At 40.1% G+C, this 204,507-nt stretch overlaps 1 protein-coding gene and 2 pseudogenes across 40 annotated transcripts; all 3 read left to right on the top strand.

Annotated features, from left to right (window-relative positions):
- The first annotated feature begins 7,832 nt into the window (after window positions 1–7,832).
- Window positions 7,833–150,607, top strand: SLMAP (sarcolemma associated protein). Of its 40 annotated transcripts, none has more exons than XM_045807416.2 (24): window positions 7,833–8,544; window positions 67,996–68,143; window positions 84,510–84,582; window positions 88,039–88,075; window positions 89,713–89,775; window positions 93,450–93,545; window positions 93,796–93,867; window positions 95,188–95,328; window positions 96,433–96,570; window positions 97,643–97,811; window positions 97,899–97,949; window positions 98,439–98,489; window positions 102,976–103,038; window positions 115,390–115,449; window positions 120,378–120,458; window positions 120,741–120,800; window positions 132,923–133,045; window positions 134,088–134,162; window positions 137,077–137,397; window positions 137,844–137,961; window positions 140,827–140,998; window positions 144,895–145,029; window positions 147,211–147,300; window positions 148,685–150,607. In XM_045807416.2, exons 1-23 carry the CDS (start codon window positions 8,347–8,349, stop codon window positions 147,292–147,294), a joined length of 2,529 nt encoding a protein of 842 aa, XP_045663372.1. In that variant the 5' UTR covers window positions 7,833–8,346; the 3' UTR covers window positions 147,295–147,300; window positions 148,685–150,607. The 40 variants fall into 40 exon arrangements, with proteins under 40 accessions (XP_045663372.1, XP_087723049.1, XP_045663379.1 ...); XM_087866923.1 differs by having other exon boundaries at window positions 67,996–68,149; window positions 115,390–115,503; XM_045807423.2 differs by lacking the exon at window positions 97,899–97,949.
- Window positions 8,606–48,413, top strand: LOC148108933 (pyruvate dehydrogenase E1 component subunit alpha, mitochondrial-like; annotated as a pseudogene).
- On the top strand, window positions 69,499–76,385 carry LOC123798791 (rab GDP dissociation inhibitor beta-like; annotated as a pseudogene).
- Window positions 150,608–204,507: the final 53,900 nt, after the last annotated feature.

Raw genomic sequence — 204,507 nt, 5'->3', positions numbered from 1 at the left:
GGTGGGAATGACGGTGGAGGAGGAGCAGACACTCTAGACTCATCTTGCCGCAGGGGTCTCTTAACTCCATTTCAAACAGTGTTCTTAGGGCTGCTTAAGACCAAAGATCTCTGAGGAATCTATCAGTTCCCCAAATTATAGCCATTTGGTAAGATGCTGTTCATCATTATCTGTGACAGTGTTGTACAGTAATAGGAACAATGTGTTTGTCTGAAACAAAAGCTCTAATGAAACTTATTAAAAGGAAACACAAATAATTATATTAAAAACGATGATTCAAAAGTCCTAGTTTTCCCAGAATAAAGAATATACTTAAAATATTTTTTTAAAAAAATCACTAGATGAACAAAAACATCACGTATAAACAATCTCTGATATTTTAATTGGTAACCAAGCTATTTAAAAACAAACCCAAATATACCAATAAAAAGTCAGAAAAAATGCCTTATGTGGCTTTCTGACCCATCCCTTTTATTCTTAAGTATTTGCTGCATTCCAAATAACATTCTCTTTAAAAAAAAATTATTTATTTATATTAGAGAGAGAGAAAGCGGGCAGGGTGAGGGGGAAAGAGAGGGAGAGAGAGTCTTAAGCAGACTCTCTGGAGTCTGGAGCCCATTTCAGGGCTGGATCTCACCACCCTGAGATCGTGACCTGAACCGAAACCAAGAGTCCATCACTTTAACCAACTGCACCATCGAAGCACCCCCCTCCCACCAGTAACATTCTTAAATTGATAATAAAAAGCAAGAGAACACTTCAAGTAATCAAAAGGGGACTTACACAAGGTTGACAAAATAAACATAATTTCTTCCCTTCCTTTCCCCCCACCCCCCCACCATACAGTCTTTTTACTTTTGATTTAAAGTATTTATCACTTTTAGGAATAAGGCTCCTAGTGTTATGTTCCCACTTCTTTTTTTTCTTTTAAAGATTTTATTTCTTCTAGAGAGAAACAGAGAGTGTGAGCAGGGGAAGGGCAGAAGGAGAGGGAGAGAGAGAATCTTAAGTAGGCTCCATGCCCAGCATGGAGACCAATGTGGGGCTCCATCTCACCCCTATTATATGGTACTCTTAAAAGGGCATGCAGGGCCTCCTGGGTGGTTGAGTCAGTTAAATGTCTAACTTGATTTCATCTCGGGTTATGATCTCAGGCTAGTGAGATCAAGCTCACCTCTGGCTCCACGCTGGGTGTGGAGCTCTGCTTGGGATCCTCCCTCTCCCTCTCGCTCTGCCCCTCCACCCCCACTTGTGCGCTTGCTTGCTCTTTCTCTCTCTAAAAAAACGAGGGGAACATGTGTTGTGTGTCTTGGAAAAATATCTGGAAGGATATAGTTAACAAACTGTTAACAGTAGTTGGCTCTAGACTGAGGATTTGTGATGAGGCTGGAAAGGACTTTTATTTTCCTTACATTGCTTATTTGAATATGTGCAATGAATATGTATTAGTTTTGTTGATCCAAAAAATCAGTAAAGATATTTTTAAAAAGAAAAAAAAAAACCCAGCATGTACTTTACACTTAGCATTTAGGATCAGTCATTTAATCTTTTTGAGCCTCAGTTTCCTTATTTATAAAATGGGATTACCATCACACAAAGAATTCATGAGGAAAATGCCTTACCACATGGTAAATACACATTCAATAAAAGTCCGTTTTCTGAGCCTCAGGTTCCTTGCTGCAAAATTAGGGAGCTGGATAAGTTGTCCATGATCCTTTTGAGAGTTAATCTGATTCCCTCTATTTATATTCACAGAAAAGATTGCTAAATGAAAAATAAATGTCTTTATTTGTTGTTCGGTAATTATTTTTCTTCTATTTCCTGAAGAACCAGGAAACCAAAACCAGATGAGCAGTACCTCTGGAATGTCTGGGCCACTCCACCCTGGGCACCTGGGAAATGACAGGGTATTTCCATTCATTAGCATCTCCCTAATGAGGAGAGTTTTCCTTATTGAAAAGAGGATGAAACTTTAGTTTTAATAAGCCATTGTGCGCCAACAACATATTATATACTCTTAATTTTAACTTTTGGCTACTCTAAGCCTCCTCTTTAATTAGTTTGCCTACCAATATTTGCAATCTAGATACTGTTTAAGCAGTTATGCAAATTTTCCATAATTCATTATATCATGTGTCATTGGTTAAAATCTAATTAGATCATTATCACTTGGGGGGCTTGTATATTAAGTAAGTTTACAGAGTTGTCTCCTACACGTCTGCAATGCTAATAATGGCCTGTCTTTCATGGTACCAGGGTAATGATTTTACAATTCTGTCATTGCTTTTCTAAGATTGAAAACTAGCATGGATCATGGATCATAGCAGTGGTAATAGTTATCAGTCTATTAAGAAGGTAAAAATTTCAAAAAGGAGAGAAAGCTACAACATTGGGAAATACTACCATTCCAAATTTCTCAAAATATGACATATATATATGCTTTTATGTGGGTTCCATGCCTACATGGGGCTTGAACTCCCAACCCTGACATCAAGAGTAGCATGCTCTACTGACTGAGCCAGCCAGGCACCCCAAAACATGACCTATTTTTTATTTAATTAAAATGGTGTATGGATATAGAATCAGAGAGAGAAACACCCACATGGCTTAGAATTCAAAATATCTCATGTATGAGATTTCTTAATTTAAGACTTTTCTGTGCCTGCCGAATACCAGTGGGTGAAGAATGCCTTCAATGTCATTTTGGCATTTCTAACACCCTGCATAGCTTGGTAGGATTCTTTACCCTTCCAGGTTACAGCAATCCCAGCTTTTCTCACGGTAAAAAAAACCCCTATTCTTTCTGTTTGTTTAACATTAATTTTAAGAGATACTGTAGTAGAACTTAACAAAAGGAGATACTTTTTATTTCTACATTTATGAACAAGTTTCTCCATATACAAATTAGGATAATATAACTTGCTCCTTACTGTATGTGGAAGGCTAGGGGATTTCTTACTATTAGTAAGAATAAAAAAAAAAAAAACATTGTCTGAATATCTACTATTTTCTAGGCATCATGGAATGATGGCACTTTGTCCTGCATTATCTTACCTAATCCTAACAAAACTCTGCGAGGTTTTTTTTTTTTTTCTTAAGATTTTGTTTACTTATTAGAGAAAGAGTGAGAGAAAGCACAAGCAGGCGGAGTGGCAGAGGCAGAGAGAGAAGCAGTCTCTCTGCTGAGCAAGGAGCCTGACGTGGGACGTGATCCCAGGACCCTGGGATCATGACCCAAGCTGAAGTCAGACACTTAACCGACTGAGCCACCCAGGCATCCCAAAACTCTGTGAGGTATTATCTACTTTTTTTCAAATAAGAAAACAGATTTAGAGAAGCTAAATAATTTATGGTTTATAGTGCTGGTAAACTGTGATGCAAGGTCTGATTCTGAAACCTTGATTTTCATTACTCTACTTGAACTTAGGAGAAAGATGAAAATGTTCTGAAGTCCTTTGTTTGCCCTCAGGTCCTTCAGCAATTGAAACCCACTTTTGTGTACCTCTTCTTGACCAATTCCTGCCACTTATGCTTCAGTAATATAGGCCTACATGTAATTCCGGTAAAGTCCTGTTCTCTCAAGTTTCTGGGTCTTTGTTTATGATGTTTTCTTGGCCTAAAATCTCATTATCCCACTACTACCAGAGTAGCTGCCCTACTCCTACTCATTTTTCAAGTCTCAGTTTAAACTACTCCAAGCTGTTAAATGGTCAATTAATCTTTGACAAAGGAGGCAAGAATATGCAATGGGAAAAAGACAGTCTCTTCAACAAATGCTGCTGGGAAAACTGGACAGCCACATGCAAAAGAATGTAATTGGACCACTCTTTTACACCATAAAAAAACCCTCAAAAATAGATTAAGAACCTAAAATGTGAGACCTGAACCCATAAAAATCCTAGAAGAAAGAGCAGGCAATAATTTCTCCAACATCAGCCATAGCAATATTTCTCTAGATATGTCTCCTGAGGCAAGGGAGACAAAAGCAAACATAAACTATTGGGACCACATAAAAAAAAGCTTCTGCACATCAAAGAAAACAATCAACAAAACTAAAAGACAACCTACTGAATGAGAGATGATATTTGCAAAGGACATATCTGATAAAAAATTGGTATTTAAAATATATAAAGAATTTATACAATTCAACCCCACAAAAACAAATAATCCAATTAAAAAACAGGCAGAAGACATGAACAGACATTTTTACAAAGAAGACATACAGATGGCCAACAGACATGAAAAGATGCTCAACATCACTCATCATCAAGGAAATGCAAATCAAAACCACAATGAAATATCACCTTATACTTGTCAGAATGGCTAAAATAAAAAACACAAGAAACAAGTGTTGGTGAGGTTGAGTAGAAAAAGGAACCCTCATACCTATTGATACGAATGCAGACTGGTACAGCCACTGTGGAAAACAAAATGGGTATTCCTCAAAAAATTAAAGTAAAATTACCCTACAATCCAGTAATCCTACTACTGAGTAGCTACCAATAGTATTTACCCAAAGAATATGAAAACACTAGTTCAAAGGGATATATGCACCCTTACGTTTATTGCAGCATTATTTACAATAACCATATTATGGAAGCAGCCGAGGTGTCCATTGGCTGATGAATGGATAAAGAACAGGTGGAATATGTATGTATATATACATATATACACACACACGATGGAATGTCATTCAGCCATAAAAAGAATGAAATCTTGCCATTTGCAACAACATGGATGAATCTAGAGAGTATAATGCTGAGCAAAATAAGTCTGAAAAAGACAAATACCATATGATTTCACTCATATGTGGAATTTAATAAAACAAATAAAAGAAAAAAGAAAAAGAGGCAAACTAAAAAACAGAATCTTAACCATAGAGAACAAACTGATGGTTACCAAAGGGGGATGGGAACGATAGGTGAAAGAGATTAAGAATATACTTATCTTGATGAGCACTGAGTAACATATAGAATTATTGAATCACTATATTGTACACCTAAAACTAATATAACACTGTATCTTAACTATACTGGAATTAAAATTTAAAAAATCAACTACTCTGCCATGCTCCCATTACTCTTGATATACTCACAACAGCAAGTATCTTACTATGCCATCACCTAAATTGTGAGCAGTTGAGGGAGTCGGGGTTTTTTTCCATTGTTGCAGGGCTTTTCAAAGTAGCTGTTTCCCAGTTGGCATTCAATTAATTATTTATAGAATGAACAAATGAAAGTACGCACAAATAACTTATGAATTCATTGACAGAATTCATTAGGGATTTGTGGAGGGACCTGTATTACTTTATTCCACATAAAGCCTAAAAGTTACCATAAATGAAAACTTTTCATCCTCTTATATTAAAACTTTCAACACATCTTCGCCCCCCCCCCCGAATAAAGTATCTGGAACACAGTAGTAGTTAAATACATATTTGCTGAGTTAGTGAAGAGTCCTAGAAAAGTACACAAATACACAAGGTCTTTATAATCTAATGCATATTCTTCCCTCCAGACTCACTCTGTGCCATTTCTACTTTACCCTGTAACCGTGAGTAACAGTATGTAATTTTCATTCATGCATCAAATATTTATTGTCACCATTATGTGCCAGGCACATTGGTCCACTGTTTTAAATAGCTTTTTTCCTTTCTTACTGTTCTCTCTTCCTGGAAATTTAAGAAGCCATTCTGTAAATACCTCATTTATTGTGGTTTTCCTACCCTCCTTCCTTCAGTTCAGTTAGTTACCTCCCTCAGAAGGCTGTCCCTGACATCTTTAGTAGTCAGTGCTTCCTTCCATCTTAGTCCTCATTACATCAAAGTGAAATGATCTGTGTCTATTTTGGCCCTTCCCCCATCCCTATCCCACAATACCGAGGTATTGCTTTCAGAGGGCAGGGATGGAGTTTTGTCCACCTATGTGTCCCCAGGGCCCAGCACAGAATTTACGACAGGTAGGACAGGGCCAAAACCCTATATGTAAGTATTGAAATGAATTCCCACAACAATAAGTGAGTTATGTATTATCTCCAAGTTATAGATGAGAAAAGGAGACTTGAAAGGGTTTAGAAAAGTTTTAGAAAAACCCAAGGTCACACAGTGGTAGAGCCTGTTGTCAAAGGAATTTGAAGAATGAAGCCATCATTGGTTCTAAATGAATAAAACTCCTTCCCACTATATTTTCTTTAAATTTTCGTTTAGATTTTGGATTCTTTCCCTCTATAGACCAATGACATCTCGTCTACCATAATATTATGAGTGAGGACAATGCCCCCTCTTTTTTTCATATTGAAAATTGTTTGACCTCTCTCTGGAAGGGACGTGATTTTAAACTTTCTGAACTCACACTCTTTCCGGGGTAGAATCTGAATTGGAGTCCTGGGGGGACGTGATAGGTCCCATGAGAAGAGGGGTCATTCGAAATGGAATGCGGGGACTAAGAGTTTTTCTCTGGGCAGGATTCACAGAAGACTTTAGCTGGGGGAGGATGGATCTCATTTTTGATGCACAAATCCCGAGACTTGTGGGAATTTGGTTGGTCACAACTAAGGCGGCGGTAAGGGGACTGTGTTGCCCACAGCTAAGATGACTGCAAATGAACATCTCCTTCGGATGGGTCTGCTCTCCTCTTTCATTGGTATTTTCAATGAGAAGTATAGTGAATAAAATTCAGTAAAAGTTGTTGTCTTCTTACCAAGATGGTAACGTAGGAAGTCCGCACGTTTTGTTTGGAAAACCTTCAACAGGTCAAATTTTCTCTTGCCCTTAACCAAAATGGTCGTAAAGATTGTCCCACGGTTTGAAGCTTCCAGCCCTTAACTAACATGGCGTCTGGAGCTCGTTAAAAATTAGTTTGCCCTCTTTTATGCCCTTGACCATCATGGCCTCCACGGCGTCGAACACGTGACGATCCCGGACTACGGCGCGGGAGAGGGGGTAGGAGGGCCCTTGAAGGGTGCGCGTTCCCGTGGCGGTGCACCGGGTAGGTTTCAGTCAGAGTCACTATGGCGGCCGGCGCTGGCAAGGTAAGCTGAGGCGGCGGCAGCGGCGAGGGAGGCTGGACCCGTCGTGGCGTCCGGACTCTAAATCCCCGCAGCTCGTCCGCGGAGAGGTCGGCTGAGGTCTGGGCCAGTCGCGGGGACTGGTGGGGGGCGGGTTGAAGGGGGTGCGGGCTGAGGCGGGCGGGCACCGGCGCCTGACGGCCGTTTGTTTTGATGTTTTCCCCACCAGGTCGGAAAGTTTCCTGCCTTGTTGGGCACAGCCTGAGCGTGTCCCACCGGCCGCGAGTGGTGGAGGCTGCGGCGGACCCAGCCCGGGGCCTCCAGGCCTCTCCCCCAATCTCCGGGCCAGCCTCCCTCCCCCACCTCCTCGTCCGCTGGGAGCTGTGGCTGCTGTCCCTGAGATGAGACCCTCGCGGGGGCGACCCTGAAAGAAGGCGGCCGGTGTGCTGAGCAGCAGCCAGGAGCCCAGGCGTTCAGGGACCAACTTCCTGCGGGCCGAGACCCCTGAGCCTCCCCGGGGTTGCGCCTCGCTCCGTCCGCACCGGCCTGCCGAGCCGGATCTCCGCCCTGGGCGCGGGGACGCCCGCCAGGTGCCCGGGAGTCCCGACTCGGCCGCTGCCCGCGCCTCTGCCTGTCCGCGCTCCTCGCGCCAAGGACCCCAGCCACCGCCGTCTCGGCTCGTGCCAGGGACCCCGTGCCACCTCTCGGGCGGCCTCCGCGCAGCAGGAGCAATGCAGACTGTCCCGCTGGAGGTCTAGACCCCCTTGCCGCCCCCCACGCCTCTGCCCTTCCACTCTCGAGGCCTTCGAAGAGGGGCGGTGGCTGCCCAGAGGTGCTCTGCTACACCTTCCTTCGGCCCGAAAGGACCTTCCTGGCCGCACGGAACCGACCCTTCCTTCATGCTGCAGTGCTGCAACATTTCCGCCACCGAGGGGGAAAAGCGGCCGCGATCCCAAACAAAACACAAGAATTGGTGTGTGACTCATCTGCTTGGATACCTCCAGTCCCCAAACTGTCTTCCAGGAGTTTTCTTGGCCGAAGCTATCCGATGTTTGAGCCTTTTCTTCCCAGGGAAGAAGATGGACTGAAAGCTGCCAGTTGGGGACTTTGTGCGATTAGGGCGCTGCTGGGTTTTAAAGGAGGTGATGGGGCTTGCGCTGGCTTGTCTTCCCATTCAAGTGAAGAGTTGTTGATGTTCACTGGTTATGCTTAGACAATGCGCAGTTTGTTCTAATTTAAAATTTTGGGGGGGATAGGGCTATAGGCTTGTGAAGGGCAGTCCGGATCCGGTGGAACTCCTCTTTATCCCTTGGTAGGAGAGACACCCCCAGCCTGTCCTCGATGCCGTCAGCCTTGGCCATCTTCACTTGCCGCCCGAACTCGCACCCATTTCAGGAGCGCCATGTCTACCTGGACGAGCCCATTAAAATCGGCCGCTCCGTGGCCCGCTGTCGACCGGCGCAGAATAATGCTACCTTTGATTGCAAAGTGCTGTCAAGGAACCATGCTCTCGTCTGGTTTGATCACAAGACGGGCAAGGTAATGTCACCACGTTATCTAACAAACTTTACTTTTCGTTTCCCTTTGCCCTTTTTGCATAATGTATGCAGGATCCCAGCGTTTGCACCCAGAGGAGACTTTCAGCAAGGCCACGGAACCGACTTTTTGTGTGTCTGGTTCTATTGGAAGTTTAGTTGAGGTGGTTGAATGGAAAACAGAGAAGGTATTGTAACTAAATGCCTCGGGAGGGCGATGGCATCTTGATAATGTGGTCATTCCCAGTGAAATCCCAAACCCTAATTCATTTCGGAAAACTAGATAGTGAAACTTGGCTTCTTGCTTCCCGTCTTTTTAGAAAGGTGAATTTGCGGTTCAGTGCTTGAATAAGCAAGCAGCAGTTCCCAAAGCAATTCCGGGAATTTGTCGCCAGTATTACACTGGAGCTCAGGTGTCTCAGTGGTGAGATGTAGTTAACACAGCTTTTAGTTGAGTTCAGATCAAGGTCTTTCTAGTAAGGACAGTTGTTTGTGTAAATTTACAGTTTTGAAAGATTTGATGCATATTTACCCATGAAGGAGTAATTTGCAATTTGCAAAGCCAATTTCATTAAGCATGAACAACTGTAACTTTACATTTTCAGTTTTGTTTGCAAGTTGGGTGAACATACATGTATTGCTTTTGAAAATCACGTTTTGAACTTCCCTGCAAGAAGTTACTAAAAATACTTAATGCATAGTTACAGAGGTGATATTTAAAAATCAGTGTTAGGGAATTAATTTACTTTCTGAAATTATATCCAATTCTATCAAATATTGCATTACCTAAGTGTGATAGGATCAATTTAATGCTCTTTAAGTGTGACCCTTTTGCATTTTTATGTTGGCACCCTAATTTACTATGCTTGTGGGTACTTATATTTTAAGAATACAAGAAAAAAATTAAATAAGACCCTTTCAGTTTTTAAAACTTTATGTGTGTGGAGAATATACTGAAGAACTCATTTTTGTGCTTTTATCTCAAGTTTTAGTTGAGACACTGAATCAGTTCCAACTTAGAGTAAGTTATGTAAGACCTATAGGAATACCTTGGGCTTCACCTCCTGACTTTTTGCTCCCTCTTTTTGAGTTAAATGATTAAGTATTTTTTAAAAGAAGTTAAGTTTTCAGTAGTAGTATTTTGAGATGAAAGAAACCTGAGCCTCAGAAAAAAGAGAGAAAGCAATACTTCTGTTGCTACAGAATTAAGGAATTATTATATAAATCATTTTTCAAAGAAAGGAGGAAAAGATTGCGCTTGCATAATACCTATGCCCGACTCCGTGTGTAGGATGAGAACTGAGAAATATGTTAATTTTTCTGTATAACACCAGATGTTCATTTACCTATGGAACAGACCCTTTTTTTCCAAACTGAAGTTTGGGTGTCTGAAAGACTTCATAGATTACCCATAATCATTTAAACTGAGTATTCATAGAACTCATCTTTCCAGCTATCAGATTCAAACATCAGTTAACTGCTAGTGCCTTAACCAGCTTTGACCTTTTTGTCTAAGCTAAGGTCCAACTTAATCAAATAATAGGTTTGTGTAAAGTACATAATCTGCAAATGCACCTGCTTTACTTTGATACATTACTCAAAGGAGATTCAGATTTTTTTTCTTTTACTTATTTAAAAATTAGTGATTACATGAACAGTGCTTTTTATGACTGTACTGAAACCCCCACAATAGGTTATTTTGAGATGGCTAAGGCTAGATCCATAGTGAGTATTGTATAAATTGAGATGATGTGTTAAAATTTTGAGTGGAATTTGTAATTAGAAAAACTTATCTTTCAAAGATACACAGCTTATTTCTACCATTTTCACTTTTTTCCTGCTTTAGCTAAAAACAGGATATGAGGCCATTACTTTAGGTATAGATATAATTATTGATTATTGCACAACCTAACCTAGTTAAAACAAATAACCTGTCAGATTCTGCCATGCGATCAAATTGTTTTAGGCATAAAATCATTTAAAATTTAGGTTTGGACAGACAGGTTTTTATTGAGCGCCTAGTATGTGCCAGATATCCTGCGGTACACGATTCCAAAGAAGACCCACAGTTTGACCAAATATCACTTATTGTTTTCTATGTGTGAAATTTCCAGTTTGAGGATTTCTGCTATAATTGTCTCATAACGGATAAGTCACTGAGCCTACTGTATATTCCCAGCAAATTCCTTTATACAATACCAGAATCCCCTCCTATAAGCATCACCTCAGGCAAGTTTTTATTTTTCAAAACATCTCATCTCTGAGCCTTAGTTTTCTCTTCTGGGGATAATAGTGGTACCTACTATTGTTTCGGGGATTGAGATAATCATGTAAATTACTTAGCACCCTGTTTGTGGCCCTTATTAAGGGCTTAGTACTTAGGGAGGAAGGTGTTTGAGGTGGGGGGAAGAGGGAACCATCTAGGCAGCTCTTTGCAGTTTCTGTAGTGCTGTGGAGTCCTAGGAAGGTAATGATAATTGTTTTTTCTCTCATGTGATGGCATATGTAGAAGTAATCTTTTAAATTGAAGCATATGAAATTGAGAACTTTGTTCAAATTGGCACTTTCCCTGGGAGGTGGAAAATTGGAGTAATATATACCCTTTGGTTGACTTTTACCTTGTGATTTTTGCATTCCGCACTGGCCATTATAGGAGACCCATTAAAAGCTGGAAGAAGTAATAAACACTTGAAACTTTCTGATTATTCAAGTAATACATATTCATTGTAGAAAATGTGTAAAATATAGGCACATGGAAATCTAGGTGACACTTTTTAATGCTAAGTTTGTGGAATGTGTTATGATACTGAAAACCTGGAGGTTGGAGGGTGACAGGTTTGCCATAAAGTGGAATTTAATACGCTTTCCCAAATCATCTACTCAGGGGTGTAGCAGTCCATTATTGCCCTGCTTGGATGCTGACCCTATGTATCATCCTTCACTTCTCTTTGGAGGTCAAGCTCTTCAAATTAGATGCATATAATAGAATGGTTATTAATCCTTCTTTCGACCAAGGTACCACTGAACAAGCAAATCTGTCCATGGTTACACAGAAGGTGTAGTGAGTGGACTGCCTCCTTCTGATTTGTATGGTCCCACTTGATTTGAGTCTCTGTGGACAGGTGATAGTCTAATGGTTGATACAGTAGTCTATTTCCACTCTCACTATAGTTTATTTAGTAATTAGTAATAAGTGGTAGTAGTTTTCTACTTCCAGTTTCACTTTTTTTACTTAAATTCAATGCATATTTTTGAGCACCTGTTCTATCATGATCTGTTTTAGTGGAGGGGCCAGTGGTGAGAGGGAAGAAAACAAGAACTGATTAGAAATTGTTATTCTTTCTAGGAGCTTATATTTTGGATACAGAGGGTGACTGTACACCTTAGGAACAGTTGATTGAGAGGTGCGCCTGGGTGGCTTAATCTGTGAAGTGTCTGCCTTCGGGTCAGGTCATGATCCCAAGGTCATAGGATTGAGCCCTGCGTCGAGCCCTGTGTCGGGCTTCATGCTCAGCAGGGACTTTGCCTCTCCCTCTCCATCTGCCTCTCCCCCAGCGCATGTTCTCTCTCACTCTCTCAAATAAATAAAATCTTAAAAAAAAAGATTGAGGTAAGGTAGTATTAAATAAGTTTAAATGGCAAGGGTGATGGTGTTTGAATTAGACTTTACAATAGGGGTGGATAGGTACACCTTAAGAAATGATGTCTTTTTTGGGTGGTTTTTGTGTTTTGAGCAGATGAGAGTAGAATAAAACAGACAAAAGCAGATAATTTTGAATGAGTTTGACATCTTCCAGTCACTGATGAAATTGATTTTGTTGGATTGGACAGGTTTTTTGGAGAGTAGCTATGTGTGAACATCCATTCTGTGTGACGTTTTTGTTTGTATCTCTTTTTTATAAGTAGTTGTGAGACTCTGGAATAGAGGGTGTCTGCCTTATATGTCTGTTTCTTATTATTTTGTGTAAAGCAGATGCTGAGTAGCTGAAGCTGAGGAGATGGTTGTGGAGTGTCTTGATTACCAAGCTAAGGGCATGGACCCATGTACTGTGGAAGGCCATGGAAGGTTCTCTACAGGGCACTGACATAACAGAACCACCATTTAAAAGTGATACAGCAACAATATGTAGGGAGGCCTGGAGCAAGTTCAAATGGGTAACAGCTTAATTAATACTTGTTGTGCACTAACTATGCACCATACCCAGTTCTAAATGCTTTACATGTTAACTTAATTAATCCTTAAATAACTATTTAAGATAGCTGCTTATTTTTCCCGTATTAACCTATGAGGAAAGTAAGGCACAGAGAGATTAGATTAGATTAACTTGCCCAAGTTCACATAGCTAATAAATGGTAGAGTTGGGATTTGAATGTCTGTATTCCGACGTTTGACTCTGGAATCTAGAACCCAAGCTCTTAACAATTCTGCTACTGCAAGGCGTTGTAACAGTTTAGATCTGATGTCATTTTGTCAGGGCATTGACCGTATTCACAGTAGGAATTAAAATGATTAAATGCCAGAAAGTGAAAAAAGACAAGTATATTAACTTGCTCATTAGGACTTCAGCAAAAAGAGAGGTTCTGTAAGTACCGGATATTTTGGGGATGGTTCATGGATAGGATACAATTTAAGCTAGACCTTAGGACTTTTAAAATAAGGCAGATGTAAACAGAGTTAGGGGAAGGAGTTTTGGGTGGGAAGAATTGCTGAAGTAAAGGCATGGAAAGCAGGAATGATATGTCACATTGCAAGGAAGTCATTGCAAAGGAAGAATCTTCAGAATTTGACAATCAAGATAGTTTTTGTTCTTCTTCTCCATAGCTAAACATGACAGCAAAGATCCTGGCCTCAGCTTTTAGGAGAATAGCAGATCATTGATTTTATTTGTTTGTGTGTTGTTTTGCCAATTTTTTTGTTGTTGTTGATAGAAGTAAAAATGTCATTAAGAGGTGCTGGTTTTTGTGAGAAAGTAATATAATTGACAGATGTTATGTTTGAGGCACATTGATGTAAACATGTTCAGAAGGTCAGGTTGTATATCCAAAGCACAGATTCGTTTCATACTTTTCACAATAGTGGAAAATTAATGAAATTTAATTTTTACCTATTCAATTTAAAAATGTGGATGGCATATATACTTAAAACTTTTTTTTTTCCCCCTGCTTAGATATTTGACTTTTTCCTTAAGTTGAATTTACTCTTTGCCTTCTCAGACTCCTATTTGGTTTTCTCAAGTGGTATTTATGTTAGAGCTTAGTATCTATTCTCTTTGGTAAACAGGGAGGAGAGTGTCTGTCATTTAGACTTTTAAGTGAAAAGATCGTGAAATTGGTTCTTAATGTATGTCAGTTACTTGAATCAAGAAAAATGATGGCATTTGTTAGCTATGGAAATATTCTAAGGACTCTCCTGCGTATGCTTCTCTCGTTGCCACTATAAGTAAATGAACAGTTTGCATGTCTGCCCAAAAATCTTGGTTGTTGCCCCATTAATTTTTAACATGATGTACAAACCCCTTCAAAATCTGTCTCTTATTTCCCTTTTTTCCAGATCCATTTTCTGTTACTCTTTTTTCCTTTGCCCCAAACTGTGCAATAGCTGTGTGACAGTTCTCTCTGTTCCTAGGACAAGTGCCTTTTTGCTGTTTTGTCTTCCAGAATGACCTTTCCCCTTCATCCCTTGAGGCCCAGTTTCAATGTGAAACCTTCCCTAACTCCCACTGACTAAAGAATTAATTGCTTCTTCCTTTATACTCCCATAGAACTTTGTATATAATTTCATTATGCGACACAGACAACAAAATAACTATAATGCAAATGTGCTTGCCTTGCCAGATGTGAGCTCTTGAGAACAAGAAGATAGGCACTACATAAATGTTTGAATGAGTGAAATGCGAACAATGGAGAGGTCTGTACTTCTACAAACCCTGAGGAGGGTCAAAGGGCAGAAGGTCATTTGAGTTAGTCCTTAATTTGAGATCATGGACTCAATTACCAATAAGTAGTCTTTATAAAAATCATTACTTATTGAGAATTTGCTGTGTGCATGACAGTTTGCTAAGCGTTTTGGGACCATAGATAATCTTGTGTTTGGTGACATTAATTTTGAACTATTACATATATATACACACACACACACATATATATACATGTACATATATGTATACATGTACACACACATATATATATATATATCCATTCTCATGCAAAATAATACTTTTATTTTAGGGGTTTTATAGTCAGAGTACTTTCTTATTTCACTTGATCTGTATAACACTCTTAGGAGGTAGATAGAATAGCTACAGGCCGGATACGTTTTATCCAAAAGGAGTTGGATGTTTAGAGGTTATTTGTACAAGGTCAGCTATTAGTGACTATGGGAGTTGGGACCAAAATCTAGATTTTTTCTCCCTTGAAATGAAAGCCAACTGCTAAACATTTATTCTAAGCTATCTTATTATGGACTGAACAGTTACTGTAATGAAAATCTGTCTTTTTCTCTCTTGAAAGATAATCTAAGCTATTATTTTCTGGGTGCATAACTAAAATGCTTGTCATATGACAGACTTCCAAAGACTGCAAGAACCTGAGTTAATTATTTCTCTGAAGTCAGCTAGCATTTTTTTAAACATACCTCTAATACTTCCAGCAATAAATATATATATATTTTTTAGGCTTGCTTTCAGGGAACTGATTTGGGTTTGGGTGTTTATGCAAATGAATGAAACAGCCTTGGAAAAACTTGCCTCCCATGTAAATTTTTTATCCTCTAAAGAGAATAGCTGTAGGGTGTCTGGGCAGCTCAGTTGGTGAAGCCTCTGACTCTTGGTTTCGGCTCAAGTCATGATCTCTGGGTCCTGAGATGGAGCCCCAAGCCCTACATCAGGCTCTGAGCTTAGTGTGGAGTCTGCTTGTCCCTCTCCCTCCCTTCTGCTCCTCCTCCTATGTGCTTGTACTCTCCCTCTCAAACGAATGAATAAATAAAATCTTTTAAAAAAATATAGAGAATAGCAGACAGGTATAATGAAAAAAGTTAAAAAAAATTTATGTAGGCACTTGAAAATGTGGAAGTTTTTGGTGATTAGTACTGTATCCTTTGTCAAATACAGTTTTGGTTAGATTTGAATTTAAAGATGTAAGAAACGTTGTTTTCTTATTTAATTGTATTAAGGATTTGTCAGTACTTCCCGGCTTATAGTTTTATCTTCATTTATAACTACTGACTTGTTCTAGCTGAGCTGGCAGAAATGAATTTCCAATATGGACTTTTAAGCTGTTATTTCTTATTTTTTACTTATACAAATAACAGGAATACAGTCTCAAAAATTCAAGCAATAAGGAATAATATAGAGAATATATATGTTCTCCTGAATATAGGTACCTCTCTTCCTCTTCCCCTACTCCAGAACTAACTGTTGTTTTAATTTGCTATGTAATTTTCAAAACTTTCTATGGGTTTACTTACTCTGGTATGTAGATAAAGAAACAGTTTTTCGTTGTTACTTTTTTTCATAAGTGATTGGATCATAATTTAAAATGTACTTTTTAGCTGATGATATCAAGTGAATTGTGGTAAGCCTTCTCTGAAATATGTTAATATTCTCTGAGTTCTGACCAGCATCCAGACTGCTGTAAAATTATCTCATTTAATCCTCACAACAAACTTTTGAAGTAGATAGTGTTATTGTCCTTTTTATAGATAAGAAGACTGAGGTTCAAAGAGGTGAAGGAATTTCAGGGTAACTAAGATATTGGTGGAGTCAGGATTCAAATTCCAGTCATCTGATTGCAGAATGCACACTTTTGACCACTCTATTTTTTGCTACCTCAGCACTCTTAGTCATTATTAATCTCATCGCCAACCTGTTAGTGAAAAAGAGAAGAAAAAATGCATTGAAATAAAAATCTTATTGTCTATTAATTCTAAGATATTTTGGTAGTAAATCAGTTTAGGGTTTTAATTGAAGATTAGTTCCTCAAACAGTATTTATTAATCACTTAACACTTTACAGGTTGAATAAAAACAGCTCTTTACATGAAAAGATATTGGAGTATCACTGTTCAGATACTATAATATATGAAAAAAGATATTTTTTCTTTGATAATTTCTAAGTTTAGTATGTTTGGAGGTTGTGTTTTAAGTAGAATGCATATATATATATATATATATATATATATATATATATATGTACGTATGACCCCCATATATAAATCTAATGTAGAAAAAATGACTATATTTTTTTTAATTGTTTATTCAAGTACTAACTGCATTATTATTATTTTTTTTTAAGATTTTATTTATTAATTTGACATAGACAGACAGCCAGTGAGAGAGGGAACACAAGCAGGGGGAGTGGGAGAGGAAGAAGCAGGCTCCTAGCGGAGGAGCCTGGTGTGGGACTCGATCCCAGAACGCTGGGATCACGCCCTGAGCCGAAGGCAGACGCTTAACGACTGCGCCACCCAGGCGCCCCACTAACTGCATTATTAGATGCTAGTTATAAAGTTACTTACATTTCAAAAATTCAGGGATAGAATTAGTATTAGCTATACTATTAGCTATACTATTACCATGGTATAGCTATGGTAGGTATGCTTGTAGAAGAAACAAAATTTGTAGTTCTGAATTGTTTGCTTGGTGAAAAGGAATTTATAGAGTTACTATATAACCCAACAATTCTACTTCTAGATATATACCCAAGAGAAATGAAAGCATGTGTCCATACAAAAATTTTTATGAATGTTCATAGTAGCATTATTCATAGTAATAAAAAAATGGAAAGAATCCAAATTTACCATTAACTGATGAATGGATAAATTGTGGTATACCATATAATGGAATATTATTGAGCAATAAAAAGGAGTTAAGTACTTATACATACTACAACATGGATGGACCTTGGAAACACTATGGTAAGTGAAAGAAGCCAGACACAAAAGGCCACATGTTGTATAATTCTGTTTGTATGAAATGTGTAGGATAGGCAAATCCATAGAAAGACAGTAGATTAGTGGTTTCCAGAGTTTGGGAGTAACAGGGAGTGTGATGGTTAATTTTATATGACAATTTGGCTAGGCCATAGTAGCCAGTTTTTGGTCAAATGCCAATTTAGATGTTGCTCTGAAGGTATTTTTGAAATATGATTAACATTGGGACGCCTGGGTGGCTCAGTTGGTTAAGTGTCTGCTTTCGGCTCAGGTCATAATCTCAGGATCCTGGGATCGAGCCCTGAGTCAGGCTCCCTGCTTCTCCCTCCACCCACCCCCCGCTTGTGCTCTGTCTCTTCCTCTTTCTCTCTCTCTCTCAAATAAATAAATAAAAATCTTTAAATAAAACGTGATTAACATTTAAATCAGTAGATATTGAATAAAGCAGATTACCCTTCAGAATGTGGGTGGGCCTCATTCAGTTAGTTGAAGCCCTTAAGAGAAAAAACTAAGATTCCTCTGGAGGAGTTCTGTCTTTATAGAACCATTATACTCAAGACTGCAAGAGCAGCTCTTGCCTCTGTCTCTAACCTGCTGGTCTGCCCTGCAGATTTCAAACCTGACACTCTACATAGTCATGTGAACCAATTCCTTAAAATAAATCTCTCTCTGTATCTCTCTGTATATATACACACATCCTATTGGTCCTGCTTCTCTGAAGAACCCTGACTAATATAGGGAGTGACTGGTCAATAGATATGGGTTTCTTTTCGAAGTGATGAAAATGTTATAAAATTGATTGTGGTGATGGTTGCACCATGCTGAAATGTATGCTTTAAATCAGTGAATTATGTGGCATGTCAATTATATCTCAAAAAAGCTCTTCTAAAAAAAAGGAATGTTAGATGGAGTAATAGCTTAGAGAAAGCAGATTAGGGTGTAGGAAGTAAAAGAGTGCAGAACAGCTGTTCAAATGTGGGTGAGATTAGCAGAGCCCCTTTTGAAGTACCATGTAGCTTAATATTTGTCACTACTTCCTTAGTGTATCTTTCTGGTTAGATGTTTGTTCTAAAAAATGTAGTAGATGGAGTGTGTGTTTCCAGTATCAAAACGTTTGTTAATAGGCACAATTTTGATATTACTGAGAAGCTGTAGTGCCAAGGTTAATGTGGGAGTTGGGAAATGGTGGAAAGATACAGTTTAAAAGCCCCAATCTGAACCCGGGGAGCTTAAGATAATAATTTTATTCACCAGTGAATTTTTTTTAATTGAAGTATAGTTGACACACAATGTTACACTAGTTTCAGGTGGCGACATAGTAATTGTACCACTCTATGCATTATGTTGTGCTCACCATAAGTGTAGCTACCATCTGTCACCATACAGTGCTATTATGAACTGTCGACTATGTTCCCTTTGCTGTATCTTTTATCCACATGACTCCTTCATTCCATAACTGGAAGCTTCCTCTTCACCCATTTTGCCCATCCCTCCACACTTCTTCTCTCTGGCAACCATCAGTTCTCTGTATTTATGGGTCTGCTTCTGCTTTTGTTTGTTTATTCAGTTGTTTTTTAGATTCCGCATGTAAGTGGAATCATATAGTATTTGTCTTTCTCTGTCTGGCTTATTTCACTTAGCATAATATCCTCTAGGTCTATCCATGTTGTCACAGATGGCAAAAGCTCATTCTTTTTTTATGGCTGAGTAATATTCCATTGTGTGTGTGTGTGTGTGTGTGTGTGTGTGTGTGTGTGTACACATATGTACATGCTGTATCTTCTTTATCCATTCATCTGTCAGTGGACACTTGGGTTGCTTCTATATCTTGGTTATTATAAATAATGCTGTAATAAACTTGGGGGGTGTCACTAGTGAATCTTTGGGGTATGTAGGCACATAGAGGGTAGTAAAATATTACTAGAATGAATATGTTGTCTTGACTAGAAAAAAGTGTTCACTTAAATTATAGTTGAACTTAAACTTGGACCATTATGCGTTCTTACTCTTTAACAAGTATCTGCGTGTCTCATGCTTGCATTGTAGTATAATGCCCACTAGGTAGTACTGAAAAATAGAATTATAGCACAAGTCCAACAATGGAAGTATCTGTGAATCATTGTTTCAAAGTAGCTAAGGGAGTGATGTATTCCTTCCCTCAGGATTGGGGGCAGAAAATGTAAAAGGAAGGAAGAGGGCTTCACAGAAAAAGTTGTTTTTAAAAAATGCTGCTGTTCGAAGAGTAAGGTTTTGCTAGCTACATAAAAAAAGAGTAGGGCATTCCAGGGGTGCCTGGCTTGCTTATTTTGTGGAGCGTGGGACTCTTGATCTTGGGGTTGTAAGTTGAAGCCCCGCATTTAAAAATAAAATCTTAAAAAGGGGAGGGCAGGGCATTCCAGCCCAAGAGGTATGTATTTGAGGCAGAAAAGCCTAAAAGAGAATGGTGTATTCTGGAAAATTCTGGGAAACCCAAAGTTAATGGAGTTGGGGAGGGGAAAGTAGAACTATCAAATCTTTGGGATAGTTGAGCACTGCTGGCAAGAGGGGTTAGGGGAGGCAGTGTGGCTAAAGGTTAAAGATTCTGGAGCTGGACTACCGGAGTTGGAATCCTGACTCCACTGCTTGCCAGATGTGTGACCTTAGGGCGTCTGTGCTTCACTTTCCCCCATCTGTGAAAGTAGGCTAATAGTGAGATTCACCTCATAGAACTATTGTAGAGATTTAATGAGCATTCATGTAAAGCAGTTAGCAGAATGCCTGGCACAGAATGAGTACTCAGTAACTTGTCATTCTTGTAATATTTCTTTATTTTAGTTGGTGTGTTTGCACAATAAGACCTGTGTGCCTATTTTCCGTAAGTGGGCTTTTTCATTGTTAAAGAAGTTTTCTCCTTTGAACGTCTGTCTTTAGAGTCTCTTGAAGTAACTAAATTCTTTGAAACCTTGGAACTCTTTTTAAGGTGTTAAAGAAATAGTGTGATATAATAAAAAAACCAATATTCGATTTTTGTCCCTGGTTCTTAGTGTACTACTCCTAAAACTCTTGCAGTCTCCAGAGTGATGAATGTCTTTTGTATGCTGGTAAGATGACTGGTGGCTGGGGGATCCTGGTAGCTTCAGGATGGCGCTGGTCACCAGAAAGACCACGTGATTAGAGGATTGGAACTTTCAGCCCCATTTAACAATCTCTAGGAAAGTGGGTGTGGGCTGCACGTTGAACTCTGTAAAAACTCTTGGACATTGAAATTCAGGGACCTTTGGGTTTGGTGAACAATACCAGGTGCTGGGAGGGTGGTTCATCCAGGACAAGGGCATGGAAGCCCCTTCTGCCAGACCTTGCCCTGTGCGTCTCTTCCATTTGACTGTTGCTGAGTTGTGTCCTCTATAATAAACCAGTAATAGTAAGTAAAGCACTTCCCTGAGTTCTTCAAGTCATTTTAGTGAGTTTAGTGAGGCGTGAATTAGGAATCCTCTGAATTTATAGCTAGTTGGTTGGAAGTATCAGTGACAACTTGGGACTTTTGACTGGCATCTCAGTAGGTGCAGTCTTGTTGGACTGAGTCCTTAACTTGTGGAATCTGACATTAATTCCAGGTAGATAGTGTAAGAATGGAATTGTAGGACATCCAGCTTGTATTAGAGAATTGGAGAAGTGGTGTTAGAAGACACCATGCAGGGGCGCCTGGGTAGCGCAGTCGTTAAGCGTCTGCCTTCGGCTCAGGGCGTGATCCCGGCGTTTCGGGATCGAGTCCCGCATCGGGCTCCTCCGCTGGGAGCCTGCTTCTTCCTCTCCTGCTCCCCCTGCTTGTGTTCCCTTTCTCGCTGGCTGTCTCTCTGTCACATAAACAAATAAAATCTTAAAAAAAAAAAGATGACACCATGCATTTAGTGTCAGAATTGTTGCGTGTAAAAATAGTTCAAATAGGGACGCCTGGGTGGCTCAGTTGGTTAAGCGTCTGCCTTTGGCTCAGGTCATAATCCTGGGGTCCTGGGATTGAGCTCCATGTTGGGCTCCCTGCTCAGCGGGGAGCCAGCTTCTCCCTCTCCCTCTGCCGCTCCCCCTACTTGTGCTCTCTTGCTCTCTTTCTCTGTCAAATAAATAAATAAAATATTAAAAAAAATAGTTCAAATAGTCTTATAATTAATATCCATTATCCAAACTACCAAGTTTGTAGAGTTTCCCTGTTAATAGCAATAAAAATCAGTAGCATACTTGGTTTGCCTTACTTGAAGATTTGAAATGAAAGGAGCTAAGTAAGTAATATGATGAGAATCTAGTCAGTTATCAGGGAATACGTAAAAGAGCACATGTCCTGTATTAGGCAACATGGGACAAAATGAAGGTATTAAGATGTTACTTCAGTCTTCAAAGAGCTTAGAGTTTAATTGGGAAGCCAAAACTAACTTCCATAAATAATTAGGGAAGAATTAAATTCTAAATGGAATTAAGAGCTCTATATGATTAAGGTGAGGAAGCCTTGTTTCGGAAGGGGGACTTGAACTAGATCTTAAAGATTTAAGGTAGAAAATAACAGATGTCTTGTGTGCATAAAGGTCTGCATAAAAAGGCATAAGCTCAGAAAGATAGTCAGGAGATAGTTGTATGTTAAGGAGCCCTACTACTGGATTGACCAGATCGTTTAAATTAAATGATAGAGGTGAACCTAAGTCAGGTTCCATTTCAGGAAGGCTGTGGAGGTACAAAGGTTGGTGGGGCAGTAGGACAAAAAAACTTGAGGCACAAACCTTGGGGGTAAGAATCTTGGATTTGCAACTTTGGAAAAAGCCATACTGCCCCTTAATCCATCCATATAACCCTGATAACTAAACTGATGTGTTTTACAGTGGGTTATAAAATGCTCATCTGGTTAAATAGGCTGACTTCATACTAGGGTGATTGGAAAGTTGTGAAGATTGGATTCATAGGTGTAGTGAGTAGTCAAGATTTAAAGGTTCCAAGGTATGAGTTCTTATTTTCAAGATTGTTTCTCTCTTGGCACATGAAAAGATTGTGCTATATGCATCATTTTAAGGTACATTTCTTTTGTCAGTCATTTTAAATTCTGGAATAAAGTCATTTAAATACCATTCCTGATATTGCCAGAAGTATAGATTTACTATTTTGAGTGAACAATGAAGGACATTACAAAGATAATTATGAAAAAAATAATGGATGTGAATGTCTAAGTCAGAGGCAGGTGTTAATTCATAGACCCTTTATCAGAATTTCAGGAGAAATATGTTTTAAAGCATAAAACTTAGGTGGTAGTACTAGTCTTGCCATTTTAAGGATTTTATTTATTTATTTATTTATTTGAGAGAGAGGGTGTGAGTGGGGGGGGGGCAGAGAGAGAGGGAGATGGAAAGAATCTCAAGCAGACTCTGTGCTGAGCTCGGAGCCTGATGTGGGGCTCCATCTCACAACCCTGAGATCATGACCTGAGCCAAAACCAAGAGTCAGACGTTTAGCCTACTGAGCCACCCAGGCACCCCTTGCCATTTTAAATTGATACTATAAGCTCAGTTTTTGGTTCATAATTGCCAGTTGTGTGGAGGCAGCTTTCAGATAAGTATCAGTCAAGTTTATTGGCACTGTACTTGGTTTTAATAATTCTTCCCTCCCACTTCCCTCACCAGTAACCTGATTTGAGAATTGTATCAAAATTTTATCCTTTGTTTTAGCTGCAACTATTTTGAAAGCTGACATAACAATAGGTAAACTGTTAATGTGTGAGAAAGTAATTAAAAAGCGCTTTCAAATATTAGGTATTTGTGTTATAAAAATTAGTAAATATTCCTTCCTACTTTTACTAGTTTTTATTATTACTGCTTTGTCATTGTGGTGGTATGGAGGCTTAGGTGTGCTAGTAAATTATAAATTTTGAGAATTATTATTATAACACTCTGAAGTGAGTGTTTTGTTATAGGCCTTCTGATTAACTGTTACATTCTATGCTTCATATATAAAGTAATTCTGATATTTAAGTCCTGCTTCCAAAATATTATTCCCCTGAAACAAAACATCTGTAGTGTTGGTATCTGAATGTTGGGGCTGGAGAAAAACTCTTCAAGTTTTTAAGTTCAGTTGCTTTTAAAAAGACTTGTTAGAAGAGGGTCCTCTTTCTTTTTTTTCCAGTTTTATGACTATATAATACTCTGATAGTAGCAGTTCATTCTGTTATCCAGGTCATTTATTTATGTGACAGAGAGACAGCCAGCGAGAGAGGGAACACAGCAGGGGGAGTGGGAGAGGAAGAAGCAGGCTCTTAGTGGAGGAGCCCGATGTGGGACTCGATCCCGGAACGCCAGGATCACGCCCTGAGCCAAAGGCAGCCGCCTAACAACTGCGCCACCCAGGTGCCCCTGTTATCCAGATCATTTAAACTGCCAACTGTCTTTTGCTTTCGAATCTTGAATTTCCTGGTTGTGTGCAGATTTGGGCTGGTTAAATCTGATTTATGTAAGACCCTAAGCACTCTAATGTTTATGTATATTTTACATGGTTATATTTTCCATTTTCTGTTGCTGTCACATGCAAGCTTGCATTAATTCAGACTTTGTGGTTTTTATCTGTTGGCTATTTTATTATTTTATTTTATTAATGATTTTTTAAAAATACTTTATATTTAAGTAATCTCAATACCCAATCTCTATACCCAAAAATGCAGGGCTTGAACTAACAACCCCAAGACCAAGAGTCGCATGCTCTACTGACTGAACCAGACAGGCACCCCTCTGTTGTCTTCTTTTCTTTTCTTTTTTCTTTTTCTTTTTATTTACTTATTAGAGAGAGAGGGTAAGCAAGAGGGAGAGAGAGAGAGCGAGCACAAGCCAGGGTGGGTGGGCGGAGAGGGAGAAACAGACTCCTGGCTGAGCAGGGAGCCTGATGGGATGCGGAATTTGATCCCAGAACCCTGGGATCATGACCTGAGCCGAAGGCAGATGCTTAACCGACTGAGCCACCAGGCGCCCCTAAAATATGGATATATTTTGGATAAATTCTAGCTTTTGTTGTTATTCTAAGTCAGAATTATGAAGTGAAGGTTTAATGCTTTTCTTCATGTAATTTTACTGATTGCCACAATTCTCACCGATTTATCCCTTTTCTTAATATTTTGAACATTGATCATGTTTATCACAAAACTTAGCTCTTGATTATATATTATTCTGCGTTAGCTCTTTAATTATTATTATTATTTAGTTAGCTTATAGTCTCCTGAAAGGTAAGTGTAACAACCTATGCTGTTTTGTAGCCCTACAGTATAGGTGCAGTGCCCAGTATTTAGTAGGTAGTTAAAAAAATTACTGCCAACACAGTACCTTTCTCCAAAGGAATTATAGAAGTACTAACTTAAGAAATTTGTCTTTTTTTTAAAGCCTCTTAGAGTGTGGAATATCTTTATGACCTTGGGGTAGGGAAGAACATAAAGAATTCACAAAAAGTGCACATTGGAGTAAAAGATTGATAAATTCAAATATGTTAAAATTTTTTTTCATTAAAATGAAAAAGGTGAAGAAGAAAAACAAGTAGGGGAAGATATTTGTAAAACATACAACTTGCAAAGGATTGGTGTCCAGAATATAGAAAGGATTTGTTCAAATTAATGAAAAATACAATCCAAGGGGAAAAATTGGCTAAAAGATCCAAAAAAGAATTTCACAGAAGAAGAAAGAAGAATGGCCAATAAACTAACACCAGATGTTCAACATAACTAGGGAACTGTAAACTTAAACCTTCAGATACCATTTATACTCATTTAAAAAGTTGAATAGGGGCACCTCAGTCGGTTAAGCATCTGACTCTTAGTTTTGGCTCAGGTCATGATCTGAGGGTCGTTAAACTGAGCCCCAAGTCAGGCTCTGTGTGCTGGGCATGGAGCCTGCTTAAGATTCTCTCTCTCCCTCTGCCCCTGCCCACTCCCTGCTCATGCGGGCTCTTTCTTTCTCTCTGTCTCAAAAAAAAAAGTTGATTAATATTGGGGTGCCTGGCTGGCACAGTCAGTAGGGCAAGAGACTCTTGATCTCAGGGTCCTGAGTTGGAGCTCCACGTTGTGTGTGGAGATTACTGAAAAAAATAAACCTTAAAAAGTTTGATAACATCAAGTTTAGATGACACTGTAGAGCAGTAGGAACTCAGGTGCTTGGTTGTTGATTTGATGAGTTAGAGTGATTGATTTTTTTTTTAAGATTTTATTTATGCATTTGACAGAGAGAGAGAGACAGCCAGCGAGAGAGGGAACACAAGCAGACGGAGTGGGAGAGGAAGAAGCAGGCTCTCAGCAGAGGAGCTTGATGTTGGGCTCGATCCCAGGACTCTGGGATCATGCCCTGAGCCGAAGGCAGATGCTTTACACCTGAGCCACCCAGGCGCCCCATACAGTGATTGATTTTTGAATGTTAAACCAACTTTACATTCCTGGGATAAACTCCACTTGATTATACTGTATTTTTTTAATATACTGCTAGATTTGATTTGCTTATATTTTGTCAAGGATTTTTGCATATGTGTTTACGAAGGATTAGTTTTAAATATTTGGTAGAATTCACTAATGAAGCCAGTTAGGTCTGTTTGTGTTTTGTTTGTTCATTTTTGTGTGAAAAGTTTAAAACTATCAGTTCAGTTTCTTTGATAGATACAGGACTTTTCAAGTTACTTATTTCTTCTAGAGTTAGCTTTGGTAGTTTGTATCTTTCAAGAAATTTGCCTGTTTCATCTAAGTTTTGGTGTTTATTGGCATAAAATTATTCATAACATTACCTTATTCTTTTTTTTATAGTTTTTTAAAAAAAGATTTATTTACTTATTTGAGAGAGAGAGAACACAGGAGCTGGGGCGGGGAGTGGCGGGGACAGAGTCAGAGGGTGAGTTAGAGAGGGAATCCTTAAACACACTCCCTGCTGAGCACAGAGCCCGATGTGGGGCTTGATCCTGGAACCCTGAGATCATGACCTGAGCCCAAATCAAGAGTCAGATGTTTAATTGACCGAGCCACCCAGGCATCCCTTATTATCCTTTCAATGTCTATAGAATCTTTACTGATATCACCTCTCTCATTCCTGGTATTGTTAATTTGTGTCTTTCTCTCTTTTTTTTTTTTTTTCTATCACTTTGGCCAGAAGTTTATCAGCTTCATTGATCTTAAATCTGTTATTTTAAATAGATTTTTCTCAGTTATTTTTCTGTTTTCTCTTTCATGGATTTCTGTTCTTACCTTTATTATATGCTTTTTTTCCCCCCTAAGATTTTATTTATTTATTTGAGAGAGAGAGCATGGCAGGGGCAGGGGCAGAGGAAGAAGCAGCAGCAGACTTCCGGCTGAGCAGGGAGCCTGACGTGGAGCTCTATCCCAGGACCCTGGGATCATGACCTGGGCCTAAGGCAGATACTTAACTGACTGAGCCACCCAGGCACCCCTATTATGTGCTTCTTTCTGCCTGTTTGGGTTTAATTTCCTCTTGTTCCTCTTTCTTTTTCTTTCTTTCTTTCTTTCTTTCTTTCTTTCTTTCTTTCTTTCTTTCTCTCTTTCTTTCTTTCTTTCTTTCTCTTTCTTTAAAGAGTTTATTTATTTGAGAGAGAGAGCAAGTGAGAGAGAAAGCAAGTGAGAGAGAGTATGAGTGGGGCAAGGGAGAGGGAGAAACAGACGCCCCTGCTGAGCAGGGAGCCCGATGAGGGGTTCAGTCCCAGGACTCGTGCGATCATGACCTGAGCTGAAGGCAGACACTTAATCGACTGAGCCACCCAAGTGCCCCCCTCATCTGTTTTCCACTTTCTTAAATTGGAAGCTTAGATCATTGATTTAAGACCGCTCTTCTTTTTTAAAAAAAGATTTATTTATTTATTTAACTAATCTCTACACCAAACATGGGGCTTGAACCCACGACCTCAAGATCAAGGGTCACATGCTCCACAGACTGAGCCAGCCAGGCACCCCAGGAGCTCTCTTTTTTAACGAAGGCATGTAATGCTCTAATATAACCATTTTGATAAACAAGTTGACATTGTTAATATGCTAAACTGTGTACCTAAGGAGACAGCAGTTCTTCATCTAAGTGTATACTCTAGAAAAACATTTTTATATCTGCATCAGGAGACATGTTCAAGCAGTTTTTAGTAGTATTTTCCATAATAGCAAAAAGCTGGAAGTAATCTAGATGTCCCTCAACAGAAATATATAAATAAATACTTCTGTTAATTTATACCATGGAATACGGTACAGGAATGAACATGAATAAACAACAGTATATCAATGCAGATGAATCTCAGAAATGTTGAATGAAAAAAGCAAGTTGCAAAGGAGTGCTTAGACTATGTTGCCAGTTAATATGAAACTTAGAAATCATGATACTTATTCATATATATGTTACATCATGCATAATAATAGAATAATGAACTATTTCTTTGAGAGGGAAACAGAGTGAATACAAAAATAACTAAATTTTACATAATATATGCTGAAAAGTGTTTTAAATACTTTACAAATACATACTTATTTAATTCTCACAATTAAATGAGTACCTGCTATGAAGCAGGCACTATTCTCATTTCTGAATAAAGGAGCTTGTAAATAAGAGTGCAAAAAATCTTAACTACCCTAAATCACTCTGCTAATAAGAGGTAGGACCTGTAATCAGACCCAGGCAGTCTGGATCCAAAGTCTGCACTCTTAACCATTAAGCCATACTGCTTGCCCTTATGACAGGGGCAGGGATCTTCTCAGGCTGGCTGCTAGGTACTTAGAAGTTTATTTAAATACTCTTTAGTTCTTATTCCTATGTTTCTGTTTGTTTTTGTATATGATACTTCATTAAATTTTTAAAAGAAAAGTAACAGGTCAATCTAACTGAAAAGGAACCCCTAAACTGTATCCCAAATGGAAGTTTAGGAAGTCAATATTATTAATTTTCTCTAACATGTGTCCTAGATACTAATAGATCTTCAAATATTAAAAAGTCAGATAGGTGGTATGTTATTAATGTTTTATATCTTGACATGGGTGGTAGTTAGTTAGAAGGGTGTGTTCACTTAGTGGTGATTCATCAAGCTATATACCTTTGGTTAGTTCACTTCTTTGTAGGCATTCCATACTGCAGTAAACTCTTTATAATAGAAATGTCAGATAAGATTTTTTTAAATTCCAAAGATTTCCTGTTGCAGGTACATTATGTATGTGTTTGTTGGGATGATCGTAAGGGGATTTTAAGATGAGTTATAAAATAAAAGGACTGAACTTTTGAGATTCTACTTTATTGAAAAGTCTATAAAAAGAATGAGATATATTGTCAAGCAATATAACAAAACAAGGCATAGCACAATATATGCAGTAATCTACCTTTTATGCAAGAGAGGGAAAAATAAGAATTCATATTTGTTATTTATTAATGCAAAAGAAATTGGGAAGGATATATAAGAAGTTAGTAACCTGGTTATCTGGGAGTGGGTAGAGTGGAAACTGGGTCAGTATGAGGTAAGGATGACAGGAAGACCTTTTATTACTTCTGCAACCTTGAAACTATACCTCCTATTCTAAATAAACATTAACTTATTAATTTAAAAAAATATATTCAGCATAGCTCTTTTAGGTAGATTCAGACTTTTCTCCTTTTGAGACTCATATTTATTTATTTGTTGGCTATAGGATATTTCCATTTTTAGGAGACTTGGTCTTGTACCTTTTGAAATAGAGAATTTTAGGAATACTATACCATCAATAAGGGGTTATGTTCAAAGAGGACTTTTTCAGTTAAATTTACAAAATCTTTTCAGAGTTCCTCCTTTTCCAATGTTACTTCAATTCGTTTTTATCTTCTGTCTTTTTTGGATGTTGTACATCTATAGGTAGAACTTTTTTTCCTTTCTTTTTTAAAAATTATTTGTTTACTTAGTAATTTCTGTACCCAGTGTGGGGCTTTGAACTCATGACCTTGAGATCGACAGTCCCATGCTCTTCCAACTGAAATGGCCAGCCGCCCGGCAGAACTTCTCTTTTAATGATAAAGCTTTTTGTTACTAGTATGACCTTATGTTTAAAAAGTTTTGTAATTTCAGGGGCGCCTGGGTGGCACAGTGGTTAAGCGTCTGCCTTCGGCTCAGGGCGTGATCCTGGCGTTATGGGATCGAGCCCCACATCAGGCTCCTCCGCTATGAGCCTGCTTCTTCCTCTCCCGCTCCCCCTGCTTGTGTTCCCTCTCTCGCTGGCTGTCTCTCTCTCTGTCGAATAAATAAATAAAAAAATCTTAAAAAAAAATAAAAATAATAAAAAAAATAAAAAAATAAAAAGTTTTGTAATTTCAAAAGTGCTTTGGTACTGTGACTTTGAGCTATCTGACATCATTTAATTTAAAGCAAAAAATAGGAAAAGTTAGTGTTAAATGGCCAAAGTCTCCCTTTTTTCTTCTTAAAGCTTCACTTATTAAGACACATTTTATAAGCATGATAAAAATCACTGTTTAAAACAAAATCCCAAAGTTGAAATAGAGATTAAGAGTATAAATCTACACCATTTTAAGGAAGTGTTCAAAGCTACTCCCTTAAAATCTGGTCCAGAATTAAATTGAAACAAAAAAATTGTTAGTTAATCGTTTGTAGGGACATTGAAAGAAAAAATATACAATATGCAACCTCAGCTACATATTAGAATCATCTGGAGCTTTTAAGACACATTGATACCTAGGCCCAGTCCCCCAGAGATTATGATTTAATACTTATAAATTATTTCATATTTTAAAAAATCTGTTAATTGTTAATATCTATGAAGATCATAGTGGCTGCATGACTGCTAATTTGATGGAATATTGAGAAGTGAAAATACGTTAACTTAGTCATACATTTCTGTATTAAGTGGAATAAGGTGACAATTTTTGTCATAGGCATTTATTTTCCTTTTGAGACTGCTGATACCAGCTAAAACCCCCTACTTGAAAAAAAAAAAAAAGGAAAAATACTCATACACAAAAGATCCTGTGTGACTTTTGGTTAATGATGTTTGTAAACTGCCTATATAATGTTATTGTGAAGTTTACTTGTAAAATGAGCGTATAACTCATTTTGAATTGCTGTTATACAGTTTTAGATGCTTTAAAATAAAAATAGTACTAAGTGTTCAGGAAAATCACAAGGATTGAGACTTTGTAGTATTAACCTTCTCAAGATTTTATTTACTTATTTGAGAGAGAGAGAACACAATCAGGGGAGGGGCAGAGGGAGAAGCAGACTACGCCACTGAGCAGGGAGCCAGACATGGGGCTCGATTCCAGGACCTGGGATCATGACCTAAAGGCAGACGCTTAAGCAACTGAGCCACCCAGGTGCTGCTCTGTAGTATCAACTTAATGTTAAAATTTCTATTCCTATCACTGTGGGGTTTTTTTTTTTGTTGTTGTTTATTTGTTTGGTTTTTTGAGAGAGAGAGGAGAGAAAGAGAGAAGAGGGGGAGGGGCAGAGGGAGAGAGAGACTCTCAATCAGACTCCACGCTGAGCGTGGAGCACTGAATCTCAAGACCCTGAGACCATGACCTGAGCTGAAACCAAGAGCTGGATGCTTAACCCAGGTGCCTCTGTATGTGGTTTTCAATGCATGTACTCCAGTATAGAATAAAATGCTAGCAATATTTAGCAAACGTTACGTGTTTACTTGATACTGGGGAATTTGAGGTACATATCAATCTAAAAACTCAAATATATTCATTATTTCCTGATACCCTGAGGGAATGTCAATTTAGAAAGTAGGATTTTCTGATGAGTTCAAAGTAGACCTTTTACAACCAAATCATTTTTGGATGGAAATTTTTCTAAAGTGATTAAACATTTCTTTGTCAGTTTAAATAGAGTAAAGGACAAAAACTTTACTTAATGACCTGATTGTATTTACTAATAGATTTATGCACTCAGAGGCATTAGAGGTTGTAAGTTTTTTACCCCTGTGCTAGGTGACTTTATATTAGCATGTTTTAAAATCACTGAATTATGCATTTTTGTAACGTGTTGATTCTTCTGGGTTATTTCAGTTTTCTGGGTCAGCCATTACTACAAGAACTGTTTAGAAACAAAATATATGTGTTTTAAACATATATATTTATATATTTTTTACATATATATGTTTATATATATATAAATGTATGTGTCTAAAACATATGTAAATATGGATCTGTGAGGAAACATGAATTTTACAGTGCGTGAACTTGGACATCTGCTCCCACATTTCTCTTCTTTCCTTCTGGTTATCAAGTGAATATGTTTTAAGTAAAGTGGTATTACTGGAATCTTTGATAAATATATTGCTGAAGCCTTTAAGAAAAATGTTAAGATATTTTACCTAGGATCAGGTAACAAATGGCCATGAAATTTCTTCAGCTTTTTACAATATAAGTTATTTTGATCTCTTCAGCCTTTCTTTACAATATGTTATTTTTGTGTTACTTGTTCAAAATTTTCGGTAACTATGTAGCTTCATTTATTGGAAAATATGTAATGCGTACCTTTATAGTTCTTTCAGCAAATGTTTATCAGTCTTCTACTACCAGGTGCTAGAGATGAAAAAACAAATGTCTGACTTCTTGAGATCATAAGTCTATTTGAGTAAAACAATAAAAAACCTTTGAGTATAGTATAATATTTTTATAGTGATGTATGTCTGGGTGTTACGGTATTATGAAGGAGGAGCACCTAATTCAGTGCACCAGTTAGTTTATGCTAGTTATACTGTGGTAATGAACAATACAAGACCTCAGTGATTTATTTTTTGCCCATGTTACATGTTTAGGTAGATGGCAGCTCCATCCACAGTTGTTTTCCTTTCTGGAATTCAGGCTAAAGGAGAAGGTCCTGTCTGGGACATAAATCATGGGATTACAGTTAAGGTTCTGCTCAGAAATGGCTCATGTCACTTCCATTCACATTTTATTACCCAAAGCAAGTCACATGGCCAAGTGTGACAAAATTGAACAGGGAAGTATAATTAATATTCATATAGGGAGAAGCCGTGGAACAATTGAGCACAGTTGTACATTTTACTACAATCACTTAGTTCCTGACTCAAAGTGAAAATTATGTAGCTTTGGGAACTATCAAATAAGAATATATTTTGGCAAAAATAAGGTTGTTTTCTAGTCTTTTATGAGCGTTGTAATATCCATAAGGTAAATGATTTGTATTTCTCTCAGAGATGAGAAAATTAAGATATAAGTTATAATTTGAAGTAGTGTTTTTGTTTTTGTTTTTGGAGAGATCAAAGACTATCATTAATATACTACTTACTTAGTATCTTCTGTGAGTATTTCTGACATCTGACATTGAATTATGGGATTTAGTCATAAGTGTTTTTTTCCAAACATCTTTTCAGTCTATCTTGCCTATTTGCTTTGTCACAGACTGAATCTACATTAATCATATTTTCAGGTAGAATCCTGGGATCTGTGAGTTCATAGGTCAGACATTAGAGTAGGTAGAGAGTGATATAAATTACATAGCATTTGCTTATTGAGCATCTCTTTATTAAGCATCTGTGGCATGTTTGTAAGTTGATAGCGATATGGGGTGTCAGGATGTGATCCCTGCCTTTAGTGATTCTACATAAGTCTACATGTATACAGATATTTACAATGCTCAAAGAGGTACTATTCAAATGAACTGCAGTAGTAATCTTGATGATGGAATGACCAATTGATAAGGCAATGAAGGAGGGAACAGAATGTCACCAGAGGTGACATCTAGAACAAGTCTTAAAAGAAGAGCAAGATTTTAGCATGCAAATGAGGAAGTACATTTTAGGCAGCATCAATAAATAGCATGAGTAACGGCATGAAGGAGAAAAAATAGGTGGCTCGTTTGAGAAACTAAAAAGTAATCTCTATGCCCAATGCGGGGCTCGAACTCACTACCCCAAGATCAAGAGTTGTGTGCTGTACCAACTGAGCCAGCAGTTGCCCCTTGTTTGAGAAATTTTGAGTGGTTTTGTGGGACATGGTATGGGGGAAGGGACAGAAGATGAGGCAGAAGGGGCACTTGGGTGGCTCAGTTAAGTGTCTTCCCTCGCCTCAGGTCATGATCCCAGGTTCCTAGGTTTGAGCCACATGTTGGTCTCCCTGCTTAGCAGGGAGTCTGCTTCTCCCTCTCCCTCTCCTCTTCCCTGCCCTGATGTACTCTCTGTCTGCCTCTCAAATAAATAAATAAAATCTTAAAAAAAAAAAAAAAGATGAGGCAGAAAAGGTAGTTTAGGACCAAATCATGAAGGATTTTTTTAAAAGATTTTATTTATTCATTTGAGAGAGAGAGAGAAAGCGAGCATGAGTTGGTGGGAGGGACATAGGGTGAGGGAGAGAGAGAATCTCAGGCAGACTTCGTGCTGAGCATGGAGCCCACTGTGGGGCTAGATCCCATGACCCCGAGATCTTGACCAGAGCTGAAACCAAGAGTGAGACGCTTAACCCAGGTGCGCCCAAATCATGAAAGATTTTAATCTCATGCTGCTTTTTCCTTTAGAACTGGTGGTGAGGAGTTCCAAAAGATTTTAAAAGAATCACGTGGTTAGATCTTTTGTTTTTGGAGGAACGGTCTTCGTGATAATGTGGGAGACATTGAAGCTATACCTAGAGTCAAGGAGACCTGGTAGAGTGATGTAGTAGAAAGGACAGTTAGAAGCCGACTAGAATGCAGCAAAATCATCTGCATGGAGGGAGACAGACTTGGGAGTCCTCAAGCAAAGTAGTGAAGGCTGTAGGAAATACACTCCCAGGGAAGTTTGTACATTTCTAGAAATGTAGAAATTAAGAACTCTGGGGATGGTCAACATTTGAATAGCTGGTGGGGAAAAAGAAAACAGAGTTGGAAGAACAGCCAGAGAAGTAGGAAGACCAGGAAAGACTGGGTTTGTGAGGAACAAGGCAGGGGAGAGTTTTTGAGAAGATAATTGTTAACAGGACTCAAATGTCACTTTATAAGGAGTGAAAGCAGTAAAAACTGGGCTACTCAGTGGAATAGTGAGTATGGAAGCTCACTAGCAATGGGTAAAGGGCTATAAATGAGGGAGTGTTACAGCCCTGAAAGTGCTTGAATAAGTGAATGCAGAAGGTAATTAAGAGCATTTCCATGTAAAAGATATGTGTACGTACACTTCTGTTTTGATAATTTTTTTTTCCTCCAGTTTTTGTTGTTGCTAATTCCATGGAGACTGCAGAGGTTCCCTACAGGGGTGGGGCAGGTGGTGTTGAATAAGAAAAGCCTTATAGGTTAGGCATTCCCTAGCCAGATTAATTTTTCAATAGACTTAAATGTAAGTTGAGATCTTACTGAGTTAAATATAATTTGTGCAAATGGGACATGAATCACAGATGTTAAAAATACATAGGAATGTTAAAATGTTGTAATTCTACACATTAGAAATTCAGTAGCATAGATGATATTTTCTAGTATTTTTTGATATTCTGAATTTTTAAAGCTAGGAATTTATCTTTCCATTTCTCTTGGTACCAAAAAAGTCTTTCTCTGCAAAGTGTGTATGTGTGTGTGTAGCTGGAGACATATCCAGCTCTTACTGTGTCCAAAGTATGTGAATGAGAGACTCTTTGAGGGCTGCTTAATCTGGGGATGATTGAGAGTTATTTTATATTTGGCCAGAATTAAATTTTTAGCATAAATCCTATAATATTCAACAAAAGGGTTAAATGTTTTTGTATCTACCCTGATAAACACTTAACTGTTAAAGAATGGTTATAGGAACTTATAAACCAAGACTTAATAAAATGAAACACTAATGAAATTTGGATATTTTTGCAGTGAGAGATATATTTTATGAATTATCAAATTCTGTTACGTAATTTTATTTTACTTTGGTCACTTCTTTTTTCTTTTTTAATGATTGATTGATTGATTGATTGATTTAGAGACAGTGCACACATGCAGAGAAGGGGGCAGAGGAAGTGGGAGAGAATCTCAAGCAGACTGCCCGCTGAGTGTGGACCCTAATGTGGGCCTCTATCTTACAAACCTGAGATCATGACCTGAGCTGAAACCAGGAGTTGTACACTCAACTGACTGAGCTACCGAGGTGCCCCTGGCCACTTATTTTCTATTCACATAATTTTATAATAGTTTTTAAGTTTTGCATTCTTGTTTTTGTGGTAGTTGCTGAATATGTGACTTTTTTTTTTTAGTTTTTGAGGGAGCGTATGCATGCGTGTGCAGGGGAAGAGAGAATGAGAGGGAGTCTTTTTTTTTTTCTTTTTTGAGAGAGAGAGGGAGAGCAGGGAGGGCAGGGAGGGGCAAAGGGAGAGAAAGAGTCTTAAAGCAGGCTGCATGCCCGGTGTGGAGATCATGACCAGAGCTGAAATTAAGAGTTGGTTGCTTAATTGACTGAGCCACCCAGGCGTCCCAATATGTGACTTCTAAAATGTAGTTTTAACAATAAGTAAAAATGAAGATATCAAGCAATTATTAAACATGTAAGACTAATAATTCCTCTGAATTTATACTATATAAAATGAGGTCATGTATGTGGAGATGTTTTTATAAACTAGGTAGTTAGAAATTAAGTAGCTAATGTTGAATATAGGAGAAATATTTAAAATTCACTCTAAATGTAATAGAAAAACATAAGTTACTCTGGAGCAAAGGGGTCAAATGAAATATTTTCAGTTTCAGAGAGTTTTATCCATGAATGTAAAGATAATAAAGATGTACTAAAATATATTTTTAAAATATATTTTATAGGAGTTCTTGGATAGAAAAATTTATTTTGAGTAGGGAGGTAGGAGAAGACGACTTTGGAGGAATGGCTTTTTTGTGAATTTTGGTGTAAGTATATAGCAGCAGTCTTACTTAAAAAAAAATGTGCCATTTTATTTAGCATGTCTTGCAGTTCTAAACCTTAGTACTCTTTTACTTGCACAATGTTTTCTCTTGTAAAGCATGTATGTCAAAACCCAGAATCTGCACTGTCACTTCCTTGTAGCTCTGCTACTAAGATAACACTCCTGAAACTGAGTGTAAATTTCTCAGGGTCTTGAAAAACAGTTTGAGAGCGAAATAAAAGTTAAGGTATGATTAATTTCCTAAGTTACAGCTATTTAAAAATTCATTTCAATGTTTTCAAAAAACTGTCAAATGATCTCCTATATCAGTAGAAAACTCCAAAAACTGCTTATGTTTTTTGGCATAGCATCTAAATTTACTCAGATTAAGTACTCAAAAATTGTAATTTTAGTTAGTAATGGAGATATCTCATACTTGAACCAATTTACATTCTTTTCTAAACTTCAGATTTGAAACTCTATAAAGACATTTCATCTCAAATTTTGCTTGATATATTTTAGATTGTTAATAAAGTATGTAACTGAGGTAAATCCAAAATAGTATTCAAATGTGAGAATAAGTTTAACAGGACTTTTTAGTGTATTATCTCTTTGGTGTGTTCAGAGGGAATTGTTTGAACTTGAACTACAGCTTTAATCGCACATCTATTGCCTGCAGGTATCTTGTTTAAAAAGAAAAGTGAGGTAAACTAACTAGTGACATTTGTCATTCTAACAATGGAGTTACTTTGATTTAAGAAACAAAATTTGTCATAATTGTGTTAGTTAAATATTTAAATGCAAACTTGCTAGTGATATTTTTATATAAAATACGTTTTGTGAGTATTGATTTTAGCATTTATGTGACAAGCCTAGAAACTTTCTATAAAACACGAATGCGTTACAACAGGATGTGGTTTATTTTATTCTATGTAAACTTGTAAGTAAATTAGCTTAATTGGTCATTGTTAGAAATTGTCCTCATCTCTGTTATGACATTATCATTGTGGTTTCTTCTTGTCTATTATCTTGAATTGAATTCCTTTAAGACGGGGAACTTTGTCTTCTGTGCTCCGTGTTCTAGGTTTAGCTAGTATTGAATAGGTTTTAACAGTTAGGATTTATATTTTCTTCTTAGATCTTGTAGATACTGATTTTGTGTATTATATTTTACTTAAATTATATCTTTTGTCTTTAGAGGGTTTTATTTTCTGCATCATGTGTTTCTTTTCCTTGACTATGATGAATTCTAAGTGTCTGTTGTTATTTTTACCATTTAAATAGTTGATTCTTTAGAGGTATATGGAGCCATTTGTATTGTCCATCATACCGATGATGTAAAAAATAAAGGAAACTTATGACTATGTTTAAACATTTAACAATGACAAAAAAACAAACATTTAACAACAACAAGCAAGTTATATAGGCTTCTTATCTGCCTCCTGTGTGGTATTTCAAGAGAAATTCTTTCCTTCCCTGAGACTAGTTTTACATCTCATATATCTCTGGCTTTTTATCCATTACAATTCCATTTCTAGATGTGTAGAATTCCCTACTCTAGATGTGAATTCCTAAAACATATGCATAGTATTCTATAAATTTCCAAGTACAGTTGATTCATTCAGACATCATTATTGAGCACTTCCTATGTGCTGAGCACTATTCTAAACAAAACAAAGTCCCTGCTTCCATGAAACTGACATTCTAGCATGCAGATACCATCATTCATCTTTCATTATCAACTCAGCCTGTTTAGGACAAATGGGAGTGCTTCAGTTCATCTTGTCCTATAAATTTGCTGTGTGAGAGCAATGCTATCATATGGCCTCAAAATATTTTGGTTAAATTTGAGTTTTGTCTTCAATTATTAGTGCCCTGAATTTGTGAAATCTATACATACCTCCTTTAATTTTTTTTTTTAAGATTTTATTTATTTATTCGACAGAGATAGAGACAGCCAGTTAGAGAGGGAACACAAGCAGGGGGAGTGGGAGAGGAAGAAGCAGGCTCATAGCAGAGGAGCCTGATGTGGGGCTCTATCCCATAATGCCAGGATCACGCCCTGAGCCGAAGGCAGACGCTTAACCACTGTGCCACCCAGGCGCCCCCATACCTCCTTTAATTTTATAAATCTATATCATATATGTATCTTCTTGACCTCCTCTATACTATCAGGTAAACTTTACTTAAATTATTTTTGAAAGTCATCAGGGAACTGCTTAGATGGGTCATTGAATGCTTTTGTTTTGATGGTTATTTTTTTTTGTTTTCTCTACTCTGAAACTCACTTTTCCATCTTCCTTAGTATAATTTTTTTTACAGATTTATTTATTTATTTTAGAGAGAGAGAGAGAGCAGGAGCAGGAGGGGCAGAGGGAGAGGGAGAGAGAATCTCAAGCCGACTCAGTGCTAAGTGTGGAGCCCAACTCGGGGCTTGATCTCAGGACCCTGAGATATGACCTTGCCAAAACTAAGAGTCAGATGCTGAACTGATTGCGCCACCCAGGTACCTCCCTCAATATGATTTTTAATAGAAATTTTATAACTTTTGTTTGCATGACATTGTACTTTTCTAGTTCTTAATTTTTTGATAGTTTTTATATTACTGTCTTTGTTTCCATTGTCTGTGGTTTCCATACAGACTTTGTCTTTATTCTTTCAATTTCCCCACTAATTCTCTGAAAATTCACATGTTTACAGTCTTAAATGACCACTTCTAAGAACTTTATTTCAAAATTTATGTATTTATGATGAATTTCGTAACCATATTTTTAATTTAATTTTTTTAATGATTTTTTATTATATTATGTTAGTCACCATACAGTACATCCCCAGTTTCTGATATAAAGTTCGATGACTCATTAGTTGCATATAACACCCAGTGCACCATGTAATACGTGCCCTCCTTACTACCCATCACCGGTCTATCCCATTCCCCCACCCCCCTCCCCTCTGAGGCCCTCAGTTTGTTTCTCATAGTCCATAGTCTCTCATGTTTCATTCCCCCTTCTGATTACCCCCCCTTTCTTTATCCCTTTAAAGTATACACTTTAGTGGTTTTAGTGTACTCACAAAATTGTGCAGTTACTACCACTATTTATTTCCAGAATGTTTTTATTGCCCTCCAAAGAAACTCTCTACCCATTTAGCAATCACTCTTCATTTGCTCCTCTCCCAGCCTCTAGCAACCATTAATCTACTTTCTGCCTCTATAGATTTACCTATCTGGGACGTACTTCACGTAAATGGAATCATATAACATATGGACTTGCATATCTGGTTTCTTTCATTCAGTGTAGTCTTTTCAGGGTTCATCCATGTTTAGCATGTATCCATACTCTCTATCTTTTGTTGTCAAATAATATTCCATTGTAGGGATATACCACATTTCATTTATCACATCTGCCACATACTCAGTTGATGGACATTTGCATTGTTTCTATTTTTTGGCTATTATGAGTAATACCGCTGTGAACATACATGTACAAGGTTTTGTGTGGACATATGTTTTTAGTTCTCTTGGTTATATGCCTAGGAATAGAATTGCTGGGTCATATTGTAACTCCATATTTAATGTTTTAAGAAACAACCAAACTGTTTCCCAAAGCAGCCGCACTGTTTTACATTTCCACCGGCAGTGTATGAAGGTTCAGTTTCTCTACTTCTTGGCCAGTACTTGTTACTGTCTTTTTTATTGTAGCCATCTAGTATGAAGTGATAGCTCACTGTGATTTTGATTTGCATTTCCCCAATAACTAATGATGTTGTGAGCATCTTTTCATGTACTTACTGGCTATTAATTTTTTTCGGAGAAATGTTCATATCCTTTTCCCACTTAAAAAATAAGGTTGTTTATCTTTTTATTGCTGAGTTGTGTATTCTGGATATAATTCCCCTATCAGTTGAATGATTTGCACATATTTTTTTCCATTTTATACGTTGATGGTGCCCTTTTTTGTTGCTACAGTAAAATATACATTTTTTAGCATTTTAAGTGTACAGTTCAGTTGTATTAAATACATTTACAATGTTGTGCAACCATCACCTTTATTCATTTCCAGAATTTTTGCATCATCTCAGACAGAAGCTCTGTACCCATTAAGCAATAACTCCCCTTCTTCATCTCCCCCAGCCCCTGATAACTGCTGTTTCTACTTTGTGGCTCTATGAATTTGCCTATTCTAGGTCCCTCATATAAGTAGAATAATATAATATTTGTCCTCAAGGTGTCTTTTATAAGCACAAGTTTTTAATTTTGATGAAATTCACTTACTTATTTTTTATATTTGAAGTACGTTTTAATGATCTTAAAATTCTTCATTTATATTGTCATTTGTGCTTTTGATGTCATATCTAAGATGCTGTTGCCTAATCCAAGGTCATGAAGATTTATTTTAATCATTTTTTAGTACTCTCTTACTTGGCTCTTTCATCCATATTCAGAACATCAGTATAACTATCAAAGGTTCTATGAGAAGAGTTTATTAAATATTTTCTTTTAAAATTTTTAGATTGAGGCTCCTGGGTGGCTCAGTTGGTTAAGTGTTCAACTCTTGATCTCAGCTCAGATCTTGATCTCATGGGCCATGAATTCAAGCCCCACGTTGGGCCCCGCACTGGGCGTGGAGCCTACTTTAAAATAAAATAGGATAGCATAGAATAGAATATCTAGATAAGGATAGTGGGTTTCAGACTTTAGCATCTACTGGGATACTTACTAAAGCTGCAGGTTCCTCAGAGGATTTTTGTACATTTGTAGTAAACTTCTAGGAGACTTCATTATGTTGAAAAAGTGTAGAAGTAAAATAGGCCATCATAGTGATTAAGAGCATGGATCCTGGAACCTAACTACCTGGGCGTGAATCCTGGCTGTCAGTTTCTAGCTATATGATCTTGGTCAAGTCACTTGTTCTCTCTGGGCATTCATTCCCTCTCTTATTGGGTCCTTTGTTCTCTCTGTTGCAAGCATTAAACAAGCAAATATCTGCAGAGGGCTTAGTCAATTTGGCAGTAGTGTTAACCACATACATGTTAGATATTGTCATACCCTTTAACTTTAGTAATGTCATTTCTAAGGACTTAATCTAAGAACATTATCAGAGATGTTGCATAAAGATGTAGATATAACAGTTTCATCACAGAAATTAATTGCAAGAATTTACCATATATAGTCTAAATTAATGAAATTTATGAAATATCATTTGCTATTTAGTCTATTTTCAAAAAATATTTAATGCCGTGAAAAATAATGATGTAAGTGAAAAAGGTAACTACATATACAACTGTATATAAAGTATGTCTCTAAATTTCTTTGAAAATATGGGGCAGGGAAGCAGAGTGTTAGTCTTACAATGCATATAGAGAACTATGTGAAACTGTTGATAGTGGTTATTCTTGGAAGCTAGAAGGAGTGAATTTAATTTTCTTCTGTGCTTTATTGAATTCTCCTGCCTTCAACAATAAGTGCTTTATATTCAGAAAAACAAATGATTTTTTAAAAAGACCAAACATGGGGGAAAGCCCACTTTAAAATGGGAAGAATGACAGAAAAATAGGAAAAGCCCAGTGTGAAATAGGAAAGCATAATGTCAGTAGGAAACCTGAGTCCTTGTACTCGTATTGCTGTTAAATAGTTTCAAGCCTTGGGGCGCCTGGCTGGCTCAGTTGGTAGAGCATATGACTCTTGATCTTGGGGTTGTGAGTTCGAGCCACATTTTGGGTTGGCAGATTACTTAAAAAAAAAAAAAAGTTTTGAACCTTGAATGAATTTTCTTTCTTCCTTGGGGGACACAGTTTCCTCATCTGCAAAATGAGGAGTTGGGTTAAAATTAAAAAGGCAGTGTGCAGAGTGGTTAAGAGCTGGGAGGTGAGAGAGGAGAGTTAGGGACTACTGTTGAAGAGATCACTGTGTGGGTTCATGTCCTGCTTCTTCCTGTTCACTTGGTGACTTCTGGCAAGTAATTTAACCTCTCTGTGCCTCAGGTTTCTTGTTTATAAAGTGGGGATAATAATAATACCTCATGGGGGATTGTGAGAATTAAATGAGTTAATAATACATGTGAAGGACTTAATAATACAGACAGAGTCTGACACAGTAAGGACTCAATAAATGTTAACTGTTTTTACTGATAGGTAAGATTCTTTCTAGTGCAGTCATTTATTTCCAATAATATTATTAGTCAAGTGAGTGATTCTCAAATTTGTCTATCATTTGGAAATTTAGCTAATTTTTTATTTAGATATTTTTGAGATGATGGAGACTATTGATTTGTGAAATTGAATATTTTGAGGTCCCTCTTCCCCTCCCCCACCTTTATTTAATGTCTTTTGTCTTATTACAGGCAGCTTCTTTGGGGCCCTAAGTTATCTCATTGTTGAGAGTACTTTATAGACCTTTTCAGCAGTAAAAAATCTCATTTGATTTTATAGAGATTTTTTTCTAACTCTTTTTGTTCTGAAGCTAATGTATGTAGCTTAATATATTTGTAATTAAATTGTATAGTCTGTTAGGTTGTACCTATGTTTCTTCAACTATTGTCTTAATTTTAAATTTAGGAAATGGCATAAAGCCCAAGGAAATGTTATAATCCAATCGACTAGTCCATTCTAGGAAAAGCTAATTTATAAAGTCAGCTAGAAGTTGTTAGAGCATGACGTACAGTGTGACTGGATTGATGCATAGATGTTACTTAACTTAATCCCAGAAAAAGAATGTATCCAAATGCTTTAAGAGATAAATCTGAGTATGTGAAAATCACTTTCAGAGTCAGCAACCATGTTAATGCATTTTGGAACTCTGAATACACACTACAGGAATAGATGACTTTCATAATATTATATCATTTTCTTTCACTGACTATATGAGATACTTAATTAAGTCTTCAGTTGAATAGTGACTCTACCACTATCAATTTTGCTAACTTAATATAACCTATTTGTAAAATATTTATTTCTGTGATCACTAGCAAGAATGAATGTTTCTTTGCTACGTATATTTATCTCGAATGAACAGGAAATGCATTTTGGAACTCTGTGAGCAAAATTTTTGGAAATTTTTGTCTGTGAGCAAGTCACTGTATGGTACCTCAGTTTATAATGGCAGTGATAATGAAGATGATTACATTTTTTTCATACTGGGGATAAGAATGAGTTATATTTTAATACATTTATTCTTACATCTTTAGAAGCTCTCCCCTTCTCTGCACGGTTGTAGCTGTAGTAGGCAGCCCACTACAAAGGTCATTATTAATTCTGTGTTAGAGAACAAATTAGTTGAGTAACATTGCCAGGAAGCAAAAGGCAAGAATTTGACTTCCACAGTTAAGGGATGCAGTTTGTTACTTAAAACAGATATTAGAGGATATTTTCCTCTAATTATAATGACTTTTGTTTATAAAACATACCTAGCTAATTCCCATAGCAGGAGAAAAGTGCTGTATTTTGATAGACAATCAGCTCGAGACAGCTTTGTGACTCACTGAAGGAAGAGGGGAGAGTTCTTTTCGCCTTAGGGATTGATTTTATTTTAGGATGAGTTCTTTGTGAGATATGAGAGAGTTACCACCCTACATGTCAAGTGTCTTACTCTGTCTTCCCTGAGATTTAACTCAATGCCTCCAAATTCCCCAAGTGTATACTTTTGTAACTTCTGCTACTTGGTTCATGTTAATTACATAGTGTTTATATTTCTCCCTCCATATTTATTTTTTTAAAAGATTTTTATTTGAGAGAGAGCAAGCGAGTATGAGTGGGGGGAGAAGCAGATGGAGAGAGATAGGCAGGCTCCCTGCTGAGCAGGGAGCCCGATGTGGTACTCAATCCCAGAACCCTGGGATCATGACCTGAGCCAAAGGCAGACTAAGCCACCCAGACGCCCCTTGCACCATAAACTTTAAAAGGTGGATTGTTGGGGCACCTGGGTGGCTCAGTTCAGTTAAACGTCTGACTCTTTGTTTTGGCTCAGGTCATAATCTCACAATTGTGGGATTGAGCCCCGAGTCGGGCTCCACACTCAGTGTGGAGTGTGCTTGAGAGTCTCTCTCTCCCTCTCCGTTTGCCCCTTTCCCTGCTGGTGTGCTCACGCACTCGCGTTCTCTCTCTCTCAGATAAAACAAATAAATAAATAAATATTTAAAACTTGAGATTGGATAAATATCATGGACCGTCTCATCTCAGCCTTACTGGGCTCACTGCTTTACCTTTACTTGTGGACTTCCTGTCCCAGAAATCTGTAGAGTTTACAAGACAAAGAGAAGCTTGTACTAAAGAAAAGGATGGATCAATGCACATGTACACCAAGAACTGCTACTGGGGCAATGGCATGGTCAGAGATCTGGTCCCCCTGGGTGCTGGTATTGGTCTGGCCTATAAATACAATGGAAAAGAGGAGTTCTGCTTGACTTTGTATTTGAAAATTACAATATGGCAGTTTTATGGAAATCACCATTTATTTTCATCTGTAAGAATAGCTGCTATGGAATGGGAGCATCTGGTGAGAGAGCAGCAGCTAGCACTGATTACTACAAGAGAGACAATTTTATTCCTGGGCTAAGAGCAGATGGAATGTATGTTCTATGTGTCCAGGAAGCAACAAAGATTGCAGCTGCCTATTATAGATCTGTAAAGGGGCCCATGCTGATGGAGCTGTAGACTCACCAATATCAAGGACACTGTATGAGTGATCCTGGAGTCAGTTATCATACACAAGAAGAAATTCAAGAAGAGTGACCTCATTATGCTTCTCAAAGATAGAATAGTAGACAGCAGTACTGTCAGTGTTGAAGAATTAAAGGAAACTGATGTTGAGGTGGGTAAAGAAATTAAAAACACAGTCCAGTTTGCAGCAGTTGATTATGAACCAATTTTAGAAGAATTAAGACATATCTACAGCAACAATCCACCTTTTAATGACTGTGTAATAATGGAAACCACTTCTGGATTTTTTGGTAGATAAGCAGCTACCAGAGCCTAAAGCCAAGTGAAGGCAAATAAAATCAGTGGGCATCTAAATAAACATTGAGAACTTTGGTTCCATGAAAAATGAGAAAAATGGAAATGGGACATCATTTGCATTCATTATGAGAGAAAAATGAAAATATGGAACACATAAAATGCCCCTTTTTTAAAAGATTATTTATTTTATTTATTTATTTATTTATTTATTTATTTATTTATTTATTTATTTATTTATTTATTTAACAGAGAGACAGCCAGCCAGAGAGGGAACACAAGCAGGGGGAGTGGGAGAGGAAGAAGCAGACTCCCAGCGGAGGAGCCTGATGCGGGGCTTGATCCCAGGACTCTGGGATCACGCCCTGAGCCGAAGGCAGACGCTTAATGACTGAGCCACCCAGGTGCCCCAAAATGCCCTTTTTAACATAAAAGAAGGCCATCAAGACTATTGTAGATCAACAGGCCAACGAAAAAGCAGCCTGTTCATTCGAGATAAATATACGTAGCAAAGAAACATTCATTCTTGCTAGTGATCACAGAAATAAATATTTTACAAATAGGTTATATTAAGTTAGCAAAATTGTTAGTAGTAGAAAGGTTATGGTAGTGATGTTGCTTCCTACATTGACCTAGTTCGTGTGCAAAGCAACATGACCAGCCTGTTCAGATCTTTGGAATAGTAAGATTCTGAGGCAACTTTCATTTTAGCTTCCTTGAATGTAATTGAAAGTTTTTAATAGTAAATTACTAAGGAAGGGAATAAATCAAAAGATAAGAAAACAGCTGCAGATTTTCCCCATGTGCTGAAGTTGAGTCTGGTTGTGCTTTCCTCTCCACTGTGTCTGTGACTCATTCCAACTCTGGAAGCACTAACCCAACATAGCTTTTTTTCTTTCTGGCCCAGAAGAGCGCATGTTTGCTCTGTTGTAGTCTGAATCCTGCTTTTATAGCTTTGGCTAAATCCAGTGTTCTTTAATCCAATGACTTTAATCCAATGACTCACACCTTGGGAGTTCCCCACCCCACTCTAAGAGAAAATGCTATAAACTTTCCCTTTGGAGTAAATCCGTCAGTTCTTGCTGCATTTTACTGATTTTGCTTTAGGCGCTCATATGAAAATATGCTTCCCGTTGATTTTTTTTTTTTAAAGTTCCTTGTGGTGTTCTTCTGTTTAGGTGGGACCAAACACTTGTGTCACTCGAAGTTAGTACACTACAGTACAGTTATCCAACAATCAGTGATTTTTTAGTTTGACAAATTGTCTGCCTAAAAGTGATAAAATCAAGAAATGGAAATTGATCCTTGCTCTATTTATTTTCCCCGTGCGTCTTTCAAGTTATCTTTTTTTCTTCCAACATCAAAAACTCTTTACATTTCTGGTAGGTTTTTATTGCATTGATAATATTTTTCCCTAATTTCTAACATCATAGGTTTCTACATCATCTATGTTTATAAATACTTTTCCTTGTTATATAAGGCTGTAAGATTTTTATATTGTTAGTTGAGCTTATGTGAAGTCATAGGTAATGTGTAACAATCAAGAAATTAGGAATGATAAAAAGCAAAAAATTCTTAATCATTTTATTATGCTTGACAGTGATTTTGGTTTATTAAGAAATATATTACCAATTTTCTGTATATAGAACAACCACAAATACACTTCTACTACAACTGGAAATAGTCTCTTCCTGTAGGTAGTGGCGTAGCTGTGCTTAGTCTCTTCAGGCGTTTCACTCAAATTGACTTGACTACTTAAGGATCTCAGGAAGAGAAGGCCCTGTAGGTTCTATTAATTTTTGAAAAATTAATGCAACAGAATTGAAAAGTTCAGACTGTTATGTGATTCGACTTCTTGATCTCTGATTTCTGCCAGCTTATTTAGGTCACTTACAGCATTTCTTGTTACACTGGGAGAGGTCTGTTTCCCTGGTGTCTTGGAGGTTTCTTTCCCTGATTTTTCTTATACCTTTCTGACTGTCCTATCTGATATCCCTTCAAGCATTTTCTTCACTAATTTCTCCTTAAATGCTTGTGTGCCTTAAAGTTCAGTCATTGTTTTCCCTGTAATTGTTACTTTTGGATCATCTCATACATCATAATAATTTTAATAACCACTCAAATGCTGATGCCTTTCAGATATCTTGAGCCTGAAGGTCCGAGTTTTCTATCTTCTGCCTGCTTACATTGACTCACTTGGATGTCCTATAAAGACTCCAAAAGCAGTAGACCCCAAAGTGAAATGAATCATTCACTCTCCCCCCCCAAATATTTCCAAATACAGATAATGGCATTATCATCTGCCTAGTAACCCACGCTAGAAACTGCTACCTTCAACACTGAACCAATAGGATCTATCACTAAACCCCTTTTACTACTGACGCTACTGTAGGTAAGAACCTTGTTATTTCTTTATTTTAGTAGCCTCATAACTGGGTTCCCTGCCTTCACTCTAGTACCCCTCAAACTATCCCCTCCCCATGTGCAATGTCATTTTGATCTCAGTACTTTCCTTCCTAAATCCTATAGTGGCAAGTCCTCTGTCATCATACAATAAAGGTTGTTCTGCTATATATGTCTTAAAAAGCTTGGTGACTGCTTACCTCTCCAGCCTCAGTCCTGTACTTCACATGCCAGGTCCCCTCCTCAGTCTCCCCCACCCCCACCCCATGTTGTTTCTTACCTCTTTTTGCTCACTGTGTTTCAATCCCTTCTCTACTCTCTTGACTCACTCTTAGTCCACCTTCATGACTCAGGATGGACAGCTTCTTTAGGAAGCCACTTCTGAATCCTCAGGGAGCCCTTCCAAGTGTCCTTCCTCTCTACTGGATCATTCCTGTTAGTATAGGAAACTGTGATTTTTCTTTTATTTAAAGAAAAAATTATCTTGACTTCACTTTCTCTTCTAGCTATTGATCATTTTTTTGATAAAATTTTTTATTGAGGTATAATTGATATAAAACATTATATTAGGTTCAGGTATGCAACATGATGAGTCAGTATTTTTATATATTGGGAAGTGATCACCACAATAAGTCCAGATAACATCCATCATCATACATAGTTACAGAATTTTTTTCTTGTTATAAGAACTCTTAAGAGGGGTGCCTGGGTGGCACAGCGGTTAAGCGTCTGCTTTTGGCTCAGGGCGTGATCCCGGTGTTCCGGGATCGAGCCCCACATCAGGCTCCTCCGCTATGAGCCTGCTTCTTCCTTTCCCACTCCCCCTGCCTGTGTTCCCTCTCTCGCTGGCTGTCTCTATCTCTGTCAAATGAATAAATAAAATCTTATTTTATTTATTTATCGAGCCTGATGTGGGGCTCGATCCCGGAATGCCGGGATCACTCGCTGAGCCGAAGGCAGACGCTTAACCGCTGTGCCACCCAGGCGACCCTACAATACAGGATTATTAACCATAGTCACTATGCTGTACATTACATCCCTGTGACATATTTATTTTATAACCAGAATTTTATATGTTTTGACACCCTTCACCCATTTCTCCTGACCCTAACCCCTGCCTCTAGCAACCGCCAGTCTGTTCTATCTATGAGCTTGTTTTTGTTTTTTTTTTTGGTTTAAGATCCCACATGTGAGTGAAATCATATGGTATTTGTCTTTCTCTGATTTATTTCACTTAGCATAATGCCCTCAAGGTCGGTCTATGTTGTCACTAATGACAAGATTTTGTTCTTTTAACGGCTGAATAATATTCCATGGTATGTGTATATATGTATATGTGTGTGTGTGTGTGTGTGTGTGTGTGTGTGTGTATCACTTTTTCTTTATCCATTCATCCACCAGTGGACACTTAGGTTGTCTCCATACCTTGGCTATTATAAATAACGCTACAGTGAAAATGGGGGTACATATATCTTTTTGAGTTAGTGTTTTCGTTTTTCTCAGGCAGATACCCAGAAGTGGAATTCCTGGATCATACGGTAGTTCTCTTTTTAGTTTTTTTGAGGAACCTCCAGACCATTTTCCGTAGTTGTTCCACCAGTTCACATTCCCACCAAAGTGCACAGGGATCTGTTTTCTCTGCATCCTTACCAACACTTTATTTCTTGACTTTTTGATAATAGCCATTCCAACAGGTATGAGGTGATACCTCGTTGCGGTTTTGATTTATATTTCCCTGATGATTAGTGATGTTGAGCATCTTCTCATGTACCTGTTAGACATCTGTATGTCTTCTTTGGAAAAATGTCTGTTGAGATCCTCTGCCCATTTTTTAATCAGATTCTTTCTTTCTTTCTTTCTTTCTTTCTTTCTTTCTTTCTTTCTTTCTTTCTTTCATCTTGTGTTGGATGAGTTCTTTATATATTTTGGATATTTACCCCTTATTAGATAAATGATTTGCAAATATTTTGTCATTCAGTAGATTGCCTTTTTTGTTCATGGTTTTCCTGGCTGTGCATGCTCATTTCTTTGCTTCCCTTTAGAGCAAACCTCTTTTTAAAAAAAAAAAAAAGATTTTATTTATTCATTTGAGAGAGAGAGAGCGCACAGAGGGGACAGGCAGAGGGAGAGGGACAAGCAGACTCTCGACCGAGGAGGGAGTCTGACACAGGGCTCCATCCCAGGACCCGAAGATCATGACCTGAGACAAAGGCAGACACTTAACATCTGAGCTACCCAGGCACCCCTAGAGCAAAACTTCTTAAAAGATTTGTCTATTTGTGTGGTTTCTCATCCCTCTCATTCATTTTCTCTTGAATCATTCTGATAAGGCTTTCTTTTCCTTTCCTTTCCTTTCCTTTCCTTTCCTTTCCTTTCCTTTCCTTTCCTTTCTTTTCCTTTTTTTTTTTTTAAGAGAGGGAAAGAGAGAGAGAGAGGTGGGTGGAGGGGTGGAGGGGTGGAGGGAGAGGGAGAGAGAGAATCTTAAGCAGGCTCCATGCCCAGCATGGAGCCCAACATGGGGCTCGATCTCACAACCCTGAGATCATGACCTGAGCTGAAGTCAAGAGTCAGATGCTTAACCTACTGAGCCACCCAGGTGCCCCTTTCCGATCAAGCTTTCATTCACTGCTACTTCCATATAGTTCTTGTCAAGGTCATCAGTGGCTTCCGGGTTGCTTTTCCAGTATTCAGTTTTTGGTTTTTTATCTTACTTGATTTTTCAGCATTATTTGACGTAGTTGATTTCTCCCACGTTCTTGGAAAACATCATTCCCATAGCTTTGGGGACACACCACTTTCCCTTGATTCTTCTCATATTTCACTGGCCAACTTTTACATTTCCTTTGCTTGGTCTTTTTCTCTCTGACTGTAAATTTTGGACTGCTCCAAAGCTCTGTCCTTGGCCTTCTTGTCTGTCTTCTTGCTGTCTTGGTGATTTCATCCTGTCTCTTGACTTTAAATTCTTTGTATTTGCTGATGATAATAAAATTTTTATCTCAAGCTCAGACTTCTTCCCCAAGCTCTAAGCTCATGTCCAACTGTTTTTTTGACATTTCCACCTGATGTCCAGCCGATACCTCAGATTTAATATGTCCAGAGCCAGAGTTCTATCCCTTCCTTCAACCTCAATAAAAAAACAAAAACAAGAAACAAAAAGCAAAACCCCTCACCGTCAGCCCTTCCAGCTCACATAGAAGCAACTGCATCCTTCTAAGTTGCTTGGGATAAAAACTTTGGTATTGCTCTTGACTCCTTTCTTTCATATTGTACACCCGATCTGTCAGGAAATCTTGTGATGTACAAATTGCATTTCCTGTAAGTGCTGTGTTGTGTAAAAGGTTAATGTTATGCTTTTTCAGTTTTACAACACTTATTTTAAGGGCAAGAATCCCGAAGACCATAGTTTTACCAAGTCTCTTAGTTTGAATTCCCCCAGTAAAGAATTCTGATGGGTTGCTGAAGCTATTCCATTCAGAATTGAATCCTGTAATAAGAAAGAACAAAAGGAAGTGAGCTGCAAAAACTTTTAAGTATAGTTCAAAAGTCAGTGATTTTACCTCTGAAGTCTGTTCTTCACTTGTGCAAGATGATGACTAGTTTACTAACCCTTTTGAATTTATTGAACTTCTTTCCTCTTTCATCTCCCTTGATTGTTTACCTCTTTTCTTTCTAGCAGATTCTGTTTTTGTATGTTTTTCTCTCGTGTAGTTAAGTTTGTATCCCTGTTTTTTTTTCCTTCTTTTCATCGTCCTTTCACTGTCTTCCACTAAATGACTATGATGTGGAATTGAAAATTTGCTAGGCTTATTTAATAAAATTTTATATCTTTCTTAATTTTAAAGTTTAACTATTTAGGATTTCTTTTTGTGGAGATAAGCACTGTGAACGTTTTATATACATTCTTTCAGATTTTTATTTTATAATGGTGTATTACCATTAGAATCTATATAGTATATATCATTCTTTTTGTTAAAATATATATCATTTTTTTAAAAAAGGGATCACTGTATATCATGATATATTTTAATTTTAGTACCAATAACTCTACTTCATTTTTTGATGATTTTGGTATTGTGATTGTGATGTCTGATATTTCATCAGATCAGCATAATGTAGTTTGGTTAGGCGTTAGCTGTTTCTAGTTTTTAACTTCTGTTAACCTTGCCTAGTGATTTTGCCATTGCTTATGCATTTGCCATTGTATATGTGTGTGTGAATATTTCAGTGTTTCTATAGGTTAGATTTCTGGATGTGGAATTAAAGAGTATAAGCATTAAATATCTTCACAGGTATTGCTGAATTATTTCCCAAAAACATAGCAGTTTATATTCTCATGCCCAGTATGTGAGACTGCTGTTTCTTCACATTCTTGCCAGAGCCAAGTATAACACTAGTTTTAATTTTTGCCAAACTGATATTGACCACTCTGTTAATTGGCCATCTTCCTGAACTTTTAGGTCTTTTGAGAATTTTGGAGTTACGTGCTTATTTACCCCTTCCCATATATCTCTTTCTCTCTCTCTTTATTTTTTAAAGAGATTTTTATTTATTTGAGAGAGAAAACGTGAGGCGGGGGGGGGGGGGTGCAGGGAGAGGGACAGAAGGAGAGGGAGAGAGAGAATCCCAGGCAGACTCCCAGCTGAGTGCAGAGCCAGATGTGGGGCTCAGTCCCATGACCCTGAGATCAAGAGTCAGACGCTCAAGTGACTGAGCCATCTGGGCACCCACTCCCCCTTTAAACAGAAAATTCAAATAGTTTATGAGGGTGTAAATGGGGAGATCTCTCTCTCCTCTCCGGTAGTTTAAAGGGTGTCCAAATGGCAATTTGAGTTTTGCACTGAGTGAGTTACAGCCTTATATTTGTGTTGTTCTGTGATTTGACTCTGCTTCCAGCCCTGTCACTGAGGACCAGGAGTATGGTAGGGCTCTTGTTTAGAAATGGAATTATGGCATCTGATAAATATCTTGTGGCTTAATTTATTCATAAGTTGGCTCACAATGTTAGTTGAACTGTATGTAGATTGCTAATCTATGTAATATTTTCTAAGTGTATTTACATTTACCTGAGAATCATAATTTCATTTTGATTTAACATTGATTAAGGAATTCCCTGATCCATATTGTGTATGTGTTTTACATTTTTTGTAAAATGTTTTTAGTTTGCGCTGTAAGACAAAGGTTTAGCTCCTTTCCTTCTGTGCACAGGTTGTGGTTATTTATGGTAATATTCACGTGTAATGGGGCAATGACATTCTATTTTTAACACCTGTATGTGTTAGAGTTCAGCTGTTACTGATCTATTTATATCTCTATCAGCTGTTTACTATTTAATTAGTTGGCAAAAAACTTTATTTTTAAGAACTTGAACCAATAAAGGAAAGTCTTCCATCAGTTCCTTTGACTAAAGAAAGTCAAAATGACTACATATTTTTGCATATTCTGTGGATTTAATAGTAATAGTTGCCATTTGTTTATTTTTTATAGCTTAAATATGATTTAATGTGGTATATTAATCTATAATTATCAGAACTGATCTGGCTGGTTGACAGTGTTTTATATATGTATTTTTTTCTCCCGTTTGTTTAGTGTGTACAAATACTGTGCTTAGTGCTTTACATGCTTAGCATAATTTAACCTTTATAGCAAACACTCTGAGCTAGGTACTGATATCCTCAATTTATAAATAGGGATTTTTTAGAAGTGCCTTTTTATAACTAAAAGGTGTCTCGGAAAGGTTAAGTAACACTAATACTCAGGGTCACACAGTAAGTTAGAAGGTGATAGAAGTGGAGTTCAGATCTTCAATGTATGCTCTGTTTTATATAGCATGTTGTTATTTGGATGTAATACAGTTTGGCCTATCCTATGTTAAAACTTTTTAGCTTCCATTGTAGAGTATGAATTATTTAATGTATTTGTTCTACATTTTAAAAAATCATTTGTGACTTGTGCCTTTGGGAACTTTCTGACAGGCAATGAATATTACAAGTTAGAAAAGATGGGAAAATAGTGCTATTATTCCAAGTGTGATTTGGACATGAAGGTTTGGGAGTTAGCTGCTTAACTTAGAATAAAGCCTTGAGTCTCTAATTTAGGTGTTTATTTAGTGAGAAATGTTATCTGAGAGAGAAATCTTATTTGTTAGAGTGTTTAAACTGGGCTTCAGAAAGAAAAGGAGGCTTTTAACAAGTGAAGAGTGTGGGTAGGTGGAAGCAAGGGCTCTTCAGGTCCAAGAACAGCATAAGCAAACAGACGGAGGCTTGGGGCTTGTGTGCGGAATTGCTAGTAGTTAAGCAAGGCTGGAACGGATAATACTTTTTTTTTTTTAAGTAGGTTCCACATCCAGTGTGGGGCTTGAACTCACTACTCTTAGATCAAAAGTCACATGCTCTACCGACTGAGCCAGCCAGGCACCCCTGGAATGTATGATACTTTTAGGGAGAGTGGAAGATCAGGTTAGATAGAGTGATCAATGTCATTTTGAAAGTTATCACAGCTCTTAGATTTGATTTTGAAGACAGTAGACAGTCAACACCCCTTTTATAGAGGGAAACAAAGTGATCAAGTTTGCATTTTAGGAAATACCTCTAGCATCAATGTGAAGGACGGAGAGTGTGGTATCCTCGTCTTCATCCTGGCAGCGGTTATGGGCCTGGGTTAGAGGGACGGTAGTGAGCAGGAAAAGGCAGGGAGAGATTGTTCTGAATCACAATTCGTAGGAATTGGTCACATATTAGATGTCTTATGGGGTTATTGGAATAATTTATTATTACTAATAGTATTTGTTATTTTTACTGTTTTGTATGTGTGCTAAGTGGCTTCTGATAGTCACATTTATTCTATTATTAATGAGTCTGGGTTGTAAATATTACACTCATGAAATATTTATTTAAAATACAGTTTGGTGTTGGGGCTCATGGGTGGCGCAGTCAGTTGAGCCTCCGACTCTTGGTTTCTTTTTTTTTTTTTTTTTTTAAGATTTTATTTATTTATGTGACAGAGAGACAGCCAGAGAGAAAGGGAACACAAGCAGGGGGAGTGGGAGAGGAAGAAGCAGGCTCCCAGCGGAGGAGCCCGATGTGGGACTCGATCCCGGAATGCCGGGATCACGCCCTGAGCCGAAGGCAGACGCTTAACGACTGCGCTACCCAGGCGCCCCCGACTCTTGGTTTCTGCTCAGGTCCTAATCTGAGGGTCATGAGATCGAGCCCCACATCAAGCCCCTTGTTGGGTTCCACCTCAGCACAGGGTCTGCTTGAGATTCTCTCCCTCTCCTCCTGCCCCTCCTGGTTGCTCATGCTCTCTCTCTCTCTGGCTCTTGCTCTCAAATAAATAAATAAATCTTTTTAAAAAATTCTATTTGGTATTTATTCAGCAGACATTTTGTTAATGTCTAGGGATATCACTGAGAAAAAGGGATACCACTGATCCTCATCTCCACAGAATTTGCCATAGTGAAGAGGAGTCTAGTAGAGCTTTTTTGCTGTTCTTACTTTCTGTGTAATCCTTGGGCATATGATTTAACTCCTGATCCTGTCTGATCATGTGGGATACTGCTTATATCATAGTGTTCTGAAGTTTGGATGAGATAATGTGTGTAAAGTACCTGGCATAGTCCCTGGTATAGGCTAATGCTTGTTCTCTTTAATCTCCACGGACACAGAAGCTGGGAGTCATAATTTATTAGGATTGTTTGTTAAGTAGGTGACAATAGGTAGCAAATGTCATTTTTGAAAGAAATTTTAAAAGTTTACCTGTCATGATGATTTGGTATCATAAAACCTAATTACTGTTTTGTTTTCTCCATTTTAAGTATAGATAGGCTTGTGTGTCAGCCTCGATTTGCTGATCTATAAAATGATCAAAAGCATTCTTATTTCACAGGGTGGTTGGGAGAAATATTGGATATCGGATATGAAATTACCAGACAAACATAAGTACATAGCTGAATGGTTGAGGTCAAAGAGTTTAAAATGTACATCTCTCCCAGTTACTAGCTTGGGAGGCCCTTTTTAACCTCTTTTAGTTCTAATTTATCTGTAGTATAGGGATAATAAAACATGTATGTCTATAAGATTGTTGTAAAGATTAAGTGAAAGAATGCATAGGAAGTAGTTTATCCGAGCACATGGTAAGCTCTCAGAAACCTGTGATTATTTTATATTATATGGTATCCTTTTGACACTATTGAACAGTGAACTCTTCTTTGTTTGGCTTTGCTCTGTAGTTGAAATTTCTATATAGCTGAATTCTGAATATAAGCATGTTACCTTTCATGGTAGTGAAAGAAATCAATGATCCTTTTCAAAGTAAACTTCACTTTGGCCCTAAAAGTTTCCTAGGGAAAAATATTTTAGGCCTTGTATTTAAGTCATAAATGGAGGTTGAATTTGAATGTGATGCTAAATTTCAGTTGAAAATAAAAAAGGAATTAATAACTCTTAACTGAGGCATTACCTGCGCATCCTCAGGAGCATGGATGTCATGAGGGATATTGGGAGTAGATGGAGTTTGAACATCTGAGTCATGTGACAGCAGACAAACAAGAGCCTCTGGGTTATACTCAACCCTGTAACGGGTTTATTTTCTTCGGTCCCAGGATTATTTCCCATCTTAGTCAAAATGATTGTTCCATAAATTGCATTCTTATTATTTCTATTTATTCATTTAATACTCAGTGACTTTAATTGTTTTCCTTTCTCTTTCAAAGTAGAATTATTATGATTTTTAAAGAACTCATCTGCAAATGTGTGAATTGTCAAAACCTTGAGGAGATAAATCTCCGGAAGAGTTAATTATCACAAAAAATGAAGAGACAAGGGGCACCTGGGTGGCTCAGCCAGTTACGTGTCTGCCTTCTGCTCAGGCCCCACATTGGGCTCCCTGCTCTGTGGGGAGTCTGCTTCTCCCTCTTCTTCTGCCCCCCCACCACGTGTATGTGCGTGTGTGTGTGTGTGTGTGTGTGTGTGTGCCTGCACCCACATGTGTTCGCTTGCTCGCTCTCTCTGCACTCTCTGTCTCAAATCAAGAAAATCTTTTTAAAAAATGAAGAGACATGATTAAAGACCAAGTTGTTCTAAACATTATGATTATATGCCCGGGCACCTGCTCAGTTGGAAGAACATGCGACTTTTGATCTTGGGGTTGTGAGTTTGAACCCCATGTTGTGTGTAGAGATTACTTAAAAATAAAGCCTTAAAAAAAATTGTATGCCAGTCTGAGTGGTTGTGTCTAAAGGATGGAAAAGGCCATCGTGGTTATTTTCGTTACCTTAGTAAGCATTTTAAAACTATAAATGAGGGTGCCTGGGTGGCTCAGTCAGTTAAGTATCTGCCTTTGGCTCAGGTCATGATCCTGGGGTCCTGGGATGGAGTCAGCATGGAGCCTGCTTCTCCCTCTGCCTGCTGCTCCCCTGCCTGTACTCTCTCTCTGACAAATAAATAAATAAAATATTTAAATAAAAATCGAAGTAAAAAGCTATGAATGTTCTTTTGAGGGGTAGATGTGCTATTTTATCTTTTAACATTTCCATTGAATTTGCCAAATAAAGTGTTTTATGTGTGGGCAGTTTTCTTTCTTTCTTTCTTTCTTTCTTTCTTTCTTTCTTTCTTTCTTTCTTTCTTTCCTTTTTTTTTTGTTTCTAAGTAAAATCTAGATTCCTATATTTTGCCAGTTTTGCCAGTCTTTAATGGAAACTTTTTTTTTTTAGTTTCTTCCTCTACCCCACTTCTTAGTGACTATATAAATTAATGTCACTGTCCTTAGACTGAGCCTGTTGTGTGCATTATTAAATAATATAAGACTACATCCTTTACACCTAGTGACCTTGTTCAGTATTTCCCACAAATGTGATCACAGTGGTTTACTTTTGTGGCAAACAAGGCTATTATTCTATCAGAGATAAAGAATGAAGGTGCAGTTATTTTGTTGTTTTAGCTGATCTCAGGATGTTTTAAGGCAACATTTTGTGAGGAAAATAATGACCTATAAAGTATAGTCAGAGTATTGTGTATTTAAAATATCACAGTATCCCCTTGGTCTATCTCTACTGTGCTAAAAAACATGTTTTTTTTTTAAAGATGTTATTTATTTGAGATAGAGTGAGCATGAGTTGGGGGAGGAACAGAAGGTGAGGGAGAAGCACACTCCCCACTGAACCAGGGAGCTGGAAGATGTGGGGTTAGATCCCAGGACCCTGGGATCAAGACCTGAACCGAAGGCAGATGCTAAACTGAGCCACCGAGGCACCCCCCATGGTATTTTTTATAAATACCTACTTATTTTATATTTTAAAAGATTTTACTTATTTTAGAGAGAGAAAGAGCTAACATGAATGGGGGAGGTAGGGGGGAGGGGGAGGGAAGCAGACTCTGTGCTGAGTGGGGAGCCTGATGTGGGGCTCAGTCTCATGACCCTGAGACTAATACCTGAGCTGAAACCAAGAGTCGACACTTAACCAGCTGTGCCACCCAGATGCCCCAATACCCACTTATTTTAAGTATTGAAATAAAAAAAAAGTGATGTTCTTTGAGGTAGTTGGAGGCTTCTTGGGGTCTAAAAAATTGAGTTTGGGATCAGTATCTGTTTTTTAATACCAATTACTCTAAGTAGGAGCCTGAGAGGCAAAGTTAAATGCATCTTGCTGGGATTAACACACCATGAGAGGAGAAAATAATCAGGATTTGCTTGTCAACCTATCAGTTTTGGGATGATGTGGGAAATAGGTTAATCTCCTTTGGATTAGAATTTGGTGTAGGCTTTCAATAGCCTCACCTCTCAAAACTAATATGATGATATATTTATTTTGTATCTTGCTGAGCTTCAAAAAATCTAATTTACTTTGTCCTGAATTCTCAGTGAAAATTGTCACAATTTGCATATTTAAGAAGGATGTAGTCATTCTAGCTTTATTTTGTATGTTTTGTAATGTTCTCATTAAATTAAAAAAAAATTTTCCTTCCACCTTCTCTGTGTTTGTTCTTCATACTCTTCTCTGTTTCTGTGTGGAGATAGAGAAATACTTTTTCTTCTCTTCTTTCTCTTTTTTTGAGCTGTCTCCCATAAGAAGAAATTATTGTACAATGAATGTATCTGGAATATCACTGGGAAATGGAAAAAATCTTGGCAAATTCATAACATTTGCAAGACCTTTGGGTGGACAAGTTCATTCTAGTTACATGTGAGATTTTATTTTGGTGGAGAACATTTTGCCACTTTTCTATGTGTTTTCCTGTAGTATATGAGTAAAACTTTGTATTTCCCCCTTCAGTGGCACAACTTAAAAATTTCAGCCTCTGAAACATGTAGTTCTTTGCTAGTCAGGAAGCCAAGAAGGTTATTTAAACAAAACATATATAAAATATATAAACAAACAAATTCATATATAACATTCATGGTGTATTCTAAGAAATAACTAAATTGTTGGTGGCAAAAAATGTATAAGTCATGGATCTCCCTATTTCTAGTTACTCCCACTGGAGATCATCCTACACACAGTTGCTAGGTTATCAGAACTGTTAGAATAATCTCCCTAAAACAATATTTTCATCAAATCCTTTAGTGGCTTCTCTTAAGAAACCTCAACTCCTTAGTACAGTGTGGAAGGCCCTCTAACAGCTTCACTTTATCTTGCATTTCCCCACTTCTTCCTCTGTTTGGTTTTTGTTACCCTCTAGGACTGGGTATTAACTATATATAAATGTACTGCAATACCTGTTCCTCCTCCACCTCCTCTTTCTCCTTGCCTTTCATTCAGATCACCACCCTCACTTGTAAGTGCCTTCTTAGCAACTAACTGTGCCTAACTGTTCTTTTCAGCAGCCTCTCAGGATTTTAGTACTTAATTCATACTCTCTTAACTTATTCTCAATGTAGAGGTGCTCTGCATTTGATTTTATGGATGTGCAGTCTCTCTAAGACAGGTGCCAAGTAAATGATTTGCCTTAATGATAGAGTTAGAGTTGAAATTGATTCTTACTATTCTGATTGCTTCAGGAAAACTTCATAAACAAAGTGATATTTCATAAGTTTGTACTCAAAGACCAGAGTGTGTTTAATCTAAGTAAGAGAGGAGGAAGACAGTGTGGAGGTTTTAAAGGAATAAGAATGTGAAATCTGCAGTAGCTGTGAGACCATGGCAAGCTACTTAATATACCTGAGCCTCAGTTTCTTACTCTATGAAATGGAGATGGTAATATTTACTTGGTAGGATTGTTGTGAGGATCAGAAGTACCTGCACATAGCAGGCAGTCAAAAAAACAGTAGCTATTATTATAGATTAGGGATTTGTTTGACTTGGCCCTAGAAAATTTATAGATTGAAATAGAGCTAATGGGGGTGACATCATGGAAAGTGGCAGAGAAGGGAGCTCCAAAAATTGGTTCTTTCACCAAGACAGCTATTAAGCTAGCATGAACTGTCCAAAGCAATTATTTTAGAATTCTTCAGTCTAGTCAAGCACTTGCAGTATCCAGTGGAGTGCTTAATGAAGAAAGAGGCTGGTAAATTTCTGAGAATTTTGGTGTTTTGCACAGTGACTACCATTTTCTATCCCCCATCCTTCTGGCAGGCAGCTGGTGGTAGGGTGGCCCGTGGTTCCTGATGTGACTTTCTTCTCCTTCAGAAATTGTGGTTTTATGTTTTGACTGCTGGTTTGATTGCCGAGCACAGAGACTGGCCATTGTTCCAAACCCCATAGGCTAAAGTGGTTTCCCCGGCATCTGCCAAGGGAATTTAAAGAGACAAAATACTCTTCTTTCCGACTGAATCCTGGCATTTAAGGAAATCTCTGTCAGGACTCTGGCTGACCACAGAAATAACTGAACAGAGACTTCCATGACAACACACAACAAGGAATATAGACTTTGCAAAAAAAAAAAAAAAGTTTGGAATTCACAATAGTCAACTGTATCCCTCATCAATTAATAGCAATCACTAGAAAGAGGAGAGAACCTAATTTCTAGAATTACCACATTACAACATTCAGGATGTCCAATTTTCAACAAAAATTACAAAACATACAAAGAAATAGAAATTATGGCCCATTCACAGGAGAAAAAAGAAATCCCTGAAGAAGCTGAGGCAATGGACTTATTAGACAAAGAGTTTAACTACTTTAAATGTGCTCAGACTGCTGAAGGAAGACATGGACAAAGAACTAAAGGAAATCAGGAAACAAAGTTTAAACAATTGGGGAATATCAACAGAGAGATAGAAATTATAAAAAGTACAATAGCTGAAATAAAAATCAGTGGAAGGTTTGGTGGCATATTTGAGCAGGCAAAGGAAAGAATCAAAAAAACTTGAAGATAGGGCCATTGAAATACCCTGTCTGAGAACCAGAAAGAAAAAGATGAAGACAAATAAACAGTACCAAAGGGACATCATCGAGTGTACCAACATGCACGTTATGAAAATACCAGAAGGCAAAGAGAGGGAGAGAATGGAACAGAAAAATTTTTTGAAGAAATAAAGGATGAAAAGAATTTAATGGTTTTAGCTCTTATAATTAAGTCTTTGATCCATTTTGAGTTAATTTTTGTATATGGGGTAAAATAACTTTATTTTTTTGCATGTGGTTATCCAGTTGTCCCAGGTCTATTGAAGAGACTATTCTTTTTCCATTGGTTGGTCTTGGCACCTTTGTTGAAATTCAGTTGGATGTAGATGTACAGTTTTATTTCAGGAATCTTAATTTTACTTTTACTTAAGCGTGTTTGTACTTATGCTTATACCACACCACTTTGATTACTGTAGTTTTATAGTAAGTTTTGGAATTTAGGAAGTGTGGATCCTCCAACTTTGTTCTTCTTTTTCAAGATTGTTTTGCCTATTCTGGATCCCTTGTGATTCCATATGAATTTGAGGATTGACTTTTCCATTTCTGCATAAAGGCTGATTTGAATTTTAATAGGGGTTGCATTAAATCTGTAGATCACTTTGGTTAATATTGACACCTTAACAGTATTAAGTCTTTCAATCCATGAACATGGGATGCCTTTCTATTTCTTTAATATTTTGTAGTTTTCAATGTGTAAGTCTTTTACCTCTTTAGTTAAATTTATTCCTAGGGGGGCGCCTGGGTGGCACGGGGCGCCTGGGTGGCACAGCGGTTGGGCATCTGCCTTCGGCTCAGGGCATGATCCCGGCGTTATGGGATCGAGCCCCACATCAGGCTCCTCTGCTGTGAGCCTGCTTCTTCCTCTCCCACTCCCCCTGCTTGTGTTCCCTCTCTCGCTGGCTGTCTCTATCTCTGTCAAATAAATAAAATCTTTAAAAAAAAAATTATTCCTAGGTGCTCTTATAAATGGAATTGCTGTCTTAATTTCCTTCCTGGATTGTTCATTGCTGATGTGTAGAAACACAACTCTTTTTGTGTGTTTGTCTTGTAAGCTGCAACTTTGCGGAATTTGTTTATTAGCTCTACTAGCTTTCTTTTGGGTTCTGTGGGATTTTTCCATATATAGAATCATGTCATCTGTGAATAGACATAGTTTACTTCTTCCTTTCCAATTTGGATGCCTTTTGTTTCTTTTTCTTGTGTCTGGCTAGAACTTCCAGTACAGCATTGCATAGCAGTGGTGAAAGCAGACTTCCTTTTCATGCTCCTGATTTTAGGAAGAAAGCTTTCATTCTTTCACCATTGAGTATTAGGTTAGCTGTGGGGTTTCCTTTATCATATTAGGAAGTTCCTTTCTAATCCTAGCTTCCTGAATGTTTCTTTCTTTTTCTTTTAATCATAAAAAGGTGTTGGTTTTGTCATGTGCCTTTTCTGTATCAATTGACATGATTGTGTGGGGGTTTGTCTTTCTGTTAATGTGGTATGATACATTGATTGACTTTCTTATGTTGAACCACTTGAGATAAATTACACTTTTTCAGCCAGTCTCTGCTTTTCGAGCTTGGGTGAATTGCAAGTTAGGGTGAACAGAGGTAAGGGCCTTGCATCAGTCCTTTAAGTAGCCCCAGACAAGTTAGAACAGATAGACAAGGTAATTTGTGGTTTAGGTCTACTCCGTTCTCTCTGGAACCACACATCAGGGTCCCACACCAGGAATGTAGGCTAATGTCTTCAAGACTTCTGTTGTACTGGGGAAGGGGATGGGATAAGAGTAAATAATGCCACAAAGATGTCCTACCATTTTTAAATTGCCCTTTTCCTGATTCTAACAAGGTTGGTTCTGACAGTTTTTACTTGTTTTTCAGTGTTAATGAAGGGGGATGGGAACTTGGAGCTACCTACTCTGCTGTTTTGCTGATGTCACTTTCTTCATTTCTTTTTGATTTTTATAAATTTCCTCCTTTTCACCTTTTATTTCTCTTAATGGATCATTATAGTTAGTCACTTGTGTCCTTCTAATTTTATGTTCATTTCTGAAATTATTCTTTTTCTTTTCTTTTGAGTTCTTTCACCTTTTCTGAAGTTTTGTAATTGTGATTTATATTTCTTTTTCATGTCTTAAATTATTTTCTTAATGTCTTTTAGGTTGTTTTGAAATAGCATGTTATAATTTTGATTTCCTCTCAAGGTCTGCCATTCATTATCTGTAGGGATGTTATTCTGTTCTTTAGTCTCATTTTTCTTAAAATAACTGTGTGGGATGGGACTTTGATATTTTTTTTGTTGCTCATTTTTATGTGGAATTTGTTTTCCTGAACTTTTAGAAGGGGGTCACAGTTCAGGAGAACTTTTCTAATGTCACAGAGCTCCCTCTCCTGTTGTTTTTGTAAAATATTAAAAAATATGATGGCTTCCTTTTCCCTTCTCCATTTTTATCTGGATCTTTTCTTTGTCTCTGTCGTCCCTGCCTTGCTCAATTTTGGTTCCACATACAGCAACTTCCCGCACCATGTAGCCCTATCTTGGAAGGCAGTTTTTGTTGGTAGGTTAGTTTTAAGAATTTATATGACTCAGACTGCTCCAGTCTTTTTCAGAACAACTCATGCTCACTTGTTATTGGACTGGGCTAATAAACCTTTTCCATTTTCAGCTTCTCCTCTCAAATTGGCCATCACACTGTCCAGTGAATACCTAATGACTATTTTGATGTTCTCCTCAAGTCCCTCAAATGCGCCATTGCTTCCCTACACATCCTCCTGTTCAGGTGCTGGTTTCATGTATGTCTGCTGGCTCTTTATAAGTTTTCCTCACTCACTCTTGAGGTTCGTGTGGATACTTTGTCACCTGCTTTTGTTGTTAATATTATGCATGGGATTTTGGTTTTGCTATTTTAGTCAGTCTGTTTGGTTTTAGGTGGTAGGTAGATTAAAAATCTGTGACATAGTATCTGCCATCTAGAATCCATAATCCATTCTGTGTTCACATTTTTATTTTTAATTAATTTATTTTTTAAAAGATTTTATTTATTTATTTATTTGACAGAGAGAGAGAGACAGCCAGTGAGAGAGGGAACACAAGCAGGGGGAGTGGGAGAGGAAGAAGCAGGCACCCAGCAGAGGAGCCTGATGTGGGGCTTGATCCCAGGACTCTGGGATCACGCCCTGAGCCAAAGGCAGACGCTTAACGACTGAGCCACCCAGGCGCCCGTGTTCACATTTTTAAAACTCCTCTGTATGGGTTTAGAGTTTCTGGCCCCTGGGCTATGGCATGTCTACTATATAGTGCTTTGTTCTGATTCAAATGTGTTTGGATATTGCAAAACCTATCAGTGTAGAAAGGGTTAGGAAAAAGTAGTTTATCATAATAGTGGAAATAAAAGTATTTACAGATTTTAGCAAAGTTGAAAGTGATGCAAAATGTATTTGTTTATGGAATGAATAACAAGAACTTTTTGAAGGCCAAAGAGCAAATCATGCAACACGTGGAATATAGTGCCTGTGTCATTGAAAGTAATCAGAATCAACAAGAGTTGGGGAAAAGTGATGGGGCAGGGAGAACCGTTTAATTCAAGGACAGCTATCAATGTCAGATTTCTGGGAGCTTAGCATTTATTTAGGGGAAAACAAGGGGTTAATCAGAGATTAAGTCTGAAAAGAGTATAAATTGAACTTTGGCCACAAGCTACTGAGGATTTTATACATTCAGGGCTACATAAACACCTGCTCAAAGTGAGTGCCTGGTGCCCAGTGCAAACACTAGGGCTACTTGGGCATTCCTTACACTACTGGGAAATAAAGATACTTAAAGCTTCAGCAGGATTTGAAAAAAATTTTTGGAGTAGCCAAAACTGATCTCTTTTAAGGAAAAAAAAAAAAAAAAAGGAAGCCTGATAGAAGAAGGCTTATCATAGAGGAGAAAAATATTTCTGGTTTAAAAGTGAAAAAGGACCAGCTAACATATCTACTTACGGGAAATCCCATCCAGGGACTGTAAGCACAGTCCCTTGCAAACAAATTGACTTCTTTAATACCTTCAGGAACCTAAACTGTACATAGAATAGCTTCTGTACAATTTAGACTGAATAATAGCAGATCGTTTCATAGAAGATGCAGAAACATCACTTTTAATATCAATCTTTCAAAACAGCCATGGACAGAAGGTTAAATCGTATCAATGAAAATAGTTTGCAGGGAAGTAGACTAATGTGGTCTAGCTGTTCATAAGTGTGGAGGCTCAGGTGGGTGAATGGAGGTTAGTGTGGCTGAGAGGGATGAAAATAGAAGGTAGTGGAAGTTAATGAGTTTGGAGAGGGAACCAAGAGCAAGATCATGTAGGGCCTTATAGGCTATAATGGTAAGAACTTTAGGTTTTATTCTAAAGTGTTTGGAAGCCATTAGCAGGTTGAGAGCAGAGAAAGGGTGAACAACTACCGTAAATGATAGGTTCACACTAAACGGAGGCTCTCTTCGGACAGTGATAACAGATGTGTCAGAGTGAAAAGAGCCTGGGTTAATGTTGACTTTCAATTTTTTTAATTTGAAGATTTGTGGTTGTAGTATTATGTAAGAGCTATGTAAGAGGTGTTGAAACACACACCTTTTTGTTTTCCATAATTTGCTAACAGTACTGAAATTCATTTCATATATTCTTTTTCTATTCTGTTCTTTTTAAGGTTTAAATCAAAATGCTAGCCACAGACTACTAAATGACTTTGTAACACACTAATGGATCAGAACTCGAAGTTTGAAAACCACTGTAAATCTAGTATAATCCCTTTATTTGGCTTGTCAAGGCACACGGTACTACAAATGACCAAGCTGGAATCCAGATACTGCCACATTTCCCGTGAATATGTTCATTGAGAAATAAAAACCAAATTCCCCTATACAGTGTTCCAGGGTAGAAAAAAATTATGAGCATAAGTGTTCCTATTTGAGTGTATTACCTGTGTTTCTCTCCCTGGTGTGAAATGGTAAGGCCTGTAAATTTCAAATGGACTTGTAAATTATCAACACAGTTTTCATCATTAATGTTCTATAATTAAGTATACAGACTGCTAGCCAAAGTAACAGTTGTTTTCTTTTGAGTTACAAACAGAGACTAAGTCATTTATAGACAGCCTGGTGTCCTTTAAATTGTCACCTAGGAATTAATGAAAAGAAATGCCATTTTCATATTTTCTTCAAGTTGTATATTCTTTCGCTGTGTTTCATTTTGGAAAAGAGTTTGTGGGAGGAGTAAAAGATAAATGAAACATAAAGGTCAGTGTGAAGTAATGGGGAAAAAATGGCCCTTTCAATTCTATTATATGAATCCTTGCTCCTAGCACTGTGACCTTTGGAAGATACTTGCCTGTGCCTCATTTTTCTCATTTACAAATGGAAATAATATCTGTATCATAGCTTTAATGTTAAGATTAAATGAGGGCTTCGTGGTATAACATATATTTTAATAAATATTAGTTTTTTCTTTCCTTTCTTCCTTAGGAAGGAATTCAGTGAAAATATGTTGCTAGAATAAGCAGGGCTGGAGAGTGTAGAAAAATGCAAAAAGAAAGGTACATCTTTTTTTATTGGTTGTTCTCTTCCTAGTAAGTCTGTTGTGCATGATCCCAATTGTTCCTAATTTCTTTCATAATAGGTAGGTGATAAATAGGTAGGCTTTCTGTGCCTCTTGCTACCCCTCCCCTTTTTAAAGAGGGAAATTACCCAAGTGATGAAAGGCAAGTTTAAGAGGCCAGGAAATAGTAGCTTCATAGCTGATTCAGGTATTTTAGTTCCTAGTGTCTCCAGTCTGCTTTATTACAAAGAATTTACTGAAGATATGTAATTCCTGATACCAAGTATGTTAGTTAGCTGATAGCTATTAATTATAAGTGTTACCTAAAACTGATTGTCCTCACTTGTGGAATAAACACTTCCTTTGATTTAACTCAGATATCCTAGGAACAAGATTACAGAGTGAGATGGAAAAATAGAATTAAAATTCTGTGGTTTTCTTTTTAATAACAGCTTTATTGAGATATAATTCACATATTATAAAATTCACCCTTGGGGTGCCTGGGTGGCTCAGCCGGTTAAGCATCTGCCTTTGGCTCAGGTCATGATCCCAGGGTCCTGGGATTGAGCCCCGCATTGGGCTCCTTGCTCAGCGGGGAGTCTGCTTCTCCTTCTGCCCCTCGCTCATGTGCTCTCTCCCTCTCTGTGTCAAATAAATAAATAAAAATCTTTAAAAAAAAATCCACCCTTTTAAAGTGTACCATTCATTGGATTTTAGTACATTCACAAAGCTATGTAACCGTCACTATTACTTAATTTTTAGAACATTTTACTCACCCCCAAAAGAAACCTGTATCCATTAGCAATCATTCTCCACCCCTCACTCTCCACCACCATTCTCCCGCCCCTTTACTGTTCTTCCCCTGGTATCTCAACCCCTTGCAACCACAAATGTGCTTTTTGTCTCTATGGAATTGCTTATTCTGGATATTTCATATAAATGAAATTATATAGTATATGATCTTTTGTGACTAACTTTTTAGTGTAATATTTTAAAGGTTCATCCATGTTGTAGCATGAATCAGTGCTTCATATTGCCAAATAACATAATATAATATGAATACACTGCATTTTGTTTACCTATGCATCAGTTGATGGACATTTAATTTGCTTTCACTTTTTGGCTATTATGAATAATGCTGCTGTGAAGTTCGTGTACAAGTTTTTGTGAGGACATATGTTTTCAGTTCTCTTGCATATGTACCTTGGAGTAGAATTGCTGGGTCATATGCTAACTTTTTGTTTAACATTTTGAGGACTTTATAAACTGTTTTCCAAAGTGATTGCACCATTTTGTCTAGCTGGATTTAAAATCACTTGGTGTCCAGGTTCTAATTTCCTATATATTAAAGGAGAGTCTTAGCTGAAACAAGTGGTTTGAATTTATAGGGGAAAAAATCCCCCTATAGTAGTTTGCAAAGGTGGAAGTCCTTTTTCTTAAAGTAGGTTTGGAATTATTAGCATTAATCTTTGTTCTTTTTTTTTTTTTCTTTCAGTTTTATCTCCAAGACACTAAAAGTAGTAACGGTACCTTTATAAATAGCCAGAGATTGAGTCGAGGCTCTGAAGAAAGTCCACCATGTGAAATTCTTTCTGGTGATATTATCCAGTTTGGGGTAGATGTAACGGAGAACACACGGAAAGGTACGGGTATGGATCGATTTTTCCTGTTATTTGTCTTTTTAAGTTTAAAAAAAATTCTGTTTAATGTTATAGAACATTTTATGTTTGTAAAAATATTTAAGTACAGCATTATGTGCAGTAAAAAAGTAAAAGCCTCTTACTTCCCCTATTGCTTTTCTAAAGTTTTAAATTCTGAAATGTTTATAAGTGATTTATATTTTTCATCACGGTATGAAAATATAGGACACTCCTGTGCTAGTTTAGGAAACGGTTGGCTGCAGTGACAGCATACCCAACCAACGGGAGCTTAAACTATATGGATATTTATTGTTAACAAGAATACAGGAGGGTAGGTCCAGACTTTGTTCACTTGATTCAGTGATGTTTTCGGGAATCCAGGGTCTTACTGTCCTTAACATGTTGGTTTCTTATGCCTTTGCTTTTCTTAGGTTTTTGCTTGTTGCCTCATGGTTAAAAAGGGATGGCTGCAGCCCCAGGCCTTATTTTCCTTACGCCAGAGTACTTGGCAAGAACTGCCAGGTGGGGACAAAATGTCCCTGTATGGCTCTTTTTTTTTTATGTTGAAAGCTTAGTCTTTTGTAGAATTCTCTCAGCAGATTTACACTCCTCTTGTCTCGGTGGCCACATACATACCTATCTATGGCTACAAAGAAGCCTGGGATGGGGCGCATGGGTGGCTCAGTCGTTAAGCATCTGCCTTTGGCTCAGGGCGTGATCCCAGAGTTCTGGGATGGAGCTCCACATCAGGCTCCTCCGCTGGGAGCCTGCTTCTTCCTCTTCCACTCCCCCTGCCTGTGTTCCCTCTCTCGCTGGCTGTCTCTGTCTCTGGCAAATAAATAAATGAAATCTTTAAAAAAAAAAGAAGCAGCAGCCTGGGAAGTTACTTACCTGGCAGAAGGGATCAGAAGATCCATGATTGTCATAGGTCAATTATGATTTATCCCTTCCAGTTGTGCATACGTTGTTGTCCCAAACAGAATCAAAGTTCTGTAAGCAGTTAATATACCTATCAAGATATAAAATTTTACATCTCACAGTTTTTGAAAATAGAAGTTCTTTAGCTAAATAAATGTAGATTGTCAATTTTACAATCTAAAGCTTCCTGGGTTTACCTGCTTCACTGTCTGCTTTATGACCATGAAATTATATGGCTGGATCATAAAACTAAATGAATAGGAACCGAAAGTGTGCAATTCTGTTGTCTTAGTTTAATATGGACAATGGAACCAGTTGACAGGTTTCTCCTTTTGCTTCTCTGAACATACTTTGATCTGGCTATGCCCTAAGTTATCAGTACGTGACATTTTGTGCGGTAGATGTGGGGATGAGGGTGGGTGGGCGGTGGTGCTGCTACTGTGTATGTGCATGTATGTTTATATACTTTTCACTGGTTGTTGCAACTGCAGTATAATTTTTACCGGGTTTTGATGGCCTTCTCAGGGAGTTAGATTTTGGTGTTTGAATTTGGGTAGGGTCATACTCTTAGGGATCCCCATTTACAATTGCAAAATAGAAAGTTTGTATTTTGATGCAAAATATTGAGTACTCCTTACTAAGAGAGCTCACCTTAACGTATGACCATACTAAGAACGGCCATGTTGGACCCTGTAGCATCTGTTGTCGCATTACACCACCTCTGGTACCAAGTCATTCAGCAAACACTTACTGAGTGCCAGCTGTGAATAACCCACAGAGAAGACAGAGAATTTGATTACATGTTTTCTCTAAGGAATGTCTGTCTTCTTTGTTTGCATTTCCCAAAGAGAATTAATAGGTGTTAATCAATAAAAGAATGAGGTTGTCAGATACACTTAGGAAATGCTTAGTTAACCAAAAGTAAACAGGGCTTCTCAGAGAGTCTTTAATATGCTAACATATATGCAGATCTCCAGGGAGGTGACTGTTCTAGAATGCAGCTCTTTCCGAGCTCCTTCCCACTCTTCTTTCCCATCTAGCTGTGAGACACTCTTTAGAATATGCTGTAGGAAGCTAAGAGGACAATCCTGAAATTCAGGGTTATTATTAGTGCACTATTATTTTAGCAACATTAGATTCTTGCAGGCTTCTTTGAATATTTAACTATCTTTTATGCCAACTTTAAGGAAACTTAAGTAAAGAAAAATTTCTTCATCATTTAAAATGTTGTTTCTTTTGATATTTATTGCCTTCAAAAAGTTGACATATACCTGGGTCCTTGGGATACAGCTCTATTACTAGCTGAGGACTACCTGTTTAAGCATATACCGTGAAAAAGTTAGACTTTGTCCTATGCTAAACAGTACTATGATAAGCTTTATACCACTTGGAAAATCCTACTGAAATTATACAACACTACAGGTTAACCCCTGGTTCAAAGAAGAAATCAAAAGAGGAATTTTAAACTATAAGGAAAGGAAAGGAAAGGAGACTTTTATACCAAAATACAGTAAATCCTTTACTCAAAAATTTATAATCTTAAATTCCCTCTGTACTAAGGAAAAAGGACAATGAAGGAACTTAGCATTTAGGAGAAATTAGAAAAGGAACTGGGAAATGCAAAGCAGAAATTAATGAAATAAGCAAAAAACTATAGAAGGGATAAACAAACCAAATGCTGGTTCTTTGAAAATTATCCAGCAAACCAGCAAACAATAAAACAGGTAATTCATAAGCCTTGACTCCCTTATTAGGTTAAAAAAATATACAAGATAAGGAATGAGAAAGGAGACATAAACACAGATACAGGATATGCTAAAAGAATTTTGAGAAACTAGTACATGCCAACCTATGACAAAGAAAAAAGCCAAAGTAAATTGTTGTCCTAGCAAAATTATCCCAAGAGGTAAAAACCTTGAGTAAATTGATTTCCTTAAAAGAGACCAAGAAGTTATTAAAGATTGACCAGAAACAGAGGCATTCATAGCTGAATATGTTCTTATTTTTAAAAGCAGATAAATCCAGTTATTTAAATAATTCAAACATGCATAAAGGTGGAAAGCTGTCAAAATCCTTGAGAGAAGCCAGCAACGTATCATTAATGCCAAATTCTGATAAAGATACAGTTCAAAAATAGAAAACCAGCACTAATTTCACTTGTGACAATAGATGAACAATTCTGATTAAGGTATTAGTAAATTAACTTCAGAAATGAAGCTAGACTAAACAAAGTAGGTTTTATTCTAGGAATGCAAGAATGATTCAGTATTGGGGAAATCTATTAACATCATCCACAAACTAAAAATGTTACATGAAAAACATGTTACTTTATAACCAGTAGGTATTGAAAAGAAATTTGATCCTTCTCTTCTCATCTGACATGGCATCCAGCCTTCCTCCTCTCCAGCTCCCTTTTACCTCTAGCCCTGGCTTCCCTTTTCCGTCAGGCCAGCCTGAGCATTTCCCCTGTTCTTCAGGTTGGCCCTATAGCCTCTGGCCCCTAGAGTCCCGGTGCTTTCTCCTTTCTTAGGGCTTAGGTCCTCACCCTCCCTCGCTATGAATGAGGAGTACAAGGTCCTCCTACTGGGCACCAGCCTGACTGAATATATCCTGTCAGGTATAATGTCAGTGAATGGAAAGAAAGTTCTTCACATGGATAGAAACTCATACTATGGAGGAGAAAGTTCATCTATAACACCTCTGGAAGATTTATACAAAAGATTTAAAATGCCAGGAGTACCACTACCATCAATGGGGAGAGGAAGAGACTGGAATGTTGGCTCAATTCCCAAGTTCCTTATGGTCAATGGTCAGCTGGTTAAAATGCTGCTTTATACAGAGGTCAGTTGCTATCTGGTTTTCAAAGTGACTGAAGGGAGCTTTGTCTATAAGGGAAGAAAAATCTACAAGGTTCTTTCCATTGAAGCAGAAGCCCTGGCATCTAGCTTAATGGGACTGTTTGAAAAACATCGTTTCAGAAAATTCCTAGTGTATGTTGCCAGCTTTGATGAAAAAGATCCAGAACTTTTGAGGTTATTGATCCTAAGAAGACTGCAGTTCGGGAGGTGTACAAGAAATTTGACTTGGGACAAGATGTCATAGATTTTACTGGCCATCCCCTGGCATTTTATGAAATCTGTGACTATTTGGGGCACCTGGGTGGCTCAGTCAGTTAAGCATCTGCCTTCCGCTTAGGTCATGATCCCAGCAGTGGGATTGAGCCCTGTGTTGGGCATCCTGCTCAGCAGGGAGTCTGCTTCTCTTTCTTCTGACCCTCCAGCCCTGCTTATGCTCTCACTCACTCGCTCTTTCTCTAAACAAATAAATTAAAAAATCTTAAAAAAAAAAAAAAAAGAACGGATGACTATTTAGACCAATCAAGCTGTGAAACCATTAAGACGATTAAACTTACAACAGGTCTCTGGCAAGATATTGCAAAAGCCCATACCTTTATCCACTCTATGGTCTTGGAGAACTTAGCCTGGAATTTGTAGGGCTAAGTGCTGGGTATGATGGTGCCTACATGCTCACTAACTGATTGAAGAAATCATTGTGCAAAATGGAAGAGTGATTGGTGTGAAATCTGAAGGAGAGGTTCCTTACTGTAAGCAGCTCGTTTGTGATCCCAGCTAAGTAAAAGACCAGGGAGAAAAAGTGGGCCAGGTGATTAGAGTTATCTGCATCCTCAGCCACCCCTCAAAAACACCGATGGCGCCAGTTCCTGCCAGATCATCATTCCCCAGAACTAAGTCAGTCAGAAGTCAGATATCTGTGTCTGCATGATCTCCTCCGTATTCAATGTGACAGCACAAGGGAAGTATATCACCATAGAAATCAGACCAGCTTTGCAGGTTTTGGAACTGATTGAACAGAAATTTGTTAGCATTAGTGACCTCCTTGTACCAAAAGGCTCGGGAACAGAAAGCCAGATCTTTATTTTCTGCACATAGAATGCTACAACTCACTTTGGAACAACTTTTGATGACGTTAAAGACATCTGTAAGAGGATGACCGAATCTCAGTTTGACTTTGAGGAAATGAACATAAGAAAAATGACATCTATGGGGAAGACTAACAGCAGTACATTTTATTATCTAATTAGGACAAACTTAACTTTTGGCGTATTATGTATACTGTATAAAATCAATATTATTGATCCCATGGTCCTGGGATCAAGTCCGGCATCAGGCTCCCTGCTCAGTGGAAAGTCTGCTCCATCATCTCCCTCTGCCCCTCCCCCGGCCTGTGTTCTCTCTTGCTTACTCTCTCTCTCTCTCTCTCTCAAGTAAATAAATAAATAAATAAATAATTTTGAAATCAATGTTGTAAGCCCTGCCTTTGTAATCAAAACTGAGATTGCCAAGCACTGTACCAGTAAATATTCCTTCTCTTTCTAATATCATGTATTAACTGGTTTTCATAGAGTGGCTCTTCAGAATTGGCAGTTACCATATTCTGTTCAGTTTAACCAGTACTGGCTTTTTTCCCCCCAGTGAAGGATCAGTTTTAAAAAAAACATTGTGGGGGCGCCTGGGTGGCACAGAGGTTAAGCGTCTGCCTTCGGCTCAGGGCGTGATCCCGGCGTTGTGGGATCGAGCCCCACATCAGGCTCCTCTGCTATGAGCCTGCTTCTTCCTCTCCCATTCCCCCTGCTTGTGTTCCCTCTCTCACTGGCTGTCTCCATCTCTGTCGAATAAATAAATAAGATCTTTAAAAAACAAAAAACAAAAAACAAAAAAAACATTGTGACACTGTTACAGAGCACTTGATACAGTATTTGTATCTTTTAATCAGTGTAGCCTCGTAGCCTTTGTAGTCGTGTGCTTCTGCCGCTCGAGAGCTGGATCAGTACAAATTATTATAAATAAATAAATAAATCAGTACAAATTATTATAAATAAATAAATAAATAAATAAATAAATAAATAAATAAAGTAAAATACAACCATGAAAAAAAAAAGCTGGATCAGTACAATTTTTCGTGCCATCTGTCCTCTTGACATTAAAGAAATTAGGAATTGAATATCTCACAATGTGGGACAGAATCCCCACATTTTCCCTGCACCTTTACATTTTGTGTCCTGTCAAGTATTATGAGTGCCCACGTAACACAGGTACAAGTTGGGGTTATGTGGGCCTAAAATTCTAACCCAACACCAGACTGTGAGAGTCATTTTGGAGGAAGCCTGTGTTCAGTCTTATAAAATTGATGAGAGCAAAAGGAAAGAAACCTATCATAAACCAGGTAAATGTAGAAGCTTCTTTTGTATTCTAGATGTGGCTTCTTCAGTGGGCCAAGCTACATTGCAGTATCGATTTGACAAAGCCTCCACTTCAGTGGTGTCTGTCTCAAAATGTCTCCAAATGATTTCTGTACTGCAAAATAAAGCCCAAACTCTGGAAACAAAAAAAAAAAAAAAAAAAAGAAAGAAAGAAAAGAAAAGGCATTTGATCAAGTTTAGGAGTTTCCTAATAAAAATTCTAAATAAATAGGATGAATAGAAAAAAACTAAATAAAATAAGAATTCTAATTAGAATAAAAAGGGGCACCCGGGTGGCTCCTTTTGGTGTCTGATTCTTGATTTTGGCTCAGGTCATGATCTCAGGGTCGTGAGGTCGAGCCCTGTGTCGGGCTCCGTGCAGGGTATGGACCCTGCTTAAGGTTCTTGCTTTTGGAACACCTGGGTAGCTCAGTTCGTTAAGCGTCTGCCTTTGGCTCAGGTCATGATCCCAAGGTCCTGGGATCAAGTCCTGCTTTGGCCTCCTTGCTCAGCAGGGGGCTTGCTTCTCCCTTTGCTTGCTGCTCCCCCTGCTTGTGTTCTCGTTCTCTCTGACAAATGAATAAAATCTTTAAAAAAAAAAAAAAGATTCTTTCTCTCTCTCTCTCCCTCCCCACCCCCACACACTTGTGCTCGCTGTCTAAAAAAATAAATAAAAATAAGTAAATAAATAAATAAAATAGAATAAAAGTAGCACAAATACTATGCAGGTGTAAAAATGTATGAACTAAATTTACATATATCACTAAGGATAAATCTCAAAACAGTATCTCAAGCAAATTACAGATGGATGTGTGTGCTACAATACTATTTACATAAAGCATGAATTAATACAAAACAGTACTACATAGTGCTTTTGAATATATTTATAGTAAGGATATAAAATTAGACACTTGAAATGACAAAAAATAGTTCGTGAGGATGTATGAAAGGATTTTTTTTGCATCACTGTGCATAGAACAAAAAACAAAGGAAGCATAATTTTAAAATTACCCATTGTGTAGCTATTAAAAAGAATAAATTAGGATTATATGAATTGCAGGGATTTCTGTAAGATATACTCTTGAGGAAAGAATTACTATTAATAATTTCATTATTTTAAAAAGTCTCACCAATCCCTATAAATGTACACATACATGTATGTGTTCGTATATGGACCATGGGGAAAAAAGCATGGAAGGATGCATACTAGGTCATTACTGTGAATCATCCTGGAGTGGGGTAGAAGAGAGGAGTAAAGGAGAAGAGGGAGCCAAATAAAAAAGGGTGGGGCTAATAAGACTGCAATTAAAAACCTTCCACTATCTGTGTCATTTATGTATTTAGGTGAAATTATGTGTAAAAGGGAATTTCAAAAAAGAATGTATACTATATAAAAATGGCTTTTTGTATATGTATATAATCATGATTTTGTTAAAAAGGTGATAGGAACCTGATGTCATTGAGCATATCCATTCATATTAGTGACTCTTCTCTAACCTCTCTAAAACAAGCTGATTTTGTTGTTTGGCTTTCCACATAGTGTGACTCCAGGGAGAAAACTCCCTGGTTAGTACTGTACAAATAACCTGCTGTATAGATGTAAAATATCATTGTAAACAAATAGGATGACATTCTAATAGATTTTTCTTTTTAAGGAAGTGAGGAAGAGAGAAAGCCAACCTATCAGATCCTCCTGGAATGGGGGCTTTAGGAACCTAATGCTATCTATTCCTCTGTTCCCAAGCCCACAAACTGCTCAGACAGGGCATGAGTTTCCTGGGTTACATATTACAGTAATCCTCTGCTACAAAGCTTGGAACCAGTTAGTTCTATAAACTTGACATATAACTCCAGTCAGTTCGGGGCGCCTGGGTGGCTCAGTCATTAAGCGTCTGCCTTTGGCTCAGGGCGTGATCCTGGGGTCCTGGGATCAAGCCCCACATCAGGTTCCTCTGCTGAGAACCTGCTTCTTCCTCTCCCTCTCCCTCTGCTTGTGTTCCCTCTCTCGCTGGCTGTCTCTCTCTCTGTCAAATAAATAGATAAAATCTTAAAAAAAAAAAAAAAGAATTGGGATGCTATAATAAACTCCCTTAAAAAAAAAAAAAAAAACTCCAGTCAGTTCATCACTGAGGTCCACTTCACAAATATCTGTTCCTGGGTAAGCTGCTATGAATAAGGGGCTTATTATGAGCAAAGTCAGTGGTATCTTCCTTTTGCATTGTGCTCAAACTGCCCTCGGTTACTTTTACCTCCCACAATAGATCTTGTCTTTTCTGGTCTTCAAGCCCTTGCACATGCTTTTTCCCTTTGGCTAGAAACTTTTCTAGGCTGGAAAAGTGCGTTTCCATGTCCCCGTTGCACTCTGCACTCCCCTTTATGTGTTTGCCTCCCTCACTAACCCATCAGCTGTACAAGAGCAACCAGTGTGTATGTCTTCACTGTAGAATCTCCACACTCAACCTGACACATACTGGTTGAATAAATTTTAAAATGTCTTATGAATCTTCCTCTACCATGTTACAAAAGTTCTTTCTACCATCTTGTCTCAACTAAGGTTTTGACAACCTTTCTTCTAATCTGAAAGCTTAAGATGAGGGTTGGAAACTGGTAACCTTCTTGTTCTCTACCACCCTTTTTATTTTGCTGTGACTCAGTTACCTCTTCTTAACCTATCTAAACTTTAATTTGCTCATCTAATAAAATGGAACTCATGGTACTACTGCCTACTTCAAGGTTTATGGCATGATGTTCAGTGCTCACATTGCAGCATATGTTCTATGTGAACATTGATAGAGTGTATACAGAGTTCTCATCTCAAGGCCAGGTACTTTTATTATTACTAAAACCTTTGCCAATCATTTGTACCATCTTTTCTTGCCATTAAGTTTGCCCCTCTTTCATAGTAGCTTCAGCCCCAGGCTCCTTTACCTGTCTATCCTTTGGAACTTATCATTGGCCATTTCAAAGTTACTCTTACTAACTTCTAAACTACCCTTTGACTTTTGGCTTTGCTGTCCTTGTTCATTCCTAGCTTTTGGTAACTTTGACCAGAAGCTTTACTTTCTTCCACTTTCTAGCTGCTAGGGAAAATCACAAAGCTAATTCAGCACAGGCTGTGCCAGATTTGCTGGGGTGACTAAGAGAATCTTTCTGATAGCGTGGCAGTCTTCTTTTGTTCTTTTAAAAAGTGGATTCTTGACCCAGGAATTATCTGTACCACAATTATCTGCAGAACTTTTGAAACTGCAGATGTCTGAATCCCACTCTTTAGTCCTAAGGAGATTTGCAAGGTGTGGGGACTGAACATACCTATTTTTTAAAAGCCTTGGTTGTTCTTTTGGAAACTAGGCTTAAGAACCCTTTTCAATTAAGTTCCTGACAGCAGCTGTTTTATATGCTTTCCCTTGTCCTCAAGCCCCTTAAAATTACTCTGTACAAAGCTTAGTTTCCCCTTCAAACTAGAGCATTCTACAGACTTCCCAATTTCTTTTATTGTTCCATCATTCTCCCATACACTAGCTCAGAATCCTGGCATTGTTTCTGAATCTTGTGTCTTCTTTGCCTGTAGTCGTTCAGGTCATTTGTCTCCTTTCCCGGCTCCTGCTTGTTTCTGTTGTCCAGTTAGAGCATCACACTAGCCTCCACTTCTGGCCACCGTATGCTGCCACCCCACTGCCTCCAGAATATTATTCTGTTACAGCTTTGTTCTTCTTCTGCTTTTAGAAGGCTATACCATACTACAGAATAAAGTCTGAAATGCTTAATTGTATACCTGAGGCCCTCAAAAATGTGGACTCAATTCAAACTTTTGATTTTGTTTCCCATTCCTTTCCTTAATATATGTCAAGCTGTTAACTAGATTATAAGATGGTGTATAGAAAAGATTCTCTTGAATCCTAGCACTGCCACTTGCCAAAGGTATGATCTCAAGCAAGTTACTTTAGCCTCTGACCTTATCTTATCTGTCTCCTCTGTAAAATAAGACATAAAAATGACTATTTACATGGTTTGTCATAAGTAGCTAGTTAACATGTATAGTGTAATTAGCATGGGGCCTGGCATCTAGAGGGCCTTGAGATATATTCTTTACCTGCTCCCTCCAATCTTCCTCCAGCTGCCCTCCTAAGATGTGCACTCTCTTACATCCTTCTCTTTGTTTCTTTGCTCATGCCATTCTCTCAGCCTTTCCTTCCATTTCCAGCTTTTGAAATCTTATTCTTTTTTACCCGTTTTAATAAATCCTTCCCCGCCCTTGTCCATTCCAAATTCCCATAGTGTTTTGTACCTTTTGTAGCATTTGTGAAAAATTTTCTCCTTTGCTGTTATGTTAGATATTTCTTGTTCTCTCTACAAAATAAATTGAAATCTCCTCAAGGACAAGGACCTAGTCATAGTCATCTTGGTTTTATTCATCTTTACCAGCATACTGCTTTGTAGCCAGCAGGTTCTCAGTGAATATTTAGCAAACAGGTAAAACCAAAGAACCACTCCTCCTTGTGCATAAATCGAAAAATAAGCTCACAAGCAGTATTGCTCCATTGTTGCTAGAGAAATAAAGTAGCAAATGAATTCACATACCTAGAGAAAGGATTCTTCCCACCAAATTAATAGCTAGAAACAGGATTCCTGGGAGAAATAGCTGATTATGGGTCTAGTCAGGAAATGTACAGGTTGAGCCTAGAAGATTTTGTCGTGTATAAAGCAATGAAGCTATCTAAGATTGCTAGGGTTCTGTTGGAAAACCCAAGAACTAACATGAAGTTCTAATTGATCAAAGATGGAACAGTTTGAGGATCAATAAAAATAACATCAGTGGATTGAAATATATCAACTGTGCTTAAATCCATGAACTTAAATGATACTAAAAGAAAGCAAAAAGATTTGATCACCCTTGGAAGAATCTAAAACCTAGATAAAACATCCTGAAAACATGTAAGTAATGAGAAAGAATAAAGTGTTTATGCTACCTTTCCTGGAGAGAATTATTCCTGACATAAACAAGTAGTTGAGGAGGGAAGACTTTTTATTACTGAGCTCTAGCTCATAAATGAAGACAATGGGGGCGCCTGGGTGGCACAGTGGTTAAGCGTCTGCCTTCGGCTCAGGGCGTGATCCCCGCGTTATGGGATTGAGCCCCACATCAGGCTCCTCTGCTATGAGCCTGCTTCTTCCTCTCCCACTCCCCCTGCTTGTGTTCACTCTTTCGCTGGCTGTCTCTATCTCTGTCGAATAAATAAATAAAATCTTAAAAATAAATAAATAAAATAAATAAATAAATGAAGACAACGGTAGAATATCAATACAAAAATATCTCTTTAGATTTAAAATATTACTTGTCTATTCAGCTAACTTTTCCTGCCTCTTTTCTGACTTTAAAAAAAGAAGAGGTCTCTGAGGAGCACCTGGGTGGCTCACTCAGTCAAGCGTCCAACCCTTGATCTCAGCTCAGGTCTTGATCTCAGGGTCCCGAGTTCAAGCCCCACACTGGGCTCCATGCTGGGTGAGGAGCCTACTTAAAAAAAAAATTGGGGCACTTGGGTGGATCAGTCAGTTAAGCGTCTGCCTTCGGCTCAGGTCATGATCTCAAGGTCTTGGGATCGAGCCCTAAGTACGGTACTCTGCTCAGTGGAGAGTCTGCTTCTCCCTCTGCCTCTCCCCTGGTCACGCTTTCTCTCACTCATAAATACATAAAATCTTTTAAAAAAAATAAAATCTTTGAGTCAAAAGCTTTATGAAATGAAAAAAATCAAGGGTGAAAGTTTGGTAGCTCTTTTATCTTAGATTGCAGTCAAAAGACAAATAATTCCCCAGTTTGGAAACGTTAACACTTCTCATTTAGTTCTTGGTTTCTTAGATGTTTCTTGTATTTTTATGGTCTCACTCATTGTACTTCTATTACTGCCCGTCATTTCAAGGGATCCTTCGAACTACTCAAATATAAAATAGTGTTGACCTTCCTACTCAATGCAGGAACAGAGCTAGAACCAGACTACAACATACCCCAGAAGTTTCAGTCTCCCAGTCTAGGGCCTTAAATAGCTTTTAAGCTAATCACAGTGAACATGGGTCTTTTAAGTAATGTTTATGTGAAGCAACAGAAAAGGCTGACTTCATACCATAAAGTAAACATATTAACTCAAGAGCAAAATAAATAACCTGTATAAGATAAGATAGAGGGAAAAACCCACAAATGACAGTTTGGGTAGTCTTCATCTTGATTTTTAATAAAGTCTCATAACTACAAGTAATTGTAGATTTTTCTCCGTAGATACCTTGCTTTTTCGATTCAGACACACCCGTTTTTCATGTTCAAACATTTCTGAAATTTGCATGTAGCTTGCAGTGCATGTGTACAGGTTTCCTTGCTGTCAGAAAGTAGATCATTCTGTGACACTTTTTTTTTTTTTTTAAAGTAGGCTCCATGCCCAGAATGGAGCCCAATGCAGCGGCTCAGACTCACGACCCGGAGATTGAGACCTGAGCTGAAATCAAGAGTCTGATGCTCAGTCGACTGAGCCACCCAGGCACCCCCTATGCAACCTTTTAAAATTGGTGTCAAGTGAAGAAACAATTACCATTAATTTACATGGAAAAATTTTTTTAGAGTTCCCCGACCCCAAAAGTCACCTCTTAGGCTTTTCTGATACCTAAGGACATGTCTTGCCAATGGATACACAAAATAAATCAAGATAAAGCACAGATGTTCACAGACACGGTTCAAAGCTATGGCGGCTGGATGCTGAGATGCCGAGTGCAGTTTGTGGGGGAGGAACTTGGCGGGGCCACTCTTAATGCCTTTGTAACAGCTCACTGCAAAACACACACTGAATGCTATTTGTGCTTTTCACCTTTTTTCATAATAAGCAAAAATCCTCTTTGGATTTCTTTTGATTAGAAAAACAGGTGCTAATGTAGATCTTTCATAAAAGTGAAGTGATGTAACATAAACTTTTAAAAAAGCAAAGTGGGGGGCACCTGGGTAGCTCAGTTGGTTAAGCCTCTGACACTTGATTTCAGCTTCGGTCATGATCTCAGGGTCTTGAGATCAAGCCCCATGTCTGTGCTGGGTGTGGAGCCTGCTTAAGATTCTCTCTCCCCTCCCTATGCCTCCCCCCCGCCCCCCCGCTGTCAAAAAAAGAAAAAAAAAAAGCAGAAGGTGCCTGTATTTAATGTGGCAGTGACCCTGCAGCCTTTTTATCCTGCCCGAGAAACTTTCAAATTGTGTGTTTTATAATCAGTTTTGTCTTTGAGTCTTGGAAATGTAGTAAATAATATTTCTGGGTAAATTTTGAGAGCACGATTTGTTTACAAAGTGATTCATAGAATATTTGAGAGCAGTATTTTCCAAAGTATTTTTTCATAATACCATATATATCATGCATATAATACTGTAATATCAGTTCTTGTGTAAGCGTTCTGAAAACAGGGAACAGAGATGCTCAATGGTTAAATAAGTTTGGAAAATGCATCTTACTTCAAGAGCCTCATTGATGGATAAAAAGCCCATTAAGCTCTGAGAAAGACTGGTTTAAAAAAATAAAAACTCTTTCAGTCTCTTCTAACCAAATATTTTCCAAACTTTCTGACCCCCAAATCCTTTTGTTTAACATCCGCTAGCACTCCATTTGGGAAATACTGCTATGTAAAGTTGATTAATGTAAGTATTAAAACAAAACATTTTTATCAGGTTGTTTTAAGTACTTTCCCATTGCAAATTAAAAAGACAACTAATAATTCTATGCATCTGTGTATCTAGTTGTCCCAAGAACCTTTTCAAAGGCAGGGCTGGCTAGACTAGATTGTCAGCTTAGTCAGACGTGGTCTTTAATTGCCTTCAGTATTACAGCAACCCTGTGCTGCCCAGTCAATATTAGCCCTTGATTCATTTCACAGATTTGTACAGCAGTCCAGTTGCTGGGCTTTGGGGTGATATATCTGAGCAATGGAAATTCTGGTGTAATATATCACAGCTTGTTAGTTCTGGCACTGCAGTTTTATTCTGTAACTCACTGCACCTACTTTTAAAAACTTTATTATCAATATAAATATATTGGTCAGGTGTCAGTATCGCTGGATCTTCTTGTACTGTTCTCCTGTATTTATTATAAACTGTTTATAGAAAATCTCTGGGGGAGTCATAGAGCTGGGATAAATCTGTCCCTTCCCTGTGTTCTACCAGGGAAAAGAGGGAGTTAGGTAGTTCTTACAAGTGTAGGTGAACCCTACTGTACTCAAAGTAAGAGACATCTTCATCCTGGGTAACGTAAGCTGTAAAGTATTAACCAGACGTGTTTTTCTGCATATTTAGTAATCGTTCATTAAATGCCTAATTTGTACCAGATAACTCTGCCAAGCGTGGGATTTAAAAAGTGAAAAGCAACCAATCCTTGTCCTTCTCACAGAGTTGACTCTAACCAGTGAGACAGTGGTTGTGTAAGTGATAAATATTCACAATGCAGTGTGCTTACTATTTTAAGAGGTAGATATAGGAGGCTCTGGGGACCCCTAACTCAGATAATCAGTTTGGTGAAGTAAGTAGAAAGTCTGAGTCAAGAGGATAAGTAGCATTTGGTCATGCAAGCAAGGGGATAAAGGACATCTCTGACGGAACAGCTTGTAAAATGCACGGAGTTGTGAAAAGTGAAGAATTTGGAAGTGCAGGTATCTTGGTCTTGCATAAGGTATTTATGGTAGCAGCATGGAGGATGAGGACCGAATGGAAGGAAGGAGCCCAGTGATGCATGGCTGTAATTATTGTGTTAGGCAGAGTTTAGAAGACTGTCCCATAGATGGTTCTTGATTTGTGTTAGCAATTTTCAAAATTAAGTTTACTGTATATTTCCAGATGACAGAATAATCATATTACTTCATGTTTATAATATCATTTTGATGATTCATGGGCCTGATCACTTAATAAGTTACTCTTATATAAATGCATTAGCTCTATTCCTTTTTTTAAAAGATTTTATTTATTTTTAATTAGAGCGCACACTCGTGCACACGTGCAAGTAGGGAGAGGGGCAGAGGGAGAGGAAGAAGCAGACTCCTCACTGTGCGTGGAGCCCAATGTGAGGCTCGATCCCAGGACCCTGAGATCATGTCCTGAGCTGGTCAGATGCTTAACCAACTGAGCCACCCAGGCGCCCCAGCATTAGCTTTATTCTTAATCAGTTTTATTGAGATATAATTTACTTATAAGCCAGTTTTATTGTAAAACTCACTGAGTTTTGACAAATGTATACAGTCATATAACCACCACTCTTTTAATCATGAGATAGTATATATTCATCACCCTGCATTAACTTTTAATTAGATTTTGGTAAACTAAATAAATTAACTCTTTGAACCCTAACCCTGGAAGATGTAATCTCAGAAGAACAGAGAAATAAAAAGCCACCAGCCTTAAACCAGCAAGAAATTTTTTTCCCCATAAAACCCAATCACAAAGAGAAGCTCTGTATAAATGCTGCTTTTGGGGGGTTTTGTGTCTTGAAATCATCAGAAGGAAAAGGAGGAAGTAAGAAGCAACAGTAAGAAGTTGTCTACAAAGTGACTGGCGTAATGTTATGTAAAAATGTTTGAGGGTGGAGGAAGAAAAAGCACCAGGAACACAAAACCACAGTTTTAAATACTGAACTGGGAATCTCAGACTTGAGTTTTAGCAAACAGCTTTGATACTTAACAGAGTTCCAGAAGCAGTTTCACTTTTCTGAGGTCTTGATTTTCTCAGTCATTAAATGGGGTACTTGAACGGCGTATTCCAAGCTGTATTATGCAGAACTAGAGTTCATTAAGCGTGGATAGGAGTTATGGGTTGAGGACACGAGAATTAGGAATTAGGGCTAAATATTAAATTGGGGAATAGTTGGAGTTAGGTTTTGAATTCAGCAGTTAGGGGAGAAAGTGCATTTCCTCTCCTCAATTGTATTTCTATATATTCAGCTGACCTTTTATTGACTGTTACAGCATTGGAGGTTAGGACACTTTTGAAAAATAATTATATCTGTAATTTTGCCTTGCAGCCGTGATTCAGTATGAATAGGGATGACTTTCTCCAGGGGAGAAACCACCAGATTTCTTTCCTGGAAGTTATTACATTTAGGAACAAAATATATGTTTGGATATGAAAGATATGAAGTTTTGTATTTTTAAACAATTATTTAATCCATTTTATTTGTTTGTTTTAACCAGTTACCCATGGGTGTATTGTTTCCACAATAAAACTTTTTCTACCAGATGGTATGGAAGCCCGACTCCGCTCAGAGTGAGTATAATTTAGTGCTATGAAGTTTTTGTATTAATTACCTTGGTTAGTAATATTCTGGGTGATGGTATACTGTTAACACTTCAAGATTGTTCTAATAATGGTAGAAAATTAATGCAGTACTTTTAGAATATAATATACTAATTGTTTTTCACATTAGCTACAATTCTAGTAAATAATAATGTATAATGAGGCACAGGTTATTTTGTTTCCAAATTTAACTTCACGATTTATACTTTGATGGATAATTAGTTGTTTTTAAAAATATTTAGGGTATATAAGTTACTGGTGAGTGATAGCTGTACTCATTAATGGTGAGTGATAGCTGTATTTTGATCTGCATTTAATATAGGACTTCTTCAACTGTGATTCCCTCTGAAGATAATGCTGTGGTCATGATCTTTTAGGACCTTGAGGATGTTGATATAGTTAGTAGCCTATTTTGGTGGGAGTTTTGGAGGGATTTTCCAAAGCTGTATTTTTTCCCCCTGAAGCAGTGGAAAGATCACTTAGAGGAGGACAAACTTGAAAAGGAAGAATTACTTATAAAATGTAAATGTTAAAATCTAAATGTAAGTACATTTTAATCTTGTGCTTTTCACAGATTATCATTATGTAGTAATTATTAATTAAACTTAAGCATTTTTTATTTGGGGAGCAAGAAGCTTGTTTCTATACCCAACATAATATTTTTTATCCTTCAAAAGCAAAGACAAAGATCTGAGGGTGGGAGGTTAAGATAAGCAATAAGTTTAAGGCAAAGTAGAATAGTGAGTAGAAAAGAGAGAATGAAAAAGAAAGCAGAGAGAGGCCCTCTTATTACTATGATAGTCTGTGCTTTCATTAGGATTATTGTGTATTTTGCTTCAGTTAGATGCTACTAATTTTTTTTAGCTTTAAGCATATCTGAAGCAAAGCAAAAATTTTTGAACATTTAAATGTAAAACAATCTGTTTCATGTTCTGTATTATAGTTTAATTATTAAAAAATACAGTTAACTTCGGGAACTTTAATGTGACTCAGGAGTCAAGGGTTAAGTTTTTAAAAATAAGAGTGACTGTTAATCAACTAATGATGTGTGGCTTCTTAAAGACCTTGATGTTTGTTTGTGATAATTAGATTTTTCTTTCATGTAGTTAAGAGCTTTGAGCAATTATATAAAGGGTTATCTGTGATCTCAGGTTCCATCTAGGAGGACATGTAAATTTTTCAAAGTCTATGTTAGTGACTTGTGTCCCTATCCTTCTTGTTTCTCCACTGCTTTTCATCTCTGCCCCGTTTCCTTCTCATCGTTTGGGTTTTCTTATGTGGTTAAATATTTGTATCATTTAAATTTTTGCTGCCAGTTTCGTTGTATAGTCTAGCTGACTTTCTGAAGAAGATGAATTTTGGACAGGCAGTTCTCTAGAGCTGGTAGAAGATCAGGATGGTCTTTAGAGGTGGATAATCTAATTCAAAGCCCAAGTCCACTGATTCTATGTCTTGATCAGGCTTCCCTTTTCTCATTTGAAGAATGAAGATAACAGTAGTACCTCTGAGCAGGAATTTTATGAGGAGGATTAAGCAAGGTTATGCACTTAAAGAGTTTTGTGTAGTACCTAGCATATATTAAGCATGCAGTGGTCATTGGCTGTTTCTGTTACTGTGATCTTTTTTAGCGGTCAAGATACATTTGGGTATGTCAGAATGCTTAGAATTTCAGGTGCATTATATACATAGCATTTAATGCTTTTAAGATCCTCACTAGCTAGTTCTCAAAAAGCTAATTCTTTTTTCTTCCTTGATTTTTATTATATTGCACAAATAATTTTTTTAAAGTTATCTCTATACCCAACATGGGGCCCAAACTCACAACTCTGAGATCAAGAGTCACATGTTCTCCTGACTGGGCCAGCCAGGCACCCCTGTACAAATAATTTTTAAATGACAAGAAACAGAGAAAAATTGCCTGTAATCCCACCATCCTAACGCTAAATAATGGTTTCCCTTTTCTGCATGCCCTCGTTGCTTATGAACTTTTTCTATAATTCAAACAAAATATACCTATATCCAGGATAGTTTCTGTAAAATGCATATATATATAATAGGATGTTTAGCTAGATTTTTAGCCTTTTGTTACCCAAATTTTCACAAGAACAGAAAATTTTGTACTTGGGTCACTAAGAAAACTGGATTTAAAAGAAATATGAATACTGTTTGCTTCTATTTAGATTTTAAGTTCATTTGCCTATATGTGCATATCTACAAAGAAAAATATGTATACCCCAAATGGTTATCTCTTGGTGCTGGCCTTAGATAATTTTTACTTATTTCCTCATGCTTTACTTCACATATTTTCCATAATCTAATATGTATTGCTTGTATAGTCAAGAAAAAGAAGGTCACGTTTAAACTGTCTATTCCATGTTTATAGGGTAGAGAGAAAAACTAAAGTTGGCATAATTTTTTAAACCTTCATTAGGCACCAGCTTTGCTAGGGCCTTGTGATGGGTTCTGGGGATCCAGAGGTAAATTGGTCACAGTGCCTGGCTTCCTTAGCTGCTCTGTTCTCATGGGAGTGGTAGTAGGATCAAGTGCTACTATGTCCTAGGTACTGTTGAAAGCTCTTTATTTATATTAACACATTTAATGCTCACAGTTACCCCATGGGGTTGTTTTTATGATTTTCCCCATTTTATGGATGAGGAAGCTAAGACCTATAGTGCTTAGGTAAACTTGCCCAAGATTACGCAGCTGGTAAGTAGAGCCGGAATTTGGGCCCAGTCAGTATGGCGTCTGAGCCTACTACGTGTGTAACTGCTACGCTACACTGCCTGTCTGTCAGTAGTACTTTATAAGGCCCAAAAGGCAATTAGTACCAATTATACTACCTCTTTACTGCTTAGTTTTAAAGGAATATACCGAGTTTAGTTTCATACCTACATCTGAGCTTTCAGTTGTTAGCGTGTGAGGTGGCTGTGTAGGGAACAGTAATACTGTTTGATTAGCCAAAGTTGTTCTCCACTAGAACAGGTTTCCAAATAATAGCTTTCCGTCGAGTAGAACTTTGGTTTTTAAGACTTTGTGTATATGAATATTTAATTTTAAAAGGCCATAATTTACACATACCAAAATTAAAAACGGATAATCTAAGGAGTGCTTCTTTTCTATTTAGAAGTTGTATAGTCATGGAAGTCACCAGAGCCCTCATTAAATAAAGGATCTTCAAAGGCATTTAATACATTTTGAATTTTGAATTTGTGTTTAGAAATATGTGTAAAAGGTAGATTTTTATATTTATTAACCTTGTTTTCTAAGAATTCTATGTGTTTATGAAGGATTGAAAAGTAATTCACATTCTTTTAACTATATGACAGCAAGTGTATCAACTTTGGGGTTTAAGATATTCTGGTACTGTCATACTATTTCCTCTATTGTCAGGAAATTAGATAAAAAATTCTAAATTTTACTTTTCAGTGTCATCCATGCTCCATTACCAAGTCCTGTTGACAAAGTAAGTTACTAATGATTTTTTTTTCTAAACTAACTCAACTGTATTGCTTTGGAAAATGTTTTTGTTTGTTTTTAATATGCTTTACCTAGAAACTTATTTTCTTCTGTAACAAATTGTATACAGTGTATGTAGGTATTTGTTTATTGCAGTCTTCTGAATTGGAGAATTTAAGATGGATGTTTCTTAGGAAAAAACCTTTGTTATCTCAAGTAAATGGCTGATTGTATAGACTAGGAGCACTTGTTTTGTGCCTAGCCAGAGATACGAAGTCTAAGTTACTACTTTTTATTCTGGAATACAATTCTGTCTAGAAATATCTATTAAAGTTTTCTGCCCAAATAGTTCCCCCAACGTATACCTTTAGCTTTAACCTGATTTGGTCAGAAAATTTGCGATAATTGTTCGTATTTTTCGTTTAGTTCAGAAATAATGGTGTAATAAACTGTAGATATCATTCCTAAATAGCAAAGAAATACATCTATATCTTTTGACATTAGTGTGGATGTTTTTTCTTAGTGTACTAACTAAACTATTGGAAAAATATTTTACATTTTTTTCTTCTATTTGGATAAAGAAAGCCTTTCTAAAACTGAAGTTCCCTGTTAGATTCCTTTTTTAGAAGTAAAAGTGGTTGATCATCAACCTCAGTAATACCAAGCATTATTTCAGAAGTAAATAATGGCCTTGCCAATTTAGGACTAACGTTTAAGAATAATGCTAGTTAGCATATTAATAAAAATATACTTTCTGAACTTAAGAATGATGCTATTAACGTCATTAATAATACATAAGGCTTGGTGGTGTTGAGGATATGGGTAAATGTTACAGCAACCTAATGGTATCTTCTTCTTTTTTGGTGGGGGGATGTATAATGCCATGGTTCTATGTTCCACACTTGGGAAGAACCCCTTATTGAAGGTATTTCTTCTAATACTCTTGAGTTCAAAGTATTTTTTTCTGTGAGTTGTAATTTAAACACCATTATTTCCCATCTTTTTCTTCTTAAACCTACCTGTAGTTTAAAGAAGAAGAAAAAAAAAAGACGAAGCTTCTTTCTTTCTCTTCCTTCCTTCCTTCCTTCCTTCCTTCCTTCCATCCATCCATCCATCCATCCATCCTTTCTGGACAAATCTATTTTCACTGCCTCTGGCCATTGGACACAGTGTTACATTTCATGTCCAATCTCTCCCTGCAACCCCACATACAACTTCCATTTTGAAGATGGTTACTTCTAAAAAATTGTGACTTGTTGGCGTTTTGAAGAACTATTTAACAATGAATTTTAAAGGGGATAAACGTAAATCTGTTGATTTAGGATGTATTATTTCTGAATTAAGAAAGGGCTGTATTGCTGTTGTGCTGTGTTTGTGATTTGATGTATCAAGGAATGTTTTCATGATAGTACTTGTTCCACCACCCTGCTTATAAATCTCAGACTGGTCAGCAAAAAATAATACCATTTACAAATTCTAGACATGAGACAGAAATACTTTGAAAACGAAAGGAACTCGTTAAGCTGAAAAATAATTTTTATTTTGCATATGTCAGTAAATAGACATTTCCAGGACTTGGTTTGGTTTTAGTGTCTTTTATAAATGTTTTGTGTGACTATTGGTGCTTGTGTCATTTGTTTCTAGGTTGCTGCTAACACTCCAAGTATGTATTCTCAGGAACTATTCCAGCTTTCTCAGTATCTACAGGTAAAAGAAAATCTTGAAAATTCTTAGTTTTTAAAAGTAGAATTAAACAACTTAGATTTGATTTTGCTAGTTCACAAATATAGGCTAAAGAAATATTGACTATACAGGGGCGCCTGGGTGGCACGGCGGTCGGGCGTCTGCCTTCGGCTCAGGGCGTGATCCCAGCGATCTGGGATCGAGCCCCACATCAGGCTCTTCTGCTATGAGCCTGCTTCTTCCTCTCCCACTCCCCCTGCTTGTGTTCCCTCTCTCACTGGTTGTCTCTATCTCTGTCGAATAAATAAATAAAATCTTTAAAAAAAAAAAAAAAGAAATATTGACTATACAAATACAAAAGAAATATCTCTCAAAGTTAAAAAAGGATTAAAACTAGGTGTTGTGAAGAAAGGATAAAAAGAATCAGGATTATTGGGATGCCTGGGTGGCTCAGTGGGTTAAGCATCTGCCTTCGGCTCAGGTCTGTGATCCCAGGGTCCTGGGATCAAGTTCCTCATTGGGCTCCTTGTTCAGCAGGGAGCCTGCTTCTCCTTCTCCCTGCTGCTCCCCCTGCTTGTGCGCACACGTGCTCTCTCTCTCTCTGGTATATAAATAAATAAAATCTTTAAAAAAAAAAAGAATCAGGATTATTAAGCCCAGAAAAGATAGGGTTCTGTACAAGAGAAGTTTTTTTTTCATTCAAATATGAGGACGTTTCAAAATGGTTCTTTATTCATAGATGACTTTTAAGTAAAATTAAACCTGGAGAGATCTTGGTTGCTTAGTATAATATTAATAGCAAATGATTATATAGCACTTACTGTACGCCAGACTCTAGTCTAGCACTTCACCTCTTTTCATTTAACCTTCAGAACAATCCTGTAAGGTACATATTTTATTCCCATTTTTATAGATGGAGTAACTGAGAGTCTGGAAGATTAAATAATTTATACAGTATTACACCCTTACTCTGTGGTAGAACTAGGATTTGAACCCAGACAGTCAGACCTCAGAGTCTCTGCCCTTAACCACTATGCTGTGCTGCTGGATCTGTAGAAAGATACCTTGATAAGGCAGTTACATGGAATGGGCTCCTGAAGAAGTTAATGCTGTATTTAAAGAGCCATAGAAATCTCCAAAAAGGAAATAAGTGGCTTTTTTTTCCTTCTTGATTTTGGGAGATTTCACCTGGATTATCGTCATTATTCTGGTGAGGGAAAATGGTGAAGAAAAACCCTAGATGAGGAATTTAGAGATTATAAAGTTTTTATCTTGGCTCTGCTGCTGAGTTCTGTGACTTTGGGTAAATCGTTTTACATGTGTAGGTCTTCAGTTGCTTTATAAAAATGATAGGACCAAACCAGGGATCCTGGTTCCTACATTCTTTTATAGGAATCAATCACTAAGAGCAGTTCTCCCTCAGTTGAGAATGTACAAGTCTGAAAATTGTCAAGAGTATCAATCAGATCTTACCTTCCACTGGGCATTATGTAATGGTGCATAGAAAAGCCGTTTTACATATTTGTAGTTCAGTAAAGTGTCTAAAAGCACAGAATCTAGCCAGAATTCCCTGGACTTGGTCTGTGGCTTTAACTTCACACCTTTTGGGAAGGTGGTTTAACCCTTTTGTGAGCCTCATTTTCTTCATCTATGATGTGGGTATAATAGCATGTATCTCACAGAATTGTGAAGAATAAATGAATCAATATATGTAAAGCACTTAGAACAGTGTCTGTCACATAGAATGTATGCCATACATGTTAGCAGTTATACCACTCAATAGAAAGGCACACTAGCTGACCTAGAGCTCTCTTATTTTTAGAGGTAGAAGAAAACTTTGAGATTAATCTTGTCTGACCTCCATTTTTCATGTGAGAAATATGAGGCTAATTATAGGTAAAATGATTTCCTGATTTCCACCGTATAGTTACCAGTCATCCTGGACTGTGAGTCTAATGCCCTGACTCACTCCAGTTCTTTTTCCAATTTTGTCAGTTCTTTGAATATTCATAGTGGGCATCATCTTTCACTGTTCTTTCCTGATTTTTGAGAGAGGATTATACTGTGCTATCTTTTCTGTATACATCTTTTTGAATTGCTAAAGTTCTAATGTAAATCATAAAACTTTTGAGTAAAAACTGAAATAGATACATTTCATGCCTTAGAACTAAAAGCCATTCCTGGAAGTATTAGATTTCTGTTAGGATGTGGTTCATGGAATTATGAAACTCTAAATGGAATTGAGTTTTTGTTGTTGTTGTTGTTTGAAAGATTTTATTTGTTTATTTAACAGCGAGAGACAGTGAGAGAGGGAACACAAGCAGGGGGGAGTTGGGAGAGGGAGGAGTAGGCTCCTTGCCTAGCAGGGACGCTTAACGACTGAGCCACCCAGGCGCCCCTGGAATTGAGTTTAAAAAGGTGAAATTACACCACCTAGTGGAAGTAGTGATTGTTTGGTGGTTTTGTTTTTAAGAAAAACTTTCTGCAGGATTTAATGTAATTTCCTGGATATTAGGAATCTTTTAATAGCTTAAAATAAACTTGGCAACTAGTCTCTTTTAAGTGTAAGCTGTGTTTTATGGCTTTTATTAGATTCCTTAATCTATATTTTTAGAGTTATATTTAAAAAAACGGTACCTGTAACTCTAATTAGATCAAATTTTCTTTAATCGTTATTTATCAAGGATGTGGAGAAAAATAAATGCATACTTTAAACCTCAAGTACTGTCTTTGAAGCATATCCTTCTTTTTTGATGTGGCTCCAGAGGTATTAGGGTAGTAAGTGTTCTTCTTTGGCTAATGACAGGAATAGAAGAAAGTGAAATTTAAAGGTGTGCCATAACCACAGCTGAATGCTGTGTGAGCGTTTTCACCTTGACTTCTAGTGAAGGAGACCCTCTTAACAGCTATCAAATGTTAACAAGTGACCTAGAGATAAGGCTTTGCTTGCCAATGTCCTTCTCTGTAAAAATATCCCTTTGGAGCTGCCAAATAGTTATATAACTCCTTGATCCCTTAATTACGTTGGTGGACTCTTATTATTTTTGGCATATTTGATTGCTGCTAAGTAGTATACAGTCACAAAGAATCAGAACACCTGAAAATGCAAGAGATTGTGAAACAGTCTCTCTCCTTAAATATATATATTTATATATATCATTCTTGAAAGGAAAAATTAAAAGACATTTCTATTTTAGATGTCATACTCATGCAGCCAAGCCATTAAGAAGTATCTTCCCTACTGACCAAATTGTTTGGCTTAGTTTGAAATGAGTTTGTTCTGAAAGATACGTATATATTTTTAAAAATTTCTATAAAATTGGAAATGGAGGGTTTTATATAGATATATATAGAGAGAGGGAGAGATAAAATGGAGGGTTAAACATTCGTTAGATTCTTCTAATCTGGGTTTCCTTTTTTTAAATTTTAAACTCTTATAAATTATGAGTAAAAGGAAAACAAAAACAGGGGATTTGTTTTCTGTTAATAGGGGGAGGTGCAGCTCAGTACCCCTAACAGACCAGGAAATGAGACTAAAACGATGTGACTTATATATATTTTACAAGGTAGATTTATCAGATTTGAAAGTAAGATATGAAGTGGGATGTAAGAGGAGACTGTTTTCAGAATGTACTTTGATTTCTCTTCAAGGGTCATGCTGAGTTTATTAGAATCTCTTTTGTGATTTGTACTATTAGGAGGCCTTACATCGGGAACAGATGTTGGAACAGAAGTTAGCCACACTTCAGCGGCTACTAGCTATCACCCAAGAGGCTTCAGATACCAGTTGGCAGGTATTCCAGTTGCCTTTATATTCAAGAAGCATTTAAGTATATTAGTATCCCTTAGATATTGATTAAAAGTGAATTTTTTTAGCAGGCAAAGTTATTTCTTAATGACCAATTATTGAAAATTTAACATTTTACAATGGATTTTGGTTAGTTTTATGATTTTATATCTTTTTTTGGCAGTAGCAACCTTTTTGGTATGTGTAATTTTTTAGTTATCCTGGGATTTTATTTATATTTAATTTTTCTTCAACAGGCTTTAATAGATGAAGATAGACTCTTATCACGGTTAGAAGTTATGGGAAACCAATTACAGGCATGCTCCAAAGTAAGTATTAATCTCAAGTAAAGATCCATAAAGAAAAATGCATAAACTATGCATGAAAAATGCATAGTTTTTTATGTAGCTTCGTTTCTTTGACTGTCATTTTGAGTACATGCTAAAACATTTATACGTTTTCACCATTCTTTTAAATCTTTTGTCATTATAGGAAATTTCAAACATACATGTAAGGAGAAAGAATTGTATATTGAATACCCATATACAACTCTTTCTTTTTTTTCTATCACAGTTGATATTTGCTGGAGAAACTGGGTCATTTGTCCTCTATAATTTCCCTCAATCTGGATTGTTATTTAAACATCCTTCTAGTTCTTCTCCCACACCATAAATTGGTAGTTTGATCTAGAGACTTGATCTGATTTAGGTTCAACTGTTTTTTGCCAACAATACTTCATGAATAGTATTGTGTACTTTCACCAGAAGGCACCATAAGGTCTAGTTGTCTTTCTTTTTGAGATATTAGCAATTTCCGATGATCCTTGCCTAGATCCATGGTGATGTTGTAGTTCTGTTTTTCCTTCATTTATTAGTTGGATTACTTCTGTAAATACTTCTATTCCCCCTCATAAACCATTTTGTTACCCTGAAGTCATTTTCTTTAGGAAAAGAAGGATAAGTGATTTTCTCCATTTATTTACTGGATTTCAAAGTAATGAATTGGTTCCTTCTCACCCACCAAAGAATGACTATGAAGTGTTTTTTTTTCCCAAACTTAGATTTAAATATATTTCGTGTGTTTCAGCCTATTCCATTTGTTGTTCTTACTGATGCTCAAATTATCCCATCTTTGGTGTCTGAGTCCTTTCGGTAGAACCCCAGCAAACTTTGATATCTTCCTGCTGTCATTTTAGACAAGGTGTTCCAGACTCATCTTCTACATTTCCTGCCTCAGAGCTGGAATCAGCTTTTTCCTCAGGCTGCTCTTATTCCTTTTGGCTTAACCATTTTTTTTAAAATGCTTGGCCCCTTTGAAAGTAAGAGATTATTTTTGCCCACAAATGTAAATATTGTGGCTTACAGAGAATATGACAGATAGGAGACTTAATTCATTTTGTACATTTGAGAGAAATTCTCCATTTCCTTTGACATTTTTTTTCTATTGGAAGTGTGGATTAATATATTTGTGAAGGCATAATTTACAATGCAACTTTTAAATTAGGCTTCAGTTAATACAGGGCCAACATTATTTGTATTTGGAGGTACCTCAATATAGAATTCAAAGAGCGTCATAATGTGTTATTTTTTCAAATGGTAAATACTTTAAAAAATTACTCGGCTATAATTGTAAATATCTTCTAATCCTAGAATCAAACAGAAGATAGTTTACGGAAGGAACTGATAGCATTACAGGAGGATAAACACAACTACGAGACGACAGCCAAAGAGTCCCTGAGGCGGGTTCTTCAGGAGAAAATTGAAGTGGTTAGAAAACTTTCAGAAGTTGAGGTATTTCATTTTAACAAATACAAAGTGGTAGTGTGATTTAAATTTTTTAGCCTAAAATTGCTAATATTCTAGGACATTTTAAACTTGAGTATTATATAGCTAGGAAATATTTCCTGTCTATCAAGTGGGAAGAGGTAGGATCCTGTTTTCGTTGTTAGGAATTTTCAACATAACCACGTGAGTCTGGTGCTTGTGTCACTACTCAGTGGCTAAGCAAATAAAAGCCTAATCAGGGGGTCTTACTGTGTGCATTCTGCTTAGGATTCAGCCTCTCACACAGTGGACTGTGATATGTGCCAGGGAATTGATCTCCTGTCACCTAATTTTGCTTTTCTTTCAATTGAGGTTAGTTAGTTGAAGGTGGAGAACCTTACCACTGTTCTTATTTACCCATCCTCTAGAGAAGAAAACTGTGTCTAACTTTGGATGTCAAAGAGAAAATAACTCTGAGGTCTTTTCTTGATCTTTTAGGAATAATCAAATGTGATTCTCATTGCTTTAAAAACAACCTAATCGATAATGTAGGTCATTCCGTTGAACCACTGCTAAATTATCACAGAAGTTATTTGTTACCGGATTTAATTAAAATGCCCATTGGAAACTGAATAGTAAAAATACTATATATAGTATAACTATAGAATATGGTGTAGTAATAGTTTCTAAAATAGCCTCATCCCATAGTAACTAATTCACTGTTGTGTCACTAATTTGACATTCAAGGAAAGAAAATTGCTTGCTGTCTTCTAATATTCTTATTAAGTTGATTATGCATATTATCAAACTTGCTTTCAGGAATTGATAGCTTAAAATATTTTCAAGTCTTACAGTCATACCCAGTGGCCTTTTAAAAGAGTAGTTATATAAAAGTAACATCTTTTCCTCCCCTGCCCCCTTTCTGTTGTTTTGTTTTTCTTCAAATTTTTTGTTGTATTTTCTGTTTTAGCATGTACCTAAAGTAAATTAAAATTCTTATGTTGTTTAACTCTTATGTAAAGGCCAGGGCAGATGTTAATTTAGAACAGCCCATAGAGTTAACACTTTTTAGAAATTGAATTTAGAATGTGCATTTATTCTAAATTAGTTATCTGTAAACTTGAATTACAGCGAAGTCTGAGTAATACTGAAGATGAATGTACCCATCTTAAAGAAATGAATGAACGGACTCAGGAAGAATTAAGAGAATTAGCCAATAAATATAATGGAGCAGTTAATGAGATTAAAGATTTATCTGATAAATTAAAGGTATGTATTTACTCAACCTGAAAGTATGTTAATTGTCCCTAACACACTGGACAGTTAAGAGGTTAGGTATTGCTGAATAGTTGTTGATGTAAAATTTGGTAATGGTTGAAATTTGTAGCAAAAATAAGGTGCCATTTAGCCCAAACCCCATTGCCACAGATAATTGAAAGTCTATAAAAGCTGACATACTTCCTCTGGATGGAAATAAATAGTACTTCCCAACAGGCATCTTTTAATATATAACAGGAAGTAGATGTAAATCAGCAAACCCCCAGATATTTAGACTTTTTAAAAACTTGAATCTGCTTATCCTTGGGCAGCCCCAAAAGCAGAGCCCAACTATGTTGGAACAAGCGCAGAAGTAATCTTGGAGTGATCTGTATGGACCCTTGTAACTTCCTGGGATGTTATTAACTGCTTCAGCTACAGCTCCCTATAGCTATAGGACATTTAGGATTAGGACAGATGAGGCCAGAGGTAATGTCAAATTGATCATTTAAAATGTTATAACTCAGTTTGTGAAGACCCATCTTTAAATAATTCAAACCATGGAATGAGTGGCTAGAAGATATGTATTTGTTAGAGAAGACCAGGGCATACCTCCTCTCTGTGTGGTTAGTGAACCTGTAATAGTTTCAAAGACTGGTCTTGTTAAAAGGAGGTCATTTTGGAAAGTGCTTATGATCATCATTCCTTCACCTAAACACAGTTTTGTTTAAAATATCAGAGTAAGTTACATTTTAGAACTTACAAACTAATTTAAACAATAGTAATTTCAGGGGAAAACCTTACATATTTCCCTCTTGAAAACTGTGGAGTTTTTCATTTTGACCCCCTTATCTGTATGTATTAGGCCTGTTTGCCTGCTACAAGTTTTTCTTTCCTAGGTGATAGGGAAGCATGACCTCAATGCAGAGCACTTTTGACATTATTTTGACATTTACAAATATGTTCTATACTATTGAATATTCTCCTTAGAAGTTTATGGTGAATAAAAGCAGTCCTGCTATAGGCCTCTGAAAGCAATTTCAGACTTTATGAAATAACTGAAAATTTTTTTCTTTCTCAACAGGTAGCAGAGGGAAAACAAGAAGAAATCCAACAGAAGGGACAAGCTGAGAAAAAAGAATTACAGCATAAAATAGATGAAATGGAAGAAAAAGAACAGGAGCTCCAGGCAAAAATAGAAGCTTTGCAAGCTGATAATGACTTCACCAATGAAAGGCTAACAGCTTTACAAGGTAAGTTAGCTAGTCCAGAAGTTGATTTGATTTGATTTTTTTTTCTTTTATCTGTGAAATATCTTTTTCTTGGACTTTTATTTACAGTACGGTTAGAACATCTTCAGGAGAAAACTCTTAAAGAATGCAGCAGTTTAGGTAGGTGTGTTACCATATTTCTTATTTAAAGCTGAATTTTTTCATTGAACTTTTGATGTTTACTCTCTCAGGGGGTATTTATTTTAGAAGGGATATTTTATGTTTTAGGTATAAAGTATCAACAGTCTTTCAGAAAATTTCCTTTGAAAGTATGCTTGATTGCCACCAGTGGGCACCATTGTTTAGTCCTTGAGATAAATGAAATTTCTGCATCTGAGACATTCTACTTAGAGATATTTAAATAAGAAAAATACATGCACAGCAGGACCCTTTTTCTTTTGAGGTACATTGGAAGGCTACTAGGCAGTTTTAGCTTTTTCTCTGAGTCAATAGAAAATGGCCAGTTGAACCCTTCTTCTAAAAACAAATTTGAAGTGTGCTATACTGTCTTAATGTAAGTAGGAATACAGAATGCCATGGTTACACTTGAGGCCAGTTTTAAAGTAACACTTTCTTTGATCAGGCAATGATACACTGTCTTAATCCTAGGGATACAAGTTGATGACTTCTTACCTAAAATAAATGGGAGCACAGAAAAAGGTAGTGTAAAAAATTTAAATGTTTTTCTTTCATGATATCCTTTTACTATTTAAGCAGGATAGAGAGGTCAGCGTTTTAAGGTTTTAAGTGTTTGGAACGAAAAGCACGCAGTTCATAGACCACTGAATCCCAGCTTTAAAAAAAAGCTTCCCTGTATTTTGTAATTCTTAATGCTATGATTTTTGGTTAGATATCCCTTGTTATATGGAAATTTTAACTCTTCAAATAACAGGAAAATGATAACGTTCAACTTTAACATTGGTTTATATAGCATAGTATAGCTTTCTCCCCCAGTATATTTTTCAAAGAACTCTACTACAATTTTCTTCCATCAGGTACTGTTTCCTGAGGATATTGGGCCTCCAGTTTTAATGTTTGTGTCCTGCCCTATCCCTGGCCAAGAGTTTACTTAACAGCCCATTGAGCTCTTGGATATGTCATAGAAACTGCTTTCTTTATACTGTACACATCTGTTTCTTTAATCAGAAAAAACAGGGTCAGTCATTTCTGCTATCTGAAAGATCATTTATTGTTAATGATTAGTTTACTGTGACCCGTCTTTCTGGATAGCTTGCATTATCTCTTGCCAAAATGTGTAGCTACTCTTGGTTTTCCTGTTACTGCATGGGGCACTTTTTACCCAAAGGCTTGTACATTCCTTCAGTTGTGAAGATCCCCATGCACCCTCCCCCATTTCCATCCATCCAACATTATTTGAGCACCAGCTATGTGCCAGATCTGCATTAGGTGCTTGAAGTACAGAATGAATAAAATTATTTTCTGTGTTTACAAATCTGTGTACCTCTCATCTTAGTTTTTATACCAAAGTTAGTGGAAGATAGGTCAATACTCAGAACTTCTTATTAATATCTTTTTCATGTATCAGGGGATATCTTTATAGTTCTTGGGGCAGCAGCCAACTCTGGTAAAGTTAGGAGGTGTTTTTTGGTTCTTGTTTTTGTGTGGTTGGTTTTTAATCCGGAACCGGAAAGATAGGCTCAAGTAATCACGTATATGTGAGCTATAAGCTCAAGACCTAATATTGCATATATTCTGTAACAAATCTTGAAATTTCTAAATTAAAAGTTATTGTCATTAATCATTGTTATTTGACTATATGTGTTTTATAAAATACATCTACATTTTAGAACACCAGTTTGAGTTTCAATTTGAGAATTTTTAAAGGTGTAGTTTATATTCATTACTAATATTACTAATTTCTATTTATTAATTGTATTTAGCAAACATATATGAAATGACTTAATCCTCATCTTCTAAAAGCTTGTCATTGTTAAACAAATTTTTATTTTTTGTTGTCATTATTTGCTTTTTTTCCCCTTTCTGGCATGAGCACTTTTCATTCCAATTCATCACCGTTTCGATTTAAGCATGTATTTATTAATAATGTTAGTGTTAACTCAAGCTGGGAACATGCCCTTGCTTCACTTAAGAGAATCCCTTTATATACACTAAATCATCTTTATATTATTTTAGAGTTGTCAGATTACTGCTTAAATTTTTTTGCCAATTCCAATTGATTTAGATGAGAATAGTTGGAGACGACTCCTTGATTTTAGACTGAATAAGATATTTTGGATACTTTAGGGTACTTCTTACCATGATTGTTTTTTCCCTACTGGTGTGTTTGGTTTTTTAGTGGTGATAAATTGAGTAGTGTGAGTCACCTGCAGTATATCTTTAACGAAATGAAATAGTAAATATCTTGATATGCACAAAAGCTTCATTATACCAGATTTAGTACAGAGTGGATTTTGGAATAAGATGAGTCTGTTCTGAATCATTTGTTATATAATAACAAACCAATTATCAAGCATTCCAGTATTACCAAAGTCCATAGCCACAATATGCTATCAGATATGACTTTATCTAAAATTACTCTTTAAATAGTAGAGAGAGAAAAAAGTATAGTTTTAAGAGAATATTTTTTAAATATCTGGAAATGTTAAGATTAATGCTGTTTCTCTAGTAAACTCTATTTTTGAAATTACTAAAATCTAAAGTAGCTGATATAGGCACAGGTTTTATACTATAAATGTTTTTGTATCTTATCTGATAAGCATAATTCGAATGTATCTTAGTATAGAAAAGCTCTAATAGAAATATTATGAGAGTCACATATATAATTTAAAAGTTTCTGATAACCACATTAAAAATATAAAAAGATACAGGTGAAGTGTTAATAATGTGTTTTCATAATGTTTCATAATATATTTACTTTAACCCACTATATCAAAAATATAATTTCAACATGTAATCAATATTAAAATATTATAAGTAAAGTATTTCACATTCCTTTTTCCTTGGTAAGTTTTTGAAACCAGTGTATATTTATTTTACAATTACAACATATCTCAATTCAAACTAGCCATTTTTTCAGGGCTCAGTAGCCACATGTGTATTGAGCATGTGTATTGGACAGCACAGGTAGTATAGAAAATCAAAATTTATAGGAAAATCGTGTATAAATAAAACACATTTTAAGTATCACAGTTCTCTCTTTTGTTTCTGTATCTGTCTTTCCTTTACATTTCCACAGCCCTATTTGGGATCTTAGACATGCCTCCCCTTTTCCCCCACCTTAAGTATCTGATCTCTTTGCATTATCAGTGACATCTTTTATACTTTTGGCAAAGTGAATTCCCAAGGGGCTGAATTCAAGTAATGAAGTATTAAAAGTGTCATGACCCAAATCTTTTACATACACTATCTGAAAGACTTTCCTCTTATATCTTAGAAAATGCCTTTTTAGAAGTCATATATATATATATTTATATTTATATTTATCTTGCATTTTATCTAAACTAGTATAATAAATATTTTAATCTAGAGTCCAGATATTAAAATGAGAGTAGAGGAAAGGGTGATTCGGGGCTTAGTGAGTAACGGTGGGATGTGCTGCAGTAATAAATGTCATCTAAAGTCCTGTGATGATAGTCCAAAATTTTGTTTCATGTAAGTTCTATTAAGTCCTTTAGGTTAAAATTTGGTTTCAAATGAGTTTTCTTATTTAACCATGATGTTGTATAGTTGGAGTTCTGAAAATGTTATCATGGCTTAGGTAGGATTTATGTAAAACAAACTTTGATCATGGTAATTACTGTTTAACTGAGGGCTTCTGTTTTGGATTTCTGGGCTCCAATCAGCAAATGCTATTTATTAGACTTTTTTTTTTTTTAATTTCTGTTGGCAGCTAGCCTTTTTTTCTTTTCTTTTCTTTTTGGGACTATAGTGTATTTTTGTGTAGTGTAACTATACAACTATACAATTATATACAACTATACACACACACATATATATATAACTGTTGACTAGAGGCTCTGTACACCATGTAAGTAGATAGAGAATGACGATTTCAGCAGGAAGGTAAAGGAGATGGCATCAGTAAGGATGTCAATAGAAGTTGTAATGTGATCAGAGTAGGAGATGCCTGCCTCTCAAGCAAAGTTGAGATGATGAGGGGTGAGGTGGGTTGAAATGAGAAAAGAAAAGAGGCTTTCACAGGCTGAGTGGTACTAACTTATGTTCTCTTTGACAGCTTTTAGCGCTTTCACACCTTCCAGATAGTCATCATATTGGGATATATTTTTAGCACTTGAACTTCCAAAGTCTATTTACTAGTTTTGAAAGATCCAGAGATGTAATTGAAGGATATTATCCAGATTCAGAAGTTAACTCTTTGAATCAATGTAAATTAAGATTATTTTAAGAAAAGGGTTGAAACTTTTCTTAAACTCCTGTTAGGTTTTGATTCTCTCCACTCATTAAAACAAAACAAAACAAATTCTGTTTGACCTGAGCAAAACCATTTTCCAGGCTCTTATTTTAAAATGTATAGGCATTGACTTTAATCATTTGGGTGGAGATAAACAATGTAATATTTTGAGATATATAAAGTACAGATTAAATGACTCAAAGGGAAAGGTTATTTGTGAAATGAAAGTCTAAAAATTGAAATGTTGCATCAGTGTCTTAAAATTTTTAAGGCATTTTTTCATGGTATTCTTAAAATATTTATCTTTTGCCTCTTAACTAAGAAGAATAGCTTTGAAGAGGGACTGTTAGAAGACAGTTATTTGAGAATTAATTCAGTAAGAACAAATAATAAAATTTAAAAATTATTTACAGGTATTTATTAAGCTGTCATGGAGAAAGGTGTATTTTAAAAGTGGAAGAAGCTTTTTAAAGCAATATATCTGTGGTTTTCTTGAGCTCTTTGGATAGAAACTGCACCTTTAAAAGCTAACCATTCAGGATACAAATCAATGATTATATAATTATAATTTTCAGTCATTTAGCTTTATTTAACTCCAAAATATGTCTGCTATTAATATTAAAAATATATTAAACTTTTATGAATCTTATTCAGAGTTACTCATGTTAATACATTTCAGTTTTCCTACCTTTGCTGTTGGTTTTCAAAAACAGCAACAAACTATATCCTTAAAGGTGTTTCTTTCTTTATTAGAGCACTTGCTTTCAAAGAGTGGCGGGGACTGCACTTTTATTCATCAATTCATAGAATGCCAGAGTGAGTACAGAGTATTTTTCACATTGATTTTAATGAAGTCAGGGGCAAAAATTGAAAAAATGAGAGGAAAAATGAAGATCTCAATGTGTTTGTTATGGTAGAAGTGCAGAGGGCCATCTTCAGACAGCAGCAATACTTTTCATACTGTTTTGGCTTCTCTCTTTTGAAAAAATTATTTTTGTGGCATTTGCCTTCAAAGATGGATTTCATATTGCCCACCAAAAAAAGGAGGAAGTTTCAGGCTTTTAAATAAAAATTGTTGTCGAGCAGGGAATAAAATGGAATGTCAAGCACCTAAACATTAGCCTGTTTTATTTAAGTTCTAGTTCTATCAGATTTGCATTTGAAGTTCTTAAATAAATTTCTTAAATGATTAAATGAAGCCATGAAAACAGTGATTTTGTTTGGGCACTCAGATCTGAAGATGGCCCTTAGGGCAGCAGGACCTTTTAGGGAAGGAGTAACAATAGATTGTTCTACAGTCTGACATCAACCACCTACCCTTGGAAAGGCTGTCTTTAATAATAAAGATGGATAGGTTGGCTTTTGAGGTGATTTGGACCTCTGCTGAATTCCGAGTGAAAGTATCATGAATTCCCTCTTACTTGAAAATCAGTCACGTGGCTGCTTAAATCATGAGGTTGTGATATTCTTTTGGTCTTAGTGATAATTAAAGGTCACTATGTGTAATAAAAGATTTATTGATGACATCTATATTTTTCCTACCAGACATACAATACATTTTGTTGAGCATTTTTCTCTTCCTGTTCGCTCTCTTTTTGAAACGAGCGACTTCTCATGTTTTTATGCTCATGAGTTCATCTGTGGACGTGCAAGCATATGTGGTTCTCTCTCCTCCCCCCCCCACAATCTCAGGAGCACTTGAGGCTTATAAGGGCCACACCTGGTAATTATAGCAGACAAATGCAGTAGATCAAATGTTATACTCCCTGGAGATGTCTTAAGGAAACCTGGAATTTCATTTAATAGTTTTAGAAGAGCTTCTGTTTTTGTCCATTTTAGAGACAGTGATGTTGAATGTCAATTTAATTCTATTTTGAGGAAAATTATTTAATAAATATGGCATATATCTTGTCCTTTAAAACTTTTTCATAAAGCAAAGATTAGCCCATGTTTTTTTTATCTTATTACTAAATTTCAGTTTTATGGGAAATTGGCACAGGGATTTGGGACAAAATAATTGGTATCCACTGAAACCAGCTAAAAGCAGAATATAGAGTCTAAAATATAAATCTTTAGGAGACTGATTTTATACTTAGTTTTATTACATATGACCATTTTTAATGTTTATTTTATTAAAATTTTTGTGACTTGTATTTTGAGCCCAAAGTAATAAGAATAGAAAACTATAAAAAAAAAGACTAAATTGCAATTTGCAAAAATCATTTAAAGTATTATTATAAAATGTGTAAAATATTTAGCTATAGTTGTAATATAGAACGACGTTTGTTTCACATTAAGAAAAAGATATTTGGAGGGGCGTCTGGGTGGCTCAGTCAGTTAAACGTCTGCCTTCAGCTCAAGTCATGATCCCAGGGCCCTGGGATCGAGCCCCACATTGGGCTCCCTGCTTCTCAGGGAGCCTGCTTCTCCCTCTCCCTCTGCCTGCAGCTCCCCTGCTTGTGCTCACTCACTCTCTCTGTCAAATAAATAAATAAAATATTTTTTTAAAAAAAGAAAAACATGTTTGGAGATTTTTATTGTGTCATAGTTACGAGAGCCAAATGGACCGGTAAACATTCAGATATAGAGCAGAAGTTATGTAAATTATAGCAATCCCCTCAATGGGGGGGGGGGTTATTAGCTAATAAAATTATGTTTATGAGAACTATGTAATAGCATGGGGAAAATGTTAAATGTGGTACAGAGGGGAAAATGATAATATAAAATCCTTTTCTTGTGGACAAAGAGTGAACCAAAGAACAAAAAAATAAAATGCAAGTATTCCTAGATGTCTGAATCCATTGGGTCCCTAAGTGCCAACAGAGGAAGTTTGGATGTAAATTCATGTATCTAGGGATATAGCCCATTATCTGAATCTGTTCAGTTCCCGAGTTTTGGTAACAAGTAGCAAGGGTTTGGTTAATGAGGATTCCAAATCTGTTGGCTCCTTATATTTGGATAGCCAGAGTTGGCATACTTAGTTAATTCTGGTTTGATTTGTTGTCAGAAGGGATATTTTCATTATTTTGTAACAAGTTGCCGGTTATAAAATAATACCGGTATAGAAATTGTTTTGTTTAATAAGTAATATGGTGAGCAAGGCAAATTCAGCATAAATTATACAGAAGTGAACTTTTGAAACAATTTTGGATTATGTTTTTATAATCTCACACAAACTTTTTTGCCATTATTTTTATTGATAGCCATCTTGAATTGATTTATGATTTTGAAATGTTCAGTGAACAGTGACACTTCATATTCTTATTTCCAGTCTTCTGTTTATTTTTTTTTTAAGTTTTTTTTTATTTTAAGTAATTTCTACACCCAACATGGGGCTCAGACTTAACCCTGAGATCAAGAGCTGCATGGTCTACCAACTAAGCCAGCTAGGTGCCCCTTATTTCCAGTCATTTAAAAAGCAGATGTTAAGTCTAGATCTCATTATTTACCGTGCTTGTTGTATAATCCAATTAACCTTGTGTTTTAAAAATTAAAAGGCAGGGGTGCCTGGGTGGCTCAATTGGTTAAGCATCCAACTCTTGATTTCAGCTCAGGACATGATCTCAGGGTTGTGAGATTGAGCCCCATGTTGGGCTCAGTGCTCGGTGCGGGGTCTGCTCCAGATTCTCTCTGTCCCTCTCCCTCTGCCCCTCCTACTCCTCTCTCTCTCTCTGGAAAAGAAAAAAAAAAAAGAAAGAAAGCAAATAATTCACTTCTGTGGGATTCATCATGTCTATTTTTAATGTATTAACAGATTTTTTTCAGTTTACACATATGAATCCATAAGAGAACGATTTAGTTGTTGGCTGTCTCCATTTATAAGGTGATTTTGATGAAATTAAATGAGTTGGAACACATTTCAATTTGTTTTCCTTTTATGGTAAAAGAGACTGTTTCTTCTTAATTCTCTTTTAAGAGAAAAGCTTTTAATCCAGGCAGAGAGATTAGATTTTGAACAGATTTAAATATAACCTTTTACATAATTCCAGAACTGTGAAGTAAATTTTCTGTGTAAAAATCTACCGTATAAAATCTAGAATTAACAAGTAACTTTAATAAAACTTGCTAAAAATCTCTAGCAGTATTTTCTCTTCAGGGATTTGGGCATGAAGTTTGATTTAAGCAGAATTCCACATTCCATGTTCCCTGCAAATTTTAGTTACTCAAGGTTTACCATGTAAACTTAACAAATATGTTGAGACTATTGTGTTCTGCTGAAGATGCTTTTTGAGTTAACAGATTGTGTACCTCTAAATCTGTTTCATATATATCCTGTGACCTCTGTCATTTGGTTGACTTATATGCTGAGTGCAAAGATGAAGGGTAGAAGTTGGAGAATCTCAGGTCATAGAGACTCACTGCATGGGCATAGAGTGAAATACTCCCTTCTCTGGACTGCTGCCTGCACTTTTAATTCCTTTTGCTACTGTTTGGGTGAGGGCAGAGGTATCCCAGCTGGGTACCAGAGAAACTTTCTTCTGAGGTCTGCTTTGTATAAACAAACTGTCTCCATCCCAAAGGACATCTTCCTTCTGGTGATTGAGTTAACAAGTGCCCTGGAATAAACATCATGTCTTCGTATTCTTAATCCATGGTTACTACGAGACTTAATGGTTTTTATTATTAGGCAGAAGTCTAATTCTGTTAATATGTTGTGTCTTACTATTTTTTTTCTGATTTAAAAAAAATTTTTTTCCCCGCCTCCGAATCCCCTTTTGAAATTACAGTCATTAACTGTATATGTTTGTCTCATTCCCTCCTTTCTCTTAGGACTTTGCTCTCACATAAAAATTGCCTTATTTGGTGTAATGCACTGAATCAGTGTTGCTCTGTGACTGTTTGCTTTTCATCACTCTATGAGATCAGCCTCTGAACAATCTCAGGAATAAAAAGCCTGATTACATATTCTACTTGAAACAGATTTTTTAATTTTCATTTTTTAAACTTTTATTTCTCTAAGCTAAAGCAGTTTATTTATGACAAAGAATAGGAAACACTTGGTGTGGTTCCCTGCCCTTAGTAATTTATGTCCCCATTATAGGAAAATTATTTTTTTTCTTTATATTTTATTTATTTATTTGACAGAGAGCACAAGTAGGCAGAGCAGTAGGCAGAGGGAGAGGGAGAAGCAGGCTCCGCACTAAGCAGAGAACTCGATTCAGGGCTCGATCCCAGGACCTTGGGATCATGACCTGAGCTGAAGGCAGACGCTTAACTGACTAAGCCACCCAGGCGCCCCTATAGGAAAACTCTTGAATTTAAATTAGATGTTGCTAATTCTTTGTTTCTTAATTCAGAGTAGTTGTCCAATCTAGGATATATGGGAAGGTTTTTGTTTGGTGTTTATTTGTACCAATCATTTTCCCAGTTGGCTAGCTTTCCAACATTTCTACCAGGTTTTCTCCCAGTGTAACTGTACAGAAGATAGTCTTAAATTTATGCCAAAAGTGTTTTGACATGTAGATCATTACTTTCTTTAAAACAGATCTGTTTCTGTATTCTTGAAATTGGTTCATCCTTTACTTTCAGTCTGTCCTTAATTCTCAGGGATTTTTTGTATAAATACCCCCACACTGACCGATACGGAAGTTAAAGAGGGCACGTGATGTAATGAGCACTGGGTATCATATAAAACTGATGAATCACTGAACTCTACCTCCAAAACTAATAATACGCTATATGTTAATTAATTGAATTCAAATCAAAAAATAAGATTTGCCTGTTGCTCTAAAGGAAATTATCAATTATTTTCTCTTTTGTACTTCCTTATTCTTAGGTTTTAGAACAAGTAGCTTCTGAAACTGTTTTTTATGAGAAGGCAGACTATCTTCTATAGCAGGAATTGCTTTAGCTAATTTTATTTTGCTGCAGAAACGAATAACCTTGTGAAAGTCTGTATTATTAAAGTTAGGTGTCCCCTGTGAGATTATAAAGTTCTGTTTCTACTTTGTGAACTGCTACTCTGTGAAGGAAATAAATGGTGGGCTTGATGTTGAATGCTGATGGTTAATTTTTACTTTGATTGTATTTGATGTTAATTCTAATCTCAGTTTCTTTGCTATATTTCCTTTAAATGACCTTTTAGGTGACTGTAGCTCATTTTCATCTATGATGTGTAGAATTGGATCAGAGGATCCTTGATATGAATTCTCATTTGGTCCCTCACTAGCAGTAGGACTCCAGGCAGTATAACCTTTAAACCTCATTTTCCTCATTTGTAGAATGGGATGGTAGTACCTACTTCATAGGGTTATTGTGAGCATTAAATGAGATCATATTTACTAAGCACTCTAAGTAATGCCTGCCACACCGAAATACATGTTCACTAGTAGGTTCAAAAGTTACGGTGAAGTTGGAGAGAGTGTTAGTAGGAGCTTTCTTGCTGAAGTAACTTGTTTTCCCCTTTTAGCCCTGGTCACAAGGCAGTGAAAGCTGACTGATAACAGGTTTATTGTTCTTGTTAAAGTAATATGTTCCTAACAATCTAAAGACTCTTTAACTTTTTAATTACTAGTACATATGCCATTTAGAAAATTTGGTCCCCAGCACATTATCTTGATGCCCAAGTGATAACATTATTTTTTCAATAGAATCTAACTTTGAGACGTTAAAGATATTTTCCAGGTTGACTGTTAGAAATAACAGATTATGTAGTTCTTTTATATTCATCTGCTCTTCTGTCAGTTAAGATCCCTATGCAGCTGACATCAGTATCTGATATTTCTGTTTGAGTTTATATTCTGCTTTCAGTTAGTTGTAGCTATCATGTGAGAAAGGAGCTCTTTAGCTTGAAGAATTTAATCCAGTCTAGGCACACTTGTGCTCCTTCCACTTCTATTGAATGCACTGCTTTTTATTTTGTGCCACACAGTAATATAACTAGTACATAATTGATTTTTATCACCCAAGAAATAAATTTGGTTCTGTTCAGTCTTTGACCAGATTTGACAGTTTTTGCAACTCTACCAGATGTTTTCTGACTAAATAAACTGCTTAGGTGATGGTTCTCAAATGTCAAACTTACAATGCCCATCAGTTCTAATCCTTGGTAGGGTCCCTACAGAAATGCCTGCACATACTTTTCAGGTACAAATGGAAGAATATTCACAGCAGCATTATTCACAGTTCAAAATTGGAAATAACCCAGAAGACCTTCAGTGGTCAAATGAATAAATATGCACTGAGGCATATTTGATGAAAGAAGGCTGACACAAAAGAATACTTACTGTAGTATTCTACTGATGTGAAGTTCAAAACCACTACAATTATACTACTTAGTCATGCACATTTGGGTAGTGTGACCATAAAGAAATGCAAGTAATTAAATACCATAAAGTCAAGATAGTAGTTACTTTTATGGGGTTTTGATTGGAAAGGGAATTGTGGGAAGCTTTAGGGGGTTGTGGTTAGGTTCTGTTTCTTGATTTGAGTTGTAGCCATATAAACATTTGCTTTTAAAAAATTTATTAACCTATACTTTTGTGTTTTGTGTCCCTTTCTGTGTGTTATTTTTCACAATAAATAAGTATGGTTTAGGGCCCCTGGGTGGCTCAGGTGGTTAAGTGTCTGCCCTCGGCTGGGGTGGTGATTTCAGGGTCCTGGGATCAAGCCCTGCGTCAGGCTCCCTGCTCAGCTCTGTCCCCCCTCATGCTCATGCATGCAGGCACTTTCTCTCTCTCTCTCCCTCTCTCATAAATAAATAATTTTTTTTAAAGTATGGCTTTAATATAGGAGAAAATGAATAATTATCTCTCTACAATATCCCTCAAAAAGAAGGAGTTTTTAAAAAGAAAGAATATCCTCTACTTTATCTTTCAGTTGTGCCAAGCCAAATAGCTCTTTCAAGACCTGGTTAGAAACTTTTTTTTTAAAGTAGGCTCCATGCCTAACATGGAACCCAACACTGGACTCAAACCCGCAATGCTGAGATCAAGACCTGAGCTGAGATCAAGATTTGGGTGCCTAACTGACTGAGCCACTCAGGTGCCCCAGAAACTTTTTTAAAAAGTGTTCTTTTTCTCAGTTATTTTTTTAAAAATTTTTTTAAAAGATTTTATTTCTTTGAGAGAGTGAGAGAGAGCACAGGTGGGAAGGAGGGGCAGAGGGAGAGGGAGAAACTGACTCCCCACCGAGCGAGGAACCTGATGCAGGACTTGATCCCAAGACCCTGAGATCATGACCTGAGCCAAAGGCAGATGCTTAACTGAGTGAGCCACCCAGGTGCCCCTTTTCCTCAGTTATTTAATTACAGGCCACTGATGATTCACCAGATTTGAGAATATGACCTTAAATAATTTCAATAGTGACAATAGCAGGAGGTAATTATTATTTAGCACTTTGATATTAGTACTGTGCAAAAGCATCTTGCAAATTCTTAGTTTTTTAGAATGAGGAAATAGTCAAATAATTTTTCCATATTTCATCCCTTTAAAAATAGATGTTCATTCATTCCACAGATAAATACCAGGCCTTATTTTAGCCATCGGGGGTACAGAAATGAACAAGATAGGGAAAACTTTGCCTTCATGGAGTTTACCTTCTTTGGAGGAAACAAAAACTAATAAACTAATAATATGTCAGGTAGTAATAAAGTCACTGAAGAAAAATAAAAGAATGTAAGACTATAGGTAGCTAAAAGGTAGCATGTGGGATTTGAACAGATTTCGGACTAAGCTGAGTGAGGTGTACATGTGTCCTGGGAGGGAGTGTGTGGGATAGAAACTATGAAAACTGGGACTGGTCTTAAATTGGAGTTTTAGAACAATAAAAATGTCTTTTTTTTTTTTTAAATAAAGGGCCAGATAGTAAATATTTTAGGCTTTGCAGGCTATAAAGCCTCTGTTGCAGCTACTAAACTCTGCTGTTGTAGAGGAAAGCAGCTGTAGACAATATGTACATGAATAGACCTGGCTGTGCTCCTCTAAAACCTTACTTACCCAACAGACAGCAAGCTGCATTTGGCCCTGTGGGGCTGTAGTTGGCTGACCCATGGGCTAGATCACGTAGACTTTGTAGGTCATGGTAGGGACTTCAGATTTTGTTCTAAGGGTAAGCATTTTGAGCAATAAATTACTCTAAGGTGTGCTTAGAATTTTTTAAACAAGGGGGTTACTTAGATCTTCAACATACTAGAGAAAGATTATAATGACTTTCAAAGTCTGCTTTTATATTATTTTGTTATTTTCTATATTCATGTAACATTTGTGAAACGTTGTTTTATGTGTCAGAATTGTGTTGGGAATTAAATTATTGATGAGATACCTCCCAGCTTCCACTAGACTCTAAATTGCTGATTTATCACATTTATCTTGGTAATAATCCATGAGGATACCTAGTATTGTACCTGGTACAGAGTAAATATTTGAAGGAATGAATGTATTCCTCAGAGTTCATAGTATGTAGGGAAAGGTAGACAAAAATAGATAGCTGCAGTATAGCTTCTTAGAGATAGGAATGACGGACTATGGACAAGGAGAGATACCAAATCCATCCAAGAGAAAGGAAGAAATTCCATTTTAGACATGGTGAGATGAAGTTACTGAGGGATTTCTGGATGAAAATGTTTGCAAAGTAGTTAGACAGTAGTGTTCTGAGACCTGAGAGAGACAGCTAGACTAGGCATCAACATTTAGAAATTATGCAAATGTAGCAGGTAGTTAATACTATTTAAAATGAATTTTTGTTGTTATTGACAGAGATCTTAAAGATTAACACATTTTTTTTCTTGGTAGAACTATAAAAATTTTGTATTCCACTTCCTTCCTAAATAGAGACAATGCTGCATTGAAAATCTTTGTACAGTTGTCTCTTTCCAGAGTAATACACGGAATAGGGGCTATGGGTCAAAGGACATGTGCTTTCACCATTTGGATAAGTTCTGTCAAAATGCCCTCTAAAAGAAAATGATAGCAATTTACACTCCCACCAGAAGGGTACAAGATTACTCACTCGCCCCTCCTGGTATTAAATGTTTGCCAAACTGATGAGCCAATAATGCCATGACATTATTTCAGTGGGTAGACCATAAATTTCACATTTACTGGAGATTTGCTTTTCTTGGCCTGTGAATTCAATGTTGTTATTCTTTGTCCCTTTTCTGCTGTGTTGTTTGACTTTTTCTCATTCATTTTTGGAGGGCCTCACGTGTTTTCCATCCCCATGCTCCCTTTCCTTCTTCCGTGCTTTATTTTTCTACATAACCTCCATCTGACATACTGTTCATTTATTTATCATCCCTCCCTCCTCACCCAATTAGAACATAAGAACCAGTAGTGCAGGAATTTTGTCATTTGTTCATTCTAATGTTTCCAGCACCTAGGAGAGTATCTGGCACATAGTAGGTTCCCCCTAATTAATTGTTCAATGAATGAATGAATAATAACCCTTTATCTGCTCTTTATTTTTCAAATATTTTCTCCACGTCTGTCACTGGCCCTTCACCTAGGTTTACAGTGAGTTTGATCAGAAAATTTTAATTTATATGAGATCAGATCTCTCTGTCCTTTCACATATGGCTTTTGTGTTCTGCATTATGCCTAAGACCTTTTTTTTTTCCTTAAATCTTTTGATCCCCTTCACCCATTTCTCTCACCTCCATGCCTCCTGTCTCTGGCAACCACCAATCTGTTTTTTGTATGTATGAGCTTGTTGGTTTTTTTTTTTTTTTAATTCCACATGTAATTGAGATCATATGGTATTTGTCTTTTTCTGTATGACTTTATTTCACTTAGTATAATGCCCTCAAGGTCCATCTGTATTGTCCCAAAAAGCAAGATTTCATTCTTTTTTCTGGCTGTAATATATATATTTCTTTATCCATTCATGCATCATTGGACACCTGGGTTGTTGCCATATCTTGGCTACTGTAAATAATGCTGCAATGAACGTGGGGGTGCATATATCTTTTTGAGTTGGTGTTAGAAGAGAAAGTAGAGGAAATATTCCAGAAAATATAACAAAAAAGACAAGAGTGGGCTTGAGGTTTTATTTAAGAAAAAAAAGTGGGGGATATTTAAGAAAATTAGGGAGTTGATCCTGCAGATCTAACATCTGAATAATAAGATTTCCAGAGTGTGGGAAGGGAGAAAGTGGGAAAAGAGGATGAATGAAAAAGAGAAGAATTTATCAGTGAAGTAGAATAGAAGGTAATTCCCCAGAATTGAAGATAATGAGCTTCTAAACTGAAAGGATGCACTGAATGCTCAACACAGTAGATTTTAGAACACACACACTAAGCCAGACACAGAAATTTACATATTGTGTGATGGTATTTAGATGAAATATCCAGAATAGGAATGCACAGAGAGAAAGCAGATGAGTGATGGCTGGGGCTGGGAAGGGAGGATGGGAAGTAAACCCTTAATGAGCATGAGGTTTCCTTTTGGGGTGGTGAAAATGTTTTGGAACTGGATGGACGTTGTGGTTGCATAACATTGTGAATGTACTAAATGCCACTGAATTGTTCTCTTTAAAATGATTATTTTGTGTTATGTGAATTTCACCTCAAAAAAAAAAAAAGAAAGAAAAGGAAAAAGACCATGTTCTGAGTATATGAAATTTAAGAACACCAGGGATAGAGAGAAGATTCTGAAAATGGCCAAAGAGAAACAAAGGATCTCCTACTCTATTAGTCATAATAAACTGAATTATAATATAGCAATAAATAAACTTCTGAAATCTAAATGACTTAATTCAACAAATATTTTTTTTGCACTCATGCTACATGTCCATGGTGAAGGAGAGAACACTGTTTCATGTTGTTATTCAGGGATCTAAGTTCACGGAGCCTTTACCATCTTATGATAAAGAATTTTGCCATCTCAGCAAAGAAGATAGGAGAATAGAAAATTCCTACTCTTTCTTAAATACTTTGGCCCTGGCTAGAACCAGTCATGTGGACCTCCCTTAGTGCTAGGGAGTTTGGAACATGCAGTCCCCCATGTGCTCAGAAAGGGCAAGCACAGCCGACTTTGCTGAGCACAAGAAGTCTCTACCATGCATACTGAGGAACAGGACTCACCATCTCATTTGAAGCTAGAAGACAGTAGAACAATGCTTTCAAAATTTTGAAGGAAAAGTATTTCCTGTAGAATTGTGTATCTAGTCTAACCATCGGTCAAATGTGAGAGTAGAACACTAATATTTTCAGAGGAACAAAGTCAAAGCGTTTACCTCTGTCAACCCCTTCAGGAAATTAACTGAGGATATGTTACATTAAAACAAGGGAATAAAACAGGATGAGAAAGATATAGGTTCTGGGGGTAGGGGATTTTGGATACAGCCCAGACTAGAGCAGAAAGATTAAAGGGCTGGGGGAAGAACGGACAGGGATATATAATGTGATGGATTACCTGATATGTTTGACAGTGTTGAGAGTTTTTATGGTTCTATGACAACTTGGAGGGGGGAAAAAGAGGTTACAGTAATCTTGGAACAGGTTAAGTGGTTGAGTGGTGAGCGTAAACCAAGCTGCATTGGGTTGAAGAGTGAAGGAATAGAGAAATGACTTTACATACTGCGTAAGTGTAAATTCAAGGAGACCAACTGACATACAGGATTAAATAAAGGAATATACAGAATAGATATCCTTCTCAATGAAATGTAGAATATGGAGATCTGAATTTAAGTAAATTATAAAGAAGCTACATTATACATTTAGAGAATCCCCTATAAAACAAAACAAAGCAGTATTTGTTTTAGTATCTTTAAAAATGATTCATTTTAGTGAAGCATGTCATATGTGCATCTCTGCTGAATTGTATCAATAGGGAAAAGTAAACTATTGGTATAACATAATTTATATTCTTTATTTAAATAAATATTTTCTCAGAATTCCTTTATTTCAACTTCTTATCCTTGATTTAAAGAGGGTTTCTTTCTTTGTTCTGAGTCCTTTTTTAAAAGGTCTAGGCTTTTTAGATACGGTAAAAACTAAAGAAAATAAAAGACAAATTGTCCCCCTACCTCCAGATTTCTCCATTAATCTCATTGCTCTATTATAGTTTGAGTTTTCTTAGTTCTCCTTCCAGCTTCAAGTTTTTGTACAAGCCTAGTCATGGGAGTAATATTATCATCTTTAAATTTGGTCATGGAATGTGTTACACTGCCCCGCTCAGGGAAATGCTACTCGGTTTGGGCTTGGATAGTAACGTTTGTTTTCTTTGGCAGAGAAGCTGATCGTCGAGGGGCATCTAACCAAAGTGGTAGAAGAAACAAAGCTTTCAAAAGGTTCGTTTTCTGTGGGTTTTCTGTGGGTTTTGAGCACTCTTTTGGATAATGAAGGTTAGTGTACATTTCCAAGGTCATAGTATTTTAACCATCAATTTATTTCTTATAGGTCACCAGCTGCAATCCAGTAACAGTATCATATAATATAAAATAGTTGGAGTTCTGTCTTAAGAAGGGTATCTTAATTAGAAAGTTTCTTTTTAAATGGGTATATATATATGTATTTTTTTAAAAAGTGCTTGACATAGGTTTCATTAGGTTTTAAAAGCTTTGCTCTGACCTGTCTCACTTCTAGCATTATTTTCAGCTTTGATATTTGGTATTTGTTATATTTGATATAAAATTTTAATTAAACACAACATAAATCTTTTTTGAAACAACAGGTGAAAAATGCTTGCAGTTCTGTTTCTTTGATAGTCGTACCTTTAACATTCCTTATGAAATTTAATATTTTCTTAATTTTTGGCATATGAATTTGATTTAAACAAGTGATTATGTAGCACCTTCTTATATTTATAATGCGTAGTCTTAAAATTGCCTGAAATAGTTTATTCTATTAATTCTCTTCTGTTACAATTGTCAGAGAAGAAAAGTACATTTTAAAGCATTATATTGTCAAATCACTCTTATGCATTAGGGAAATTGGACAAATAAATTTGGTGTGATATGCTTATTATCATTTTAGGACTTTCATCAGAACCTACCAGTATAAAGTTTATAAGTAGATTCACAATCTTTTTGGTCAGTTAAAACAATGAGTGATAAAAGTTTGGAATACTCCGTTTCAGTACATTCTGTTTTATGAAAGTAACTGGATCCATTTTGTCTTTTAAAAATATTTAAAAGGAGAATGTTATTTCAAGTATCTGGTGGCGTCCATTCTGAATTTTGTGCATGGCAGATGCCATATTTGGGGAAAGAATGCATAGAATATGCATCACTAATATTGTTCTGGCAAACAGGCATTGGGTTTCAGAGCAGTGAACTATTTTTAGTACATGTGGTAATTTATTTCATCTAATTAAAGTGAGATGAGAACAGATTTTAACATAGCTGTTACTTCACCACCCTAATACCTATTCAGATTAGTTGAATAGCCAGCACACTGAAGTGGAAGTAGAGCCTTAGAAGAAAATCAGTCCTTTAACTAAAGAAAAATATCTTGCTACTTTAGTGCTTCTATTTAATGCATTCTGAATTAGAATATATTTGCTTGAAATTATGCGATGTCATTATTGAAAAAGATTTGTGCCATCTTTACTGATTTGCTTTTGAAACCTGGCTATAAAATATGTGTTGAAAGCTTTAAAGAGCATGCATTTTGATCCAGTAATTCCACTTCTGGGTTTTTATATTAAGAAACAAATTGGACAAATATGCAAGGGTATTTGCTGTAATGTTTTAAAAGCAAAAAGAGGAAAACAGAAATATCCAGTAATGCGGCATTTAGTAAATAAATTATAGCAAGTAAGTCCATGCAAGTGAAAAAATACATCCTTTAAGAATGATCATACAGATCCAGGTTTTATATACCCAGAGATTTTTCTGTCAGCGGTCAACATTTTACAAGCATTTCTCACAGTTAACATGCAGAGGTACACTAATCCTTGTAACAAACTAGGTGGCTGAGATAAGTTACATTTTAAATGCTTTATATCCAGCTATAAAGTATTTCTTTTGGATTTGGCTAAATTGTTTTATTTTTAAAAAGCTTTCATGGGTGATAGAATTTGATAGAATTTCTTTTCTGTATTGAAAATAACAGTTGCTAGAGATTGCCAATTACCAGGTATTGTAAGTCTTAGTATTTCTTTCAGATATTTCACCTAATGCAAAATGTAATCATAGGTTGCATGTGCTTTCTGTGTAAACCTTAACTCAACCAGCGGTCATTGTATGTTTTCTGTAGCCTTAGGGTGGAAGTTGAAAGAATACTAGTAGGTAAAACAGATGGTTTCAACTCCAGGTTCCTCCACTAACTAGCTAGCTATATGCCCTCAGGCAACTTACTCTTTAAACTTCAGTTTCCTCATTTGTAAAATGGAATTGACAATATTTAACTGTGGGAATTTGTGGGAATTTAAGGAAATGTTGCTTTTAAAGCAAGAAGCGTTATTCTGGTATTCGACCAATGTTAGTTTTCATTTCCCTTCTTGCTTGCTTTTCAACTAATGGTTCCATTGGTGTAGAAAGTGGTCTGTGGCCAGTATGTTTGTTTTGTCCAACCATCATTTTGTGTTCTCAGAGATAGAGTGAAAATACTCACCTTGTTGTAGACTTTCCAGTTTGGGAACAGTTTTGGTATTGATGTTGGTAGCTATTCTGTTTCCTTCTCTATATTATTGGTATGTATCTTAGTGATTAAGTACTGCATAGGAAATCAACCAGTAAGGATTTTTTAATACTAGGAAGTTGGGTGCCACCTCATATAGCTAAAGAATGGTGTTTTGAAAGAGACACTCTGCCTCTCATTTGTTGTGTCCTGTGTTTCATTCTTGAATAGATTTGATTTGCCTCCATATAATAATTATAATATCAGGACATAACAATGATGGACCATGATTTGACTTGTCTTCTTACTTAAAATAGATTCGAGCCTTCAAACATCCTCTCTTTGGAGCACCTACTATGTACTGAACACTCTTCTCTGCAATGGGGATATAGCAGTTAACAAAGCAGACAAAAGTCCCTACCCTCATGGGACTTATATTCTAGTAAGATCTTAATGGAAGATTTGGTCCCACCTTTAATTTTACCTTCCTGGCTGATACTCTAAACAAAAAATAGAAGTTCCTTCTAAGCCAGAAGAATACTTTTGAAAATATATTCTTCTTGTTTTACCTCAGTATCTTGATCATAAAATTGCCAAAAATATTAAAATCAGAAGAGAGTCATTTTTTTATTCTCCCAGAGTGGTTCCTTTTCCATCTGTGTATAGATTAGATGTATTAGCCTGCTTTGTTTGAGACTGTAACTTTGTGATTAAAACTAGAACATTCAGAAATGTCTGATTATAGCACGCTGAATGCACCAGAGGTCATAGATTGGATTCCCATGGGTCTCCATGGTCAGTGACTTCACTTCTAATCTAAGCTCTGTGTCTCTCAGCAGTTGGCCTTTGACTAGAAATGGCAGTGAGAAAAGAAACAAAAGGCTTCTTGTAATCTATCACCTATTTCATAAATTAAGCCACAAATTCTAGGGATGTTCTTAATGGAATAGCCATAAGAAGTTATATTCTAGTATTGTGTTAAGTATATTTTAATATTAATTAATGGTTTTAGATATGTTTCTGATTACTTTCCAAATGGAAAATATCTCTTGATTTAGTTGGTTTTAAAACGATATATATTAACAAAAATTTTCGAACAATGTATGACAATATGAAGTTAGTAAATATCTGCCATGTCTCTACCTCCAGAAGTGACAATGGGTATCTCTGTTATGGATCTTTCCAGAGTTGAATAAATATTACAGCTGAAAATTCATAGCTAAATGTATAGCTATTTTCAATATAAATGGGGTACATATTATACATACTGTTCTTTAACACCCCTTATATTTACTTAATAGTAAGGAATACATCTTGAATATTTTCCATTCCATAATGAACCATGCTGCAGTGAACATCCTTATATATACTATATGTAGTCTGCTTTTCCTTTAGAAAAGTACTAGACGTGGATATGCACATTTAAATTTTTGATATGTGTTACCACAAACAACAGCCATAACATTATAAAAAATAATCATATGCTCAGTGAATTTATAATCTAACTAAAGAAATAAGATACCTAAATACACATAGAATGATATAAAATAGAACATGATTAATTACAAAATCAGAGGACACAGAGAAGATGCAGTAAGAAGGAGCAGCATGCTGAAATGAAGACTGCCTTAGAGGCGATGGGGCTTAACCTGTATCTTACGGAGTGAATAGGCCAAGTAGAGAGAATGGTCATTGAGTTTAGTGAAATATCAAGTCAAGCAAAGAATTAGAGGTTATAGTGAGCATGTTTCAGCCCTGCAAAGAGGCTAGCCTGACTGTGACAGAGCTCATGTGTGAATTAATGCAGGGACCAAATTATAGCCAAATCCTGGGATGTAAAGCTTGGCTGAGACCTTGTGGAGAATGGGGAGATGCTGTAGGATTTTGGTCAGAGAAATGACCATCTCTGTAAACGGTATTCTAATGCATGCCATAATACATGCAGGTGTACGATTATAGATAAGGATCTACAGCTTAATTGTCAGTCATCTTTAATAAATTGTTGGGCTTATAGTTAGGAATTTTGAGAGCAACTTGTTGAAAACAAGCCCTAGGATGTCTTTATTGGCTCAGGCAGCATACCACTGGCATATAATCCCAAAACTTTTTTTAAGTCTTTCTCAATGTTGTTCAGGTACAGTTATATTTTTTTAAGATATAAAAGGCTGTTGATTTTCTTGTTTTAAATATCATTTTTATAACAGTTGTGATTTTAGAGTTTTATATAAATATAAATATTACTAAGTATAACTATTGCTAAGGCAACCTAACTAGTGTTTTTATATAAGTGAGCCATTTCCTTGCATCATCTTCATACAATGTCCACATTGTCTTGGAATTTTGCTATATTTGTTGCAGTTCTCTGAATACTTTAGCAAAGCTTGCTTCATTTTTGTTTCTAATTGGCCAGTGGACAGCCTTGACAAAAGCCCCAGCCCTCTGCACAGCAGACACGATCCACATTATAATTTAATATGAGCCACGTGTAATAACCAGCATTCCATTTTGGACCAGAGTGGTGAAGAAGTAAGAGATTCAGTGACCTCAGTTAATTTTAAAAGTATTTTGCATATCAGTAGATTAGAGCACTCAAAGCCTGAAGAAGTTTTATTGCTAAGGTTGTAATGAGATTTTACTTTCATTTTTTTCTTGGTAGAAAACCAGGCAAGAGCAAAAGAATCTGATTTGTCAGATACTCTGAGTCCAAGCAAGGAAAAAAGTAGTGACGACACTACAGGTGAGTTGTAACCTAATGTTTGCCAATCTACAGATAAGTATTGTTACTGGCTGAGTAGTTGAAGTATGCAGGTTAATGTGGGTGGAGATTTCAAAGTTTGTGTTTGGGGGAAAAGCAGTTTCCATTTTTGAAGTTACTCCCTTGAATCTTGGATATATTGTTAAAATTACTTTCAACTGTCCAAATACGATAACTGTGTAAATATCAGTTATTTATTTTGAGAGTGATAGCTTGAGGGTGGAGCTGATTACCGTTTGTAATTATCTTTTTTGCCTCCTGCAGACGCCCAAATGGATGAGCAAGACCTAAATGAACCTCTTGCTAAAGTGTCCCTATTAAAAGGTACTTTAACATGTTTTAATGGCTTTTTTTTTTTAAGTTTTTATTTATTTATTTGACGCAGAGCGAGAGAGAGAGAGAAAGTGAGTGTGCACAAGCATGGGGAACGGGAACGGCAGTCAGGGGAGAAGCAGGCTCCCTGCTGAACAAGGAGCCCAATGCCGGGCTCGATCCCAGGACCCTAGGATCATGACCCGAGCCAAAGGCAGCTGCTTAACCAACCAAGCCACCCAGGCGCCCCTTTTATGACATTTTAAACCAAGGCATCAGATTCACCCTTTGTCATATGTATAATGCGAAGTTTTAAATTTAGTTAAGAGATTAAGACAGGTTCTCTAAAGTAGCAGGAACTAAAATTTAAAATGTTGGCATTGGTGCCAATGCTTCAAACAAAAATATTTAAATCGTAAAATAATTTGGATCAGTCAAGGTTATAGAAGGGCAAAGTGGTAAGAGGTAGAACATGAAATGCAGCTGTAATTTTTTTGTGTTTACCTTGATATCTCTGATAGAAGCTCATTAGCACTTTTAACATAAATTAGGAAAAGTTGAAAATATTAATATTCTTGAAAGAACTAACTGCCTGTTTGCTCTGTTGTCATACGGTAGCAGTTGTAAATTTCCTCATTTTCTCGTCCTCCTCATCCTCCAGTAAATATACCCAGGTTCTTAGGACACTCTTCTAGAAATAGGTAGGGCTAAGATAAGCAATGCATGTAACAAACTTTTACTTGTGTCACTTCTAGGTGAAAACTACATTTATTTGTTGATATTGACTTGTTGAGACTGAATTGGGTGGTAAATAAATCAGCATTTATAGAAGTGTTTTTAAAATAGAGTGCCTCGGATGGCTTATTGATAAATTTGTGATTATCAGCATTTAGTCTCTTTTATATTGCCTTTTGTATTACAAGAATAGTTGACATACAAGTTCAGCCCTGTGGGTTAAACATATTGTTAGCAGTAGAGTAACACCAGGCAGCTGTCTGGAATCAGCAAAACAGCCTATGAAGTTTCTCTATGTAGAGATGCCTATGCTTCTGGCTGGGCTTTTAAGGAGTCTCTTAGTCCAGACCCCAGGTTTTGGATTATGTAAGGAAGGAAGCCTTAGTTTCACCCTGCATAACCCTGCCGCTGGCTTACTTGTCAATGATGGGAACTGGGGGAGAATCCCAGATTCTCTTACAGGTTCTTAGTCTAGGCATCCTGGCCTTCTCTTCTCCCCATGGAAACTGAAGCTCACATTTCTCTTTGAGCCACCTTTGACTGAATTCCATTACTAAGGGAAGTTCTGAGCATTATCGGCCCAGGCAGCACAATTGTCACTGTCTTTAAGTACAATCATAGTTTCCAGCACTTTTCAAGCACTCTTACTGATCTGCACTCTTCCCAGGTGACCTTTGGTGTTGATGAGGCATGCTTTTTTCCTAGTATGATAATAGTACATCTAAATTAATGTTTGCATAGTCCGGAAATCTCATCTTGGAGCATTTCTGATTCTTCTCAGAAATTCAGTACTGTTACTGATGCTGAAAAACTGTCAGAACCCCTGGGCCTTTGTGGGAACAGAGAAACAAGAAGGGAGGTGAATGAGTAATGAGCACCTGTCATTCAAAAGTAGCTGTTTTTATGGTCTTTTTTACTGTAGAAATCTCCCAGAAATCTTTTCAGCAACCAAGTGCAGATTGATTTATAAGTAACATTTATGCTTGTGTTAATTATATTCAGCTGTTATTAGTGCTCTTGTGATTTTATGTGTCAGTCTGTTTTGGATTTTATTTTTATCCCCTTGCCTACCACAATGCCAGATGTTCAGTAAAACTCAGTTATTTGTTGAATGAATTAATAATAGACCTCTTACATCAAAGTTATAAAACCATAAGAGCATTAGGAATGTAACACACTCTAGCCAAGAAGCTAAAAGTCAAAGAGCTCTGGGTTCAGTCCTAGCTCTGCCATGTATTTATAATTTGCCCTTGGGGGCAAGTTGCTTCACCCCTCTGTGCTTCCGGTTTTTTCATTTGTCTTATTGGGGCTTACTGTGAGGATTAAATGAAATAATGCGTGTAGATCACTTACTATGCATAACATGTTACGCATCATAATGAAGACCCTGCTAATAAGAATGATGTTGGTGATTGATAAAAGCAGACCTATCTGTTAAAGAGTAGCTTTTCATTAATTAAATAAAATGGTGGTGTTTAAAAAAATATATTTCCTACTATATCTTTTAGGGAAAAGAGGTTGGTGGTGGTGGATCTTTTCCAATTAATAATGCATTTGTTTGTTTACTCTGTCAGATATCAGGAAAACCTTTTTTTAATCCTTGAATCCCATAGGAAGGCTAACTTGTATCTGTAAAAGTGCCCATCCTATAGGCTGAGGAGCCAGACTCAAGGAAAAGGGACTGAGGGGGGAGTTGTAGGAGGGAAGAAGACTAGAAAATATGAGGTGCCTATGTAGGGAGGGTGGGTGGACGGATGCTGCTAATGATTGCTTGGGTGCCATAGGTAAAGGTGGGTCAGAGTTTTCCTAACCGTACTTGAAGTTAAGGTGACAAAAACAAAAACAGAATCCCAAAACTTTCCTTACATTTCTACAGGATTGCAACTTTTGTTAGTGAAGTAGTATCTTTACCAACACCCCTTAAAAGGTTTTGCAGCTGACTGTTAAGTCAATCAGTGATTAGATATAAAGAAAAATCTCCCGTTAGAAACAGGCATATTTTAGGGGCGCCTGGGTGGTTCAGTGGGTTATGCATCTGCCTCCGGCTTAGGTCACGATCCTGGGCTCCTGGGATCAAGCCCCGCATGGGGCTCCCTGCTCAGCAGGGAGTCTTCTTCTCCTCCTCTTCTCCCTCTCTCGCTCTCTCAAATAAATAAAACCTTAAAAAAAAAAATAGGCATATTTTAAGAGTCTCCAAGAAACAGTCACCATAGCCCTGAATGGTTGTTTTTCCATTGCTTTTCTTTTCTTTTTTTTTTTTAAGATATTTATTTATTTATTTATTTATTTGTTTGTTTGTTTGTTTGTTTGATAGATAGAGCATGAGCATGAGCAGTGGAGAGGAGACAGAGGGAGAGGGAGAAGCAAACTCCTCACTGAGCAGGGAGCCTGATGGGATGTGGGGCTTGATCCCAGGACCCCAGGATCATGACCTGAGCCAAAGGCAGATGCTTAACTGACTGAGCCACTAGGGCACCCTATTTTTCTTTTGTAAGAATTGTATAAATTCTTAAAAATAATATATTCTGGCACTTACTAGAAACTCCTGGCTTTTGGTTGATTGTGTGTGGTTATGCATTGTAATCTCTATAATTAGGTTCAGTAGGCTGATAGAACTTTTCTCTTAAATGAAGGATATCAATTATTCGCCACGGTGTTAACCATCAGAGTTGTAGAAAGTAGCCCCTTTATTTTCCTCATTGAAACCCTGTGCCTGACTTCTTGAACCACTATTTTTAAATTTTATTTTTCCTTTTAAAAAACAGCCAATCTTTATTTAGAATTACAAAGTGTGCTACTTTTCATGTTAGTCATCTAGGATTAGGAAAAGAATCTGAAGTAGATTAAATATTCACCATGAGATATAAATAAAATGATGATAGCAATAGTATCTTTTTCCTGAAATATTATGTTCAATTTATGCTATTTCTGAAGGAGAAATAAAGATGTGGCTTGAACCACAGGTTTTTATATGCTTAATCATTTCCCCAAAAAAGGGAAAAGGAAACCGGAGTTCAGTCCAAGTAGTACCTGATGCAAGTTTGCTCTATGTAAGGAACTGTGCCAGGGACTCCAGTGGTTTCAAACTCTGATAAGACCATCCTTGGGGTTTGAGGAGTTTCTAGTCAAATTGGTGATAGGAGAGGTATAGATAATAAGCTGCTTCTTTGTGGTTGTTGCCATGAAGAGTTCAAGAAAGGAGAAAGAATGTCCAGTTTTTGTGTTTCTTTTTGTTTATCTTGGAAGATGGGCAGGAAAGGCAATTTGAGCCTCATGAAAGCAGTATCATTTGAGATGACCCTGAAAGTGTGTCATACCACGTATGGCCTATTTAGTGACAACCAATCCTGAATCTGGTTGAGATTCTAGATCCAACTGCCAACTTGCGGGATGTGTAAAGAACTGTAGACATATTCTAAATGAAAGTGGTGGGGATACAACAGCAAAATCCAGAAAGTGGAGAATTTTATAGGGCACACAAAAGTAAATTGCAAGGTTTGTGAGAAAAAAGGAAGAAGGATGGGGAAACCTATCAATTAGATTTAAAAGATGTGTCAACTAAATGCAATGTGTGAACCTTGTTTGGAACTTCATTCACACAATCCAACTCTAAAAGCGTTTGAGACAGTGGGAAAATTTTAATACTGACTAGGTACTTGATATTAAGGAGTTGCTCATGATTTTAAATGTGATAATAGCATAGCATTACAGTTCTCATTAATTTTTTTGTTGTTCCTATCTTTAGAGATGATCTAGATATAGATTTTTTTAAGTGGGTAGGATTATAAGAAGATCGAGATACATTCTTAGAAAAAGGAAATATTAAAAACCACAAGCTTAGATAATATGGGTTGGGTTTGACAAGTATAATTAAAGTCTGTTCACAATCATTTCAGTGTTTTTAGGTCGGGGTGACTCTTTTGGCAGAATTCTGTAGCTTCTGAATGCAGAAATGGTATGGTCAGACCTGTATTTTGAGGGGATTTGTTGGATGAACTGGAATGGGTAGAGGCTGGAAATGAGGCAACCAATTAGGAGGCTTAGGTAATCATTGAGAGTCTGAGCTAGGACGGTTTCTGTGGAAATTTAAACAGAAGAGCAAAATCCAGTTTGGGTCCCTGTTGTTCTGTACTGTATCATCTTTCCTTTGGTAATCTTATCTCAGATCTGTAGGCTTAAGGAACTGAATATGAGAGATAAATGGAAGTTAGATATAATTCCAGCATTTGATGCGGAGTTACTGAAAGAATGGTAGTGCTATTGACAAAAATAGTATTTCTGGAAGTATGGGTGTCCTGGTGGGGAAAGTGATGGTTTAAGTTTGAAGCAGTCTTGAACAGGAAGGATGACTTAACAATAGGTTCTGCTTTGCCTGGAACCATTTATGTCCATTGTCCCAGCACAATTATTAAAAGTGCTTCCTTTCACATTCAAAGGTGTCCCGGCTTTGTATTGTCATCCGAGGGACCAGAGATGCAGTTGGAAGTGCAAGATAGGAAGTAGGACTAGAAAGTCATTTTCATTTATTTCTGAGACTTTTATTGACCCAGGAAATACAGAGATAAGACACAGGAGGAGACTGCAGTCTTCTAGAGGAAAAAAGATATGTGGATAGTGTAGTAAGTGTTTTAATGGGTGTGATAGAAACTTTGGACAGCACAGATAACTTCCTGGCTAGGGGCAGGGATGGGATAGAGCAGTAGTCAGGATGGCTTCCCAAATGGGATAGTTAAAGGTAAGTGAGAATATGCCAAGAAGGGAAGGGGAGCCATGCATTTCTTTAAAATACTATTTACATTTACAAGTAGTAATAATGTTTAAAGTCAGAATAGCATCTGTCAGTGAGGAAGTGTACAGGAACACAAGTGTGATAGAGCAAAGACTGTGTGGGACAAATGTGATGAAAGATAAGACTTGGTCAGACAGAAGGCAGTAACATGTTTGGGAATTCTGTGCATAAGGGTGACCATAATAGCAGGGGGAATTTATGGAGAAAGAAAAGGACAGTGGGGTGGACAGAGGAGCCAACAAAAGAACCAGTTGTGAAGAACCTGGCTGAAGGGATGGCAAATGGGTGGAAATCGACAGTTAAAGGCTGCTGCCAAAGTTAAATTCACAGTTAAATTCGTAGTTAAAAATGCCACCTAGGACTGTCTCACATGGCTGCACATACCTATGAGGGAAAAATGGTCCTTCCCCTCTGTGATGGTTTTTCTCATCAGACCTTCCAAAAGGAGGAGTGGTCATAGTAGAAAGAGGGTGCACCCACCTGGCCAGCTGCCTCAGATCACTTATTTAAAAAATAATAATAATTCCATTCAATTCAATTAGCCAACATATAGTTCGTCATTAGTTTCAGATGTAGAGTTCAGTAATTCATCAGTTGCATATAACACCCAGTGCTGATCACATCACATGCCCTCAGACTGATCACTTCTATTAGTTGATGAGGTAGCAAACATGGCTGCAACAACCTTCGGCAAACATGCATGTGCAAAATAAAACAGGAAGAAGTGCTTTGATTCGGCCCTTTCCCAAGTGGTTCAGAGTATCTCAACCGTGTTTAGAGCAAAGGTCAGAATTTAAGTTAAACCTCCAGTCACTTTTCTGAAGAAGTAGTGACACAAAATTTTATTTAGGATATCTTGTAGGTATTCTGTGTGCCAGGGCTGGTTCATTTAGTGGGTTCTTGTATGGCATGGATCTCTTTACAGAATTTAGCTTTATTCTGAGAAAAGCTGGCCTGTGGCCCAGACTGTGTACACCAGGCAGTTCTAAGGATACATCATTTATGTTAGGGAGAGAACAGATTCTGTTAATCTTAACACCTCATCATGGTTCCTAAAAAACATTTATTTCTGTTTGACTTACACATCTAAATAAAATGGATTTGGCTCAGAAAGGCTTTCACTTATCTTCATCTAAACACTTTCCACCAGTACTCATCACAGCACTTTTCACAAGATTGTGAAGTAGATTGATACAGAGAATCCCTTTCCATGACAAAAGTCAGCACCATGAGAGTAGACCCAAGCCATAGTAAACTAATGCATTTTCCCACATAACCATATGAAATACAATGTGCCCTTGGTCAACCTTAGCACAAAAAGACTTAGCATTTGGGGGGTGCCTGAGTGGCTCAGTTGGTTAAGCATCTGCCTTCAGCTCAGGTTATGATCGTGGAGTCCTGGGATCGAGCCCTGCGTCAGGCTCCCTGCTCAGTGGAGAACGGGCTTCTTCCTCTGCCTGCTGCTCTGCTGCTTGTACTATCTCTGTCTCTCACTCTCACTCTATCTCAAATAAATAAAATCCTTTAAAAAAAATTAGCACTTGGTTTTCTGAAAAGAGAATCTGCACACTACTTGATTAGTTTGCATGGTCATTGTGTGTATTAAATTTAATTTGTAAAGATTTTTGTTCAGTATCTTCACTTCTATGATCAAACACTGTATAGAGTTTGTACGTGTCCATTATGACATCTTATCTGCTCTAATTAAAATGCTGATCCTTTTTATTATATATATATATTATATATAAAGAACTAATTTGCAAATAGTAAATCTCTATGTTAGCACAGTTTATTAATGCCTAGATTATATTTTGTTTCCTGAAATATAATTACTTACCATAAAATCTGTTCCATTGTTTTTAGTTTAAAAAGCAAGTATTAGTTTTGCTTCACAGCATCACTGATCAAGGGAATTGTTATGCTGCAGACAAGAACTGTCTGCTTTCATAGACCTTAAAGGTGGATTATATATGATTCTTCATTTATAAAAAGGATCCCCTTCTTCAAAATGAAATAGTTCTCTAGTAATTGTATTAATTCATTTATGATTATTATGTTTATTTTTTTAATCTACACATTTAAATGCAAATCTTTGGTTATCTTGTATATTAATCAGTTAAGTGCTCACTGTATGTCTACCATTGTATTAGATGGAGTACAGTATGTCCCAGGTAGTATGGAACATAAGCGTAAAGCATATGCATTTAACATTTGTTACTAAGAAGAAATCAACGACAGGAATCCTCTTATTTCTAGAGAAGTAAGAGTTAGTTGTTAGGAAAGCATACTAATTAAAACTAATTTCTATCATATAACTAAGAAGTTACTATGATTTATGGGAAAGAGTTGGGCTAGAGTGAGAATTCTAGTCCTATCTCTACCCCTTTCCAGATGTGTAAGCCATTTCAGATCTCTGGACCTTTATTTCCTCATTTGTCAAATGAAGGAGTAGGTCTTTTCCAAAATTCTGTGTATCTCTATGGATTCATGCTCCTTTTAAAAATGAAGCTAAATGCTATTGAACAGTTAGAGAACTTGCAAAGAGCTTACTGGTTTGCTTGGGTTTGACTGTCAAGCTCAAAAATCAGGCAAGAGACCAATGTGTGCTGGGAGTTAGATGCAGTCAGGGGATTAGATGCAAAGACCTCATTCAGCCTGGGCTTTAAAGAATGGTCAGGCTTGGGGGAGTAAAGGAGATGGCATGAGCAAAGGTACATGAGGAAAGTAGTCTCGTGACTACTACAGAACTACTAAGGAGACTAATAGGAATTGAGTATATTAGGGAGTAATGGAAAATAAGTAATGACTGGATTATGGAGAACTTTAAAAAGTCAGATAAAGATTTCTGCATTTGTTATAAGAGGGAGTCAAAATAGGTTCTTTTTTTTAATTCAGTTAGCCAATATATAGTTTCAGATGTAGTATTCGGTAATTCATCAGTTGCATATAACACCCAGTGCTCATTTAGATCACTTCTTCATCTAAGTAAGAGAATTGCTTTAGTATTCCAATATAGGATAGAATGCAGAGGGTCAGGCTAAGTTAAGGGCAAGAATTTAGAAAAGCAATGATTAGGGCTTATTCTAAGATTGTAACGTTGGGATTGGTAATTTCAAGAGACCTTTTTTAATTATGAAAAATTTCAAACACAAGAAAAGTTGAAGAGTACCAAAAACACTCATATATGGCCACCACATAGATTCAACAGTCATTAGTGTTTGCCATATTTTCTTTATTTATATGTGTATATATGTAGAAATTTTTCTTTTAACTTTTTATTTTGATACAATTTCAGACTTAAAGTTGCAAGAATAGAACAAAGAATCCCATATACTCTTCATCCAGTCTCCAAATGTTAACCTTTCACTCCATTTGCTGTTACCATTTTACAGAATTTGATTTATCCCTCTCCCTCCTCCGTGTACCTTCCTCTCTCTCCCTGAGCCATTGAGAATAAATTACAGACCCGATAACCTTTATTCCTAAATACGTAAGTGTATATTTTCTGTTTCTCTTACATAGCCACCATACAACTCTCACAGTTAGGAAAGTAACAATGATGTATTACATTATCACATCCACAGACCTTATTCACATCTTGTCAGTTTTCTCAGTAATGTCTTTTATAAAAGAAAACTAATGTCATTATGAAAGAAAATCTTGAGTCATAGTGTATTCACTTGTCATATGTCTTTGGTCTCCTTTCATCCGGAGCAATTTCTCAGTTCTTTGTTTATCAGATATTAACATTTTTGAAGAGCACAGTTACTTTGTAAAATGTCCCTCAGTAATAATATTGGACATCAGATCAGGAGGCAACTGATGTTGAATTGTTCTGTCACTGGTGATGTTAACTCTGTATAAATATCCTGTTACTCCTCAACTTTTATCTACTTAGTGTTAGCATCTACTGAGGATTCTTGCCTGAATCAGTTATATATTATAATAGATGTCAAATAGTGATTTCCTAATTCTATCGTTCTTTCTGCATTTGTTAGCTGGCTTTCTATCATAAGGAGGAGTTTTCTTGTCCCTTCCTTCCCTCATTTCCTTCCTTCATTCTTTCCTTCCTTTCCTTTATCTATATTATTGTGAATTCATGGATTTATGTGTTATTCAGTGGATTATAACCTTTCATTATCATTATTTTCTTTTGATTCTCACATTCTCCCATGTTTGGCCAGTGGGAGCCCCTTGTATCTTTTCAACATGAACCAGTCTTTCTTTGAGCCCTTTGTTACTTTCTAACACAAAAGATGTTCTGCACTCATTTTGTACTTTCCCACCCTTAGCACTGAAATCAACAATTTCTCCAAAGAGCTCTAGTTCTTTTTTAGTGGAGAATAGTATTTAGAAACCAAGATCCGAGTATTTGGTGTGCTTATTGTTTCTAGGCCCACTCATAGACAGTTAAGAAATAGATGTATGCATGTACTTATGCCCATACATATGTGTGTATCTATCTACAGAGTTTCACATACCTGTATTTATTTCTACATCTGCATTTGTCTATACATTCAGATCTATTACAGTTCATACTCTAATCCTACCGTACACCACAGGATTAATTCTGTCTTCCCTATTTCCATATCATTAATTCTGTTCTCCAACAGTAAGAAACCTGGCTTTCTTTATCTACAATATATTTATTTATTTGATCACTTTTAGAATACACAAAAAGCAGTTTCAGAGTTACTAACCAGTCCTTCTGTGGAAAAGAAGTCTACATATAGATTTGTTTTTTCTTTGTTATCAAATTATTAGCCTGGAACAGTAGTTCTCAACAAGGAGCAGTTTTACCCCCAAAGGGACATTTGGCAATATATGGACACATTTTGGTTGTTATAACCCAGAGGGAAGGCTGCTGGCATTTAGTGGGTAGGGACCAGGGAAACTTCTAAACATGCTACAGTCTACAGGACAGCCCCCAGAACAAAGAATTATTCAGCCCCAACTGTCAAAAGTGCCAAGGTTAAAAAAAACACAAACATACAACTAAGAAATTACCTATTGAAGGATGTTATGTATGGTTTTTTTTGTTTTGTTTTGTTTTGTTTTGTTTGTTAAACTGCTTGGAAATAAGATGTAGGCATCATGACACTTACCTCCTAAATACTCCTGATAATAAGAACATTGTCCTACATAATGACAAATCCAGAGGTGGGCAGCTAGGTGCAGACTCCAGTGTGTGGTGTTGGAAGAGAAGTTTTGTTGTTACTGTGACAGTGCTCCTGCCACTGGAAAATCTCTCTCTCTCTCTTTACATGCCTCCCCCCCTTATCAAGAGACCTTGTAAAGGAAGAATTGATAGGTTGAATAGAATAGGTGAAACCAGAGTCAAATTTCCTTTTCCCTGCAGGAAAAAGTTGGATATAGTCTGAGTATGAAAATATGTGTAAGTACATCTAAGACCTGCTGTGATCATATTGTGAAATCTTATTCTTAGCTTTAAAAAAAAAAAGATTTTATTTTTATTTTTTTAAGATTTTATTTATTTAGTTGAGAGAAAGAGAGAGAGAGAGAGAGAGAGCACAAATGGGGGAGGGGCAGAGGGAGAAGGAGAAGAAGAGGGAGAGACTCTCAAGCAGACTCCTCACTGAGCCTGGAGCCTGCCTTAGGGCTCAATCTCACAACCCTGAGATCACAACCTAAGCGAAAATAAAGAGTTGGACGCTTAACCGATTGTGCCATTCAGGCACCCCAGAGATTTTATTTTTAAGTAATCTCTATACCCAGCATGGGGATTGAATTTACAATCCCAAGATCAAGAGTCACATGCCCTACCAACTGAGCCAGCCAGGTGTCCCTCTTAGCTCTTTTGTAATAAGGTTGTTATGCCTGAGCTACTTGTAAACCAAAGTGATAGTCAAATAGAATGCACTAGAAGAATATGGTCTAACTGATGATATATTTATTTCAGGCAGTGTTCAATAGCAGAAGATTTTAATACAGTGGAAGATGAGGAGAGTTGCAAGAGAGGAAAGAAGGACATTAGGGGAGGGGGTATATTTGAGATGCAATGTTGGATCTAATTTATTTTGATAAAATTATTTGGGTTACATCATTTAATAACTCAGCAAATATTTGTTATGTGTTTAGTGTTGGGGAAATACTGATGACAAAGTGAGCATGGTGGAGATTTCAGCCTGGTTTTTATTTTGTTCTCCACAACTGGGAAAATAATGCTAAAATACTTTTTCTTGAAGAAAAGTTTGTTTTTGTTTTTCCATTTCATTAAGTTCCAAGTGAAATTTTTCTGACTTGTTATCAAGTGATTTCAAAATTGATGAAGAATGGTATATGCCCATTTTACTGAATGTCAAGGCTTACATAAGCTCTACATAGTGAAATGTATAATTTAGTATATATTAATATATATTTTATAATACCATTGCCATGAATTACTAATATATATTTAACTGTACTTGTGTTCTTTCTCCAAGGTAAAATGACTAAAATGCTTAATACAATTTGCTTCTTAATTTTATTTAACTTAGTTGTGCTGTGTTCTTTATGCATGTCTAAACATGAAAGAGATGGCTAATATTTGGTTGTAGAGATTATAGTGTGATACTAACTCTTGCTTTTACAATGAACATATTTTTGTCAGATGACTTGCAGGGTGCACAGTCAGAAATTGAGGCAAAACAAGAAATTCAGCATCTTCGCAAGGAATTGATTGAAGCCCAGGAACTAGCTAGAGCAAGTAAACAAAAATGCTTTGAACTTCAAGGTGAGATCAAGATTACATTGATTCTTTAGGGGATGTGGAAACAATGTGATATAACTGAGTCCAGAGGCATAGTATCTTGTTCCAGATCCACAACTTTATTAACTATGTGATCTTGGGACATTCACTTACCCTCTCGGAACATAGGTTTCAGATCAATAAAGCGGGGAGAGTTACAGTTGCTCTGCTTCCGTCATGTTGTTGATGTGAGTGAAGATTAAGAAGGACCTGTACCAATGAAAGATCTTAACAGTTAATTACATATTAGAAGAGGAAGGAAAAAACAACATATTTCAATTTCTAAGTTTTATTTACACTTAGTGTTGGCTCCTCAGTAGAAGATGAGGGAAATTTATATTCCCTGTGATTTTATAGTGCCTTCTTCAGTAAATGGGAACAACCAGGCAAGGTAAAGGTATAGAATCTTGCAGTTTCCCAACCACTTTCTTTTCTAGTTGTTTATTTATCCATAGTGTCACAGGCCAGTGGAGTTGGTGGTATTTATTCCCGAGAGCTTACATTTCCATATCATTCACAGTAACTACCTAGTTGCAGTCACTTGGTACCATAGAAAGTCTTAGAACAAGGAGAAGATAAATAGCCTATGGAGTCCTCATGTTCTCTATGATGACCTTCCTGATCAGGAGGAAGATTCAAATCCCCAGCAGGAACTGGGAACTTTCTGTTAGTTCACTATGTACTTGGCAGTAAACATGAGTGTTTTAAGTCTGTTTTTAAAATTTAAGCTCAAAATGCTGATTAACAACTATCAAGAATGCTCCTCATGTTAAGAAGAGTACATATAATTTTGGTGATGTAAGGTCTAGAAAACTCTGCTACTCGATTTAATAGATGTATTACTTACTACTGTTTTGTGCTCCTAAAATCTTTAAACTGTCTAACTGCTAATACTGATAATACTTGCTGCTTAGCTTTTGTTTCCTTCAATAATCTTTAGGTGAGAATTTCTTAGAAATTTCCAGCTGCTCAATTCTGAATATTTCCATTAACTCACAAAATTAGATATACTGTGTTTTATTTTTAGCTCTTTTGGAAGAAGAAAGAAAAGCCTATCGAAATCAAGTTGAGGAATCCAGTAAACAAATACAGGTTCTTCAAGGTATGGAACACCACCCCAGGGCTATTTGGGATTATTATTGTTTGTAGTGATTCAAAAGGAATGGAAAGTAAGGGTTTAGAGAGTTCCCATTTTTCTTGTCTTTGGTTTGTCCCTAGAATCTGAGACTATAACTAGGCTCTTGGTGGCCTTTTTGTTTTGTTTTGTTTTGTTCGGTTTTGTTTTGTTTTAAACATGATTCCCTAGTATTCTACTAGTGGATACTGGGAGTGGGAAGAGCATGGGTGAAGACATGGGTTTGGTAAGACTGTCACTCTCTGGGTTATATAGCGAGTTACTACAGAGGGGGTCTTTGGACAGGATATCAATTTGAGCTACTCTGTGCATCAGCACTTTTAGCTTGGTGACATTATTGCTAATGCTCATAACATATTGCATTGAGGGGCACCTGGGTGGTGCAGTCAGCTAAACGTCTGACTCTTGGTTTCAGCTTAGGTCCTGATCTCAGGGTCATGAGTTCAAGCCCCATGTTGGGCTCTGCTCTTGTCACAGAGTCCGCTTGAGATTCTTTCTCCCTCCCTCTATCCCTCCCACTTGTTCTCTCTCTCAAATAAATAAAGCTTTAAAAAAAAAAAAACATACTTGCATTGCAACAAAAATTATATATCACATGGAATAAAATAATGATCCCTGCAGTGCCTTCATTGGTAAAGGCAGATCTTCATGCCCACCATTTTGCTATCTCTTTGTGTGAACGATCACAGGTTTATTGCAGAAAAGACCAGAAATATCCTTGCTGCTTGCCAAGGGTTTACTTCAAATAACAGTTCTGGTACTGTTAGGCTCGAATTGTGGGAACCCTAGGGGAGATTTTTCTTTCCCATGCTATTGTAAAATTCCTAAAGCAAAATTAATTTGTCTTCATTGTCAAAGAGAGAAGTAATGGTATTTTAAAATTTTAGTTTGAGATGTAGGGTGAGAAGAAATTAAATAGACAATCTCAGTTCAGAAAAAATGGGGAGTCATTGTATGAGGCGTATGATATTTGCCCTAAAATATCCCAGAGAAAAAGCAGTCTTTTGGGTTTTCTTTCTTATTTTTGAGTGGGACATTTGAGTTATTTATGTATTTATTTTTAAGAGAGAGAGAGGGAGGAAAGGAGTGCAAGCAAGCCTAGGAGTGGGAGGGATAGAGGGAAGGGAAGAGAGAGAACATTAAGCAGGCTCCATGCCCCACATGGAGCTCGACACAGGGCTTGTTCTCATGACCCTGGGATCATGACCTGAGCCAAAATCAAGAGTCAGACACTTAACCAACTGAGCCACCCAGCTGCCCCGAGGGACATTTGAGTTATTTTAAAATGTAAATTTTATTATGGTCAAGTTAGAATTTCTTTTTTTTTTTTTTTTAAGATTTTATTTATTTATTTGACAGAGATAGAGACAGCCAGCGAGAGAGGGAACACAAGCAGGGGGAGTGGGAGAGGAAGAAGCAGGCTCATAGCAGAAGAGCCTGATGTGGGGCTCGATCCCATAATGCCAGGATCACGCCCTGAGCCAAAGGCAGATGCTTAACCACTGTGCCACCCAGGCGCCCCCAAGTTAGAATTTCTGGGGTAGATTGTATGTCTTTTTGAAGAGAAAATTCTTTAAACTCTTATAATTTAATGCCTTTATCCCTTAGCTTATGTAAATCTGATTTCAGTCTGTATTTGCATTCTGTAGTGTGTGTGGACAATTTTCCCTAAAGGTTCTATGACATAGAATTGCCTTTTGTCTTAAAGCGGTCTTACCTAGGCATCATTGAGTGCCCTCTAGTGCCAACATGTGTGTTTTATGACTTTATCCACAAGTGCATGGTCCTGTTAATCTCTGGCCATTGTGTCTTCAGATTCTGAATTGTTAACCTCTCAATGCTTCCTGCAAACTGAAAAGGCCTCATATGTTTGAATGCTGATTTATGAAGCAGCCCTCCCCTTTCTCAGCCTTAAATTCTCTTAATTATTTTAATTATTATTCTTTTCTACCTAATGAACTTTTTCTACCTATAGTTTTCTTGTGTTATAGTACCCAAGACTATTTTTCTAGTTCTGAACCAAGTATTTTATACAAATTGTTTCCAGTTTAATCCTTGAGGACACAGGACCAGATCTGTTAAAAATACACCTCTTTGATTAGGCATTATTCATTAATGTTGTCAGTTCATTAATTCAACCAGTAATTCTTGGTTGTTGGCTCTGCTAGTATTGAGGATAGAGTATGCATGAGATGTACAGTACATAAGCAAATATAGAATATGGTGTCCGATAAAAGCAGAGTAATGGGCTAGAGAACGAGAGGGCTATTTTTAGATAAGACATTAGAGAAAGCTTCTTTAAGGAACTGACATTTAAACTGCAAATTGAATCAAGAACATCAAAGGTTTTACTAATGTGTACCATCTGACCAAGCAATTCTATGTCTAGGAATTCACTCTAAGAAAAAAGTCAGGATTGCATTATAAACAGTATTTTTTATAGTAATTAAAAACTGAACAGCCTAAAATGTTTAAAATAAAGGATTAGTCAAAGAAGTCACAGTGTAATTTTTTTGTTATTAAAAGATATTCATCACCAGCAGGATAGAGAACACGATATGTATTACAATCCTGTCCTGTCTTTGCTTTTATACATGTATAAAATGCATATAAAAAATCTAGAAGAATAAATAACAAATGCTAGAAGCAACTTTCACTCTGTGGGAGAAGTAAAAAGATCACTTTGGTTTTTTTACTCTGTGTTTCTGTATTTTGACATTTTCTGCATTAACATGGATTGCTTGAACTGTTTAATCAAAAGCAACAAACAGCTCTGACAGCCTGGGCTGTGCAGTAACTACAATCCCATTTGGGCTGTTCATTTTATTTGTAATTGCTTTGGTCAAAGAGAATGATGGATCAATAAATATACTTTTTGTAGCCCAACTACAGAGGTTACACATCAATATTGAGAATCTCCGGGAGGAGAAGGACAGTGAAATCACAAGCACTCGAGATGAACTGCTTAGTGCCCGAGATGAAATTTTGCTCCTTCATCAAGCAGCAGAAAAGGCTGCCTCTGAGCGGGACACTGACATTGCCTCGTTACAAGAAGAGCTTAAGAAGGTGCGAGCTGAGCTTGAGCGGTGGCGGAAAGCAGCGTCTGAATATGAGAAAGAAATTACGAGTCTGCAAAATAGTTTTCAGCTTCGATGTCAGCAGTGTGAGGACCAGCAGAGAGAGGAAGCAACAAGGCTACAAAGTGAGTGCGCATATTTTACATAAAGCTCTCAACTCTTGACAATGATAACTTTATAACTTGCACAAAATAACCATTTGGGCTATTTTTCTCTGTGATAATAGTTTAGTTGCATAAAGCAATGTTTTTATATGGGACTATAAACATTGTTCAGGTCCGAAAGTTCTACAATAAATTGAAATTTTTTTACAATTTTATATTTCAATATTACTGAAATTATTTGTCTTATAAAAGTGAGGTAGGAAGAAAATATCGAAGTTCAAGGTGATGGCACTTACCTGAGATATAGATGCAAAATAAACAGGAACCAAAGAATAGCCATGTAAAATTTTACTACATGTTTTTAAGGGGGGGCAAGTATGTTTTTCTCTGAAATATTTCCCTTATCCTTTGAATTATTATAGAAGTTATGTTCCTATATTAATGAATATGTTTTGGGACTATTTTAGGTGAACTAGAGAAGTTGAGAAAGGAATGGAATGTATTGGAAACCGAATGCCATTCTCTAAAAAAGGAAAATGTTTTGTTATCATCAGAACTGCAGCGGCAAGAAAAAGAATTGCACAAGTATGCAAGAACTCTTTTAGCTTCAAAATATTTCTTTATCTTAAATTTTCATCTAAATTAAATTTAAATTTGATACTTAAATACCTTTTTGGAGCAAAATGTTCATCCAGACTCTTTTTGGCTATTTGACAGGTTAAGCACACTAACTGAATACTTCAGCAGGTTTTTGTTTTGGTTTTTTTTTTAACTTCCACCATCATCCTACGTGTCCTTTCCTTTTGGTGTACTCCAGGAATATACATTCGTGGACTACAGCTCCCCACCTCCCACCAAGGCCCTAAACAAACAAACAGCAAAGATCTATACTTATGATTAAATTTGTCCTATAAACTAAATGATAAAAATTTCAAATGTAAGTTGTTTTTCTTTCACGCCAGTGATTCCTTCTGCTGGTAAGGGTAATCAGGAGATGACTATAATAAAGAATTTATACCACTGAAAGATACAGATTCAGCTTTTGAATTTCACAGAGTTATACAAAGAGTAATAATATATAAAATCAAGAACTCTCCAAAACCAGTTGTGTCTTTCTCATATCCAGTACCTTACAAGCAAACCAATGAATGCAATAAATTTATGCCACCAAATTTAGTGGAGTCCTGTTTTCCCATCAACATTTGTTGTATAGTTTAAAATTGATTTTTTCCTTAAAAATTTGATCCATTCCATATTTTTATTTGAACACTATTTATGTTCTAATTCAGAATATAGAAATAGTACGTGTTTATTATTTAGGCAACTCTTAATTAATCCATTTCCCTCACCACAGTACACCAGAAATGGGACTCTTTACTGTCTCGTTAGCCTGTGTTTATACTCCTAAAGAGCATCAGGGTTAGCAGAAGCTCAGTGATCAACGTCAAGGTCAGTTCCCATAAAAACAAGCTTTAGGAGAAAACAAAGAAAGGACTAGATACATCAGAAAATAGTAAGCCTCATTACCTGCTTATAAGCAATAAAAATTGTAATAGACTATCCATCTTTAAAAATCAAGAACTAGTTGAAGGAACAAGGTGTGCTGACTTATTCTCTAAGATACTTTCTTACAATACCATGTTTTAATAGTATCTGTTGTGTCCTGTCTTTTCAGTCTTTTCATACATTTATTTATATTACTTTTTAAATGTTTAGAGATAATTAGTAACAAGAAGTAAACATGTTTATAACATGGAAAATTCTGTAAAAAGAATTCCAAAATCTGATTAGGACAAAATAAAGGCCCAAACACAACTATATACACATGTGAGTGTATATGTACCAACTGATTGTGTTGACAGCACATTTGGGCAATTGTTTGGTTTAAAATGAGTGTAAGATGATGTAGACATTCAAATTCTTCATATTTGGAATCTTAGGGAATCCGTTTAGTTTGATGTTCTATTAAGCAAGAAATAGTGTTCTTTGATTACTAGTATTGATTATCTTAAATTATTCCTGCCTTGGGATTATTGATATTTTAAAGATTTAAACTTGATCCTTCTTTTTTGAGATGTAATTAACTAGAATCTGGCAAGTTGTTAAATGCTATTTTTTAAATCACTTCAGATTTTTTGAAGTGTTGCAAAGCAGCAAACGCCTTATAACTTAGAAGCATACAGTTTTAAAATATTAGGTCCCAGAAGGGTGGAATATATTATATCATTAGTCAGAGTTGTCTGCCTAAACTCACATAAACTATTTACGACAAATTCTGTTTCCTAAACTTTTCTGGTTTAGTGGCACTCTAACTTTATTTGGCAAGCCTCCTCAGCATTTAAGTAGTACTTAGTAGTTAGTCTTTCTTTACAGAGTCTTCTATACCACTTAGTTCTTAGCTATATTGGGCTGACATCACACTCACCCCTCAAGAATTTGCCTGCCATACAATCAGAATGGATTTATACTCCATAGTTCCTTCGTTAACAGTATTGAGTCTGAGTCTTATGATCCATTCTGAGAAGCATAAAACTGTCATCTTGAAAACTTTATTCTCCTTTAGCTATTTCTATTGTGGATGGGAGCCACATCCTTTCAAACAGCTACACTATGTAGGTCTTTTGTTTTTTGTTGTTTGTGATATAGAAGGAATTGAACAAAGAATTTCTATTCCTGCCTATCAAGCTGTTTTCCTAGTGTGTAAATTGGATTTTTTTACATCAAGTCACAAAAGTAATTATAGAATTTAAGCCAGAGAACAGCCTCAAATTATTGAGTTCAGTCTTCTTATTTGACAGTGGAGGGCACTGAGACTCTCCTTGTGTTATTTGTGTCTGTGTAACATGGTGCCTAGCACAGAGTTCAGGAAATGCTTCCTCAGAGAAGGAAACTGCACCAGTTAAGTGACTTGCTCAGTGTCCCACAACTGAAGAGTGGCAGCGCTGGGCTCTAGAACCCCGCCTCCTGGTTCTTTGTGTCATGCTTTTCCCCCAATTTGGTGTTTTCATTCGAGTAGGTTTATCTTTACTTGAGCCACCAGTGGCTCCTAAGCTTTAAGTTTTTGTCCCCCATCCCATTTGTCAAGTACTTAAATAAGAAAATAGTTGAAATATGTGCTGATTTCCTAGGGAAGCCCCACACTGAATCTTTTTATGAAACAATTAATATAATGTGATGTAACAAAATATACAGTTAGTCACCTCCTACTTCCACTTTTAAGATTTCAGCCTCTGTGCATATTTCAATCTGAAAATAGAACACAGCTTTAAACAAGCAATTTTTTTAGTATTTTAATGCTTTTTATGTATTGAACATATCCTGTTCTCTTTTATATGTTTTTCGTCCTCTGAAATTTCCTCCATCCCTCCTAGTGAAATGTATGAGAAATTGGACTTCCTGCTATATCTAATTTCTGTATAAATTGAATAACTATCAATATTTATGTTGCAGTTCTCAGAAGCAGAGTTTAGAGCTTACCAGTGATCTCAGCATCCTTCAGATGACTAGGAAACAGCTTGAGAATCAAGTGGGATCCTTGAAAGAACAGCATCTTCGGGATTCAGCTGATTTAAAAACTCTTCTCAGTAAGGCTGAAAACCAAGCAAAGGATGTACAGAAAGAGGTAAAGCGAAAAGACATTATGAGCCCAATTATGGTTGGACTTAAAGCCAAAAGCAAATCAGATATTCATGCTAGTTAGAAATAAAGAGAAGCAGGAGTCACATTACCTGTCACAAAGTTGATACTTGGAGCATCTCTGCTTGGTGATTTCTAGCTGTGTATCATGGTCCATACATAGAGAATGCATCAGTAGGGTTTGGTCTCAAAAATATAAATATACAAAATTATATTAAAATTTTTTCTCTACCAGTTAGTTGACCTATATGAGAAGCCCTTTGTATACCAGATTACTCAATTCATTGTTTATCTTTCAAAGACAGTATCATATTTAACTTAGAATACTTTTGGAAAGCAAGGTGGGGCCACACCATAATGCTGTCTAAAGCCCTCAGTGACACTGACCTGAAAGTTATGTAAAATTCACCTCATAGCCAGCCAGCCAAACACATGTTCTGTGACCTTTTACTTTCTTCTCCTGCACTCCCACCTCTTTTCCCCCTTCTTCTCCCCTTCTTCACAAATATGCATGCTCATTTTTCATGTCATTTTGCTTAAAACCTTGACTTGGGTGGCTTTAAAAAAAAAAAATCATGTTAAAAATGGTGAGGGCTGATTTCGGAGTAGAGACCCCACCCAGCCTCTTTCTGAGCAAAAACTTGAAGTTGACAGCAGGGCAAGGAGAGCTGCATTCAGTCCTGCCACCTTATCCTACTCCCTGCATTGAGTCCTGGCCAGCTCAGGGGACAGAGAAGGCTGGTGCACCTTGACCTTCTGGTCAGGGCCCATCTCAGTTGTAGACTCTCCTAAATGAAGGGTTCGTTATTCATAGAAGGAAGTTGAAGACAACTCTTTGTCTTTAATAACAAATTTCTCTAAAATTGTTTTTAGAAAATCTGTTCAATCAATGCAGTTTTTCTTTGCACTTCCCTTTCCCTTGTAGTATCCTCAAAGTGCACATGATTATTGTTCTTCTGTCTTCATGTTTGTTCTTAAAGAAAAAAAAACCTGTAACATTTTTTATTTACATGTGGCCATATTGATTTTGTAATATGTTCGTTTTTGTCTTCTTGCTAAGGATATGTGTTCTGGGAGCAATCTCATTTTACTTATTTGGAACACAAATTTTGTGCCAAAGTAAATATCCTAGTATTTAATACTGTAAGCACTTTGTGTCCTTCCAGTCCATATGCCATAATTCTTTCAAAATCTGGGAAGAATGCTGTGGTTGGAAGATGATTCTGTTGTATGTTACTCTGAATGCATTGGCCGTTTTGTTGCATTATTTGTTTGCCTGTTTTTGGTCACTGAGCAATCAGTGAGAAATGCTTTAACTGCTTCCACAAATGGCAGTGGCATGTTGTCACAGCATCTAAATTGTTGATAGCTTCGGATTGCATTAAATGCAGCACATTTAAAAATATGTGTGAACTTGTCAATATGTTTCTTTTCTATTTTCTTGTTCAGTGTTTTCCATTGTGAAATGATGTGTAGTCATCACACTCCTTTGTAATGTAAAATTGCTTCTCTTTCTGTTTGTCCTGATGTCAACTATTGGATACTAGTCTGTAACTAAAATGTTCTCTAATGAGGTTCTTATATCTGTGTAATCCACTGCAAATGAATTACTACCTTTTATTAATGCACATATATTCTCTTTCAACATTTCCCCTTTGTTCTCCTTTCTCTCATAGAATCATGCTTAATGTGCACAGTATCATGTATCTTCAGCACTGTAACAGGCTAAACTATCACAAGCTAAGCAAGCCAGATATGATTATTTTTATGAAGAAGAACCAAAGGTGTTGGTAATATTGTGTGGTATTTTCCTCTTAATCAGAACTGAGCTCCTTTCTCACCTTCAAGTTAGAAAGCAAGAGGGAGCAAAAATGCTATCCAAGCCAGGTGTGAAACTAAGGCTGCAGAAGGTGACCTTTTGTTCCAACAATTAAATTTTATATGTATGGCAACTTGTATTTGAACATTTAACCAAAAAAAAAAAAAAAGTACATGAGAAAGTAAATTTTAATCCTCAAGTATTAAGAGAAAAATAATGGTATATCATCTTTATATCTGACTTAAGAAAAGCATCTTTATACTTTAGTAGGGATATCTATAGTTTAAAAATTCATAAAACGTTGAGTACACAAGTCCATGGTGCAAAGACTGACTCAAGAAAGTTGTCTGGCTTCACCACCTTGCTCTGGGGCCAGAACCCCTCCTATCCTGCTCACATGCTGAAGGTAAACAGTAGGCTCTTCCTGACTGAGCTGCTTTCCTGTCACTCTGCCTCACAGCCCCTGGAATGGAGAAATGATTAAGTGCTTCGGTGTAAAGGGCAGGCTGGATGTAAGAATAGTGGAAAAGGAAAGTAAAGGAGAATTTAGGTCAGCAAAGCAGTTTTCACTTATCCTTTATTAGTCACTGTTAAGAATCAGATCATTGAGAACTGATTATGTTCTAAGAGACTAGTCTAGGTACACTGGATTTGCTTTGGCAGCCTGCCGGCAACCTTCTGCCTTGTGGAAGGAAGTCCACAGACCCCACAAAAAAAGCTGTCATAAAGTCCAGGAATCTTATTCTGTAGTTCATTGTCTGGCATACTACCTGGACTTGTTCTGGAAACACTGTTAGGTAACAGGGAGTTCCTTTCACATTTTACCTCCCTCTCTATACCCGTATCTTTCTTTCCACTTACTGGTGATCTCTCTGCTGACTCGAGAGATCTCCCCACCCCCACCTCTTCTGATTAATGTTTTTATACATTTACATCCTGCTTAGTATTTCTCTTTGGAGTACATAATGATGAGCTCCTAATTAATCACTCCAGAGTATTTGCATTATTCAGAAGCACCACGTAAAGGTGTCCTCTATTGAGAAATTTCTAGGAGATAGGTGGAAAGAGGAGAAACCTTTGAAGTATGCTGGTCCCATGGTGTATGCATATTATTCCCAGCCCTTGTCTTTCTTTCTTCCTTCTAAAACCTTTAGAGATGGCAGAGTGGAGGCTGAGACAGAGGCATAACCAGCGGTAGAACAGTTTTTGCTCTTTGACTGGGAGCCCAGCTTGCATGTAAGATGCAGTATCTAGAAGCAGAACCAGTCAGAATTCCTGCCTCCTGGGCACTTAGAGGCAAGCCATACTATGTCTTGCATGACCTCACCTGTATTCAGAGGAGAGCTTGTCTGTCTGAATGTCAAATTATGAACATTTTTCAATGAACAATTTTTCAGAACAGAAAGTGGCATGTTTCACTCTAGAAAAATATTTATCGGGAACAGATTTGTAAAAGTTATTTACTGATGCTTATAAGTTTTAGGTCGAAAAATAGAAATGTCCCAATCATAGTGGTTAGTACCTTAGATATATTTCTTTACATCATTTGCCTAGAAGTTCATTTTTCCAGAACACTTTACTACCCAGTGATGCCTGTGTGAAGGAAAGCCTGATGGGAGTTAGTACTTCTTACTTCAGGACGAAAATAGCTTGGCTGACATTGGTTACCAGGATATAAACTCAGACTTCCTAACATTGCCATTTAATTAGCCTACAGAGTTTTTCTGCACTTGCTTTTCTTTTGCTCGTTTTGAAAATTATTTTATTTTTCCTCTAACTCACTCAATGGAAAGAGTGACCCTTTATATTAGAAACAGATGACACAATGGTGATTTCTCTTATTTTTTTTTTAAACTCCAGGGCCAGAAAGTTCTTACATAGACTAAAGTTAACATTAAAGACTTCCTATTATTAGTGCAAATGATTCTTATCCTCCTGAAAACAAAAAGGCTTGACTCTGGTGTTGCAGGTGGCTAATAAGGTCTGGTATTTAGCCTGACTAGAACCATAACTTCATACCCATTTTAAGTTGAGTCTGCACACTCTTTTTTCTTTGCCTTTAGTATGAAAAGACACAGACTGTACTCTCAGAACTGAAGTTGAAGTTTGAAATGACTGAGCAGGAAAAACAATCAATCACAGATGAGCTCAAACAATGTAAAGACAACCTGAAGCTGCTCCGAGAGAAAGGAAATAATGTAAGTGTTTGCAAACTTGGCTTAGCTTTGACTGAGAGGCAGGTGAGAGCCCTGAAATGGATTTTTCAGAGGACTTTATTACTAATTTGAGAAATTAAGGCCTGTAGTACATGAACTAAGCTTTTCATTATGAAATTCCATGATGGAATCATTGTGCTGTCAAATCTTTGAGTAAGAATTTGCCCCTTTGGGGCGCCTGGGTGGCACAGCGGTTAAGCGTCTGCCTTCAGCTCAGGGCATGATCCCGGCGTTCTGGGATCGAGCCCCACATCAGGCTCCTCCGCTATGAGCCTGCTTCTTCCTCTCCCACTCCCCCTGCTTGTGTTCCCTCTCTCGCTGGCTGTCTCTATCTCTGTCGAATATATAAATAAAATCTTAAAAAAAAAAAAAAAAAGAATTTGCCCCTTTAACCTGTATCCCTAGAAGAGCCTGAGGACTGCCTGGAGGAAGAGCCTTGTTTGCAAGAAAATAATTTACCTAAGAACTGTCAGATTTTCCCAGATGAATCTGAAGTTCTGTCACCAAGCCATCGTCTGGCACTTCATTTCTCCTGCTGAGAAATGAAGCACTGTACCACCAGGGACCCACCTAAGAAAGAGTAGTACATGTTGACTCCTTAGCATCAAAAAATGGAAACTTAATAATGGTTTTCATTTTATACTAATAATGTTCTCACTATGGCATATTCCTAAAAAGTTTAGTTATCTTTTTGACCTCCTATAAATATTAGGGAATATTTGTTGAGTTTTTGTAGGGCTGTGTGTGTGTGTGTGTGTGTGTGTGTGAAATTGGAACATTTTTATATAAATTGAGTTTACTATTAGTTTGTTTTTCATTTACTAGAAAGGCAGATGGTCTTTAAAAAGATGTTATACTAAATAAATGTTGTGTTCTACGTTTCGGTTATCATTGCCTTTGTGGGCCCTAACTGATGGCTGTTCAGTGTAGTTGGTTGTGCTCTGACTTATTTCAAATCCCTGTCATGGCTTGGACACTGCAGTGGTATAAGCCACACACTTCCTACAGAGGAAAGCACTCTGCTTAACTTTGCCACACAAGTACAAAAGAGTGATGTTGCATGGCCGTCCAATTACACAGTTGCACACAGAATGCTCATGAGTTGTGTCCAACTGTCCTTTGCTAAAGAAAGTCTTAGTTTTTTAGAAAATGGAGGCTTGTTGTTTAGGTGGAAGCCCTTCAGAAGTTGATAATTTGGGTATGGAGCCTTTATGCTAAGCAAAATTGATTGCATTTATTTTGAAAATGTAGATTATGGAACTCTTCCGAAGTCAGATCATAATGGTTTGGTTACTTCTCTCTTTTGTGTTAATTCATATCTTTCTGAGTATGGAATTTCAGTCCACCTTCTATTAAATTAACCTGTGAAGACATCTAGCATAATCAGAATGGATCCCTCTGTACTATTTAGAGCCTTTCAAAAGTAACCTGGCTATTATTATTTATAGTTATACCAATAATTTGCCTTAAAGGTGAATTTCCTTTTTCAATGGTATTAGACTTAAGGTACTAAATTTTTCTCTGTAATAAAACTCATTGTAGTAACTCCTTCCAATTTTAAAAATTAATTATATTCTGGTAACATAACTGAAAGCCCTGAGACTCAGCTGCCTGTCTTTATATATCAGATGTTTATCACACATTGTGTTGGATCTCTTGCTTGGTTTAGGAAGCATGTATCACAAGGTATTTTATTTTTAAGCTTGAAAGCAATACCATCTCAGGCAAGAGAATTTGGGTTTAAAAAAAGGTTTTTCAGTGGAGGGGTAAAATAAACTTTAGTCATTTCCAAGGGAAGACATTATCAAATAATGGATTCCAGCTATGGAACAAAAATCATGTAAGGTCCAGCAGAGCATCAGTTGGTGAAGTGTTGCCATTGCTCTGTCTTAAAGTGCTACGTTTCATTAGGGTCCCAGGGACACCCACATCATCCACTGCCTCCAGCTATTCCTTTTAAACTGGTAGTTACATACCACAGTCCCATCATTCTGGATTGTATTAGATGTCTTTAAAATGTTTGAATCAGTGCAAAACCTGAGTGCTATTACTTCTCTTACTTCAGTCTTCCTACCCTCCTTCCCACCCCCCTGGGATCTAAATCATCTTACCTGATTTTTTTTTATAGCATAAAATGATTTTAATATCCCTTCCCTTCTTTAGCCTTCCATATTACAACCCGTCCCAGCCGTATTCATCGGCCTATTCCTGGCTTTCCTGTTTTGGTGTTTCGGTCCATTGTGGTAGAGAAAGGTACAAGCACTACTGTTGAGTCCTTGTCTGTTTGTCCCCGTCACCTGTTTGTGCCATATTTGTAATATAGTGCATGGCAAAACCACACAGGTATTTCGTTACCTGAAGCAAACCCTTCATTTAGTATGCCATGTCTTGTGTCATACGAATGAATTGAACAATCAACTAATCACATAACATTTTGTCTTGTTGCCTTTGTAGTACTGCTAACCATGAATTAATTCCAACGTAACCAGTTGTTAATGAGCTGCCTTTAACTGAGTCTTTGTCTTTAGCAAACTGGAGTAAACTAAGAGTTGCTGCAATACTAGTACCCTTCCCAGTTACATGTTTAATCAGATTTGAATGAGAAATGAAGCGTTTGCCTCTTTGAAGTTTTCAGCCAGCTTTCTTCCCCTCCTCCTCTCCCTCTTCTTTTCCATAGTGTTGAGTTTCTTCCTTTCAACCCTTTGCCTATATTTACACTGTGGCTATGAAGATGAAAAAGGATGAGATTAGCATAATGGGCCAGGCCATTGGCTCACAATCTCAGCCCCAACTTGCATTTACTTATGAGTGTATAAACCTATCCCATATCTCTCTGAGCCTTGATCTGCAACATCAGAATATCTCTTTAAAAGCCAGCTTTCTCAATAAGACTCTCAGAACACTAGTGAAAATAAAGCTATCAGCCAGAGCAGGTTGATTTTATAAGGCCCTCTGAAAGTTAACAGGGACTCGCCCACCCATGCTTGCCTGTAACAGGCATGTGTGTTAGTAGAACATATGAGATGATCACATTGACATTACTACATTGGACATGGTCTTTACCACAATTATCAAAGAGGCAGGGTCCTAACAGTACTTCCCTATCTTGAACCCCATCTGATCTTGTCTTCTGTGGTTTCACATTAGAGGATCAAAGCTTAGACCATTTTCTTTCTGTCACCTTACTCACCAGCTCCTTGTGCAAAACTACCCCAACATACAAATCTGGTTTTCATCAAGAAATAAACATCTTAGGCAGACATGTATTCCAGGCATCCGTGTACATCATTTAGTTGTATAGATACTGGAGTAAGTAAAGCAGGCTGAGCCCACAGGGTTTCTTAGAAGTCACTATTAGGTTTCAGCTGTAACAAAATTGAAAACTACCCAAGACTTTCCTGAGCTGTATCAGGCTTCCACACCACTGTCCTCTAAAAGCGTTCCTGTTGTTAATGGCTCTCCTCACACCTGCACTCTCTCACCTTTTTTCCTTTTCTTTTTAAAATGTATTCTAATGCAAAGATCAGGTTTTTCTAATATTCTGTTAAGTATTCAGGACTCTCTGGAACCAAGGGGTTAATAGGTATGAAAAGAGAGGGAAGAATGTGATATTGACTCTTGGTTTCTTTCCACACAGAAACCCTGGCCCTGGATGCCCATGTTGGCTGCCCTGGTTGCGGTGACAGCCATCGTGCTGTACGTGCCAGGTCTGGCCAGAGCTTCTCCATGAGAGCGTTTCTTGAGTCCGTACACCGTCCTCCCTTTAGAAGCTGGCATCACACTCATGCTGGGGACAAACAGAACCATTTTCTTCCTTTTTACCTCTTAAGACAGCAGAAGTGCAAGAATACAGCTGTAGGGTCATTGCTTTAAATTATATAAAATGTATCTATCTATAAAGAGGATATAAAATTGTGACTTTATTCTACTGTAAGCAATAATTTGCTTGCAATTTTTCATGTAATTTTTAAATTAGTATGTTGAGATTCTGAATATTATGGTGGCCTAAAGTAGGCTTCTTGGTACACCAAATTATTTATAACATTAAATTTGTGGGTATTTTACTCTGAATTCTAATGGCCAGATAATTCATTTTTCTGATTCGATAACTACCCAAACCAAACAACCAATACATACATGGGAAGAGAGGCCCTGTGTGCTCAGTGCCTATCAGTTTGAAATATATACACATATATATATATTTTTTACATATTTACGCCATTTTTACTTGTTATAAAACCACTGAGCTATTGGGAACAAGACTTAGAGACAACTATTTGCGTGGATTTTCTTTCTTTCTTTCTTTCTTTCTTTCTTTCTTTCTTTCTTTCTTTCTTTCTTTTTTAAGGAGAAATACACTTGGAAAATATTCTATTCTAGTGATAATTTGGGGAATATGTGCACGCTTGTTCAGCCTTAATGTGACTTGACGATGTGGAGGACATCAACTTTGAAAAACTTTCCATGAGAGTGTGTATTTTCTTGAGCAAACTGAAGTATTTCTGGGAGCAAAAACAGTAATTCTACAATTTCAGTGCAGTAAACCAAACTGTTGAGTCAATTGGAATGTAATTTATTAAACCTCATGTATTTAAAGAGATATTTTCTTTAAAAGCCAAGTTACTTTCTCATATACAGCATTTTAGGAAGCATGATTTTTTTTTTCTATCATCTCTTCCTCCAAGCATGTTTAATTGAAGAAAGAATTAATATCTCTTTAGATAAGCTTTTACTGACTTAATTTGGTTATGGTATTTCAAAGCTAATTCATGTTCAAGGTGAGCTGTTGTTACCTACCAACAGATTTCCTGGTTGGGTATGCAAATGGTTATTTTCTTTTTACTGTTGTTAATTGGGACGTTCTGTTTATGAGAAGCATTATTCCCAAGATTAATAGTGTTCCATGCACAGTGAAGCACCTAAACACTGCTTGATGTTATCAATTTAAAACACGGAAGTGAAAGTTTAGCTATGGTTTTGTGCGGCACCACAGTTATGTCAATAAAATTTATTTAGGTCATAGAATATCCTAAAGAATCACATAGTTAAATTTTTCAGTCAATGGAGACTGGGAGGGAATGTCAGTGAGTTGGCTTGAATGTTCTGTGGCAATCCACAGGCCTAGCCAAATGTTGAAATAGAAGTTTAGAATATAATTTGCCTTGTGATGTTTGGCAGTCATTGTTTATACTTTAAAGGTTATATTTTAAGCTATTTGGGATTTGCTGTTGGGAGGATCACTAGATTTATGGAGGAATTAGTCACAAATGACTTGTAGAAAATGCTGTCATAGAGTTCATTTCATCATTTTCTGTTGCAGGAAGCCACTCCACCACAGAATGCTAATATGCCAGTGGTACCCAGTACCTCTTGTATATAGGTTATTGCAAATATTGTTCTGAAATGCTTAACTTCAGAATTACATTTTTTAAAGTAAATAATTGTTTTAAATCTATTTTGTAAAGATATAAAGTACAATAGAATTTCTGGAGTACAGATTAAACTATTTGCACTAACACACGTGATGTGCATGATTTAATAAAATAACTTTACTCCCCTATGCATTTTCGAGTTGGATATCATTGAAATTCTTAGTGTGGACTCTACTGTTAGATTGTTAATAATCTTTTCTTGAAATGACTCTTAATGCAATATTATATATATTTGGTGTTCTTCAGGGTTTAAAAGAAAACACTGAGCTGTTTCCTTCAAGTTTTATTAGCCTTTTATTTAACTTACTACTCTAATTTTTCCCCCTTTTATGATGCTTATTGTTAAAACGTGACTCACTTGCCAGACAAGTCTCTTTAAATATAAAGTCTAGTATCAATATTTACTTTATTCAAATTGAATTAATGGGTTTTTGTAGTTAACTGCAAGTTTTTCTTAATATAAATGAGCCTATTCATAAGCAATACCTCCAGTTTCTTCAGTTCACTTCCAGGTTGAATAAAGAGTAGGATTATTCACTGGTGGTGATAGTCATTAAGAAATTTTAATCACAGTAGTTAAGATTGAACAACCCTATAATGATACATTTAAGAATTACCCAGAGGTGCTACATGGCTGGATCAGAAAAGCAAAGGAACGTGGCACGTGAAGTTAAACAGATCCTTACTGGCCTCCTGGCTGGGCCTCTTAGCAGCTTTTGCCTCGGCAAATCACTGATCTTCTCCGAGTCTCTGTTTCCTTGTTTGTAAAATGGAGAGAGTCATATCTACATGACTAGTGGTAGTATGAAAATTAAAAAGGTAACATATGTGAAGTGTCATTTGAGTGGTAAATAAGTGTTTATGAGAATCTCACACTGGGAAAACTGCAAATGTCTTAAGTTTTAGGGGAACCATTACAGCTATTTAAAGTGAATTGGTTGACTCAACTGTTGAGACTTCCTATGTGTGTGAACGAGACATAACTGCAGTGTCGTGAATCCTGAGAAAGCTTCATCACCTAGCTCTGTTCGTCCCCTTCATGATTGTGTCTTTGGGAAGTAATATGCTTAGTTTGATAATGAGCCAAGGCTTAAAACAGTTTGGAATTCTTGTTGCAACTGCCTTCAGAGTCACTTTGGGTCACATGTGAAAACCAATCACACTGCTGAATAGGCAGAGGCTTGCGATTAAAAATACTATTGCCTCACCTGATCTCTCACTTTAATCACCAGATTCGACCCCCAGTGATTCTCGGCTCCTTTCAGTGATTATATCTGCTGTCAAAAGGACGGAAATCTGCTACCTACCAACTACATACAAATCAACTTTGTTAAAAATGTACAGCCTTGTTTCAGAAATTCACTTCTGGAAATTTTGAAAACATAATTATGTGCGCTAAATTTTGACTACTAGGACATTTAATGTAGCTTTTTTTTTTTTTTTTTTGTAATAGAGATGGGTAAATAACCTAAATATCCAGCAGTGGGTCATTGGTTAAATAAATTAATATTGTCACCCTACAGATTACTGTGCTTGCAAAGTATTTGGCGAGATATTCATAAGGTATATTAAGGTAAAAGAAAGAGGCTGCCTGTGTAGAATAGCCCTGGTTTTAAAGAGAAAAATGTAGACATATAGGATATGTTTATACCAGGAGGACTCAGATTTATACCTAGGCTAAATAAGCAGTGCTTTTGTCAGTGTGATTGTGGGTCAGTTATCTTCTCCTTTTATAATTTCTGATTTATTTATAGTCATAAATATATGTTGCTTTTGTAAATTTTTTAAAAGTTTTTTGGTTTTGTTTTGAATTAGAAACAAAAAGTATTCTGCGGAATTCCAAATTGGTTTCCATAATTGAATGAGTAAGTAACTTGTCAGAGTACCTACATTTAAAGGGACTGATGTTTATTTTGCACTTAATGAATTCTGGTATGTTCATTTAAAAATATGGACTTACACTTTTAAACATGCTTTGTGAATATGTGTACATAGAATTAGAATCCTGGAAGAGGCCTTAACTATCCATTCTCACCTTTTTGCCTATCAAAGAAAAAAATCCAGGAATTTTTGACTCAGAGTAAGAATAATTGTTACCTAGTTGAGAATTATGATTACTTTGTTTTTTGCTACTCCACATTATATCCCAGGCTTAGATGGTTTTCTCTCCATTCATTTAGCAAATACTTATTGAGTGACTGGTATGAGGCACTGGACTAGGTCCTGACATTACTCAGTCCCTATTGTCACAGAGCATTTGGTGTAGAGAAGAAATACAGGCACGGAAGTTGGCATTTACAATACTGTGTAGTAGAGGAAGACACAGGAGCCAGTGGGACCATAGAAGAGGGGTACATTTCCTCTCACTTTCAGCCACCCAGCCACCCAAGCCAGAGGTGGAGCCAAAGGTAAGTTTCCATTCTAGGAGGTCAGGGTAACAGGACTGGTTTCTTTCGAAATACCTGGCTTTGCAAACCATTAAGATCTGAGATTGATTTTCCTAGAAAAGACATTGTAATTGGAAAGCGTTTTTTTTTTTAAGATTTATTTATTCTTAGAATCTCAAGCAGACTCTCTGCTGAGCACAGAGCCCGATGTGGGGCTTAGTCTCACGACCCCAAGATCATGACCTGAGCTGAAATCAAGAGTTGGACCCCTAACTGACTGAGCCACCCAGACGCCCCTGGAAAGCATTTTTAAGGGTTTATGGGCTGTTCTGGAGTTTTGTCCCATTAAATGGTCTGAACTGTACCTTGCAAGTAACAGGTTAGGGTTAAGGATTTTTTTTTTTCTTTTTTTTTTAAACCGGTGAAGTCTCATAACCAGACAGGTTCTTTGAGAGGAATCTCCCATTAATGGGCTGGGGCATGGATTGGATGGAGCCAAAAATCCCTTGCACATGGAGGCACATGTTCACTGTATCTTACTACATGTATTTACAGTGCTGCTCCTTCAAGAGATTAGGCAGCTGCGTATTTCTTCCTAAAGATTAAGCCCAGATCTTATATCATTTACTACCCCTGTCATCCAAGGTCACTGAGATCAAGCCTATGAAAAAGACAAGAACATTGAAAATAAGTAAAAGCAAAAGTGTCTGGGGGAAAAGGGGTGGGGATGGAGGAGTAAAGGAGTTTTTGCTGGTTGTGCTTCTGCTGTCCGTAGATGCTGTTCGCTTCATTTTTTCATTTTGACCTCTTGAATTGGCCCAAGTACATCTAGGTAGCCAGATTTCATTTAGCAGAGATTCAAACTTATACTCTATGAAATTACAGCCTACAGGGTTTTTTTATCCTGAATTTTTATGTATGTCCCATCATCTTGTTCCACATAGAATTTGAAGCAGGCATGCCTGCTTGAACAGCATACTTGTCCCTCTTAAGTTGGCAGGGATCCATTTCTTCAAAGCTGAGAACACTTCTTGGTGGTGGGCTCTTCAAGCAGCCAAAGAAGGGGGCATCAGAGGCACTAAAAACCTCAACCATTTCCACCTCTTGAATCCCAGGTTTCTGTTGTTTATTACTTCACTGTTGATCAGATCTTTGCATAGTTATGCCATTCTAGTTTTGGCTGAAAACTTGCTCTGAGGTAATTAGCCTATGCTTATTTAACCACCCCCATCACACACACACCCCCATCCCCTGCCATGTACTCCATAACTAACTTTAAGGAGTTAACATGTTTTAGATATTTTTAACCAAATTTTTATTTTCCTTATAAAGTCAGTGTGTGTAAAGCTGATTACATTTTCTTCTACAAACTTAATTTGGTATTGTTTTAAAGTTGGGCATTCTAACTTAGCACTTTGTAAAATAGTTAATAAAATCACATTTTAAAAAAACCGTGACTGGAACTGTGGGAGCCGGTGCCTGTTGGAGGGGGCAGCTCTGCACCTCCCCACAGTCCCATTTCCCTCTTAGCTGACCCTAACACACCGGATGTTTTTCTCCTCAGTGCTTCAGCATGTACATGTTTTAATCCACACAACACCAGCTAAATGTTTAATCCCCAATGTCCAATAATGGTCTGATTTTCAACAATACCATATTTAAGTTTCAAGCAGTTGGAGATGGGTGTTCAGATTGTACTTGTGGGGGCGTCAGGGTGGTGCAATCAGTTAAACGTCTGACTCTTGGTTTTGGCTCAGGTCATGATCTCAGGGTCGTGAGATCGAGCCCCGAGGCAGGCCTCGCACTCAGCGTGGGCTCTGCTTGAGATTCTCTCTCCCCTCCCTCTACCCCTCCTGTTCATGTTCTTGTGCATGCTCTCTCTCTTTCTTTCTTTCTCAAGTAAATAAATAAATCTTATTTAAAAATTGTACTTGTGGGTCAATGCTGCACTCCGTTTGAATGTGTATGTCCTACCCTGAGCCTGTCCCTGACCCTCCCAGGCAGAGATGGGCACTTCTTCCTGGGCTCCATCTTTGTGCCTTCTGTACCATGGCTTGCTTCATACTCTTATCTGTTTACATGCCTGCCTTTCCTGCTGGGTCTCAACCTCTTTGACAGCGGAGGCCGTGTTTTGTTTATCTGTATATCCCTGGTGTCCAGCACCATGTCTGGGTCTTAAGGGGAGCTCAATAAACATTTGATGCAAAAACAAAAAACAAAAAAACCCACAAAAACCAAAACCATGAGATGCTTATCCTGTTATTTTCTTAGAACATTTCTCTCTCTCCCCCTCCCTCTCCATCTCTCTCTCTGCAAATATAAAATGGTTTACTTACAAGGTCATTTGTAGAATTTCCAACTCTGCAGAAATAGACCAAGGTGGTAGGTAAGAGTTTCCACACCAAAAGGATCACTCCACATACTACATAGCCAGCATCTCCTCAGTGATTCTTCAAATGCTCCTGGTCTGATACATTGCACCAGTTGTAATCAAAGGAATGGACCTTCTTGCTCTGAGAAAACGATGTGAATAGGCCCATTATTTCTTAGAGAATCCATGAATCTCTTCAGTGATGCAACTTAAAAAAAAAAAAAAGCTTTGTATTTTAAATTAGGTGGTGAATTACATATGTGCTGTGTCCACATAAAGCCCTTATTATCAGTGAAGACAAGTAAGTACTGTGATAGCGCCTGGAGTAATAGTACCTTCTATATGTTCAAGTGATCTGTCTTTGAATACTTAAAATACATTTGTTTTCCTGGTCTTGTTTTATAACAAGACCCTCAAAACCTGTTGTTTTAGTTATCCATTGTCATATAACAAGTTATCCCCCAAATCTGTCAGCTTGAAACAGCAAACATTTACTATCACAGTTTCTGAGAATCCAGGAGCAGCTAAGCTGGGCGGTTCTGGACCAGGGTTTCATGAAGTTGTAAACAAGCTAGGGTTGGAGGAGTCCTTTCTAAGCTCATTCAGGTGGCTGTCAGCCTAAGGTTTCAGTTCCTCACCATAGGGCTGCTCAGACACAGCAGCTGGCTTCCCCCAGAACAAGTGATGGAAGTCTTTTGAATCTCTAAAGTGACATATCGTCACTCTGCTATATTCTCTTGGTTACACAGACTAACCCAGGTACAGTTTGGGAGGGTTGACCAAGGGTACGGATACTAAGAGGCAGCAGGGATCATTGGGAGCCAGTTTGGAGACTGGTTCCACACCTAAGTTCCCATTAGGAAACCTGAATGGTTGGCAGACTTGATTTTATGAAATATATCAAAATGGACAAATTAAAAAGACTTTTGTAAGAATTACATTTTCCCTTATATCATGATTATTGTTTCCAAATGAGTTGTAGAAAGTCCTAAACAAGAGAGCACTTCGGAAATGCATTTCTTTGGGTGGTGAATTATCAAGCTTGTGCTTCCTCAAGGTAACTGTCATACCTACAACTTAAGTTCAGAAGGTTTTGGGGCGCCTGGGTAGCACAGTTGTTAAGCGTCTGCCTTCAGCTCAGGACGTGATCCCGGCGTTCCGGGATTGAGTCCCACATCAGGCTCCTCCGCTGGGAGCCTGCTTCTTCCTCTCCCACTCCCCTGCTGTGTTCCCTCTCTCGCTGGCTGTCTCTCTGTCACATAAATAAATAAAATCTTAAAAAAAAGAAAAAAGGTTTTATCAAGATTTCTCAAAGTAGATCTCTTAAAACTGCGTCCTTCAACCATTATGTGGAAAGCTAAGGGAGCACTTCCTATTGGACACTCTGGGCTAGGTGCACCTCTCCTCACAGCTTACCCCTCCTCTATGCTATAGTTGCTGGTTCCTTCTCTGCCTTCCCCACTCGACTAGAAGCTCCCCAAGGGCTACTACTGGGTCCTTACTCACTCTGGTATATTTAGAGCTTAGTACAGTGCCTAGCATATATTAGATAATAAATATTTGTTGGGTAAAGGAAGTGGAAGTTGTCTTAAGGTGGACTGAAAACACTACTTTCTAGTTGTTAGTGGTAGCCACTGGTAGATAGATAGTATAATGGTGTGCTTATTGGTCTGGAATAAAATCAATTAGTAGCTGCAAACATTCTGTTACCATGGGTGTAAATTTGACTGGAAGAAGACCTTGGTTGTTTGTTTTTTACAGATTTTTGGCCTTTTTTAAAGTATACTTAAACACTACAGTGAGAAAAACTGGACCTTGTTTTCACCAATTACCGAGTATAAAGGTACTGAATGTGCGTTATTCCCTGCTTTGTCTTAATGACGTTTTCAAGTGGCCTCTACAGATACCTAAAATATGGAATAGCATGGTTGAAATGAGTACGGGAGTGGGAAAGAAGAAAATAAAATAAGAATGAGGATATAAAGTGGAGTGAAAACAGAGGGAAAAAATTATTCTATGCCACCCTGCACATAGGGCTCTAAGCTTTCTAATAACCAAGCCTAAATCCTAGTCAGTTACCACAGTCCATGTCCATAAGATTAATAATAAATTATTGACATGTATGAGCGCTTAATAGGAATTTCTCTCAGGGCTTTTTAAAAAATGCATGGAATGTTCCACTCGGTTTTGCTGTTAACCTAAAATTGCCCCAGAAGATAGTCTTTTAAAAAAATATATGCTGGGTCATCTGGGTGGCTCAGTCGGCTGAGCCTCCGCCTTCGGCTCGTGTCATGATCCCAGGGTCCTGGGATCGAGCCCCACATCAGGCTCCCTGCTCAGCAGAGAGTCTGCTTCTCTCTCTCTGACCGTCCTCCCCACTTGTTCTCTATCTCTCCCTCCCTCTCTCTCTCTCTCAAAATAAATAAATAAAAGTATACAATGAAAAGTCTTTGATAGGAGACCAACTGGAAGATGATATTTGCAACATATATATAAATATATATAAATGTATAACAGAGGACTAGTATCTCAAATTTATATGTAGCTACAACCTGATAAGAAAAATCCAAAGGAAAAACAGTCAAAGGGTAGGAACTAGCCAGTCTCAGAAAAAGAATCCAAATGACCAATAAAATATAGAAAGACCAGGCAAATACAAATTAAAGCACCAGTGAGATATCCTGTCATAAAAATCACTATCTTTATTTTGCTTGTTATTGTGCCTTTTAAAAGTTTTAGATGTTTTACATGCATCTTCACACTGAAAAAAAATGAAGATGTGACAATGCTAAGTGTTTGTAAAGGTGTGGAAAAACAGTATCATTCATTGTGGGTGAGACTGTAACTTGATAGGGCCACTTGGGAGAGAATCAAACAATATTTAGTAAATGTTGTAAATGGGTAAGACTGGGGCACCTGGGTGGCTCAGTTGGTTAAGTATCTGCCTTCAGGTCAGGATCCCAGGGTCCTGGGATCAAGCCCCACGTCGGGCTCCCTGCTCAGTGGGGAGCCTGCTTCTTCCTCTCCCGCTGCTTGCTCTCTCTCTGTAAAATAAATAAATAAAATCTTTATTAAAAAATGTGTAGGACTGACCAACAATCCCCCTTCTGATTATAATGTATTAGGGAAACTCACATGTATGTGTGCAAGGATCCTTGTTCATGGAAGCTTTCTAGATCATAGCAAAAACTGAGAAAAACCTAAATGTCCATCATCAAGGAGACAGGTAAATTGTGGTACGCAGCTGTGTGAGGGAGCACTATCCAACATTAACTGTCAACAACTAATGAATGGGTTTATATGTATCAACTCTGCTACAGCTCAAACAATATTGAATGAGAAACAGCTACCACTCTGTTGTCTATGTAGGAAAAGCGTAACTGTAACAGTAGAGATACTAACTTGGTATATTTGCTTCTGGGATGGTGATAGAAGGGAGGTAAGACTGAAGTGAAGGAGAAACAGGACACCCGCTCTAACTGAAATGAGTGCTTTATTTCTTTAAAGAAAAAAAAAAGGTTCATTTTTGATGACGGGTACGTGGGTGTTTCTTACTGTCTTCCGTGCTTTACGCTTGAAGGAGAGTTCTGCAGCCCGTTTCCCCTGGGCAGGCTGCCTCTGCCGGAGAAGCGTGTGCCCCGTGCGAGGGCCAGCCAGCTCTGGCGGGCAGGTACAGCTGAGTAACCAAAACTCGCTCGCTCGCTCTCTTTTTTTTTTTTTTTTTTTGGTTGCTTATAGTGTGCCTTTAAAAAAAAAAAAGTTTTAAATGCACTAATACCATCTTTTGAAGCTCTTTCTTCAGAATACTGCTGTCCTTACGGAGGAAGGACCACGTTACACGCAGGCTTTCCGCATTTCGGCCTTAGGCAGGCTGTGACAATGTTCCTGAGAACTGGAGCCTTCTCAGCACTTTCTGTGAACAAGAGAAGGAATTCCTAATCAAGCGAATTCTTTTGTGTGCGCGAAGGAGCTCACTGAGCCGGGCAAACTGCAGGAGGTCCCTGAGCAGCAGCCTCCCGGTTGTGTGTGGAGGTATCGGCTGGGACACCGGTCCTGCACGGAGCTGGTGACCCGCGATCCTAACGGAAGAGCGGTCTCTTCTAGCCCGTGTGTCCAGGGGCGGCGAGGCTAACCGCGCACTGCGGTCTGGAGAGAGGGCTGGCTGGTCGGCCTCCCGGCTCCCGCTGGTGGGATGCCGTGCAGGACTGCTGTCAACATCCCCTGCATTTTCAAGGGAAACTGAGGGCTGGACTTCATGTGCACTTGCCAGCCTGAAGGGCGGGAAACACGTGTGCAGGCTCACCTGGGCCAGTGGGGCTCCCAGCTGGCAACCTCTGTTCTAATCAAGCCTAGATTTATAAAGAACCAGAAGGGCCTTATGCCAGAGTCGGCCTTCACAGAACAATAAAATGTTCCAGAAATCTTGCAGCTAGACATAAGGGTGCCAACTTTTTATTTTACCAAGCAATAACACTTCTTGTTTTGTTTAAGAAAAAAACCCAGCTACCATTTACTTTCACCATTTCATTAAAGAAAGGCCATTATACACCTAAAAAGTCGGATGCACTTACCTAAGAGTGGTCCACAATTCCTTATGAAACCCTGGAAGCCAAATTTGGGAATCAAAAATTTTTCACGTTTTTTGAAATAACAGTCCGTAATAAAATGTTAAAATTTCTGCAGTGAGCCATATGGATATTCAACGAAGTGGAATAAATAAAGGCTATAAATAACCGTATGTCAGTTCAGGACAGGATTTTCTGCCAAATGAGTTTTGGTGCCAAACCAGAAAGCTTGGTTTCAGAGCTTTTTGGATGGTGGACCTGTATCAAAAAAGGAGAAGTAATTTAAATGGACGAGCTTTATGAAAACCTAGGATGTTGCCCTTATTTCTCTCAGGTCCCCCTAGACCACTGGCGACTGCTCTATTGGCTGGACATTGGGGAGCTTCTGATGGAAGCCGGCACATCTTCACGTGCTTCCCCACCTTCATCTGGCTCCCTCCTATGGCGGCATTTATAATGGCAAGTGCTCCTTGCCGCTGGGTCCTAGGACCTTGTATCTCTAACTGCATAGGTCCTTGTTCTGATCTCCCTGGGACTCACCCCTCCTCTCACGAGGGCGCTTCTGTTCCAGGAATGCACCTCTCCAAGCTGGCCCAAGGCCCCGTGAGCTTGGCTCCCTCCTTTCTCAAGTGACAGAGTTGCCCTTCATATGCTCAGTGCCTCCTGGAGCAGCAGTGGTCTGTCAGGGTTTTCAAGAATGGTTCCCAGAAGGATCTGACCTGTAGCGCCTGGAATTGGTGGGATTGGTCAGTTCACAGTAGCTTCCTGTCCGTGCACCCTGAGGGAGCATTACATGTTTGAACAACCAAATCATACTGATGGCTCACATTGTTTCAGGAACAAATGACTTCTCTGGAGAGCAGCTTGAGAAACTGGAAGGGGGCGAGACTTTGCAGACAGGCTTGAAGGGCAGGAAAGATTTTATTGGGGCCGTAACAGAAAGGCATGGCAAGGGGAAGGCAGGAAAGTGGATGAGTGGGTTCGTGTGGCCTGGAGCTTCCCTGGAGGGAGAGCCGGGTTTGGGAGGACACCGGGAGCAGGGGACCTGGGTGTGCCCCTGAACCGTGCACAGGTCGCCCCACTGCAAGGAGGAGTCATGCTTTTCGTTGCAAGGAGCCAGCAAATGGGCTTAAGCAGAAAGGGGATTTACCATGAGGCCATACCACAGGGCATTTCTGTTTCTGTTGCTGTGTCCCTGCAGGCGCCCTGGTGGCTCGGTGGGTTGTGTCCGACTCTTGCTCTCAGCTCAGGTCTTGATCTCAGGGTCGTGAGTTCAAATTCCGAGTTAGGCTGCACACTGGGCGTGGGGCCTACTTAAAAAAAAAAAAAATTCCCTAGGCCGCATTCCTGCTGTCAGCCCCTGAGGGACTTTCTCTCTGACCCTCTTGCTCCCCCAAGCACTTCCTGTCCCAGGAGTCACCTGAGTGTAGCTTCTCGCGCGTCCAACCGTGACCTCCCATGGCAGGGCTGTGCCTCACACCGCCGCTGCCCCGGGAAGCATATCCTGCGAGTTTCAGATTTTCCTCATGTTGGCCCTGCTTTGGCATCCCCACGGGGAGGTACCCAAGTTCCCCTTCCATGTTATCTCCCATAGTCCCTTGCAAAGATTCCAGCCTCAGGTGGGGCACTTATTGCCTCTCTATGATCAAAGCTCTTGGTGCCGGCAGGATGTCTTCCATTCCAGGAAGCTTAAGAGGCTCCAGAGTGACCCATGGGAAGAGGAATGAGGACATCACAAGTTTCTCTAGGACCTGGGTGGTTTAGCACCAGAAAAGGCATTGGACCCTTTGCTTGGCTTCTCCGAACACCAAGCTAAGCACCTTAACGGAGCACAGGTATGCTTCCTTTTCTTTGTAACTTTTTATTTTGATGTGACTTCAGACTTACAGAAACATTGCAGGAACAGCACAAGGAGCTCACATTTACTCTTCACCCAGATCCGCCAATTGTGTACATCCTGCCCCATTTGCATTATCACTCTCTGTGTATTTGTATGCACGCACTTTTTTTTTCTGAATTGTTTGAGAAAGTAAGCTCATTCATCGTGTTTCTAACCCCCAGTAAGCTTTAGTGCGTATTTTCTAAAAACGGGGACATTCACTTGGCTTTTGTACTTCTTACCGGGAATGTGGTTTCTTGGCCCTGACAGGTGAGATTTGAAGAATTTGGTTGCACAGTTTTCACAGCGGTCCCTTTCCTCCCAACTAGACCTTGCAGGGGCAGAAGCCCACACCAAAGTGTAGGGCTGGATCATCTTCGTGACTTGGAAAAGTCTGCCTATTGTTTCTGGGTGAAAAATATGAGCCTCGGCACAGCCCCAAAGCCAGGCATGTTAGGGGAGTTGGCATCAGGGAAGCAAGCCGGTCTCAGCCCCCGAAGCGTGTTTGCTGTCTGGGCAGGGCCAGAGGCCGGGAGGAGGGGCTCACCAGCACAGGTGGAGGCAGGTTTCTCTTCTCTCTCAGCCTTGCTGCCTCTGGCGGTAGTTGCCGTCCACATGCCGGCCTGGAAGCCGTCTTCCTGTCGGCATCATCTGTAGCAGGGGGCTTCACCTCCCTCCTGCTCTTAACCAGGTTCCCAGAGATTCTGGGATTCAGAGGCTCCTGGGAGAGCTGTGGGCAACTGCCCTTTTTAGCATCCCCACGTTTTGGGGGATGCCTGTTAGATACATGGACAGGCAGATCAACCTTTTCCTTTTTCTGATTATAAAAGTAATACCTATTTACTGCAACCAAAAAAGTTCATAAATGTAGAAAAAGATGAAGAAGGGACACAGATCACCTATAAGCCTACTGTAGTTCTTGTACCTGTCCTTTCAGAGTCGTGGTGTCTTGGAACAAATGTCCCGTGGAGCTAGGAATCCACACCCTGGCGTTGTCAGAACTAGACCTGTTTCCGGCTCTGCCATTACTACCCGAGCAGGGGAACCAATCTGTGAGAGCCACTTTCCTCAGCCATAACATGGGATAATAATAGTACCTGCTTGAATAAGAGAACGCATGTCAAGGGCTTCATCCAATGTTGCCGACAAATGTTCGTTCTGGACAACCAAAAATGACTCATGCCATACGACTGTGTGGCAGCCATCTCTCTTCTCTCAACAATGGTTTATTCATTCAACAAATATTTTTCTGAGCACCCACTGTATGCCAGGCATAGTACTAAGTACTAGCCTGTTAACCAAACAAAATCCTTGCCCTCGTGGGACTTACGCTCTAATGGGGAGAAAGCGAGTTAACAAACTTGTATATCTAATAAAGTATGTCATGGTCTGGTAAACCATCTAGAGGAAAGTTCAGGATGGTACTACAGATGGGGACACCACTGGCAGGTTGCTGTTTTGTATCAGGTGGTCAGAGAAGGCCTCTTGGAAAAGGCAGCATTTGAGCAGAAGTCTGAAGGAAAGGAGGGAGCTGCATGAATTATCTGGCAGAGGGAATAGCATGTGCAAGAGCCCTGGGGCAGGAGCATGCTTGTGTCTGAGGGTAAGCAAAGAGGTCAGTGTGGCCAGATGAGTGAGTAAGGAAGAGCAGCGGGAGGGGAGGTCAGAAAGGTGGGGGGAGGGCACCTGGGTAGCGCAGTCGTTGGGCGTCTGCCTTCGGCTCAGGGCGTGATCCCAGCATTCTGGGATCGAGCCCCGCATCGGGCTCCTCCGCTGGGAGGCTGCTTCTTCCTCTCCCACTCCCCCTGCTTGTCTTCCCTCTCTCGCTGGCTGTCTCTCTGTCAAATAAATAAATAAAATCTTAAAAAAAAAAAAGGTAGTGAGGGCCCAACACAGTTGGCCATTGGAAGGATTGTAGCTATTCCTCTGAGTGAGATGAGGACCCAAGGGAGAGTTGAGGGGGAGGAGTGCTATAATCTGACCCTCAGGAGATCTCAGTGCTTGTGTGTCATGTTAAAGTGAAGAGCTGCACACCTCCCTGGACTCTGTCAACCAGCGCCTCCCAACCCCGTGCCCTCCCCCGCAACCTGGAGCACCACTCAGCCCACAGCTGCCTGATGTGATGCTGTCCACCTCCACCCCTGACACCCCACATCTTGTTTTTCTGGATGGCACTTACACCCAGGCAACATCCCCCGATGCTTTCAGGCTAAGCCCTTTGCCCAGCCTTACCGCCAGCCTCTCACTAGCCATGCAGCGAATGGCCCACCATGGCTTGAGGTCTTGCCATATGCCAGGCCCCCTACTGCAGGAGCTCATCCAATCCTCACAGCCATCCTGCCGGGCAGCCACTCTCATTCTCCCTCTGCAGCTGGCACCACGATCCAGGAACTCACCCACGGTCCTGAGCGAGCAGGCATGGAGGCCAGGACCCCTGCTCAGTCTGCAAACTTGCAAGGATGGGGACAGCGATGGGCAGAGGGGTAAAACCGCAGTGTGTGATGCACCGCTACCACCGGACAGCAAGAGAGAAGGCTGAAGTGTTCTTCGTCCTTCGCCCAGCTCTGGCTCTACTGAGAAAATGAAAAAGCATTTTGCCAGTTTGTGTAAAGCATTACACAAACATGAGAGCAGTTACAAAGATCATTAGAGTCTGAAATCCCAGGTTCTGGTTGGGTTCCCGATTTTTCTGATAGCTGCCTACTCCTGGGCATTGGCATGTCAACCCCAAACGCCTGAACTCCCCCAAACCTGAGCAGATCCCCCAGCCTCTCCTTTGCTTTCCTTGAAACAAAGCAGGTCTTTTATGAAGCAAAGGAGGGGTGTGTGGCAGCCTTGCTTTGGGGAACATGCTTTCACCTCCTTCCAGTTCATTGTTTTCATACAAAATTCCAGACGCACAGGGCAGGCAAACAGAAGTCTCATTCATAGCCAGCGGGCCCCCAGGCTGGTGTGTTTCCCGCCTCCCTCCCTTCGCCTCTCATTTCAGTCTTCCAGGGTGGTTGTAATCTGCAGAAGGCCGAGGAGCTAGACTTGGGGCAAAGCAGATTTTGTCCATTGCTGATGGGGGGACAGGAGGGCATCCCCTCGGAGGGCCGCGTGGCACAGCAGGAAGAGCCCTAGATTTGCTTGCCGATAGACTAGACTGGACAGCTGGCTGGTTCTACTGACCACTAGTCAACTGACCTCGGGCTGGTCACTTACCCCTTCTTCTTTGAAAAATGTGGTTCTCAGAATCGTTTCCTGCTCAGTGCTCCCGACAGCCACTGCCTTTTCATCGGAGTGGTCGTGTGCTTCTCAGGCCACGATGCGTCTCCTTTTACCCAGTTTGGTTACATTGGCGTAGAGCTGAACGTGAGGGCTCCTTGGGGGTTCTGCTAAATCGTATCGTGGGTGGAAAAGCCTGCCCTTGCTTAAGACACACATTTCTGATTTCCCACTGCTTTCCCTCTTCAGGCCCCACACCTCCCTGATTTCTGTCACTTGCAAGTAGTAAAATTACAAGCCGCACCTCACATACCTTTAAAAAGAAGGAAGGAAGGAAGGAAGGAAGGAAGGAAGGAAGGAAGGAAGGAAGGAGAAAGAAAGAAAGAAAGAAAGAAAGAAAGAAAGAAAGAAAGAAAGAAAGAAAGAAAGAAGAAAAAAGAAAAAGAAAAAAGGAAAGGAAAGAAAGAAGGAAGAAAAGAAAGAGGAAGAAAGAAAGAAAGAAAGAAAGAAAGAAAGAGAAAGAAAGAGAAAGAAAGAAAGAAAGAGAAAGAAAAAGAAAGAAAGAAAAAGAAAGAGAAAGAAAGAAAGAAAGAAAAAAAAGAAAGGGCGAGCTTAAGTCGTTGACTCCCTCAGCCCCACACCTCTGGCCGGCACAGGGCCGCGCGCTCAGACGGGACTGGGCAGCAGGGGAGGCGCCAGCCACGTGGAGTAGGGCTGGGGGTAGAGAAGGTGTCTGATCACGAAATCCAAATTTGTAACGTGTTGCCGGCTTTGGGTGAGCGTTAATTTGGCTCTGGCACACTGGAGGAGGTGTCGGCGACTGGTCGGGGGAGCTTTGCTAGCAATTAAAGGGAATGAAAACAGCACTGGGCCCTTTCACACAGCGTGCCGTCTTGGGGCGCGGGTGTTTTCTGGAGAACGCCGTGCGGGGGACCTTTATTATGTATGCTTCTGTGTGTCTAAACTTACAATGAGCACATACCAATTTCACACCACATTTCATAAGGCTGAGATGCCATGGATTGAAAGACACCATTATTTTATATAGTACCATAAAGGAAAGCTGCTCCCAATTAAACTATAACCTGTCACCAATTAGTAAGACACATGTGGGTTTTTGAGATGTTAAAATGTGAAAAAAAAAATGTTAGAATTAAAGGAATGCAATAGTTTTTTTAATTAAAATATATTTTCCATTTCTGGAAAAAAAAATACTAAATTGCTTTTACCTCCCATCCTCCTTCTTAGTGATTTACCCCCAAAAGCCAAGGGAGTTGCATTTGTGAAGGACTTAATGTTAATTTTTTTTTTTTTTTTGTATTAATGTGCCAGTTAGATGCCAGGCCCTGTGCTGGGGGCTTTCTCATCCCTGAGTCCATGGAGGCCTCCTGGGAACTGGTAGGAAAGGTGGGCATCTTCCAGATAAGGCAACCGATGGCCAGACTCTTGTTCCCTTCCTGCTCACACAGCGAGTGAATGAGGGAGATGAGGGAGCCCGCCCGCCTCCCCCCATAGGCCTCAGCTCGGAAGGCGTCCTGAGAAAGGAGACTGCTGAGCACCTGGGCCTTCACCCAGAAGAAATTGGTAAGCTCGGCGAGGAAGGGCCAAGCGTGCCCTCCCAGGCCCACTCTGTGCACCCCGCTGGTTCTGGTTCAGGGGAAGCTGACTTCCTCCTTGCTCACTCCTCTCTGCCAATCCGGGTGAGTCAGCTGCAGAATGACCTCACTGTCCTCAGTGGGCTGTTTGGCTGTCTGTTTTGTGTCACTGGGCCCCAGCCCCCAGCACCTCTGGTGTGGGCTTACAAGTGTTTTCTCTCCTCACTCCTCAGATGTGGCTAGATTTGAAAAGGTCGTCGCTGCCCTAACCCTCCTCCACCTCTCAGCCTTCTGTTGCCGGGCTGGCTTGGCCTTGCAGCTGCTAAAAATGACCAAGCCAGAGGGCTGTTTTCCTCCTGCTGCCCCCTGGGTGGACCACCATCCGTGGGGAGCTGGGGGCTCAGCCCGCCTCTTTCCAGTGCCCGGCGTCCGGGGATGGGCAGCTGGGGGGCACTGCTTACCAGACGGTGGGCAGAGGGAGGTGAATGACAGCCCTGGGTCTGCTGTGGCAAAGTATCATTTTCAAAAGGATTCTCCGGCAGGTAGCGACTACCTGTCAAGCCTGGGTAAAGCAGTTTGAGAAAGTGACTCTGTGAGTTCGCTCCGGCGGCCCTAGCAACTTATCACCAGCTGGGGGGCTTCATCCCACAGAAATGTATCTTCTCCCAGTTCATGAGGCCGAAAGTCTGAAATCAAGGGGTCGGTTCATCCTAGCGGCTCCTCGGGAGACCCTGTTCTCTGCCTCCCTCCTCGCTGCGGACAATCCTTGCTACTCCTTGGCTTGTAGACACATCCCTCTGCACTCTGCCTCTGTAATCACACGGCCTTTTCCTTGTATGTGTCTCTGCAGTTTCCAAATCTCCCTCTCCTTATAAGGACACCAGTCACTGGATTCAGAGCCATCCTAATCCCGTATGACCTCATCTTAACTTGATTGCATCTGCAAAGAACCCATTTCCAAATAAGGTCACATTCCCAGGTACTGGGGGTTAGGACTTGAACGTCTCCTCTTGGGGGACACAGTCCAACTTCTCGCAAGTACTTCGTCACATTCAGTTCTCATTACTCAGCATCACAGAGCCCCAGCTTCACAGGGCAGTAAGGGGCGCTGGAAAGAGCAGAGGCAACGCGGGTGTCAGCTGTGCTCGCTCTCTGGTGTTCTAGGATGGTGTGTTGGCCTATTAACCAGGCTCGGGGAAAGGCAAGGCGTCTCGGTGACAGAAGTCAGTACTGCTCAGGGCATAAATAAAGCCAACTTTGAGGGTTCGGCTCCCAGCTCCAGGCCCCTGCAGGCCTGGGTGACTCCTGACATTTCATGTCTCTGGGCCTTGGTTTCATCATCTGTGAAATGGTTTCATCATCAGTGACAGTGGTACATACCCCATAAAATAGTACTTAGAACAGTATATACGAAGCTGTGAATCAATGTTTACTATTGTTATCATCACTATTATTCTATTTTTTAATTTATTTTTTTAAGATTTATTTATTTATTTGAGGGGGGAGGGGCAGAGGGAAAGTCTTAAGCAGAGTTCGCACTGAGCACAGGGCCCAATGTGGGACTTGATCTCACCACCCTGAGATCAACACCAGAGCTGAGATCAAGAGTCAGATGCCTGACCAACTGAGCTATCGGGGTGCCCCCATCCTTATTATTCTAATCACTCCCACTCCCAGACTGACAGCTTTGCTCTTCTTTGGGTCAGAAAGGCTGCCCTGTAGGAGACACTGGAAAGCTCCCTTTCTTGGCCTCGTCATTGCGGAAAGAAAAAATGTATAGGCTGCCTCCAGTCTCCGGAAACACCGTCAGTCCCCGATCAGGACCGAGATGCCCCCACATCCCCCGCCCTGATTTTCATCTATGCAGGTGATCTGTAGGCAGAAGTCAGCCCAGCCCCCAGCCTGGCTTCCAAACTTGCCCTGCTTTTGTGAATGAGCTCTTTTTTGGCTGCTTACTCTGGGTCTCCTGGTCACTTATACATCGGTTCAGCTAGTGATTTCCTTTCTGAACACTCATAACCCATAGTGAGCTTGGCAGGGGGGGCTGGGGCCCAGAAGCAAAAGTTGGGAACATGAGCCTTTCTGGCCAGAACTAGAACTGGCTGGGCCAAAAGAGTAGCCCCCGCCCCCAGGCCCAGCAGGTCAGGATAGCGGCCTGTGCAGACACACCAGGCCCGGCCTTGGCCATCCAAGCTGGGTGGGGCAAGACTTGTCTGCGCTGTGTGAGCCCCTCACACGCTGGTCCTTGGGGAGCGTCTGCATCCAGACCTATCCTTTCTTCCGGGGTGGGGGCCAGGCCAGGCCCGGAGCAGTAACCGCTGCTGCTGACACTCTGCTTACCGTCTGGGGAATGACGGCCCCGGCAGGACCATGCAGGCCCCGCCCCACCCAGGCCTCTCTGACCCAGAGTCCTCCTGGGAGTTCCTGGAGTTCAACCAGAGAGGCCAGGCGCTGTGTGCACGGACCCATCTCTAGGCCCCCTCGTGGACGTGGCTGTTTTGCCCTCAAAGTCGTCCCCTTCTCAGGCCTAGGAGAGAGCAGAGTTCTTCCTGGGGTTTTGCTTTGTGTTTTCTTTGTTTTCAGAGGGTGGGGATGTATAGACCAGGCAAAATGATAGAGACAGAAAGCAGAGCAGTGGTTGCCTGGGGTTGGGGGTGGAATTGAGTGGAGATGGGCAAATAAGGTGATGGGCGTGTTTGAAAATTGGTTTGTGTTGGTGGTTGGACTGCTGTAAAGTCACTAATCGTACAGTCTACCTGCTGTGGGTGAAGTGTGGCAGGGACGTTACCCTTCGATGAAGCTGTTACAACACACACACACACATATCTATGTAATGAACTTTCTTAAAACCACAATTGGTGAGAGAGTACTGTCTTCCCGGTGCTCTATAGAATGCCTTCAGTCAATGGTTGTGAACTTGAAAAACAGTGGGGGAGGAGGTGAATTCGAAGCCATGGCCTCCAAGATGAGAGGGAGCCCGTGCTATCACACCCTCCGCTGGCTGGCTCTCTAGGTGCTGCAGAGCCTCGGATCATACCAGGCGCCACTGTGGGCTTTGCTTTTGCCACAGAGCACCTCTGCTTTCCTGTCTTTGTGCAGAGAATTTCCTCCCACCAGCGAGGAGCAAACATGCAGCCAAGAACAATTGGAAAATCCAGGTTGGCCTGGCCTCTGGGTTCCCTGCCCACCCCCGCTTCCCTGACCCTGGCCCTTTCCCTTGACCCAGACCGGAGAAGCAACCAAGAGACTGCCCCAGAGAAAACCCCCTCACAGATCAAATGGCTCAAGCACCTACTGGGCATTTACACACTTTGCAGGCTTTCCTCTCCCCCGGCAGCCCTGACAGGTGGCCTCAGCCTGTTTTACAGGGGAGATCAGGGATAGACATTTGTCCAAGGTCACATAGCTGATAAGTGCTGAGCTTCCTGCTCTTTCCACTAGAACCCACTGCCTGGGAAGAAGCCAGGCTCCTTGCTCAGGTGGAAGCTGGGTGAATTGGAGTTGTTGGCTTATTTGGGAATCACCTGCCTTCCTCTCCTTCTGCCTTTCTCATTCTTGTCAAAATACCAGGATAGCTCAAATGCCACCTCCTCCAGGAAGCCTTCCCTCATACCTCCATCCACCTACCCAGAAAGTTCTGATACCCTCCCCCTCTGGGTCCTGGCAGCAGAGACCCCGAAGTGTGAGAAGTTCCTTTCCAGGAACTGGGAGAGGAGCCCCATCTGGAGCATGGCAGGAGTGAGGCTTTGGGTGTCAGAAGAAAACCTGGCCTCTCCTCGCAGGGCAGTGGGGAGCTATAGCAGAATTCTGAGCAGGGGTGGAATAAGCCGATGTGGTTAAAAGAGGGTGGTTCCAGTTGCTGAGTGGAGGATAGTCGGACCAGAGTGGGGCTGGGTGGGAGGCTGAGGGGCCACTGAGGGGACTGAAGCTGGAGCCCCTCCCCGTGGAGTGTTCCAGCCGGAGGGCATGAGCCCACCCCTCCCTTCACCTTCTCCTTCCCTCCTCACCCTGTTCCTGTCCCCTGCCCCACTCCCAGGGCCCCAGAGAGCCTGCCTATCTGATAAACTCCAGGAGTACCCCACCGCAGGGCCTGCTGCTGCTTCCAGAGAGTTTTCAGCCGGTGTCTTCTGGAGACGTTGCCCCAGGGCAGCCTGGCCCTGAAGGAGAGGGTACAAGTGGAGGGGCGTGAGCCCCGGGTTGGGCTGGGAGCAGGCCTGAGGCCAGGGGAGTCATGAAACGGCTACTCCCCGCTGACTCAGACCCTGTTGCCCTTCTTATCAGGCCTGAGGAGTGATAAGGGGCTAGTTCCTGGACTACGGGTTCTAGGCTTTTGTTTGGGGCCGCCAGGAAGTGACTGGCAGGTTTCTGTGCCTTAAGGAGTGGGGCTGACTCACGGGGTGGGGGCTGGGTGTGCCGGGGGGAGGCCGCCAACGCCAGGCCCTGCACCGCCAAGCACCGACTGACCAGGGAGGGAGGTCCCCGGTGCGGCTGCGCTCGGCCTCCCCACCCGCCTCCTGACTCCGCGGAGAGGATTCCGCGCCCTGCTAGCTTCGGACGGAGGCGTGGCCCGAGGCGTCTCCTTCAAACAGAACATTTCCAGAATACTGTGGTGCCCCGAACTGTTGACTGCCTGCTAAGTGCCCGACACTAAGGGCTTCGCCTGGGCCGGCTGCTTTCCCGGGGCCCAGTAACGCCCCTGGGGGGCGGCGCGATCTGCACCCGCGCTGGGGACACCGAGGCTCGGAGAGAGGAAGCGCGCCGCTCGGATTGCCTCCGCCAGGAGGCAGCAGATTCGGGACGGAAGCCCACCCCAAAATTCATCCACAGCCCCCTCGAAAAGCCAAAGGAGCGCAATATGTGGGCAGGGGCCCGGCGTCGGGAGCGTCATGAACCCCGAGGGAGCCGTCTCTAGTACATCGGGTACTCGAAGGAGCCCGGAGAGTCCACTGCCCCACGGGGTCCTACGGGGAGGATGTGGGTCTTTCCCGGGCCCCCTTCCCTCCTCCGTGGGGTGGGATGGGATGAGACGCTGGGTCAGGTGTCCCCCACTGGCCAGACAGTAGGCGAGTAAGCTGAGTTCGCACAGGAGTGGCTGGATGACCCTGCCGTGGGGTCACCGGGCTCTAGGGCTCTGGGAAGCCGAGGAGGCCAGGCGTGGAGCTTGGGGAGGAGATAAAAGAACAGGAAATTCCCAACCCAGTGGGAGAGACACGGCCTTATTAGTCAAGACCGAAAGCAAGTCCAAAAAAGGGAAGGCTCTGAGTCACTCCCTGAAGCATCCATTTGTCCTCGGCACTCCGCTCCCCTCAGCATTTATCAGCAGGTCTGCGGGGCTCCTCCACTGTCTGCGGATGCCCGGATGCCCCACCGCTCTCCTGCCTGCCCTCGGGCCCCTCCCCAGACAGTCTCTGGTCTGATGTCCCAGAGAATATTCTGATTGGCTCGCCTTGAGTCACGTGCCTCCCTGAACTCACATGGCCTGGGGACGGGGTGCTCTGACCCGCCAGGCCTGGCCCGCTTGCCCCTCTTGGCACCGGATCTTGTTGTGGGGCCGGGAAAGCCGCAGAGCCACACGGAATGGATGGGAGGTCCAAGGGGGAGAGGAGGAGCCAGGCAAAAGCCAGGGGATGCCAGGGGCTGGGTCCCTACCCATCTAGCCTTTGCACAGCCAGATTCCGGGGCGCCATTCCCGTCAGGCTAGGATGCTCGAAGGTTATCACCACGACGGGGCCACTCGGTGTCTTAGTTCATAGGGAGTTTCAACCTCAGCGCTCTTGACATTCGGGGCCAGATAATCCTTCACTGTTGGGACTGTTCTTGCATTCGGGGGTATTTAGCATCTCTGGCCTCTGCCCACAAGAAGCCAGTAGCATCTCCCCACTCTTTCAGTGCGACAATCAAGAGTGGCCCCAGACCTTGCCAGATGTCCCTAGGGGCAAAACCACCCCTGACTGAGACCACGGTGAACCTGGTTTAGATGATCCCAGAAGCAGATCTTGAGGTGAGGCTCTCAGGAAGCGGAAGCAGGGGTGGGGAAGTGGGACAGGGAAGACAGGGTATGTTCGTGAGCAGGTTATCACTGGGTGCAGCCAGGGTCTCAGCAGTACTGCAGGGGGACCCCGGGGATGGTGTGGCTCAGGCAGACTGAGGGAGCTGGGAGCTGGACTTCTTATGCTCCACCTCCCTTCTGCTCCTTTGAGGGCACCGGGATGGAGGGGTGCTAATTCCAGGCCACACTGGGTACTCCCAGCTTGGCAGCAGGCACTGAAGTGGTAAGGGGCCAGGGGATGTGGGGCACACTCAATAACCCACGAGTTTCCTGCTCCTTCTTCCCTTGCTTTTCCCCTTTGGTCGGTTAGAAGCCTGACCCTGCTATGTCCAAGCTGGGTGACCTCAGGCAGATGTCTTAACTTCTCTGGGCTTGGATCTCTCCTGTATAAAATGCGGCCTGACACATGCCTTAGGGGGTTATGAGGCTTCAAAGAAATAATGTGGTGGACACACACTGGTTTCACTGTCCCTCCTCTCATCAGTGACTGAGGGAACCCGGGGGCCACTGTACCCCTAGGCACTCACCAGAGCTCACAAGCATGTCCTGCTCAGGGAGGATGGCCACAAGGGAAGGCTGGGTCAGCAGACACGCTAGGCAAGGAGTCAGAAGCCCTGGGGGCAGTTAGCTGATCAAAGCGCCCGAGGTGGTTGTTCCAGCCCCAGCGTGAATTTTCCTGGGGCGGGGGCAATGATGGTGCAGCCTGAGGACCCTCAGCCGGGCCTTTCCACGGTGGGACTGGGGGCATGTTCTCCACCTCTTTATGCTTTTCCCTTTCTGAAAAATGGAGACAATTAGAAGATTTTCACCGGAGCCGAGCAAGATCATCACAAAACCGGATATTTAGTAAGGACCTGCTGTATGCATGTTTGTTACCGAATCGCCACAATACAAGGCAGCCCCTCCTGCTCTTAGCCCCGTTCTATGGAGACCTCAGCCAAGGCTCGGAGCGGGTAAACTGTCGGCTCCTCCCAGGCACCTGAGAGTTTGACTCTGGCGCCTGCAGGCATCTCCCACCCTGCCTCGCACCAGCACAGTGCCCAGCCCCGTCAACCAGCTCCCGTTCCCCTGTGCTCACGGTTGCCAGGCACTGTGCGGAGCACGGGGCCTGCGGGCCTTGTCTCTAAATCCTCCCCAAAACACTGCAAAGTCACTTCTACTAACATCCCATTCTAGAAAAGAGGAAACAGGCTCATCAGGGCAAGCCAATGTCATGCTTGTAAAATAACTGATCGAAGATTTGAACCCAGAGCTACACCAGTCATCAGGCAGCATGAACTGACCAGTCTTTGATCCAGGCCAGCTCAGGAGGAGCCCGTGGCCTTGACGTGGAGAAGCCACCCTCTCTGTCAGGATCTGAGACTTGGTGACTGTCCCTGCCCAGGAAGTACACAGCAGCTGGGCTGGGTTTCTGCCCCTCAGGAGGCTCAAGGCATCGTGTTCCCCTGACTCATAGCCTGCTTGGCTCAGCAGAGGGGCCAAGGCCAAGGTCTGGGCTGGAGTACCAGCTGGGACAAGCCACAAAGGGGTAAAGCAAATTGTGGGCAAGGGCACCACCTCCCTGTGAAATCTGCCTCCTGCTCTCATGGGAAAGCAGCGGCACTGTTGAACCCTAGTTGAAGACCTGGAAGAGGTTTATGAGTTTAAGCTACCACCTCCATGAAGCCCTACTGGATTGTCCCACTGGCAGAAGCCCTCCACCCTACTCCTACTAGTACTTAGAATACCCAGCTTGCACAGAAATGGTCTGTGACCATTACATGGAAGTGTGAGTTAGTATGGTATATGTCCGTTCTGTCCACCTAGAATGACCTGGTACACTTAGACAGGCCTGGGGTCTTTTCACTGGGATTCCCCATGGCCCCCCGCACAGGGCTCATTCCACACACAGTAAATGTTCCCTAAATGTTGACAGACTGACGCATTACCCCAGCAGGTGTTAAAAATAGAAAATGGTAATCCCATGGTTTCTCTTCACTCATGGAGTGGGGGGCAGGGTATGCCAGTGGTTGGCACCCAGGCTCCGGTATGAAATTGCTACTGGCCAGGTCTTGGCTCTGCCTCTCGCTGGCTGGGTGACTGTGAGGAAGTTACTTGATTCTTCTGTGCCTCGGTCTCCCCACTGGTAAGAGGGGAACCATAATATCTAGGTGATAATTGGAGAGTGATTGTAAGGCCTGGAAAGAGCTCAGTGCTTGTGAGCTGTTTTCGTGGTCAGTATTCCGACACTCATGACATGCTGTGTGTCATTGACTCCAAAATGTTTTGGGTCATAAGAACACATCGTTATTTCCTGTGCCGCTAAGAAAAAAAAAACTCTGCCAATTAAACTGACAGAAAGCTATTCTCACTTAGGATGTTTATCTTTTTCCTCATTGGAAAAGTTCCTTTATCTCATGACCTATCATCTCTGTGTACATAAAAAGAAAAGTGTGGTTGAAATAAATGGATCAAGATATTTTTCAGGCAATGACAATTTTATCACAACTGTCACCTTGCTGACAGCAATTGGGAGATTTATTGACCCAATTGCAGGTGGTAAAATGTGGAAAATGTACCTCCTATGATGGGCAAAAGATGAAATACGGTAATACAAGAGAAAAAAAACAGGGTAATGCCGAGAGAAAGGGCTATATGTTTTCCTTCTTTTGTTCGCTCACTCATGCATTTGACAAATATTTGCTGAGCACATACTGTACCAGGAACTGCCCCCAAGGAGACCTAGGAGCTATAAAGCAGGAAGCCCGGGGGGCGGGGGGGAGTCCAGAATGTGGACGCCTGTGTCCGGACCCCTACTCCAAGGTCTCTTCTAGTCACTGGTGTCTAAGGTACTGGGGAGAAAAAAGTTGCTCTAAGTAGGCCCCCCGGCCGGTCCCCTGGTCCATTATTCACAGGGGCAGGAAAGTCTAGTGCCTGCCCGTGTCTCCCCGACGCTTCAACCCTGCCAGGGCCCAGCTCCCAGCCCTGGGGGGGCAGCAGAGTCCGCGGGGTGCACAAGAACACAGGGTTTGCCTCAGACACGCCAGGCCTCAAATGCCAGCTCTGCCCGTTTCTGGCAAGAGCCGCGGCCTCTCTGCTTTCCTGTCCGTGAAACGAGGACGGTATCAGGACGTCATTGCTTCGGTTGATGTGAAGGGCCTGGCACGTGGGAAATGTTGGCCGCCATCATATTTCTGTTTGAGCGGCCCCCCCCCACCGCCTGGGCTCCCCACCAGTCCAGCTGACCTCCATGCGTCCCCCCTCCTCCATGCGCCCCCCCCCCCGACTCTTCTGCCTCCATCCCGCCCGTGGGCATCCACTCTCGTCTGGCTGATTTAAGGTGACCTTCAGGGTCTGCTGGGGGCCCCGCATCAGGTCCCAGAGCGGGCGGGGGCTGCCTTCCACGCTCTGCCATCAGGAGACGGGGCGGGAGGGCTTTCAGGCTCTCCCCAGCCCCGGACGGCCTGCCCACGGCGCGCCTCCCGTGTCGAACTGCCCGCGCTCAGCAGCCGCCAGACGCCGCTCCTGCCGCACCAGGCTCAGGGCCTCCTTGAAGGCTCTGTCCGAGCAGGGCCTGGGCCGCCTTCGGGGTGAAGGAGGGGATGCTGGACACCGGATGCAGCCGGGGGAGCCCGTGAGCAGCGGCAAGACCGGAGGCCGGCTCTACAGGTGAGAGCAGCCCTGGGTCCCACGGGCATAGGGTCAGGGGCTCCTCCACCGGGCAGTCCTGGGGCCTCGGCCAGGTCTCCGTTCTTCACCTGTCAACACAGTTAAAATGATCACGGTGTGGCCAGGACTCGAGGTCCCCTCCCTGTCCAGGGTCTGCTCACCGGCCAGAACGCTTTTCCCGGTCCCCCTGCAGTGCGTGACCTGCGACTCGCACTGCCCCGGGAAAGAGAGCCCAAGTCCCAAGTGCCCCTTCCAGGCCTCCCCCAGATACACTCACACACGAGCCACCTCCTCTTCTCCCTCCTGCTGGCCCTCCGAGAGCGTCCTGGGGCCTGGAAGAGGAGCAGCCCTGCGGTAGAAGGACCCCCAGGCCCCTGCGCAGAGCCCTGCCCCGGACCTTGATGTGCGCCAGACAGGAACTTCTCTTCTGATGAGCCACGGGGATCTGGGGCTATTGTCCTTAAGAATACAAGTAGTGACAGTAATTCTAAATGCAGCGCTTCGCAGGTGCCTGGCACCGCCCTCCGCGCAGTGTAAGAAGTAGCTCAGGCCCCACGGCGAGCGTTTCTCTATAGCTGAGGAGACCAGCACAGAGACGCGGGCGCTGCCCGGCCGGCAGCGGGGCTCCAAGGACGTAGGGCAGGCCCGGCGCCAGCCTCGGTCGGAGCCACAGAAAGCACTTCACAAACATCTGCTGCTGTTGCAAGTGATGCCTACGGTTTACGTGGCCCGAAGAGACCAGACCCTTTAAGATCAGGCAACTTTGGGTTTGAGCTCCCCTTCTACCTTCTAGATATGGGACCTGGGACAAGGGTCCTTACGTGTCTGTGCCTTCTTCCCTCCTGTGTAAGATGGGGTCCGTAATAGTACCCATCTCACAGGCTTGTGGTGAGGGTTAAATGTGCAAATACACATAAAACAGGTAGGAGCTGACGCGGAAGCGCTCAATACAATGGATCATTACTCTATCATCATTGCTGTTATTACCGTGCTATTATTACTATTATTACTTTTATTAGGACTGCCGTTACTGACTGCTGTTTGAATCGCGGCGACTCAGTTCACTTTGCTGCCTTCCTGTTCCTCATCTGTAGAATCGGGGTTCCAGGGGAGTTGAGAAGGTAGCAGTCACATCCACATGCTGGGCACGTGGTGGCCACTTGGTAAGTCCCACCAGTCCCATGTGGGCGAAGTCACCCTCCTGCCTGGCTTCCAGCCCAATGCCCAGCTGGTCAGGAAGGAGTTGACCAGAGTTTTGAACAGGGTCTGCTCGCCAGGGCATAAATCTCTTGGGTGGGTAAGAAACTGGAATGGCTTAAGGGAGGAAGGGGGTTCAACCCTTAAGAGGGTTGAGCTGGTCTCTACCCATGTGCTAAGCTAGTAATGCACCCCACATCTAGAAGAATCTGGAAAAACAATGCCCCAATTCCAGCGGCTGCCCAGCTCCAATTTTCTGGAACTATCCTGATTTCAAATATTCTCTCTCACCATCTGCATAAGTCTTCCCAATGGCCCAGAAATTCCAACATCTTGGCATCCAAACCTGTGTCCTCACTACTATTTTTACTCATACATGACACCCACCACACACCTGAACTTGTGCTGTTGATACTTAGATTGGAAAACCTGGTGGCCATCAGGAAGAGCTGTCTGTGGTTTTGTTTTTGTTTTTAACTGAGATACAATTGACGTAACATTATATTAGTTTCAGGTATACAACATAATAATTCAATAGTTGTATATCTCCTTGGTTTTTAATAAGAAGGGAAGCAAAGGTGTGAGAGGTGGTTGTTACGGGTGAGGGGACGAGGGGCTTCCAGGGCCAACAGGGCAAAGGACCAGGCACGAGAGCCTTGTCCAGGACATGCCTGTTCCTCTCAGTGTTAACTTCCAGATGCCGTCGCCCATTCAGGGCAATAAAGGAACAGCTTTCTGAAACGTGTAACTCTGTTACTCTAAGAAGAAATAATTCTTTATTTTGATGGCAAAGGTGTCCCCAGTCTTCATTTCGGGAAAAATCATCCAGAAAATCAAAAGTGGGCGTATCACAGCTCAGAGCCAAGCTGGGGACCTATCTGCAGTCAGTCAGTCTCAGGGGCCTGTTCCAGCTCTAGCCTCTCTCCTGGCCTCCTCTTGCTCTGATTTTCATTTCATCTCCTCTTTCCTGCTTAATTTTAATTTATTTTATCTTGTTCAATTGCATGCAGGTATATTTCCAGATTGCCCTAAAGCATTCATAAACTCATTCATTCAGCCAATATTTATTGAGCCATGCAGTATAGGCCGGGCATCGTTCTAAGCCTAAGGATACATTGGCAAACAAAGACTCCGGCCTCCATGGAATTCACAGTGTAATGGAAGAAATACACGTAATAACCTTTATAGTGGAGTAGAAAGTGAAAAATAGCGCAGGGTATGACTGTGAGTACAAGGAGTTGTGGGTATAATTTTTAAATCCTCCAAGGAAAAGAGAATATTGTTCGTTGTATTAGGTGTGATTAATACAACTGAGGTTACATGTGAAGATGTCCTCTTGCTTAGTAAGAGATGGATGCTGACGTAGGGGTGAAATGACATAATGTCTGGGATTTGCTTTAAAATATTTCCAAAGAGGGGCTCCTGGCTGGCTCAGCTGGAAGAGCGTGTGGCTCTTGATCTTGGTATCTTGAGTTTGAGCCCCAAACTGGGTGTAGAATTATTTTTAAAAAAATAAAAAGTAAATTCAAACTTAAAAAAATAAAATACTTTTAGAAAGAAAAAGAGAGAAAACAAGGGTAGCTGAAGCAAGTATGGCAAAAACCTTGATGGTTGAGGGGCGCCTGGGTGGCTCAGTTGGTTAAGTGACTGACTCTTGATCTCAGCTCAGGTCTTGATATCAGGGCCGAGTCCAAGCCCCACACTGGGCTCCATGGTGAACACAGAGCAGGGGTGCCTGGGTGGCTCCGTCGGTTAAGCATCTGCCTTCAGTGCAGGTCCTGAGATCAAGTCCCGCATCGGGCTCCCTGCTTGGCGGGGAGTCTGCTTCTCCCTCTCCCTCTGGGTGTGCGCGCTCTCTCTCAAATAAATAAGTAAATTAAAAAAATATATTTTTTAAACAAAAAAACTGAAACGAAACAAAATCCTTGACGGCTGGAGCTCAGGGAGGCATATATCGAAAGTCACGGAACATTTTTCCTACTATTGCGTGTAGTTGAAATTTTTCATAATAATATTATTTATTTTATTTTTTGTCTTTTAAAAATTGTAGTAAAGGATACATAATCCTTGCCATTTTAATCCTTCCTGAGTGTAGGTCAGTAGAATGGAGTCCATTCACGTTGCTGGGTGACCATTACCACCATCTCCAGAACTTTTGTTGTCTTTTTAAATGAAACAACCAATCAAAGAAGGTGGTTTATAGAACCGGGTATCCGGCTGAGATGATTTGGGGCAGGGGTAGGAGGGAGCAGAATAGCCATGCCAAATCTGTAAAAACCCCAAATCAGGGAGGGAAAGGGTCCCAACGTGGATGGGATGCCCCCACCCCCATGCTCCAGCCTGGGGTCTCTGTGTAGTCTCAGGCCATTATGGTGGCCAGGCCTGGAGGGGAGGACCCTATGACATCACCGTGTCCAGCCCTCAGATTCCAAGCAGGGCGACATGTAGCCAGGCCCAGGGATGACTCACCCTCTGCTATTCACTGGAAAGTTAAGTAGCTCCCTCCTCATCCTGCCTTCTAGGAAAACCCGCCTTTCTGGAAACCTGGGGGGCTGGACTAGAGCCTGCCTCTTCTAGCCTGATGGTTGGGGAGTTAGGTGGGGCAGGGGGGTGGTAGGAGGTGCTAGAGGGGGACCAGCTCACCCTGACCTCATCACATTCTTGGAGCCAGGGAGAAGATGGACCATTTCTCTTCCAGCCTTCCAGAGTCTGCTGCTATGATTTATGAACTGGCTTCCAGACAGAAGGAGAGCCCAGTGGGTCCCAAGGACCGGCTACCCAAGGAAGGGACCTGTCTGCCTCCATTTGGGGAGGAGGGCAGCCCAAACCCAGATTCAAGTCCCCACCCTGCCATGTCCGATGTGTGACCCTGAGCACCTTACCCAAAAGCCGTCCGAGCTCAGCTCCCATCTCTGAGTTGAGATGGAGGTAACAATGAGAGCCTAAGTCAGGGCTGCTTTTGAGGGTTAAATGAAATACTTTAATCTTTTCCATAGTTTCTGGGGCGTGGGTTTTGCTCAGTAAATATTAGCTCCCTGGAAAGCTAAACATATTTAAAGACAAACTGCTTTTTCCTTAAGCAGTGGGGGCACCCAGCCCCGGGTCAGAAGAGGCTGGCGGTGGTCCGGCCCAGGCTCTGGGGCCGGGGGGCGTGTGGTGGTGGCCGAGGGCCAGCGTAGCCCGTGGCCACGGATACGAGAGCAGTGGCCAGGCCGCCGCTATTCCAATTCCAGCTCCACCTTAATGTGGGCAAATCACTTACTGTCTGAGGGTCCCCGGGTTCCCCTCTATGGAATGGGGAAATCATAATCGGAGCCTCACAGGGTTCTCGTCAGGATTGCAGGGAGCACTTCGAACACTGTCGGGAGCACGGAAAGTCCGTGCTGGCTGTGAACCACCGCTGTGTCCTTGGTGTCTGTCCCGCGCTGTCCTCATCCATCCCGTCAGCCACAGCAATAACATCAGCCGCCACAGTTTACTGTGCTCCCAACAAACCCGGGACGCCATCCTCCTTAGAGGAGGGGAAACTGAGGCTCAGGAACTCTGGGGGAGGTGACCAAGATCACACTGGTGGAGCCAGGATTGGAACTCGGGTCTCCCCGACTCCAGTGCCCACACCCTTAGCCATTTACTACCTTGCACTAACGGGGCCTCGCTGAACTTTCACGGGGCCCGGGGGCAGGTGGACACCCAATACATAAACCCCCGTAAAACAGACCTTGGGACAGCGGCCTGGCAAACACGCGCTGTGCTGTCGTCCAGCGCTGGAAAAGCCTGCAGGGAAGAGGTCCGGCCTTGGCCCGTGAGGGCTGGGGAGGATTCGGACTGGTGCTTTGCGAGGGGCGTGCTTTCAGGTGGGGCAAAGGTATAGCGGGGGGCCGAGCGGGGCCCAGTGGGCCGTGGCTAGAGGCAGTGCGGGCACAGTCAGGGGCAGGTAAGGGGCTGGCCAGCCTCCAAGGAATTCAGGCGCAAGGCAAGAGGGCTGAGGCCCAGGCCACAATCCGAGCCCCCTCCTTTTCCTGTTAGCCAGATTTCCTTCCTCAGGGATCCACACGACTTGGGTTCTCATCTTGAAGCTACCGTCCCTGCCGCTCAAAATCTCAGGATTTGGAGACCCGAATAACTAACAGATGCCCCGCTCAGACTCAGCCTGGAACAGGGATGAAGGAGAGTGGGTGGGAGCCCTCACTTTATTGGTTTATTCTTGTCCCAGGGTAAACACCTCCCACGTGGCAGCTGGTACGCAGGGCACACCCAGTACGCGCTCTCGGCCTTCCTCCCCCCGCAGGACGTGGACGGACGCAATCCTGACTCAGACCCACTCTCCCTCCAGAAACAAATCCATCCCACCACCAGAAATGGAAGTTTCTACCGAAGGTTTCTTAGGAATTTAAAAGGCAAGGTTGCCAATGTGGGAAGAGTTCCTGAGTATCCTACCCTCTCCCAGCTCTTTCTCTAGGAAAGCCTCCTCTCCGCCCCTCTGCCACGCCTTCCCTCCTTGCCCTCAACCCCAGGTGGCTTGCAGCTCTCTCTCACACACACACATACACACACACGTACACGCTGAGTGAGTGCCATCAGCAGGACTGGCGACATAATTTGCAGTACCTGGTACAAAGTGAAAATGTGGGGCTCCTGGTTCAGAGATTATGAAGAATTTCAAGATCGTGACAGCAGAGCATTAAATCAAGTCCTGGGCCCTTCTGAGCCCAGAACCCAGTCACCTTCCTGGGTCGCATGCCCGCGAAGCTGACCCTGGCCCTTCGTGCGTGCCTAACATGGACTAGATGTCAGGTTGTCATGAAACCTGAGATCCCATCCCTTCCCCAAAAGTATCTTGAGGACGACTCTTCTGGATTACACCCACCCCCGCCCTCACACCCTTGCTATCTATCCTGCCCTTAGGCCCACAGTAGAAAAGTTTGAGGTCTTGTATTTGAACCTACCATACTGTTTGCAAAGTGCTTTCACGAGTTCTTTGAGAGAGAGAAGTTATCCCGTTTTACAGCTAGGCAAACTGAGGTTCAGAAACTCCCCACCTGAGCTGGCACCTTGCTGGCCATTAGCATCTGTGACACCACAACTCTGGCCTCTAGACCCCCTTCGCCTGGAGCCATTTCCACCAAAGAAAGAACCCAAACACCATCTGAATTCACAAATGAGTCAAACCTCAACATCAAGGGAATTTGTTTTATTTATATTGTTGTGACAGCAATTTCTCCTGTCGAAACAGACGCACCCAACCCCAGACAAACACCAGGCCCGGATCTCCATCAGGAAATGTCCCCATTCTTCCCTGACTCAGCACACCCAGTACTCCTGAGACCACAGACAGAGAAGAAAAAAAGGGGACCCAAACTTTTTTTCCAAAAGATTTATGGTAGGGCCATCTGTTTCATCTTATTCCTCACGAGAACTTGGGAAACCTTTATTTTTTTAAGTGAACTTCATATTTTGGGATCCTTTTAGATTTACAGAAGAGTTGTAAAGATAATACAGAGTTCTCTCACCCATTATTCCCCTCAGGATTAACATCTTATAATGTTAACATCAGCTTAGCATTATTCCTCACATTATTAATGTCTTCTATTACCATAGTGTATTTGTCAAAACCAAGGACTTGACAGGGGCACATTGCTATTAACTAAAATCCAGACTTGATTTGGATTCCCCTGGTTTTTCCATTAACGCTCCTTTCTGTTCCAAGACTCAATCTAGGGAAGCACATGGCATATGGCCGTCATGTTTCTGGTCTAATCCGTGACAATTTCTCCATGCTTCTTACACCTGGATCATCCCGAGAAGGACTGGCACAGAGTCTATAGAATATCCCCCAACCTGGGTTCATCTGGTGGTTTTCTCATTAGACCAGGGCTATAGGTTTTTAAAATACCACAGAGGTGAGGTGACTTCTTGATCACGTCCTATCAGAGGCTGTGACACGCACATAACACCATCGTTGAGCTTCACCTTGAACTTGTGGTGAAGGTAGTATCTGTTGGGCTTCTCCACTGTGAAGTGACTATGTTTCACCTTCCAAACTCTACTCTTTGGAAGTGAGTCCATACGTCTATGCCACCCTGGAGTGGGAGAGGGCAGAACAAGGCTCTGCCTCCAGGAGGAAACCTTGATTTTATTTTTTTAAATGTGAATTTAATTATTTAAAAAAAAATTCACACTCCTGGTTTAAAATGCAAAAGATGCCAAAGGATACAGGTGAAAAGTCTCTTCCCCGTCTCTCTCCCCAAAAGTAACAATGTCACCATTTTCATGTGAATCATTCCGGAGGTATTTATGCACAAACAGGTAAATATATATATACTTCGCTCCACCTATTTATACAAAGGTCGCACACCAACCACTCTGTTCTGCACCCGACCGCAGCGTTGCTTGGACTAGTGAGACCCTATAAACCGCCCAGTTGTCTGACCGTGACGGATGGCTAAGTAAATTGCATTACTGTATAGCAAGGGCCTGGCCATGGCCACCAGCAGTTACACAAATAAATAGTATCTGGTATCATGGAAAAGTAATATGTCAAGTGAAAATCAAGTGCAGAGTGCATATGATTTCTATTGGGTGGATGCTATCTTTCAGGGGACTAAAGTTCAGAAGAGGTCACAGGAAGCTAGAAAGCCCTGAGATAAAATGGAAGACTTGTGAGTATAATATTTTGCCCTCTATATAAGAAAAAGATGGGGCTGTGAGCTTTGGGGGAACACAATCTTGAGGATCCCGAAGCCAACCACAGGTCTATGGCAAGACCCCATCACTCTTTCTGCTTAGGGAGGGAAGGGCTGTATGACTTTCTAGAATCTGTCTCCCTGGACTAAGGGTGTTTGCAGTTAATTGCGTTGTGGAAGTAAGAGTCGAGCAAACACCCCGCCCAGGGCAGGGACAGGATGTAGATTCTTCAGGCCTGAATTGTCAGGCTCGAGGCCACACACTTGCGGATGCCCCACACCCCACCACTGCTCACAGCCTGCAGGATGAAGTTTGCCTTTCGGTCTGGCACCTGCCCATTCATTCATCCGTCCGTTTATCCATTCATCCATTTATTTATCCATCTACCCATCCACCCACCCACCCTACCCCATCCACTCATTTGTTCCCCTTATTCACTCAACATTTACTGTGTGGCTGACCCGGGGCCAGATAGGGGGACGCAGCTGAGGCTGAAATGGACATATGCCCCTCCTCGTCCTGACCCGGAACTGAACCAGTGTGGGGAAGTACATATAAACCCTGGGGTATTTCAAGAACACAGAAGAGGGGACCAAGCCAGCCTGGGGTGCAGGGCTGTTTCATGGAGGGGGGGACAACCAAGCTCAGTGGGAGTTAGCCAGGCTTGGGGGACTGAGGGAGAACAGGGACACTCTAGTGAAGAGGACAAGACCCACAGACCAGCCCCAGCCCCAGTTACCAAGCCCTTGCCCCAGTCTGGGCCCTGTGCCAGGCGCTGGGTAGTCAAGAGCTCATTTCATGCCACAGTAGCCCCTGTGAGGGAGATATTATGAACTCCATTTTTTCCCACACCTTTATTGAGATACTGACATACAACATATAATTTTAAGGTATACGAGGTGATGATTTGATACACGTATGTACTGGGGAATGGTTACCACACTGAGGTAATTTAATCCCTCCATCCCTTCACTAAGTACCATTTTTTTCTTTTTTTGTGGTGATAACATTAAAGATCTACTCTTTTAACAACTTTCAAGTAGATAACACAGCATCATTAATGACAGTCACCATGCTATACACCAAATCCCCAAAACATACTCACCTTATATCTGCAAGTGTGTATCCTTTGACCAGTCTCTCCCCGTTTCCTCTGCTCCCCAGCCCCCGCCAACCACCAGTCTACTTTCTATTTCTACGAGTTCAGCTGTGTTCGATTGCACATATAAGTGAGAACATACAGTATTTGTTTTTCTCTGACTTATTTCATGTAGCATGATGCCTTCAAGGTCCATCCATGGGGTCACAAATGGCAGGGTTTCTTTCTTTATTATGGCTGAGTAATATTCCAATAAAAATTTCTTTATCTGGTCATCAGTCGACGGGCATAGGTTGTTTCTATGTCTCAGCTCATGTGAATGATGCTGCGGTGAGCATGGGGTGCAGATATCTCTACAAGATAGTGAATTGTGTTTACTTTGGATAAATACCCAGATGTGGGAATGCTGGCTCGTACGGCAGTTCTACTTTTAGGCTTTTGAGGAACCTCCATACTGTTTTCCATGATGGCTGCACCAATTGACATTCCTACCAACAGTGCATGAGGGTTCCCTTCTCTCCACATCCTCGCCCACACTTGTTATTTCTTGTCTTTTTGATATTAGCCATTCTGCCGTGTGTGAGGTGGTATCTCATTGTGATCTGAGCTGCATTTCCCTGATGACTAATGATGTTGAGCATGTTTTCATGTACCTGTTGGTCATTTATATGTCTTCTTTGGAAAAATGCATTATCTCCTTTTTAAAAATGAGGATGCTGAGCTGGGAGAAGCTGGGGGCCTAGCCCAGAGTCACACAGGAAGTAGACAGCAGAAGCAGGACTTGGGCCAGGAGTGTCTAGCTGCAGAGCTTATATATATATATATATATATATGTATATATATATATATATATATATATATATATATATATATATACATATATATATTTAAAAATTTATTATTTATTCCAGAGAGAGAGAGTGTGCACACATGAGGGGAGGGGCAGAAGGAGAAGGAGAGTGAGATTGAGAGAGAATCTCAAGCAGATTCCCCAATAAGCCTGGAGCCTCATGCGGGGTCTGATCCCATGACTCATGAGATCATGACCTGAGCTGAAACCAAGAGCCGGATGCTCAACTGCCTGAGCCACCCAGGCGTCCCCAGAGCCTGTACTTTTAACCTCCACGGTGTTCTGCCTGACATTCAAAGCTGTTTTCTTCAGCCTCAGCTGACCTCCTCACTCATTACTCTCAAAAAAGAATCCTCAGTAGTCCCTGACCATTTTTTCTCCCCTCCACACCTTTGTCCCTGCTGTTCCCTCTGCATGGAATGCCCACACTCATTTCCGCACCGTTTAAAAAGTCTCCCCTTTATGTGAGGCCAATCTCAGATGCAGATGTGAACGGCAGTCCCAGTTCACACGGTTCTCCACAGCCTTGGGAAGTCACCGCACCCCCCAGGGCTTCATGCTCCTGTCTCGGCAGTGGGCGTGGTAGCTGCGCAGACCGCGGACGGCGTTGTCAGAGTCCGATGAGGCTACGATACACTTGCCAGGAGGCCTGCACCGGCTCACAGCTCAACACGTGTCCCTGACTCTCATTGCACTCTCAGCTGTAACTTCCTTGTCTTACTTTATTCATTGATTCAACAATTACTTCCTGACCGCCAACTTCGTGCCAGGATGTAGGGACGCAGGTGGAACCAAACAGGCGAGGCCCCGTATGTACTGCCCTGGGTACTAGAGGCTTTTGTGGATGTAGTCTCACTGCGAGACTGTGAGCGCTTCGAGGACAGGGCTGAGGTTTAGCTGCTTTTCTTTGTCTCTCCCTGATGCCTTGCCCATGACCTGACATGCAGAAGGCATTCAAGAATTGCGGCTAGAACAGGGTGGCATGGGCCGGACTCATTACTGGGGAATCATGAATATGTCCCTGAACCCCTCCCCCCGCAGCTTCTTGATTTCAAAATCAACATTTTTAAGATATTTGTGTGGTGTGCTTGGAAAAATAGCAAACAAGGTAGAGTTCTTGGCTCAGGGAGCTTCTAGGGAAGGGTCTGGAAAGGCAGCGGAAAGTTATCATCCATTAAAGCAAGGTGGTTTGCTCTGGTGGGACATACAGGGTGCTGTCAGGCACAACTTGGGGTTTCAGAATTAAATATTAGGTAGAGAAGCCGATGGTTTCCTGTGTGCCAGGCACTGCTGAGCGTTTGACATGAACTAACTTGTCTAGTCATCACAATGCTATCAGATGGATACTATTACAATCAACCATTTACTGAGAGGGGTGCCTGGTTGGCTCAGTTGTTAGAGCATGCAACTCATGACCTTGGCGTCAGGAGTTCAAGCCCCACGTTGGGCATAAAGTTTACTTAAAAAAAAAAAAGAAAAGAAAAAGAAAATAGGGACGCCTGTGTGGCTCAGTCGGTTAAGCATCTGCCTTCAGCTCAGGTCATGATCTCAGGGTCCTGGGATTGAGCCCTGCATTGGGCTCCCCATTCAGTGGGGAGTCTGCTTCTCCCTCTCTGTCTGCCCCTCCCCCCTACTCGTGCTCTCTCTCTCTCTCAAATAAATAAATGAAATCTTAAAAAAAAAAGAGAGAGAGAGTTTAAAAAAAAAATGGAAATCAACAGTTCACCAAGAGAAATGTTGTGAAGGCTCAGAGAGGTCAGGTAACTTGCCCAAGGTCACATAGCTGGTGAATGGCAGGGCTAGAATCAGAACCCAGGCCTTCTGACCCTTGACCACAGGCTCTCTTGAATCAGGGAGACTAACAGGTAACACTAAATTTTCCTCTTCTACCTCTCAGAGGACAGATGAGGTCATATCTACAGATCATGGGGCCTGGAGAGTGGGGGTGGGGGTGCCAGCGTTGCAGAAGCACCTAAAAAAAAGCCTCTTTTTGGAATGTCAAATGAGGTCAAGGTCTGTCCTGAGTCCCAGGCTCTGAGCAGAGGATAGGATAGGATAGCACATCCTATCCGCTGGGCTCCTGAAGGGCTTAGAGCAGAGAGAGGACTGGGAAGATGCTGGGCCTGATGCCACAACAACCCTATTCCTGCGGGCCCAGCTTCTGCCATGAGGTACCTGCTGGTTCCCTGATGTGGGAGACGACCTTCTTCCCTCCCCGCTGGGGGGAGGCGCATTTGGGGCATCGGTGGCAGCCACTACAGAGCAGCTGGCCTTGCCCTGTCTCTTGAGATTTCTCCCCACTTTCTTTTGCTGTCCACCCCTGTAACCTGAGCATTATGCATGTCTGAAATACCTCAGCGAGTCACAACAGCCCTGCCCGCCACCCGAGACTCCACACTGCCTCTTTTAGAAGGTCGTCTTCCTCCTTACCTTCACCATTTCACCCCCCACCAGACCCTTTCCTATCCCCCTGCTTCCCTGGAGACGGCAGAGACATGACTGGTGTTCGGGCCTGGAGGCACGCACCGGGACTTCACCCACAGACACCATCGTCCCAGCAGCCTCTGGGGCCCCGGGCTGCCCCGCCGATCTGTCAGCCACGTGCAGTCAAGACCTCCCCCAGAATGTGGAGATCTGTTCACGTTGACACTTCAGCCTGCCCTGGACAACACCTGCATTTTGGAGAAAGTAAATGATGGTGATTAAGAGCCTTTCCTAACTGCCCTGCGGGGCCCAAAAGGCTCAGGCCGCAGACCGGGCCTGCCCATTTCCAAGGCAGAAGGAGCCACACTCTTCCGGGGACTGCCACTTGGTGGACAGTCCCAAGGATCCAGGCTCTTTGGTGGAGATGACCTTGTGTGATGTCTGTTGCACTCACTGGGGCCCACCCATGCCCCTTCAGCCTGGGCCAGTCCTGTTGCTCAATGGCTCCCTGGTCACCTGGTCACTGGGTAAGTGCTTATCATGAATGAAGTCATGACTAAGTTTAGTCAGGACAATCCCACGTTCTGCCTGCACACGTGGTAGGCCAGAAGGCCACAGATGAGTGACCCCACCCTCCAGTGGACCTGGTAGGAACACGGAGGGCACATCCCCCAGCCCCTCCCCCTTCGGGAAGGCACTCACAGGGGGCAGCCCTCACCTGTCTCACCTCCCCCACCTGTCTCACCTCCCCCGTCCTCTGCCAGTGCTTCCCAGGATCATTTCCTAAAAGAATGTCTTGCATTTGAATTCTGAGTCTGCTTCTGACGCAACCCAACGAAAACAGCAGTTAACTGCCAACGTTTATCGAGTACTTTCTCTGTGCCAAGCACCCAGCTCAGTACTTCCCGTGTCTTGACTCATTTAATCCCATGACAGCCAGGGCTGTGAGGAAGGGACCGTTATCCTCTCCATTCTACAGACACAGAAACTGACTCAGAGCTGAGGCTTGATGCCAGATGACTCCTCCCATGACCCATCCTCTAGCAGCCTGAAGGGCTTTCAGTTCCTCAGACTGCTCACCTCCTGCCCTCTGTCCTCTGTGGCACAGAGAGGTTCAGTCCCTTGGTCACACAGCAAGTGAGAGATTGAACCATCCTCTGGTTCTAGAGCAGGGCCCCCAGCCCACAAGCCCCACACTTCATCCCTGCGGTAGACCCTCTCCATGTCCCCACCCAGAACCTGTGACTGTTACTTTCTGTGGCAAAAGAGGCTTTGCAGACGCGATTAACTTAAGATCTTGAGATGGAGAGGTTATCCTGGATTATCTCGATGGGCCCGATGTAATCACAACAGTCCCCATAAGAGGGTGTCCTCCCGTCTCTTTCAGAGAGATGACGATGTGGTCATGAAACAGAGGGCCAGCAAGAGATTCGGAGATGGAACACTGCGGCCTCTGGAGACGGACGACAGGGCCCTGAGCCGAGGGAGGCAGGCGGCCCCCGGAAGCCGGCAAAGGCAAGGAAACGGATCCCGCCCTGGAGCCTGCAGAAGGAGCCAGGTGTGCCGACACCTTCACCGCAGCCCGGCAAAACCGACTCCGGATGTCTGGCCTCCGGAACGGACGGAGAACACACTGGTGTTGTGCTGAGCATTGCTTTCGGAGGGCTTTGTCAGAGCCCTCATGGGTCACAGGGGACCAACCGCTGAGCCGGCGTCCCCCCTGCGCCTGCCCGGCTGTGGCGCGTTCCTGGCGACAGCAGCGACCCAGCCGTGGGGCTGTCACCTGGCGGGGGATGTCATCAAGCTGCAGGCAAGCATGACCTATCACAGGGGACACCCGGGGCTAAGGGACGTGGAAGGGCCCTGCTCCGACTCGGGGGTGAGGCCGACACCCGAGCGCAAGCGGCTTCCGCAGAGGCAGGAGGGTGAGCAGGTCAGCGGGGGAAGGACGGGGGGAGCAGGGCGTGCAAAGGCCAGGAGACAGAGAAGCCTCGGCCGTTTGAGGAACTAGAGTGATCCCGTCTGGACCGGCGACAGGGGTGGAGGGAGGAACGGTGGCTGCCGGTGGCGCGGTGGCCGGGCCCACGGGCTCCGGGAGCGCGTGCGGGCGCGGGAGGCCCAGCCTTGCCAGCCCCCAGCTCTGCGGCTGCGGCGAGTCCCTGGACTCCTCTGCGCCCCAGTTTCCTCACCTGCCTGATGGGGAGGACATAGGACTGACCTCACGGGGTTCTGTGAGGTTCATTTTTAAAAAAATACTTTATTTCTCTATTAGAGAGAGAGCACAAGCAGGTGAGAGGGAGAAGCAGGCTCCCCACTGAGCAGGACCCCGATGACCCGAGCCGAAGGCAGACGCTTACCCATCCGAGCCACTGGGCGCCCACTGGGAGGTGTAAATACGGGTACAGCACTGGGAACAGCGTCCCGTGCAGGGTAAGGGCTCAGTAAATCTGCTGTTCGCACCGCGTAGTATCAACAGCTCACGCGGGGTGAGTATGCAGTCCAGAGCCGGCCGGTGTGAGGCCCACATCCCTCTGACCGTGGAACTGGGACGGAGTTACCAGAGCCAGCTAGCGTCCGCCCTGGACTTTTGCTAGAAGGTTTGGGAAAGCAGGTCAGCCTGGAGTGGCTGGGGGGCGTCTTTATCACCATGTGGGGTGGGCCTGCCTGAGAAGGAAGCCGACCGAGGGAAAGGCAGGGCCCCGGATGGAGTGAGGCAGATCCTGGTGGTGTCACTTAGGGCCCCGAGTCCGCACATGCCTGAACCAGCCCCTTGGACTGTCCGGTTACAGGGTCCAATCAAGTCTCCTTTTTGCTTTAGGAGATTTAGCTGAATTCCTGTCACCGACCACCAGGAGAGTCCTGACTGATAGATGCCTGCTCAGTGAACACACATTGACTGACTGAGTGAGCACTGAGGGCTCTGGTACTCTCTATAGGTTTGGGGGTGATTTTGTGGTAAGGGCCCCCCTTTCCTGTGGGCCCATAGGGACAGGGAAAAGCCTTCTCTCTGTTCTCCCCACCTGTAGGCCCTGGCAACCATGTCTCAGGTTCCTTCCAAAGGAGGACGAGGCTCCACTCAAGGCAGGGGTGCACCCCCCACCCCCAGAAGCTGAATCCCTGTTTTCCTCTCCCCGACTTGAACTTTCCCTAACAGGGAAGCTCTCCTGCCTCACTGAGAAAGTGGAATGGGAAAAGTACCCAAGTATGAGAGTCCTAGGACCAGGCCAGGAGGTCATTGCCTTTATCAGTCCCATTTTCCAGATGAAGACATTGAGGCCAGGGAGGTTCAGTTATCTGTCCTCAAAGCTCAGACTCACTGAACAGAACTCTGTTTTTGCCCCCAAACATTTCTTCCTCTCCCTTAGCCATTTTCCATCTGGTGTCTTCATTTTTTCTGGCTTTCTTGCCCTCTCAAATCTACATACTCTAATTCATTGTAATTACTCATTCCTTGCTCTTAGGTCATAAAGAAGAATGTTTGGCCACCTCTGGGTTTGTGTCTTTGCTCCATGTGGTAGAAGCTGTGTGTCCTTGGGCCAATGTCTTTACCTCTCTGGGCCTTGGTTCTTTCAACCACGGCAGTGGAGATGGCCAAACATGCTCTTAGGCTTTTTATAAGAACTAAGTAAGTCAATACGTGTGAAGTGCTTCAAACAGTAAGCCCTTCAGATGTGCTCTGGCCGCTTTTCTCATTCACTTCCTTCAGCCATTAGATTGTGTTGTGTGTCCTGGAATGAAAAAGAGAGAAAGAGCCCCCAAATAAGTAAATAAATGACACAACTTTGAAAATCGTGATTTCACCTAACTTTTTTTTTAGGGGGAGGGGGAGGTGAGGAGCAGAGGCAGAGGGAGAGAATCTTAAGCAGGTTAAGTCTGTATCCATGTTGGTAGAAGGGCAAGTGCAGGAGGGTGCGGGAGGGTGGGGGTCCCATGCCTCCTGCTTGTCCCTTTGGCAGGTGAATAGTATCAGGTCAACCTTCCCATCAGGAGCACCTAGAAAAGGCCCAGAAAGAGGCGCCTGAAATTGGGAGTTGCTTTTCCCCTCCAGCCCTCAAGGCGTGTGCTGACTACAGTAGGTAAGAGGCTGAAAAGCTGGCAGAGCTCTGGTGTCATGAGGCCTGAGGCTGCAAAAATCAAAGTGCCCCCCCCCCCCCCCCCCGCCGACTCCCGCATCGTGGTTGTGGTATCTTGATAAACCTCCAGGCTCAAGGTGCAACTCCAATAACTGGGAGAAACACATTCAGGAAATTGCGTAACAAGAATTTCAGCAGAAAGCTGGAAAATACAAGAAAGACTCAAATGGAAGTCTGAACTGAAAGATACAATGCTGAGATTGAGATCTGCAGTGGTTAAGGTCAAACGCAGGCTCCGAGGCACGGCCCAGGTTCTGGTCCTCCGTCAGCCTTTACTACTTACAATGCCCATCCTTGTTTCTTTTTGCATCGAGGTGAAAGCCACACCACATACAATGAACCATTTTAAAGCGCACAGTTCAGGGGCGTTTAGGGTGTTAACAGTGTTGTGCAAAAACCAGCTCTCTCTGGTTTCAAAAACGTTTCATCACATCACAATATACCCCGTGCCTGTTCAGTAGCGACTCCCCACCCACCCCCCTCCTTCCCCGGCAACCTCTAATCTGCTTTCTGTCTCTACGGATTTGCCTATTACGGCTGTATCATAGAAAACCAACCACGGAGGATGTAACTTTTGTGTCTAGCTTCTTTCACTGAGCATGTTCTCGAGGTTCACCCACGTTGTAGCACGTGTCAGTATTTTGTGCCTGTTTACGGCTGAATTATATTCCATTGCACGGGTGTACTGCATTTTGCTTATCCGTTCATTTATTAATGGACGTTTGAATTGTTTCTGCCTTTCGGCTTAAATGTTGCTATAAGATTTGCATGCAAGTTACTGTGTGCACATTTTCATCTCTCTTGGGTATATCCCTAGGTGTGGAATAAGCCCTTGCTTCTTAATTTCTTGTTGCGGTTTCCTTGTCTATAAAATGAGGCTGGTGGTGGTACCGGACTCAGAGCGTTACCCGAGACAATTAACGCACAGTGCTTAGCTTGAGGGGTGGTTGCTACGGAACAAAGCCGTTAGCCACTTAGGTTGTATTTGTCCACCTGTCTGCACTGCTAGGTCACGGGTTCCTGGAGGGCAGGGGCTTTGGGATGCAGGTCTGCACTGCCCCCCAGGGCCTGGCATCCTGCCTGGCATGGAGCAGAAGCTCAGTTACTATTTCTGGAGTATTTGGAGTGGATTCTTTCCCGTGCAGGGCCTTACCCTTCCCTTCGGCTCTGCCGGCACCCGGAGGAGCACAGACGGTAGGGATCTTTTTCAACCACTAAGGAAAATGAGGCTCCTGGAAGTTGAATACCTTGATTAATGTTACAAGACTGAAGAGAAGCAGAACCTGAACTCCAGTTTAAAAGCTGAAGCCAGGGTTCATTCACTCGCTCAACATCAAATATTTACTGAGCACCTGCTCCGTGCCAGGCATGTCCTAGACAGTGGTGTCTTCATGAATTATTTGTCAAGAGTATAGACAAGATAGATAAGTTTATAGTGCATGTAGGTGATACGCTGTATGCTTGAAGGTGATATGTACAAGGAGAATAAGGCAGGAAGGGAGGGTAGGGTGTTGCCAAGGGAGAGATGAGGGAATTTCCATTTATATGGGGTGCCAGGGAAGGCCTCACAGTGAGTGGGACTTGAGTACAGATTTGAGGACATGAGGGAGTGAGCCATGTGAACGTCTACAAGTATGACTCAGGGGGATCAAGTGGGAAGAAATTTTGTATGAAGAACTTTCTGGACAACGATGATGCTAATAATGATGATAGCTACCAGTTCATTTTTTTTTTTAAATAGGCTCCGCACCCAACGTGGGGCTTGAACTTATGACCCTGAGATCAAGAGTCACATGCCCTACTGACTGAGCCATCCAGGTGCCCCAACAGCCACCATGTCTTGATTAGCTGCTGGGTGCACAGCTCACGTGACCTATATTATTTTGTAAGCACGTCAGAACAGCCGGGTGAGGTGGGTATTACTGTTATTCCCACACAACTTATCAATGGCTGAACAGGGACTTGAACCTGTATCTGAGGCCAGAATCTATGCCATGCGTGGACCTCCCGTCGCTTCCTGGGAGGCAATATGGCGCCGTCGTTCAGAGTTAGGCCCTGGAGTCAGACAGAATGCTCCTGTCTCACAGAGCTCTGTGAGGATTACATGTGGCAATAGACATAAATAGACGATCCCTTGCTCACTATATGGGGCAGTTTCTGTTATGATTATTGTTGTCACTACTAGAGAAGTTTTGCATGTCGAGAGCCATCAGTCCCGTGGATTCCCTCTGATCCTATCCAACTTGGGATCACATGACTGGTCAACCGTCTAGGCTACAAAGGTGCAAACCTCTCACACCTGGAGAACAGGGGACTGTCCAAGACCTCATTAAGCTCAGCCAATCACGTTTTTATTGTTCTCGTGTATGTCTCAATGGGTTTCTGTAGCCAACAGCATTCCCAGTTCAGGCTCTAGGGATACCAAGGAAAAATGCTCTGGGTTGGCTCTAACCCCTTCCCTCCCCTCAGTTAAAGACCTATCCAGGGCCTCTGGAGGGAGGACTGACCTCCAGCTATTTTGGAAGGGCCTATCTCCTATCAGGAGCTGATTTTGGTCTGAGCTGAGAGTGTATTTATGGTCCAAAGTCTACTCCAAAGTAAACACGTCATCACATTCCTCACAGCCTGTAACCTCCACAGGGAGAAGCTCTGGCCATCACGGTGCAAGGGTGGTGAGGAAATCTTATCTGACTCCATTTCAGCAGGATCCCACCTAGTTCACGCTTGGTGGGGGACACGGGGGAGAGAAAGGAACAGATAATCTTAAACAAGTTGAATATAAGAGCACAGTCATTGCTGTTATTCTCTGCGGTGATGGGCAGGGGAGACTAGATTTAGGAGACAAACGTGTTATGTAGTGAAAGCACGCATTTTTATGTGGGTGTGCCTTCAAATTTATCCTTATTGCTTTTTTCTGCCCATAAAAGTAAAAGACTTTCCTTTTCTGTCTTTTCTTTCTCTCTCTTCTTTCTTTCTTTTTTCTTTTTTTCTTTTTTTAAGATTTTAGGGCGCCTGAGTGGTGCAGTCATTAAGCGTCTGCCTTTGGTTCAGGGCATGATCCCAGCGTTCTGGGATCGAGCCCCACATCAGGCTCCTCCGCTAGGAGCCTGCTTCTTCCTCTCCCACTCCCCCTGCTTGTGTTCCCTCTCTCACTGGCTGTCTTTCTCTGTCAAATAAATAAAAATCTTAAAAAAAAAAGATTTTATTTATTTATTTGAGAGAGACAGCACGAGCAGGGGGGAGGGGCAGAGGGAGAGGAAGAAGCAGACTCCCCGCTGAGCAGCTAGCCCAATACGGGGCTCCATCCCAGCACCCTAGGATCATGACCTGAGCCTAAGGCAGATGCTGAGCCACCCGGGCGCTCCCCTCTCTCTTCTTTCTTTCTTTTTCTTTTTAATGATAAACCACATATTTGTAGCTTACAATTCGATGTGTTTACACCTCCTCCCACGCACATACACACATGCACATACATACTAATGCAACTGTCTACCATCAAAATGGGGAAGATATCGATCACTCCTAAAAGTTTCCTCATCCTCTTTTGTAATCTAATCTCTCCCTCCCATCTCTCCTCACCTACCCCCAACAGCCCAGGCACACACTGATCTGCTCTCTGTCGTTATAATTCGTTTGCATTTTCTAGAATTTTATAGAAGTGGAATCACACAGTACGTACTCTTTTTTCATCTGGCTCCTTTCACTTAGCATAATTATGGTGAGATTCAGCTGTGTTGTTAGGTCTAGCTGTAGGTCCTTCCTTTTTATTGCTGAATACTAAGGAGTCCATTGTGCAGAGGCATGGACACTAGGTTCATCCGTTCACCTGCTAACGGACCTTTGGGTTGTGTCTTGCTTTTGTTAAATAAAACTGGTACGAACATTCAAGTACAAGACTTTTTAAAAGACACATGCTTTTTATTTCCCTTGGTTAATTACCTAGGCATGGAAGAGCTGGATCATACGGTAGGTACAGGTTTAACTTTTTAAAGAAATTCCTTTCCAAAGAGGGTGTGCCATTTTACATTCCCACCAATAATGTATGTTTCAAAACATTGGAGACGCATTTAAGGTAGAAAGAAAATCCTTCAGGGAGAAAGTAAAAGTTCTTATAATACCACCTCCTAGTGATTGCCTGGTTAACTGTTTCCTATAAATCCTTCCAGGGTTCTTTGTTTTCTTTATCCACATACAGAATCCGACTGAGATGCAGAGGTGCCCTGGGCAGCCGAATAATCGGGCATCCCCTCAACTTGATATTTTAAAAACAGTTGTCTAAAATTTATTTAGCCAGGATGTGGAGAAACTGATTTTTCTGTTAATAAAATATATCATTCCTCTTTCTTTTCAAAATAAAGGATTTATTACATGCACAGAATGAAACCTGACCTTTTAACTTACTTGGAATTATCCTGGAATTGTAGTTGTCCAAGCAGTCTCCCTGGTGCCTGTATTAAAAGGCTCGTGATTCAGGTGACATAGTCACAAACTGCGGGGTCTCCGGGCTGCATGCAGCTCCGACCAAGGATAAGTTGACATGACCAAGGACCTGGGAGAACTATCACCTAGGTGGACTCCGGCTTAGTGGCACAGCCAAGAGTTGCCCCTAGTGTTGGATAGAGAATGTTCTAACTTCCCCCAGAGGATGCTGTTTCTCTCTGATTGCTGGTTACAAGGCTGCCCCGGGCAGAAACCCAAGTTAACTGGCATGGTGTTTTGATCTAGTCCAGTGCTACTTGGGCTCCCCTTCTAGACTGGCACCCTGCGAGGCTGCCTGGGCTGATCAGCCCCGTGCAGATATTAACATATAGTAGTATTATTTTTATTTAAAAAGAGTATACACAAATGGATTGTACAAATTCATGTTGGTCTGTAACTTGCTTTTCTTTTTCTCCACATTTTGAGATCTTTTCATATCAGCCTAGGTAAATCCATCACACTCTTCTGTAAAAAGTACCGAGGTAATCTGTCTGATGTATGTACTGTAAGGCAGTACTTATCGACTGTAATGAGCATATGAATCACCCTGGGGATCTTGTGAACCTGCAGATCCTGATTCAGTGGGTCCGGGGTGGTGTCTGAGATTCTGCACATGCCCATGTGCTGATCCAAGCTGCCGGAGGGACCATACTTTGAGAAGCAAGGCTGTAGTGCAAGCAAAGGACCCACCTGTGAGCAACATTTGGGCTGTTATAAACAGTGCTGCAATAAACATCCTTGAGTATCCAAAAGGAGCACTAGCACTCGGGATGTCGAGCCAGAAGACCTAATGTTCAACTCAACTCTGACATTAACTGTGTGACCGTGAGCAGGTCCCTCCTCCCCGGCAATTCAGAGAGTGGTCCCAAACGAATTGACTCTTTTAAACCCTGGGGATAAAGATAAACAGTCCCTGTCCTTGAGAGCTCTGAGAGTAATAATTCTAATCCTGGCGTGCAGGGAACTGGGGGAGAGGGGAGTGCGCGAGATAAGGATGGAAAAGGCTTTGTCAGCTGTTCTGCCGGCCACAAAGGCAGTTCTGTTCCAGTTGGAAGGCAGGCTAGGTTTGCCAGGTGAGCAGTGGCTAGACAGGGTTTTCTTTAGCAGAAAAGTGCTCTGTGGCATTTGTCTGCACTTTTAAAAAAAACAAACCAGACCCACACATAAATCTTCCAAAGAAACCAGCCAAACTGGGCGGAGGAAGACAGCCCAGTCATTTGCAAACTTTTTTTTTTTTTTTTTTTTTTTTGTGATTCTAGCAAAGACTGGAAAGGGTGGGGTGGAGGGTGGGGCATGCTCTGGGTGAGGTCCACCTCGGGCTGGGAAGGCCCAGGGGGAGAAAATCAAGGCCCGCAGCAGGCTTTGTCTCCCCGCCCCTGCTGAATGAACAACTCGGAGATGTCCAGTGAATGGTGGCCACCGCCTTCATTCCTTTACCAGCGTGAGGCAAACTGCTTCTGGCAGTCAGGACTGTGGCCTCTGAGGGATTGAGAGCTCAGAGACTCAAAATTGACCTCTGGAGTTGGTTAAACCAGGGTTTGAATCCAGACTCGGACACCGAATACCAAAGGGACCTGAGCGAGTGACCTGATTTTTTTTTTGCAGCCTCAGTTTCCCTATTTGTAACAGGAGGATGATAATAATAGCAGCAAGGTCACAGAGTTCTTGCACAGATTAAAATCACGGACACAGGATGCTGAGGCACTCAGGGAAGGGACCACTTACTACAGCTCTAGGAGTCAGGGAGGGAAAGTCGATAAAATCAGTCATGGAGCCCATTGTGTGAGTCCAGGAACGACTAGATTTCAAGAACGTGGCTCTGTCCACTCTGGGCTCCACCTTAGTGGGTGGGTGAGTGGGAGAGCAGGGTGCCTTCTCTGGGCAGCCTGCCTACCAGCACCCCCACCTTGCCTCAGGGCAGGGCTGGCTGATCCTTCAAACTGCCATTGTCTTTGCCACCTCTTGGGGACTAAAGACCTGCTCCCCCAGGGCCCACCCACAAGGCCTGGGACCTCTGCTGCTGAGGCTGGGAGTGGGGGCAGAGCCCTCCCACCTCTCCAGTTGCTGCTGAAAGAACCAGTTCTTCTTTGGAGGCAGAGCAAATATTCTCGCGTAGAGTTTGTTTCTCTTCCCTCCCAGCAGGGTGTGGACATTGGTGTAAAATTACAACTGAGAAGGCCCCCACCCTGGGGCAAAGATGCAACTGGGGAGGACGGGGTTCATTTTGCAAGTCCTGGTTCTCCATCTCTGTTCCCTTTGGAAACGTTCCGTCTTTGCTCTTCGATGTCCTCTCCTATCATCATCACGACACTATCGTGACATTACCATATGATAATCATGGTAATAAGAGCAGTAATTCTCTCACAGATACTTACACGCTAAGTGCTTTACACAGGGCTTCTCATTTGTCAGAACCTCCCCTCCCCCGAGGTATATGGTTAATGTGGGTTACAGGCAAGGAAACAAAGTCAGGGGCGGCCCTGGCTCCCTGCTCTCAGTCCTGACTACTTAGCCCTTCCTGAGGATTCAGTCTGTCACTGTGACTTTAGGCATTGGACTATTCCTCTCGACTCCAGTTTCCTTACCTGTAAAATGGAAATAACAACATCACTTGAGGGGCACCTGGGTGGCTCAGTCGGTATGCGTCTGCCTTCAGCTCAGTCATGATCTTAGGGTCGTGGGATCGAGCCCTGTGCCAGGCTTGGCTCTCAGTGGGGAGTCTGCTTCTCCCTCTGCCTCTGGCCCTCACCCCTGCTTGTGCTCTCTTTCTCGCTCTCTCAAATAAATAAATAAAATCTTTTTAAAAATTATTAATAACATCGCCTGGGGTTGTTCTGATGATTAAAGGAGAAAATGGCAGCACTCAAGAAATGGAAGCTTCTATTATTATTATTTTACTATTTTTACTGTTGTGAATATCTTGCTATGCTACCATAGCAGTGGACTCCAGGATGCCAAGAAACCACAGAATGCAGGTTCACCCGGGACCCCTTGCACAGAACTGGGGTTCCCAAAGTGTGGAAGCAGGTTTCACATATAGGGTGGGGTCCTAAGGTCAGGACCCTGGTGAGAGCATTATGGGTTTCCAGTTTAGTAACTGGTTTGTTTCAATATCAAGTATCTGTCTATATCTGCACTGTCCAGTATGATAACTCCCAATAGCCAAAGGCAGCTGTTGGGCACCGGCAAGGTGCTGAGTCCAAATTAAGACATGCCCTAAGTGGCGCACCTGGGTGGTGCGGTTGGTCGAGCATCTGACTCTGGTTTCAGCTCAGGACATGATCTCAGGGTCATGGGATCAAGCCCCGAGGGGGGCTCCATGCTCAGCGTGGACTCTGCTTGAGATTCTCTCTCTCCCTCTCGACCTCTACTCTCCCGCTTGTGTTTTCTCTCATGCTTTCTCTCTTTAAAATAAATAAATCTTTGGGGCACCTGGGTGGCTCAGTCATTAAGCATCTGCCTTCAGCTCAGGTCATGATCCCAGGGTCCTGGGATCAAGCCCCACATCCAGCTCTCAGCTCTGCGGGGAGCCTGCTTCTCCCTCTCCCGTTGCCTCTCCCCCTGCTTGTGCTTTCTCTCTCTCTCTCTCAAACGAATAAATAAAATCTTAAAAAGATAAAGTAAAAATTAAAAAAAGACATGCTGTTAGTATAAAATACATGTCAGATTTTTAAGACAGTAATACATATATAATTAGTATATATGTATACATACGTATGTATATGTATACATATATACAAATATATGTACATATTTAAACATACTGATTATATGTTGAAATTGTAACTTTTTGGATATACTGGGCAAGGTGACCAACTTGTTCTGGTTTGCCAAAGACATTCCTGGTTTCAGCACTGAAATGAAAGGCCTGCAGCCCAGAGAACCGCTTAGTCCTGGGCAAACCAGGACAGCTGGTCATCTTATTATTGGCTAAAGTACATTATTGTAAGTAATTTCGCCTGTTTCTTTTCTTTTCTTTTTTTTTTTTAAGATTTTATTTATTTGACAGAGAGACAACCAGCGAGAGAGGGAACACAAGCAGGAGGAGTGGGAGAGGAAGAAGCAGGCTCCCAGCGGAGAAGCCTGATGTGGGGCTCGATCCCAGAATGCTGGGATTATGCCCTGAGCCAAAGGCAGATGCTTAACGACTGAGCCACCCAGGCACCCCTCACCTGTTTCTTTTTAAGTGACATTGAATTAGTAACTGTTAAGCGTTACTAGAAAATTAAAAATAAAAACGTGGCTCTCATATTTTCATTGGACTGTACAGACTCTATTAGGTCTTAAATCCCAGGCTACACCCTGCCAGGGAGCGGAGGTGACAGGTGCCCTCCTTCAGCAAATGGCACAGAACCCGGCAACGAAACCGTAGCATCAGTTCAGTGGTGGGAGCACATGGGCTGTAAGAGTGAGGGGACTGAAGGCCGGGCATGGGGTTCCCAAGTTGGAGAGGAGAGACGAAGGCATCCTAGACAGAGGGGACCGTCTGAGCAAAGGCACGGAGGTGATCAGGTGAACTTTCACACACTTGCTTGGAAAGAAGAACCTCTTCCAATCCCACTGATTTGGCAATTCGTACCCCTTCGAGAAGTAGGCTCACAGCACTTCAACCTTCCACCCAGTGTTTATGCCCACATTCAGCTTGCCTCTTCTTCGTGGATTTCTGCGCCCTTGCTGCTGTCCGGCCATATCCACGCTGACCCGTAGGGGTTACTGCCCTGCTTGTGTTCGCTCGGACAGTGGATTCTTTCCGAGATCTCTTGGGGCTGCGGCAGACTGCTGTCAACATCTGTGAATAACAGACATGGAGGGGAGCCACAGCTCCTTAGAGAGACAGACTAGAGTCTGCTAGGGAAAATGCAGCTCATTCCAGACTTTTCAGGGACTGGTTGTGAGGTCTGTTCATTTTGCCTCGTTTCCAGTTAAATTTACAGAATGTTTCTTGTGTGCCAGGCACTATGCTAGTTTTGCCCGTGTTATCTAAACACCCTAGGAAGAGGTGTGCTGCCTCCATTTTTACCTAGACGAGAAGCCTGAAGCTCACAGAGGTTATTTGTTCAAGATCGCAAAGCCAGAACAGCCAAAATTCACACCCAAAGCCTGGGTTTCTCCCGTCCTTGCACTCTTCCACTCTGGGCAGTTCTACCAAGAGATCAGAGAAGCCCAGCACAGAATTTAGAAAACAGGGAGTGGGTATTTACTAAGTGAAGACCTTGTCAGGCAAAACCATGGAATGTGTTGGTTAGGATGCCACTTGCAGAAATGCCTACCCGAGTTGTTTGGCCCTCATCCTTTACCAAATATTGAGAAGGAGTCATCTGAAGACTTCATCCGCTTCCTCTCCTCGTTTCTGAAGCCACAGACCACCCACCTGCATGGTGACTGCTGAGTCCCCTTCACCCCCCATGAATTGCTCCCTCAAAAACTCTCGTTTCTTCTGACTGGGTAGAGAGAATCACTAGACTCATCCTAAAATGGGGTGTCTCAGCTCCCGGTGAAGTGTGCTGGAGGTTTACATGCAAAATTATGTAGTTATTTGTGTCAAGACCAGATGAAAACAATTACGTAAGAAAGGGGGCAGTTAGCTCCAGTCTTACCTGGCAGGGAGGAGGTCCCTCGGGGAGTGAGACACCAGCTGATGGCTGATAAGCTGGGATGGATGAGTTTGGGTGGAGAAAGCACGAGGAGCCAGGAGCCTCGGGCATGGGGGAGGCAAAGATTACCAACACTGCTCAGATGGTATGGAGAAAGGCAAAACCAGGCTGAGAACAGGCCCTTAGACATAGTGCAGACTTTGGAGTTAGAACCAGGTTCAAGTCCAGCTTTGTCTCATCCTTACCAGCTGACCTCTAGCAAATCTCTTCACTTAATCACTAAGGAGTGGAATGGTCCTTCAAGTAGTTCTTGTGTCCCTATTATGGGCCAGGGACAGGTAATACACTCTCCCTCTACCCCCCAGGCTGTTTTGAGCCTTTCCAAAGAGTGAAGCAATCTGTGTGAATAAAACACTTCAGTGTTGTATGCAAATGACCTGTTTGTATAGATGTTACAACCACTACTCTACTGGCTTCTCCTGGGCAACCCTCAGGCGGGAAGCCCTTGACTCCATCCTGCCCAACTCCTCTCCCCCAGGGAGACCCCCTGTCTCTAAGCCTAGGTTATGTGTCCTTTCTTGGGCCCAGGACACTCTGTGCTCGTACACACCTGGATTCCAGTCCTGTCTGTACTGTGTGCCTTGGGCAAGTCACTTCACCTCTCAGTTAACTCTTGTCAAACTGGGCCAATAGCAAAGGAAATGCTTAGCAAAGCTCTTGGCACAGGGACAGAGCAGGTACTTAGGAAATGCTAGCAGCTTTTATAATGATTCAGCTCTTGCCAGAAGAGGTCTGGCCCAGGGTTTCTGCCATACCCCAGCCCCTAGCACAGGGCTTAGATGAGTACACAGCAGGTACTCAATATATGGTGTTGGTAGGCAGAATAGCAGTCCCTAAAGATGTTCAAATCCTAATTTCCAGAGCCTGTCAATATTACCTTACATGGCAAAGGGGAATTAAGGTTGCAGATGGGATTGAGATTGCTAATCAGTTCCTTAAAAAATACCCTGGATTAACCAACTGGGCTGGATGGAATCACAAGGGTCCTTAAAAGAGTTAGAGGAAGGAACACCTGGGTGGCTCATCTGACTCGATCTCAGCTCAGGTCTTGATCTCAGAGTGGTGAGTTCAAGCCTGGTGTTGGGCTCCATGCTGGTGTAGCCTACCAATAAATAAATAAATAAATAAATAAATAAATAAATAAATAAATAAATAAAAATAGAGAGGAAGGTGTAGGAAGATGTGACTATAGAGAACAAGAGAGATGACAGCGTGAGAAAGACTCAGCCTGATGCTGCTGGCTTTGAAGATGGAGGAAGAGGCCACAGCCAAGGAATGCGGGAATTTTCTAGAAGTTGGAGGCAGCAAGGAAATGGATTCTTCCCTAGAGCCCGCAGAAAGGAATGCATCCTGCCAACACCTTAAGTTTAGCTCAGTGAAACCCATGAGGGACATCTAAGCTACAGAACTGCAAGATAATAAATTCGTGATTTTTTAAAGGCAAAGATTTGGTAGTTTGTTACAACAGCATTGGGAAACTGACATACACTGCGCAAATTATTGTTTTGTTTTTAAGATTTTTTTTTTTGAGTAATTTCTACACCCAATATGGGGCTTGAACTCACAATCCTGAGATCAAGAGTCACATGCCCTACTGACTGAGCCAGGCAGGTGCCCCTATTGTTCATTTCTATTACTACTACTAAGCTGTTTGTGATAGCTGATTTGTATTTTTGTCTCCCATTACTCTAGCAATTCCTCAAGGTCAAAGAATAAATTTGTCTTATTTGCGGTTGGTTCTCAGCTACTAAGAGGGCCTCGCACACAGTAGGCACTCAATAGATGCACTGAATGATAATATTGTAAT

Source organism: Ursus americanus, chromosome 14 (genome assembly GCF_024610735.1).
Source record: "Ursus americanus isolate L20-20 chromosome 14, mUrsAme1.1.p, whole genome shotgun sequence".
Classification (NCBI taxonomy): Eukaryota; Metazoa; Chordata; class Mammalia; order Carnivora; family Ursidae; genus Ursus; species Ursus americanus.
Note: the sequence above shows the minus strand (reverse complement) of the source record. Positions and strands in the feature narration are given on the sequence as shown.

Excerpts from the sequence above, each read along its gene's own strand:
- SLMAP (XM_087866921.1), top strand. The coding sequence starts at position 8,347 with ATGCCGTCAGCCTTGGCCATCTTCACTTGCCGCCCGAACTCGCACCCA. Across the intron at positions 98,490-102,975 it reads AAATGGGAGCACAGAAAAAG|AGCACTTGCTTTCAAAGAGT; the intron begins GTAGTGTAAAAA and ends TTTCTTTATTAG. Across the intron at positions 137,398-137,843 it reads GGAAGCAACAAGGCTACAAA|GTGAACTAGAGAAGTTGAGA; the intron begins GTGAGTGCGCAT and ends GGACTATTTTAG.